This window comes from Pteronotus mesoamericanus, unplaced genomic scaffold (genome assembly GCF_021234165.1).
Source record: "Pteronotus mesoamericanus isolate MK-2021 breed Mesoamerican mustached bat unplaced genomic scaffold, CSHL_Meso_final scaffold_174, whole genome shotgun sequence".
Lineage (NCBI taxonomy): Eukaryota > Metazoa > Chordata > Mammalia > Chiroptera > Mormoopidae > Pteronotus > Pteronotus mesoamericanus.
The window spans coordinates 35,353,042-35,596,878 of NW_026555309.1; the positions used below are offsets into that span (position 1 = coordinate 35,353,042).

A 243,837-nucleotide genomic window follows, 5' to 3' on the forward strand; every position below is an offset into this window, starting at 1 on the left:
TAGACACCAATCCTTTGGTGGATATGTGATTTGCAAACTATTTTCTCCCGGTCTCCAGATTGTCTTTTTATTCTCTTAGGACCATCTTTCACAAAGCAAAGTTTTTAATTTCAAAGATGTCCAATTTATCAGTTTTTTCCTTCTTATGGATTACACTTTTGTTATAATTAGTAAGAACTCTTTTGCCTAACCTCAGGTAATAAAGATTTTCTCATATTAAGTTTTTGAACAATAAATCACATGTTCAGTACCCAAGGGGTTGTAACTGTCCAAAAAAATAAGCTGTGGATTTTAGTTATGAAAATCCACATTGTCATATAGATTCATCCACTCCCTCCGCAGATGATAAATGGACAATCATCACCAGGAAAACAAAGATGAATGAAGTTTGGCCCGTCCTAGTAGACTGCCATTAATTGAGGGTCTAGGGACAGTGGTCATATAAACATAATCTGTATCCTCCAATCTGGCATAGAAATTTAGAGAAGTTAAGTAATTTTCCATCTCACAGGCAGGAAGCAGTGGAGTTAGGGACAGCTAGCTCCACAGGCCTCAACCATGAAAGGGCTCTCTAGTTTCTAGCAACAGAAAACAGCTCTACCTATCTAAGAGGAAAAAAATAAAGGCGTGGTCCAAAGATATTTCACAGAACCAACCCAATGGCTGAACAACCAAATCTTGGAAGGGAAAACAATAAAGGAAGTTCAAGGACCCAGGTAGCAGGGGGGAAAAATGGATGTTAACTTCCAGACACGTCCTTTGAATGAAGCATCTTCAACTATTTCGCACCCTTTTTTGTGTCCTCTCTAGATTTAGGTTCCCTAGAGCAATCATCTGACTGACCTATCACGGGTCACATGACCATCTTTTGACCAGGAAATGAAAAAACATCTTGAATGACAGTCCCACAAAGACTATGTACAATTAGGGGTATAGTCTCCTTTCTTGTTCAAAGGATGTTTGAGATATTGTTCCTGGAGGTAAAGGCAATGGATCGTGGAAAGGCAAAACCACAGAGGCCCACTGTGGCATTGGCTTCCAGAATTTCTAACCATGATTCATGTCAGGAAATGTATTTCACCAACCTGTGAATATATCCACACACAACTGAAATGAAATTTTCACATAACCATATGTACCTTCACAATGTGTAGTGTACTCTGATATGTCATATTCATTTCCTTTCATTTAAAGCACTGAATATTGGAACTCCTTTTGCGTCACAACCTGCAGATTGGAAACATTGCACTTAGCATGATCTTTTCCCTCTTTCTATCCAGAAAGTGTCCAGGAGAGAAGGTGAGCAAAACAGTGACAGCATAACAAGGCGAGCTCCATAATGTGTCCCCAGAAAATCTGACCCACCTGTCCCACGAGATGGGTGTGTGAATAGAGATGTAAATCTCCTGTAAATGAGAAAAGGCTGACATAAAACAGACATTTTCCCACAAAGCAGACCCCAAGATGGGGATTGGAATCCAAAGAGCTTATTTGCGAAGTGATCCCAAGAAGGACAGGGAGGGAGTGGGGGAGCGAGACAGGGAAGGGAGGAAAGTCGGCAAAAGGCTTATGATGGGAGTGTTGTCACTGTGGGCATCTAGGCTCAGTCACACAGGAGACCTACTCAGACGCTGCAGAACATGCCTCAGGACTGTCCCACCCAAGGGCAGGGAGGCTGGGGTGTTCATCTAGCAACTGCCATCCATCCGTGTGAGGGAGGCACCAAAGCTGTTCACTTCCCAGGACTTCCAGCCTGCCACGATATGAAAACCAAGCTCCCTTGGCAGGAGAACCCCCTCCGAGAGAGAGATGCAGGATGCCTTGGGCTATATAGGAAAGTCTGCAGCTGACCTTCAGGTGGGTCAAGAATATACAGTTACAAGATCTCTTGGAAGAGGTAACTGGGAGGGAGAAGGAGTACCCCCAGAAGCCATTTTCTGTCATCAACACCTGCCTCCCAGCGCAGGCCTCACCTCAAGTCAGGCACGCCTTCGTTGTCCATGGCGCCTTGGAATCACCCCGTCCACTAATTTCTAAATTCACCAAGTTCATCCCAGCCTGGCTGCCTGGCTGCCTGGCTTCCTGCTTCAGCATTGCTGAAGGAAGACAGGAAGTCTGCCCACCTGAGTCACTAGTTCTACCTGGCCCCACTGACTCTAGGTCAATGTCCCAGAGAATGTCATTTTCGGCCACAGCATTTCAGTAAACCTTATCTACCCTCTCCCTCCTCTAGTACCATTAGAGAATATGGCCCTACTCCTGGCAAGGTGCCAATGAAAACAAATATCCAGGACACAGGGGAGGGATCCCACACATGAGCCTTGATTAACCACCTGCTATTTGTCAGATAAAAACACAGAAGATAGATTAACTTTGGGAGTCAGGCCTAATGGGATGGGAATAGATGCAGCATGGAGCACAATGTAGCCAACCCTTCATCAGCACTGCTTGAGGGCAGCGGGTCTTAACCCATGTCATCTGAGAAGCTTTTAAAGAGTACTGATTGCCAGTCTCGGGGGGTGGGGAGGTGGATTCCTTGCCATTGGTATATTTTTTAAATCCCCCAGATTCTCATGCACAGAAAGTATAAGATGGAACAGGAAGGAAGAAATGACACTTCTTGGGATTTTTTTAGGTAACCTTTGTATTTCATCTAATTCTCTCAATATTGCTGTATGTTTAGTATTATATACCCATCTCAAAGGTGAGAAAACAGAGGCTCAGGGATAGCAAGTAACTTGCCCAGGTTCCCATTGGTATGAATGGAAGAACCAAGATTGCCCCCAAAACTGAATCAAAAGGACGTGGCTCTTTGTACCCCACCATGCTGTCACCTGATGAATATTTTAATAAGATTGATGGTGAAAGGAAGGGGGCAGAAAAAAGATTTTGAAAATGATAGTCACTGAGTAAATCAAGACTGGGCTAGGTCTTGGTGGGACAGGCACTAGGGGCAGTAAGAGGCCCTGGACTTCTGACCCTTTTGCACCAAAGAAAATGAGGCAAAGCCACCAATAGGGGATCAAGTATCCGCTACCCCTGCCCTGCCCCACTGCTCCCTCAGGCCAGCCCTGCTCTCGAGAGGATCTTGTGTCCAAGGTTAGCTCTATGGGCCATTTTCCCATCAGATCTGACCTGGGACTTGGGACATCATGGCCCACCAGCTCAAGTTGGAGAGCCTTTCAGCATGGCTCTTCTCCTTCTTCCAGGCCACCAGGCTAATGACATTCAGCTGTGAGAGTGACCGACATCACAGCCACCAGCCTCTTCTCATTTCTGTCACTGATTTCTCTATTCTCACTGATTGCTTGGCTCTCCGAGCTCAGGGCCCATCTGGCTGAAAGGCGATCCTGCTGTTTAAGCCTCCTCTGGGACAGCTCAAAGGCAGGAGAGACCCTATCCATTTCTACTCCTCTGTGTTTGCTCCATGAAACTGAATTTTATTTAAGCATCGCATTTGGGGAAAGAAAGGGAACTTGAGTGTTTGCTTTCTTGATAATATTTTTCTGCAAAAAGATGCCCAATAAATTAGGCAATCCTCAAAAGAAAAAACTTCACAACCAAGATCTGCCGAGCATGCTGTCCTTCTGACATCCAACTTTCAGTGAATATTAGAAAAAGGTAGAGCTGGGAGGGACCCCAGAGATCATCTCTTAGAAGGGGAAGTTGAAAGTCCAAACAGAGAAGTGATTGCCTGACATCATGGCCCAAAGCGATGGGAACAAGGGACTGGAATCCCATACTTTGACCTCTTGACCCCAGAAGGTGTTTCATTGGGCAGGGATTGCAAGCTGAGGAAAAGCAATATGCTGAAGTGGCCCTCTTTGGGCCCACCGTGATCCATGCTGAGAAATATAAATACTTCACCAACATATGAGCATATACTCCCATGATAGAAAGAGAGGGTGCCAAGGAAAACAAGTGGATTCCAAGCTTAGTCCCAACTGTGAAGGAAACAGTGATCTATTTACCAACCCATCCCTCCCAAGTTGACTAATCCAAGGGACACCATATTTCACAACTCCAGGGGGCACTGTGCTGTTAATCTGCATTTTAGAAAGGCTGATGAGTAAGAGCTGAAATATTAGCTATTATTTTTCTTGCTCTGCATTAACAGTGGGAAGCAAGGCATTAACTGATAACTGCAGGATTCATTAAAAACAAATATTAACTTAAGAACAACCCCGGGAGACTTGGCTCTCAAGAGTCAAAAGAATGAATCTATAAAAGCAAGTTACTCACAAAGGTGTCTGACAGAGAGGAGCTGACTTAAGCACACACAAATGTTAGCTAGTGGTGAGCACTGTGCTCTGTGTTTTATGTGTGTGGTTCTCACAACAACATTATGACAATAAGTGCCATTATTATCGCCCGTTTTACACATGAGGAAACTGAGATGTAGAGTAATCAAGTAACTTACAAGTCACACGGCCGGGGGAAGTAGCCAGGTGCAATTCAAAGGCACTAACCTGGCTCCCAAGGCTGCGCTTGACTATTTACAACAACCACCCTTTCATCAATGTGACTTGCTCCCAAAAGCTGGGGGCAGCTCACTCCTGCTCCGTTTCCCTCAGGTCACTGCAGGTGACCTGCATGAAGTGTGCAGTGTAGCAACAAGGAGGAAGCGCCCTTACTCCTGTGGTGTAGGGAGGAGCCTTAAAGGGAGGAAGACCTCCACAGCTTGCTCCAGGAAATCCAAAAAGAATTGATGACATCATCAGGGATGCACAAGTCTGGACAAGAGTCCCAGCGCCCCAAATATCACCAGGGGAGCACAGAGGGAGGCCCTGGGAACCCCTCCTGACCCCCAAGCCCACTCTCCTTCATGGGGGTAGAGTGAAAAGAAGAGGGAAAAATGCTTTAAGCCCCTCCCCTGGAGGTCAAAATAAAATATTCAGAGCAACCTGAGACTTCCTCCAGCTCTCCTGAACCCAACAGAGAATTTTTTAATGCATCCCACTCCACAACCTTGAGCAATTTACCTAAAGTCTCCATTTCTCCATCTCTAAAATGGAGCTCATACCTACAGCATATACGAGGTCTGTCTGGAAAAATTCCAGCCATTGTTACTCTAATGAGAACGGTTTGCGTGACATGATGTAACCTGGCAGCCAAGGCGAGTGGACTGGAATGCAGGTATGTGAACAATGATGACTTCACTGCACTAGTCCGTGGGGGCAGTAGACGCCATTGAGTGAGCGTGTGTACTGTGTGGCCGTCCCATTCAAAAGGACTGAGCAAGTAGAGCAATGAATCTGTATCAAATTTTGTGTTAGGCTTGAACATTCCTCCATGGAAACTATTCAAATGATTCAAACGGCCGCAGCTCTGGGCAACTGGTGACTGGCAGCTTCATCACGACAATGCACCTGCTCATGCATCACATCTCCTGCAGTTTTTTGGCAAAACCTCAAATCACCCAGGTGACTTAGCCCCCGTACAGCCCAGATTTGGACACCCTGTGACTTCTGGTTTTTCCAAAAAATTAAAATCACCTTTGAAAGGGAAGAGATTTCAGACCGTTGATGAGATTCAAGAAAATATGACCAGGCAGCGGATGGCGTTGGGAGACTGTGTGAGGTCCCAAGGTGCCTGCTTTGAAGGGAACTGAGGCATCATTGTCCTATGTGCAATGTTGCTGATATCTTGTATCTTCTTTAATAACTGCATTTTTTCCATTACATGGCCGGATACCTTCTGGACAGACCTTGTCTATGTTGCAGGTATTAAACTGACATGACTGGTGAAGAGGATTTAGTGTAATGCTTTCTCCCTGAACAAATAAAGGATAGTTACCGTCTGACCTTTTGGGATAAAAAGGACACAGTTAGGTTCCAACTCAATATTCGTTATTTTTTCCTTACCAAAATACCCCTGATTTCATTCAGCGCTTCAATATGTCCAAATAAAAGGGCCACCTTCCAGATTCCTTTGTGGGTAAGAGGTAGCCATATTTCAGCTCTGGCAGTTGCCATGTAAGGAGAAAACTATTTGGGGTGGGGGGTGGGAAGAGGTGCCAAGACATTTTTTACTTCCCTAAAAACAGGCTGAACAAGCTCAGCTCGCATTTTCCTCTGACCTGTGCCCTTTGCCTTCCCCTCCTCTTCCTTCAGAAGGTGCGACAGCCATCTTCCCACCGACAGGACTAAAACCACAGGCTGATCACAGGAATAGAGAAGGGGCCTGTAAAACATATGGATAAATGGGGCCACTTTAAAATGGAATCAGAGCTGCCACTCCAGAGGACCTGCTTGGCACGCCCGTGCCTCAAACCTTTGGAAGGTTAAAACAGGGTGAAACAACCTTTGGTCTGAGCCTAATGTAACCTTGTAGCCCAGAGAGCTACTTACAAGGGTAGTAAGAAAGCAGATGTTATGATTACCAGACTGAAATTAAAAACATCCTTTAGGATTATCATCACTGTGTTAGCTTATCTGCACCAGTAGAAACACCGTCCTTTGCCTTTCTCTCCTAATTGGAACACTATTTGGGTTTTTGCCTAAACTGGTGATTTCCAAGTAACTATTGTTTTTTATCTCAAATAAATGTTTGTTGCCTCTCACTTTGAAAGGCCTTGTTTTCAAGTTATCAGGACTTAAATTACATCCCAACTCTTGACTCCCTGCCTCTTGATTTGTCATGTTAGAAAATAAGCCCCTTCCTGGTTTTCCATTATTTGTAGCTGAACACATCCCTAACTGATACTTACCAATTCTGGTTAGAGGCAATGAAATAAGCAAAGCATAGAGATGCTGGGGTGTCCGTCCAAGGTCATATCAGGAACTGACTGGTAGCAAATCCAGGCCTGTGGAGTATGTGAGTCTTAAATTCCCACCCCAAATACTCTGCTAATAGATTATATTCCCATGAAAATAGTATTTACATCAAGAATCAGAATGATCATTTATAAAGTATTTACGTGGAGGCCAATTGTGTCCATGTATAAGAAGCTCCCATCCGGAGACTTAAGTTCGCAAATTTATTTTTGAAAACCTTGGATTTATTTAATCTGTGCAAGTGGCCTTGTCAGTCTTGGGGGCAAATCACACAGTGAGCTCAGAAGATGAACTGTCTGTAAAGCCCAGCTTCACCCCTCAGCAAATTCAATGAAGCAACTCCTTTGAACATCACACTGTGAACTCAACCAAATAGAGCTGCCTACCATGGCATGTTTTCTAGAGAAGATATTGAATGCACAAAAGCAATGGCTTTGAACCACTAATAAATATTTTATAACCTGATCACTTAGGAAAGAGGATTGAAGCATACTATCACATAAATATAATTTTTGCATGGCAAGTTGTTTGAGCTTAAAGATATCATCTGCCTTGGGTTGTTGTAATTTAATGAAAACTATTGTCATAATGTAATGAACTCAAAATACTGCAATTAAATAAATGCAGTTAATAAAACCATATGCAATTGGTCTTACCGAGTATTCGTATCTTCAACAAAGCTGCTGGAAATGAGTTTGGTCAGGATCTCTGGTACTTCAGGATCCCTGGGAGAAGAAGATCTACTCCTTTCCTGGGGACAGATGCGTTCTTGGAACTGTCCAGGTAGATGTAGGTAGTGGTGCTTAGAACTAATCCCACCACCAAGCAGTAGACTCGAGTGGGATGGCTTAATAGTGATTCCTCCAGTGACCTTGGCTGTGCTCATGTCCCTGTTCTCCTCGCCAGATCCAATTTGTCCCTTGTAAAAACACGTGACCCAAGTTGTGCCAGATTCTCTCTCATGAGGAGTCAGGACTTAAACAAAAAGACATCGTGATGAGAAGTCTTTAGAATCAAGTCATGTGGCTATCAGCAAACTAGAAAGTGAGCCCACAAACTCCTGCCACTGAGGTCCCAGAGGCTTGGCTAGGTCTTGCCCTTTCTAAGACCGTCTGATTCTGTGAGCTATCCCAACACTTGCTAAAGTGATACCTTTTTGCAACTGGAGCTAGACCAAATCAATTTCTGTTGCTTAAAAACAAAAGCATTTTTGTGAATACACATAGAATTGTTATGCACCCATTTGTAGGTCATGCAATCAGAAACACTAGTTCCTTCCCACCTCCAAGCAGAAACAAGCAGTCCTAATCTTGGGCAAACAGGGGGTGACAGGGCATCTCTATCTTATTGTCTCTAGGCCTGTAAGGAAAGTAGGTTCAAAGTCTGGCTTGTACTCTACTCCAGAACCCTTTATTCCCATGTGTTTTCTTCTACATGTTATTTGCCAGCAGCATGGCAACAGGTTCCAGGTGTGAGCTTTATATCTGGACCCCCTGAGCTGGAATCCTGATACTGCTGCTTCCAGCTGTGTGACTTGTGGTATTGCTCACCTCTCCATGCCTCAGCTTCCCCATCTGGAAAGAGAGGAGGTACCCATAGTGCCTCCCCCATGGGGTTGTTGTAAGGATTGTGTTAACCCATATGAAGTGCTCAGAATAGCAGACCATCCCTAATTTCTCCAACTTCCTCCTCTTGGATTATAGGAACACCAGCCTATTTTTCAAACACACATGCTCTTTCCCACCTAGAAGGCTTATTTTCTTTCTGCCTGGGAACCCCACTCCACTCCAACCCATCCCCCGTGTCTTCCCAATGATACATTGTTAAAATGGCCCCAGTTGTCTACCTCTCCCTATATCTACACTCACTCTTTGCTGTGATGCCATAGCCCCTCTCATCAGGAGTTTGTATTCCCTGTCCCTTGATTCTGGGACCAGCCTTGGCCAGTAGAATTTAAAACCGGGACACTGTTCCAGTTTTGAGCCTGTGCTTCAAGAGACAGTGCATATTCTCTTTCTCTCTCTCTCTGTCTCCCTCTCTCTCTCTCTCTCTCTCCCCCTGCCTCCCACCCCTGCCCAGCCACAGTCTGAGTGAGCCACTGGATGATAAGACACACATGGACCAGTCTCCACCATTACCCCAGTCTATAGCCAAACAGCCCTCTGAAGCAGAGCCACCTAGCTGACCAACATCTGACCATAGATGCATGATGGTCTAACTGGATCAGCTGAGACCAGAAGAACCACCCAGCTGAACTCAGCCCAAATTGCCAACTCACTGCATGCAAAAATATAAATAAGTGCTGCTTGTCTCAAGCCACTAAATTTTGGGGTGGTTTGCGTCATTGTAAAAGCTAACTGATACACACCCTCCCTAAACCTCAGAGTTCTTTGATGATGCAGTGGAAATAATAAAGATAGAAATAGTAAAACCTACCTCATAAAATAGGTGTGGAGACTACATGAGATAGTGTTTGTAAAATGCCCATGTAACGCTAAGTATTGTGTAACTGTACTTCCACACACATTGCGATGATGATACAGGACTCTTTGCCCCTTAACCAGGAATGTGGGAATGATGATATCTAATGAACACAGTTGTAAAGAATTAAGAAAAATCCATGTAATGTGCGTAGCACCATCTCAGACACAGAATATTGATAAATGGTTATTATTGATGTATTGTTGCTAAGTACTTCCCAGCCGATTAGGTCCCTCATTCTGTTTTGTGGCTCTTGAACACAATCTACAACCACCATCCCCTACACTACCCTTAGCCTTCAGTTTTCTCCCCTTGAAGATTAGAACTTGGTTCCCAGCCTCCAGTCTCGCACTGGGGCACCCTCAGCTTGCACAACTTCTACCTTGTGGAGAGGAGGAGGAGGAGGCCAGGAAGGAGGTTTTTGAGTCCCCTGACTCCTTGGACTTCAGCCCCCTGTGCCTTAACTGTTAGGGGACAGCATCACCTTCCAGCCACACAGGAAGCTGGGACCTTCCTGAGAGTCTTTTTCTGTTTTCAGATTCCCCTGCCCACCTGGTTTGAGGGCCCAGGACTTGGGAGGCACCTGGTGGTCCCATTGCATGTGACCATTCAGCTCAGGGTCTGCATCCATCCTTCCCTGACAATTGGGGAGCGACCCCACCCCCAACCAGCCTCAGGAGACACTGGTGGCAACACTTCCCCAGCTCTGGGCAACCTCTCAACCTACGTGAGAGGTTTCATAATCCATGCCTGCCCATCAGCGGACAGATTTAGCCTGCTGCCTGCTGAGTCTGGAAATATTGAATATGAAAATATCTCAGACACTCACCCTCCTGACACCCTCGCCTCTGCAAAATTCACATGCAGTTGGTTGCACAAACAATTCCAGGGAAACACATCAATGTGTCAATTAAGTGGATTCTGAGCGCTCATATGTGTGACGTTCACGGGGACAGGGGAACCAGTACCCAGGGCCACAGATTAGGTGCTTGACCACGGAGAAGCCTTCTGGCCTCCAAGCCAGTGTATTTTCTTCGACATCACATTGCTGCTAAAACTCTCCTGGCCATTTTTGTAGCACCATTTGCCAGGAGGAGAAGTGGGAATCCAATCTGAAGGGTTTCACTAAGACCTGCAGAAACATTCTCCACCCAGCCAGGACAGCAGTAGAGCGGCTCCCAGGAATTAAAACGACCGTTATTTGAACATGGAGGATGAAGAAAGAATCTTTCCTATTAGGTAAAGAAAGGGGTGTGTGTGTGCGTGTGTGTGTGTGTGCGTGTGCGTGTGTGTGTGTGTGTGTGTGTGTGTGTCTCACCCTTTTACCAAAAGACTGGCTGACTTCCCTCACGCACATCAAAGGCTACTCAGCATTTACCACCTTTGATGTTGATTTTTTAAAACTTCTACTAAAAGAATTTCTAGGCTAAGACACACACCTCCACTAATATCCAGTTATGACCAGCTGCCAAAGTGGGTTAGGGATTTCAGGGAAGGAGGGATGGGAATTCCGCACAGATTCAAAATAGAAGTATTCCTTCTCTCAGGGAAGATTTCATTTTTCCATCCAGCGGGAATCAAGGGAGACCCTAAAGCAGGCAGAATGCTTCACTGAACAGGATTCAGAAGGAACTGTGCTGCCTCTTGGTGTACTTCATCTGATTCTGATTAAGGAGGCAAGACCTCCGCCAAGGGCGGGACAGGGGACTGGCAGGGAATGAAGGATCATGCCCAGTCAACAGAGAAAGTGTGCATGGTAACTTAGCATAAGAATGCAGGGGGCAACAGAGAGAGGGTCTCCACTGATGGAACCTGAAATCCCCCTACAACACACTCGGGGAAACTCAGTGAAGTTCAGGGTATGTAGAATGAAGAACCCGCCCAGACAGACCTGGCTCTGAGCCCTGGCTCTGCCATTCACGATGGGTCCATGGACAGTGCTCTGATTCCCTCTTCAGCCTCTATTTCCTCATCCACAAAATGGGGAGAACAATATTCATTTCACAGGCTGCCTGCGACGATTCTCATAGACCTCTCTGTAGGGTAACCCCTGCCTAACCCCCACCCAGTGCTTCTCTAAGACCTCTTCCTGAGACTCTTGGCTCAAAATGATTTAATCACAGTTGGCGGATAAATTGCTCATTGGATTAGTAAACAGTTAAACCAAGCACAATGACTAATTGCAAGCAGTGGGTTTTACCCACACCCCTCCCCTTACTGAGGGAGATCACAGGAGTCTCTCAGAGGTGCTCAACCAGCAGTCCAGGAAAACCATTGTGGTAGCTTTCCGTTGCTGCTGTAATATTTCCACAAACTCGGTTGCTTAAAACAGCACAAATTTATTATCGGAGGTCAGAAGTCCAAAATGAGTCTCACTGGACTGAAAATTAAGGTGTTGGCAGGGCTATCCCAGATCTTTGCAATCCCCACAATTTCTGATCGCTCTAAAGAGGGCCACTCTTAGTAGGCATCATCACTACCTACTAGGGAAACTACTAGAAGTCCTCCCAAGTCCTCACCATGCATCCCCTCTTCCCTGCTCCCACCCCCTCACCTATATACCAACTGACTTTCACCCCCAAGAGCACTTCCCCTCCAGCCCTCCAAGCTCCGGAGAACATAGCTTTTTGTGTCAGGAGCACATGAATCAAAAGCCTAGGAATGAACCTGGAAGAAAAGGTGCTCTCCTGAAATTCTACCACAGTGAGGACCAGCTTGACTCCTGGACCCTTTGTGACAGTCCCCATGTAGAGCCCTGTTCCCATGGAAGGTAGGACAGCTCGGTGGTTCAGGTAAGGACTTTGGAGTTGAAACTCCTGGATACAAATCCTGGCTCCACGACCAGCCATATGGCCTTGAAAAAGTGACTGTACCTCCCTGAGTCTCAGTCTTCTCTCCTGTAAACTGTAGTGGGTGGGAACAGTACTTCCTCCTGGCATTGTGAGGATTAAATGAGTTAATTCTCATATAGTGCTTATCACAATGCTTGGTTCATCTTGAGTGACCTAGAAATAGCACTTGCTATTAACCCCACTGAATTAGTGTCCTAAGGCTGCCATAACAAATTGTTGCAAACTTTTTAGCTAAAAAGCAACAGAAATGTAATCTCTTGTTGTTCTGGAGACCAGAAGTCTAAAATCAAGGTGTCACAGGAGCTGTGCACTCTCCAAAGGCTCTAAGGGATGATACCTCCTGCCTTTTCCAGCTTCTGGTGGCTACTGGCATTCCTTGGCTTGTTGCTGCATCTCTGAGGCCCCTGCCTCCACCTTCATGTGGCCTTCTTCCCTTTCTCTGTGTGTCCCTTTTCTTATAAGGACACTAGCATTGAATTTGGGGCCACCCTAATCCAGTATGATCTCATCTCAATCTTTACCTGAACTATATCTGCAAGACCGTATTTCCAAATAAGGTCACATTCTGAGGTTCCAGGTAGGGATGAATTCTGGGAGACACTAGTCAATGCATTGCACCTTGCCTGTACCTCAGGCTAATGTGAGTGCTTCCTCTCCCTTCAGAGGACTGGGCTGTGGTTAGAGGACTGGGGTGTGGTTGAAGGTGCTCCTATTCACTTGCCTCTGTTTCATCAGACTTCTCCCACGAAAGCCCTCCTTGTGAGGTCACTAACAAGAAGCTGCAGGGGGATTGGTCTATAATACCTAATATGGTCACAGCAAATCATGCTTTACAAAGCTCAGCACCCCACTCACTCTGCACCATTGCCTGTGAAGTCGATACTTTGCAGAGCTGGAAACAGGCTCAAGGGTTGCAGGCATTGCCCCAGGTCTCACCAGCCAACAAAGGGGCAAGGTCTCAAGTGCAGGCCTTCTGATTCTGACGCAGGGCTCCGTGCACTGCGGCACACCTGTGGTCTCTGTGGGCTGGAGACAGCGTCCTCTTGGGAAGAGTGACCAGATGTCCATTTTATGCCTGTCATCTTAGCCTAAGTGTCATTGGCTTTCCCTTTCATTCTCAGAAGTGTCCCGTTGAACTGGAAATTACATGGTCGCCTTTTTCTCAGTCGTCTTGACCGCAGGGCTCACTGCTTCTGGCCTGGGACCATCTCTCACTGTGTAATGCTCTTCTCCTCCCTCAATGTCTTTCTCCTTCTGCACGAGTTTTAGGACAAAAAAACTATGAAGCTCTGCCAAGGTTGGGCGCAGTACATTATCTTCTTCAAGGAAGCCACAGCCATCTCGAACGTCCTGGGTACATGTTGGGCCAGGTGAAAAGCCACATTAGAATTGGGACTGCGCTTTGCTCCCATACAAGGCACAATGCAAAGACCGCCCACTCAAGCCCTCCTCTGCCTGACCTCTGAGGGCCCCGAAGGTCTGGACGAGCCGAAATCCCCTAGCAGCAGGCACTCATGCTGCCCAGCGGCAGCTCTGAACAGGGTTGAGGACAGAACCAAGTGCAGATGAAAAGAGCAGAAAGAATCTCTTGGTAGGAAAACTGACAGTACAAATCAAAAGCCTTAGTGTGTGTGTGTGAGACTGTGTGCATGCATATGTTCGTGCACACATGTGTGTGCGTAGTGAGGGGAAGATTGGTGTGCAGGGACGCTTGGCTGAATCTAGGAAAAGGTTCTCGACGGACACCCAGCAATGTGTCATTAGTGATCCCCTGGGGATTAAGATTGCTTGGAGGGGCAGAGAGAGTAAGGAGGTTCTCACTCTAAAATTTATGCGCATCTCTTTTTATTTTCTTATTTAAAAACAATTTTCTTATTTAAAAGCTTTCATTGTATAACCTTTATTACTCATCAATTTCAGTACAGGAATTTAAGCTGAAGAAATAATTAAGCGTATGCACAAAGTCTGAGCTAACAGGGATGGTCATAGAAGCTTTGCTCTATAACAATAAAAAACCGGTAGTCAGCTGATTGTGCAGTAACGGGGTAGTCAGGCGAGAGAGAATGCCCCTCAGCTGCTAGATAGTTTTATAAATGAATATCCATTGACCAAAAAAGCCATTTGCCCTATGTGATATAGAAATAAAGCAGCCTTCACAAGTGTTTATAATACAATATTATTTTTATCTCTATCTACATGTAGAAATACTATTCTTAACAACATTGGTGGTGGTGTTCATTTTACTCTAGCTCCTTTGAACTTCCACATTCTGCAAAGAACAGAAATGAGAAGAAAAGTCACTTTGACAAAGTGCCAAGAGGATTCGCCCAGGATACCCCTCTGGAACCTATCAGTTGAGCGCCCCACCCTGAGAGTCCCTCCCAAAGCTGGTTCGGCTCCTCCCATTTTCCCTCCGGAATGATTCCTGCAGAGAGGCATCAGGAGGAAACTGGGATGGAAACAAATGGCAGATGTGGAGCCTGCAAGCCCCTTCCTGCCCTGCCTGCTCTCCATGGAGAGAAAGCAGTGAGGTGAGAGAAATATGAGAGGTAACACCTGTGTCAACTTGGAAAAGGCAGGTTTGCATATGGTTCTGGCCAATCTCCCGTGTCGTTCACTTACACCCCTCAATCACCTAACAGAAGCAATCGTAAGGATTCTAAGAGGTAACACAAAGCCCTCCGCTGGTGCCAGGCATGCAGGAGGGTGCAGGGAGCTAACTCAATCATGCCCAAAGCTGGGACTGGAAGGACCGTGGAAGGAAAATCTTTCTCTGAGCATCTCCCACGAGCTACCCTCCCTGAGCCCTCACAACAGAAACCTAGCACATGCCTTGTGGGCATTCCCAATTTGCAGATGTGTAAACTAAGGCTCAGAGTGAAGGGTTGGCCCAATCTCATTCAGCCAATAAGTGGCTGAGCCAAGCTCTGATCCGCCTATCTCCAGAGACTCTTCCTTCCACTCGTAGGAGACTGTGGACTCAGACTTTCTATACAGAGAAGGCCACCCAACAAAGGAACAGACCCACAACACAGGCAGTGTGGCAACACATAGACACAAGCAAGGTCCCTTAAGCCCCAGTACATTTGCCATATGGAGAAACTCGAGGGTCATACCACCTCAGGAAGAGTCCATTTGGAAGTTACTTTTTTAAAAGATTTTGTTTATTTACTTATTTTTAGAGAGAGGGAAAGGGAAAGAGAAAGAGGGAGAGAAACATCAATGTGTGGTTGCCTCTCACATGCCCCCTACTGGGGACTTGGCCCACAACTCAGGCATGTGCCCTGACTGGGAATTGAACCAGTGACTATCTGGTTTGCAGGCCAGCATTCTGCCCAATGAGCCACATCTTTAGAGCTGTGGTAACTCATGGTGCTGAAAGACCATGAAAGACACGTCTTTCTTCTCTGAAAGACACGTGTCTCTATGTAATCCCATTTGATCCCAACAAGAATGCTGCAGACAGGATGGAGGAGGGAAATTCCCTGTTTTACAGAAAAAGAAAGTGACTTGCTGTGTGTCCTTGGGCTAGTTACTTCCCCTCTCTTAATCTCAGCATCCCTACATGTGAAATGAGGAGGTTGAACCATAGTCACACCAAGTTCTTTTCCATGTCTATGAGTCATTGAATTTGTCATTGAATATTGAGTGATATTAAAATAAACACAAGGAGAAAGGTTCAGGAAAGGGGAGACAACTAACACTTTGCGCTTGCTATGGGTCAGGCACTTTTGCAATATTATCACGTGGACAGAACCCTCATGTGCCAGGCACCATGCTGAATTCTTTAGATGTGGTATATTGTTTAATCCTTACCACCTATGATATAGTTCCTAAGTTATTTCTATTTTATAGATCAGAAAACTGAGGTTTAGAAAGAGTAGATAATTCGCCAATATTATAGAGCCAGTAAGAGGAGGAGGGAGTACCCAATACTTGTCTCCAGTGCCAGAACCCATGCTCTTAACCGGCGTCCCTAATGAGCAACTCCTGCGCCGTTGCACTTGGACTTTTCCGCATGACCACAGGTACAGTCTTCCAAGCTGGGCTTGGTTCTATCCTATTTTTTTTTTCCTTCTGTCTTGTCTGAGAAAGTACTGGAGTTCACTTAAGGGCAGAGGCTCGTGGCACAGGGTAAGGCCCAAAGGCAGTGTCTGCAGGAACAAGGTTGGGAACAGAAAAGGAAGTGACAGGAATGGGACCCCAAGGGGACAGGGAGTCAATAGGGAGTTAAGGAGCTGTATCAGTTTGCTAGGACTGTCAAAACAAAGTGCCACAGACTGGGCAGCTTGAACAACAGGAATATAATTTCTCACAGTTCTGGAGGCTGCCAAGTCCAAGATCAAGGTGTCAGCAAGGTTGGTTCCTGCTGGGCTGTATCTGTTCCAGATCGCCCTCCCAGCTTGTAGGTAGCCTTCTCCTCCTGAGCCTTCGCCTGGCCTTCCCTCTGTATATTTCTGGGTCCACATTTCCTCTTCTTGTAAGAACACCAGTCAGACTGGATTAGGGACCCCCACCCCTCCCCCGCCAATAACCTCACTTTAACTTAATCACTTCACATGAAGTAACGTTCTAAAGTACTGGAAGTTAGCAATTCCACATGTGAAATTTTGGGGGATGCCATTCAGCCCATAATAGAGACCTAAGCAAACTGGAGTACAGAGGCCACACTTAAAGTCACTCAAGTTAAATAGACTTTTTAAAGCAATGTTCTGGCCAATTCAGCCCCATCTGGGGGCCTCAGTTGCACCTCCTCACTTAGAGGAATCCTGGTGGGTAGAGTTTCTCACACTTGACACACCAGGAGCCCCCAGACTCTGACGGCCTGGTTCTTTTCTCTGAGAAGTGCAAGTTCTATGAAGATTTTTATATTTGGTGTTTTCATTTTTACAATAATCCAAAAATAACTGTTTTTTACTGTTTTAAACACAGAATTCTCATCATAGCTAATTCAAAACTGAAAGGCATCATGATGCAATGGATTTTTCAAGTCACCATTTCTGAAAATAAGGCTCTTGAAAATATAGGGCCCAATGTCATATTTTTTGGAGCCCACGTGACATGCCATCCTATAAGAGGAAATCCACGATTGTCATGTTTGAAGAGTTTTGATGCAGGATAGACATTTTCCATCAAGCCACCCTGCTTCTTCCGTTCATATTTTACTGACGAGCAAGAAGAATAATCTGGCCTTGTACCTATCCCCCTAATTTTGTTGAAATACTTGTAATTTTGCACGAAAAAACAAAGAAAAATATTTTAATCATTACAATCTCAGCAAATGGGAAAAGTCATTCCACATTCTCTCCCAGTTTCTCTGAGGACACTTAGGTAGTGTTTATGGCGTTGCAGACACTAAACAGGAATAATGTTGAATTTGACTTCTTTCCCTTATCATTGTCACAATAATATTTTCCATGTGCGTACACTTTCTTTGAGATATTCTTCCAAATGGTTATAACCCTTTTATTGTCCGTTTAGGCCCTTTTCAGTTTTTTGCTTTTTAAGTAACATTAAAATGAACAACGGCATGCCTTATCTTTTTTTCCCTTCATTTTGAATTATTTTTAAAGATGAAATCCCAGAAATGAGATTGTGGAATAAAGGCTTCTTTCGGTGCTTGAGGCATATTCCCAAATGCTTTGCACCACTGTTACCACCGCTAGCCACTCACGCGTGGTCCAGCCTAACTGGTCTTCCTTTTTACTCATATAATTGTATCAAGTAAAAATCTGATATTAATGTAATTCACTTCTTTGAATATAGGTAAGCTAAACATGTTCCACATTTATTTACTGAGTACATATTCTTATGTGACCTCATATTTCATGTTTTTGCCACTTTCCCGCCCCTCAATCGAAACTAGCACATCTCCGTTGATCTCTTAGTCCCTAGTTCCTACCTTTGCTCTTGAACTTAGCCCAGAGTTGCGGTTATGAGCTCCGAGAGGGAAAGGGCAGTGTCTTCCTTCTAGAATTTCCCTGTCAGTAGCCACTAGTTACACGTGTCTACTGAACACTTACTCGGTTGCTAGTCCAAATCAAGATGTGTTAAAGTTAAAATATGCACTGGATTTCAAAGACTTGGAGAAAAAAAGAATGTAAAACGTCTCATTAATTATGTGTATATTTATTACATGTTGGCATGGTAATATTTTAGCTGTACAGAAGTAAATAAACTACTTTTATTTATTTATTTTGTCCTTTTTAATGCAGCTCCTAGAAAAGTTCAAAGCACAGGTGCATTCCCATGTTACAGTCCCATTGGGCGGCGCTGCCAAGGGCCCTGATGCTTCGGCCCATGTTTTCAGAGAAGTCATTCATCAAATGTTGGAGAGCGGGTTTACGAGCTCTTAAGCGCTTCCTTAATCATTTGATTGTAGGTTTTAGCTTAAAAGTTATCATCATCATCAATATCCCTTTCCTTGTATCCATACTTGCCTTAACATTTTGTCGGATTAACTCCTCCCCTTCCACATCAGCGAGCCCGGATGGAAACTGCCACTGACGGCAGCCAGGAGGAGAGGAAGACAAGCGACGCGGTCAGCCCTGCAAACACGCACTGAGCACCTGCTGTCTCCAGGCACCTTCCAAACACGTGGGACACTCACTGAACAAAGTGGACGTGGATCCTGCCCCTGAGAAGCTAATGCGGGATTGAAACAAGTTAATTACGTTGGCTTAGAAGATGACAAGTGCCCCTGCAAAAGGGAGGACAGAGTGCAGGTGAGGGGAGGAGCCGGTTGCAGCAGGAAGGACGTGGCCACAGCATCTCTCATTGAGAGAGTGAGGTTTTCAGCAAAGACTTGAAGCAGGGTGGGGATAGTATTCTAAGTGACTCCCTGGGAAAAGAGCACTTTCAGGCAACAGAAATAAATAAAGCAAAGGGCCTGAGGTGCGGCTGAGTAACTAGGAGGGAGCAGGAGCCCCAGGCTCGCATCTCTGGCCTCAGTTTCCCGCTGTATCCAAGGCCTCCTCTCCCTAGCTCCTGTTCAGCTCAAACATGCACAATGCGACCACCTACATCCCTCAGGACTGCCTACCCATCCCCCACCCCAGAGAAGGCTTTGGAGATCTCTCTGGTTCTCTGAATTCTAGAAAAGGCTTTGCCTAGAGCACTGGGGGAGGGGGCGAGTGGAGACAGATAGGGCTTATTTATAGATCAGGACAGCCTGTGGGCTGCTTTGCAAACCTGGCTCATCTGGAGGAAGAACAGCCAGTTGCTAAAAGGATCGTCCCAGGAGAGCTGCTCAGCTCATTTGCCAGCCAGCACAGGTCCATCTCCACAGACAGAGTTGGGGAAACGGCAGGATCCAGGCAAATCAAATCTCTGTTGCTTCCTAATTGGTTTCCCTGCCACCTCTCCAATTACTATCCCTTCTCCACTCTGCCACAGGGGTCTGAGCATGTCATTTCTGGGCTTATACGTGTCCCATCGAATAGCTCTAAGCCTCACGTCCTTAGCAGGATGAATGAAGTCCATCACAGCATGGCCCCAGCCAAACCCTTCAGCTTCATTTCTTTTTTTCTATCTAGACTGTATCTAAAGTGCACAATATCACTTCCCCAGCAACCCTTCTGCAAGGCTTAATGTGCCCAGAACCTTTACCCCTGCTCCTCTGTCTGCCTGACATGTCCCTCTCCCCTGTCCACCTGGCAGTAGCCCCCCCAAAACTCCTTCTTAAAGAATCAGTTCAAACGTCCCCTTCTCTAAGGACAAAGATCCTCGAGTCACATTTCAAATACCAGCTCTGCCACTTCCTACCAGGCAGGGGTCTAGAGCAAGTTCCCCAACCATCATAAGCTTTGTTTTCCTCATCCATCTCATGGGATGATAACAGAGAATATACATCTCCTGGAGTTGTGAAGATCAATGTGAAGATAGAGGGGCCCCATATAGCCATGCAGAGGTCCATCTCCATGAAGAGCTCACCATGCCGGGCGCACAGTAAGTAGGCAATAAGCAGTGACGCTGATACTACCTTTTAAAGATTATTATCATTATTATTTTAATAATAACCACCGTTCCTCCTACCAGTGCTCATCCAGTGTTATGGTCAGAATGTTGGTGTGCCCCCAAAATTCATATATTAAACCCTAATGCCCAATGCAATGGTATTAGGAGGCAGGGCCCTTGGAAGTAATTAGGTCATGAGGGTGGAGCCCTCAGGAATGGTGTCAGTGCCCTTTTAAAAGAGGTCTGAAGCCCTGGCTGGTGTGGCTCAGTGGATTGAGCACCAGTCCATGAACCAAAGGGTTGCCAGTTCAATTCCCAATTGGGGCATATGCCTGGGTTGTGGGCCAGATTTCCTGGTTGGGGGCACATGAGAGACAGCCACACATTAATACTTTTCTCCCTCTCTTCCTCCCTCCCTTTCCCTCTCTCTGAGAAGTAAATAAATAAAATTTTTTTTTTTTAAAAAGAAATACATTTTAAAAAAATAGTCCTGAGAGAGGTCCCACATCTCTTCCACCACGTGAGAATATAGCTAGAAGTCACCATCTATGAGGAAGTGGGCTCTCGCCAGACACCGAATGTGCCTGTGCCTTGATCCTGGAATTATCCACCTCCAGAACTGGGAGGAATAAATTCCTGTTGCTTATAAGCCCCCAGTCTCTGGTATTCTGTTATAACAGCCCAAATGGACTAAGTCACACGTGCAGAATGGATCCCCCCTCCAGTGTGTTCCCATGTGCTTTAGAGTGGGTTCCCTAAACTCGGTGATGGTTCCCGCAGAATCAGACTGAGATAAGGGCTTGGGTACCAGAAATCTATTTGGAAAGTGATCCTAGGAAGACAAATGAGGAGTGGGAAAAGTGAGACAGGAAGGAGAGGAGAGCCAATAAAGGATGCGTTGATGACAGGGAACGTTCATGGGCAATGGGGGCTGAGTACCCATTGGGGAGCGCCTAAGAACGTACGTGCCTCATCTACCAATTAGACAACGATATGCTGAAGACCTAACACTGCCCAGTCATGGACTATTTCAGAGAAACTGGACCACTGCAGAAGGAAACCGGCACAACCGGATGCCTGACATCTGCCCAAAACATTTCAAAAGATTGCAAACTCTTTGACTTGGCAATTCCACCTCAAAGAACCTATCCTAGATGAATAGTCAGAGATGTACACAAAAATACAGCTAAGAGAATTTTCATATCCATAATTGTTCATAAGAGTGAAAAAGTGGACACAACCTAAACGTCCAACAGCAGGAAAGAGAATAATTACACTTGGTTTATCCCCACATTGGAATGCCTAACAGCCACTGAGAATGATTTTGTGTGAGAATATTTGCATAAATATTTGTGAGAATGTTGCATAAAACTGACCATGGTATTGTTCAGTTGTTTTTAAAAGCAGGTACATAGGTGTATAAATGAAAGTGCACAATATGTCTTGATAAGAGTTTTAATATAATAAGCACATGCACACACGTATACACATGTACACACACACAAAGACCTGGAAAGATAATAACTCAAAATTATGTCCGTGATAATAGCTGAGTGGTTGAAGTGCATTTTAATATTTTTTAATCTGTATTTTCAAAATGTTTTGCAGTGTCCGCATGTCCCAGGGCTGCTCTGACAGCAGCGGCTGCCAGCAGGGAGGAGGAGTGTTAATCAGCTTGCTCCTGTCCCAATAGGCTTCTATTTTTCTCTAATACGAAAGGTCCTGGGGTCAGACACCTCTGGGAGACTGGCTTGCCTTCAGTCCCTAAGTTGCCTATGTGGGCACATGCATCTCTGAAACACGTGGTTTTTTCCAATGAGACAATACAGCCCACGATCAGGAAAAGAAACCAAATGCTTTCTCAACAAATTTCTCCATCCCCAAATATTAATCATTGAAATAGGACTACCTACTGGTTTATGTTACTTGAGACCTGGTTAAAATAGGTAAATTTTATGAAGTTACCAGTAGACTTTTAACAGGAAAAAAAAAATGCAGTATTTACACTGAGCTACCTAATCTCTGATCTTTGTGTCCTTTTTGATATCATTTCATGTTCTGGACTACCCTTGGAGGTAGAATTCAGGATATAGGTAAGATAAAGAAGACATTATGGAGAATCTTTACATTTACCCAAAATATATTTTGATTTTTCTCTGATTTTTCTCTCTCACAATAGAGTTAGAGGAACTTTCATCCCTTTTATCATTTCTAATGCCTCTGTCTATGCCCTCCCTTAATAGCTTCCCGCCATGAGAGGAGGAGGAGGTCCTGTCGCTGATCAGAACCTGGGGTGATCATTGGACCATGTTTCAGTCATGGGCGGAACTAGCCCACCCCTTTGCTTTCTGCCTTCAAGAGCACAGCCCTGGTCCCAATCCCTACCTTACATCCTTCCTCTGCCTGATCCTGTGTCCACTACTGAGTATGCAGCGGTAGCTGGCCATCCTTGCTCATGCCACTGGTTGGGTAAGTGGACTTTGAGATGGCTCTGTAGGCCCAGCCATTCTAGATTTGAGAGAATAAGGAGAAGGGAGACCCATTTTTTTCTTCTGATCTGAGGCCCCACTCTCCTATCCAGCTTTTATCAAAGAACGCCTCTATTTGGGGGTTTTATGGGTCTTGCTGATCATTAAGCAAGCTTGTACTTTGTTCCCCATTTGACTAGGCCAAGAATACATGGGGCAGCAGGGATGAGCAGAAGGACTTACTCTCATCCTGAGACGTTACATCTGAACTTCTGATATGTGCCAAGTATTGTGCCTTGCACTGAATACACCAGGAAGACCCTCATCCTTGCCCTTGAGGGGCTCAAAGCCTGTCAGAGGAGGCAGATAAGCAAATACAATACACGCAATAATAACTACAATACCATGTAATAAATACTGTAATGCAAGAATGTACAGTGTAGGGGGAACATAGAGAAGAGAAAACCCATTCAATTGTGATAGAGAGGCTATGAAAGAAGCTGGAACAGCACCACAGATCTGAAATTTAAGCTGCATTTTAAAGGCTGAATAGGAGAAAAGCAAGGGAAGGAGGTTCAGGCAGAGAAAACAGTATGTACAGAGAAAAAGGGGTGTGACATAGACTTTTGGGGTCATAGGAATTTTCTTATTAGTTTACATCAGCTCTTCATAAATTAAGGCTATTATTCCTTTGTCTAGCAGTGTTGTCAGATTCTTAATCTGTAGTAGTGTAGGGAGGTGGTTACAATGGGGAAGAGCTAAAGACAAGGCATGAGTTAGGAGACTGTTCAATCATGTAAAAGCAATACAGACTCAAAGCAAGTGAGTCGCAGCAAGAATGCAGCTCAGCTGAGTTGTCCAAAGTCATACTTTGGTATGTGGCAAAAGTAAAAGTTAAACCAGATGGTTAGTATAATGCTTCTTAATGCAGCGTCCTTTGTCCTCGTAAAGGGTGCAGCCTGTGTGGGTCAAAGGTAATGAAATGACTACCTGAATGGCTGCCTAAGGAGCTTTTAAGGGAAGAATATGGAAAGCTTTAAAAGAAATGTCTTCTTTACAGCTTGCACTAAAGCCCTGCTCTTCAGATGGAATTCTACGTACTCACATTTCAATTGAGGAAGCCCATGGTAACCAGGAAATTGGAGTCAGTTTTTAAAATGCGTGGGGCCACTAGCAGGTGCTTTGTGGAGAAGAGGGGACTTAATCTGGTCTTAAAGAATGAGTAGGATTTGGGTAGGTAGGTGCTATGGTCTGAAGGTTGGTGTCCCCCCAGATTTTTATATTGAAATCCTACCCCCAAAGTTGATGGTATTAGAAGGTGGGGCCTCTGCGAGGTGCCTAAATCATGAGGGTGGAGCCTTCATGAATGGGATTAGTGTCTTATAAGAGAGGCTCCAGAGAGCTCTCTAACCCCTTCCACCACGTGAGGACACAGCAAGAAGTCTGCAGCCGAGAAGGGAGCCCACACTCGACCATGTTGGAACCCTAATCTTGGGCTTTCAGCCCCCAGAACTGTGACAAATAATTTTCTATTGTTTATAATCTACCTGGTCTGTGATATTTTGTTCTAGCAGCCTGAACAGATTAAAACAGTTGTAAAGAGATTAGCATGGCAATCCCAGAAGAAAAATTCCTTCATGCTTCTGCTATACACAGTCCAGGATTACCATCCTTTCTCAAGTGCCAGTCTTCTTTGGTTTCAAGTAACAAAATCAAATGTTAAGATAATGGGGTGTCTCACAGATCATGACCTCAGTTCCAACCACTTTGCAAGGATTAACTGGCTCTCTCTGAATCCCAGTACTCAGAAACAGATCTGATTGGCCCAACTTGGTTCACTCGTTCAACTTCAGCCTATCAAATCTTGCCGAGAGTCAGGGTCCTATGGGATAAACAAGGCTGCTTTGCACAACAATCAAACAAGAAGATCTGTGTAAACCAGACTACACTCCCCAAATTCTTAGTCCTCTCATACACTTGAAGTTCCTTCTGTTCTAAAGTTAAAGATTCCACTCAAATCTGTGAGCAATTAGAAATCTTAATTCCATGTGGAAAGTAGGGTTGCCAGATTCTGTAAATAAAAATACAAGATACCCAATGTAATTTGAATATTTAACAATGTAAATTTTAGTACATCCCATGTGATATTTGGAACCGACTTATACTAAAAAAATGTTTCATTGTTTGTCTACAATTCAAATTTAACTGGGCATCCTCTGTTTTATCTGCCAGCCCTACTGGAAAAGTGGTACTTTTGCAGAACTCTAAATTCTTGACATTTCCAAAATAACGATCACATCTCTGGGAATTCAAATACCCAACACAGATGTAGGAGTTTTCAGTATGCCAAATCGAGGACACCGCGAGTGAAGCCAGCATTCTGAGAGCGAGGGGTGGGCCTGTGGACCTGCATAATTATCAGTGAGTTAAATTGCTTTGTTGCTGAGTTGACTTACTAAATATACATTTCAATTTTGGAATGGTTGGCTGAAGAACTTGAATATCAACAGATGGGAAATCCCTCACTGCAGCCATGACCTTTACCTGTCATGCCGGTACACAGGACCACGGGCAAGAATACATTATTATACCTCCAGGTGCCATTCTTCAGAGCCTCTAGACAGGAGCACTGGGCTCCCCTGGGGTGGGCTGAGAAGATGGAGAATCACGGTGGCTAACCAAATGAATACATGGCCTCCTTGGCTTATATGGGTCCTTTCTTCACTTTACTCTTCCACTTCCATGAAAAGGATACCATTCTTAGTGTTAAAGTTGGGGGCAGATCATAAAATCACCCTGAGCCTCAGTTTCTTTATCTGTTAACTGAAGATAATAATATTACCCATCCTACAAGGTCACTAGGAAAAGTCAATGACTTCCTGCCCATTTAAGAGTAAGGTTCTGTAGACCTCAGTCCCTCAAATGTGTCCTACTCTCCTTCTTCCCTATCATTCAAGTCTCTAAGGTCAGTCAATGATATCCTCCCATACACCTTAAAATGTGCACCTAATTCACAGTCCTACTCTGCTAGTCACCAACCTTACAGATTTGTTACCCTCCTGTGTCTGGGTGAGGAAACTGAGGCTCTGAGAGCTTAGGTAACTTGCCTACAGGCAGAGCTTGTGAGTCACTGAGCTCAAGGCTGACAGTGGCATTCTCCACCCCCATGGTTTCCTCAGCTCTCTCTCCTCCCGCCTCTGAGTAGGCCTCTGGACCTTCATCATCCCTCTCAAGGTCACATTGATTAACCACTCAGTGTACCGCTAAGCATAACAGACACTGCAGCCGCAGGATGGTGACCATGAGCTCGTACTGAAGGTCCTTTCTGTGCCCCACCACAACAGGGAGCCAAGGATCACAACCCCAGATGCACTGACAAGACCCTCTCCTTGACCAGACTTTAGTCAGGCTCCCCGGCGCCCTCTTCTCTCTTGGGTCTCAACCTCAGCCCCACTCTGCCTTTGGCTTGCACAGTCCCAGCAAAGAATTCTCTAAGTCCTTTCTCCACCCATGGTATCTGATTGATTTGCTTATCCTCAACCTTTGATGTCTAAATCTTTTGTGCCTTTGGCAAGAATCCCCCTACCCTTGATGTCTCATCTTAGTAGTTTTCCATCACTGACCCTCTCACTCTGCTCATTGGCTATAAATCCCTCTGCCTTGTCTTTGTTGTCTTTGGAACGGAACCCCATCTTTCTCCCCTATTGCAATATCCCCACTGTGATAATCTTGAATAAAGTCTCCCTTTCCATTTTAACAGCTGTTGGAATAATTATCTCTTAATAGTTAAATAATATCACCTGGGGTATTTTTCTTTAATTCTGAGGAGACCCCATCTCAGAGGACCCCATCTCAGACCAGTGAATCAGTACTATGGAGAAGGTTGTAACATGCACTAGGGTTGAGAACCACTGGGCCAGAAGGTCTGCACAACTGTCCTTTGTAATGGAGAATCCAAGAGCTGGACTCTCAGACTGGAGGGTTCCGGGAATTCTTCCTGGCTGGGTCGGCCTTCATTTCTGTCCCGCATTGCCCTATTCCAACCTGAAACAGGCTCTTTCATCCTGTTCTAGCAGAGCGCGTCCCCGGAACACACCGCACGGGTCACTGCTCCGTACACCTGCTAACTCTTCTCCTTGAGATGACCCCTCCAGGCCTCCTCAACTTCCAGGGAAAGAGTAATTAACTGAAGAGCTCAGCTCAAGCATCACCTTCTCTGGGAAGCCTTTCCCAGTTCTTCTTTCCAGGGATATAATGATCCCTTTCTCCTTTCTGTCCTCACTGCCTCATCAACCAGGTACTGTCACATCATCTTCCATAGCACACTTGGGACACTTCTCGCCTTGTCTACGGGCCTCACAACCCACAAATCAAGCCACAGCATGGCTGATGTCACAAAAAGCAGAAACGCGGCTCCTCAAGACCATCCTGGCCAAGGGTATGGCAGGACTCGATATTTGTGTCAACAGATGGTAAAGTTTTAGAGACTGTCCACAGAAAAATTAATACTGACAGATTAGAAGATAGTAACAAAAGGTTTCCGTCAGGTAAAGTGAAACTTACTATATCTGGCAGAAAACTGCCAATTGGATAAACCTAAATATTGAACACATAAATTGTTGTTAATTTCATGAAGCATTAAAAATCCTGCAACACAGAGCATTTTTGGATTTGGAGTCAAAAACCCTAGACTAGAAATGAACTCAGCCACTTTCCAAGTGCCTAACTTTGTGCAACATATTAATTTCTTGAGTCACAGTGTTTTCATCTACAAAATGGGAATTGTAATAGCTCACCCAGTTCCTCCAGCAGGTTGTTTTCATCATTAGCAAAAATTAAACCTGGAAAAACCTATTATCTTTAGCTGGGAAGCCCTATACTGATATATGGGGGAATTTTAATATTCCCACTAATTACTTGTGCTTTTCTTTTTCCTTAATTAGTATCAACACTTTTACATTTGTATGAAACAGATTGAGATGTCCATTCAAGAATCATCAAGAAGAAAGGTTTATTTTAGAAAGACTGTGGGATGATGTTGGAGGGATGGTGTGTCTTTTTTTTTTTCTTTTGAGAAATAATATGCAAATGGTTCATCTTGCTAAGGTTCTTTCATACAAACTGGAATACAAAGCACCTGAACAATACAGTTCTGTTTAAATTGTAAACAATAACCAAGAAGAAAGAACAGCTGAAGAGTAAGGAAGGGACAATACATGATTAAAACTGTAATTGGAAAAGAGTTCAGGATCCAAAGCAGCCAGTAAATCTATACAGGGTCCGGCAGAAGTGATGTTTGCTTGAGGGTGGTTGGTAAGGTAATAATATGGGTGTAATAAGTTATAGTTTTAATCTGAACATTTCACCTAAAATGCCATAGGGTGTGCTTGAGTATGACATTGTTATGTGACAGAATTAAATGCTTATGATTTTGTAATTTAAAAAATGGGCATTATTTGTGCCAGAAACTGTATATTTGCTGAGTGTTTGTTTCTCCTCTTCCTTCCTTCTCCATCATCACTCTCTGTATAAACCAAGTCTTTCCTTTCTGACAACCAGGCCCACCCTTGCTGTCTCCCAGCTGGTGGCCTGCAAGAGTACATCAGGTACAGTACATTCCACCGAGGCCCTCACAGGATGGCCAGATGTCCTCAGCCATTGTGAACACAGAACGGAGCCTGGGACACCCAGCTCTGGTGTCTCTCTCACCACATCCCTTAGGTACATGGCATCTGCCTCACATTAGAGAAGGGAAGGATTTTCCTGGCTCAGAGCATCTCCGGCGAGGGCTCCACTGGGGAAAGGCTGCAAAATCCACTCTCACCGTGAAATCTGAGGATACCAGGCCAAGTCATTAGATTGGAAATTCTGAAGCCAAGAAAAGGGAGAAAAGCAGCTGAGACGTGGCTGACATCTTGACCGTTAAGCTCTGCAAACAGCACCAGGGATTTTTCTCCTGCTCACGTGACTGTGATGGGCAAATTGAGACATCTTGGGATCAGACCAGGAGATTGGCCCAGCGCAGTGGCTCCAGCTCTGAGGCCTCTCGGCCTTTCTCCACAGACACAGTTACAGAACAAAGAGAGGAACTCAGGGCAATTAGCGGCCTCCTAAAATACGCTTAGAAACTAGCAGCCACAATTTGTTCAAGCTTACGTGCAAGCCCTGGGCTAAGTACTCACTACACATTTATCTCGTGGTAGCCTTACAACAGCCATAGATCAGTGTAATTATCGTCCCCATTTCACAGGTGAAGAAACAGGCTCAGAGACACCAAACAATTTGTCTAAAGTGTCATTGATAATAAATAGCACAGACAGGATTTGAACTCGGCAAACTATCTCCGAGCCCACAGTTTAAACTGCTCTTCTTCTGTCTCCCAAACAGATGATAGGAGGGGGGAGGCAGCAGAAGCAGATCCCAGGCCTGCCTGGCTCTAAAGCTCTTGCCTATTCAGAATACCCCATATGTGTGCACATGTGTGCGCAGGAGATACAGCCAGACAGCGCGCCCGGGCCCCCTCCCACGCACGGCGTGCGCATGCACACACAGACACACTGCTTTGAATGTCTGCCTTTTGTGCATGTGTCTTTGCAATGTGTTCTTTGTGGACAGCGAGCTCAGGGGTACGGAAACCCCAGAGTTGGGGTTCAAGGCTACTATCATGTGACCAAACCAGAGGAATTGCTGGCTTTGGGGGGCGAGGCACAGAGCCTATCTGAGAAACCAGGGAGCAGCCCATGAATTCTGGGGCTGGGGTCGCCCCCAGAAGGGGTCCAATGTTCATGGAAGGATTTAAGTCCCAGCCAGACCTGGGCCTTGCCCTGGTCTCCCCCACCCCGCCTCCTTTGCAGCTGGGGGGATACTGGGAAGGTTATGGCTCCCGTACTCAAGACCAAAAATTGGTCAGCTTTTCCAGTTAGGAGCCTAGCAAGTTCTGCTAGACCTGGACTTTGAACAAGTGAGGCAAAGGTGTCACTGAAATACAAGCCTCAGGTGTCATTTGTAAAATGTCAAACTCCAAGGAGAGCAAAGGGGTGGGGGAGATCAAGCACGGATGATACAAAGCAGGAGGCAATGACCTTGGAGGAAGGAGCTGGAGAGAAGAGAGAAGCCAGGTGCGGGGAACGTGCACTCCAGGAAGGAGGACCGGGGCACCCCAGGTCCAACAATGACCTGGGAGGGACCAGCTATGAACATGAAACCTACCCAACATGGCAGCTGGGAGCTGGACATGATAGGCTCCTGTCTTCATAGCCTTACCAGAGGGCCCTGAGTGAAGGCTTCTTAAGCAGGCAGGAGGTGGCTCAGCCCAAATGTGAGTTCTAGGGGTGCAGTGGCATTGGGCCAACCCCTGAGCGCCCTGTCAGCAGCCTGCAAGGCAGAGGCCATGCGGCTCACGTTACAAGAGAGCAATTGGGAGGCATTCCAAAATCACACTCCTCCTTGCTATATAGAGCCTTGGCAGGAAGGCTGGTGGAGAGGAGATTTGACCCAGGTGGGGCCCCGGTGATTTCACAGGGGATCTGATCTGGACAGTATTAAGATGATGATGATAATAATAATGAGCTTATTAATAATAAACAAAGATCCATTGGGAGTGGGGAGTCTGCCAGTTACTGTTCTAAACCCTTGCATGTAGTAACTCATTAAATCCATCTACAAAATGGAAATACTGTACTCATGATATTGATCACATGTTGAGAACCTTAAGTGAGATGATATGTGTGAAGCTGGTTTGTGAAACTGATGACAAGGATGATAGTGATGATAATGATGGAGGTGCGAGCGGTGATGGGCACGTCAGCAGCGGTGAGGGTGAGGGCGGTGACGGAGCTGGGGGCCGAGGCGGGAAGGGTGGTGACGGTAACGCGCAGTATAGCGCGGTGGATAAAGGTGTGGGGCTGGAGTCGCAGAGACGTGGATTCCACTACCAGCTCCACCGCTTACTCGTTACCTGATTTCAGGCAATTAACTCCTTTGAGCCTTAATTCCCTCATCTGCGAAATGGGAATGCCTCCCTCACGGTGGTGTTGGGAAGAGAAAGACACACGTCCCTTTCTTAGCTCCGATCCGATCCGGGCGCTTCATGCCGGGCGGCTTCCATGGAGGAGGGCCGTGGCGGCAACAGCAGCAGCGACAATGGCCACGACAGGGTTCGGCAGATGTCAAAGAGCTTCTGCACAGCAGCAGACGAGTCAGCTCCCGGTCACTCTCCACACAACTCTTCCAGCAGATAGGACCTCAGGCACCTTCGCTTCTAGAGGAGGTTTTTAATTGGCTACATTTTGTCCCTAGTGCATAGGAAGGCCTGCCACACTCGCCGCATGGCTCACACCTCTCGCACCGCTCACTTAACCATTAACCAAGCAGGCCCTCGCTAAGCTGGGAAACAGACAAAGGTTATCTCTGGAGTTGAGTCACATTCCCACCCCTGGCCCTGGCACCCTGTGGCTTTAAGCTGACCTCTAGTCCGCTGGGACCCCAATTGCCTTGTCCCCTCTCCTCCCCACTCCCAGATCCACACTGTAAGTTCCAGACCACTGCTTTTACCCTTCTCTGTCCAGTCGACATTTGCCATTTCAGGTTTTATGACCTTACAATTTAATAATAATAATAATAAAAGCGTACGTGTATTGTGTGCTTAATATGATCCATCGATCAGTTTATTCAATCCTCACAACCACCCCATGAGTTGGGTGGAATTATCAGCCCCATTAGCCACAGATGAAGATACTGAGACTCAGAAACACAGCTTATAAATTACAGAGCTGGTACCCGGTTTGAGAAATGTTTGATCTTGGAGGCCAGGCTGATCGTACCATAGGACACTGCCGTTCCATGATGTAATCCACAGGAGTGGGAGTATTGAAGAGCCAGGGCGGAGGAAAAGCCTTGGGGGAACAATGCATTTGGCTGATTCTCATATGCCCCTAGAGAGGGAGCTCTCTGCCTCCAGCTCCTCTGTAGACCTTGACCTACCAGGACCATGGCCCAATTGTCAGGGCCTCTCTGAATCTTAGAAATGAGGTATCCTGCTTTCTATAACATGCTTTCTTAAAAGGCAGACTTGTAAAAAATGTTTCAGCATACATACCCTTTATCCCAACAGTTCCACTCCTGGAATTTTACTTCCACATATGGGGACGGACACATTTACAAAGTCGCACGTTGTGTGTCACTGCAAAAACCTGGAAGCAACCCCAACGTCTCTCGTTGGGGAATGGTTCAGTCGCTTGTGCAATATACAGATGACGAAATACTCTGCAGCCACAAAAAAAAATAAAAAGCAAGCTCTATCAGCAGGATAAGAAGGGATATGTAGGATGTGGATCTCTGCAACATATTGCTAAATAAAAAAAGAACAGCATGTGTGTTACACTGCCACTTAAGTCAAATATGGGGAGGGAGGAGTATAAATACAAGCGTTTTCTCATATAGGCATGGGGACCTCTGGAAGGGCATATAAGAAACCAGTGCTACCGGAGGCTTTCAGAAAGGGATCTAGGTGTCAGGGAGACTTCTTGCTCTATTCTATTATGCACCTTCTAAACTTGGGTACCTTTACCAAAATAAATGTAATTATATGAGTAGACACACACCCATAAATAACCGTAAGGGAATGTTTTGGTACATCAATTGTCGCTGGATGTGGCATTAGAGACCTTGAATTTGATTATTGTTTCTGACACCTTGGATTTAAAGCTACTTGATGTTTTGAATCCATGTTTTCTCAATGGTGAGGAATTGGGGTGAGGGGTAAATAGTGATAACTCTTCCTGGGAATGTTGAGAGCATTAAGAGGCAAAATGTATTTGTCAAGCCCTTACTTGGGGCCAGGCCCTGGGCTCGATACCACGTATTCACAAGGGGGTGTAGCAGCTGTGCTCCCCCATCATGCATCACAGGATTCCGGTCTAGCAGGGAAGATAGACGTGAAGTCAGCACACAGCTATGCAGTCGCCTGTTGTCATAAATACTGCAGCAGGACAGAGCCGGCTCTGAGAGAGAGAGAGAGATTGGAGGCGTTACAGGAGGCCGTGCTGAGATAGTGGCACCCACACTCAGACCACCGGCATTCACTGGGCCTAGACAGAAGGAGGCGTGTTGCAGGTGAGAGTCCTCAGAAAACTTGGAGAGTTCAAGGAACCCAAAGATAACCACACTGGCTGCAGGAAGAGCTGGAGGCGTAGGAGAGATGAAAACACCCTGAGCCTCCAGGGACCATGGGAGGGAACTAGGGGGACCTTCCAGGTGCAAAGGAAGCCACGGGCACACCCATCCAAGGTAACGTAGCGCAGCAGATACGAGAGCAGGCCCAGACAGCCCCTTCAAATCTCTCTCCCACTACAGGGCTGGGTGCGCTGGGCAGCCCCTGCCTCTGGATAAGGAGGCAGATAGTGTCTCTGGTACCACGTGTGAGATTTAGTGCATCCCAGGAGGTACCTCTATAGCTACAATGCATTTCTGAAAAATTGTTCTAGAACAAGGTGGGAAAAGGATCACCCCTGGACCAAATCAAGCCTGACTCCAATTTTTGTGCTGTCCACAAGCTAAGAATAATTTTAACATTTTTTAATTTTGGGGGGGGGGGGGCATGTAAAAGAAAACAAAAGAGTAATAATATGAGAGGGGGATCCCCCCAGATAAAACAGAATTAACTTCGGGAGGGCAGGCCCTTGTAGAACGGGCTTCCCCCACTAGGTGAGCATTCTAGGAACCCATCTGTATCAGTGTACCAGCTGGTGTTGTTGTGAGAGGCTGCATCCAGCTTCAGTGATTTTTTTTTTTTTTCCAAAGACTCTTTCAACGAGTTTGCCCATTTCATGACGGGTGATTTACAAGTGCACCTGCCCACACCATGCTGAGTGTTCAGCAGTTTTTGACTAATGGCTTGACCCCCGTGACCCCACCCTCCCTTTCTCCAGATCTCTCGCCAAGTGACTTTTTGTTTGTTTCCCCTGATGAAAAAAGTCCTCAAAGGGAAACATTTTGCCAATGTGGAAGAAGTGGAAAAAAAAATGGCAGAAGCACTAAAAGGCATCAAACTCGAGTTCAAAAACTGTTTTGAGCATTGGAAAAAACGTCTTGATAGATGCGTTGTATCAAATGGAGAGTAACTTGAAGATGACTGAAGTTTAAATATGTAAGAAAAAATACACAATTTTTTATAAATAAATTCCAGGTTTTTTGGCCCCCCTCCCCCACATGGAAATTGTATGCAATTTAAATATCAGCACCCATAGATAAAGTTTTATTGAGACAGCCATTCCCATTCATTTATGCATTGTCTATGACTGCCTCCGTGCCACAACAGTGTAAGTCAGCAGTTGAAACACAGACCTGCAAAGTCAAAGATATTTACTACCTGCACCTTTACAGAAAAATTTTGGGCTCAAGGCGCCCAAAGATACAAGGGGGAAGACCACAGATACAAAGATTCAAGAGGGGGCTCTTGCAGAGTGTGAACAAGAGATAACAGTGAAGCCCTGGCCAGGTGGCTCAGTTGGTCAGAGCATTCTCTCAGTACCTCAGGGTGGTGGGTTTGATTCCTGGTCTGGGCACATACAAGACTCAACCAATGAATGCACAAATGGATGGCACAAATGGGTGGAAAAACAATCAATGTTTCTCTCTCTTCCTCTCTTTCTCCCTCTCTCTCTCCCTGTCTCCCTCTATCTCCCCTTCCTCTCGCTCTCTAAAAAATCAATAAATTCCAAAAAAAGAGAGATAACAATGAAAAGAGTGAGGAGAGAGCTGAGAGAGCAATTCTGTAGCAGTGCTTTTGAAAACTAGGAAGGGCTTACCAATGTTGGGCCTTTCCAGTATTTTCTACATTGAACATGGTTGTGACTACTCCTGTTCATCAGGAGTAAGGGGCTCTTGTGGTTTTGGCATCAGCTCTCACATTCTGTTATTCTGGAACACTTTCTGATTACAGCGGAGGACGATTTTAGACTCCAGGTGACACGCAGGCTAATGGTGCCTCAGTAATGCTGGCATTCTCTGAGCAAGCCCAGTGCTGGGTGTATAAATAGAAGCCAGCGGTCATCAGGAAGTTTTCCTGAGGCTGAGGTCATCCTCCCCTAATACTGTCATGGCAGGTCCCAGGCAAGTGTCAGGTATACACCTGTGTCCCGCAACCAGGTTAAGTCAGGAGAACACGGATAGAGTTGAGAGGGGAGCCAGAAAGTTGACTGGAGAGTAACACCTGTGAAAAAGGTAAAGCTACCAGGATTACCCAATAATGACAGGTAACCTATATTAGGCTTTGTACAATGCCCTGGGTGTTGCTATAAGCTCTTTATATGAATTGTTTCACTCAACCCTCACAGTCAAAATTTCATGGTAGCTACTAGTATCTCCAGAACTCAGCCACCACACTTCACTCTCTATTCTAGTCCTCAGTAAAGACTCAGGTCATTTAGGAACATGTAGGCCCCTCTGGTTATTTCCCTTCACAACTCCCTAGGATTGAAATATTTTGTCTACGAAATAGCATGCCCCTCCACCCACACACACAATGCAGTCTCATCAAGGATGAGTTAGAGTTCCCAACGGGTTTTTTTACAGCCTGCAGGTAACTCTCAGCACCCAGAGCCACCCCTGTGGGCTCTAGAGAGGGGGCCACTGCCTACACACACAGCTCAGACCCTATCCAGCTCTCTCTGACATACCCACTAAAATCCAACCGTGCAGCATGGGCATGATTATCAGTTTAAGAACCACAAGTTAGACGTAAAGTCAACAACAATAGTAATTATAACCACCATGTATTAAGTGCCATCTACATTCTATTTAATCCTCTCAGCCACCTGTGGTTGAAGTACTTTGGTGGGTATTGTCATCCCTCTCTGTCATGAAGGAAAGAGAGAGCCAAAGAGTTGAAGTTCTTGCCACAGAACTTCAGAGAGAAAATGTCTGAGTCAGTATTCACACTCAAGACTGCCTGACTCTGAAGCTCTAATCCTAACTGTTTGGCCACAGTGACCAGTTTGAGGAATTAATTAGCAACATCCTAGGAACAGCTCGATTAAGTAGATATGTATTGAAGACATACTATATGGCCAGTACAAAGACTTTGAGATGTAATAAGACAAAAACAGTCCCTGCCTCATAGAGTTTAGAGTTCAAAAAGGACAACTACAGAATGTATTCATTCAACAAGTACTCGTTGAGAGTCTCTATGCTGGAGCCAGACACACTTCCAAGCGTTTGAGGATGCAGCAGTGACCAGAAAAGACAGGGATGCTGTCCTCGTAATGTGGGGACATTCCTTTTTCTATTATTTTTTTTGAAAATTATATGTAATACTTTTGAAATCAAAGAAAATGATATCATAAAGGAACATTACATTCAAAAACAACAGCACAAAATAAAAAGACAAGCATTTTATAATCTATGGCCCTAATCCTTAATTGTTATTACTTGCAACTTCAACTAACCTTGATTTTATTTCCAGACTTGTATAGATGCTTACTTTTTTAAATTTATTTTTCAATTACAGCTGACATACAATATTATATTAGCTTGAGGTGCACAACACAGTGTTTAGACATTTATATACCTTACAGAGTGATCACCCCAGTAAGTCTAGTACCCTCTTGGCACCATCTAGAGTTACAACCATGCACTTTAGACAGGGAGTGGATAAGTTCGAGGGAGAAACAAGAGTCCCACACTCAGTCCCAGCTGGCATGTGCCTTCCCGCCCTCCAGGGGACCATCCAACTGACAGTGGGAAGTCTGGCCCTCTGAAGGGGCAGTCACCTACCCACACACTTCCCAGAGTCACGTACCAGCAAGGGGTCAAAGAGTGGTTGGCTAGTTTATAGCACTTTCCATCATAAGTGTCATGAAGTTCTCAAAAGTGCTCCAAAGGAGATGAGCTTCCATTCACTTGCTTTTAGAGAGGAACTACATTGGCAAGCAACATTCTGTCATGGGGGAGTGGGAGCAGGCAGAATGTTACAGGGAAGACCATGACATTAAATGTCTGCTCCAAAATGTGTGGGAATCAGGGAGGGTTTTTTTTGGTTTTTGTGGGGGGGGGTTGTTTGTTTGTTTGTTTTGTTTTGTTTTTTTATTAAGTGCCTTAGAATTGGAAAGAAAGAAGGCACATGGTTAGAAATTTTCAAATGAAACAACAACAGGTTTCTTGTCTTCAGTCTGAGGAGGTGAACACCGCCACACTACAGAACTCGTGGTATCCGTGCTTGGCGAGTCCTCGTAACTGGCAAACTGCCAGGAGGCCACATTTTGTTAGACTTTGAGTTAGGGTTTGGGTAGCAAGCACATTGCAGTTACAAGCCAAATGGCTAACCCCTTCAGGCTGAGACCGAGACCGCCGAGGACACCTGGCCCTGGGTGCGCCCAGCCAACATGGCCACTCTCTTGCCAAGGGGCACACGTCCCACAGCAACGTGAAGTTTCCTCTTTAAACAGAGTCAATTATAGAAAAGTAAATTTAAAAGCAGGTGTTCCTGCCATAGGAAACTCAAGCCGGTGCTATATAAGTGGTTCACGTTGGAAACCCTGATGTGCTCTATTCCCACCATTCCTGTGTTTGCAGTGCAGGAAAGGAAGCCCAGAAAGTCGGCATGAATTGCCCGAGGACATGCAACAGCAAGCCTCTCCTGACCCCTTCTTTAGCGTCCTTTTCACAGCCACCACACTCGAGTTGCCTACTTTCATGACAGGCCTGGGGTTCAAGCTTGGAAGACAAGCTGTGTCCACGAGGGCAGATGGAAACGTTGCCCTTATTTCTCTAAAAGGGAAAGGGATAATGACCCTTCAAAGATTCAGAGTATATCAAAGGCAGGTCTTCCAGTCAGGATGTCCCACAGCACCTAGTTCCTTCCTGTAAAGGACAGCCGAGAGTCCTTTATAAGGCGACAGGAAGATAATCCCCAGCCCATGGGCATGAAGTGCCTATAATAAGCCTCTGGAGATGGCTTTAAAATTCCACCATGAGGACTTCCGCTTTGGGAAAATGGAATGGACATGCTTTTCCCTATGTCTTCTACTAACTATAATGAAAATCTCTGCACATTTTCAGTAAAACAAACAAAAAGACTCTGAAAGGTGGTGAGAAGAAGGCAGCCCTGTGCAGGAACTCGGGATGGGGCAACGGGGTGACAGTGACTCCCCTGGGTTTTCTTTTGCTTCCTCTGCCCAAGACTTCAGAGCCAATGAAACCAGCAACCTGCAAACAGCGACAGGTGCAAGTCCCAACAAAATGCTACCAACAAAAATGCTACCAAAGCCTGCTCACTTTCCCCAAAGGACGAGTAAAGGAATGGCAGACTAGCAAGATAGCAAAGGTTTAGACCATAACTATCTACTCCAGTCAAATACCACAGGGGGGGAAAAAAGCTGTGGTCCAGCCCCACCCACACTAGCAAATGCCCAGGTGAGGAGCCCAGGTTCCCACCTTAGTGAAGCTGTGATGAGTCCCCCAACATGCCCACTGGGGTGCTGTCAGAGGAGACGAAGGAAGGAGCCAGGGCTCTCATCACCACTGGTCTCAGTGGAGACCATGTGGGAGCCTGGATGTCCACCTTTACCGCACAATAAGGTGTCTCTCCCCTCCCTGGAGGGTGGCATCAGAGGAGGCTTAGTGGAAAATCAAGGCTTTTAAAACAGCCCATTTGTCACAAGGCCATCCCCATCACAGTGTCATGGAGACCACATGCGGAGCTGGAATGCCTCCCACTACCTGGCAGTAAAGAGGACCCCCCGGCTCGGTTATGGACAAAGACGAAGTGGGGAACCTGGACTTCTTCCCCCATCCAGCAGCGAGGAACAAGGCAGAGCCCCCATATCAGAAAAAGGCCGGCTAAAACAGAAGACTTAAATAAGTCCCAGGGTCTCATGACATAAAAATGTCCCTGCTTCCATCAGAAATCACTTGTCATACTAAGGACCAGGAAGATCTCAAATGGAATGAAAAAAGACAATCAATAATCAAGTCAATTACATTAGAATGATCTAACACATATTTTAATGCAGCCATGACTTAAAAGAAAATGTTTCAATAGCAAATGAACATGCTTCAAACAAATGAACAAATAGAAAGCCTCACCAAAGGAACAGAAGATATAAAGGATAACAAAATGGAAATTTGAGACCTGAAAAATACAATATCCAAAATAAAAGTCTCAGCAGATGGACTCAACAGCATAATGGGGGGACAGTGGGAAGAAGTAGTCAATTCAAGGATAAAATGATAGAAATCATCCAATCTGAACAGCAGAAGAAATTAACTGGGGGAAAAAAAGAAAAAAAAAAGAACACGGCCTCAGGGAACTACTGTGGGACCATAATGAAAGAGCTAATGTTTGTGTCATTGGGGTCTCCAAAGGAGAGGAAAAAGAAGACAAGGATGAAAGATTACCAAAGAAAGAATGACCATCTCAAACTTTGCAAGAAATATAGATTCAAGAAGCTGAATGAACCCTAAACAGGGTAATTGTGTATGTACAAAACAACAAAGCTGCAAAATCTTTAAAGCAAAAACTAATAGAATGGAAAGAATAACTGGACAAATACACGTAGTTGGAGATTCCAATAGCCGTCTCTCAACAACTGATAAAACAGCTAGATAAAGAATCAGCCCAAATGTAGAATTCAACAATGCCATCTGTCAACAGGATCAAATAGATATTTATAGAAGACTTCACCCAATAACAACAGAATACACATTCTTTCCAAGTGTCCATAGAACATCTGCCCAGATAGACCATATACCGGGCCATGAAACAAACCTCAACAAATTTACAAGAATGGAACTTATACACAGTATATTCTCTAACCATAACTGAATCCAACTAGAAATCTGTTACAGTAAAATCTCAAAACATGTGAAAACTAAACACCAAAATTACATACTGAATTTCATCAAAGTTAAAAATTTCACTATGTGAAAGACTATGTCAAAAGTATGAAAAAGCAAGCTACAGAGTCAGAGAAAATACAGGGTCCAGCACAAATAACGTCCTGTTCCTTTACAAAATCTTTTATTACAAAATTATAAGCATGTAGTTCTGTAACATAAGAATATCACACTCAAGCACACCATGTGACATTTTAGATGAAATATTCAAATTAAAAACTATAAAATATTACATCCATATTATTACCTTACCAACCACACTCAAGCAGGCATTACTTCTGTCAGACCTTGTATTTGCAAACCACATATCCAACAAAAGACTGCTATCTAGAATACAGAAAGAATTCTCAAAACTCTACAGTATAAAAGCAAACAATCCAATTAGAAAATGGGCAAGAGACATGATGAGACATTTCACCGAAGAGGAGCTACAGATGGCAAATAAGCACATCAAAAGATGTTGAACATCATTAGCCATCAGGGAAATGCAAATTAAAGCCACAATGAAATACACTACACACGTATCACACTAAAATAAAAAATATTTATACACCCAATGCCTATGAGGACACAGAAAAATTGGATCACTCATAACATTGCTGGTGGAAATGTAAAATGATACAGCCACTCAAGAAAACAGTTTGGCAGTTTCTTACGAAACTAAAAGTGCACTGATCATATGACCCAGCAAGCACACTTCTGGGCATTTATTCCAGATAAAGAAAGTCTTAGGTTCACACCAAAACCTGTACACAAATATTTATAGCATCTTTATTCATAATAGCCAGAAATTGGGAAAGACACAGGTGTTTCCCAATGATTAAACAAACTAGCACATCCATATCAAAGAACACTACCTAGGAACAAAAATAAACTATTGCTAGAAGCAGCCACCTGGATAAATCTTCAGAGAATTTTTCTGAGTGGAAAACACCAGTCCTAAAAGGTCACATATTATAGGATTTCATTTATATCGAATTCTTGAAATGCAAAATAACGGGAATTGGGAACAGGTTAATGGTTGACAGGGGTTAAGAAGGGGAGAGGGGAGGAGGAGAGAGTAAGGATGTGAAGGGGAAACCTAAGGGGACTTCTGCTTGTGAATCTACAATTATCTCAAAATAAGAATCTTAATTTTATAAAGTAACTATAACATGAACAACAAACTTCAACTTCATGGAACTAAAAACATGTTTTTTAATTTAAACTGGTAAAATCCAAATGAGACCTGTACTAACACTGTGCCAACATGAACTTCCTCATTTTAAAAATGTACTAGGGTTATGTAAGCTATTCTCACTGGGGGAAGAGCGGGGAAGGGTACATGTGATCTTTCTATATTATTTTTGCCACTTTGGGGGAACCTTAAAGTAATTCAAAATAAGTTATAATTTTTAAAAACAACATAATATTCTTTCTTTTTTTTTTTTTACCTCCAATCAATCTTAAAAGACCACAGACAAATTTGGGTCCTGATGCCTGTATGTCCACACGACCACCATGTAGACACACACACTACCCTGGGAAGAAAACATTCTGCAAAAAGCGTATCGGTTATAAAGCAGAAATTTCAACTCAGATTTGAAAGACAACTTTCATTAATTTCTATAATGCAACTACAACTGTACTTTGAGTTTCCCTTCAGCCAACGTCGTAGAAATAATCTCAGGCAATTCATCTCCCACCTCTCGCTCCTTTCCTTGGAGGACTGGCCCAAGTTTTAAGAAATGTATATAGAGCCTGATATCAACGTAGAGAGGAGAGAAGCGGAGAAGCACCCTCTTATCTTCAGTGCCATCTGTCCCTGCTGCCATCTTCTGAGGATCCATCATCCCATCATCCCTCAGTCATTGGCTCACAGCGGCAGCTGCTCAGACACCTCTGGGCCCCACCTGCAAGACCTCTTGCATCCAGCGCAGTACACACATATCATCTGTATCCATTTCCTATGGCTGCTGTGACACAGTACCACCACTTATCTGCCAAGATAATACAGAATGTATTATCTTACATCTGTAGGTCAGAAGTCTGAAAGGGAGGTTAAACAGCTAAAATCAAGGTGTTAGCAGGGCTGCATTCCTTGTGAAGGCTCCAGAGAGAATTCATCTTCTTGCCTTTTCCTCCTTCTAGAGGCTGCCTGCATTCCTTGGCTTGCGGCCTCATCACTCTGACCTCTCGCCCGCTTCCATTGTCACATCTCCTTTTCTGACTCTGACTCTTTGCCTCCCTCTTATAAAAACCCTTGTGATTACATTAGGTCCATTCAGATATCCAGGATAATCTCCCCATCTTAAGGTCCTTATTCACATCTGCAAAGACTCTTTGCCATGGGAGTTTACACACACATAGTTTCTGAGGGTTAAGATGTGGACAGCTTTGGGGGGCAATTATTCTGCCTACAATACCACCCTTGGCACTCAGGACTGTCCCACACTCACTCACCAAACTGGTTCCTATTGCCGTGGCTTCTTGCCACACCAGGTACAAATCTCACAAAAGCGAGTGTCTCTTGTTGGAGTCTCCAAAGGACCACCACCCATCCTTTTATAAACAGTGCCTGTTTTCCCCACCTGGGTTTAGAACAAGTTGACAAATAAAAAGTACATATGGGCCCAATATTGGCAGAAGCTATCTTGAAGGAGGGGTCATAGTTCTGCATTATGGACTGAATGTGTCCCCCCAAACTCATGTTGAAACCCTAACCCCCAAAGTGATAATATTTGGAGATAGGACCTTTTAGAAGTAATTAGGGTTAGATGAAGTCATGGCAGTAAGGGGCTCAGGATGTGATTAGTGCCCTTATATAACAAGAGGACAAGATGCTTGCTCCCCAAACCATGTGTACACAAAGAAGAGGTCAGGTGAACACACAGTGTCTACAAGCCAAGGGAAGAGTTTTCAGGATATAATCTCCCTTACTAACACCTTGATCTTAGACTTCCAAACGTCTAGCACTGTAAGCAATAAATGTCTGTTATTTAAGACATCCAGCCTGTGGAATTTTGTTATGACAGCCAGAGCAGACTAAGACAGTCTTTGATCTGTGGGCTGTGCATCCAGGACCTAGAATGAGGCTGACATACTCAAGTGAAGACAGTGCTCCTTGGGTTGCTAAGACCAAAACAAAGCCTATTCAGAATCTTATAAGTAGCCCTAAGGGGAAGGGTGTAGCTGAGCCAAGCATTTCTGGAGGCAGAGAGAGGCAGAAGCATCCTTGCAGAAAATACCTTTTCGTGGAAACCAGGGGTAGAGAAAAGCATTCCCCTCAACTATCATTTATAACTACTGAATGATGCATGTTTTCATTCATTCATTCATTTAGCAAATATTTACTCACCCTCTATACTTTATCAGTCTCCTATTGCTGCATAAGAAACTACCATAAACCCACCATCATAAGACAACACAAATTCATTATTGCACAATTTGTAGATCAGAAGTCTGAACACAGCACAACTGGATTTCCTGCTCAGGGTCTCATTGGGCAAAATCAAGATGCCAGCCAAAGGTGCCGTCCTGGTCTGGGTGTCAGGATATTCTCCCAAACTCTGTGGTTATTGGCAGAATTTAGTTCCTTGTGATTGTAGGACTGTGGTCCCCATTGTCTTGTCAGCCAGGGACTGCTCTCAGTTTCTAGAAGTGGCTCGCAGGTCCTGGCCACCTGACCCCTCCATCTCAGCAACAGAAAACCTCCCTTGTGTAAAATCTTTCTCACTCTTTAAATGCCTCTGACTCCTTTTTCAACCAGCCAGAGAAATTTGCCTACTGATACAGGGCTTGTATGATTAGATCAGGCCTATCTAAATAATCTTTGTAATCTCCAGATTTTCAGGTCCACTGATTTGAGACTTTACATTTGCAAAATACTTTTACAGCAGTACCTCAGATAGTGTGTGAATAACCAGGGGCTGGAATGTTGGGGACCACCTTAGAATTCTACCTACCACATATTCACACTAGGGAAGAAATGAGAACACAGAGATGACTGGCAAAATACCCATCGACAGAGGCCTTACTGTCAAGCGGATGTGAGAAACGTAATGGAGCGACTGGATGAGAGGACAATAATTGCTAAGTCAAGTATAGAGCAATATTCTGTAGGACTTCAGAGGAGGCAGGGTTAACTCTCCGGGGAAGAGTTGAGGAAGGCTTCCCAAAGAAAACGACATTTGATCTGAGTCTTGAAGCCCCAAGGAGGGAGGTCATTCCAGGTACAGGGTGCATCATTTACAAACATGGGGAAAGACCGTAGCAAATGTAGAGAGTAACCGGTAATGCATGGATCCTGGAGCATAGAGGACAAGGTTAGAAGAGGCTGGAAGAGTTGGTTTGCGCATAATGACCTATGCCATCCTAAAGAAACGGGAAGTGACGAAAGCTTGTAAGCAGGGAAATGACAGAGCACAATCGGTGTATATACTTACTTATTACCTAGATTTAACATAAGCTCTGGATCTCAGGCCCTAGAACAGTGTGTTAAAACAAGTAGACAATTTTTTAAACTTAATGTAGGCACACATATACAGCAAAACATTCACAGTGCTTGGGCGGGGGGGGGCGGTAAAATTGGGTGCTATCTATCTATGTAATGTATTTGTTTTTGCTTATGTATTCCTTCAACAGGTATGTTTTATGTATGTGCATTTTTAAAATGGTCAGCAATGAGTATTTATTATTTTCATAGGAGAAATGATAATAATAGGTTATATTTACTGAGTACTCACAGTGGGTCAAGCACAAAGCTCAGTACTTTGCATGAATTAGCTCAGCATCCCTGGGAGACAGGGATTACCATTATCCCATTTAGTATTCAGAGATAAGGATACTAAAGTTTGGAGGAGTTAAGTGAGTGCAAGAGCTGGAATTCAAACTCCAGTGCCTCTCTGCTCTAGCTACCAAATGACTAACTGGATTAATGTATATGTCATTGCACATATGAGGTCTGTACAGAAAAAATCCAGCCATTGTTACTATAACAAGAACGGTTTGCACAACATCGATGTAACCTGGCAACCAAGGAGAGTGGACTGGAATGCGCGTGAGTGAACAATGATGATTTCACTGTACTAGTCGGCCGGGGTGGTAGACGCCATTGAGGGAGCATATGTACTGTGTGGTCATCCCATTCAAAATGACTGAGCAAGTAGAGCAATGAATCTGCATCAGATTTTGCATTTGCTTGAACATTCCTCCCTAGAAACCATTCAGATGATTCAGAAGGCCACAGCTATGGGCAACTGGTGATTGGCAGCTTCATCATGACAACGCACCTACTCAGGCAGCATGTCTCCTAAAGAGTTTTTTGGCAAAACATCAAATCACCCATGTGACTCAGCCCCCCTACAGCCCAGATTTGGCACCCTGTGAATTCTGGCTTTTCCCATAACTAAAATTGCCTTTGAAAGGGAACAGATTTCAGACTATGAGATTCAGGAAAATACAATGGGGCAGCTGAGGGCAATTGAGAGAACTGGGTAAGGTCCCCAGGTGCCTACTTTGAAGGGGACTGAGGCATCATTGTCCTATGTACAGTGTTTCTTGTATCTTGTATCTTCTTCAATAAATGTCTGTTTTTCATATTACATGGGTGGATACCTTCTGGACAGACCTCGTATACGTAAGTTCATTATAAAGAATAAGGAGGCAACATTCACACATGTTGTCTCATCAGAGGCTCACAAAATCTTATGAAGGAAGCCAGCAGACATTATTATCCCTGCTTTAAAGACAAATTCGTGGGTTCATATGACCATGTCTTGCCATCTGTCACCTATCACACCTTTGTCTTGTCCCTCCCCATAATACTTGGCTGGACAGATCCTTCTTAGCTCTTCCCGTGCATTGATTGAAGGCACTCTCTGTTTCTCTCTGACAGGCTTGATGTTTTGTTGTTTTTAAGTAAATCTAGGAAGGAACTCATATAAGTCAGAAGTTGGCAGACTTGGGTTGTAGTGTTGATACTGCCATGAACTGAGAGCCTCAGTTTCCCTGCCTGTAAAACGAGCTACTTGGAATAGCGGATGCCTAAGAACCCATGCAGTGCTATTGTTTCTCATGCTGGGAATGCAGATAAGGCTGACTGCCTACACATTTCCTCACCAAACACAAAGTCCATGTTCCATAAAAACAAAATCCTTGACCCCAGGAAATGCAGCATTAAGCTAAAATCATTCTAGGCAAACAGAAGATGTATATACTCTTGAACAGCATTATCTCCCTATTACTGAGGAGCTGTAGCAAGAAGTGTGCTTCATTCACTCACTCATTCTCATTCATTCAGCAATCACTTACTGTGTACTTATGACACGCCAGGCAGGTTTCAGTACAGGGATACAGCAGGAAACTAAACAAAGTACCTGCCTGCAGGAACCTCACATAATAGTGGGGAGACAAATAAATTAAGATACGTTTACATACAGTTTATGACTTTAAAAAAAAGGCCTTGTTGGGTGATAATTCTCCAGGGTTCTGCAAAAAAGAGGATCAGTGTCTGACAATGAACATGTTTCATCTCCTTTTGGTATAATAGCAAATGGTGAAGAAGGGGCATAAAAATAGCATTGGCCTTGAAATTACAAGACTTGAGTTTAAATCATGGTTTTGAATTTAGTCTGTGAACGCAAACAACTTACTATAACCTTTTTAGGCTTCAGACACATCCTCTGTACTATGGGAATATTAGTACCACTTTTGTTTACCTTCCAGCAATGGTGCAAGGATCAAACAAGACCAGGAAATCAAATAAATAATTTGTCCCTGTTCTGTAAATGTTCAGTTCTGCACTCCCAGCCAGTTCAAGCTGCTGCTAAGTGAAGCTCCTCCTACAAACTTAAAAACATCAAGTCCAAACTCTGACCCTACCAATGACACGGGATTTCATCTCAAGGCACAAGACATTGCATATCAAACTGCAGGGTGAGGATACGTGGATATGGAAGGAAACGCGTGTCTAGCACGTTTCTTTTTTTTCCCTCCCACTTGTAGGTGTTTGGGAAAGAGACCTGAATGTTCCCAAAGGTCACACTCTGTCTCACCTTGTTATTCATAGTGTCTGGTCCATGCTGCAGTTTGTAAATGGATATTTAATAGTTGTCATTTCTCTTAAGAGTCTTATAGTGGAAAAAATAAATAAATGAACATATGGAAGGCTATATACCAAAATTATCCAACCAGTAGCTGGTGGAACTGCTGATAACCAGTGTCCTTTTCTTGCTTGTTTCTCTGTGTTTTGTGTTTTCTTTTCTTTTCGTTCATTTAAAAAATCTTTATGGAACTTGTACGTGCCAGAATCAGACAGGTGGGAGGGTTGACCCTGCGACTCACATCTCACTCCCAAATCTTTGCTGCGCCCGCCACAACTGTTTTGAGATTACAAGCCAGGGTGGATTTGCTGTCATTATGCGAGGGGCTTCTCAATAGCAATGCTGGTTTGGTTTTGTTTTTTATTCCTTCTGCTCCTGCCATTTCTAAATTTTCAAGACTTCCCAGCCAGGACTCATTCTCACGAAAATTATAAACAGAAGCTGCTTTCTCCTCCCCAGCCCTCTATGAAGTACCACGATGGACTCTTGTCCTTTGTGGGTTTTGAAGCCACCAGACAAAGATTTGAAACCAGGCTCTACTAGTTTACAGCTGAGTGACTCCAGAGAACTTTCTTAACCTCTCTGAACTGCAGTTTTGTCATCTGTAAAACGGGTAGAAACAATGCCCACAGGGTAGGAGGTATAAGGATTTCACAAGGTAATGCATCCGAGGGGCTGGCACTGTGCCTGGCACCTGGTAGCACCCCCAAACATGACTGCTGTTAATAAAAGTCGTCTTGGGAAACACTGGAGGCTGTTGAGGCTAGAGCTCAGGTTGTCAACAAAAGGTGGAGTTTACAATCACTAAGAACTCTGGCTCTTGAGCTCCAGTGCACCCGGTTTAAACCCGTGTTTCCTCCACTTGCCTTGAGCAAGTGACTGTATTTCTCTGAGCCTTGGTTCCTTTGTCTGCAAAATGGGTATAATAACATAACATACTTTAAAAACAGCTTTTCCAAAAAGTGATCTGGGACCTGTGAGCCCTGGAGAGCCACAAGAGTCTTTCAGAGAATCCTTAATGTAAAAAAAAAAAAAAAACAAACCTATTCTCATAAGGGTGTTAAAATGTTACTTGCCCTTTTCACTCACTCTCTCACAAGTTTGCAATAGTTTTCCAGAGGTCATGTGACATGGAATGGTGTCACTGCTCTAACGGCTACTGGAAAGTGTCTTTGTAAATTCCTTTTATCTCCAATTTAATATCTAATATGGTTAATTATTATATATTTATATTTCTATACATTTCTATATATACACCTGTGTATTTCTCTCACATAAACAAAAGCTATTTGGGGTCCTCAATATTATTAGAGTTTAAAGAAGGCCTGAGACAAAAAAAGAAAAGAAAAAGAAAAAAATACCTTTAAGAATCACTGACTGATAGGGTTGTTGAAAAGATTAAGTAGCAACTAGCATATGCAGAGAAAGCCCTCAGTAAACATTACTCTTATAATTGTTGATTCCGAAGCTCTTGAATCATATCAGATAAGGGTCTACCTACTCATAAAGCAAACTGGAATCACGGCAAACATAGCACTTAATATGAAAGTCCCCCTTGTTTTATTCCCTACTCTTTGTTTATGTGGTGAAAGTTCAGTCCACGTAAACTTTGACCAATTTAACGACACCGCGGCCCATCAGAAACCCCAACAACGTCCCTGAGATCCAAATGCCCTGAAGACATGGAAAGTCCAAAGAAAGTCCAGAGGGTTTAGCCTGCTTGGCTGCACCCTGGCCCTTCCCGCCCCAGGAGTCTCCTATCGAGCCAGAAGCAGGTGGTAATGGGGCGGGGTGAAGGAACCTTGGCTCACAGACACCCTTCTAAGTGACTGCCCACAAAAGGAGATGCAGCCTCAAACTGGAAATAGCTTCCTTAAGGGCTCGGTTTTTCCATGGGCATAAACTGAGAGCTACACTGATTTTAAAAGGACCAGGAAAGCAATGTAATGACCTGAGGCAAAAGTAAGTAAGGGTAAGAGTGAGACCTGAAAGAGGGAGCAAAATAAAAATATTAAAATTGGGGTGAGTGATCTTTTTTTTTCTTTTACCCTCCTGGCACACCCTTGAGGGAGGAGTGGGTGGGGAGCCAGCATCGCTAAATTCTGATGTTGATGCCAGTAGATGAGGATCTTAAACAAGAGGTATCAAATGAGTTTGAGGAAGATGCGAAAGGATCTGGATTATAGTCATCAAGGAGGGGCTCAGCAGAAGCCTCTAAACCTGGGCGTTCGCCTCAGGTATGCAAGCACCACGCAAGAGACTACCCTCCCAGGCAAGGTCGTTGCTTTACGCGTTCTGAAAAAAACAAAAACAAAACAGATTCTGCATCAGCAACAACCGAATAAGCAGGTGCGGGGCAACAAGAAAGTTTTGCATATGAGCCGATTTTATTTTTATTGTAAAAGTCTCTTGGGGACCCAGTAGGTTATGTTAGAGAAAGCGGGGCCCTAGGGGAGACTAGAAAAAACCTTATAGCTACTTTCTACTTTCATTCTAGATAACGAAAAAAAAAAGGCCAAAAAGTAACCCAGTGCGTTGGTCACGCAGTCAGCCCCCAAGGCCAGCTGTCCCCACCGCGGCCTCGGTCCTCGCCTCCCACTACTGCGCGACACATAAGCCACCTGTTGCTGCCCTCGCGCCCAGAGCTGAGTCGCAAACCGCCGCTAGAGTTCGTTCTAATTCCCCGGAGCAGAGGCTGGCCGCGAAGCCCCGGCACTCCGCGCCTGCTCATCCTTAGGGCGGGCAGGCAGAGACGCCGCAGAGCCTCCCGGTCCCAGGCTCCTTTTGTTTTCTTGCTGCGCTCCGAGTGTCAAAAGCAGACCCCAGACAGCCTCCCCTCGCCTTGGGCTTGGCCCCTGCGCGCTCGCTTCCAGCTCAAGCCCGGGAGATGCTGAAGCGTCGAGATGCCCACGGAGGGGAAAACCGGTCCATCCGGGCAGTTAACGAACGGCGCCGACAGGTTGCCCCCTGAGACTTATTCCGAAGTGTCCCCGGGATCCCGAATCCCTTAGAGCTCCTCAGCCGAGCACTGTGGCAGGAGCGCCGCGCCCACAACGCAAGTTCAAGTTCCCGAGGCCGCGGGCGACGGGCAAGGAGATCCCGGCCCGCCAGTGCTCTAACGCGCCCGGGAGGAGCCCGGGGGCGGCGATGGTTAGGGATGTTCTCCCGCCGGGAAAGCCGGAGGAGTCCCAACTCTGACAGTGAACCGCCTCGCTTCCGAGGGACTTCTCTGCGAGCCGCCGCAGGGCTGTGCATTTCTCGGAGTCAGAATCCCAGCAAACGCCGGCCCTGCAAGAGTTGAAGTGAGCACCCGGGGCGTCTGTTTGTTTGTTGGCTCTTAAGGAAAAAAGTTTGAGGATCTTTTACCAACCTTGGACCTGGCGTTAAGAGGAAATCTGGGAACCTCCCCAGCAAAAGTCACCTAATTTTAAGTTGTTACATAACTGGGAGCTTTTTTTTCTTAGCCTCCTTACCCCCAGCCCTCTCATTACTATTCCAAGAGTAAAATGTGTCTCGCTTTAAAAACATTTTTTTTAAGTTGGTGGTGGTATTATTTCCCTGAGCCCAAAGACGGGAGAAGGCGCAGGCAGTGCCCTGGGCGCTCGGCGGCCCCACCCGCGCGCTGCCCCTAGAGCTGCGAAAGGGACGCGGGGTCCCGGGACCCTTGGGTGCGGCAGCGTAGGGCGAGCAGCCGCGCCCCGTGGTCCCTCCGTCCGCCACTCCACGTGGTCAGGATCAACAGTTTGTCGAGCTCATCAGTGACACCTTGAACTTTTCATAAAGAAAATGGGTATTGCACCAAGAGGGTTTGGCCGCTGCGCCAGGTCCTGCTTAATATTCAATGATCTCGCTCGCGCCTCCCCCTCCTCCCCTCACAGAAATTCCATCGACTCCGTTACTGGGCTCGGACTTTTAAGTTAATTTACTGCCCCCCCCCCCCACCTTGGCTAGGAACCAGCGCCTTTAGGGCTAGCGTCGCCCCCCCCCCATCCCAGCTTCCGCCTGAAAATGACATTTCGCCGGCGTCTCGGGAGGGGGCTGAATTTCACTTTGTAACTTTCTGCGGAACCCGAGCCCGGGTGGCAGCTCGGGTGGTGGTATCGTATGCAAATACGCATGCTGACGTTACAGATCATGTGGGTTTTGGCGTAGATTCCCCACTGATCGAGACATTTTTTTCCCCCTTTTTTTTTTTTTGCCTTCTTTTTTTTTTTCTTTTTAAAATTTTGGGCACTGTTCTCCGTACGAGGGCTTTTTCTGTCTGTCTGTCCGGCGGGCTGGCTTGGCCCCTCTTTCCCACGGAGCCCGCGCCGGGCGCCCGGTGGAGAGTGGGGAGTGGGTGGGGGCAGCCAGCAGAGTTCCATTTTGGAACGCCCGTGCCGCGTCTCCGCGTTCCCAGCCCGGGTCCCCGCGTTCCCAGCCCCGGCGCAGGTAAGAAACTTCGCCTCGGCGCCCTGCAGCCCCCGCCCGGCGCCGCCAGCCCCGAGCCCCGCACGCCCGGCGTCGGCCACTCCAGCCCAACTTTCCCACCGCCACCGCCGCCGCCGCGGCTCCCGAAAATGTGTTGTTAATGGGACTTGGCCGGGTTTGTGATCGGAAGGGGGGTGCGGAAAGGGGGGGGCGCAGCCTCTTTTTGCGGGTGGGAGGAAATAAGAAGATCCGGGGTGGGGGAGAGATTTTTTTTAAATAGTTTTGATTACAAGTTTGGATAAATGGGAGCCAGCCCGAGAGGAGGAGGAGGAGAAAAAACATGTCTACGTTTCCCTATGTCGACATAAGCCACAAAAAAATATGGCGTCCGCTTTCGACAGGGCGTTACGTAGACCCGACTCTGTTTTTATTTATTTATTTCGTGGCCGGCTCCCTCCCTTCTTGGCCCAGCTGCGGCGCTTTGTGCAAACGGGGCAGGTCCCGCGGGGACTCCAGCGGGACGTGGCCCCGTCTCGGCGGGTTTGGGCAGGCGGGGGGCTGCGTGTGTTGCTCCCCTCCCTCCCCCGCTCTCCCCTCTTCTCCCCTCGCCTGGTGACGATTCGCCGTAATGTGGTGGCAGGAAGCATGACGCCGTGGGTTGAGGCTGCCTCTCCTCTCTCGTCTCTCCTGGTGGCTGCAAGCAGCGGGCGCGCGGCGCGGGCGGGCGCCCGAGCTACCTGCCGCGGGCAGGGCCAGAGCGCGGCGCTGTCCCCACGCCCCGCTCAGGTGCCGGGGCGCCCGCGTGGGTAGGGGCTGCGGGGGGCCGCGCGGTCCCCGGCCTGGCTGTCCGCCGCAGGCTGACCCACGCCCGCAGCTCGCCTCTGCCAGTCCCAGCCCACGTTCGTCCCCGGAACGGCAGCTGGCGCTCTGCGTCTGCCCCACGAGAGGTTAATCTTTGTTGGTGTGGCAGCTTCTTTGTGGCTTCCTCGGGACTGGGTAGACTCGTCTTTGCAAACTTGCCCGTTCCCCAGCCGCTGTGCAGGAGGCTGCGGAGACGGAGATAAGCGGAAAGTTGGAAAGAGTGAGCATCACAGAGCGGTCCCCTTGGCCTCGTAGTTGTGCAGTGCTCGGAGGCCGAGGAGGAGCGAGGAGAGTGGTTTGTGAGTCTGGGGAGAAAAGTTGGGGGAAGCCAAGTTGTGATTTGCCCAGGCTTCCACCTGATCGATGGGCTGCCAAGCCAGTGGGGGTCTCTGCCTTCAGCTGTTTCGCGCTGGTCTTTTGTTTGTCCGGAGGTGTGGAGGAGGGAGGGAGGGAAATCGTGACTTTCTCCGGACCCCTCCCATTTGACCGAGTCGCTGCTGAGCTTGGGCCCCAGGATCACTCCGTCTTTTCAGGCCTCAGAGTTCTTCCCCTACCTGATCTCTGATCACTTTCTCTGTCAAAGTTAGCATCTCCACGGGTCTGAGTCAGGCCCTGCTGGGCAGGATTTGGGGGGCAGGAATTCCTCTCCTTCTTCCCTTGGTTCACTTAGACCGCCCGCATTTACCCTTCTTAAAACACACGCTCATACAGACTCACACCTACACTTTCCCTCCTTTGTAGAGAGCAGAAATTAATGCCAGTTGAAGTGAAGGGGGCGAGGTCCTGAGAGCTCTTCAAGATTTCAGACAGTGACTTTCTATCAATGAGGGCTCTGAGTTTAAACAGTTCAGTCCCAGGGCAGTAATGTCAAAAAGCATTTGGATGACAACCAAGTGGAATAAATAGCTTGTAAAATGGCATGTTTAATAGTGAAAATAAATTAATGGGGCTGTCAAGTCCTCAAATGGGTCTAACATAAAAGCTTGATTTAAGTGTAAAGGGAAAGTTATACAGCGCTGTATACACGTCTTCTTTTAAGGCCAAAAGGGAAATATTCTACAAGCAAGATTGAAATGTGGCACTGACGATAACTAGACCTGTGAACTGTGGGAATATTGTCGCTGTTTAAAAGCTCTGCTCCTTGATTGTTCCCCTGTGCACCGTACCTTCTAGCCAAGTTTGATGTCAACTAAGGGTCCACCTGAAGGTAACAGCTAGCTCTTAAGGGGAAAATTCAGCGGCCAAGGTTTTAAGGTAAATCAGATACAGTAAGTTTTCAGTTGACCTCGTCAATAGGCTCATGGAAACTGACTTTAATTGAAACAATTCACAAGGAAACCAAATTGACCCTAGGCTAATTGACATAAACAAGAGTTAAGTGCCCGACAGCCTATTTCTAATCACAAAAACCTCACCAAATTTCAATGAAATAAAGACCCCTACACTTCTAATGTTAAACATTGAAATAAATGGAAGCTGTACATTTAATAAAGATTATTAAAAGTAAGATAATTATTTTTCAACTCATTTATTCCAGTTCAGGGTCACACGCGACTGTAGCCTGTCCTGGTAGCTCAAGGCGTAAGACACAAACCCACCCTTCCTTCCGGGGTCCCTTGCACTCACCCAGACTGGCACAACGTGGACACACCCGTCACCTCACGTGCACATCTTTGGGATGTGGGAGAGACCCATGAAGACACAGGGAGAGCATGCAAACTCCACACAGACTGTGGCCCCGGGCTGGGAATCGATTTTTTCCCCCTCATCAATGTTATAACGAAATTACATCATTCGAGCACCTGCTGTGTATTAACTAATTCCCCATTTAAAGGAAAAGATTAAAATGATGGAGCTGTTTTTTGGCACTCAAGAAAGGTATTCACCCTGATATGAATGCAATGTATCTTGACAGGCCCCCGTGGGACTGAAAGGTGACTCTACCGCAAGTGTCTCATTCACATCAGGACCACATGATTCGGTAGGATGCTGCACATTTGACAAAAAGAATAATGACAATGTTTGAGGACAGTTGCCAGCACTTACTCTTTCAGTATGCCAGGCACAGTGCTATGTGTTTTACATGCTTTATCATTCCTTTCTCACCATAACCCTATGAGATTAATACTGTTATCCTGTTTACAGTTGAAGAAACTGAGGCTCAGAGAAGTGAAGAAAGTTGCCCAAGGCTGCACACCAGAAAGCGAAGTCAGTGCTCAAAGCCTGGCCTTACCTTTTAGCTTTAAACCCGCAGCTCCCTGGATGTGTGGAGACCTCGTTAGAATAAAAAGGAAAGGGTTAGACGCAGGCAGAAAAGAGGGAGCAGTGACCTGTGCCCTGCGCTCTGAACACATAGGAATCTTCCTGCCATTCATTCCATTATTCATTTATTTAGCAACTCAGTGTTGATTTCTTTGTCCCTTCAACAACTATAATAGCCATCACATTAATAAGAGCCTGCAGTCATTAAGCACTTCTGTATGCCAGGAGCCATTCTAAGTATGATGAAACTATTTTGTCTATGTGACAATTCGGGAGATAAGTACTCTCATTCTCTCCTTTTTATGATAAGGAAGCCAAGACACAGAGAGGTTCCCTAACTTAGAGCCCGAGACCAAACAGCTAGTAAGCAGAGTGCCACGTGTATTCCACGCTCTAGTGCAGTGCACCGCTCCGGACACTATGGGAGTGCTGGTGAGACGGAGCCCCCTTACCCTGTAGGAGTTGGAGCAGACCGGCGGGGAGATAAAGACTCGTCAGACTGCATCGAGAGGAATTAAATAAGTGCTATAATTGAGAAAAGTAACTACATGGAAGCAGAATAAAGGGCATGATTATTCTTCTCTCAGGGAAAGAACCTTGGAGGATATCCTAGTGTGGGTAGCATCTGTACTGACCCATGAATGAGGAGGAACAATGTCTGGAGGTGTATCAGACATCACTGCATTCAGCTGCTAGCAAGAGAAACCCTGACCACTGGTAATTTCACTAGATGGGGGCTCATTTGTGTCAGACAAGAAGGGTAGGTGGGACAATGCCCCACCTGTACCAGTGGGAATGTAGACTCTGTCTTTCTACTCTGCCATCCTTTGAGTACAGGCAATTGACCCCGGGTCTATGGTCTCATGGTGAGAAGGTGGCTGCTGCCTCTCCAGGCCTCACATCTTCATTCCAGGAAAAAGAAAGAATGAGTGAGGCACAATGAGTGTTTCTCTAATATGGCTTCACTGCTACCTCTAGGAAGAAACACGTTTCTGAGGGCTTTCTATCCTTGGCTCATTGACCACAACTTAGCTCATTGCCTCCCAAACCTACCAGGGAGGGGCAATCAAATATTTTTAGTGAGGCACTTTGCTGCTGAGAACAAATAGGGGTTCAACTTGTAAGGCAGAAGGAGTAAATGAACAGCTGTTGGGTTGGCAGATGAAGTGTGTCGCGGCCTAAGATGAGAAGAGAAAGGAAGGTATTCAAGATGAAAACCGCATGGTGGGCGCTGTGTGTATCCTGGGGACGAGGAGAGGGAGGGGGTGCAGGGAAGGCTGTCAAAGAGATGATGCCAGATTAGGGGGTACTGGGGAGCTATGGCAGGTTGCTGAGGAGGGAATGTGAGGTCTCATAGGAAGGGGAGACTGACAGCAGTGTGCCTTGTGGGAACAAATCAGCTTGGTTCTCATTCGAAATAAAATGAGTTCTGGAAAGTTTCAGACTGGGGCACCAGTGTTCCCCGAGGGCAAAAAAGACAGCATACAATAAGGAAATGAGGGATGGGGGAAGATTTTCTTTTAGGTCCTACCCGTAAAAATCCAAAGTTAACCCGATGTTGGTCAGCTGTTACCAGGAGGTAACTAGCTCTCTTTTCATAATTAGTGGGGCTGAAACTGGTAGAAGGCGGTACCAGTTACTCCCCAAACACTACACCTGCCCCTCTCCTCACCCCCTGGGCTCCTGGGTCCTACCTGAACCTCCGCCACCCATCAGCAGAATAACATTGGTCATGACCCTTCACCTTTGCTTTGAATGCGGCGGCTATCAGGGGGCTTCGGAGGCGCTGCCTTTAGGCCTCCCACGCTGGGTTCCTCCAGCAAGGGCCCACATCCCTGACTCTCCGCTCAGTTTATCAGCTTTGTGACTTTGCACCAATACCTACCCCTCTAGAGAACCTCGGATTCCTCGTCCCTCAAAAATGGAGATCATTCTAGTGGCCGGCTGCCTTAAGGGTTGTTGTGACGCTCAAGAAGAAATTTGCAAAAGGGCTGAGCAGACAGCGAACTCATAGATTGTGCTCAGTAAATGTTACATGTCCCCCCCCCCGCCCCCCGTCATCACCACCCCTGCCATCCTCATCACTGCCATCCCCTCTGGGATGCGACTTTGTTGTCATTAATGTGCATAGATTGCATCACAGATTCTGAGACCCAGACTGCCCCCGTCTCATTGCCATTCTCCTCCATCCTCCCCCACGCCCACGTGCGCGCTCCCCGACTGGCACAGGGGGACCCCGGTGCAGTGTTCAGGTACTGCAGTGTGCTGTGTCATGGTCAAATCCAGACAGTTCTGAAAGGATGTTTGGCTGTGACATGGGCCGGTGGTAGACGATAAAGTGGACACTGCTCTCCGTAGGGACAGGGTAGTTTCATTTTTCACTGAACAAGAAAATTCCCACCCGATTCCCTTCCTCCACCCTTCTCTAAGGCCTTCACCCTCCGTCAAACAGGTTGTGATTTTAAGAATATCCACCCACAGTCTGTTTCCTGTTCTTATGCGTGTAGTCATGCATTTAAGAGCAGTTGATTGGCAGTAGCGTGAGTGTGTATGCGCACGTGTGTGTAACAGACCCACAAGGAGAAGAACAGACCTGACAATAACACATCAGTTTCCCCCCAAACTTTACAATGGAATAGAGAAGGCCAGGGCCAGGGCCTTGCTGACGCCCTCTTTACCCCCTGGTGGGCAATCTACCTGGTAAAGGCTGCAGTTCACACACTTTCTCCCTCTCTCTGCTCTACCGCCATTGCCCTATTACCATAAACATGTCCTGGAGATTAAATCTTATTACCCAATGTTCCTCCGCAATTGTGTTTAATGCCTAGAATCTGCAGTAAACGAAATGCTTGTGCTATTGATCCGTGGGGGATTGATATTTAGGAGTGTGACCCAGGCATTCACTTTGGTGCAGAGGCTCGGTTTGGGATGGAAAAGTGGGATGTGCATGCTGGGTTCACCTTCCTGGGTTTAAAGCTGCATGGGGCTTACCCAGCAAGGGGAAACCAGCAAAAGCCGGAGAACCATTTGCTGTCAAGTTCAGTGTGGGGAGTGGATTCATGTGTCCCTGGGGCCTCACAGAGTGGCCAAATGGAATTACTTCCTTCTTTGGGAGAGAATCCTCCCGGTTGGGGGTCCAGGACAAACTGTGGGAGAGAGAAGGAGCCTGCTGTTCTGAGGGGCGGGGAAGAGGTGAATGGAATTCCTGAGCTACAGGTTCTCCTTGGCCTGGTTGGATGCCTGCAGCTGCGGCTTCTCGGCTCAAAAACATCTGCAGAGCGCTGAGGAGGGACCAGAAGTCTAAATTAAGGAGGAGGCAGCAGGCATGCATGCACAGGCTGTGCAAACGTGTCGGTTTAAATTAGTGTTGCAGAAAGAGTCGAGATAAGCAGTCCAAAGCGGGGCTGGCATTTGTGCCCCCTCATGGCCGTCTTGACACCCCAAGCCTTGTCCACTCGGGCTGGTGAGAAGGAACAAACACAAAGCTCCCTGTGCACCTTGACACACCACAAACACACAGCGTTCATCGTCTTAAGAACAGCAACAGCTCCCAAAAGCTGAGTACCTACTACGGTGGTCTCCTCTTATCTATGGGGAATACGTTCCAAGACCCTCCGTGGATGACCGAAACCGCGGATAGCACAGAACCCTATCTATGCATATTGCTTTTTCCTGTATATACGTGCCTGTGATAAAGATTAATCTATAAATCAGACACGGCAAAATATCAATAATTAATAATAAAATAGAACAACTGTAACCAATATACTGTAACACATGTGATGTGAATATGGCCTTATTAAGTAAGATAAGGATGACTTGAACACAAGTCCCACAATACCGGGACCGTCGATCTGGTCACTCAGTGAGGGGCGGGGAGCACAGACAGCGTGAGTTCACTGGACAAAAGGATGATTCACATCCAGGGCAGAACGGAGCCGACAGCATGAGATTTCATCATCCACTCAGAACAGGACGCAATTTAATACTTATGAATAGTTTATTTCTGTGATTTTCTATTTAATATCTTCGGACCGCAGTTGACCACGAATAAGTGAAATGGAGAAAAAAAATGAAACCTGAGAATGGGGCGGGGGGACTTCTGTCTGGACCAGGCCCTCTGCCAGACACTTCCACTGCGTCACTCAGCCTGACCCTGAGGAGTGCAGGGACAGCAAGGATATAGCCCCATTTTAAAGACAGGAAATCAGAGCTCAGAAAGGTTAGGTGTGCCCTCAAGGTCACAGAGAGAAAGTAGCCGAGTCAGCATTCACCCTGGGATCACCCTGATTCCAAAGCTCCCCCGGCCCCTGGTCCCTCTGCGGTCTTCCGGAGGCCAGCCCCACCCCAGCCCGAGGGCACTGTGCGGAGGATGTGCTCCTTGGACAGTCTGATTGCTTTTCTGCTAAAGAGGTGTGGGGGTATGTGTGCGCCTGTGCCTGTCCCTGAATTTAGTCAGAACAGGAGAGAATTCCAAATCCCTGCCTATTATCCTTAGCATCGCTCTTCTGCCCCCAAAGACAATTCTAATGCCTTTCTCGGTGTCTCTAACAGAACGTTCTCCAGGGGGCACTGCGCCCTCTCAACCCTCTCCTCCTTGGCTCTGCGGAGAAGGAATCCCAGTGGGCTGAAAGCTGCAAAGTTGGAGACGAGAATCTGGGTGCAACTTTCAGGATGCTCAGCAGCCTTGCCAGCCAATGGGGGAAGGGGATGCAGGGAGCAGGCATTGGAAGGGTGGAGAATGGCTGTGTTGCTGTTTTTATACAATAACAGAGGATCATTGTAATTGGGAGCCCATGAATCATAACACGTCTGCCTATGTCTCTCTCCAGCTCTGGAGCCATTTAGTTAAATAGCGCACAGAAAACCCTTTTCAGCTGATATTACTTTCCTGCTGTTCTTAAAATACAAGATTGAGCTGAATTGCTGTAACGACAAAGCCATCTCAGGCTCCCCCCACCCCTGGGTGTACCCAGAGCCCCCATGCAATCTCCCTGGCCTATGGAGGAGGATGTTTAGAAAATTATTTGCATTTGCATTTGCACTGCACACTTGTCTTTTTGGAAACAGCTCCTTTAAGATGTTTGCCCACAGCCTGGGCCGAGCTGCCTGTCCTGGCCGAATTGTTAATGGTGGGCAGTGACCCAGAGGGAGCGTGGAGAGGCTGGGATGTCAGCGCTGGCAGGGATGGGGGGGTTTCTTTGCTTTTTTTGTTGGGGGGGGGGAATGGAGTGGAGGGACAAGGACTAACAGCTAAAAGCTGGAAAAAGAGACAGCCCCTTCGCCAAGAAATTTGGCGGCAGCTCCAGGCAGGAGGGAGAGAAACACAGGCCCTCTCCTCGCCTTCCCTAACAGAGAGCACTGGGGTTTTGTCATGGGGGAGAACGGCCCAGTACTCTCTTTCGGGGAGCTTTGTGTTACAGAATGGATTCTGCGCACACGGAGACTTCTCCCAGGGCCACGCAGCTCAGGACAGCAGGAAGATTCACATTGTTTCCAAAAACAAGGGCTCTTGGGCGCACAGAACCACAGTGGAGGTGGTTTGGGATCAGTCACTGGGTTAATGGTAGACATTCCAAGACTGAAGGCTAAGCGTGGGTACAGCCTGACTGTAGCACTTTTAGAAGTGGGATTGTGGGTCTCCTGGTACAAAGTCTAATGTCTTCTGAGCTCCCTGGAGAGGGATGTCGGGGGAATGAGAATGATAGCAATGTGGTGCATTAATAGGATCCAGGAGTGTTCTAGCTGGAAGAAACTTTAGGGGTCACTCAGCCCAGCTTGGGGAAACTGAGGCCTGGAGCGGTAAGGGAATGTGCCCAAGGTTACATGATCATATGGCAGAGCTTTGCTTTTCCTCTTCTGCACAGTCTAGCTTAAGCTCCTTCTGTTTCCCTGAGCCTTCCCTGGCTGGCCGGCCCTGTCACAGTACCCATCCTTCCCCCTTCTTTTCCTCTGTCCAGGCACTGAGCACCTGTCAGAGGAAGAAAACAACATCCCTGCCCTCAGGAAGGTCACAGTCACTTGGCACTTAGCAACAACTGCAGCAGTCATCATAGCTAGCGCTTAGTGACGTCATAGGCACAGTGCTGAGTGCCTCTGTGTGGGTTAGCTCATGACACCCCTCACAGATGTGGGGACTCTGTCATTCCCATTTAACAGGTGAAGAAACACAGGGTAGAGAAGTCCTTTGTCCAAGGCTTCTGGAAACCAGAGAATCTTACACTACATTAGTTTCTCCTGCCCTCCAAGCCCTTGTGGCTCCCTAAAGGGGGCTGTGGCTCCTCCCACACTGATTAGAGCTAGTGGCTGAGCTGCCAGCCAGCACGGAGGATAAGAATGGGCATGCATTCAGGGCTTGACATAAGGCTTTCTCATGCATAGGTTTCCTTTCCCACTTTTTTGAACGCCGGCTGTGTGTAGGCTCCACGCACGTCCACATCATAGCCCCGGTCATTTGTACAGCACCCAGTCATTTGAGCAGACAGTGGGAAGGGCAGAGGCAGAGCTCCAGCGTGTGGTAGTGGAACCCAAGGCTGGAGCGGGTTTGTCCACATCGGGCAGGCTGTGGCCAGAGGTAGCTGATGGGGAGTCCTATGTGGGCAGGGACAGATTCCTTAGGGACATGAAATTACCAGTGACTGCCCTGATTAATTTCCCCAAAGTTCCCTTAAAAATAAAGGAACTCTGAAGCACTTCAGACAACTTTCCATTGAACAGCAGATACTTATTTGAGCACATTAAGAAGCTCCAAGTATGATGTGTCGGGCACGAACTGTGTGCCAGGCAACACTAGCAGAATATGAGCAAGGGCCGCATGTAAAAGAATAGCGTGAGGTGTCATTTATGTACTTAAAGTTCACCCATCTAAAGCATAGAATTCATCAAGTTTTAGTATGTTTTTAGAGTTGTGCAATTATCACGACAGTCTAATTTTGGAACATTTCCACCATCCCCAAATCTGTGCCCATGATGAGTAGTCACTTTCCGCCCCTCTGTTCAACCCCCTGCCCCCCAGCTCTAGGCAACCGCTGGTCTACTTTCTGTCTCTACAGATTTGCTTTTACTCTACTGGTCTTTCGAGTTTGGCCTCTTTCACTTAGCGTAATGCTTTTGAGATTAATCTATGTTGCAGCACGAACCTGTAATTCATTATTTTTATGGCTAAATAATATTCAATGGTGTGGATATACCCCATTTATTGGTCTGCGAGGGCTACTATAACAAACCAGAGGCTGGGTGGCTTAAACAATGGGCATTTGTTTTCTCACCATTCTGGAGGCTGGAAGTCCAAGATCAAGGTGCCAGCAGGCTTGATTTGTGCTTTGGCCTCTCTCCCTGGCTTACAGGTGGCCAGTCTCTCTCCGTGTCCTCACATGGTCCTTTCTCCGTGTACACCCATCCCTGGTGTCTTTGCCCAAACTCCTCTCTGTTATAAAGACACCAGTCGGATTGGATTAGGGTCCACCCAATGGCTTTGTTTCAACTTCGTCCCATCTTGAAAAGCCTTATTTCCAAATACGGTTATCTTCTGAGGTACCAGGGTTTGGGCTTCAACATGAGAATTGAGGGGGCACATATTTCTTATCCATTCACCAGTCAACAATGGGTTTGTTTCTACATTTGGGCATTACAGTAATGCCGCAGTGAACATTTGTTCAGGATCTTCGTGTGAATGTGTGTTTTCATTTCTCTTGGGAAGGTATCTAGGAGCGGAATTTCTGGGTCACGCTGTGTGACTCTGTGTGTCACTTTTTGAGAAACTGCCAATCTGTTCTCCAAAGCAGTGGCACCATTTCCCTTTCCCACCAGCAGGGTAAGGACTCGGATTTTTCCACATCCTCGCCAGCCCTCCCTATAGTCCTAAGCCCAGTTTTACAGGTGAGGGAATGGAGGCACAGTGTGGGGAGGGTCAGTCACAGGACTGAAGAACAGAGGAGCAGGACCTTCCCCGCCCCCCCACCCCCCCGCCACACACACACATACGAATCTGACCAGTCCACTACCCAGGGTCCAGGCTAGGGCGAAGCAAACAGTGGCACCCGGCGTGCAAAATTTAAGGTGGTGCTCACTCTCAGGCTCCCACAGTACAAAGTAAGCACCCAGGAGGGAGTGCCTCCTTAAACTCGGTGTGCTTGCCTCACTCTCGTCCTGGACTTTCCATCATCCTGCTCCTAGGCTATGAGGCACTGTGCTCAGTGGTGGGGGTGGGGTGGGAAGGAGCACAAAGGTGACCAAGCCCCTGCCCCTGCCCTGGAGGCGCAGCCCCACACAGCCAGCCTTGCTGGACTTGTGGAGGCAGATTGCCTGCTCCTACGATGGCTGACTCTGCAAAGAACAGAGGTTGGTATCTGTGAAAGACTTAGCATAGCTCCTAACACCTAGGCAATGCCCTAGAAATGCCACCAACACTCTTGTGTCATCATTAACATATCTCTGCTGAGAGCCTTTCTCTAAGTCCTTAGTTTGAGGGATAGCCTCATGTCCTGGATCTTTGACTGGGAACCTCATCCCCGCCCCACAAAAGGGGCCACCTCCCAGTGACCAGGAGGGAGAGCTGGGACAAAGGAAACTGGCCACCCAGGCTGTCCTCAAACACACTGAACCTGTCCTGGGAATAGTGGGTCATCCGCCGAGCCCAGCACCAGCTTCACGTCAGCTCTGTTAGTTCCAAAGCCAGAGTGTAATGCCTGTGCTCCTAGGTATGAGAACATACCTGAAGGATAATACATTGGGGGCCCTGGTGAGCCAGGGAAGGGGCGGCTGCAGGTCCTTCCTGCTGAACTGACCAGTCTCCCAGTTTTCCCCCTGGGAAGAAGGGGCCCTATCAGAGGATTTGGTTGTAGTCAGCACCACCTGCAGGCCTTTCAGGGTTGGGGAAGGTGCGCTGATTGGTCCTGGTAGATTTGGGGAATCAGCTTCAAGGTTTCGGGATATAGGAAATATATGTCAGTTACAAAAAAAAAAATAGAAGAAGAAATGATGGCGCTTTCTTGCTCAGTTCAGCCAAAGGCCATAGAGATTCTGCTGAAGCTCCAGGGTCCTGTTTCAGGGGACAGTGGCCTGCTAGCAGCACACAGGACCAAAGGTGTTAAGACCTCCTGGCTGGCGCCCTCCTGAGCCCTGTGCTAATGCCGTGCCCAGCACACACCTGCCGGCACACCCAAACACGGCCGTCTGTGCCGTTGGGTCACGGTGTGCCTTGGAAGCCTGCTCTGTGTGCTGTCCACTGTGGTCTCGTGTGCTGGCGCCATGACAAGGTCTCAGGCTCGCTGGAAATTGGGGCTTTACGCTTGGGTCCCCACTTTTCCACCCCCTCCTCTGCCACCTGAACGCCTAGCTCTGCCTGAGTGGTTGCTCAGTAAATACTTGTTTAATTGATAAGCAGAATTGAACAAAGGAGAGAATGTGTGTGTGTTGAAATTGGAGGGGGAAGTCATGCTGGGCCTAACTACCCAAAAGTGAACAGACACTCTTCCAGAGATGGGTTTTTTTTTTTTTTTTTTTTTGCATTCTTTTTTCAATAAGACGAAAAGAGGAAGTCTTGTTAGAAGGAATACATGCTGTGGCATCTGTCACCGTTCTTTCCCTGCCGCAGCTCCACTGACACGTGCTCCTAAAGCACCAAATCTGACCATGTTCCATTGCTCTCCTAAAAACCTCCCCTGGTCCCAGGTAGCCGAGCAGTCACAAACCCAAAGGGGCTTAAAAGAGTGAGAGGTCAGGCGCGGGATGGCGGGAAGTGGCAGGGAATATGTAAAAGTCAAAAGCCTATGCCCAATCTAAAGGCATTCAAAATCAGTTATTTTTTAAGTGGGTTTTCCCCATCCATTCTGAGGATTGCCACTTAGTAACTCCCAACCCACAGGATCAAGTCCAAATCCCCGACCCTGGCATGGTGGCTCTTCAAGAGCTGGCCTCTACCTACCAGGCCTGCTGTGCTGTAACCAGTTCCCCGTCTGCCCCGTGCCCACACTCCAGCCGCCGAGGACTGATCCCTGCACCCCATTGTGCCATCCTCTCTCCTCTTTCATTCCTTACCAGTCATAGGCCCTTCTCTCTGGAGAGACTCTGCCCCTAAACTTAGCAAAACCTCCTCGTTCCTGCTACAGAGATACTCGCCCTCTCCTCTGAGAGGCTGGTGTGACCTGGAAATAAACCCTTACACACCTTAGGACGTGAACTTGGATCTGTTTTTACACCCGGGTCCCTGAAAAACTATGTGCCACCCACCCACCCCAAGGGAGAGTGTCCTCTTTGTCTCCCTGTCCCCAGCACCCGCACAGGGCCAGCCCACTGCGCAGGTTGAAAATGAATGTCTCTCAAGTGATTGGATGGTTATATAAATGAGAACATTCACCAGAGCCTGTGCCCCAGGTCACAAGGGAGGGAAGTAAGTGGCGCTGCTCACTGCTGCCCCTGGTGGCAGGTACTTACTGGAGACCAGTCACTGGACCATTGTGTAACAGGAAGCAGCCAAGGAAACTTCCGGTTTCAGGCTGGCTTTGTTCCAAGCTCAGGGTCTCTTAGCCAAACTGCCAAACTGTGTGCCTCCCCAGCCCAGTTCTGCTACATCGTCTGAATATCTGGCCTTTGTGTGCAACCTGGGTCCACTTCCTCCCTCCGCCTTGGCTTTACCCTTTGTCTTTCCCTTCCTGTTTGGCACCTGGAGCAATAGCACAGGTATTGTTGCAGGGCCTTACCATTACCTCCAATATTAAACTGACTTTCGACTGTGTCTGAACTTTAGACGAAACTCTAAAGTTGGTAGGGAAGAAGAAAACAAACAGATTGAATGCTATATGCCAACCATTAAACCAAGCGTGTTGTATACTCTACTTTGTTTTATTTTATTTAATTCTCCCAACAACCCTGCTTGGTAGAAATTTTTATACCATTTTACATGTGAGGAAACAGAGGACTCAAGAAATTCACTTGCTCGAGTTACACAGTATATGGACGAGCTGGGTTTGAGAGCCAGGTCTGCATGGATCAGTACCCACGTACGTGCCACATCACAGTGCCAGAGGGTTAGGTGAAGAGTCTGTGTTAATCAAGTGGGGCACAAAGACACAGGCTCTGTATCCCCTTCCAGAGTGCATGATTTTGCAGATGAAAGGCCACATGACTAAAATTAGTAACAAGAGTATCTTGTTCCTTTCCCTAAGTGTTTCTTAGCACTAATACAGTTTTTCATGCAGTTTTGTCCTCTTGCAGTTTTGTCACCAATTTCCCCCGCTCTGGGAAGTGAAGGAGGAAAAAATACATGTCACGAGAGAGATGGCCAAATTTGCTAAATCTTAATAATCTTTCTGGACCATTTGTTTTTGGGAGGGGGTGGAGAAAGAGACGGAGAGAAACAATGATGTGAGAGAGAAATATTGACTGGTTACCTTCCATACGTGCCCTGACCAGGACTGAACCCGCAACCCAGGCATGTTTCCCAACCAGGAATCAATCTGACGACTTTTCACTTTGTGGGACGATGCCCAACCACACTGCTTGCCATATTGGCTAGGGTTGGACCTTCTTGTGTGAGAGGGAAAATAGTTTCCTTGAGATTTCAATGTAGTATGTATGTGTGTTAAATAATAGAGAAAAACTAGCCATTTGGTGACAACCACACAATAACCCTCTGGACCAGGCGCTGAACAAGCTCTATGAGTGGTCAGGTTAGGCTAAGCTATGATGTAGTGACAAGCAAACCCCAATATCCTAGTGGTTTACCAAAGCAAAGTGTATTTCTTAGTCTCATGAAGTGCCCTGAAGGACGCAGCCCTTCGGGGTAGCTTTCTTCCAAGCTGCGCCTTAGGGATCCAGGCAGCCTTCATTTGATAGCCACATCCTTTGAGACAATTTCAGGCTGCTGGGGCAGAGGATAAGAAAATTGAAGAGACACATATGCATTCTTTAAAAATGTCACTTCCTCACACACAATGCTGTCTTACTGCAGGGGGCTTGGGAAACGTGGGGAAGCACATGACCCTTTGGCGAGTTACACGTGTCTCTATCTAAGTAAAGCCCTAGAGTGGCTGGGCTGCTTCGGCAAGTCGTTGTTCCTGTCAGCCTCGCTGAGTGTTCGTGAGTAACAAGTATCAGTGACAAAGCCCAGACCTGAACCGAGCTTCCTGACACTTAATCCAGTGCCCTTTCTGGCTCTAAGGACAGCACTCAACTGTCCTGCCCAGTCGGTGCGTGGAGGAGACGTCTTGGTGATCTGGAGCACCACCGAACGTGAAAAGTGAATTTTTATCACAGCGTATCACCTTTCTTAGATGTTGTAGACGACCATCACAATCTGACTTTACATGGAGCATCTAGTCTGGCATAAAGAAAATTAACATTTAATGAGCCCCTAATTACTGCCAAGCACTAACGATGCTGAGAACGACTGGCTCTAACCACATTTATCACGTGTATGCAAAGTGCCAGGCAGATTCTCAGCACTGTGGGGATTAATTTATACACTCTACCCAATGCCCCTAGGAGGTCCTTACTGTTACTTTTCTCCTGAGAGAGGCCTGATGATTTGCACATAACAGACAAGGAAACCAAAACTCAGAGGTGGAACACAGCAATGAAGAGGACAGAGCCTGGCTCCAGAGGCAGATCTGGCTGATTCTCACCCCAACACTCAGTTTGGGTGGTTGGGAGTATGTTCATGGATGTGAAAAAGGCCAGAGATTAAGAGCCAGTGCTACTCGGGGAGCACTTGAATGCGTTTTGTGTATTCTGCTGTATCTATACATTTCAAGGTGTCAGAAGCGTGATGGATGCTGGACACTGTTTATTCATACAGGAAATAATCAAGCACCTACTTTGCAGTAAGCACCATGCTAAACACTAGAGATACTACAGTGGTGAATGAGATGACGCTTTCAATCTAGGCTTATTTATTGTTCTATGGAAGTTTCTAGACTTTAAAAAGTGGCCTTGAAAGGTAACTTAAGAACGTTGCTCATGGCTGCCCAGGAATGATCACATATTTGAAATTTGGCTCCAGAAACATCGCATGTGGCATCTGGGCTCTGCCCAGAAAGAAAGGATCCCCTTCAACAACTTCATTCTATGACTAACCAGCCTAGCATTTGTTGGTTACTAACTTTTCACTAGTTTCTGTCTCAGACAGTCAGCCAACTAGCATTCAGGCCAACACTGAGATCACCTCGTCCAACTCTCCGAGGTTTGATAGGGGAGAAAATGGAGGCTGCCTCTAGGTTGTGCAATGTCCAGCGCCCCTCTGCAACTTCAAATGTTTCAATAGCAAAGCTCACCCGCTGCAGAACAACAGATGTTATCAATGATCCGAAACAGATGTTATCAGTGATATGAAATTATCCTTAAATACATTCAGGATTTTAAGGATCCAGTGTTTTACCCCTTCTTGCCCTTGATACCTTTGATAATATGCCTTTTCGCCACCCTGGGGAGGCCAGAGCTCCAGAAGGGGCAGCAAGCCTCACCCCCCGCCTGGCCCCAGGTACGAGGGGATGGCTGAGGCAGAAGCCGCTCTCCCCTCCGGCCAGAGCAGGCGAGAGGCACGCCCCACGTCCAGTCACTAGCAATGGAACCTGGGCGAGACCCCTGGGTGTTTCCTTGTGCTTCGCTATTTTCGTCTTAATTTCTATTTAAGGATTAGAATTTCATGCCAAGTTCTCGTATGACGCTAATCGTTTCAGGTGGGGGAGATACAAATCCAGAGAAGTGTGTCTATTAAGTATTGTTTTAGTGAACTTAACTTTTGTGGGGGTTTTTTTTGTTTGTTTGTTTGTTTTTGCTCATGGTTTAAATTGCGGCATTTGGTCCCCAGAGAATAATAGAGGGACTTGATTATCTCCACGGTGTAGAGGACTTGGTGATCCTGGGGGTCTGAGGAGGGAGCCCCCAGCTCTCACTCAGTCTTTCTGACTGTGAGAAGCTCCTGCCTAGATGACCTGGAATGTAGGCAACTTCTTTCTTCCAAGATTCTGGAAGAGTGCTTTCCACCAGCCTCGCACCAACCCGACATCTTTGCTTTGCATGAACAACAGGCATTTGAACTTACTTTTGTGAGAAAGAAAATCTTTCAGCTCTACCTCGTTCATCTAGTGCAGTGAGAGTCTGTCTGTCTTGCAGTTCAGGTGACCTTGGCGCCAGGAGGCACCAGTCCCCATTACATCCCTTTCACCCCAGTCCCTTTCCATCCCGCCTTCTGGCCCTGTCCTGGGCTCGTGTAGTAGCTGGAGCCAGGATCCTGTGGCCCTTCACTCTCCTCTGCTAGGCACCCTCAAAGAAAGCTGGTGCTGGGCCTGCAGCCCTTCATTTCTGCAAATATAGGGGGTCGAAAGGGGGAGTTTTCGTGTCCTGCGCCACATGGTGGTTCCTGAAAGCTGTAATGGCCACCCCTTGTGCAGAGTAGATACTTAGTATTTGTGGAATTTCTGAGGTAGGCGGCACCAATGGACCCACAGTGACGCTTATCCGGGACACAAGCTGTTGGAGAGTTGGCACATTGGTCATTTGCTCTGGCAACTGATGAAACGTCCTCGCACCACGTGCTATCGGGAACCCTAAATGCAGGTTAACAGTGAATGCTTGGGTTAACCGTGGAAATAGCTAGCGGTCACTTAAGAGCCAAGTCTTTTCCCAAGGGAAAGGGGGGCGGGAGGGGGGAGGGAGGATGAAAATCATATTAAACTGCAGGAGCTAAAGAACAAAGAACATGTTTTCTTTCCTCTTTCAAAGCCACGTGGGAGGCTTGCCTGAAAGACTTATGAAAACAAAACAAAAACCGACAACTGGAAGTTATGTCATGTGTAAACAGGTGTGCATGCGCTCACAGAGCCACGCACAGCACTGCTCTGAAATTTAATATTTTTAAGTCTTGTGTGTGACAGCGCGTAGGTATTTATGTACAGCTTTAACCAGAGGATATACATTGAGGCCGAACGTTTGTTTTATAAGTTCCTGGTTTGTTTTATAAGTTTAGGCCTTCAACTCTGTGACTCAAAGTTTTCAATGAATAAAAAGAGTATAGCTTGTGGAGTGTTTGTTTAAAATAACAACCCATGAGAAATTCCTAGTCGTAGGGTTGGCAGAAAGGGACTATTTATTGCTAATTCCCTACTTCATCCTGGATATTTGTCATAAAATTTTCAGGGCATATTGGGCAAGTTATCATTTTTAATAAAATAATTACTTAAGTAAACACATTCCTGCAAATGTCCCATAATACCCATTCTTGTGACATGAGGTTCCATAAGTTGGGACTTGCCAACTTTCCCCATGAACTGGATTTGGACATGGGGCATATATCTGGGGACTCTGGCAAGCCAAGGGGACTGTTTTAATTTCAGAAGAGAAATCTGGACTCAGGCAGCACAGAAGTGTAGGCCTCTGTCCCCTCACCCACCAAACGCACTGGGAGGAAGATGGCGGCCAGGTACGGGCCCTCTCGGTCTTCCTGTTTGGATGAGTCAGCATGGAACTTTTCCACTGTTCTGGAATATGTATGTGGCCTGAAAGAAATTCCACACACAGGTCGGGGGGTGTCAGGAGGGCTGCCCTGCTCAGCTACCCACTTGGATCCGGTCATTCATCCCCTCTCGGGCCTGTCTCCCCAGTTGGGAAGTGGAGGTGGCCTCACAGCCCCTGAGTCACTTTTCCCCCCAGGCCGGGTTGGCTCCGCCTGGTCCAGGTTGGCGGGACTTTGGCAGGTAGGGCTGCCTCTCGGAGGCCTGCTGCTGCCCTGGCTCCCTTGGAGCAGCCTGTTGACTCAGAGCTTTCTAGAAGCCTTGCGCAAAAAGCACTCGACTTTCCACTGATTGCCAGCTGTTATGACGCTTCCTTGGAAAGCCCACATGGTGTTGAGCAAGCGGGCTGCTCCGTGCAGCTCCTGCTGGTCTAAGCTCCTGAGCCCCGATTTACTGGGAAGCATGGAGGACGGGGAAGAGAAGGGGCGGCTCGGTGGGCACAGGGGCTGGCAGGCCCTCAGGCGCCAGCCGTGGCTGGGAGAGTTAATGGGCCATCTCCGTGAGGGGGACAGAGCGGCGGGGCTGCCCTCCCACCCCCCTCCCATGGAATGTTGTGTTTATTTATGGAGCCCTGTTTCTCTGGGGAAATCACTTCTGCCAGGGCTGGGGAAACTGGCAGGATATATCCAAAGAAATCTCCCTCCCCTGCTTCAGTTAGAGTTTTTGGGGACCAGGGGTGGCAGTGGGAGACGCTTAAGAGGAGGAAGTGGCGTGGGAGACATCTGAGTGGTCAGCCTGGATTGACACTTTCTCTTTCCCCCTTTCCAGTTCTGAGCCTGGAAAGGGGGTGGGAGCTCTGGGATGTGGGGGACTTTAAAAGGAAAGCAGCCGGATTTCCCCCTCCGCTCCCTGCGGCAGCGAACAACCCCAGAGCGACACCAGGAGCAGGGGGCAAGCCTCTTAGGTGAGTGGGTGGTGCGAGCCACACTTGGCGGTTTAACCATCTGGCGTCTTTCTCTTTAAGGCTGAGCGATGGTGGCTTTGGGCCCACCTTGCATTCAGTGCTCCTTGTCGCTTCTCCAGGGAATTGTGTGGGAACCCACATCTCAGCCACCCTGTCACAGCTCCCTGGAGGCCTTGCCTGAAGTGGTCCCTGCAAGGATTTCTCTATCTTGTCTCTGTTGACCTTTGGGGTCAGATCATTCTCTGTCACGGGGAGCTTGTCCTGTGCTTTGCAGATCCATCGCAGCCTCACTGGCCTCTCCCTGCCAGATGCCAAAAGCACCTTCTCGTCACTTACGACAATCAAAAATGTCTCCAGATGTCACCCAAGGTCTCCTGGGCTGGGGGGGTGCAGGGACCGACTGTCCCATCTCTTCTTCCCCCTCCATTGAGAGCGACCAGCTAAATGACATTCTGTTTTATTTTCTTACAGCTCTCTTCACGCTTGAAATTCTCTTGTTTGGTTTTTTTTCTTTTTTATTCTTAATTCCACCAATACTCAGCCCTAGCTGCACCTTATATTCATCTGAGAAGGTTGAAAAACAAAACAAAACAAAACCAACACCCACTCCCACATCATAAAATTCAGTTAGAGTCTCTGGAGTGTGGCGACCCTGTAGAAGCTTCGAGGTCCATTGGCTAGGCAGCCTGGGTTGAGGATGTCTGTTCTCTGCCCTGGAGGGTGAGTTGCCCCCAGAGGGAGCACCATGGTGGCCTTGGCCACAGTGGTGGCGTCAGTGCACAGAATAGCACCCGGCGCGTAGTGGGAATCAGTACTGAAATTCAGCGAATAAACAAATGCTCCAGAGAAGCCATTATCCCTGGTAGAAGTTTTTTTAGAGATTTTTTTCATTCAACAAACATCCATTCAGTGCTTACTTCCTGCCAGGCATGGTGCTACATGCTGCAGATGCAAAGTTAAGTCAAACTTGACCCCCAGCCTCCTGGGAGGCAAATATGCAAATTCATGGGGTTGCCCATAGAATGAGATCGGTTCCTAGGGTGAAAGGTAGTAGAAAGCAGTTAGAACATAGAATAAGCAGTTCCTAAAAAGACTCTAGGAAGCGACCGTGAGTCTCATAGTGATGTATCTTACTTACATTTTCACACTTGAACATCGTCCCATCAGCTGAGCAAACTGAGGTGCTGGGAGGCCACCTGCCTCCCTGTGGCCCAGCCTGGATTCCAACCCAGACCTGCCTCTCTCAAAAGCCCACGTTCTGTCCAGCACGTGACGCTGTGTCCGAGCTGAGACTGGACTGGATCCCCTTGTGGGCCGGGCTGCTGCTTCGTGCCCTCGGGCTGCACACAGGATAGATCCCACTTCCGCCGTGAAGTCTTCTCACTCTGCGCCCTTTCAACCTATGAAACCAGGAATTGGACTGTCTTAGTTGGGGTTCCCCAGAGGCAGACCCCAAGACCGAGATTCAAGTGCAGGGAAGTGAAGGAAGTTCTGGTGGGGGAGCCAGGAAGTGAGCCCCGGATGCAAAGTTGACAGGACACGGAGCGTTCTCAAGCAAGTTAACACAGTGGGCAACTGGAGCGGCGTCCCCCTGGGCACCTCTGGGCCAGGGAGACCCCGTGCCCCTCAGCGTCATCTCACCTGAGGGTGGAGACAGGTACGACACTCACCAGCTCCTGTCACTCACTGCTGTGGGCTGCTCCCCAAGGGGCTGTACATCCCCTGCCCCTCAGGAAGCAGAGTGGGCCCAGAAGCCAGCGAGAGCCCCCAAGCAAGGAAACGCAGGTGTGGGCAGTTAGAAGGAATGTGTCGTGCACCAAAGTGAGGAGGGCGGGGGGACATGGGCTAGGCGCGGGCGGCATCTGCTCAGACTCAGAGGAACACCTCTCAACTGTGGATCTATTTTGATTGAGGTGTCAGTGTCATTTATTGAGCGCCTGCATATACAGAGCCCCATGCTCAGTTTGACATTTGAAATGGACGTTCTGTCCTGAAGGAGCTGGCTCTCAGGGACTGAGGACCGGAGTGCTCCTCTATAAGCATCACTTCCAAAACACCAACATCAGGGCGCCAGCCCCTCAGCTCAGAGCTACCAGCTCTTCATCAGCGGGACCCCACCCCTGTCCTGTCATTATCTCCCCCTCAAATTCTCTGCTGTAGGATTTTTGAACTGCTTGCAGCTGCTGAAAAAGCTCTCTTTCCCTTCCCCCTCAGGACATTCACACACTCCAGGCCCTCTTCCTTGTTCTCAGAATAACTTCCCAACTTTTTATGAGTCAGGTCAGTATCCACTCCTCCAGGAAGCCTTCTCTGACTGACACCCCAATCCCAGGTGCCCTTGGCCTTCGTCAGGTTCACTGTTCATTCCTTCAGATGAGTCATCACGCAAGATGATCACCACCTCTCCTCTGTGAGCTTTAGGGAAGTTGAGGGTTCCTGTGTCATTTTCATTGGGCATTAAAGCTAGGTGTGTGAAAGGTCTGAATTTGAAATCCAGCTTAACTACTTCCTACCTGCAGGGCTTGGGTTGGACTTGAAGACTTGGTTTTCCCATCTGTAGAAATGGGTACAATAACATCTCCCTTATAGGTGTATTGTAAGAACTAAAGAAAACTCATGAAAACCACCTCAAACACAGGACATACAAGTGTCTGAGTGAGAGTCCCAGCAGAAATGAAGTAGTGAGGGGACCATTGACAGAAGGTCATCAGGGTTAAGCGGAGCCAACAAGGAATGGGGAAGCCCCAGCGTAGCAACAGCTGAAGGCCCGACCTCCCCTAAGCTGAAGTAGCAACAGCAGGGTGGCACTGGAACTCAGGAGAGGTGTAGCCGCCACAGAGTGGCTGTCCCACGTGATAACAAGGAGCAAGAACTAGCGTTTACTGTGTGTCTACTGCCAGGCAGTGCTCTGAATACATTAACTCATCCATAGGGTACGTATTACTTTTGGCCCCATTTGGCAGATGGGAAAGCAGAGGCACAGAAAGATTCATTTTTCCCTTTGACCCGCTGATCTCGGGCTGGTTCCTCCCACTGGTAGAACTCGTCTACCTGGAAGCTCAGGGGTGAGGGTGCCTACTGAAGGGGTCACAGAGCAGGTGGAGAAGGGTGGAGACAGGATCTGCGCGGCAAAGGGAGAAGGTCCGACCCAACAGGCATTTGGTAAGTGGGAGTTGCTAATGCTGCTGCTACTATTACTGTTTTTGTTGTTGGTAGGTCGGCAAAGCCCAGAGCAATGCGGGCTCAGATATTTTCCAACTGAATGAATGAACCACTGACCGACTAAGTACAAATTATAGCAACATCACTTAAGCCCTAAATAACATATTTATTGAATAATGTAATTGAAAAGATTATCCCTTTAAGCTTCTGGTAATATAGGAAATGGTTCACTGCTAAGAGTTTTAATACTGTTATATATTTGTTGACGCAGTGAATTCTTTTTGACATTTATTCAGGATTTCCAGACTGTATGGGAAGGAAAGCAAAACACCATCGTCAATGTTATAGATGGAAAGAGAAAAGTAGGGTTTTCCATTCCGATTGAAATGTTAGGCACTTGGAAGTGGCCTTTGAATTTAGGTTGAACGTTTAGTGCTCCTGCCTGAGACCACCCACCTGGAAACCAGAGGGGATGCCTCGCCCAGCAGGCTCTGCAAATCAGGAGAGACCTCTGGTTCGGACGCACAGGTTGTCGGACTGACCAGGGTGTTGGAGGCCGGGCTGGTCACATAGGGCTCAGTAATAATAGCTGACATTTACTGGGTGCTGTCACGTGCCAAGCCTTGTCCTGAGACACTACATGGGTTTACTCATTCAATTTCCATAACTGCTTTCCAGGATGGGTTCTATTATTAGCCCTCTTTTGCAGATGAGAAAACAGACTCAGGGAAATTGAGTAATTTGCCCAAAGTCACCCAGGTGTAAGTGGAATACCCCTAATTCAAGTCTAGAGTGTGACTCTGGAGGCCTTCTCGTGCCTGGGGTACTTACTGCCTCTCCGAAAGAGAATGGCGGGGCTGAGGCCTCCGCTCCAGCCCTCCTGTTTTATAAACGAGGTCCGGAGAGGGCCAGCCTTGATAGCAAGAATTCAGATGGGCCTTAGAGACTGCTTCTGACTCTGAACCATCCTGGCCTTGGGCAGGTTACTTAGCTTTGATTTGGTTTACTTACTCACCTATAAAATGGGGCTAATAATTACACTTAGAGATAATTTTAAGAGATGAAAGACCACTTCTGCCCTGATTCCTCTTAGCTATGAGGATCACCTTGTGGCAGACGGACGACTCCAGTGAACTGCAGGGCACTCGGCAATTAATAACAGTGCTAATCAATAACAGTAGCCTCTCTAGAGCACTGGCTTTGGTCAGGAGAGTTCAAAGCTCATCTGGTAATTCACCTAATTCATTGCTCATAATCTATAATTCTCACCACACCCCTTCCAGGTTTATAGCTGGTAATTAGTTACCGAGAAGGGAGTAACTTGCCAGGTTACCAAAACTCGCGAGCGCCCTTACCAGCATTTGCACCTGGAATGTGGTTGAAGCCCCTAACCAGTAGCTATGTTGTTAAATATCGTCGATGTTGTTACATCTTGCACTGCATGCACATTTTCTCAAGCAATTAAGATAGCCACAAAGCAAAGGAAAACCATTTCTTTATAGAGCCTGAATCTGGAAGAGACTGGGTTTTTTTGCAACATCCTAACAGAGAGGTGGTAAATACCCTTCAGTGCTGTCTCCCAGAATAAGAGACAGTAAGCTGTTAGGTTCATGGAGAGAAATATGAAGGCCTGAGAGACTCACCCTCTGAAGTCATATATTGTACCATAAAAGGCATCGAAAGTGACTGGAGGAAGAAAAAAACCAAAGAGACTAGAAAGAAGAGTTGAAAACAAACCTCCCAGGGGAAAAGAAACCTCATTTTTGTGTAATCCCATGCTGTTGTGCTGTGATGTCCACCGGGAGTGACCATAGACAACAGGTGACCTAAGAAGCCATCATGGGCATTTGTGCCTGATGTGACCCAAGGCACCTCCTTTACTAGACTCCAGACATGTCAGCTGTGCAGCATAACGTTTAAGAGCAGGACCTGGAGTGAGGCAGATGTGGGTGTGAATCCTGGCCCCACCCCTTTCCAGCTGTGAGACCTGAGGCCAGGCTCCCCCACTGTTTCATCATCTGTAAAGAAAGGAATCCTATCCACATCATCCTGTCTTTGTCAAGGTTAAGAGAAATTCTATACTTAGAGGAGTCACTACCCAAAGAACTAGAAATAGAGTTAGAAAAAGAGAGCCTTCAGGGAATATGGGGGAGGGAGGAGCTAGTTTTTATTATAAGCTGTGGTTTTTATTATAAGCTTCTGTTGTATTTGATTTCTTGACATGAGCGTGTATTTCCTTGAAGCATTTTAAGCAAGTGTGTAAATCCATCACTGTGCACAATGTTTGGCAAGTAGTAAGAGCTTAATAGGTGCAGGCTTTTAATTTCTGTGTATCTGATGACTTGCTGTCACTATTTCCTGGGTGCTTCGGAAAGGGAGTCAGGGGTCAGTGTTTCAGTTGAGCAGCTTCATGCTCCAAATACACAGTGCAAAGGGGGAACAGGCAGGCTTCAGACAGGCCTCTGCTTGACAAATGGATCATTTTTGCTTCTTTATCTTATGCCATCCTTACCTCCCTATCACCAGCTTGCTGAAGGTAGATGATCCTTACTATAGGTCTAACCTTGTACTTGAACTCAGCTAGTGTTGGTCTTCACTGACTTCAATCTCTTAATTCTCTGGGCTCCGCCGTCAGGGCTTAGGGAGGGAAGCGTGGTGGTCATCAGAATCTAGCATGACCTCACCAAAATCAGGTTGAGCCAGATTTTCATTTTTTAAAAGTCACGTTTGAGCTGGTGGATGAAGGAACAGCCACACATCAGGCACCTTTGATTATCATCAGGCATTTGAGAGCAGCACACATGAGCTCCTTGGGGACATGATGGAGAATTGTTGGTTGATACAGTGGATAAGTTTGCGGGTTAAATGGCCACACCATAGGCTGCCAACAGATCTGAGTGAGATCACCTGAACCAAGGTCCTGGGGGTGAGCCGTGAGTCTGGGTTCCCCCTCCCATTCTGTCTGCATTGGGTTCATGGCTTAAAATGAAGACCTAAATGCTAGCCCTAGAAGCCATCTACTGTGCAGCCTTTGGAACTCACACTGCTGCATATGAGCGACAATGACACGTGAAGACCCTTTGCTTTCAAAAACCTCCATTTCCTCATCTGTTAAATGGGGGAATGTGACACTTGCCTCATTGGCTTATGTTGAGGATTAAACGGGATGACGTAGGGAGAATGCTGGGCCCTGTGCCTGAGACCTCGCAAACAGCCAGTCAGCAGTGATTATGTTGCTGTGGTCAGAGATAACATGACGCTGGGAGCAATCGTGAACTTACTGGATGAGAGAGACAGCCTCTTCGAAGATCTCAGTGGACAAGAAAAATGAACCAAATCTAATGATTTGCAAAACAGCGTCAAGCCCCACGGGAGCAAGAGACAGACCCTAAGGCATCACAGGTGCTGGGTGGGAAAGGCTCTAAAGACTGCAGGTGCAGGAATGACCAGCAGTGGGAGGACAGATGCACAGACATTGTTTAATGGCATCAGTGCAAAGTGGTGTCTAGAGTAAGTGAGCTGGCGACAGCCCCTCTCCATGGGTCACAAACCTCCTTGCAGAATCGTGCTCAGTTTAGAGTTGTGCATAAAGTGGGGCATCCATAAACAAATGCGTCAGAGGAGAATGATCAAGACTGCAGACAATCTGGATCCAGGGAACGTAAGGCTTCAGTTGTTAAAACTGGGAATGTTTGGTGTGAGAGTTTTAAGAGCTTGTCAATGGCACAACCTTGTTACCAGAGCAGGTTCAAGACCAATAGAGGCAAACACAAGGCGAAGTTCAAAATACCCACTTTGTTCCTGACAGAACTAGATGAGAGGGTGTAGCTTATATCCACTGGCTAGAGGTCTTTCGAACATTCCCTGCCCTGCACTCCACGCTGCAAAGAACCCAACAAGGGAACAGCCCGTCTGCAGGGCAGACACAGTTACTCAGGGTCATTGCTGCTCTCTAATCAGGGGAGACAAAGCAGGCAAAGAGACTACATCTGTCTCTTTGCAGATTAACTTTGCCAAGTAGAGAAATGGACTAGTGACAGTCACCTACCAACCAGGTGCTTACTCCACTTACAGGAGGATGGTAACAGGTCCAGGGGGTGTAGGTGAGGATCTTTCCTCATGGGAAGAAGACTGGTAAGGAATAAGAATCCCCCTTCATATTTAGTAAAGCTGCCAAAAATTCAGTAAGTACCTTCTTATTATCCAAAGTGGTGTTCATGCACTCATTCACTCAATGAATCATCAAATATCTATTGATCACCTATTATGTGCCAGGTGGTCTTCCAGGCTCTTGGGGAACAAAACAGAAAGAGATTTGTGCCTTGATGGAACTTTCATTCTTGTCCTGGGGAGAGATAGACAATAAGCAATCATCATAAGTAAGGAAATAGTGTACTTTGCTATAAAAATGATCTTTGCGATGGGAAAAAAATAATAATCCCGGATGTGAAGGAATTGGGAGAGTGAGCCATGGGACTATCTTTACCATCCTGGCAAAAGGGCATTCCAGGTAGAAAGGCAAAGGTGTTAGTTAGGTTCCCTTTTTACAGGTGAATAAACTGAAGTTTATAGCCAAAAGCCCCCCCTCCCACCTTTATTTTACAACTGAAAATATTAATACCTAGCGACACAGAGTGATTTGCCCAAGGCCACACAGTGGGGAAAAAATGGCACTGGGCTAGGTCTTAGGTCCTCTGAATCTCAGTCCCGAACTCTTTCTCCCGCATCTCTGCCCCAAAATGAACTTCTTTGAAGGAGGTCACTCTGGGATGTTCTTGAATATTCAGCTACAGATCATGGAGCTTTTAAGACTATACTTTGCTGCCAGATCTTCTATGTGGACTACAGAATGCATGTCCTTCCATGTAAGAGGTTTAATGTGGAAAATACGAAGATGGTTAACATGTTAAACAGGCATGTTAATACTGGCTGAGGGAAGGAAGGCCATTGGCTTGTAATATGAACATTGCAGCAGTCATAGTAAATTCCGACTCCTCCCGATTATTGCCCATGTGCCTGGCCCTGTTGTAGGCTGTTGACATGTGTTCATTCATTCATTCCTCACCTCCACCTAAGGGATAGGTCCTGTCATGACCTCATTTTATAGGTGAGGAAACTTCAGCACAAAAAGATGAGATAACTTGCCCAAGGGCTCACCATAAGTAAAGAGCTGAGCCGGACTCAAAGCCCAGGCAGTCAGGCCTCAGAGTCTGTGTTCACCACTACTCTGCTCACCCAGATTGGCCAGACCCAAGGAAGGTGACGCCAGCCACGGGATTTGGGTCACCAATAGCATGTGTCCATTTCTGGTGGGCGGCTGGAGAGTGCATAAGAGCCGCCTTTCACTTCCCACGTTCTTACCTGGAAGACGCTCCTTTCTCACAGCTTCCCCTCAGGCACAGGGACCTCAGAGTTTGATTGGCAAGATGACTATCAAACACCTCCCTAGAAAAGAAGTCCCAAGTAGATTCTGTCTCCCATCCCCTCTCTGATTCAAAGTGTGACTGTTTCTACTCAGCGTTATTTGAGAAGAGAAAGGAGCCATCCCCGTGAATGGGAAACAGGACCCAGTGTATGCTGATCTGCTAGTAGTAATGATGATTAGCATTTATGCAGTACTTACACTTTCCAACAAGCTGTCACACACAGTCATCATATTATCAGTTTCACGAGGGTTTTAGGTTGTCAACACTTTACAGATGAGAAAGCTGAGTTGAATTCGGGGAGGTTCAGGGATTTGTTTAGTCATGCTACGGATAAGTGGGGTGGAAAGTAGACTTGAATCCACATCAGACCCAGAGATCTAGCTCCAGTGCTCTGCTGGGTCAACAGCCGCTCTCAGAATACAAAGAGCCCAAAGACGATGTTCTTGAATCACAGGAGCACTTCCTTCTGTCTTTCTTCCTGAAAGCAATCGTAAAGAGCTGCGGCAAATTCCTGGGGGTATCTACTTAGACTCAAAAGATATTTAAGCTTCTAGAATTGGGTCTCCGCTAAAATGATTACTTTTATTCCCTGGGGTCTGCCTGGCTGTTATCTGTTTTGCTCAGTTGGGTTGCTGAGGGATTGACACCCACTGGCCACGTTTAGGAGTTCGTGTTGATACTACTGCTGTGAAAAAGCACATATTGGTCTCCACCATCTATATGCCTGTGACTAATTTTTTCTCTCTCTCTCTACCATTTCATGCAACTTTTGCTTACAGCCGACTTGGCATAATTGACACATTGGCTCAGGCCTTCAAGGCTGCCAACTTGGAGCCTGGATCAGCGAAATCAGTTATGACAGATGTGATTATTTACAAGAAAATAGAAGTCACTATAATTAGACCTTCTAAAGAGTACATTTGGGTGGAGCATGAGAAGACACAAGCATAATCTGGCATGATGTGTTTGCCTTGCAGCCCTGAGCAGGTTCTTCTCTGCTCTGTGAAAGGAGGTGTCAGGGTGTCTGACACCCTCCTCAGACTCTGCACTTACCAATTCTCATGACACAGCTATTGATAGATAGAAAAGCGAGGTGGTGGAGCAAGCATTAGCTCCGACACCAGAAGTGGTTTCAGTTCTGAGCTCAGCCATTTGTCCTTAACACCAATATCTTTTTTCAGTCATAAAAAGGGGGTAAATAGGAAACCCTATCTCATCATGGGGCTGTAAAATTAAAAGTGATAAAGACAGGTGTCTAGCCTCATGCCTGACATAAGGCACCATGCATAAGGCGCTGGCTGAGTGGTAGATGTCCCTGCCCTTCTTGAGCATAACATTTAATCTCTTTGAGCATCACTGTTTTTTTATCAGAAAATGTACATGATGCCCAGTATAGATGATACAACAGACGTATGAGATCGAGGAAATGGGGCACATGAAAGGGGCTTCATAATCATTTGTTGATGTTTTGTGCCTCTGCCTTCTATTTTTTAAAATATCCAAAATAGTTACCATTTATTGCCTGAGTTGTGGGCCAGGCACTGTATGAATAAGATCAGCTTCTCCATTAGGCACAGGGCCTAGGGCCTCATGACTCAAGGCCCCAGAAAATGTTTAACTGTAATTTCTCTTAAAATCAGAAGGAAGAATGAAATATAAAAAGAATAAATAATTATAAACATAATGAATTCACCCTAGACAGTATTCATCTTTTACCAATTATAATTGTAAATTTTAATTTTTAATTTTTTTGTGTTTTGGGACTTACTTTTTTTTAATTCCAAAGGGACCTGCAAAGACAAAAGGGCTCACGAATGTCATCATGCAGCCGTGGTTGTAGGACTTTGACAACAGTTAGCTCAGTCACTCTCAGGAAGGTTTTTTTAAAATTCTCATTTTACAGACTAGGAAACTGAAGCTCAAGCAAGTTGAGAAATTTTTCCAAAGCCACTCAGCTAGTAAGAGGCTATAGCAGTCAGATTGGGCTGACAGCTGTAAAATCCCCCACATTTTAATAGCTTAACACCTTAGGAGTTTATTTCCTGCTCGCACAATCCGGAGTGTGTGTTTGCCAGGCAATCTTCCACACAGTGATTCAGGGACTCAGGCTCCTTCTTCTCTGCAGCCCTGTCTCCATCTCGTCCTGGGAGCTCACTCCATTCGGTTGATAGACAGAGACAGATCGAGAACCACATGTGGGAGTTTTGAAGGGCCAGACCTGGAATTGGCCCCCCATCACTTCTGCTGTCATTCTGTTGGTCAGAACCCAGTCATATGACCACTCTGCACTGCAAGGAAGGCTGGGAAATGGAGTCCAGGTATATGCCTGGAAGGAAAAGGGGAATATGGATACTCGGGACTCTCTCGATCTCTGGCACAGTGACAGTGTTGGATCCCAGCCCAGGTCTTTTGTACACAAAGTCCATGTTCTTTCCACTTTACTTAGCTGATTCTTGTCACTCTTAATTTCCACAAAGCCCCTTTATGGGCCCTTTTCTCCTGCCAGACTTACCTGCTCACTCTCCCCAGCACCAGACCTTTGCCTAGGCACTAGGAGATGCATTGGGAGCTTCTCCCCACTCTGGAATTGCTCTTGGGCTGGACTGAGAAGGCTGCATCCAGCTATTAGGCTCTCTGTACTTCCCAGACCCAGATACACTGGATGCTTCTGAGCATGTGCTGAAGCCAGTGACTACCTCAGTGTGAGACAGGGGGTTCAGGGAGCAGGAGAAAAGTTTGAGTTGGAGTCATGGGTGAACCGGGAGCCTTGGGCGTGGCATCAGCAGTAAGGGGCCTTGCAGCACTAAAATGCCACAACCCTGGTATTGCCGGTCATTTGCCAAAGTAAATCCTATGGCCTGCCTCTATGTCTGTTGCCTTTGAGCACCTATGACCTGAAGGACAAAGTTGCTGGAGCCAACTGGAGGCTAGACGTGCTGCGGACACTTTCTATAACGGTCGGGCAGGCCCAGTGACCCTGGTGGTGTTCCGTTGTGCTGGTGTTGGTGGGCACCCAACCCCTATAAGATCAGGCCAAAAGTGTCTGTTACGAGACCCCTGAGTTGAATCAAAATATCTCCTTCCTTCAGGAAGACCTCAGGGGTCCTGCCTTCTTCAGAGCTTAGGGCACTTGTTGCTACTGTAGCTAAGGGTCCTGCATCGCCTCCTAAGAGTTCTCATGGTCACCCTGTCCTATCTGCTGTTAGCCTCGCAGGCAGGACGGCTGAGACCATGGCCACTTAGTCAGGAACACTCCTGAGCACTTCGTAGGTGTCACAAACGAAACAGCATCGAGTCGATTCTAACTTTGCACTCAGATTCACACCCAGGACTGGTGTTTTTGGTGAGGAGAGAATTTGTACCCAGGCATCATCCTTCTGTCTTTTTATTTAGTGATGGGAAACACACACTAAGAAAAAGAAGAGGTTTTGCTTGTAGTGATCTGAAATGTTCGCGGTCATACTCCCGGTCCCTGTAAGGTGAATGCAGTCACAAGGGATAGACCTGTGCCTGTGGCAGAAACAACACCGCTTCAGTCAGACCTGGTCCCGTCCCCTGGCCGCCATTTGCCAGCTGATTGACACCGGACTCCATCCTTCATTTCCCTCTGCCTGTTTCCTTATCTGTCAAATTGGGACCGACTGTGCTGGCTGGCGGGGTGGCTGTGAGGTTTAAATGAGAGCATATGAGCCAGCACTTGGCACGCAGTTCCCCTCCCATTCCTGTGAGTCTCTCACGCAGGCGCAAAACCTCGCTTAAAAATGTGTCTTGGCACCCAGGACACTCCCTGGGAGGAATTTGTTTTTGTTTTAATGCCGAGGACGTTTGCATGAAAACAGGATCTTCGTTGCTTAGGAATTGATCAACTCCTGCTGCTCCTCCCCCCACCACCCCTGCTGAAGTGCCAGTCCCATATTTGTCATAGGCAGGCAAGTAATCAGGGGATGGCTGGGACCTCCACAGATACGGGATCATGGCCATTCCAGGAGGTTTACAGAGGCCATGGATTCAAAGAGAAGCAGAAATGGGTCCTAGGCGGAAGGGAACGTGCAGGTGGGAGATGCCCGTGGCCAAAGGACCACCACCTGAGTGAAGGTTTTCTGTGGGTCTGGTTTGTTGTAGATGCCCAAGAGAGAAGGAAAGAAGGGACAAGACGTTTAAGAGGGGTCCTCCACCTGCAAGGATAAAAAGTAACAGAGAAGACTGCAGGAGTGAGTGATAGCAACCGGTACTTACAGCAGAGGGGTGGGGAGTGAGGAGCTGGACAGCCGGGGGTCCCACGGCTTACCTGCAGGACCCAAGTGTACACATGCTGCTTAGCCTCTCTCCGGCTCAATTTTCTCACCTACAGAATACCACACCCATTTCTCAGGGCCGTTTTGAGCATTAAGTGAGATGCTATATGTTAAATGGTTGGCATCCAGTAAGCACTTAGTAAAGCCAGACTATTATTATTAATATTAACAACCGTTCATAGTAATACCAAATGCTCTGCATCCTAAGAAAGAGATATCCAAATGGCCACAGAAGGCTATTTAGAGGAAGGACTTGAACTTGATTTGACACAGCTGTGTCCATGGCAGACTACTCGGAGACACTGTCCAAGAAATTAAAGTAAAATTGCCCACATGAACTTGGAGGAGGGTTTCTAGGTCTCCAGTTCCATAGGGCCCCCATCTCCCCCACCCCCACCCTTTGCAGCCTCATACTGGCCCCACAGGCATCCGTGCAGAAGGGACAAAGACTAGAAGAGCCCAGAGTGACAGCTCAATTGGCCAGGCCCTTCCTCTTGCCTCTAAGCTTGGCTTCCAGGGTGTGTTCATGTCCAAATGCCCATGAGAGGCCAGGCCCCTTTCTCTTTCTGTGTCCTTAATATATGCTAATCAAGGCTGAGAGTCTGCAGAAAATACCTGCTTGGCCAAGCCCGCTCCCTCGCCTTGGCGGGCCTGTCCTCCCGGGGACCCCCTCCCATCTGCCTGTCCAACGGTGTCCATAAATCCAGTTTTCAGAGCCCTCGGGGGCTGGCAAGGCCGCCATGGACCTCAGTCACATCACGATGGAAACAATTGAAAACCACTTGGCAAAAGAAGGGGTGACCTAATGCTTCAGTGCAAGGATACATTTTTTTCCTCGCCATTCTTTTTCAAGCCCTGCGGGGAAAGCCGGCTCCTCTCCGAGCTCTGTCAGGCCGGCCGGTACCCCAAGATTCCTCGCTCTTTCTTCCCTGGCTCAGGTAGCCCCGCGGGGGGCAGGAGGCCAGGCTGCCAGGCTGGCTTTGGCCTCCTCGCAGGCCCTGAAGGACCTTGTCCCCTCAGAGGTGAGGCTAATGCCACAGGGGCCTGTGGGGAGGCCCATATATGAAGCCTGGAGAATGTGGCTCTGGCAGGTGGCCTGGAAAAAATGGCCGTGTTCTGTGGGTGAACAACGCCGAATTATAAATAGCACCGTCTCCGTCCCCTTCCAACTTGCTGTGTCCATCACTGGAGGGTTGACAACTTAAATTCAAGAGGACAGTACAGGACAAGGGGGTGGGAAGTGGGGATGAGGGGCAGATGCTGGATGGTGCAATAGGTTCAGCTGTTGTCTGGGCCTTGATAAAGAGAATTGTCACCAGACGGTGGGGCGTAGAGTGGGACACAGTCGCCGTTACAGAGCGACTACTGATTTCACGCATTTTTATAAGCCAAAGAAGCATCAAGGGAACGCCACAGAAAGTGCTGACTCCAGGAGATGTGTTCAGAGGAGCTTCACAGCCATTAAAAAATACTAATAATAATCAAGTGCCTCAGAATTCAAACAGTTTCTCCCTGGTTCCCAAAGGTCAGCCACTCTTGACTTCCAAATCAAAACCTGGGGCCAGGGGCCCGCAAAGGCCCGTCCCGGGAGCCTCTGTCAGAGGATTTGTAGTGGGTTTTTGTCTTCCTGGTGCAGAGGAGGTAGGGGCACTCCTTCTCTGCAAATCTTTGCACATTTTGCTCACCCACCGTTCACTTCTAGGTGACACTGGCAAGTGGGACGTGTTCCAGTGAATTCTGGAGGAGGGGCGAGCTGGTTCTGCGGGGACCGGAGGTCCTTGTCTGTGTCCTTGGCTCCTCTGGGTGCTCCTGAGGACCAGCAGCCAGGTCTTCTGATTTCTGCCCAGCCCCCCCGGTAGGAAATCCCTGGTGGGGACCGGAGGAGCCCTGCTGGGTGCCATGATGGGGCACAGGTACCCAAGAGCATGCGGAGGACCCGGACCCCGTGTGGGGGTCGTGCCGCCTCTGTGAGCATGCACACTGGGGCTGGTAGTATTTGCTTGTGTCCTTGGTTTTAACGCTTTTGTGTCCGTAGCTGTGATTTGGAAATGAGTTAATCAATTGGTTTCTCCTCTCCTGCCTTTGTATTTCTCATTTCTTGTGTCTTTTGGAGCAACATTCGAAATTAGACACATTAAAAAAAAAAAAAAAAAAAAAGGAGCAGCAGGCAAACCTCTGTATCTTTTGGACACTCCTCAAAAGAAGATCTCCGGACCCCCCAGAAGTCAGACAACCAGTAGACCTGAGGCGTGAGTGGGTGGACATTGGAACTTGACTCAGTGTTAGAGTTGGAATGATTGAAGGGAGTGGCTTTAAATCTGTGTTTCGGGAGCCCGACTGGGGGAGGTGCCTCGGAGGCCAAAACAAAAAGAGCCTTCCAAGCCCTGTTACACACAAAGCTGCACTCTTCCCTGTTTTAGGTATTAGGTTGCCTTTTTAAAAAATGGATATCGTGTCTTCAGAAGTTTGGAAACCAATATTGCAGCACGCTGTGTCATTGTAGTGCTAAGTAAATGAAAGAGAGGTCATCGGATTTTCCAAGGTCATTCCTCAAGGTCAACGCCTCTGCTTGAATAGCTTCTGGGACTATGAATGCTATTTCAATAAGGGAAATCCCGGAGGGTTAAGACTGGGAGAACCACAGAGAACCAACCCCCTTCCTTCGGTAACTGAGGCCCAGGGAGGTGACAAAATTTGTTCAAGGGATGCTCGGTGGCAGACCTGGGACTTGAAGGTGTCTCAGGTGCTCATAAGAACCCAGATGGGGAGTGGGCGGGGAGATCCGATCAAGACAGCTTCCCAGAGGAAGTGACAATAAGCTGAGATGAAAAAGACGACAGGTGATGAGAAGGTGAGGAGGGGAGGGAGAGTCTCCACATAGGAACCACACGTGTTCTCGGTCCCGTGCTCATCTCACCGCTCCTGGGAAGCAGAGCCTCCGAAAAGACGGCAGCTCTCATGGGACGGCTGTCCCCATCTGTCTCTGTATTGACTCCTCACCTAGGGGACGTGGAAGGGGAAGGGCTTCACCACCTGTCAGGGCAGGCCCGTTCCGAGTGGTCCCCCAGCAGCCCCTGAGCCAGCTTATCGTGAGCGGAGCCTGCTCCTGGGAGAGGCGTTGCTGCCGGAGCCCAGGCAGGATGCGGCGCTGGAAGGCTCGCTGCAGCAGGACTTGAATACATAATGGGCTCGTCTGATGTGAGCTGTGAGAAAGTCCAGACGGCCTTCTCTAGACAGGAAAGGACACTGCGGGGACAGCGGGGTTCGTTCTCAGAGGAACTCCCTGGGGCTCCTTGGAGAGAATGCTAGTCCCTCTCTCCCTCCCTCTCAGGGTGCATGCTTTCCATGAGTACAGGGTGTGCCCTGGACTGGGCCCCAGATCTGGTTTCTGGGCCTGGAGTGTAGAATTTATTCCTTTATCAAGAGTGAAGGGGGACTTGGGTAAAAATCCCCAGTACTGTGGGCATTAATTGCTGTCACCCAGATGCACTTTAAAAACAGATACATGTCCCTTACAACATAGCATCCTCGGAGAGGATTCCTGTTCTTATACTCTGCTCTCTGGGACATGTGAAAACCCACAGAGGCCAGCTCATCTAAACACAGGTTCAGCCTACCATCCAGTTCTGCGAATATAGCAACACCAAGGCTGAATCCGGGGCAGCCCAGAAGAGAGGGTGCCGGGCCTCCCTAATTTTGAAGTCAAGCAGGGACCTCCTGGTCACTCCCATTTTCCGATATGCATTGGCGGGGTGGGGGGTGTCTCCCACATAACATGTGCTTTGCGTTCATGAGATCCGCAGGCTTCGTTAGGCCATGCCCACCTGAGCCCTGCAGGCGTGTACAAACACCAGCTTCACTCGTGCTTCGGCTTTCTCCATGCCACTGTGTCTCAAAGTGTGTTCTGAGGAGCAGCAATTCCAAAAGGCGCTTTGTGACGAAGGGGCGCCATTGTCACCCTGATTTGGGCAATGCTGCACACTGAGTCATGCCACGTGTTAGGTCGCTGCTCAGGTAGCAACACCTCTGAAAGGTCTTCCCAGACCTCTCTCCCCTTACCTGTTCTATTCTTCAGGGTACTGTTACATTCCAATCTTTATGTTTGTTTACTTTTGTCTGTCTGTCCCACACCAGCGATGTGTCACACGCTAGTGACCTTCTCTGTTTTGTTCAGCACTGTATGCCTCATGCCTAGAACACTGCCTGGTTCAATAAAATAATGTGTCGAATGAACACATGAACCAATTAACATAAGCAAGCCCTCAGGGCTCCTCCATATATAATTCTATTTAATTTTATTTAGCTCAATATTTTTTCATACTTTCCCTCCCTTTTCCTGAAATGCCTAGCTCATCTCATCATATAGGCTCAGGTCAAATTTGACCCTGGGAGGCCGACCTGACCACCCACCCCACTAGGAGCAGCTGGCCTACCCATCCCACTGTATCTCATCACCAGGTTTTTCTTTTCCTCATAGTACTAATGACCAGTAGAAATTGGCTTGTTCATTAGTTCCCTGTGCGTTGGCTCTGTCAGCAAAAGATCACTGCCACAAGAGTACCCAACCTGGGGGTGCAGTAAAAGGAGAAATTTTATTTAGGTAAACACTTTGCAAACCAGGGAAATGCAGCTTCCACCGACAGTGCGCTCCTTGGAGACAAAAAACCCAGTTACACAGAAAACGTGCTTGCCCTAGTCCCTGACTGGCCCCTTTTTACACAAATGAGGAATACAAATTTGCACATTTGATTGGTCCAAAACAGACAGAGGATTGGAACTCTAGTTCTCACTGCCTCTATGCATCTGGATTTGGCATTATGGAACCACTCTGATTGGTTGGTAAGGATGCAAATGAGGATACAGCTGCACAGATCTGGTTGGAAAAGGCAGGTGTCAGCTCATTGGTCAAAATATGATTCCAGGAATTTCTTTATAAGGTTCGGGTCAGAAGGCTAGAACACAGCGCAGAAGGCTTGGCAGTTCCATCTGCAGGTTTCCCCTGATATGCAGTACGCTTGAGACTCCTATGTAAACAATGGCTGCTAGAATCTGATTGTGAACTTGGGCACAGCTAAACATGAGGAGTCCTTCCCGAGGTCCATAGCTCACTCCTCTGCTCTGAGTTCTATGAGGGCAGAATTGATGTTATCTACCCTGTTCACCACTGTCTTCCCCAGTACCTAGAACAGCTCCAAGTGCTCAATAATCATTTGTTCATTTGCTGCATCAATAGGCCTCTTTTTTGACTAACCCAAAAAAACAGCCCATTGAAATTAAATTTTACCAAACACAATCGGGGACATGCTCTTTTCTGTCAACCCACACAGTAAATTGCTAGCCGTTATAGTACAGTAGTTGCTCCCCTCTTGCGTAAAAGTTCAGTGTGTCAGAACTGAAAGGGACGTTAGAGACCACCTAACCCTGGGCTCTTGTTTTTCAGAGGGAGAAATAGAGGTTCATTCGATTGGTACCAGTTCAGGACTGGTCCCCCTGCCCCACCCCCCCACCCCCCGCCCCCGGTCTCGTTTCTCTTACTCAGGTTTTCTTCCTGTATTAGTTTCCTATTACTGCTATAACACAATCTCGATTTAGTGGTTTGCACAACACACATTTGTTGTCCGACAGTTCTGGAGGTCAGAAGCCTGAAATGGGTCTTCCTGGGCCGCATCAAGGTGTCAGTAGGGCTGTTACTCCCAGAGGCCCAGGGAAGAATCTGCTCCCTAGCCTTTTCTAGCTTCTAGAAAATGCCCATATTCCTCAGCTCATGGCTCCCTCCTCCTTCTTCAAAGCCAACAATGTTCAGTTGAATCTTTGTCAAGCTGCATCACCCCCACCCTGACCTGCCTGCCTTCCCTTTTCCCTTCTAAGGACTTTTGCGATTACAGGGGGCACATCCAGATAAGCCAGGGTAATCTCATCTCAACAGCCTTATCTTAATCACATTGCAAAGTCCCTTCTGCCCTGTAGGGCAGCATCTTCCCAGGTCCTGGGGATGAGGGCTTGGTCCTTTATGGAGGGGGTGTTACTCTGTCTGCCACACCTCCCGTCACCCCATCTGCCTCTTGGTACTAGTCAGGCAGACGCACATCCTTCCAGCCTAGGTGCCCCAGCGCTTCCTGCACCGTTCAGTATAGTACTTAGCACATTACTTTACAGTTCATTCAGGGTCCGGCTGCCTGGCCAGGCCATGACTTCCTCACCAGCAAGGCCTGGTCCTCTCCGTGCTCAAACATTAGCACATTCCCAGCACTTGGTGAGCACACAGGAAGTGCTGGTTGCCTCAGCTGACACCTGCCCCTGCTCCTGAGGACAGTCTGCTTCAGTCCCTGGCTCTGCGGTGTGATTGAGGCTCACAGAGGTCAAGAGAGACAGACCCTGGCCACTCATATATTTTTAGTCTCCTGGCATATGAAAATATAAAAAAATATAAAAACTGATTACAAAAATTGTGGATCTGTAAAATATTTAAATCACCAAGATTACTCTTTTGACACCTAAATCCTAGGCAATAGACTCATGTTGTATTGTACACTAGCTTATCACAAGGTTTATGATTAAAATACATTAATTCGGGGTATTCTATGGATGTTATAGTCCCAAATTCAGACTGCCCCATACAGTTGTGTTTTGCATGGACAAGTGTGTCAAAAATTTTAATGTATGCCCTTCCATCAATGAATGAGAGGCTTGGCCCAAGAAGCCTCTCTATTTACACCCCAAGCCTCTGGCCCTTGCAAGAGGCCCTGCCTGGAGTAAAGGCCAAAGAAAAAGCTCAGGATCAGGCCATGAGCAAGTCACATTCCTCGTCCACACTCCCATGTACTCAGTGGTCAATAGGGGGTTTGGAGTCCGTGACCTCTAAGCTCCCTTTCGTCAATATCCGGATACCTGGAAGGATCTGTGGCAGTGCTGCCACCTGGTTTCTGGTTCTAGTGTAGCCACGATGACAGTCTTGCTTTTGGACTGAGCCGGTAAGTGATTACATCACTGACCTTCCTTTCACGGACATCCCAGCAGGTTCCTTTTGCTCTCCCAGCCAGTCTTAGCCTCGCGGATCCCTGGGGCATTGGATGTGGGCATCTCCGAGGTGGTGTGGTCCAGCCAGGTCCGGAGAGAGGGTAAGCTGCTTTCCCCGTGCACACAAGTCAGGGCTCCCTGCTGTTCAGCCCCTAATATTCCTGCTGCACTATCTCAGGCTGGAAGAGGTAGGTTGGTTTCTTGCTCTGCAGTGAATGCCGATTGAAAAAGCAAGGAAAGTCCTGATTTGGAAGCAGCTTGATGGTTTTGGAAAGAAACAGGAGCAAAAAAAATCATAGATGGTTGAAAACAATTCGTATGATTGCGTTACATGCTTTTCTATATCTGTGTCCTGTTTTACAGTAAAAATACATTTTAAAAGTCACAAATAAACAAAACTGAATAAGTAGATTTTCAGGTCCTCAAGTCAGCCAAGAACCCTTTGTTCCTTTCCTGAGCTCTCCACCCCCTTTTGCAAAGCTTCCCCTCACCCTCCCATACACCATGGCTCCACCACCACACCCTCCGGCATCTATGGCCAGAGCCGGTCCATCCATTCATTTGCATATTCGCCCATCAGGTAGTTATGACAGTCCTCCTGTATTTAATGCATCAGGTACCCTTGATGACACACAGTGTGACATAGCAAAACCAGCACAGACGCAGGTATCCAGCAGAAACCTGGGTTCAAGTCTGCACTTGTCTACTGTCTCGTAACCTCTTGGGCTCAGATTTCACATTTACAAAGCAAGGGGCCTGCCCTAAGTTAGGCTTACAAACTCAAATGCGTACAGAGGTCAGGCAGGTAAGGGGAATGAGGAAGGCTAGCCAGGGGTAAGTAACAGGGAATAGTGGCAACTTTGGCAAATTAGAGAGCCTTTGCCCCGTCTAAAAGGGACACTTGCCACTGAGCTCAGGCTAATTGTTCCCGTGCCTGAACATGGATTCAGTATATGAGATAGATCTTATGTTTATGTGATATTTCCCAAATGTTTAAAGCATCGTCCAGGTCAAAGACAATGTGGCTGGTGGCCAGATCCAGCCTTGGCCACCTGTTTGCAAGCCCTGGGCCAGAGACTCAGTAGATAGCCACCTGGCAGTCCCACTCTGGAAGGTGGGCAATGTGCCTCACCTCCCATGTGCCTGGATATGTGTCTCTCCAGGACTCATGTTATCTCTGGAAGACAGTAGGTCCTTGGTGAATAATGGCTACAAAAGGCTAGGCTGGTGTGTTGTGCCCCTGTGTGCCCCGCCCCGGGACTGGCATAGCACTGGGTGTACAAAGCCGTATCTAATTCTATGTATGTGCTCACTAAATATTTAGGAGCGGCAACTTTTAAGATGTTATGAAATCAGTTATGAAGTAGGTTGCAAGAAGCCTGTGGTTTTGGGAAGAATGGGTGTAATATTGGGGAAAGAGACTGAATTCCCTAAACCATCTCAGAAAGACCCCTGGTCTATAACTCTCCCTTCTGCCGTTCAGAGAAACGGGGTCCCGCTGGACTGTGCCATGGATCAAGGCCATGCTGCACCCTCCAGGACTCACTTAATTTATCCCTTCAAGCCATAAATTTCTCTGTCGCCGTTTCTTTCTTTCCTTCTTTATTTCCCTCAACTCCCGGGGAGGAGGTAACAGACACGCCAAGGACACATCTTACTTATGAGGCGCAGGACTTGAGCTCCAAGCAGAAAAGAAGCTGTGAAGGTGCCCACCCTCCTGCCACTGAAGGGAGCACAAAGAAACACTTGAGCCCAGTGGCATCAGCTCGCTTTTCTTCGCTGGAGGGAAAATGGGCCATTATTCTCCCCGCCCCCCACTCCCACCCGCCTGGCACTTAACCTCCAAGCAAGAGAGGCCCCGCTTCCTAGCAGGTTTCTGTGCTGGACACTCCAACAACATATTAGCATACTTTGCATTAAAAAGGACTTGGAAAATGAATTAAATGATTGGCATGGTATTTCAAAAGGGTTTTCCAAACTACCAGTAATTGTGTGGTTTTGAAATTCCCCATTCCTGCCTGAAGTGCCTTGGGCCTGGCAGCCAGCTGAATCAGAAGACGTCGTACCAGGCGGGGCATATTTTAAGGCTCACGATCCCCAGTAACTGCCCGAACAGTACCTAGAGACTTGCTAAAGAGAACCTTGTCCTAGTTTTTGAGCAGAGCTGGCAGTTCAATTTCCTTCCTTACAGAGCTGAGATTTATGCCAATTCGAAACCTCTCTTTCTGAGAGGGCCCGGGTCAGACCTCTCTAAGAGTCTGCGGAGGCGCCAGGCAGTGTAGACAGGATCCGGAGCTTGGGGGATGGGTGGTAGGTGGGTCACTTATGACACTGCTGTGGCCTAGGGGCCTGTGTGTCAGGGATGAGTGTGGTGGAAGCTTCCAGAGAACGCTTCGGGAAATGCTCGTCTGCACCAACCTCTACAGTTTTTCAGGTGAGAGAGGTGGAACCCGGAAAGGCTACTATTTGCCCAGGGTCACGAGTCATTTTTACTCTTCCATGAGAAGAGTTCAGATTTCTTATTTTTATGAGTCCACAGAAGAGAAATATTAACCAAAAGATAAGGGCGCGGGGTTGGATAAGGCTTCTCGGGGGAGATTAGGGAACCTGAGCTGGAGGAATTTAGAAAATGACAAGTTGTGGGAGAACTTCAGTGTATTTAGAATAATGGAGGGTCGTTATTAATTATAATTAATGATCGTGGTAATGACTGCTAACACTGGTGTGCTTTCTCTGTACCAAGCACTGTCAAGTGCTGTGCCTCTATTACCTCATCTAATCCTCACAGCAACCCTGTGAAGTGAGTTCATACTGACATAGCCCTGTTTTATAGGTGAGAAAACTGAGGTTCAGAAGGTTAAGTAGCTGGCCCAAGGTTACCCAGATCTGACTTCAGAATCTGAATCTTTAAAAAGGAGAATCTCTAGTAAATGACCAAGACGTAGTAGGATCTGGCCAACAGCCCCCAGGAGAAAAGCTATGGAACACAGCAGAGTGCTGGGGGCACCTAGGAGGTTCTGGTCAGGAAGGCAGAGTGAGGTGCAGTGTGCCTGGGACGAAGGGCCCTCTGTGAATGGAACACTGATGTCTGGGGGCAGAGCACCTGGGACCTCAGGGCAGAAGCACAGACCTGGTGCTCAGGAGAGGAATGCATGCACATGCACACGCACATGCACAGGCGTGTACACCCCCGCCTCCACAGGAGTGACTGCAAGGAACAGTGTTTCCCCAAACCAGCGCGGCCTGGCTCATTATGTGAGACGCCGGATCAGAAGAGAAACCAAAACCTAGGAAGACAGGGAAGGCATGACCTCGCATAGCTCCACCACGGTCGGGCTAAAGCAATTTCAGGCGGTGCCATCCCATAACACAGCGTGTTTGACTAGAGAGCCCTCATGCTCGAGTGAGGCAACTGTGGGGACAGGGACGGTAGATGATGTCCTGAAGCAGCCCCAGGGGACATGGGCTGGGATATACTGGAGGATAAAAGAAAGGGCCTGCCCCGCAAGGGTGAGTGGTTGGTTCCATCACAGATACTCCCCCCATCATACGGTTGATGGCTCATCCCTACGAATGGGCTCCTGGTGGGTGGATCACACCTGTGAATGGGCTCCTGGTTACAGGTTCTTCTCTTTGGGAATATAAACCACATACAGCGGGCTTGACTCTGGCAGGGTCTTGTGGGCTGCCTTTTTATTTTACATGGAGTCTCCAGGAGATAGCACATAATTCTTTTATCCTGTAAATTGAGGGTATTGATCCTTTTTTTCAATAGTCATTAAAACAATGCATTTCAGCAAAAAGTTAGAAAACATTTACTTAACTCTGAGCCAGCAATGGAATGGAATAATGAACAAATATTTTAATGGTGGTCATGAGAACTATGTAATAAGGGTAGACGCATGCGTGAGACATTAGGTAAAACAGGAATATATAGAGTGTACGTGTAGTAGAATAACAATTTTTAAGGACTCCAGAAATGCCCAAAGTCAGAGGAGTTCAGTAGCGAGCCCAAGCCACACAGCTGGCAGGTGGCTAAGCCAGATTTCAGCCCAGGCAGAGTGCATCCTCTTCCTCACAGCTACACTGTACAATGGAGGGCATTTTAAGATACATTTTAACTTCCAGTCTGCAAATCCAAAATGATTTGTTTTAATCTACAAAATCTGCATATAAACAAAGCCTGTTACTTTTATTTCCATCAAAGAGTCTCAAGGACTTAACGACTAGTTAGAATTGGGTAAGGGACTACAACAGTTTTTCTTGAAATGTATTCAATGTGCTTATATCCTCTGTAAGGATCTGCACACATGTCCTTCACATACATTAGATAGAAAGTAAGAATAAGGACTAAATGAAACCCTTCCTCCTCACCCTAGGAGCTGGGCAAGGAAGTTTCTCTACTTGAGCATTATTGGGGACTTATAGTCTGTTTGGGCGGCTCTAGCAAACATACCGTAGACTGGGTGGCTTATAAACAACAGAAATTTATTTCTCACAGTTCTAAAGTCTGAAGTCCAAGATCAAAGGGCTGGCAGACTCGGTGTCTGGTGAGAGTCTGCTTCCTCGTTTGTAGATGGCTGCCTTCTCGCTGTGTCCCCACATGCGGAAGGGATGAGGGAGCTCCCTGGGGTCTCTTTTACAAGGGCACTAATCCCATTTGTAAGGGCTCCACCCTCATGACCTACTCACCTCCAAAGGCTCTCACCTCCTGATACCGTCACATTGGGCATTAGCATTTAACATATAAATGTAGGGGGGACACAAACATTGTCTATTACAGGAACGAAACATAAAAGATTAGTTTCACCTGCAAGTGTGAAGGAACTTGGGAATGGAGACCAAGTATACAGGCAAAGTCATTTGACAATAATTGCAAAACAACAGCTCTAGGAGTTGAAGGGGTCTGAGTTGTAAGAGTGCCAAAGGGACAGAAAATAAATAACCCCAGATGGACTCCATCTTGACAGGTTTTCTGCACAGAAACGGTATGCTCAGAGTGGCATTTTGAAGTAGCAATGGCCCCAGACTGGTGGCAGGAATGGCGTGGAGAGATTGTGAAGGGAACCCAGCTAGGGCCAAGGTGGGTCCGACTCCCTGGACAGGGAAAATCTGAATATGCCACGTTGAGGGACTTAATCCTGCTTCATTATGACTAAACATCCAAAGAACACCACCTGGTACCAGGCCACTCTTTGATCTTAGTTATTAAATGAGCTAGTCCGACTGCAACGTCCACATCCTGCAGACGCCCACCCCCTCTTTCCAAAACAAGAATCAGTGTAGTGAGGTCACTTGCCAATCACCCCACTTATATGTGGTAGTCAGAGCTGGTCAGGGTATAATTCAGCTAACTCGATTTTGCAAATTTCCAGTGAGTTTACTGGTAAGGAATGGAGGATGAGAAATTGGGATTTAAAAAATGGATTTCATTGGTTAGGGTCTCTGCTCCCTTCTCTCTCTCTTCTCCTGGAAGACCCGTTATTCTTATGTTGCCCTTTCTAATGGAGTCGGGTAGTTCTCATACAGTTCTTACATTTTTAAAAAACCTTAGTTCCCTACACTCTTCCACCTGAATCATTGCTAGATTTTATCTTCAGGCTCACGAATTCTCTCTTTCATATGGTCTACTCAATTTCCCATGCTTTCTAATGCATTCTTTATCTCATTTATTGAGTTCCTTGGCTCCATACTTTCTGTTTGGTTCTTTTTGAGTTTGAATCTCTTTGGGAAAGTATTCCTTCTTTTCATTCTGTTTATCCCTGAGCTTGCTGAACTGCCCTTCTGAGTTTTTTTGTAGCTCATTGAGTTTCTTCTTGACTGCTTATAGAATGTAATTAACCAGTGTTACCTCAATTTAAAAAATAATAATAGTAATAATAAAAATGCATTTCAGAAATGCCATCACATTGGAGCTTTATTTCAGTCTCTTGGGGTGGCCACCAGGTAAACAGCTTAATTTCCTTCCCTGCTGGAGGTACAGAATGCAGCGTTCACACTTGCCAACAGATAACTGTCTCCTGTCTCTGGCGGCGCTTAATGGCTTTTAGTAGAGTTAAGGCTGAGAAGAAAGGAACTGACTTCCTCTTGTTGGGTAAAAATGAAACGCGGCTGGGAAGATAATTCCATTTCAGACAGACCCTTCCCTTCTCAGATTACCCAGCCACAGCCCAGCCAACTCCCTTTCAGCCCCCTCAGGTAAAAGGGAAGGCAGAGGCCGCCTGACTAGGGGATGGGCAGTGGGAGGACCCAGGAGCAGGTGTTTGGAATTTGTCAACGGAGAAATTTGCATTTCTACTGAGGGCCCTGGTGTGCTTTAGCTCAGTGGCTAGGTGTCTCCAAGTGCTCAGTTTGCAGAGACCAAGGAAGTCTTCAGCATAAATACAGAGCTGGGGGTGGGGGGCTGAGGGGAAAGCACAGGCTGGTGGAGTACCAGGGCCTTTAAAATAGCACAGTAGCGAGCGAGCACCCTGGGAAGTGTTCCCTGTGCACTGGCCCGTCCCTCACAGGCCCTTTGTCTACACAGGAGAAACTTACTAAATGTTACACTCTGAGGTTTTTGAGATTTATTGTTATTTCTCTGAAAAGAAATAACCAGGCAGATCTGTCCCAGCATTGTTTATGCGGCTGTTCAACAAGAGCTGAAGGGTAAAACAGTTCCACACTTAAATAAATTAATGGTTAAATAAATAAGCAGTAGAAGCCTTTAAAACATACAGCAAGTCTATTTAGCAATGTGACTTTTTAAAAGAGTTAAGTGTTAAATGAAAACGCAGGACACGTACCGTATATAGTTTTTATTTTTTAAGAAAACGCAGGGGGTAATACAGTTAGTCTCCCCTTACCCACAGGGAATATGTTCCAAGACCCCCAATGGATGCCTGAAACCCCAAATAGTACCAAACCCAATAATATAAACTGTGGTTTTTCCTATATGTACATACCTATGATAAAGTTTAATTTATGAATTAGGCACAGGAAGACACTAACAACAATAATGATACATAAAATAGAAAGAGTAATAACACTATGCTGTAATAAAAGTTACGTGAATGTGGCATTATTAAGTACAATAAGGGTGACGGGACCCAAGCGCCGCGACGCCTGCACAGTCCATCTGATAACCGGGCAGCTGCTCGGGGACTCGTGGGCGGGGAGTGTGTGCCGCGTGGAGTTGCTTGACACGGGCCTGATTCACGTTCCGGGCCCCACACGATTTCATCACTACTCTGTATGGCGCGCAATTTAAAACTATTAACTTTTTTTCTGGAATTTTCCATTAAATGATTTTGGGCTGCTGGTAACTGAAACCACAGAAAGCCAAACCCCAGATAAGGGAGGAATGACTGTACAACAAAACGTTAGCACAGTTCATCCTTAGATGCAGAATCAGAGATGGCTGTTTTTCTTCCTTTCTTTCTAAATTTCTTATAGTTGATATACACACATATATATATATTTTTTCTGATTATAGAAGTTAAATGTCGAAGCAGGGAACTCTTATCTGCCCTCGTTTCCTTCGTTTTGTTCTGTTTTGTTTTCCTTCTTTTTTACCTCCTCATACGAGGACAGGAGCCTCACCGACCGCGGAGCCATCCGGCTCCTGCCCAGCCGAGCGTTCTGTGGCGAACAGGACACCCAGAGCCCCAGGGGCGTAAGACGAAACCTGGACGGTTCTCATCCCCCTCACCCATCATTCACTCCTCCTTGAGTTCGTCTAAACCCTTCTTGAACTTGTTTATATTTTTAGCTGGTGCAGCCTCTGGGGCCCAGCGAGTTCCGAGTGTTTTCCACCCTCGGTGTGAAGTCGCGGAGGCCTGCCCAGCGGGTATCCTCGGCTGACCTCCTCCAGAGGGCGAGGGGTCCTCCCTGTTTCTGCGTTTCTAGCATTGAGCAAACCAAATAAGAACAGCGATCACACACTCACTGTTAGCAAAGCAGAGTCACAGACATCATCGATTGTTGGATGTGATGTTAGAAGAGACCTCAGAAACTATTTAGGCCCGTGTTTTCCTAAAAGTCCACATAATGGGAGTCAGTATTTCCAGAAACGAGTGGAAATTGTACAGTACTCAGGATACGGCCACTCTGGCTACCTAAAAATATCATGGGATTGGGAGGGGGTGTTTTATTTTTTTTTCCTCTGGACTGGAATGGGATAACAATGGTTACCTTGTTTTTATCAGAAACTCCAGCGGTTATACGAATGCTTCCCTATTTTGTTAGCGGAGACACTAAGTCATGTGTGAGAAACGGCATCTTTTAAAATCTGGCCTGTGGAGAAAGGGGACATTGATGGGACCCTGCTGATCTGGGCAGGAAAAACCTGGCACACCTGACAGAGGAGAAAATGGACTTCAGAGCAGCTGCCTGACCCGAGCTGAGGAGGCTGCCGTCCGCCTCCAAGGCCCGGGCCGCCTCCAGCGCGCCTGAGCTGCCTCTCTGTTGAAACCAAGCTCCTGGGGATGTGTTTCCTGTACTGAGACTAGTTTAGTAGACTTGGAACATATTCCAGCTGTGGTCTTTCTTTCAGACTGAGTCCTCAATATAGAAAATGGTTGTTTTCATTGCCTTTCTAGATCCTCCCATCTGGCCTCACTGTGGCAACACAGACTTCCAGGGTGCGCTCTGGAATCCGACAGCCTGGGTTCAAACCCTGGCTCCCCCCACTCACTAGTCCACGATAACAGGTTTAACTCCTCTGAGCATCAGTTTTCCCAGCTGTAACGTGGGAATAAGGAGAGCATCTGCCTTCAAGGGCCCTTGTAAGGACTCACCATTGTAATGAATGAAAATGCTTGTCTGCTGTCTGGTGCCCAGCACTTACTCGGTAAAGATGAGTCGTCGATGAGTCATCACTACCAGCATCATTGTTGTTAGCTTGGTTTTCTAAGGAAGGGTCAGGGCCAGGACATAATGCCAGCTGTGAACCCATTTTGCTTTGCTGGACAAGGGCAGTTCCCCCACTGGCTTTATCTTTTAGGGTAAAACAATCCAATAGCTCCTCATCCACCCAGTTCCTATTTCAAAGGGAAAAGAGCAAGGCCCAGAAGACTGATCCGACTTGTTCAAGGTGACAGCTCCTGGGAGCAGAGAGACAGAAAAAGCCTAGAGCTCTCCCCTCTGCACGCTTCCTTTAGCCTCCAGAGTGGAACAGTAGGGCGAAAGCAGAGGAAAGAAAGAACCAGATGCTCAGAAACCCTTGTTGGGATCACCGAGCATTGCTTGCAAACCTGCCACTCGGTCAGTCTTTGATTTAGTAGCTTCAGGGACCACTGCGGGTGGAGCTTTGATGGTTCCTGTTTCACTTTCCTCCCTTCCTGCCTTCGGCTGACCACACTCTGGCAGGAACCTGAGAACCTCGGGTGCTGGGGTGACGGACGGAGGCCTCTGCGTGGTTGGAAGCCCTTGTCCTCCCTTGCTCGCTCCAGAGGGCCGTGACAGGGATTCTCTGAGGCGCCTGCCCACCTGAAAAGCACCTTCCAGGCACTAAGGCCCCTCTGCCCGGAAGCTTCCCTATCTGAATCAACCACTTCCTGAGCACATCTTTGAGATGGCAGGCATTTGGGGGCCACGAAACTGAATGAGCCTCATTTCCTGCTTTCAAGGAACTCACAGGTGGGGAAAGTCAGGCACAGACCATGAATCAAGTCGCAGGGGGATTCTTGAACAAACCGGGTTTGGGGGACAGCGTTCCAGGCAGCAGGTGGCCCCAGGAGAGGCACACAGGTGGGACCGTACTCTTAGCGTAGAGCTGAGCTCTCAGTTGTTCGTAGATGCTTTGAGCGGGCTTCTTGTCCCCCAAGTAGACTGTGCTTCTGGGCCAGAAATCTTGACAACTCCTGCTCCTGCAGCCCCCGAACCTGTGGGACAGGTCGATAGTTGGGAAAGCACCTTCAAATGTGTAATTTCATCTAAGCAGCTTTGTGAGGTCAGACTTGATCCCCATTTTACAGATGAGGAAACTGAGGCCTTGAGAATATGACGTGGTAGCTCAGCAACCCAGTGACGATTCTCTAACCAGCTGAGCTACCCAGCTAGGGCCTCCCAGGAAATCTGATCGTCAGCCAGACTTGGTGGTTATTGCCTAAGCTCGGCAATTGTCCCCAAACTTGAGAGATCATCAGAATCATTTTGGGAGCTTGTGACATAGCTGGGCCTCATCCCCAAAACTGCCAACTCAGTAGTTCATTTGCAACAAATTCCCAGGTGGTGCAGGGACCACCCTTTGAGAACCACTTCCCTAGCTCATTCTCCGAGAGCCCACCTAGCAAACCAGCAGGTTGAATCTTTACTCACGGGTGCTGGTTGGCATGGAGCAGCCCCAAAAATGGGAACTTTTTCACAGAGACTTTAGATATTAATTGAGATAATTATCCTAACATCTATTGTTCACTGGGACACACACGCTAGATGTCTACAATCCCCATTTCCTATTTTTACCTAGGGTTCACAGATTCAAAAATTGAGGATTGATGAGATTACTTGATTGTCTCAGATGGCACTACCAATGCAATCAGAACTTTCTAGAACAAAGTTCTGGCTCTTACCTTTACCCCATGAGGCCTCTCTTTGCTGTCTCAGCCATGAGTGACTGTGTTATGGGAATTTTAAGCCAGGTTCAAGAAAGGGTCACCACACAGGTCAAGGATGGTATTTTTGGTTGAAGGAGGTTTTCATTAGTTCCCCACAAATTGTACCCTGTGGGCAGTGGCCCTTGGCCCACCCCCATGAGACAGCGCTGCGCTGCCCCTATCACTTAGCCCACTTTGTGGGGACCCCTCACATAAATACAGGTTGTTGCATCTACAACACTCTGAACTGCTTAAGTAGAAACGATGGGCCACTGCCAGACCTTGATGCCCCCCCCGCCTGGTGGGGTTCTGCCTGGGTTCTGGCCTGGCTGAGGCTCTGTTTGCCTGTAAGGCCTTGGGAAAGACTTGCTGGCGCTGGATCCCAGGGAACGTTCCTGACTTACCTTTTTCCAGCTGGTGCATGTGCATGGAGGTGCCTATCTCCCCCGACTCATGAAGATTCATCTCTTGTTTCACAGGAAGCCCACTGATTGGTGAAGAAATATGAAACAGTAATTGGAGAGGAAATACAGGTGGCTGTAAGGGCTTTTTTTCATACTCAGCTCTTGTCATCGCTCACGCGCACGCCCGCACATGCACACGTGCGTGTACACACACCATGATTGTGGCAGTGGGTTTTTTTCTCCCCAGTTAATTTGACACCTGGCAGGGACCTCAGGAAGTCATCCAACCCACCCCTGCCTCTTTTGCAGCATCTCCTGCTTTCTCTACCTGTTCTCTTCTTCTGCAGAGAAGAGGAAGGAAGCAGGAAGGAAGGAAGGAACTGCCCTCAGACACTGACCCCTTGGAGTGACCAGAGGCCTCCACCCAGTGGCTTCAGGGTGTTATCCTTTCTGTTGTAAGACGATAGACATGCATAGGTGCTGGACAAGCTCTGTCCATGGCCTTGAAGGCAGCCTGGTGGACTCAGCTGACAATGGCCTTGGCACTGGAAGTCCACAGCTCTAGTCCAGGATCTACCATTGAACTAATGTCTAACTTCCAAGCTTTGTGGCCAATATGACCTGCCCACATCCTCAGGGAGGTTGTGAAAGCAGAACAGGTTATGGATACAAAAGCATCCCTCAGCCCGAGAGCACGAATCTCAATGTTGTACTTGACCAAAGAGAAAACCAAGGCACAGAGAGGGGACGTACCTGGCATGAGGTTGCACAGTGAGTTCTGGGCAGAAGAGCAGAACTGGAAGTAGAATTGGATGTTGTCACTGCTGTCCTTGCTGTGCTTCCTTCTGTATGCTTGTTTTGTTGATGGTCAATGAATTGGCTGGTGAAATAGAGGGGAAACTCTGGGAACCTCTCTGGCCAGACTGCCTTCATCAGCTTCGTCACTAAATGGCGCTTCTCTCTGTGCTTCCATTTCTCTCTGTCAGTTTCTCTCTCTTCCCCCTCCCCATACACATGCACGTGCACACGCAGACACACACACATATTTCTTGGTTTAAATAGCAAAGAAGCAATGACTGCTCTTTACAGTAGAGAATTGCACTCTTTTTCACTGATTATGGAGAAATCTATTGGGCATTATGTACCTTTGCAAGTTAGAATGTAGGTATGAAAGAAAGAAGCTTAAAGTTAAGGAGAGTCTACTACCCAAACTTCCTTACCTGTTTAAGGCTCAGCGGCCATGTCCCCGAAACACACATAGAGTAAACCAAAGAACGAGGGCTAATAAAACAGACCAAGGATTGAAACTCTATTTATCACTAGCTGTGTGACCTTGGACGAGTTCCTTAACCTCTCTGAACTTCAGCTTCCACTAATACCTCTTAATGTTGTGATGAGTATTAACAAAAGGAAAGCATAAAAAAATGCTTCATGCCAGGACTGGCACAAAGTAAGGGCTTAATCAATGTTTGCTGCTCTTGAAAATGTTGGAGAGGTATTAAGGTCACATTCTTACTGTGTCATTTTCATAAGGGAATTAGCTGGTTTATAATTTAAATGAGACATCACTAGGCCTCTAGCAATCTACCTGCATAGTTAAAACTGACTTTTCTACCCAGGGAAGAGCAAACATTGTGCACATTTTATGCACACCATAGCTGCACTGTTATCTTTGGAATACTGAGGTGTTGTCATCAATACTACCTTGTGCAGGTAAATATCCGTATACCTGAAAAGCATATAAAATGCAAACAATAAAAGGTACAGACACATGGAACTGGAAACCATGAAAACACAAAAGGCCCAATTAGAAATGGGGTACAGGTTAGATGATGCTGCACTTTGCAAGTTACAAAGCACCTCTACATGCCCCCGCTCCTGGCGGCCTCACGACCAGCTGGAAGTTAGACATTATTCTGCCCATTCCACAGGTGAGGAAATAGAGTCTCGGGGGAGGGTGGCCAATGCTGAGTGGGAAAGACAGGCAGGAGCCACATCGTACAGGCCTGTAGGACCTGGTAAAGGAATTTGGCTTGTGCTGAGTTCAGTTGAAGGCTGAAGCAGGAGAGTGGTCTTATCTATCTTTTCAGAAGGCCTCTTGGTAGAGGGGGAAAGAGCCAAGGGGGAGCCAGGGAGGCCACTCGAGAGGCAGCCATGGAGGTTCAGGTAGGAGTTGAGGTGACAAAAGTGCTCATGGAGATAGAGTGGAGGAGGAGTGTCTAGCTGTGGGCAGAAGGTGGCCTCCAGTGGACTGGACGTGGAGGTTGATGGGCAGGGAGAACCGAGGATGGCTCACAACCTCCCAGTGGGTGGATGGGTGGTTGGGGGTGGGGAAGTCTGCAGAGGAACCGGTTTCAGAGACTGGAGAAGGGAATGAGGAGACTTATTTGCATTTATTTTTGGAAAGAGGCTATGTTTCCCCAAACACTCAGCTTCTGATGGCAAAGAGCAGGTTGAATTCACTTGCTCCTGGGCTTTGAATAAATGCTTTCAGTGAGCTGGGGAGCTGAGGCCGGCCCCTGGGCAGCCTGTCCGTGAAGAATGCTGCCCCTGGCAAGGCACTCTGTTCCTTCTGCCACCAGGGAGCCAGCGAGCCATTTAATGACCCCTTCTCAGACGCTGGGCCTGGTACAAGAAACAAACAAAAAACCCCGATGTCCTACCTTCTAAGGTTTCAGGCCTTGGGTAACTTTTTCTGTTGCCAATCTCCATGGGATCTTTCCTCTGCTAATGTTTGAAAGTGATTCTTTTTTTTTTTTTTTTTTTTAATGTTGTACTCAGGCCTTAAATAACCTTTACCTTGTGGTGGCTTCTGAGTAGATGAAGCTTGGTGAAATTATAACATCAACAACAATAAGAACCTTTTATAGCGTGCCATTTAATTAAAATACCTCTCTTATATATGTTGTCTGAGTTTGGCCTCAAGAAAATCTCTGAAGTGAGATAAATACTGTGTTTAGCTCTATAGGCGGCCTCCAGCTTACGAAGTTTCCATTTATGACTTTTCCATGTTAGGATGGTGAGAAAGCAGCATGCATGCTGTAGAAACCATGCTTCAAGCTTTGAATCTGGATTTCATCCCCAGTTAGCAGTGTACACACGATACCCTCTGGTAATGCTGGGCCACGGAAGCCAGCCACGCAATCACGAGGAAAGACAGTGCGTCGTCTACACCTACAGGAAGTAGTTTTTACGCTGTTTCCCCGTGTTTACGTTGTTTTGGATGCGTTTGCCCAACTGCAGGCCAATGTAAATATTCTGAGCACGTTTAAGGTAGGCTAGGCTGAGCTATGATGTTTGGTAGGTTAGATGTATTGAGTGCATTTTCAACTTACAATGTTGTCAAGTTAGGTTGGGCTTATTGGGTCAGAATCCCATGGTAAGTCAAGAAGCGTCTCTGTTTGAGAGATCAAAGAATGTAGTAGCCAAAGAGCATGTAAAATTATGATAATGATAGCATTAAAAAGAGTTAAGCTAAGCAAAACAGGGCTTAGCCCATGAATGTCTGCTGTTGTTCTTATCATTAGTTTCTCGACAGAGAAACTGGAGCACAGTGAGCCTGTGATATACACCCTCAGTAGTGGAGTCGATTCTGAGTCATGATATTCCTGGATGCCAATCAAAAGGAATCGCTGTTCCAAGGTGATGCTGGGGAGGACAGGGAGGCTCCTGCCAGGGCAGGGTCCCTGTGAAGTTATCCTTACGCTGTGTGAGCCTCCCCCGCCCTCTCCCCAGCCAACAGTCTCTACACCTCTCCCTTCTAAGTCTACCTTCCTGTAGATGAAGAAAGAGACCTTGTCTTGTACCTTGTGGCTGTCGGTCCCCCATGTGCTTGGCCCAGGGCCAATGCCAGAGCAAGTGCCAAGACATTATACAACTGACTTCTAAAAATTGATAACAATCATAGTCCCCGGAGCCCACCTTGGCAAATGGGTGTGTGCTCATCAAAGTCCCCTTGAGAAGCTCACCCTTATTCCCAGGGTGGTACCTTGCTCAGAACCTCTGAGGTCCCAAGAACATGCCCCCCCGCCCAGCACATTCTTATCCTTGGTGTTGGCAAATCTCTGCCTCTTGCAGGTGGCTCCACCGGTCACATCTGTGGAACCGGGAATGTGACTTCCCTTAGGAATACAGGTGTGGGGCACAGGTGCTCAGAATAAGGGGCAACGCTACAACGGTGGGCCGTCTTGTGAGTATGTTTAAAATTTGTCTTCAAAATACATGTGGAGGGCTGAACGAATGAGTGAGCATATGAGAAACACCTCAGGACCTCACAGCCCAAGTGTGTTTCTGAGAGACAGAGTGTGCGTCGTTGCATTTGTGTGCGTGTGTGGCTGTACAGGGGCCACGGGCTGCTGAGCCAGCCCCGGGCCCCAGAGGCCCGTGGCCTCCGAAGGGCAGTCCATTTTTGAAGCAGCCCTGACCCTCGTTCCTCTGCCTCCTGCCTTCCCTCATTGGCTCCCTCCACTGGCCTGAATTTAATTATTTTCTTCTTCATAAGTAGAACACCTCCCCCCGCCCCTGAGTCCCTCCGCACCACCCATGTCAACTGACTTCTCCCATCAAGTGTCCCAAGAACGTCGTTTTGTGTGGGAAGAGGCATGGACTCTAGTCGCAGGTCCTGTTTGTTCCAAAAATCTCACAGTCACTCTCTGTTCAAATGAGGAAGATTTGACAAGGCCGGGGATCGGGGAAGTGGGCAGGATGTTTTCCCCAGATCCCCGGTTTTCTTTCTTTTTTTTTTTCCAGTAAAATATTTTCCTGGGCATCAGAGGGAGAGGAAATGGACAATCTCTGTTTCTTCAGAGACCAATTTTAGCCACTGGCAGAGGTTCAGGGGCGGGCAGCACCCTGCCCCCAGCTCTGCTCACTCAGCCCGCGTGGCCAGGGGTGGCGGGAGCCAAGACATTTTCAGTGTCACGAAAAAAGGAGGCGGTTTTGAAACCCAGACCATACGCAGTTCCTGAGTGATTGTTATGAAGTCTGAGGTGCCACTGAAATCTGTTTACCGAGGTCACTACCCAACGAGGGTCTCTTCGTGGCCGCATGCATGTGGACACCAGATTGGCTAGAGTTCCAGCAAAGCCCTGGATCTGTGGGGTGGCTGCCAAGAAGCACTGGAGTGGCTGCACAAGGGCCTTTCTGGGTTTTTCAAAGTGGAGAGGTGGGAATGGAGAGCGACAAAGGCATCGGGCTTCCCTACTAGGGAGCCTGGGGCCGCCATTCACCTCCCTGTTCCTCACGTGGCTTTGTGGCTCCAATCTCCCTGTCTCTCTTCACTGGAGCCATGGCGTTCACAGTACCTGCCTGCCAGCGGAGCCGCTCTGGAGGCACACTTTACCAGCTCTGCGGCTCTCTTGCTGTGTGACTTTGGGCAAGTTACTTCACCTTTCTGTACCTGGTTTTCCTGGTTGTATTCGTTTCCTGTGGCTGCGGTAACAAATGACCACAAACTTGGCGGCTTGAAAGTATCAAGCAAAGCAAAGAAATGGAATCTCCCACAGTTCTGGAGGCCAGAAGTCCAAAACCAAGGGTCAGCAGGCCTTGCTCCCTCTGGAGGCTCCAAGGGGAAAATCCTTTCTTGCTTCTTGAGGCTTCTAGAGGCCGTTGGCATTCCTTGCAGTTACGTCACTCCACTCCCTGCCTCGGTCTCCACGCCACCTTCTCTCTATCTCTGTGTTTCCCCCCTGGGTGTCTCCCCTGAGGACCTGTGCCTTTGGATTTGGGGCCCTTTTGGATAATCCAAGGCGATCTCATCTTAACGGAACTACTCCTGCAAAGACTCTTCCCCAATAAGGCCACATTCGCAGATTCTGAGGAGTAGGATGGGGACATACACTTTAGAGGAGCACAGTTCAGCCAACTAAGCTTGTCTATCAAGTGCGGGTGATGATGGTCCCTCCCACATTATGGAGATCGCCCGATTCATGTGTCTAAGGTCCTTCGAACCGCACAGAGTAAACACACGACGTTTGCTGTTACCATATTCCTCAAGGCCATCCTTTCGTACTCACCAGTACCATCAGCATCAGCATCGCTAACTTTTGTGAAGAAGTTTCCCAGACTCACCACATCTAAAATTAACCCTTGACTCTCGGTTTCACCTCAGTCAAGAGATACTTCTGTTTGTGCCATCCTTTAAATAACGCAGATTTCTTTTTTCTTTCACACTCCATTCCATCTCTTAGTCTTGTCCGTCCTGCCTTCAAAATGTATCCCCAATCTGTCCACCACCTTCTGGGACCACCATGTTGCACTCCTCCAGGGGGCGCCCTTCCCGTTTTGTTGGAAGTCAATGACAGCCCTGGAGTTACACCTGCAGCCTGTGCTAGAGGAGCCACTTCGGGGATGGTGCAGCGTCTTGCCACCTCTGCCGCTGTCCCCCAGTTTGTGTCGCTGTCATCTGTCTCATGGACTGTCACAGCAGACACTGGCTGTCCGCTGGGCTCGTCTCTTACCTGCTGCTCCTCCCCAGCACTTCCTGTTTCACACACCCACGACTCTGCTCTCCTCACAGCTACTTTTTCCAAACATAAGTCAGGTTCTGTCGCTTTCCTGTCCCAAGCCCTCCATGGGTTCCCTCGTCTCAGAGCAAAAGCCAGAGTCCCCGTGGTACCCACAAGGCCCCACATAATCACCATCCCAGCAGCCACCTGGCCTTCCGCCCAGCCCTGAACCCCACCCACGCCCACTGGCGTTCACGCTTGCTGTTTCTTCAGCCTGGAATACTCCCCGCGGCTGTCTTTGTGGTTTTCTCCCTCATTTCATCCAGGTTCCGCCTCCAAGACACCCCCGTCTAAGAGGCTTCCCCAGCCTCCATCAGGTCATAGCTAAACTAGCACCCCTGAACTCTCCGTGCTCTGGTTCTTCCTCAAAGGACACGTTGCCCCTGGCCGTGGGGCCTGGGTTTGCTTGTGGAGTTGTCTGCTTTCCCCATCACACTCAGCTCCGCGAAGGGAGGGACCCTGTTTGGGCGGCTGCTGTTGATTCCTCACTACCTGGCATGTCTCAGGCACCGGGTAAACATTTCCTGGACGAGGGAATTATTTTGGGTGGGCTCTGTCTTCATGTGCATGACCTCAGGTCTCCCAACAGCCCACGACATCAGTGTTGTCACATCCTCATTTATGGGGGGTACAGAGACAGTAATAAATGTCCCCTGGCTACCCAGCTAGTGAGAGGTAGTGGCAGGATCTGTAGTAGCTAGTCTCACCCCAGAAACCACATTCTGAGTCACTGTCTGTCATGAGGCAGGAATGAAAGACCGTAGGTGAAGAACCTTTGGATGTGGAAATGTGATACACAAAGGTACCAGAGCGGCCGTTGCCTTGCCTGTGGCATCTGAGCAGATGGTTCCGAATTGAATCGGGCCTCCTTCCTGTTTATGTTTTAAAATTTTGAGAAGTGTGTACGCTGGCTGCCCAGGTGATGCAACGTGAGGTGATAAGGAAGCTGTCTGTGAAGCATCATTGCTCCATTCAGTTCCTGTCAGGCTCAGGTGGCCCCGAAAGCTCCAGAAATGGGGTGCACAGGCTGCATGAATGTGTCCTTTATTCCAAAAACAGGTCGGTGCATGTTTCTGCCTTTAGTAAACATAGAGTATTGATTGGAATCAAAGATTTCAGTGTGGCACCATGCAAAGAGCATGAGGCTGAGTCAGAAGACACATAGGCCCAATTCTACTGCTAAAACACCCTTTCACCTTAAATAATGATAACTCCTACTCCCTGAGTCTCATTAGGTGCAGGGCACATTCCCAGTGCTTTGTGCTTATTAACTCATTTAATTCCCCAAACCACTCTGGGGAGTCAGTACTCAGCAACCTCAGTCAATCCTAGTCACAGAGACACAGAGATGTTCAGTGACGTGGCCAGAGTCGCACAGCCAATAACCGGCAGCGCCAGGCTGTGAACGCAGGCCATCTGCCTCCTGAGGACAGGACCAGCTCTCTTTTGTGACTCTCAGCTTCATCTGGAAGTGGCAGGGAGGGCGCTCAATCCTATTTTCCAGCTCAGAAACTCTGCGCTTTTGCGGCTGAGAATCTGGGAGCAGTTTGGGGCCGTTGGGGTGATGCAAGAAGCGCCGGCGACGGGGGTACAGCACTGCTGGGCCGAGGGCATCAGAGGAAAGGTCCAAGGGGCAGGCTTCCTTTCTCCCAGGTTCTTGCTTGCGTCTTGCTGTCCTGTCCTTTTCTGGCCTCACTGGTTTGCAAACCTAAGAACCTGCAGGTGCACGTCTTGCCTCCCACCTCCCTCCCCCACCCACCCCACCCACGCCACTCCGACGCCTTTCCCATCTGTGTGGGAAAAGGAAAATGAAACTCATACGGTCACGTGGTATTTCATAACTTCAGTGTCCCCCGGCATCTCTTTTTGTGCTCCATTCACACAGGAGCTTTGTGTGGATGGGCGGGGAGCTTTGTGTGGATCGGCAGGGAGAGAGCCCCATTTTACAGATGAGAAAACAGGCCAGCAGGTTGAGAAAGCTGATCTTCAGGCCACATTCACCTCCTCCTGCCTCATAGAGCATTTCCTGGGTCCTCCCTGAAGGTTTTTCTTACTTCCTTGGAGTACTCGTAGCAACACAGCCTTTGATCGCCCCCAGCCACCGCCCACACTGTTGCCAGCACTAGATGGTAATAAATACCCATCATAGCGATAGCTGTCCGTCCTCAAGTGCCTTCAATGGGCCAGGAACTGTTCTAGGCGCTTTTCACGTTTTATTTCCCGCTAATCCCCACTGTACCCCTTTGAGATATACGCCGTTAACTAAGATGCCCATTTTACAGGGTGAGGTCTCTGGTACTACACTGGTCCACGTGACAGTGCCTATGGCCACACAGTTAGAAAGTGGCAAACCAGCATCTGCATGTGTTAACCCAGATCATCTGACGTCCCCTCCCTGGTTAAAGCTTCCGGGATGCCTGGTCATGACTCCTGGACAACAATGGCCGTAGTCCTTGGTGTGGTGCGCAAGCCCCCTGTGCCCTCTGCCCCTGCCCCTGCACCCACGAACTAGCGCCACAGCTTTCACTCCAGCCACACTTAGCCACCTGCTCTGCCCGCCCTTCCCTCTGCCGCCTTTGCTTCCTTTGCTCCCGTCCTTGGAAGGCACGCTCCCTCTGCTTCCGACTGGTGACTCCCTACCCATCCTTCGTGGACCAGGCCAAAGCCACCTTTTCCACGCAGCCTCCTCTAATCCCACACCTCCCACGCCCTTCTCCCCTCCCCACTGCCACTCTGCCCCAGGGCACCTGGTACAGCCCACACAGTGTCACTGCCCCTAACGTGGCCTATGGACCTGGGGACAGCAAGGAGCCGTGCTGCGTACGGAAGAACTGGAGAGTGTGTGCCCTGCCTAAGGGCATTTTGATTCCTCGTTTTTTCAAAACGTGATGCCAGCCCAACAGAACAACTTCTTTTTTGAACCAGGGGCCACCAGTTCGAGAGTCCTTGGAGCTCTTCGGGATTCTAGTTCATCTCTACATTTAGTACTTAAATGAAGGAGGAGGGAGGGAAAGCATTTACCTTCCTAGACCTGGCAATTAAGCTTCCGTAAAACATGGCGTATTAGTGTGCTCTGGCTGCCATAACAAAATACCGTAGACTGGGTGGCTTAAAACAACAGAAATTTATTTTCCCACCATTTTGGAGGCCAGAAGGCCAAGATCAACATTCCAGACAGCTCCGTTTCTGGCGAGGACTCTTCCCCGCTTGCCGACAGCCGCCGCCTTGCCGCGTCCGCCATGGCCCTTCCTCAGTCCACGTGTGTGTTGGGGGTGGGGGAGAGGGAGAGAGAGAGAGGAGAAAAAATGCACTCTGGTGTCTCTTCTTAAAATAACGCTAAGTCTAGGGGACCAGGGCCCCACCATTATGACCTCATTTCACCTTAACTATTCCCTTACAGTTTTCACCTCCAAATACAACCACACTGGCAGTTAGGGCTTCCACACCTGAGTTTTGAAGGGAGAGACACTCAGCCCATAACGCGTGGCTTCCAGATCCTTTGACCCACAGGCGTCTCCTGTGTCCTTCCTATGGGAGCTCCAGAAACGTTGAAGGCAAGTAGCTGAGTCCAGTGTTCAGAAGCATGAGTTTTCCTATCAGACAAATTCTAGTTTGATAACAAACTCTGCCACTTAGTCACCACATGACCTTAGGCAACCTACCCAACTTCTCTGAGCCTCAGTTCCTCACTGTGCAATGGGGACAATGACACCAACCACACAGGGTTTGTGCGAGGATTCATTGAGATGAACATCCACAGTGCCTGGCCCACTCACTCCTGCACTTGAGGAACATTTATTGCGCATGTACTTCGTGCTGGGAAGCCAGCGGTGAACAGGACAGAGCCGATCCCTTAGAATCTTCCTTCCTGGAGGAGCCAGATAATAAACAATCAATATGTCATTAGAAAACAAGTCAATAATCCGAGAATGGGGCATGGGCTTCACTTCCTTTAAGGAAATAAAACAGGTGGCGAAGTAGAGGGCACAGGAGGAGGAAAGTCCTCATGGGGGAGGGGACTTGGACAAGGAGCTGACGCAGTACAAAGACTCAGGACAGAGTCTTCTAAGAGGGGAACAGAACGTGCAAATGCCTGAAGGTGGGCCCCCTCCGTGCCCGCACCTGCTGCGACCAGTCGTGATTGCTGTGGTTGTTCCTGCACATGGCATCAGCCTTGGGCCCACCACCCTCTGGGCACACAGGACCTGTGCCCTGCCCTCTCGGGTGCAGTGCCCAGCTTCCTGGGTGTCCAGAGGAATGCAGCGCAGTGAGGGCTGCAGACTGCGGGCGGGAAGGCTTGTTGGAGCTGGACAGGGAAGAGGGAGGGTGTGTGTGTGGGAAGAAAAGCAAGCATTCCAAGGGGGCTGGCGAATTTGGTTGAAAAACCTGGTATCCGAGAGGCCTTCAAAGCCCACCCAGGCCCAAGCCAGTTCTGAGAGAAATGTCAGGCCAGGGGGTCCGAGGCGCCGTCTGGGTGACTCCACTGTCACAGTGGGCTGGGCAGGTTGTCCGTGGGAGAGAACGCCTTCCCACTCAAGATGTGAGACCCTGGGCGGAAGTCCAGAGGTGTGAGTCACAACCAGATGTGCATCTTGTCAGGGAAAGCCATGGCTGTAGTCGGTCATGGTTTCCTGGAAACTTCCTGAGTGGAGGGCGAGGGGGCGGCCTCCGCCAGCTGCCGCTCCGAGAGGGACATTCCGGGCGGCAGGGCCCAGGCTGCCAGCGCTGAAGCTACACCTCTCGGGGTCTGGGGCAGAGCCCTGGGGGCCGCTGAGTGAGCCGGAGATGGCTGCAGATGTGTCTGGGGTGCTCTGTCTCCCTTCCCACAGCATGCCTGCAGCTTCCTGGCCTTCTAACAGCGGTCAGCGTGTCCCCCTGAGGCGTGGGTATAGGAAAAGCAGCTAACATGGGAGATGGGACCCACTGGGAATCCTCATCCTGCAAACTTGAGTTCAAATCGAAGGGCGTTCACTAACACAGCCGCTCTGACCCTTGGTTCTCTCATCTACGAAGTGATGGGATAAGCTGGAACCTCTCCAAGTTCTGTCCAACAGAAACATTCAGGCGCTTCCTTCCTTTTCCTCCCTATAGAGAAGAGAAACTGAGGCCCAAGGACAGAGGCGCGCTCAGAGCCAGCCCAAGTGGAGGTGGGCCCGGAGCTTGTGCTCTGGTCAGACCCGCACCCCCGCACCCTTGCTCCGTTGTCCTGCCTCCTCTCACCCGTCTTTTAGTCCCTGGACGCCTCTTTCTCTCTTTCCCCTCTGCCTGTGCTCCTCACCTGCCAGACATGGAGATTCAGCTATCCCAACGATGACGTTCCCTCCTGGAGTGGGTGGGTCCCGAATCAGAACCGCAGCAGGAACCCCCAGGGCCGCTGGCCACCTGTGTGTACGCACTGGTGCTAAGCAGGCAGAACCTCCTCTAGCCCCTCCTGTCTGAATCCTACACGTCCTCCAATCCAGCTTAAATGGCATCTCCACCAGGAAGCCCTTCCAGATCACCCAGCCGTAGTCGTCACCTTGCCAAGCCCTCCCCATCCATGCCACTTTATAATCCCACTGTTGGCATTCCCACTTACTTTTATTGTAATTATTTGTGCATACATCGTGGCCCCTCTTACAGTGATAAACTCATGGACAGCAGTAACCAATCACCCCCAGTTTTCTCAAGCCTACCACCAGCCTCCCCTTCTACATCTGGTGCCGTGTTTGTATTCTAAGTGTTGGAGAGATAACTATAGACTAAATGGAGTTTTCTTTCTTCTGTGCAAAAGGATCCTTCCCTTTTAGAATGAGTGGTTGGGTATGTAGGAGCATCTGTTCTAGAGCAACACTGGGTTGAACCTTAGCTCCACCGTCTGCACACTGTGTGCGGCCTTGGGCAAGTTACTTAACACTTTCGTGCCTCAGTTTTCCCACTTGTAAAATGAGGATAATCATAATCACCTAACGTGGTGGCCGTGAAGATCAAACGAGTCTAATGCATGTAACGTGCTTGATATAGTGCCCAGGATATACTCGAGCCAATAAATGAAGTTGTTTATTTTTGGCGATCCTCCCTGCAATTTTTTTTTTTTTTTTTTAATTTATTGAGCACCTCGTACAATTCAACTTTAGCTTTAGGGAGCTGCCAGATCCTCCCCAGTCCTTGCAGGCAGTGACCCTGCCTCAGGTTTCCCAGCTCACTGCAGAGCCTGCCCTGCACCCTAGCCCGCAGCAGGGGCAGGGCAGGGAGAGGTGGCACCCCAGTCGCTGGCCTCACTGCTCGGCAGCCCGGGACCAGCAGCCACAGTAAGCGCTCTTACTCAATTCATGTGACTCGACAAATTTGGAATGTGTTAGGGAGAGAGCGTTTTTCCAGCTATGAGTCAGTACATTTCTGCCCTCAAACACATTAAAAAAAAAAAAAATGTTTTTAAAGAAAAAGAGTTTAGCGAGTATCGTTTATGAGTGCCCAGTGGAAATCTCTGGAAATTTTATTTTGACCCTGAAGGCAAGTAATGCTTAAGACATTTATTAATGTCTTAATGCTTTTATTTATTTATTAATGTCTCAAGCATGTATTAATGCTTAATAAAGGGTCCGAGGCAGGATGCAGGAGAGAGAACGCACAGCTGGCTGCCCTTTCCTTCCGTATTCACAGCCACTGTGTTCCACGGGGTGGGCCGGGTTTGCATGGGTTTATTCGTAAGCACCTCCTGCGTACCCAGAGTCATGCTAAACACGGTGGGGAGATAAGAGATGTGTAAAACCATGGTAGCAGAAACAGCATTTATTAAGCACCTATCAAGTACCAGGCAGTCATGAGCGAGGTGGTGATATGTGTGGGGGGAAATGGGACGATTACATTCAGACACTCAGTTTCAAACCCCGGCACCCAACTTTTTTTTCTAAGACCTTATTTTCAGAGGGAGGGGAAGGGAGGGAGAAAGAGAGGGAGAGAAACATCGATGTGCGAGTGAAACATCAGTTGGTTGCCTCTCATACGCCCCCAACCGGGGACCTGGCCCACAACCCAGGCCTGTGCCCTGACAGGGAATCAAACTGGTGACCTTTTACTTTGCAGGCCGGTGGTCAAGCCTCTGAGCCACACCAGCCAGGACTCAATTTTTATGATATTATTTAATCCCCATCATATCCTGTCCTATGAATGACAAAATTAAAGCTCAGAGAAGATAAATATTTTGTGGACACAAAGGTCTCGAATGATAGAAACCATGTTCTAAACTGGGTCTGTCTCCCTGTGGTAAAGAGATTAGGGTCAAATTGATGTCCCTGGAAGTAGGAACTGAGTTTCCTTCCCCCCAAGGAGGGAGGCAGGCACACCCATTTTGGAGAATAAGTCTCTTCAACCACCTTTTGCCTCTCGCCTTAGAGTCCTGCCCGTCCTGCCCGTTAGGGATTACGAAGAGCCCGGTTCTCATCCAGGTTGATCCTCTCTTTGCTGTTGTTTATTTTAGAGAAAAGAAACCACTGCGCACCCAGAAGGCTCATGTTTCCAGCTCACTTACGTCTCTTTTGCAAGGGCTCATTTTCACAGATTCCCAATCTCCAGGGAGCTGTGTCTTTCCCTGCGAAACATGAGCCAGAATCAAAGGTGCGTTCACCCCTGCACATCTGCCAGCAGCCGCGCTGGAGCCAGAGCTCCCGAGGGCTGACGGGGGCTCAGGCCAGGTGCCCGGGGACAGTTTCTCCCTACACGAATCAGGCTGCCCTGCGGTTGCCCTTTGTAAAGATGGCAGGGGCCTGGGTGTTGCTTCTCAGATTGCTGGAGAAGCGAAGGGGGCCTCGGGTAATGGACCGATTCCACCATCCATTCAACAACTACTTTTGAGGGCCACCATGCGCTGGGAACTACAGGCCCCAAGAATCCAATGCTTTGGTGATTTCTCATCCCTCCAAGATAAAGAACCAATTTCTCGAAAGGCCAACGAGCCCCTGGAAGGTGCGGCGCTTTTCCTTTCTCTGGCCTGCTTCCATTGTCCGGCGGCCACATGCCCCTCCCCCGAGTCCTGCACTCCCCGCTCTCTGGCTTTCTTGGCTCTTCCCTCTCACTGGGCTCGCTGCTGCTTGCCTTTCAAGTCTGCCCCCCACCCCCACGCCCCATCTGCTGTACCCTCGTGTGCCTGTCCTGGCAATCTTGCCACCGTTGCGTGAGCTTCAGGTAGCACAATACCATCATTGAAGGTTTTTGTCTCCGACCCAAGTGCAAAGGCAGGGCTCGCCTGATCTCCCCAGCACCTGGCCCACAGTGAGGGCCCCGGAAGGCTTTTTGGAAGAAGGAAGCGACGGCAGGGAGCAAAAGGGACACTGTCCTGCCTGCCGTGGGGCACATCTTTTAGAGCATTGACTCTGCTTGACAGTTTTGAGGGGGAAATATTTGGAAACAAATGCAGATCAGTCCTCGAGTAGAATTCGGTGTTCTCATTCAAGACATCAAGCTGCACCCACACACCCTGGGGAGGTTATGAACTCAGCCGCCTCCGCACACTTTGGGGGTCTCAGTAGAAGACTAGGTGGGATTGGTGGGAAAGATGGCCTGATTTTCCAGCCATTCCAGTCGTGAAGTCAAATTTAAGAGACAGCCCTGGCTGGGTAACTCGGTGGGAGCGTCGTCCCAATACACCAAGGTTGCATGTTCGATCCCCAGTCAGGGCACATACAAGAAGCAACCAATGAATGCATAAATAAGTGAAAAAACAAACCAGTGTTTCTCTCTCTCTCTCATACTCCCTCTTCTTCCCTCCCTCCCTCTCTTTCTTTCTAAAATCAATACATTTAAACAATTATTTTTTTTTAAAAAGAGGCAGTGTCAGGAAAGAATGGAAAGACTATGCTCAGTAAGACCAGAGTTCTAACCCAGTGCTGGACTTTCTACTCCCATGACACTGGGCAATTGACTCGATCGCTCCAGGTTGCAGGTTCGCCATCTGTGAAACGCGTATGTGAATGCCTGCCTCTCGGTCGGAGTTGCAGTGGGAGGAGAGAGAAGACAGGAGGGCCAGTTCAGCGCCTGGGGCGCAGTGCGCACCCAGGACAGGGCGGCCGCTGTGTTCGTCATTCGCTAATGACTTTTTGGGTGTGGTGCATCGCAGCAATGATTTGTGAGTGTTGAACCAACCTTGCATCCCAGAAATAAATCTCACCTGATCGTTTTGTATGATTTTTTAAAATGGTTTTGCTAAATTTGGCTTGCTAACATTTTGTTGAGAATTTTAGTTCCTGGAATCATGGTAATGCCGGCCTTATAAAATAAGTGTGAGAGCCTTCCCTCCTCTTTGATTTCTGGGAATAATTTGAGAAAAATAGGTGTTAATTCTTTGAATGAATAGTTGGTAAAATTCACCTGTATGATTTTTTTTTTTTTTGAAGTGAAAGGCTGTTCTTAGTGACTAACATGAAACATTTTCTGGAGCAAAGAAAGGCAACTTAAGGCTACAGTTCCAGCCTACAGAATGATGGCTCCCCAGAAGTGGCTTTATAGCTTTTCAGCTTCTTTTAACTTGACCTTCCTCCCCTGAGTCCAGTCTGGAGACACAGCCTGTTGTTCCTACCCTCATACTCCTTGATTGAGAGAGTTTCTCTCGCTCTCGCTCTCTCTCTGTCTCTCATATCAATGTGAGGCCGTCACTGCAGGACAGAGTGACATGTTTACGAGACCTGGAATTTCTCAGTCACCTGCTAAGTGTTTGCCAAGTGAAAAATGGAAAGGAACAAACTGCCTGAGAAGGAATGACGCTCGGGGAGGGTGTTTTTCTTCTTCTACAGGCTGTTCAAGTAGCTTCCCTTGTTTTCCCCTTCAGGTGTCCAGAAATTTGATAGGTTTAATGTGGCTAAAGGGGAATACGGGGGGACCTGTAGGGAAAATCCTCCAGGGTTTTTTTCTTCCCGGGATTTTGCTTCCTGCGACCGGCACGTTCTGGTGAAGGGGGTTCCTGAGCCAGGAAGACTGGAGCTGTGTGTACATTTAGCGCCGAAAGGACATTGAAATGTCCCGTAACTCCTCTGTCACACTCGTCATGAGAGCCTCCATGGCCCACGTGCAGAACTGTGTTGCACACCACGGCCCCTGGTGCCGCCCAAGGAGGCAGGCTGTGTGTGGAGCTCCCGTGGCTGATGAGGAAGCCAAGGTCCTGAGGCACGAAGCGATCGCCGTGGGGCACAGAAGCGTGCGGGAGGACCAGGACCACACCCACACGTCCCGTCTCCACGACCAGCACTCTTCCCCCCACGCTGGTTACAACGAAGGGTCTAGTGGCTGGTGGCACAGTGCTGGGTTCCGGGGTAAATGGGGAAACACCCGATTCCATGAGACAACCAAGCTCTGGGAACAATTCGCTGTGCAGCCCCCGCCAAGTCACTCCGCTTCTCACTGCCCAAGGAGAAGCACGTCGTCAGTTGAAGATAATAAGTATTATCAATAATAGTAATTAGCATACCTGCTTAGACGATTCTAAGCAGTTTATACGTGTCACCTGCCTCAGTCCTATAGGGAAAGCTGGGGTTAATTCGGGGAAGGGGCAGGACAGAGCATTGAAGAGAAGGACGAGGACAGGACAGCCACGTGGCTGCACAGTGCACAGTGGGTTCGAGAAACTTAGCAGATGGTGAACCGAGAGCGTGGCGAGGCGAGGCAGGGAGAGCTGAGAAGGGGCCATGACTCACAGGGTCTCAGAGGCCCTGGGGTAGGGAGCGTGGTCTTCATCCTGAGACAAACGGGGCATCTGTTAACTGCTTCCACTTTGTATTCCCTTGTATACATTGTAGCCCCTTGTATACATTGTCCTGTCTCACACTCAGTCTATTGTTTGTCTTCCTCCTTTCTTGTACCGTGAGTTTCTAAGGGTAGGGACTGGGTCTTATTTATTTATGCCCATCTGGTGCTTTGCACAGAATCAGGTACATACTAGACTCAATAAATGATTGTTAATCAAATATTTAATGTAGTATTTAATATTTAATAACATTAACATGTTCAATATTTAATAACGTTATGCATTTGTTCTATATAGTTATTAGTACCTATAATAATATTTCCATTATGTAAGCATTTCTGCTATAAAATGACATATGCATTCCTATAGAACCTTGCATTCGGAAAAACTCAAAAATCATAGCACCTTCAGGGATAATTCGGGTGCAGCAGAGCCTCACGATTCAGACAGTGCTCTGATGAAGCACAGTCCTAGAGAAGACATTGGCACAGTTCAAAGGGCATGCTACAATCTGACTTAAACAGTTATCTAGGAACTGAGTAACTAGAGGGCTCTATTTTCAAAACCCCCGGGGGCTCTTGGGGGCGGGACGAGGGCAGGAAGAGGCTGCTGCGCCCAAGGGAGAGGCATTTCTTCTAGAGGGAGAGCAGCTGCAGGCTTTGCCGTGTGTTGTAAGGGGTGCTGGGGACAGCCCACGGCCTTTGCTCAAAGATCGGGGAGAACTGAGCAACAAGAGCTTCTGAGGCAGCGCACGGGACCCCACCGGCCAAGGGGAGGGGCGTGGAGCAGGTGGGTGTCTGGAACGTGAGGAGTCTTCTGTCGCTTGCTGCGTTGGGGTATTTTGCACCCAGCTGTTGTGACTTGGTGATGCAAAACATGGCTGTTTTGGGAACGTCTGCCGATGATCCAGTGCAACGCCCACATGTTACTGGTCTCTTTCCCCTATACACCTTGTATGCACTCATCTGCTTTATGGAAGCCAGTGTAGGAGAACGAACAACATATGATAAAATCCGTGTCTCACAGATAAACCAGGAATGCCAACCGGCCAGTTTACATCGAGAAAGGTACCGGTCACACTCCCCACATGGGCTGTGGACCGTTTTCCTCTTGGTCCGTGAGTCAGTTCAGTAAACTCATCCGGTTAGAATGTAGAGCAAGACCATGGAGCTGGATGACACAGAGCAAGAGCATGGTGTGCCTGTGATGTGATCTCTTTCCCCCTCGGGCACAGTGGAGCTCACACCTCTGGACGTGGAGCCAGAGGACCTCAACCCCAGTTTGCCCCAAAGCTGTGTGACTGCAGGAAAACCACTTAACCTCTCTGTGCCTCCATTTTCTCAATGGCAAAATAGTGCTAGTGACACCTCCCAAGTTCTTTGAAGGAGCAGATGAGCTAGTGGATGAAAAGTTCTTTCTAGCCTATAAAGGGTTTTGCAGGGTATTTTCAAGTCAGTGCCTGGAATATTCAGGTTCGCTAGTCTCCTGGGGGCCCTTCTCCCGCTGGACGGTGAGTTCTAAGGGCAGTGGGCGAGAGAGCTGAACTCCCTGGAGCCAAGGTCAGTGAATCACTGGGATTAAATGCAGAAGCTTGAATGTCCCTGCAGGAAGGGGCCCAGAACTTCTGTCTGGGAAGTTTGGCTGGCCTTTGACAAAAGAGGAGGGGAACCCGCCTCCAGTATCCGATGCCTCCCTTTCTGCGCGGCCTCCAGCACACTCAATTCCGGCCTGTCCAGGGCCTGAGATCACCGCACCCCCCACCCACCTCCGACTGGGCGCCCTTCCCACATCCACCCCCCAGTCAGGCCTGCCTGCCCCTTCACCCTCTCGTTTTACTTTCCCCAAACAGAGCCATCAGAGGGGCGCCCGCTTGGGCATCCCGTGAACGTGGGTTTGAATCGGCTCTACCTCGTACCAGCTCTAAAACCACAGCGGCCAGGTTCTGGCTTCTCTTGGCCCACGTCCTCCCCCGGAGGGTGGGCAATGACCACCGACTGACTGGCTTCCCTCCGCCCGAGATTAAGAGGCGTATAAATGAGTGCTTCGCAGACTTTAACGTGCCCAGGAATCACCTGAGGAGCTTGTAAAAAGCAGGTTCCCATTCCGCAGACCTAGGTGGGGCCTGAGGACCTGCCTTTCCAACAAGCTCCTGGGTGATGTGAATTCACCGATGCACAGCAAGCATATAGATCAGAGGGAGAGCGCCTGGCGCAGGGAAAGGTACTCAGTCAACAGAAACTGTTGCCATTAAGGTGACCTTCCCACCCCTCAAGGGAGAGATGAATCGAGAAAGCTCTGCTGTCCTCCAAATTCTTAGGGAAACAAGAAAAAACACGTTTTGCTCTGAAAGAGGGCTGGGTGTGGGGACGGAGGGGCTGGGCTGGGCTGCCCGCCCCTCGCCAGCACCTGCTCCGGGAGCACACCTGCACTGCAGGTGGGCCTCTGCCACTGCAGCCACAGAAACCTCCAGTGCTCAGGCCACAACTTGCCACAAAGGGAACACGTCCTCCGAGCCGGGCGCATGCCTTGTTCCTCCGGCTACTGCTCTCCTGGGGAATTTTCACGGCACACAGGGTCCGCTTGGCAGGAGCCTCCCAGGACATAAACACACACTCGGGGCTTCTGTGTTAAGGCCCGCAGTGTCTTTTGGACTTGAGGACTGTGCGCAGGGCTTCCCCCTCACCCTCATCAAAATGCAACCCCAAAGGGCCCTCTGCTGTTAGGAAGAGACAGCAAAGGCTGGAGGAGACTCCCAGTGAGGTTCAACAGCCGCCTCCCCACACCAGCCCCGCTGGTCTTGCTGGGAGTTTTGCTCTTCGAAAAGGCCTGCTTCTCAACAAGCTGCTGACTCACCCAGGGTGAGGGTCTGTTTTTTTCCTCTCAGAACAGCCACTAAACCCAGAGATTTTTGAGCTCGGTTTAATGGGCAGCTCCATCCTTACCATTTCCTTTTCCTTTATTGTCCCCGTCTCCAGCCCAGCCCCCCAACGCCGCTGTCCTGCCAGAAAAGAGAGTGGACACCCAGTGGCTCTGCCCTGCTTTTCATATTGAGTTTCTCTTTTTTGTAGGTCTTGACGCACTGACTGGCCGCGGAGTCAAAGTGTAAAAAGATTCCCAGGATGTAAGCGATACGGGACTGGTGAGTGACGATGTGTCAAGGCGCAGGTCGGGCCTCGGTTGGATGTCAAGAAGGGAAAGATGAATGGGAGGAGCAGGGGCCGCTCTGAAACTGTTTCTGTCCAGATGCACCTGGAAACGGCACAGTGCAGAGAATCCAGGTGCGCGTCCCTTGCAATTACTGGGTCCCTGCCAGTCCCTCCCCAGAGACAAACGGAGCCTGCGGGCAGCTGAGCTGTCCTGTCTGCACGGAGACCACAGCCGCTCAGACTCACCACCGAGAGGGCAAGCGCCAGGAATGGCTTCCAGGGGGTGTCTAACCAGGCGGGGAAGGCAGGCTTAGAACAGAGAGGGAACTGCCTGGCTCCCACCAGTTTGTAAGCCACAGCCCCGAGGAGACAGGGATACAGAGAGGTGAGAATGCCGGCGTTGTGTGCGTAAAGGGCTGTCGCCCACAGGAGGCAGGTGGGTAACTGTTGACGTAACCTGAAGAAAAACCCCAACAAACGAGGTATGCGAAGGTGAAATAGCCGTCCAGTAGAAGTAGTGAGTTCCCTGTCGCTGGCAGAATTCAAGCGCGGGTTGGAGAAGCATCGATGGGAGATGTTGAAACGGGGAGTGGCTTTGAGTAGAGCAGCGTTTCTGCAGACTCTGTTCCATGATAATCTAGAAACCCCAAGGGGCAGTAGGGTGAGGAAGAGGGCTTAGGGAGCTTCGTGAACGAGACGCGCTTGTGAGCTCACACATACTGCACTCAGCACCGCCTGGTCCGCGTGGCAGGGCTCTGCTTATACTGTTCCAATGCTGCTGGATGAAAGGACTCCCAGGCTCCCCCTAAGACCTGCCCTGCATTGGCCAGGTGTCGCTGAGCTAACACCTGACAATGGCACTTATCACAGGTGTGATTCCAAACACCTGTGATTGTGAGGGGGCGGCAGCTCTCCAAGCATGATGGGGGTTTTGATCAGAGCCTCTGGGAAGCTCTTTCCTACCAGCACCCCCAAGGGATTTACCAGTTTGTCACACCATTGAGAGATTTGGCCCAGGATCCAGACCGCGCAGGCAGCAGAAAAGGCATTGGGGACGCCGTGGGAGGACAGTGAGCGTCGCCTCCCCAGGGGAGCTGGGGCTCTTTGGTAGGACCAGTCACCAAACCTGAGGCCGTGAAGTCTGAGGACTGCGCCCCAGACCAGCTGGGGAAATTGCACAGGAGGGAGATCCGTGTTGAATTGGAAGGTCTGAATAATGAGCACCCACCCAGCTTCCTTTGTGCTTTGTGACTGTGTCTTCTTCCCCGGGGCCTGGGTCAGTGGTGGCAGTAAATATTTACCAAGGGCCCCTGCAGCCAGGTGCCGTCAGGGCCAGAGGTGGTGTTTTTCTTTAAGGCACTAACAGCCTGGATGGGAATGGAATTGGACAGCCGTTGACAAGGACTGGACTTTCTGCAGAGTCCAGAGCGCTGGGCATGGGCGGGGGGAGGCAGGAGCGGGAGGGGAGGGCTGAGCAGTATGTTTGAGTCGTGCCTTGGTGCTTCCTCGGCAAATCTTCAAGCAGGAGTCTGGCTTTGAAGACAAGGGCTGTGTCCTTGGGTGACAGGACCTGGCACATAGTAGGTGCTCAGTAAGCAACTGCCCGATAACCGAAAGGGAAAGCAATGAGGAGACAGCTCAGAGAGGTGGCCTCTGTGCAGGGTCCCTGAAGTTAGACTGCCCAGGTTCAAATCCCGTCTCTCCCACTAGCGGAGGGGCCTGAGGCAAGTTGCCAACCACTCTGTGCTTTTGTCTCCTGTCTGTAAAATGGGGATCACGAGAATACATCAGGTGGCTGTGAGGGTTTGGTGAATTAATTCATGTCAAACTGCTTGGCCCTGTGCCAGTTTTTAGTGGCAGGAAGTACCCAGTAGATATTAGCCTTTATTCTTGTCCTGTGGAAAATCAACGTGGGCAGGTGTCACCTTTGCCAAAGGGCGTGGGCCACATCACTCAGGCCTCTTAGGAAAGAATGAAGATGGGCAGACAGCTGATTGAGGAGAGAGGTGGGCTGTGGGGTGACAGTGTTCTCTCCGGGACAGCTTAGAGCCATGGGACAGAACCCCGGGTCACCATCAACATGTAAGGCGTAGGACCAGAAGAAACAGTTCAGTCAGGAAACGAAGGCACAACCATCCCAGGTGCTACTAGTATGACATTCACTGCACCGTGACGGACTAGACATGCAGACCCCGTTGGAGGCGTTTGGTTCTTCCCCAGATTCAGGAGGGACCGCATTCAAGACACACTCGGTTCGGTAGCACGTGAGGGGCTCTTTGCGCCTTTGTCCAGGACTGGGAGCGGGTTCAGCAAATCTGAGCTAAACAGGAGAGATAATGAGAGAAGTGAGTAATGACATCCTCCCTCCCCTTCCGCCCATCTGAAACTTAGCCCTAAGTGCCTCGCCCTAGACCCCATGCCGTGTTATCTCAGGGCTCACGGTCTGGCCGAGGACAGGGTAACACCTGAGCCCAGTCGGGAACAATACTTGAGCGGGTATTTGATTGCATTTGTCAGACTTTGAGTTACAAGATAGATATCTAATTCATGTTTTCATAACTGTAAAACAAAAAAGCAGTTTGTGTAACTGAAAAGTCTGAGCTGGTCTGGCTTTGCACCCGGCTGGACCTAAACCGTGGCAGCAGACGTCATTTGCCTGTCCCTCTGAATGCAACTTGCCCCCGTGTGGCTTCGCTCAGGCAGGTTCCTTCTCCCAGCAACCCCCACAGGAAGGGGGCTTTGCCATCCTCGCAGATGCCCTGGAATTGGGAGGTTCTGGTCACATGTCCATCCCTAGGCCAAGGGTTGTGGTTTAGCAGCGTTGAGGTGAACATGCAAATGGCCCTCATCCTCCAGCCTGTGCAGCGGTATCTTTGTCCCAGTGCGGACGACGCCACTTGTATCATAAACAGTATACAGTTGACCCTTGAATGACATGGGGGTTGGGGGCACTGACCCCTTGCACAGTGGAACATCTATGTAAAATTTTTGACTCTCCCCAAATTTAACTTAATAGCCTCAGTTGACCAGAAGCCTTATCGATAACATAGTTGGTTAACACATATTTTGTATAAGTATTTATACTGTATTCATACAATAAAGTAAGCTAGAGAAAAGGAACGTTATTAAGAAAATCATAAGGAAGAGAAAATATATTTACTGTATTTATTGGAAAAAACCCACATATAAGTGAATCCACACAGTTCAAACCAATGTTGTTCAAGGGTCAACTGTACTAGATTCCTATTCATTTCCTACGGTTTTTAGAGAGAGAGGAAGGGAGAGAGAGAGAGACATCGATGCAAAAGAAAAGCATTAATCTGCTGCCTCCCATGCGCACCCAGACCAGGGACCATATGGGGCACATACACACCTGGACCAGGGATTGGGGATCAAGGATCAAACCTGCCACCTAGGTATGTGCCCTGACTGGGAATCAAATCTGCAACTTTGCAGTTACTGGATGACACTCCCACCAACTGAGCCACACCATCCAGGGCTCTTTTATGTTTCTTTTTATTATCTCAGGTCTTACATTCAAGCCTTTAATCTATTCTGAGTAATTTTGGTGTACGGTATAAAATAGTGGCCCAATTTTGTTCTTTTGCATATGGCAGTCCAATGTTGCCAACACCATTTGTTGAAGAGACTTTTTTCTCCATTGATTATTTACGGCTCCTTCATTGTAAAATAGTTGTCCATATATTTGACCTCTCTTCTGTCCCATTGGCCTGTGTGTCTGTTTTTCTGCCAGTACCATGCTGTTTTGATTACTGTGGCTTTGTACTATAGTTTGAAGTCAGCAAGTGTGATACCTCCAGTTTTGTTCTTTTTTCTCAGAATTGCTTTAGTAAAACAAATTCCCAGACCCAAGTTTTTCTTTTTAATATGTAGTTTCAACCTACTCTTAGTGAGACAAAAACCCATATATACATGTCACATCGCCTTTTACTTTGCTTTCCTTTCGTCTTCTGTTTCCTCAAGACAGATGGCAGGAACCTGCCAACTAGGCCTATCTCTGAGCAGCCTGTGAACTAAGAATGGTTTTATATTTTTAAAGAGTTGTTCAGAAAAAAAAAACAAAGAACAATATGTGACAGAGACTGCATATGACTTGCCAAGCCTAAAGTATTTACTGTCTGGGCCTTTACAGTAAAAGCTGGACAACTTCAGAAGGAACACCAGCAGCTGAGTCACCAGACCTGGGTTTGAAACTTGCAGTGGCTGGTCAGGGCCCAACTGGACCATTAGACCTTGAGAGCACTGTGCGGTCCCCCTTGGTGGTAGCTTTTGTAGCAGTTGTGGTGGCAGCAGCCGTGACAAAAGGAATAGAGGTGCTGGGCAGAATTCACTGAGCGTTGACTCTGTCAAGCACTGCGGTAAGAGCTCCATCTCCTTAACCCCCTCAAGCAGCCCCATGCAGGACGTGCAACTCTCAAGCCTTGGACGTGGAGAGAAACACAAGCTGCTGGGGCAGAAGGTCAAGGTCACTGGCTCATGACAGCACAGTGAGCAGAGGTGGAGCTGAGGTGTGAAGCCCGGCTGTCCCACTCCACACTCAGCTACTGCGCCTCCCTGTTGTGGCCATTACCTCTGCTTTTAGGCAAAGAAATCTTTGGCCATATCTTCCCCCAGTTACTTCCCTGACCTCTTTTTCCCCAGTTCTCTGGCAAAAATGTTTTTCCACTGTAAAAAGGAAAATAAAAAAAGAAAAATAGAAGAGCTGTCAGAAACAGCTCTGAGACGTGAACATCTAAAATTTTGGTTTTAGCATTCAGCCGTCCATCTGTCCGTTTGCCCAGTACAACACCAGGAACTCGTGAGAGCCCTCATCTTGACAGTGACACAGGACAAATCCCCAGTCCCTGGGTCCTCCCAATTTAATGCTACAGGGAAGCTCATTAAATAGCACCCAACACTTGATTAATATGCTGCAATTCAGGCAGCACCAGGCTATTTCAGCATTCCTCCCCCCCCCCAGTTACCATGACAACATTGTTTTAACAAACAGCTCCTTAATATTTAATGAAAACTATGCTCCTGACAGGCGAGCAGAAGAGCAGCACACCAGCAAGGGTCAGCAAGGACATTTTTGCATGAAGCCCTCAGTGCCCCTGGTCCCAGCGTATCATCATCGCCAAGAATGCACGTGTTCTGGGGGCCGGGGGCCAGTCTGATGCCAGGCCTCTGCCAGGCACTGCAATTGAGGGTTGTCACTTCTCTAATGCAGAATGTCACAACGGCTCCACAAGGAACGGGGTAGCGTGATAGCATTATTAAACGCTCCTTTGTACACCAATCCACTAATTTCCCCACTGCTCGCCTGAGGCTGCTGAAAGCCTTGTTTGCTCCCTGTGTCTCGAATCAAGCTGGATTTTGAGGCAACGTGTAGAGAGCCTAGAGCACGTGTGTGCCAGTGTGAGAAGGCGCTCGTTTCCTCTTCTAGACGCCATCTGGTCCCACACGGTTGAATCAGTAACAAGCAGGTGCAGGAACCAGGGGACCCAGAGTCCTCTGCCTTTGAGGGGATCAATGCCGAGAGAGAAAAGACCAGCGGGGACAGAACAGTCTGTGACAGCCTCCACCACTGCGACAGTCTGACTGTGTGCTAAGTGCTGAGAAGGCACAATTAATTACATGTTGCAGATCCCCAATGGGAGAAGTGGGTGAATAAATACAATAAAGTGGAAAGAGTGCATTCATGGCAATCTGTTAGCTGTGTGCCCTTGGGGAAGTTACTTAACCTCTCTGTGCCTCTGTTCTCTCATCAATAAATTGGAGACAATAACACTAACTATATGACAGCCTAACTGTTATCACGAAGTTTAAAAAATGAAGTAAATGTATAAAACAGTACTAAAACAGTTATTAAAATACTCCAAAGAGTGAATACATGATAATTCTTAAATAATTGCTCTCCGAGATTCTAGGTTCCCATGGTACCGTGCATACAATTATAATAATAGCTCACATCTATTACAGGCTTACTGTGGTGAGTGCTGGAGTTATACTATCTCATTTTATCTTCACAGGCAACCCTGTGATGCTTTCATGATCATTGTCTTCTCCTCTCAGATGAGGAGACTGGGGCCCAGAGGGATTGGGGAACTTGCCCAAAGTTGCGAGGCTAGAAAGCAGGGACTCAGGTCCAGCTTATCAATTGTTACCTTCTAACGAAACACAAAGTGCAAGGAGCACACATGATGCTGTGGAAGGTCGCGCAGGGGGCTCTGGGCAGAGCCGTCTGGGGAGGTGGCCGTAGAAGCCTTCAGGGTTCTACAGGCCCACGTGGACAGAGGACAGGATTTGAAGCCGGAGGAGCAATTCTAAGAAGGAGGCCTTGGAGGAGTTTGGGGGAGCTACCCTTGGGAGAGAACCACAGTCTGGTTGACTATTCAAAAGGCAGGCTCTTAGCATTGAGTGGGAGCTTATCTTAAACAAATTTGGTCTGTTTACTTAAAATATACCTTGGATTTTTATTGAGGAGGCCTGGATTGGAAGAGGGTGAGACATGGGGAGAGCAAAGCTTTTTCGAGTTTTTCATTTGCCAGTATCAGGACTTAATTGGACTAACATGAGAATGTCTGTATCAAAGTTGTCCGTACTTGGACAGCGAAAATATTGGATGCCATTACCTCCAAAAGCGAACGAAGAGGCAGAGAAAGGAATATTTGGACTGCGTAGCAATTTTATTTATAATCAAAACCATAGTGGAGTACATTTCTTAATATATATGCATACCAGCTATTTATTGCCTCCATAGTGCTTCATAACACACCACCACCCACCCCCCTGGCTAACAAGAAGTATTTATTTAGTTCACAGTCTACAGTTCAGCAAGTCTGAGTTGGGTTCACTCATGGACCTGAGGTCAGCTAAAGGTCGGGATAGTGGCTTTGTGATCTTGCCATATCTTTGTGGTTGGCCGGATGCTCGCTGACCTGAGATGACCTCAGTTGGGGTGGCAGAGGTGACTTGACAGGGCTCCATATGTCATTCACCTCCCCCCCCACCCAGAAGTTTTGCCCAAGCACATTCTCACGTGTTGCCAAAGGAGCGAGGGTCAGTGCTTTTCCATGACTTGCCTTGCATCCCCTCCACTAACAAACACCCAATTGGCCAAAGCAAGTCACGTAGCCAGAGTCCTAGTGGGAGCGATCTACAAGGTCACACGTCAAGGAGCTTGGACACGAGGAGGGGTACAGAGTCAGGGCTGTTACTACAGTCAAGAACATGTTTCCCCAAATCCACAGGATAAAACCATCCAATCATCTTGGAGGAGGAATCCTCAGACAAACTTAGAAAAGTCACATAATTTCCTCTGGTCCAGGAGCCACGAGGTGGATGTGACCTCAAAGTGAGCCCTCAACATGCGGCATTTAAGTCGGTATCTGTGTCTTCCGCATCACCCCTGATCCCCAGCCCAAGGGTCTGCAGTGACACACAGAACCCATCGCTAGAGGAATGGGGACCTTGCATACTCCCGACAGCACTGGGCTTTGATGCTTTGCTGGCCCTAAGCTGCTTCCCCGCTGAGCAGGAGCAGCGCTGGGAACTCAAAGCTAACTGTGCGCCTCCCTGCAGGCCTTGGTACCCAAGGCTTGCCCTAAAGGCAGTCTGCCTAGAAATGTAGGTCAAACGAGAGAAAGGCCTAAGGACTTGTTTTTTTTTTTAATTTCACATCAATTTTTTTCATACTAGCCCAATGCCAGAGTTTATTTTGTACTTGATACTTCCCATCACAATAAGGGCTAGCATTATTCCCAATTCACAGATGAGGAAACTGAGGCCCAGTGAGCTGAAGGGACTCCTTAAAGGCAAGTGTGTAACTCAGCCCCATCTCTCTCTACCACCACCGATCTCCAGCTCAGCTCTCGGGCTGCCTCCCCACACATTCTTAAGCCTGTTCCAATCCCGACCTGTCTCTTGCAGACGCAGCCTTGGATATGTCACTTACCCTCTCCTGGCCTCTGGAAAGCCTGAGGTCACTGCCTGGGTGTCTGAAAAGGCAGGAGCATCATCTGAGTTTTTAACACTTAAGTACACTGCATGACCTATGGGAGCAAATCCCTCGGGCTCAGATGAGATGGCGCCACCAGTTCATTTGCTGGGCACCGGAATGTCACTAAAAGGGTTCATGCTCGAGCACTCGGGCCCTTCCCCCTCACCCCCCCGCATCAGGTACCTATGAAGCTTTCTCAGCTCCTTTGAGTCAGAGCCTTTTCCCTCCTGGAGGGACGTCAGATAGGAATGAGCGTCCATGTTTTACTGCAGAGAAGGCAGAAGGGGTCATGTCTGACGCTGACTAAATAAAACTGTTTCTTTGTGTTCACTCTTTGGTCCTCTGTAAATGGGAATAATAGTGTTTACCTCTCAGAGTTGTTATGGGGTTTAAATAGGTAAACTACATCATGTGCTTAGAACTGTACTTCAGAACCTAATACGAAATGTCTTGGTGCTACATTTTGTTCTCACATTAATGCGATGCTGTAGGAACCTAACTCTTGTTGACACCAATCAGCCTATGGTAAAGTTGGTTTCATTCTATGTCATTTCGCTTAAAGTCGCAGAACCCATTGACGAGAGATGGTAAGTGAGGACTTACTGAACGGAGAACAAACCTAGGAAGGCCGTGATAAATAGTATCTCTTGCCATTACTAGGTACATTTTGAGGAATCATAGATGGAAATGAAGTCGATTGATAAATGTAGTTTGTGGACAAAATCTCAATCTAGGCCTGGGGGTGGAACCACGAAAGCGTTTTGTGGGATGACAACATGGATGGGTTAGGTGACTGGGCCAAGGGCCCCCTGCTGGCGAGGGGCCCGTGGAGACTAGAAGCCGGCCTCCCTGACCTCAAGATCAGAACCCCTGCTGCTTCTCCAGGCCACCCTGTCCTCCTCGGGAAGGAGCTCTTCGCCTCCCCAAGTCACCCATTCTACCGCCCCACGATTCTCACGGCTGGAGAAGTGCCCGCTTTCTTATATCTGGTGGAAACCACCCGCCTGCTCCCCGAAACCTCCAGCCAGCAAACCTGGTAGAGCCATGAACTCAGGTTGGCATTAACCATGCAAAAAGGATACAGTTCATATCTGAGAACACTTAATTAAACCCTAGGTTTAATTAACTTAAATCAATCTCCCTCCCCGCTCCCGTGCCCCCCTCTACAAAGGGGGCTGTTAAAGCCTCGTCCCTAACTGGAAATTCTGATTTTAGCAGTTTGTAATCAGACTCAAATTGCTAGCTTGTTGTCTTCGTCTGCCCCTGAGATAGCAGCCTTCCCTGTGTGATTAATCTTTCCTCTCTTTGGCCACGTTTCAGGCATAGACCAGCAATACACTGTAGCTTACTGAGTTGTGGATATTGTTCCCTCAAGGAGTGGATGGAAACAATAACCTTTCCTTGCATAATTCTTCAAGCACACACATGGCCACGCCCACATGCGCGCGCACACCCACACCTGTTTTTATAAAAATAAAACCAAAACCAGCAACGGGCTCTCCACTTTTACAACCACCGTGACTATGGTCCTTGGCCTCCACCCTCAAGAATCTTCATTACTTTTTTTTTTGAAACATTCTTTCTTCTTCTCTCTAAGACGAGTGACCCCGGCCCACATGGCAAAATAACGAAATACACAGAACTGGACCTTGGGTCCCTGGAATTTCTCCCGTCCCTCTGAAGCCCACAGGGGCACCCGCGATGCCTCTTCCCGGGCCGACTTGGGCCCCGCTGCCTCACACCTGGGCCCCGTCATCTCTCACCTGGACCGGCGCTCACGCTCAGTCTTGCTGCTCGTAATTCAGCCTTTCCTCCTCAGCCCGCTGTCTTTTGAAAATACAAACCAAATCACATTACTCCCAGGGACTGGGGTCACCTCATGGCTTCTCCCTACAATCGAACGGCTGTCCAGGCCCTACAAGTCCCCGCCCTTCTCCCTCTCCAACCTCACTTCTGCCACGCATGCCACGTACACGGGGCCCCGGCCACAGGCGCTCCCTCCCCATCACTTGGGCACAGCAGGCCTGGGCCCGCCTTATGGTTCAACACTTGCCATCCCCTCCATGGGCAGTGGAGGGAACCTCGGCCCGGGTTCCCTGGAAAACACAGGCTGTTTTATGAGGGGACAGGGGGACAGGGGCCACGGGCAGAGGCGCTGTCCCAGGCCGCAGCCAGAAGGAGGGGAAAGGAATGAGAAAGAGAAAACAGTGCTGCGAGCGCACGGTTCCACTCTCTGCTTTCTTCACGAGGAACCCTGGCCCGTGGCTCTGAGTCATGCGCCCGACGCAATATGGTCAGCTGTACAAAAACGCCGCGTGTTCCCCAAACTACCACATTATGCAAAACTGCACACTCCGCATCACAGGGCTTTGGGGGAAATGAGGTTAGGGACACAACACACAAAATCTTTTGTCATATCACATTAAAAAAATTAACCTAATACAAGCGTAGCTTAGTTTTATACACGTTGCACATGGTTGAGAAGTTCGCCGGCACTCCAATCAATATGGCAGTGTTTCTCGAGGCCCCGGCGGCCACAGGAACCGCAGCGCCTGGGGGCCTTCCTGTGCAGGGGGTGAAATCGGACGAAGGTTGTTAACAGCAGGTGTGGACAGGCGTGCACCCAACACACAGGCCAGCTGAGGTAGCCGGCCCACGTTTCAGGTGGGAGCGGGTGTGCGTTTGGGGCACTTCTCTGTGGCTCGGTTCAGCTGGATAAAGCTGTCTGTGTTCGCCTTTTGTTCCTCACGGATGAAATCAGGCATAAACAAATGCAAAATTCATGGCATACCAACTTGTTCTCTAGTGTATCAGTCGTGTTGGAACAAATCTACCCTTTCAAAACAAGCATTATAGCAGATCTGACAGGAGCGTGTCTCAGAAAACCCACCAAGGGTAAGAGGAATGCGGGATTCTTTTTTTTTTCTTTTTTGTTTGTTTTTTTGGTTGCATTATTTTTTTTTCTTTCTTTTTTTTTTTTTTTTTTTGGTTCCAATACATTTGTCTCCATTTTTCCGCCATCACTTTCCCCTGCCCCACCCGCCCCCACCTCCCACCCTCAATCTATCTCCACTTAGGCTGTACCCATGGGTCCTTTACACATGGAGTGTGAGATTTCTTTTTCAGGTCCTTCCCTCTCCTGTTGCTCACAGGTCTGCGTCCCCACTGGCATTAACGCTGCTCTCTGTTCAGGGTGCTCACCTGGTCCCTGCAGCCACTGGAGAAGCCAGAGGCCTTAGGGACTGGCCGGGGAGCGGGGTGCTAGGGGCAGAGCTGCAGCAGCCCCCATGTGGAGGGCGTAGCGTTGGCCATGCTGATGCCTGGCCCTCGCGGAGCGGAAGGGAGGACTGAGAAAGTGGTGGAATGAGGAGCGGGTGTTGGAAACCAGGCTCGGGTGGGCCCGGTAGATTCAGCAGATCTAGGGGGCACGCACCCTGGGCCCAGCACCTGCTCCTTCCGCGCCCTTACATGGCCCGCCTCTAGTTCCTCATATGTGGACTGACTTAAAGACTGCTCTTCAGCGGTGGGGACGAGGACCAGTCACAGGGGTAACAACACTGCCACGTGCAGAACTGAAACGGGAGCCATTGGAGCTGGGAGTGGCATGATTGGGTTTAGACTTTTTTAAGCATTGGCCTGAAATAGTGTAGGAACTGGGTGGTTAGAGACCAAACATTAAAGCAAGTAGGAGGCGACGGCCCCCTAGGCCGGGGTTAGAAAAGTGGTGCGAAGTGGCTGGATTTGGGGATATTTTGGAGGAAAAGCCAACAGGGGTGGCTGATGGATAAACTGGGGTGAAAGGTAGACTGTTGCCCGTCCCTGGTGAGACCTTTGTGACTCGTGAAGAGTCACTGGACTGCAGTCCAGGGACAGGCCTGTGCCCCCTTTAGCAGGATGGTATTTGGCAAGTCAGTGGAAGCTGAAAATCATTTAAGACGTTGAATCTGTCGCCTCTAGAAGAACCATCCAGAGGCCATTGTGCATAGTGGCAGCATTTGGCTGTGATCGCTGCAAACACACCCGATGAGAGGGAAATTCAGGGAGACGCTGGGATGCGGGGGCCCCTCCTTACTGCCTAGTAATGAAAGAACCCTCCTAGGAGGTGCGGTTTTGTGTTGCAGTTTGGGGTGACCCTCAAAGTTCTCATCATAACAGCACTGACAATAACAAAATATTTAAAGCGGTGGTTCTCAACAGCGGGAGGGGTGAGGGGGCAGTTTGAGCCCCCAGGGAACGTTTGGCCACGTCTGGAAACATTTTTGGTTTATCACAGTTTTGAGGCCGGGTTGCTACCAACATGTGATGAGGGAAGGATTTTAGCAGGTCGCTAAACTTCCTACAATGCACACGGCGGCGCCCCTCAACGAAGAGCTAGCCGGCCCCAAACGTCAATGGTGCCAAGGCTGAGAATCCCTGGTTTAAAATCTCGTTAGAATCCAGCATCAGGGGAAATGGTCAGCCCCTTGCAGGCCTGTTGCAAAGTCCCCTCCCTCTTCTGGAGCACTGGCCGTGTGGCTCGGTGGGCCCCACCGCTGGCTACACCTGACACAGGAGCTTCTTGCTTTATCTATTGGGAGGCATCGTTTATCAATAAAGAGTTGTATGCACACATGCTTACATCAACGTTTCTGAAAGGCTGCCAATTCAGGGGGGGGATTTTTTTTTTTATTAAAATGCACAAAAATGCCATTAAAAGTAAGCAACGTGTGCCAAAACTTGGAAACAGCCAAGATGCCCTTCAAGAGGTGAATGTATAAACAAACCATGCTACATCCACGCAATGGAGTGTTATTCAGCCATAAAAGAAATAACTATCAAGTCAAGGAAAGACTTGGGGAAACTTAAATGCATGTTGGTAAAAAGCAGAACCCAATCTGAAACGTGTACACACAGTATGGATCCAACTCTGTCAGATTCTGCTAAAGACAAACTGCAGAGACAGTAGAAAGATCAGTGGTTCCCAGGGGTTGGGAAGAGAGAGAGACAGAAGATGAAGAGGTGGTGTACAGGGTGTTTTCAAGGCAGTGGAACTGCTCCGTGTGATATTGTAATGATGGGTACATGTCATTATACATATGTCAAAACCCAGTGAGCGTACGATACAAAGAATGAACCCTCATGTAAACTATGGACCCTGGATTTGGTTGTATCGGTACTAGTTCGTCAGTTGTAACAAAACAAGGTTCGTGGGAACCCTCCTTTTGTGAATTTTGTCTGTGAACCTAAAACTACTCTAAAAATTAGTCTCAACTTTCTTAAAGTTAAGTAACGTTATATAAGATAATTAACAAAATTGTTGTAATTATCCTAATAGCTACACTTACTGAGTGCTTCCAGAGAGACTAACACACAATGAAAAGTTGTCACTGTCATGATTCTTGGCCAGGATATAACAGAACTGGGCAGACGGAACAGCTGTCATTTAAAGAGCATTCACTCAGGTCCAAGCAGATGAAACGTTGAGCCTTGTGTATTTAGTTGCCACCACAACCCTAGGAGGAAGGCCCTAATTTTCATCTTCATTTTATAAGCAAGGGCATGGAGACTCATAGAGGTGCAGTCACGCGCCCAGGGTCGCAGGGCATCAGAGGCACTTGTGAACCGATCTGACTGACCGCCGGCCACGTGTCCGGCACTGTGCTCTGCCATCGTGCACGTTTGCGGGAGAGTGATCGTGTGTGACATAGACGAGAGAGATGGGGGTGATTGCTGAGAGTAGACAGAAGGAAAGAAAAGAAAAAAATCAAAAAATGAAAGGAGAAAGAGAGACGAAGGGGAAAATGAGGGGAAAAAATGAAGCGTCAGAAGGAGATGGAAGAAGAAGGCAGGGAGCCACGTGCCCTAGAGCTGCCTGGAGCTGGTGGCCTGGGCTGACGGAGGTCGTCCCGGCACCCCCCACCCCCGCACTGTGTCTCGGTCTCTTCCCGTGGGTGTTGCCGCCCTCCGCCTGCCTGCCTGCCCACCAGTGCTCATCATCACGGCATAGCGTGTGGTGGTAGCCCGGGCTGGCCCGTGTTTCCCTTGGGCTCTGACCAGCCCGAGAGACGCATTTGAAACTGGCCTCCCTCCCTGGGTGGTCCTGGATAGCTCCTCTCACCCAAGGTTGTGCAGAAGGTTCCAAGCCAGCGGCAAGAGCCCATGCCCCCATCTCCAGGGGTGTTCCCTTCCAAAGAGACTCTGAGGACCAGGCCACCGCCATCCCGTGCTTACATGTGGCTGGGCCGCCCATGGTCCATGCTGCCTCTAGCCCTGCGGGCTGTGCCTGCTGTGTGTCGAGTCCAGAAACACAGAAGCAGCTGCTGGCCTCCTTGGGAAGGTGCTAGAATAGATTGTCTCGTGGCATCCAGTTTCCTGAGCACATCTGATCAGGTCGCTCAGAACCAAACCATGAAGCAAAGGTTCAGCTGCCCCACCCGGCGTATTCACGTCCCTTATGAGGTGATGTCATGCATGGAAGGAAAGGTGGTACTTCTCTCTCTCTTTTTAGCCACTTTCCTAATTCTACATTGTCACCTTTTTTTATCCCTTTTCATCTTAGTATCTTGAGCCCCATCCATCACCCACCAACAGAAAACCCAACATGAGGACCTGGGACTGGCTTTAGAGCCAGACAGGTGGCTAAGCAACCTGGGCCACGTGGCTTCATGTCTCTGAGCCTTGGTGTCTTAGTCTATAAAATGGTATAATGGTAGCTACTAGAACATTAGTTCCTTGTCAGCAGGGCACTGGTCTGTTCATGGCTGGGTCCCCAGCATGTTGCATAATGTTGGCAGATAGTTGGTGCTCAATAAATGGGGTTTTTAAAGAATGAATAAATAGCCCTGGCTGGTGAGGCTCAGTGGATTGAGTGCCAGCCTGAGAACCAAAGGGTCGCTGGTTCAATTCCCAGTCAGGTCACATGCCTGAGTTGTGGGCCAGGTTCCCAGTAGGGGGTGCATGAGAGGCAACTACACATTGCTGTTTCTCTCCCTCTCTTTCTCCCTCCCTTCCGCTCTCTCTGAAAATAAATAAATAAAATCTTTAAATTTTTTTAAAAAGCTGAGTAAATAAATGAACAAAAAACACTTCATGATGTTTCTGTAGGGACTGAATGAGATACTCTGCACATAGTGCATGCAACAGAGAACTGATGCTCAAAAATGCTAATGACACATGTCACTGTGTCACAGGTGTCCATAGTCATAACTTGTTAAACCCTTGCAGGAGTCCCATGAACTAGGTCTGTCTGTGCCTGTTTTATGCAAGAGGAAACCACAGAAGAGGGCAGGGAGTAAAAGAATTTTTAGAGGGGAGCTCATCCCTTTTAATAAAAACTGCACCTTAAAAAAAAGTTACAGCCAGGAGCTGTAGGAAGGTTCTAGAGTCAGTGCAGGGAGAAGAGACTTGGTCTTTGGATTTAGACTGGTGGGCGTTCGTGCTGCCCTCCCAAATCCTCTGCCTCCGAGATGCTTCCCAGGATGGGACAGGAGGGACCCCTTACCCCCACCCCTGCATTTGCCAGGTCCCCTCCTGCCTACATAGAGCTGGCCGAGACACTGTGTGCCCAGCTGTGCTCTTACCATCAATAATAGTAATCCTCATAAATCACAGGCTGATGCATCCCTGGTTGCAGGAGAGAAAAAAAAATAAGAATGAGCCAATTGAAACTATTAATAAAGCTTATTCCTTGGGAAGAGTCTGACTTGGCAGGTGGGAGGACGGGGGATCTCGCTGAGATCTGACAGGAGATTGTTAAAGATGGTCCTGGTGGTCCGAGATGAATACTCTTCTTCTCTGTGCTTATCTTGACTGGGGCCTTGTCACACAGTATCAAAGCTGCCCAGTTCCTAGACTGTGGGTGCCTAAAAGGTTGAGGACATCGCCCACCGCTTTCCCCTGCCGCACTAACATAGCATCTCAAATGTAGCCGCTGTGACAATATCGGGTTCATATCCATGACACGAGTCTAGGTATCGACACTAGTTAGGACTACAAGGCAACAACAGAAAGAGCAGAAAAATGCCACAGGGTGAGGGTAGAGATTTGTTTATGAATTCCAACTCTAAAAGGGCTTACAGCAATCATCAGTCGCCAACACTTGAGCCAGCTGCGCAAGCCGATGGTGCTGGGCCAGTCCCAGCAGCCACACCCTCTCCCTGGGCTGTGCAGCAGCTGCTCCTTGGTGGCCCTTCCACATCTCCCCACCTAATTTAATTGCAAATGCCCTCAAGTGCCCAAGCCTCCCCGAGATGTGATTACTATTGGTTCTTCAATTTGCCACCACCTGGGTGCCCCCATCCCCTTTAGAGAACGGGAGAGCACACGCAACAGGACACGTGTCACCATTATTGCAACTTTTAATACAGTTCTTTGGCGATGACCCTGGGGGAGGGGAATCAATTCTGATGATTGAAAAACATGAGAATTAGGAGGCCCCACTGAGATCTTCTGGAAATGCCTCTCTGAATTTTCTGTCCGTGGCTTGGTTGAGATTTTCACTCATCCAACACAGTGCCGTTCAAACATTTCTTGAGGACATGCTCTGTGTGAAGCGCCATACCTGACACCATTTTATAGACCATTTTATAGGCTCAGAGACATGAAGCCATTTGGCCAAGGTCAGGGACAGGGAGCCCCCTGTCTGGCCCTGCCCTGTTGCCCTTGCTGCCTGCCTGGGTCTGGGCACAGTGCTAGGTACAGAGAGGGCTTTGTCAATGTCTGACGCTTCCCCCGACCCTCGCCCATTTTGTTCAGACTTGATTACACGTCAGCAAGGAGGAGACACTGGCTAGGAACTAGGAGATCATGGTGTGACGTCAGAGAAGATGCGGAAGCCCCCTGAGCCTCAGTTTCCATGGCTATAAATGGGGATAAATATAACACCTAAGGTTAGATAATCGTCCAAATAACTAGGAAATGGGAACGCTCTTGAAAACCCAGGATGTCCTGAGCTCGTCTGAGTTATTCCTTGGCACCCTGGTCAGCCCTGGGTGTCTTAGGAGCCTGTTGAATAGAAGCCGGGGCCCCTCCCAGAATCACTTCCAGGTCGTGAGAGGAGTACAACATGATGGTCATGACCGCAGTTAAAATCCCAGCTCCCCACTTACTAGGTCCGTGATCTTCAGCAAGTTACTATCCATACTGTGCCTCAGTTTTGTCACCTATTACATGGGAGTAATAATAGTACCTAGCTACCTTTCAAAGGGTTGTTACAAGGATTAAGTGATCTCTTTCTGGGTATGATGGTGACCACCGCTCGTCCACATCTTCAGCCCCGCCGCTCTGCCCTCTTCCCTGAGGACTCAACAAAACCTTGAGACTTGAAGACTTCACTGCTGATTACATTTCTTGGGCTGAAAATCAAGTCTAATTGTTTCTGGAAAACATTCTGCCCCACTATTTGGTTTTGAATTTACATCCTTCAGACAGGGAATTCTTTGTTCTGCCTGTTTGTTTTGTTTTTTTTAATGTGGTGTTTAGAAATTTAATGGAGCAATTTCATCTCCATTTAGTGAAGTCAGTTGTTAAAGGGACAGGGAAACCCAAGACCAGGTCCACGTCCCAGGATGTGGCCTCGTTCATGGAGTGATTTTCATGTTTTTCTGACAAAGAACTGAGCTTGGCTTTTCTTTAAGTTGGACAGTAGTGCGGCTGCCTCTCCCAAACCCACATCTTGACTCGGGGACCGTGTGACTCTGTCCTGTGTGAAAGGACAGCTTGGTTCTTCTTTAGATGGGGTGGCCCAGGTTGCTACAAGGCCGCATTTTGGCTTTCTGGAAGCTTCGCGTGGTTTTTGCTCAGCATGGAACCCAGGTTCACAGGAAGAAATCATGTCCCTCAGCCTTCTTCAAGGAAGGGACACACCTCAAGACCTGAGAGGGAAACCAGAGAACTGGCACTCCCGGACTGGTCCGCGCCATGGAAACACGCTGCCATTTGCTCCGCGTCTCCGTGTATGTGACACACCCTTTCTAGGTGCTTCATGTACATCATCACTCATTTTCACCAAAACTCAACTTACAGATGAGAAAACCAGAACTCCGAGAGGGGAAGTGACTTGCCCAAGGGGACACAGCTGTGAAATTACCGAGCAGGTACTTTTCACTCCAAAGCTCTTTTCCTTCTGCTACACCCTGGGGTTGGGGTGGGGGCGGGGACGAAGGGCAAGAAAACAGAAAAAACCCCAGGGACAGTTGGAGGCGGTGTTTGCCGTCAGGGGAGAATTGTTGCTATTCCTTATAATAGCAGTGATGTTATTAACTACTCACTTTCTGAGAAAGATCTAAAAACTCACAGGTACCACCATTCAACTCTGGTTTAAAAAAAAAACAAGAAACAAGAAAATGAGACAGAATGAAGTTTGCAGGCATGAATTCCAATGTCAGAGGCAGAATGAAGGCCGGTCAGCCTGCTTCTGAGTTTTTTTTCCCCTCCCTACCCTCATACATCCCAAGCTTCTCATGGTAGGACTTTCTTATTTTGTTTCTCCTCCAAGTGGAACCAAGAGACCCCAGTTTGTCCCACCCACAGAAACAATAGCAGTGACCACTCAGTTTGCCCCCTTCTGCGTGCCAAGTACTGTTCTAATCATGTGCCTGTATTGACTCCCTAACGCTTCGCAAGGGCCCCGTGAGGCGGGCACCCATTGTAGTCCTCTCACAGAGAAGGCAACTGAGGGGCAGAGGCTAAGCCATGTGCTGAGGTCACTCTGCTGGAAAGTGGCCCCATGGGGATGCACGCCCAGGCAGGTCGCCCCGAGTCTGCTCCCCGCCCCTGCACCTTTGGGCTCCTGGCTCAGCTCTGTGGAACGCGCTCCCGCCTCATTCTTCCAGCTGCCGGCGTGGATGTGCGTAGACTTGTTCAGTACGCACTCCTGAATCTTCTCACAGACGAAAGTCCTGAGTGTCCGGGGTTAGCGGTTCAGTCCGCAGCCACAGAACAGCCGCTCACTCGTCAAATCCGTACTGAGTCCCTGCTGGGCCCAAAGCGCAAACTGAGTACGGTCCTCTCGGCACCTCCACGGAATTCCAAGGTGCCCCAGGGCTGCCGTATACTCGTATATCCCTTGTTTTCTCCCTCCCCCGAACTACAACCCCCTACCTCTCCTACAGAGACCCTCCCACCATCCTCGCCCATAGCACCGAGAGCATTTTCCCTCCCTGATGGCTGTTTTAACTCCTCTGCTTCTCTGCTTCTGCTCTTGAGAGCAGGAATTTTGTCCTCAGCACATGGAACCTGCTTGGCTCGTAGTAGTTGCTCAGTAAGTGCTCATGAACCGTAGAAGCTCATGCCCTGTATTGTCTTTCCAGCTAGAGCTAAATAAGGATGGTTTCCACTTACACAAAGAGAGAAGCTTCTTAAAAAGCAAGCCCTGGGAGGCTATAGGCAGAGGGCACCTATCCATAGTCATGCTGCGCTCCTTGACTACACAGCTGTGTCACCTTGGGGATGTTGCCTCCCCCTGAGTTTCTGTCTCCTCGTTCAGGGACACCCCCTTGAGTCCCCCAATCTTCACCCCAAAGAGAAATGCTGTCATGGGGTTTTTTTTTGCTGCGTTTGTTTTGCCTGACTTGGAAAATGTTGTCTTCACCCAAGTTCAGAGTCACACCTCCCTCCCCGCTTCCCAGTCTCCTGCCTTACGTGGAACATCAGTGTATTTCAAGTAGGAAACAGCTAATATAGAGAGGTATCACCTGAGGTGGCAATTATGCGGACAGCTTAATGCACACTGGAGGGAAAGACAAAAATAACGTGGCGTTAGCTAGCACGGGCACATGCGTAATTCCTGCTGCTGCCTTATTCACCACATTTGTGGCCAGGTGGGCTGTGTGCAGAGTCCCATTAAAACTTATGTCAAGGTTAGGTTTTTTGGAAAAGGATATAAACAGAGAAATAAACTGCAGGTGTTTGCTCTGATTTTTAGCAGAGATGCGAGATTTTTGTGGCCTTCAGTGTAGCATGCTTCTCCGTCTGTCCACCCCCCACCTAAAAATCAGGGGGCTCTGCAAGCAGGAGGGTGCTCATGGGAACCAGCCTATGATTGGAGTGACTTCTGCTCCTCACACCTGTGGATTCCAATTTCAGTGGCTCAGTGACGTTCAGAGTGCGCCGATCCTTCATTTTGCCCTGATGCTTGGTTTAAGATGGTTGTTTCAAAGGCTCACAAGTGGGAGTTGGCGGCTGTCCATGAGGCCACGCGGTCATGGTCAGGTGCGTGAGCCTTTTCCCACGCCATGCTTCCTCCTCCACCAAGAAGCTGCCAGGGTTACCATCTGCCCCTAAAAAGGAGGCTGTGAGCTTCCAAATGATGAGCCATGCATGCGTGCCTTACAGAGTGTGCAGGACCGTGACTAGCATTCTCCTGGGGGACTGTAGTCACTCCTCCAGGACGCACCGCTTCCTGCACATGCAGCATGCTGATTTTAAGCGGCGGGGGCAAATACAGGGGTGGGCAAAAGTGGGTTTACAGTTGTGAGGATGTGAAATGGTTTATTCTTGTATTATTATTTATTAATTAATTATTGTAGTATTTATCATTATTACTAAACTACTTTTGCCCACCCCTGTACTGTTTATTTTCATGGTACTAGGAAAAAATATAACTAGCTGATTAAGTCTCTGATGGGTATTATTGCTTGAAGTCATGTGAGAATTTACAAAGTGATTTTTTTTTTAATTAAGAAAAAAAATAGTACAGGGCTCTTTGCCTAGGGCGTAACTCAGAACGGTGTGTACAAATGACTGAAGTTGGAGGAACCAGGCTGGAATGTGAGCACTTTTTTTAAAGATTTTATTTATTTATTTTTAGGCAGAGGGGAAGAGAGGGAAAAAGAGGGGGAAGGAAATATCCATGTGTGGTTGCCGCTCATGCTCCCCCTGCTGGGGACCTGACCCACAACCCAGGCATGTGCCCTGACTGGGAACTGAACCGGCGACCCTTTGGTTCACAGGCCAGCACTCAGTCCACTGAGCCACACCAGCCAGGGCGAATGTGAGGATTTTAAAAATTACCATGCATATGGTCTGTCCACCCAAGCTCTTCCCCTACCCCACCCCTTGTTTATATTCCCTGCTCCTGGAAGAATGGAATAAAGACATCGTGTACCTCCGAATCACTTTAGGATACCCTCAAATGTAGTTCCCTCACACACTCCCCACAAGAATCTAAGTCACATGGGTTTGAGGTGAGGCTATGGATTTGCATTTCTAACAAGCTACCCAGGTGGGCTGGTGGTAGGGCGTCCTGAGACCTTACTTCTCAAAGCCCTACCTCCGGATGGGCTCCCAGACAAAGACGGCTCCACTCCGGCGCAGAACGCTCGCGTTCATTTTCCCGCCAGTGATCTATGCCTGCTCGCTGGGAATAAAATCTCATAAAACCTAATTTAATTGCTAAGCGATGCTTCCTCTTGAAAACCACTTGTACGTGTGCCTGTGGGGGCTGCTCGGCTAAGCAGGGCTTCTCCTGCTCACAGTGCTGACATTTGGGGCTGGCTAACTCTCTGTGGGGATGGATTAGCCTCGCCTTGCGGGACCAGCAGCAGCGTTCCTGGCCTCGACCCACTAGATGCTGGCAGCACACCCCGCGTGCCCACTCTTGTGACCACCAGAAATGTCTACAGATGTCGCCAAATGTCCCTGCGGGGCAAAACTATCTTCTGTTGAAAACCACTGGGGTAAATTAGTACCTTCACTTTAATAAACCTTTCAAGTCATAGCTGGACTCAGAAAATGTGGTCAGGAGGGATTTGCTAGCCTTCCACTACTAGGACTGTTTTACATGAAAACTTAGGTCCCCAGGTGTGAAAAAATATGCTTCAATACAAATTAGTCAAAATCTATATAACTTTTTTATTAACCAGCGTCATGCCAAGAAATTTAATTTTTTTTTTAAAGAAACTATTCAGCCCTGGCTGGGTGGATCAGCCAGTTGGAGCATCATTCCATATACCAAAAGGCTGCAGGTTCTATCCCTGGTTGGGGCACATATGGGAAGCAACCAATCAATGTTTCTCTCTCACATCTCCCTCTCTGTCTCTCTCTGTCTCTCTCTCTGTCTCTCTCTCCCTCCCCACCCCCTTTCTCTCTCTAAAATTAATAAACATATCCTCAGATGAGGATTTTAAAAAGGCAAAGAAATTATTCATAGCTCTCTGGCCCTTTAATTTGTATGCTGTGCATGAAACTGAATGAGTAGCTTGGCATAAACCTTCTTCAGATCACCTGCTCATTGAAGGGACTTCGTGGAAGCAGAATGTAGCTGGACAGCTCAGGTGGCTCATAAACTGCCCCTCCAGGCAAATTTAACCGATCCAACACATGTCACAGGCTTGCTGTCTGCCAGGTGCTGCAGCTGGTGAGGGTACAGAAATGAGTAAGATGAGGTCCTTCCCTCAGGAGGTGTAGGTCTCTAAGAAAGAGTCAGGCAGGTACCCCCTAAAAACTGCCAACCCAGAATCCTACATCCGGGGTGGGGGGAGATAATCTCCTTCAAGAATGAAAGGGAAATTAAAACATTCTCAGATAAAGGAAAACTAAGAGAATTTGTTGCCAGCAGACATGCCCTAAAAGAATTGCTAGAGGACATTCTCTAGATGGAAAGAAAATGATAGAGAAGGAATTCGGGAACATTGTGGAAGGAAGAAAGAATACATCACTTTCTTCTCCTTTGCTGCCCATCTGGAAGGAAAGGACCACAAAAAGCAAAGCAGAGTCATTTTGCAAAGGAAGGTAGTCTGCATCTCAAGGATCCGATGAGAGGGAAAGGAAAGATGACTTGGTTTCTGTCCAGGATGAAAAAGTGGTCTGAGGACACAATCCACAGTTTATATGCTCAACCTCTTGTTGTTGGGGTTGGTAAAATAAAGTCAATTTTGCTAGAACCAACTTGCCAGGCTGCTCAGCCTCCTCCCTTCTCTATATCAAGCTTAAATTCCACAGCTTCTCCTGGAAACTTAAACACAACTTGAATGACCTTATTTATTATTACACCACGGAGTTTCCTGCAAGAACTGAGCCTCCATTAGGGAATAATAGAAAATTTGGAAGAAGTTTGGAGCTGATACTACTGTCTATCTAAACCCAATTTCAGTCCTGGGTTAGGTAACAACTCCTGGGTCGTGAAAATCACATTTTCCTGATGGCCAGGAGACTAGAGTGGAGTTCAGGCAACTCTTTGAAATGAGCGCCTGGTTGCAACAGGGATTGCGTGGAAGCCATCCGTTAAACCAAGCGATGTAAGCAGGGTAAAAATGAGCTGTTTGCTGAGCACTTCTTTCTCAAGGATCTGGTACATTTACAGTTACGTTTGGTGCAGAGTTCATGAAAAATTGGAGACAACCTGGAGTCCATCAGTAAGGAAGCGGTTTTTGCTCCATGCGGAGAATGAAATCTGTGCAAGAGGATAAGTAAGGATCACTCTTTATATATGGATGTGGAATGGTCGCAGTGATACATGGTCGGGTGAAAAGCTCAAGACACTGAATAATGCATCTAGTATAATCCTTTTGTGAAGAAATTAGCTCCATGGCGGGGTGTGTTTGTGCATGGGAAAAGGATGTATCTCAAACTGTTCAGAGCAGTGACTTCCGGGGAGTGGAGGTAGAGAGGCAACGGTGGGGATGCTTTAAACACTCCTGTACCCTTTCGATTTTCAGAAGTGTCATTATGTTGCTTATGAAATTAAAAAATTGTGAATGGTTTCAACTTAAAGGGGACAAAGAGCCTGAAGACCTAACCCATCCCAGAGGCCGACCATCAGCTTGATTAAACCCTTCTGGGCCTGTTTCCTCAAAATGGGAAACTTCCCTGAAGTGTTGGAAAAATGAAACAGGTGCAGCTCCCCGGCAGGAGCCCGGCCAGCACGGAGCCCGCCCCCGGCCCCAGCCGTCGCTGGGCTGCCCAGAGCCGCTGGGTCAGGCCGGAGGGTGCCTCCCCATCTAGGAAATGGCTGAAGACACTGGTTAATAAAATTATTTCAGCTTCCAGGGTACAATTCTGGGATACATCGTTTAGCATATCAACCAATATCACCCTAATCAATTTAACTTAAAATAAAGCAAATATTGTAATAAAACTTAATGATGATACTGTAAAAAAGAAAATGGCTAATGACACCTACCTTGTAAGGATGTTGTGAGGATTCAGTGAGATCAAAGGTGTATAAAGTGCCTGGACCGTACGTACTCAGTAGTGGGAGTCGGCCTGTATACCACCCCCGGCGGAGAGCCCATCGGAAGGCGCGTGGCACGCATTACAGGGGCTGGAGGGGAGGGGTAACTGTTTCCAATGCCTGTTGCTGCCATTCCCGAATATATGATCTCCAGACAGCTAAGGGGTTCGCCTGGGGTAACGTTCTGATGGGAAGACAGCTGCAAAAGACAGAAGACCTGCCTAACTACTTGCCCTGTGACCCTATAACTTAGTTCATAGAGGGTCACGGGTTAGACGGGGCCGGGGGGTGGGGGGACTGGGATGATAAGCCCCACCCCCTCTCTCTGGCAGAGCTGTTATGGACAGAAATGAGGAGGTACGTGCGAGAGCATCGTGGAAACTGTAAAGCCCTGTCCGCAGGGGAAGCCCTGGTTGTCACCATCTCCCTGTTAACCTGACCCAAAACCCTAAGAAGTGTCTGTTTCCCTCACACACCCAGCATTCAAGTATCAGACGCTTCTGCTCCAAACTTAATGTTCTGGCTGAGGGTAGGGGAATAGCTACCAAGCTAAAAAGCACAAGGAAAGCTTATACCTTCCAAACAGAAGGCGATCCTTGGCATTGGTTTCAGGAGGAGATATTTGGCTCCTGGTCTGATCGGAGCAGCTTCCTGAGCCGACCTGAGCTCTCTTGGCCGCTGGAAGTTCACTCTCCTCCAGGGCCAGGGGAATCAATCACCTTTTCAAGTTTCCTTTGGGACTTCCTCTCTTCCACAGGTGTCACTTAGTTCTAACTTGTTCTCTAATTTCACATTTTTTTCCGCCGGGTTCCAGAAATCTATAAAGCTGAGCAAATGGGGGTTAGAACTCACCTGCCTTATGGCTTAAATAAAGTTTATCTGATTTGGGCCAAAAGGAATTAGAGCTGGTTAAAAAAAAAAAATGACATAACTTTGTGAATACTCTGCTCTTTAGATTAACCTAAAGACTTGGCATCCCTGGAAGTTTCTAGAAGTAGATTAAATACACATCATTCTGATTCACTGGCCTCAGGACCCCAGCCAGATGATCCTCCCCCTGCCTCCCCTACTCGCCAGAGGCAGAAACCTGGAAGGGCCCAGGATGCAATACTAACGCTCACCTCCTATGTCCACTCCAGGCTCCTGGGCAGTCCGTCTACCTCAGCGTTCCTTCTGCCCTGTCGCTCTCTCATGCAGGGCCTTGAATCCCACCTCTGGCCTCCTCCGGAGCCTCCTGTTTTCCCTGCGCCTGTCCATCTCCCACCTGCCGCGAGGATGACCCTTGAAAACATCATGCTTTTCATCTGCTTAAAGCCCTCCCTGCCTTCATTGGCTACCAGTTAAGTCCAGGCCGCATGGCCCGCCTCCCCAGCAGCTCACCTGCACCCCGGGAAGGGCACACTCTCAACACCGTCGGGCCTCACTGCCCTTAGACAGCCCGCACCGCGGAGACTGTCTGCCCAGGCCTCCTCCTTCCCTTTCCTGTTCACCTGGTAAACCTGCACCTCCCAAAACCCAGCTCGACAATCCCCTCCTCAGAGACGTAACTCAACGTGGGGAAAACCAGCGCCAGGCCACAGCCCTACCCTTGGCACCTTTCCTCGCCTCAGTCAGTCCCCACCCCAACTCTAAAGGCCGGTCTTACGTTATCCTGGTCTTGCTGATGAGGACACAGAGATTGGGAGCTAAGTGACTTGGCCGACGTCACACGGCCAGTTTGTTGTAGAGCCGGCGTGTGAACTCCAGACTGTCTGATCAAAGCTTGCGTGGTGGTCAGCAGCCACGTTCTGCCAGTGCGGTGCCCCGTGCAGTGTTTTTCAAGCTGCAGTCCCGCTGCATCGGGGAGGTGTGAAATCGTCTCATAGTCTGGGCCGGCTGCGTGATTGGGAGCCCCAGGGTGACATGAAAAGGCAGAGCCCCTTGTCAGGAAAAAGCAGGAAACATTTCTCCTTCTTCTGCAGTCTCTCTGCCTATCGTGGTGTTTGTTTTGTTTTGGTTTGGGTTTTTTGCCATTCAATGTCACGCTCCCTCAGGCACAGGGATCTTTCTGGGAGAGAGCAGGCCTCACGGGTACCTCTGACATACCGCATGACTGCGACCCTCCCTGAGCCTCGGCCCGGTCCCCCAGCACCGGGGAAGGGGACAGCAGCCCCCACCGGCTGAGGACAGGGAGTGGGTGACCCCGAACCCAGGAAGTGGGACCATGTGTTTCATCCAACTTTACTTACAAAATACAAATTCAAAGAGAAAATGATCTACAGATAATCTACAGACTACAGAGCATTAAAGCCCAAGCGCAGGACCCCCTTCTGAGCACAGGCCCCGATCACTGTATTGGTTGGTCTCTGCCAGTAGGTCAGGACAGAAAGTTTTTTTGAAATGAAACAGGAAACAGTAGAAGGTATTAGAAAACACCCTACATAATGAGGGGGAATATTATTTTGTCTACTTTGCTTTTATATGTAGGTCTATACACACCCAGATTTGCCATGTAAAATGTGTTTCTTATTGTGAATCTCGGTCAAAAAACGTCTGAAACTCAGTGGGTCAGCCCCATCCAGTCAACTGTGGGGTTGCTTGGTAGGGTCTCTGGCAGCTTGAAACTGCTCCACTCTCCTAGGGGTGCAGAGGAGGGAAGGGCTTTGCCAAGGTAGAGGGCGGATCTGCGGAGGACAGGTGCGGGTGGACGGAGTTACACGGGACCAGCATCTCCTCAAGCCCTCCCTGTCCCTCCCAGTCACCTACACGCACACCACTCCAACCCTCGCCCCACAGCCCCTCCTTCCACTTCTCCCTTCCCCCTGCCATTCCCACACAAGGGTCTCCTCCATGAAGACACCAAAATGCATCTGAGGAACTGTCTGCCAGGACCCCTGGCCAAGGGTCTGGGGGACCCTGGTATGAATAGGAGGCAGAGATAGGCTCAGAGTTCTAAGCATGTGATGGCCTGGAAGTTCCTTTTCATGTTTTTGCAAAACAAGTTCATGATGGCAGCATGGGTTCCAGAGGCCATAACCTGGGCCCTCACGCAGCTGTTTTGAAAATACCGTGCCTTTTCAGCGTGGACGGCTAGCATACAGCGTGGCCGCAGAGCTGGCGTCGGCCCTGACCCACAGTGACAGACACGGTCTGGGAGAGGCGGTCAGACGCATCTCCAGACAGAAACGGAAAATTCAGCCTGACATGTGCACTGGCCCGCTGCCGGTCTGGGGCCTCGGCCCTGGGGAGCCCCTGAGCCTGACCTCCCAGCGCTGCTTCCAACGGCCGACCCGTGGCATCATCAAGGCAGCCGTGTGTGGCAGCATGGCCACTGGGCGCTAGAAGCAGGCATGTGATGGGAGGTCGGGTGGGTGGCCAGTCCCCCGCTTGCAGTGCCCCAGTCAATGGCGCTGAGCCTCAACCAGACCACCCTTTAACCGGCCCTGCTGTGTGCCCAGTCTGCCACGGGACCTCAGCCGTGTCTCCCACGTATCGGCCGCCCTTTGCGGAACGCATGCTTGTTTCCATTTTCCAGTGGCAGAAACTGAGGCTTAAAGAGTCTACAGGGCTTGCCCAAGGCCCCATAGCCATTCATTATCAAAAGTGAAAGCACCTACTATGTGCCAGGTCCTCGGAAGACAACAGTGGGCAGAAGAAGGGATCCTAGCCCTTGTGAACGTTACAGTTTAGGAGGAACCAAAACAAGACGGAAACCCAAATTTTTTTTAACACATTAGTTTTATTGAATTATACTCATGTGCCATACAATTTACCCATTGAAGTATAATATTCTGTGGCTTTTAGTATGTATAGAGTTGTGCAACCATCACCACAATTTTAGAACCTTTTCCATCACCTCCAAAGAAACGCTGTGCCAATTTGTAGCCACCTCCCAAGTCCCTACAACTCCCCTCCCCCAGCTCCGGGCAACCCTTCGTCTGCTCTCTGTCTCTATAGAGATGCCTACTCTGGACGTTGTGTATGAATGAAATTGTAGTTTGTGGTCTTTTGTGACTGGTTTATTTCACTCAGCATAATGTTGTCAAGGCTCCTACATGTGGTAGCTTGTCAGCATTCCTTTTGTGCCAAGTAAGATCCCACGGTATGGATAAACCATATTTTGTTTATCTATACATCAGTTGACAGGCATTTCCACTTTGTGACTGTTATAAAAAAGTGTTGCTATGAACATTCATGTACAAGTGTCTGCATGGCAGGAACCCAGCTTTGAACCCCCTTCTGGCCGTCTCCCAGTCTAACCACTGTACCCTTCTGTGTCTCCCGGGCCCCAAAAGATCGTGCCTTCATGAGCCTGCCTGCCTGCCTTGGAGTGAGGCGTGCCTTGAGGGAAAGAATTGATCACGGACCACAGCCTGGGCTGAGCCTGGGGGACTTGCTGGCAGATGTGAGGCTCCCTCTGAACTCCTGAGAAGGGGCAGCCGAGGAAGTTCTCCAGCCTTTGTGTTGCTCCTCGTCCTGCCCCTCGTGACAGACAGCAGAGGTGGGGGCCTTGTGCCCTGAGCAGGCCTACCCTCAGGGGACTGGGGGGACTAAGTGAGAACTTGGGGCAGCATCAGCAGGGGAGGGAACGCAGCGTCCTTCTGGCCTAGACTTGCTCGCTGAGCACAGGGTATGCACCTCGAATCATTTGTGGCTCCTTCCTGAGCCAGTCACCTCCTAAGCTGGTTCTCTTATGACAAGAGAGGGATTTTGTGACACTGTTAATAATTGATAGAACAAAAGGGTGTGTGCATAGAACCCAGCAAGCTCTCCCAAATCAGCGGGTGAACCCATCTGATAACTGTGGCCTTAATGAGCTCAGCTGAGCCCTGGGGCAAGCCTTTCCTGATCTCCACCTCACACAGCCCACACATGCACTTCTCTGGTTATCTAGAGTTCCTCACGTTCCCTTTATTCACAGAACTGACCCATCACCTCACCTCTGCCTGGGTCCTTATCTGCCTCCTCCTAGGGATCCAGGAATTGATCATTGTCATATTCCAAGACCCCAGCACAGTGCGTGGCACCAGCAAACAGGGCAGGGAGCGGCCGCTCTCATGCTGTCACCTGATCCTGGCAGCCAGCTCCCTGCCAGGCTGCCGGGTCCGCAGCGGGAGTACCAGCCAGGGAGGAGCAGGAGAGTACTGAAGGCTCTTGAGTCCCATAAGCCAGGGTCACCATAACCACATGTGGTGAGGTGGGAAGGGACCAGGGCAGAGTGGGCAGCAGCCGCAGCAGATGGCGTTTGCCTGCACCTGACAGGCCTACGGGCCCCGCTGGTTATTTCTCCACCGCACCTGCAGGCCCCGGCTCAGCCCTGGCCTAGTTTCAAACTCATTATAACCTTCTGCCGGAGCAAAATGCTCACCCTGTCCCTGGTCCCAGAGACCTGCCCTTTCAGGCCCATCATTAGGCATTTTACTGCTTCCGAGATTTGCTACTTATCAAAAAAAAAAACAAAAAAACACAAAGCTAATTAAACTTGTAACCGATTCTTAAAACAGCGGAGTGCAACTCACTAATAAATCTTACAGGTTAATTCCGATGCTTCAGCCCGCTCCTGGAAAAGGAGATTTCTCTCTACTGCTTTTCGAAGCTTCATACCTCTCTCTTGGAATTTTCTGACATTCAGAGTCTGTAATTCAGTTCTTCCCAGAGAAACTGCTTTGGGGTGGCACCTCTCTCTAAGCTTATTCCTGCTGCAGTAAGTATTGTATGTTTTTCCCGAAAGGGAGCATCTCTTTTTTCTTTGCCTTCCCAAAACCTAACGCTGGGCCGGGGCTGTGGCGTCTGGCTCCTCGCAGCCCCACCGCTCCTGCTGACTGCGTGCTGCTCACGCATCCTCCTCGGAAGCCCTGTTAGCACCACAGAGCCCTTGAGGGCCCGAGCTGCACACTGAGAGCTCGTCGCTCCAGTCCCCGTGCCCTACAGAGAATGCAGAGGCAGCCGTTAGGAACGGGACCAGACAGAGCATCGGGGCCTCCTCACGCCCCTTCCAAGGCTTTCTCCATGTGGATGCACGTGACAGTTGCAGGTGCAGCGGGTAATCAAGAGCCTACCATCCTATGAACATGGCTAAGCAGCACCTGAATGCCCCTGAGCTTAATCTGCAGCTTTTTCTTCCCTCTCGGCTCTGCTTCCCACAGTCTCTCCCACCATCATGGCACTTTACAACCTGAAAAGACAGCGTGTTCTCTTCCAACTTGGAGATTTCCGGGAGTGCTCCTCCTGGTTCCGTTTGTGGAAAATGGAAAATCAATGGAAAGAAATGTGTTAGAGGTCCTGCACTGATCATTTGGGGAGTTCACTTGGAAAATCATCCATCTCTCTCTCTCTCTCTCCCCTTCTCCCCCGCCCCCACCCCGCCCCTGCTTTTTGCTTTCTTGGCCTTACATGTCCTCTCCCAGAGATGGAGGAAACATTTCTGCAAGAAAACCTTTCCGCTCCCAGATCTGAGTGATTAATAGGACTCCGTCCAGGCCTTGGGTTCTAGCAGGGTTGCAGAATTTCTCAGGAGAGTAAGTAAAAGCAGAAAAATCTCCATTAGTGTCTGGTCCGAAGCAGTCTCGCCGTTTCCTCAGCTCTGGTGGAGCCTCACTTTGAGACGGCAACGAGAAAAGGTCTGTTGGTGGTGGGGGCTACTTTTCCCCATGACAAAATGGTCCAACGACCAAAGAAAGTGAAAGGAACCCTGTAGCCAGGCAAGGAGAGGGGGTGGTGGACCTTTAAGTCCCCAGCTCTCCTAAATGCAGGGTTCAGGACCAAGGCCCCTTCGGAGATTCGCCTCCCTCTCCTCCTCGTCTGTCAGGCCGCCCCTCTGTATGACGGCCGACTCTGGTCCCCGGGGCCCTGACGTGCCGGAGCAGGGCTCCGGCGGGAAGGGCAGACAGGTCTCTTGCCTTGGTGGATTTCAAACCTTGAAGCGCACACGGCAGGTGTTGGCTCCTCTGTGCCTTTCAGAGCACCGCCCGGCTCTTTTATGAGATGACAGGCTCTTTCATCTCAGCTTTGGCCCCATTTTTCTCCTTCTCAGCAAGGCTCCAAAGACAGGCAACAAGGCGAGAACAAGGAGGGGAGGCTCGCTCGTTCGCAGCTGCATCCCTGCTGGGCAGGGCAGCCTGGCCTGCGCATCTCCCGGGCCGCGTCCCTTTGAGCGTGGCGGCTAGGAAGGGGGCACGGGGGGTTCAGGCTATTTGCTTTGTGCCTTCCACCCCAGTGCGGTGCAGAGGGGCGTGGGTGCCTTTCTTCTTTCTGTTTCCTTTCTTTTAAACCTAGAGGTACTTTTTTGAAGCCCGGGGCTGAGAAGCTAACACACCTCGCACACTTTTGCTTTGTGTGTGCGAGTTCACACACACCCTTCGTTCTCGGCTCCGTTTGCTCATGATCTTGCTTTTCAGGTTTGCTTTCCTTCAAAAGGCCAAAAGGGCTTGCCTTTGCTTCTTGTTCTCAGTGAAGAAAGGGGAGCCTCTACCCTCTCCAAAGCCCCAATTCCTTCCTTCCTTCCCTTGTCTTATCATTTAACCATTGCCTGTGGAGCTCCCTGACATGCTAGTAGGTGTGGACTCTGATGGTGAACAACACAGAGCCCTTGCTCCCAAGAGTCCCGCTCTTCCTGATCTACCTGTCCCGCTCCCTGCACCTCCTAACTTCATCTCCCACTCTTGTCTCCTGAGCTCCATCCTCCCCAAATCCGCGCCCTTCCCTGGCCACACATTCCCTCTCCTGCCTCTGTGGTCTGCTCATACTTCCCGTCTGGTCCAGGATGTCCCTCCTCTTCCTGACCCTCGTCCACAGCTTCCCCTGGCTCAACCATTGTCCCCGCAAAGCCTTCCAGCCCCTCCGCTGGACGCCAGGCAGCTGGCCCGCTCGTGTCTGTATCTGGAGCGCTGATCCCACACAGCATGACAGCTGTGACCTGTTTCTCTGGGCTCCCAGCCTTGGGCTTGCCTTTGGGCCACTGCACACAGACCTTTGTCCCCAGCCAGCGTGGTGGGGGCTCCAGTCCCCTATCTCTTTCTGGGAGTCCTCAGGGAACGCTGTGGGTATTCTTCACTCTAAGGATCCATCATGAAACTACCTGCCCCTACCAGACTTGGGCCCCCTGTCCTTGCCCCTCTGAGGCCACACAGCATCTGCACTGTGCTGTGCCAGAGTGCCCACGCCCCCACAGCGCCCTCCCCCACCGTAGTCAAGCCCGCCGTGGACCCTGATGCCATGAGGGGGCTCCCCCCCCCCCCCCCCCCGCCTACCGACACACACGCAGACGCTGCTTTCCAGCACAGGGCCCAAACACTGCTGCTGCTTGCAGAGATTTTTGTTGCGACAACTCTGTCAGCTTCTACTTGTCCCCCACTCTTGGAATTAGACAGGGATCCTTGGAACCTGCGCAAAGAACAATCCGCAGAAGATCAGGCCTCAGGCGTTGCCTTCCGATGACGAAGGCAGCGTTCTTCGGGCGGCGTGTGTGCCTTCCCGGGGCACATCACTTCCCACCCACCCCTCAGGCCTTCGAGTTCAGAAAATGGCTGGCTGGCCCGTCCTCCCAGAATTCCTGATGTGCCCGACATGTCTGGATCCTAAAACAAACATGACCCAGGCCAAGGAGGCACACACAGTCACTTCCCCGTCCTGGCCCAGAGCAGACTGTCAGTCACAGTAGGTCTCCACCCAAGGAAGCTGCTGGGATTCCTCCCTCAGGGCGCAGGCCAGTCCTGAGGCACCTTGGACCACGCCTCTCCTCTGACAGCTTTCTGGGCCCCCTGCTTGGAGATGATCCCACCTTCCTTTGACCTTTATAGCCCTCAGGACTCTGTTCCTCTTGTCTGGACTCATTCAGACTGTGATGGCAGAACTAATGGCTAGCATCTCCTGAGCACTGACCTTGACTCAGGCCCACTTTACAGATGAGGAACCCGAGACACAGGAATCCTACAGTTTCCAGGTCAGAAACTGCGCCCTACCGGCCTGGGTCGTTCCAGTCGTTCAGCCAACGTTTTTATTGGGCAGCCATTTGACTGCCTAAGGACAGAGGCAGAGCTGAGCACACTGCCTGGGGGTAGCCCTTAAGAAATCATTTGTTTGGAGCACAGTTTTCAGGGAGAGAGAGGAAGGTGGGAGCTAAATCCAAGAATGGGGAGCTGCAGACCAAGGGAGTAAGCTCATTCAAGGAGTTTTAAATGAATGGGCAGGAAAAGAATAAAGCTGGAGTCTGACTAAGGTCTTTCATTCCCCGGCAACCCTCGCTGTTCTTGTGGAAACGAACTCCTCCCTCTCTAACACCCCCAAGCTCAGCTGATGGCACCAGGATTTGTGAAATAGCCCAGACCACCTGGGGCGTGGGTGGGTGCTAGTGGGGGCAGACCCTCGCCTTCCATCTCCCTCTGCCTCAGTGTTGGGCAGGCAACCCCCTCCTGCAGCCCTCGCGGTATGGCTGCCGCAGCCAGGCCCAGTTCTCTGACCTGTGATAAAGCCACGTTAGTTGAATAACCACCACAAAAACCAAGAACCATTCTGTCACCCCCCAAAATTCCCTTGTGCTCTGTGGTTAACCTCCACCCCCAGCCCCTGGAAACCACTGGTTCTTGTCTAATTCTGCCTTTTCTGGACATCCGATAAATGGAATCATATGGTGTTGTCATAGCCTTGTTTTTCACTTAACGTTACATGGGGATGTTCCCATGTCATATATTCTCCCACAGGATTATGTTTTAAGGGCTGCCAGGCCCTCTCCATCCCACATGCTCTCCACTTCAGCGCAGTGGCCACCTCTCAGAGAATAGAAATGAAAGGTGGAAGGTCACGTTGGAAAGAACAAGGGCAGCACGGATCTGCTTAATGCTCATCACCCTTGGCAGGAGGTGCTGGCTTTTGAGCCTTCAGGCCAAAGTGGCCGAGCTCCACGCAGGCACACAAGACAGTGCCAGGCCACAGTCTGTGACACGGCCGTGTGCATCCAGCGCTGTGCCATTGGAGCTCTTGCTTAGAAGCAGCACCTGCTGGATTCTTGGGTTCAAATCCAGAGTTTCCTCAAGGAAATGGAAATAAGAATGCTCGCCCAGGGCCATTGTGAGGAAGAAAGGAGAGAGTGTGTGTGAAGGTGGGGACCACAGGGCCCAGCCTTTGGGCTGGTTTTCCATTTCCTCCTCCCCCTTCAACCCTCCCGTTGGGTGTTGCAGTTTCAGCATTTCTTCCCCACCCGGTCCCCGCATTTCTTCTCCCTCCTCCAGGGTCCTGCTTAGACTTCTCCAGCAGAGTCAGTATCCTAGCGCGTTGCTATGGAAAGAATGCAACCTCACTTGCAAGTTCATGAAAAAAAAAAAGAAGAAAGAAAGGAAAGGAAAAAAAGAAAAAAAATAGGACAAGCAGGACTTTTTTTTAAGCATTACGAAACTGGAAGAAAAACTGTTCTACCACTAAATATACCCACTTACAGAATCAGCAGATGTTAAGGCTTACACAGCGTCGGTCCCTCAGTTCTACCGAAAACTCTCCACGGAGCATGTTCCTAGCCATTGCTCGCATGGAACTCTGAGAGGCTCTGTGGGATTTCCGGGATGGTGTGTGGAATCTTCCATGTTGACTGAATGGATGACATGGCAGCTGTCCAAGGGAGGCCTTTGAATGACTGGACGATAGTTTATTTGTTTCTGTTATAGGCCTTCCTTCTGTTCCCTCCTGCACCATTTCCTGTGTCAGGTCACCCCAACTTTGAGGCTTTTGGTGTCCTTCAAAAGCCATGCCCTGGAGCCCAGGTTTGAACCCCAGCTCAATCTTGGACCAGCTCTGCTCCTCGGGCACATTGGTCAACATCTCTGAGCTGCAGTCTCCATATTTGTAAAACACCTACTTTCAAGGTTTTGTGAAGTTCAGCAATAACACATAATGCGCCTGGCACAGTGGCCTGCCTGGAGCTGTTGGTGGTAATGTTGTGTAATAGGAAGAGATTCTCTTGTCCTCTGGTCACGTTTTTTCCTGCCTACCCTGGAGGCAGTCGGGGGCTGTAGAGGGGGCAGTTCAGCATGTGTCTGTCATCCTGCCAACAGAACCAGCCAGTGGCCCCATCGGGTGTGGACACCACCTCAACCTCATCCTTCATTCATTCTTAAAATTACTTGTCACTCCTGAAGTCCAGATAGAGAGAGTCTTCTCAGACTCCTGGTCGATCTCTTGGGTCTGCCTCTGTTCAAACCATCAGCCAATCAATCAACAGCCAGTGGCCCAGACAGAGAGAGCAGAAGAGCCCCCGTGCCCCCCATCCCGTGGCTGATCCTAAGTGGCTGGCTAGCTGAGGGTCTCTGAGTGATTATTGTTTGGTTACTTCGGCTGCTAACAACACAGGAATATTAACAGACCTCTGGTCCTGCTTTGAGTCAGCAATACCCTGCCATTAAGAGAAATGCAGGCGAGACTGTGTAACTTACTGCACCGTCAGCTATTACGAGAACTAGAGAGAGCACTAATTTGTTGTCCCCCTTGAAATGAAATAATTGCCCAATGAGGTTCTTATTGGGCCTGTCTTCTACAAATTGCAGGCTGGAAATGTGCAGGCTGGAGGATAAAGTAACGGGGTGTGATCGATGTTCATAGATTGAATAAATGTCGATTGAGCACCTACTGAGCAGGCTCAGAGCTGTGGAAGACACAGCGATAAAGAGGACAGGGTCCTTGTCCAGAATGAGCCCCTGACCCTAAAGACACCTAGATGGGTAACTCCAACCGAGCCCTGTGGAAAGTTCAGGCTGTGTTCTTTGAGAGTAGGGGAGGGAGCACACAATCTGGCAGAGGAATCAGACAGATTCTTGTGAGAGAAGCGATTCAAGCTAGTTTTGGAAGACTGGCTAAGTTCAAAAGAAAGATTTTAAAGAGACAGCCATTCCAGGCAGCGTGAACAAGGCCTGGGGGTGGGTGTGCGCAGGGCGGGTTACAAACAGAGAGTGCGCCTTAAGGTGGGTCAGAAGCTTAGACAGTATTGGCAGAGCTTTGAAGATGATACGGAGGAATTTGGACAAGATTTGGGGAGCATCAGAGAGCCAAAGCAGGGTTTAGCCAGGGAGTGGTGCTCTTTGGTCTGTTTTTCAGGCAGATCACAAGGCAGCCATTTGGACAGTGCCCTGGAAGAGCCTAGTGGCCGCATATGGGAGGTGGATTGGGAGGCCCTTATGACAGCACAGGGGACACAGGAGCAGGGCCTAGCCTGGGACAATGGATATGGGATGGAGCGGAGAACACAAATAGAACAACCAGTTCTTTCTGACAACTGCTCACGTGGGATGACAGTCCAGATTTATGACCCTACCTAGCAGGGAAACAATGAGAATAACACCCCCCCCCCCCCCCGCCCCGCTCAGAGTGTGCTCCGTAGTCTGTCACCCTGTTCCGGGGCTCCTGGGAAGTGGCTGGCCCGAGGCCAGTGCTCGTCAAACCAGACTGCACATTGGAATTGAGCTTTAAAAAATACAGATGCTTGGACCCCACCCCCAGAGATTCTGGCTTAACTGGCACAGGGAGCAGCCTGAGCACCGGGGTATTGAGGAGCGCGCCTGCCGATGCCAGTGTCGAGCCAAGGGTGGCAGTCCCCGCCCTTGCCCTGGAGAAGTGCCTTCCCTGACAACATCAGGCTGTCCGGCTGCTGTCAGTCCGTCAGTAGCCAGGAATTTGTATGATTTCTTAATTAAAGGCTACGTCCGGCTCTAGATAGTCAGCTCCATGGAAATGGGAATTGTTTTCGTTTCCTGTGGCTGCTGAAACTGAGTCTTCAAAAGGTCGCTCTGCTGTCCTATCAAGCCAGCTGCTTCAGGGCCACAGGGAACAGGAGGACCACAGAATCCCATGGCCCTTTGCGGCACCCCATGATGGTGGTTCACTTCCCGGTGCCGTGTGTGTGTGTGTGTGTGTGTGTGTGTGTGTGTGAGAGAGAGAGAGAGAGAGAGAGAGAGAGAGAGAGAGAGAGAGAGAGAGAGATGCAGGACCATCTCTAAACCGGGCCTGAGTGTGTGATCTTTCATTCTGCTGGTCACAGAGACCTCCCAGGACACCATGGGTATCAGCGGGGCCACACTCCCTATGGAAGGTCCAGGGGACAACCCATGTCCCAGCCTTTTTCAGCCTATGTCCCCTGGTTTGTGACGCCTTCTTTCCATCTTTTTTTAAATTATATTTTATTGATTATGCTATTACAGTTATTCTTCCATCTTCAAAGCACATCACTTTGATCTCAGCTTCCATCACCACATTGCCTCCTCCTTAACTGTAGCCCAGCCTTCCTCTGCCTGCCGCTTGTTTTAAAGAGCTTTAAATTTTCTTTTTCGATTACAGTTGACATTCAGTATTATTTTGTATTAGTTTCAGGTGTACGGCACAGTGGTTAGACAATCATATACTCTACAAAGTGTTCCACCCAATATTTCCAGTACCATACGATTTCACTTATACCCGGAATCTAAAGAACGAATAAACGAACACACAAAATTGAAGCCGACTGATAGACACAGAGCAAGCTGGCAGTTGCCGGGGGGCGGGGGGGGGACTGGGTAAAACAGGTGAAGGGATTAAGAAGTACAAATTGGTAGTTACAAAATAGTCCCGGGGATGCACAGTACAGCGTAGGGAATATAGTCAATAATCTGCCTGCTGCTTTTAAGGACACCTGTGATTACACTAAGGCCTACCTGGATAATCCATCTCAAGATCCTTAATCCCATCATCAAAGTCCCTTTTGCCACATAAGGTCACATTCACAGGTTCCAGGGATTAGGACCTGGATATCCTAGGGGTTCATTATTCAGCCTGCCACCCCCCTGTGTCCTCTGCAAAGAGATGAGAAATGTAGCCCCCGGTTGCGGTTTAAATGTCTGGTTTTTGTCGGGGATTGAACTGGCGTGGATGAAGGGCTCAGTGGAGGACATCGTACCAGAGAGTACAAGTAACCCTGCCACCTTCCTCCTGGGCTTTGAGGGGACGGCAAGTCTCTTCGAGACAGAGATAAAAGGGGTTCAAGAGACAGCTGTGGGTTGTTTGGGAAAGCAAAGGATGGGCTGGAGGGAAGGGGGGCTGGACAGAAGGGAGAGAGATCTGACACGTAGAAACAGCGACTGCTGAAAAGCTCTGTCTGGCCCTGCGCTGGGCCTGGGGAATAGAGAAATCGCTCTCCTCTCCCGGCTCCGGGAAGATGAAGTGTATGCACATCGCCCAAGGAATGAAATGGAAAGGTTACACGGGACTTGTCGATTCGATAAATCCCTCCAGTCTCGCAGCCTCTCTAAATGTTTTGATAGCAGAATTTGATGGCTTGTAAATCAGAGTAGGCCCATCTTAAACATTTGATAACACCTTATTTATTTATGTATGTGACACAGAAAACCAGAGTTCATTTCTTTTTCTTTCTGTCTCAGCAAGATTTCTTTTTTCCGCTTTCAGAAACACATCGCTCTTCTCGCAGCCCCGGTTTTCTGTGCGCGGGTGGGTGTGCAGGGAGGGGGTGGGTGCCTGTGTGTGGTGGCGACTGTTAGGATTCTTTCTACCCTGAATAAAAAAGGAATCTTTGCCTTGGAGAAGACGATAATTAACTGCAAAATATTAACTGCAAAAATAAGGAAGCCACTGTGGTTCAAAGTGTGTCTTAATCTTGCTGCTTTTTTTTTTTTTTTTGGATTGTTGCTCAGAGAAAGAGAGGGAGTAAAGATGTCAGTTACAATATGGTAGATTTGTGATTTGAAACCCAGGCCAGACACACATAATGACAATTTCCCAATTGTCCCAACTTGGATCTGGAGTCATGAGCTACCCTCCAGGGAATCAGTTTGGCCTTGCCTTTGTCATAATCTCCCTACAAGACTAATTTCTGCTTTAGAAGACATCACAGTGGGGACTGCTCTCGCATCATCATCAGCATTGCGACCGTGGGTTGAGTGTTGGCAGCTACCTGGGGTTTTGATGAGGTCCTATACAAGCATTATATCATTTTCGGCATTCTAACAACCCTATGAGGCAGGCATTCACTCTGGAGTTACAGGTAAAGAAACCACATCTAGGCGAGCTGAAGTACCTTGCCAACATCATACAACTGGCAGGTGCGGAATGGAGCCTTGATTCAAACGCAGCGCCGTTCTAATTCCAAAGCTCGTGGACTTGCCCACTCTGCTTAACTGGCCTCGCGAGGACCAATTCAGCTCAAAACACCTTGATCTTACCATGGACTTGGAGACAGACAACCACCCAGCAGAACCCATTATCCCAAGCCAGGACAGCCCGCTGCTAAGAGAAACTCCGCCCGCCTGCCCAGGCAGATAGGCAACTGAAGTTTTCTCTTTTTTTTTTTTTTTTTTTTTTTTTTTTAGATTTTATTTATTTATTTTTCAGAGAGAGGGGAAGGGAGGGAGAAAGAGAGGGAGAGAAACATCAACACGTGGTTGCATCTCATATGCCTCCTACTGGGGGCCTGGCCTGCAACCCAGGCATGTGCCCTGACTGGGAGTCGAACCAGCAACCCTTTGGTTCACAGGCCAGCACTCCATCCACTGAGCCGCACCAGCCAAGGCCTGAAGTCTTATAACTGATGGTGAAGGACGAGGTCCTGGGTCCTCTCGCCATACTTACACTGTCACTTCCCGGAGCTCCTGATGGGCCTTATGTGATGGCCAGGCTCAAGTCACTGCAAAGAGCGTTTCAGCCCTGATGTCCTGTGCATGTTCTTGATTCTGGCTTTTCTCCTTCAGCTTTTCTTATTAAAGGCAGAGTGTGGCATCTGGCTGCAAGGTCTTTACTTATAAGCTATCAAGACAGTGCTTTATTTTGAGTACTTCAAAACTGTATGCTATAATTTTGTTTTTTTAATCCACTTTGTAAAACTATTCCTGGAGATGAAAATTTCTTCTCACGTTTGCCCTAGACACACGCACACCAATGATTTCCCCACTTCCCTCTTCTTGGGAGCTATTCGGAGTTCTCACCCTATCTTTCTCTCTTCCTGAATTGTCCTAACTGGGAAAAAGAAGACATTTTTTCCCCTGTAAAACCGTTGGAGAGTTTTGTTTTCATGTTGACAAGTAAAAAGTGGTGCTTTTTCAATGAAGCTCTTTGAATGCCTTTCAAAACAGTGTCTTTGGGGAGAGTAGAACTTTTAAATAACAACTGAATAACTTGGAAAGTACTTTGCAGGACGTCAGGAGCAGGTAGTAAGTCTCCCCCATCCTCACCGTTACCCGTTACCTGTCAGGAGGCTCTCTCAGTATGGGGAGCCCCTCCTCCAAGAGGCCCTCCCTGACTGTCTTGTTGGAAGTAGCACCCCATCGCCATCCCCTTTCTAGAAACCCTCTGCAGAGCTCTCGCCTCTCTCTACCAGGTCTCTGTTTCTGGTTATTTTCTGTCTCCCCCTCTTAGACTATAAGCACCTTGTGGGCAGGAATGTTATGTCTTATTTTTTGATCCTCTAAAGCAGTGACTGGCACCGAGCAGGCACTCAGGAATGAGCGAGTGAAGGAACAAACGAACGAACTCGTATCTGAGCTGCATTCTCTTTTCCAAGGTCCATCTTTCTGTTTCTACAAAGTAAGTCTTCTCCCCAAGAAATTCAATAAAAAGAAAAATAAATAAATAAGTAAAAAATCGGTCCTCTGCTGTCTCCCCCTTTTTAAATACCTGGAACATTCAAGGATGGCAGAGGGCACGGAGGGGCACCTGTCACAGGCTGCTCCCCGCCCTCTGACAGAGGTTTGCAAGATAAGGATGATGTGGTCAGGTTCCTGTTTAGCAACATGATGTTCAACCATGACATGCATTGTCATGATGTTCAACCATGACATCCATTATTTCTAAAAATAAAGCACTGAAATTGGCAAATGACTCACTTTTCTTGATTAGCGAGGACTCGATGTTGTCCCTATAAAAATGTCGTCCTCACAAATGCCCTAAGAGTCTTTCTTAAGGGAGAAGGAATGGTGTGGAACAATAGCCAGCACAACAAGAATCAGAGGATGTTGCCAATGGGCGTTTTGCCTCACTTGTCCGTCATGGCAGGACAAGGCTGAGAATTGCTGTTTTAGAAAGCAAGGGTGGCAGCGAGGAGGTTGCCTGGAACTCGGTCTGTCGGAACATTTTTCAGTTATAGGTGACAGGAAGAGAAAAGCCCATCAAACTGACTTGAGCAAATTGACCTAATGGAAAAGTCTGTGAGTGTGTTGGGTCAGGCATAGCGGCGTTCAGGGGGATGTTGTCAGGACTCACTCTCTGCATCTCTCAACCCACCTTCTAGCTCAGCTCTCAGGCATGTGCCCCGCCCCACACCCCCGCCCCCACACACAGTGTGGCACAATGGCTGCTTCGGTGTCTGCACTCACATCCAATCTCTCATCAGCAGCGCCACCAGAAAAGGAACACAGTTTCTCCCATTGGTTCCAACAGAAGCTCCAGCATGGAGCCCCAGTGGCTTTGCCTGCTCCGCTTGGGTCGTGAGCCCACCCCTTCCCTTCACTGTTGATAAGGGACATGATGTTCTGAGCGGTCATGACCAAGTCACACATGTGCTGCTGGTTGATCCACATGGACCAAGAGCCGGTTGGGGTCTTTCTCTAGAAAGAACTGGAGGAAGGAGAGGATGCTGCACAGGCGCTGCCTCCCGCAAACAGGCAAAGTCCAGAGGTCGGGCCAGGATGCAGGGAGTAATTGCAGCTGTTGTGGGAAACCGTGCCGAGGACTCAGCCTCGAGCAGGGAATGAAGAATTAGGAGACATCCAGGAAGCAGCGTCAGGAGGACTGGGTACATCATACACCAGGGCTGGGGAGAGAGTGGAAGAACAGGACGGATCCAAGTTTTCAGCCTGAGTGACTGGGTGCACTGTGGTGCTTCTGTTTGGAATAAGAAAGATTACTGAAAGATCTGGTTCAGGAGGCAGGTGATGAGCTTGGCTCTTGTGTTAATTTTGAGAGACTCCCGGTGATTAGCCCAGAGGCACAGAACGCACACTAAGAGGGGGCTTGAAGACAGGCCAGCCCAGCCTCTGCCAAATTTCCCCTTCAGACATACCCTTCCAGATGGGGCTAACTGAGGAGAGTCTGTTGTCCAACCTGTGGGATACGGAGCGTCCGGTTTTTCATTTATTCTTTCCCTTGGTTTTCATGAATCATATTGGCCTTGTTTTGTTTTAAATCAAATTTTAGTGGCAAGTGGCTGCTGCAGGCTTTGTCCATTTGTAAGTCCGTGTAGTTTGTTCTCACTGCCAACCAGCTGTCAGAACGGACGGTCTGTGGCTCTGCAGAGAGGGGCTGGGGCTGGGGCTGGAAAGGCTGGTCCGGTGGACATATATCTGCAGGGATGAGTGGAGAGTTTTGGGCAAATGAGGTCACCAAGGAGGATGGAGAGGAGAAGAACGAGGAAGAGCCAAGGGCATAGAGATGAAGCTGTAGGAGCAGAAAACGGAAGAGGTAGCAAAGAAGGGGCTGGTGGGAACAGAGCCAGGAGCACGGGCCAGGGAAGTCGGGGTTGGGGCGAAGCTTCAGGAAGGCTGTTTGCTCCCACCCTCCAGAGGCAGTGATGTGGGATCTATTTGGCAGTTGCCTAAAAAAAGCATCAACAGAGCAGGAGGACAGAATGCACTGAGGTAAGGGATAAACGTGCAGCAACAGAAGAGATGAGCAACAGGAACCTTCCTTGGAGACATTTGATGGTTGCATCACTTTAACAACGGTACCTGTGTTAAAGCGATGAGCTCAGAGCTCATCTTGAGTGGGGCCCAGAGCCGAACTTCGTGCTCGGAGAGCTTGCTGGATGCTCTCAGCAAGCCTTTGACAGGGCACCATTTTCCTCCCCATGTTGCAGTGGAGACGTTGAGACTCGCACACTGCTGAGTGCTGGGACCAGACCCAGAAGGCAAGCCTCGCTCACTGGGGAGCCTGTGTTCTTCTTGCTGCCGTCGGAGGCCAGAGCGGGTATGATACATGTGCGGACGACGGTGGAACAGAGCAGCGTTGGGAAATTCAGTGTTGGTTTTCACGTCTGTTTTTGCTTTGTTGACTTTTTTAGGGAAATGGCAACCTGGAGTGTTTGTAACCGAAGGGCGGGAGATGAGGTGAAAGGAGATAAGAATTGACGAGTGCTGCCAGGAGGCCAGGTAGCAGGGTTAGCCTTACGGTGGGGAGCCCGGCCAACTCCGCTGAGGTGGAGAGGACAGACATGAGTGTGGAGATGAGGAAGAAGGTGACCTTTGTCTTGTGACCTTGATCTTCTCAGCAAGATATAAGGCAGGATCTTTGACTAAAACAGAGAGGCAAAGTTGGGAGAATTAAAAATAGCGGTGCCGGTGCTATAGATCTCGGAGCAGCACGCCTCAGGGGAGACAGGCCCATGTAAATATGCTGCAGCTTCTCCAGGGGTGGGCAGCGGAGAGAGGCTGTCGGGGGGCAGGTACGGAAGATCGGAGGGTAGACCCAGGAGGAGGAGGTACAGAGGGACCCACCTGCACCCACATTGCCGAGTCCCTCATCGCAAACACTAGCTCACTGATTGAGGTCACCCTCCTAGGGAACCGCAATGTGCCACCGTTAAAGGTGCTCACAGAGTCCCGTCCTGCAGGGGGAGAGTCCCTGCATTTGGCAGCTGCAGGCACAGAGGCTGGCCCTGCTGAATGGCAGGGCCACGCTGGGTGTTCTCCGGGTCGCTTGTGGCTTGGGGCCTGTGAGACAGGCATGCTGGCTGTGGGCAGAGAAGGATGCAAACCAGGGAGGCCTGCCCCCAGCCTGTGCCCCTTTCACAGAGCAGGCGGGCTCTGGCGGTGAGTGCTGAGGGGCCGCAGGGCAGCTGGAGGTCAGGTCCTCGCCTCCTGCAGTGCTGAGGGAGGCGGGACTTTGGAACCCACTGTGCCTGAGCAAACCAGGGAGTCTGCGCTCCAGGTTCACTAGGCCCAGAAGGTCCGCCTTCTCAGGCAAAGCTGGAGATCTCTGCCCCTGAGCAGTAACTGAGTGGTGTCTCAGGTTACCGCTCCTAGGACACCAGCCTCCTCTCAGAGCCCCATGTCATCTAAATACAGGGTGACACTAATGTAGTGGGCCACCTGGAACAGCCACAACGTCATTTCATCCACTGAATTGTTTTTGGCTGGAGGAGACTACGCAAGCTTTCTTCTACCTAGTAGGAGAGTGTCTCAAGGATAGCACTGTGAAAAAAGACATTATAATTCAATTAAAATCTTACTCCTTTGAACACTCCCAGAGGGAGAAAGCCACTCGGAACTTGTGAGAAATCTAATTTATAGACTCGGTGTCAGGAAATAGCATTAACAACAATTAACAACTGTGTGTTACAGGGACCAGGCAGTGGGTGTGGAGGGAGGCGGTCTGGGCTCCAACCCCCTCAGCAGCCCGTTTAGCCTCTTCAAGCCTCAGTTTCCTCACCGGTGAAATGGAGCTCAGAGCCATCTGGTGGTCTGGTGGGAATAATAAAGATTATGCACGTAAACCACATCTTTGTACTGCATTTTCCAACCTATGCGTAACCAGATCAGCAAGCCCTTGCTTTTCTTTTTGTTAAAAAAAAAAAAAAAATTGTCTGAGCAACTGAGCAATAAAAGCTAAGCACAGATACAGGTAACAGGAAATGGCCTCTTAAAGCTCACCTCCCTCAGCCACGAAGTCCACAGCTATCGTGGTCCTGATGTTCCAAAGGTGTCTCGTTATGTGGCACCCAACGTTCTCTGTTCCAATCTGTTCCACCGTTGTGATTCTGTACAGTTCTCCCCCTTTCTGCGTCGTCCTCTGACGTATCACAACCCTTGGGACTACAGGAAATGTGAGCTCATTTCTAGTTTCTTTGTTTTGTTTTGTTTTTTTCTTTTAAGATTTTATTTATTTTCAGAGAGAGGGGAAGGGAGGTAGAAAGAGATGGAGAGAAACGTCGATGTGTAAGAGAAACATAGATAGGTTGCTTCTAGTACACCACCAACTGGGGACCAGGCCTGCCACACAGGCATGTGCCCTGACTGGGAATTTAACCAGTGACCTTTCAGTTTGCGGGCCAGCACTCAAACCACTGAGCCACACTGGCCAGGGTGTTTCTAGTTTCAACTTCAGTGTAGAACACAAGCTGGGGACACCTCCAGTATTCACGGCACGGAGTTGACCTGGGCCCAACCACTTCTGAATCAGGAGAAGCCAAGCGATGTCCTCCTGCCGAGGCTTCCAGACCTCCTGGCCGCTTGTTAGAAGTCCAGATTCCTGGGCCTGTTCCTGGCGTCTGTGTTCAATAAGTCTGGAGTGGGGCTCAGGAATGGGTATGTTGACGAAGCACCGCAGATGGTATCTGGTGGTGTGGGAGCCACGCTGTAAGCCCACCCTAAAATTCAAGTTCAGATTTAAAGTAGGCTGGGGAGAAATCAGTAAAAGTCAGGAATTCACTCGGAGTAACCAGTGACCTTTCAAAAGAAATGCCCATTGAACAGATGAGAAAATGGGAGGCAAACGCAGAGACAGATGGAGAGAGAGCTGCAAGGCCAGGAGCTGAGAGCAAAGCCCAGGACCCCTGCATCCAATCCCTTTCTCCACCCCAGCCCCCAGCTGTCCGAATTCCTCCTTCTGGGGCCGGGAGCGTGATATGTTGTTATGTTAAAACATAAAGGAACGATCAACACACACGCAATCTGCCGTTGATGAACTGAGGTGGAATCTGTTAACAGCTCTGTCAGAAGACCCCGCAAGGCTAAAAGCATCCTTTTTGGCTTTGATGTCTCCACAAGATGCTTCCTTTGAAAGCTCCAGGACAGCCCTGTTATTTCCTCTGACAGCCCCAGTAACAGGCTCTGAAATGAGAGTGCCGCCCCCCACCCCCTCCCAAAGCCTGAAGATGTGACTTCTAGAGAGTCGCCCGTGTGCTCCTGGGTAGTAGGCAAGATGCCCACCCTGGCGGCCCAGGGCCTAGGCTCTCCCGCCTGCTCTGACCTCTGAGCCCCCCTGGCCTTGCAGAATTTCTGATGTCTGACTCTTCACCTTCCCCAGATGCCTCCCTACCACGGTCAAGAGCCACGACAGTCCCTCATCTGACGGCCAGGCCACGTGTCAGCCACCTTGAGAAAGGTTTCCAGGTTCCCATCTGACCCATTTTTCCTCCCCCAGAAGGCCGCAGGCCACTTGGAAGGACAGGTCAGGAAACACTCCCGCCCTGGCTCTGGAAGTGGGGGTGGGGATGGGGGAGACCGAGGGCACTCAGTGGGGAGGGCTTACTTGGGAAGGCGTAGAAAGCCTTGCTACTCAGCCTGTGGTCCACCTTTGCAAGGCCATCCTCACCTGGGAGCTTGTTAGACATGCAGACTTACTGAATCGGCATCTGTGTTTTAACAAGATCCCCAGGCAACTTGTCTGCACATAAAGTTTGTATCCTAGTTGTATGGCTCTGGGCTGTGCGACCTTGGGCCAGCTCATTAACCTCTCTGAGTCACAGTGTCTACATAGGGCTTTTGAGAAGTGAAACGCTTAGCACTTTGTAAACACTGAGCCTCCAGTGCATGTTAGCTGTCCATTGGGAAAATGGCTACAGGACAGTTTTGCCACATTTAAAGCCAAAGCATCCGGCCATTCGTTGGTGGGGAAGAAAGTCCAAACTTCATGTGAGGAAGTTCCAGGTATTCAGTGAAGAGCCCTCAATATCTACTTACAGGACAAATTTGGAGGCTGGAGAAAAGAGTGTCTTTTAGCAGCCCTGGCCCTGACTGTTTAACTTGGGGTCAATTACGATGGCTGTTCATCTGCTTGGTTTGGGGACGCTTACCTTCACTGACACGCCTTCCTTTCCTGCCTCCCCACCCCGGCTTCGAGACCCTGCTGCTCCCTTGACAGCTCCCAGGCTCCCAAAGAGACACCCACTCCCTCTGTGGCTCTGCAGACACTCAGCCCCTTCCTGAGCCTCGACTAGTCCCCCGAGAGCAGTGGTCCTCGTCGCTCCCCAGTGGGATGCCGAGAGATGAATTCTTCCAAGGCTCGGCGTTTCCTGGGCCCTTCCCCCTTTCTCTCTTCCCTTTCTTCACCATTCCTTCCTTTCAGTCAGCTGTGGTTTGGCTTCCTGGTTGCCAATTAAATTTTAGAAGATGCTGTTTATTCTGAACCACAGTTTGGGGAGCATTGGGAAGCTTTTAGGATGTCTCACCTCAATGGGGCTCATTTCTCAGCCTCACTTTTCAAAGATTTAAATAATTCTAGACACCGGGAGTTTCTCTGAGAAAGGTCTCTTCTCCCCTACACCCACTTCTGCCTGATTGATGCCTTTGTTCTGCAGGAGAAAAGTCTCCTTTTGCTCCCTCCCTTTAAAAGATTATAATTCAAACGCCCAAGCCTCTTGACTACAGGGTACAAATTAAGTCACATTCTGCCATTTCAATAGGAACTCCTGTGGGGGCTCCTTCCCCTTAGAGAATTCCTCTACTCATACAAGGCCCAGTACATACAAACAAGACACACACGTGCACACATTACACAAGTGGCACAGACACACACAGGCACATGCACACACACTACTAAGCACCCAGATGAGGCACGTCTATACCTCATTAATCTATATCAGCTACAGCTTCCACTGGGTAGCCACTCTTCAGTTAACTTCGTTATTCAGCCAGTATTTATAGAAAACGTGCTGTGTGCCAGGTGCTGTTCTGGGCTCTGGGGAAACCACAGCAAAAGGTTTCTCCCTTTATGGAGTTTCTATTCTAGACTAGCACCGTCCAGTAAAGCACCCCTCAACAATAGAAATGCCCTACACTATTTAAAACTGTAGCCGCCAGCCATGGGCAGCCCTTGAGTACTCGAAATGTGGCTGGTGTGACTGAAAGCGTGGGTTTTTAAAAAATAATTTAAATTTGAAGAGCCACGTGTGGCTAGTGGCTGCCCTACCAAGAGCACAACTCTAGAGAGAGAGACAAACAGCAAACAAGTCAGTAAATATCCTCCCCTCCCTTTTTTTTCAACCACAAAGGATATAAATAAATTTTAACTGTTGAAAAGTGCGATGCAGAAAGCAAAACAGGGTGAGGAAATAGACTGGGGGAGGCATTGTTCTAGATGGGCCGGCGTGAGGAGAGGGCTCTCGGGCAGGATGACTTTTCGGTGGAGCTGCAAAAGGGAAGAGCCCAGGGCGGGGGCTCAGGCCCTGGCAGAGGCTCAGCGTGGGGGCGACGCGCCTGTCCCAGCGGCCGGAGTGTGAGCGACGGGGAGAGGGAAGCCGGGGCCCCAACGTGCCAGGGTTTGCGGGCTGTCGTGAAGACATGGCGCCCACTCTGAGGAGGGCTTCGTGCAGAAAGGCCGCGCGGATGGAGTCCTCTCTTAAAACGTCTGCTGCTCTGGGAGGAAGGAGGTAGAGGACCCTTGAGAGGCTGCCATAGGCTCCCCAGGAGGAGATGATGGTGTCTGAGACACCACAGGGAGAAGGGGGAGCGACTTGACGGTTGACTTCTTTGGAAGACAGAGTCAACAGGATGGATAACGGGTTAGTTGTGTGGGTTAATTGTGTGGGGTGAGGCAAAGAGGTCGTTGGCCCAAGGGAGCAATGGTGGAAATGAAGCGATTGTGGAGCCACTGATGGAGAAGAGCTCCAGAGAGGGTAACACATGTTTGAGGAGAAAATCAAGAGTCTGGTGTTCAGTGAGGACATGGAACTAAAGATGTCAATGGAGAGTGGTCATCAAAAACACCTGGTTCCCCTCTGCTCTGCTCTGCCTGTGTCCTGTCCTCACGAGTACCCTGAGGGACCCTCGCCCACCCACATGAAGATGGCAGAGTCCCAGCCGTGGGGTGGCCAGGTTCTGGGTGCACAAGGTAGGAACGCCCTCTCCCACACCCTGCTCAGGTTTGTCACCTAAGCCCCTAAGCAGGTGGCTGTGGGCCGAGAGTCCCACAGAGCAGCTCATGAAATTAAGTCTTCACTTCCTGCCTTGAGCACTCTTGTCACGGCATCTAAACCCAAGCCAATGGGAGGGGCAGGAGGGGATATGCCACCTCCTCCATTCCCTCCATTCCCCTCACCCTGGAGGTCAGCTACCTTCTTTTAAAAACATTTCTCCCTCCTCCGTTAGCCACAAAAGGGGACCCCGCTCTAACTCAGCCCACGCATTTAGACGCTCAACATGGCCCAACCCATTGGTTCCCCAGGCTGGGTTCTGTTCATGTATCCTACCTCCTACTAAACAAACTGTACCTCTGCTCCCAAATTAGCATTTGTCTAATGCAGTCACAATTAAAATTCTAGTTGATTTTGGAGATAATTCTGATTTATGAGAATTGATTTATATGAATAGGTGATTGAAATAACCCAGAACTGTTTTGCAAAAGAAGAATAGTAAGGAGGACCTTACTCTACTAGATATTAAAACATGCTCTAATCTACCACAAAAAAAAAATCAGTGAAGCATAATATATGCGATAGCTAGATAAGAAGCATGGAATAGATGCCCCAGAAACACCCTAGTATATATACAAATGTAATATAATACAAAGATGGTTCCAAAAATTTGTGAGAAGAGAAAAGGTAACTACATGCTCATGAGATCATTGGTAACTTTCAAGAAAATGGCTAGAGGTGTGCCTTACAGCTTAACTCCAGACCAGTTCAATTCCAGATGAGTTAAATGTAAAAAATAAAGCTAAAACACTCTAAGAAAACACAAAATAGTATGTCTTGGCTATCAAGGCAGGGAATTTCTTTCTCTGTATGAAATTACAATGAAAGAAACCACAAGAGAAAAAGACTGATAAATTTGCCACCTGAAAATTAAAAATTTCACATGTAAAATACGAAAAGCACCGTACAAAAAACTAAAAGGCAAAATGATAGACTGGGAAAGTTTTGCAACCAATAAAGTACTGATATTCCTAATATAGAAAGAACTCTCACAAATTAATAATCAAACCATTGAGCATCAGATTTTTAAAATGGCATAAACAGACAATTCACAAAGAAAGAATACAAACTGCGAGGAAGTCTTTGAAAACTGTTCGCACTTAATGGCAATCAAGAAAAAGGACAAAAGGGAAGATTAAGAAGGACAAATAGGTAGTTACAGAATAGCCATGGGAATGTAAAGTACGCATTAGAAATGAAGTAGCTAAGGAAGTTACACGCATGACCCATGGACATGAACAAGGGTGGAGGGATTGCCTGAGGGACTGGGGGGTGCTTTTGAAGGGCGGTAGAGGAGGGAAAACCAAGACAACTGTAATAGCATAATCAATAAAATATAACTTTTTTAAAAAGACAGGACAAAAGCATATTAAAGCGGTTTTGGTCTGCATAATCGGCAAGGCTTTTTCACGGTAACAGTCTGTTCAGGTTGCGTGGTGACCCGGCCGCTCTCGTTCACTGCCAAGGGAAAGGCCAGCTGGTGCAAAAACTCTGGCTTCTGAGTCAAAAGAACTTAAAACAGTGGTTCTCTTTGACTCTGTGCTTCTCTCTAAGCATTCATCCAAAAGTAGTGATCAGAAATAAAGATTCAGGGTGTCGATTGCAATTTTGTTAAGAGCCAAAAATTGGAAATAAATGCCCAATAAAAATTGAATGGCTAAATACATCCTGTATGGTGCATCTCTACAATGTAGTATCATTGCAGCCATTTTTAAATCATTATTTTGCTCCGTATTTATAGAAATGGGAAACCTTTCAAGGGAAATGAAGGAAATGAAGAAACCATAATACTGGGGTGATTTCTTTTCTTCTTTATACTTCAATGCATTTTCTGGATTACCTATAGTGATTACATCTTTAATACAAGCGACAAAAATTCGTATCTGTTTTCTAATAATGTCCATATAAATGCCACTTGCCAGCCCCAGGAAAGTGTCTTGCTTCTGATATACCAGCAATTAAAGCAACTTGAGAGCCCAGCCACATCTCACCTGCGGTTTTCCCTCCACCACCCCACCCACTGCCCCAGAAGGCCTCAGTACCTTTGTTGCTCTACTGTATCCGCACTCGCTAAATGTGAACAAGCCAGCTGCATTCTCCTTTGCTTGCTTTGGGCCAGTTCCCACATCCCTTCCCAAAGAAGGGAAGAGAAGAAGAACGTGAGAACATGATCTGTCATTTTTACATGTGCCCACTCTCACGCCAACTAAGCTTACCTGGGTGTTTGCTTTGGATGCCAGTTGTGATGGGTCATGAGCGCAACTTAGAAAGAAATGCTAGTGGCCCTGGCTGGGTGGCTCCGTTGGTTGGAGCGTCGTCCAATGCACTAAAAGGCAGCAGGTTTGATCCCTGGTCAGGGCACATTCCTACGTTCCAATTTCAATTCCCAGTCAGTGTGCATATGGGAGGCAACTGATCAATGTTTCTCTCTCACATCGATGTTTTTCTCTCCCTGCCCCCCACCCCATCTACCTCCATCTCTATCTCTCTCCCTCCCCCCTTCTTCTTTCTCTAAAAATCAATAAATATATCTTCAGGTGAGGGTTAAAAAAAAGGAAAGAAATGCATGTGAAGAGCTTAAATTATTTTTTTAAAGAAATGCTAATTTCTTTTTCCTTGTAAATAAACACTGACCCTGTCTTTGTTCTTGTCCCACAGATACGATGCTGTCTCTTGTGTTTAATGGTTGGAGCAGTTACAATTTTCTGTGCTGAGATCATTCTGGAAACTCAAACACTAGACTTCAGCATTGAAGGGAAGCCAAAGTCACTGGAGGGGGAATAAAGCCAAGAGCCTTTCTTTGACCTTATTTGTTCCAAAAATTTCATAGCCCCTTCCCTACGTGCTCCACCCCCCATCCCCGCCCCAAAATAAGCCATCGCACACAGACGGGCAGCATGGCGAGCAAACGAAAATCTACAACCCCGTGCATGGTGCGGACATCCCAGGTACTAGAACAAGATGTGCCTGAGGAAGGAGACAAGGCCAAAGAGAAAGGGATCGGCACGCCACAGCCTGAAATGGCCAAGGATAGTTGGGCAGCAGAACCTGAAAACTCTTCCAAAGAAAATGAAGTGATAGAGGTGAAATCGACAGGGGAGAACCCATCCAAAAAGCTCCAAGGCGGTTATGAGTGCAAATACTGCCCCTACTCCACGCAAAACCTGAACGAGTTCACGGAGCACGTGGACATGCAGCACCCCAACGTGATTCTCAACCCCCTCTACGTGTGTGCCGAATGCAATTTCACAACCAAAAAGTACGACTCCTTGTCTGACCACAACTCCAAGTTCCATCCAGGGGAGACCAACTTTAAGCTGAAGTTAATCAAACGCAATAATCAAACTGTCCTGGAACAATCCATCGAAGCCACCAACCACATTGTGTCCATCCCCACCAGTGGCCCTGGAAGCAATGACAATGACCCTGGGATCTCGGTGAGTAAAACCCCCATCATGAAGCCAGGGAAACCGAAAGTTGATGCCAAGAAGGTGCCCAAGAAGCCTGAGGAGGCAACCCCTGAGAACCACATGGAAGGGACTGCCCGCCTGGTGACAGACGCAGCTGAGATCCTCTCGCGACTCGGAGGCGTGGAGCTGCTCCAGGAGCTAGGGCACGTCATGCCTTCCGTCCAGCTCCCGCCAAATATCAACCTTGTCCCCAAAGTCCCCGTCCCACTGAATACTACCAAATACAACTCTGCCCTGGACACAAATGCCACCATGATCAACTCCTTCAACAAGTTCCCCTACCCGACCCAGGCGGAGCTGTCCTGGCTGACGGCTGCGTCCAAACACCCGGAAGAGCACATCAGAATCTGGTTTGCCACCCAGCGCTTAAAGCACGGCATCAGCTGGTCCCCAGAGGAAGTAGAGGAGGCCCGGAAGAAGATGTTTAATGGCACCATCCAGACAGTCCCCCCAACAATCACTGTGCTGCCCACCCAGCTGGCCCCCACCAAGATGCCACAGCCCATCCTGCAGACAGCTGTGCCATGCCAGATCCTCGGCCAGACCAGCCTGGTGCTGACGCAGGTGACCAGTGGGTCAACAACCGTCTCTTGCTCCCCCATCACGCTTGCTGTGGCCGGAGTGACCAACCACGGCCAGAAGAGACCCTTGGTGACTCCGCAAGCTGCCCCTGAGCCCAAGCGTCCACACGTCGTGCCCGCGCCCGTGCCCGTGCCTGTGTCTGTGCCTGTGCCCGAGCCCCCACCCAGGGTGCCCAATCCTGTGCCAACCCCAGCCAGCGACCGCAAGAAGACAAAGGAGCAGATAGCCCATCTCAAGGCAAGCTTTCTCCAGAGCCAGTTCCCAGATGATGCTGAGGTCTACCGGCTCATCGAGGTGACCGGCCTTGCCAGGAGTGAGATCAAGAAGTGGTTCAGTGACCACCGGTATCGATGTCAAAGGGGCATCGTCCACATCACCAGCGAATCCCTTGCCAAAGACCAGCTGGCCATCGCGGCCTCCCGACATGGCCGCACGTATCATGCCTACCCAGACTTTGCCCCGCAGAAGTTCAAAGAGAAAACACAGGGTCAGGTGAAAATCCTGGAAGACAGCTTTTTGAAAAGTTCTTTTCCGACCCAAGCAGAACTGGATCGGCTAAGGGTGGAGACCAAGCTGAGCAGGAGGGAAATCGACTCCTGGTTCTCCGAGAGGAGGAAGCTTCGGGACAGCATGGAACAAGCCGTCTTGGATTCCATGGGGTCTGGGAAAAAAGGCCAGGAGGTGCTGGCCCCCAACGGTGCTCTGTCTCGCCTTGACCGGCTCTCTGGTGCCCAGTTGGTCAGTTCTCTGCCCAGCCCTTCACCAGCAATTACAAAAAGTCAAGAACAGGTCCATCTCCTGAGGAGCACGTTTGCAAGAACCCAGTGGCCTACACCCCAAGAATATGACCAGTTAGCGGCAAAGACCGGCCTGGTCCGAACTGAAATTGTGCGTTGGTTCAAGGAGAACAGATGCTTGCTGAAAACTGGGACTCTGAAGTGGCTGGAGCAGTACCAGCAGCAGCACATAGCGGAGGACCACGGCTATGACGCCCTGTCAAGGAAAACAGCTAAGGCTGTCATCACTGAGAGCCCAAAGAACGGGAATGAGGCGGGGCCGCAATACCACAAGGACCCCAAAAAGCTCTGCGAAGAGGACTTGGGGAAGCTGGTGCCCAGGGTGAAAGTGGGCAGCGAGCCAGCAAAAGACGGTTTGGCAGCAAAGCCCTCAGAGGCCACCTCGGACAGGTCAGAGGGCAACAGCCGGGATGGCCAGGGCAGCGACGAGAACGAGGAGTCGGGAGTCGTGGATTGGGTGGAGGTGACAGTTGGAGAGGAGGATGCCATCTCTGACCGGTCGGACAGCTGGAGTCAGGCCGCCCCTGAAGGCGCCACGGAGCCGGCCGACTCGGACTCCGACAGTGTCCCCGCGGAGGCTGGCCAGGCCTAGACAGGTAATGACACCTATTTCCCCCGGGTCCACTAGGGGAGGGTGCTGGGTTTCTTTCTTTCTGTTGCCAGGTCAATAGAGTTTGTGGGGTACAGAGATGTTGACAAAGATGATGGGTTCCTTTTTTTTTTTTTTAAGGAAGTTAAACAGGGGCTGGTAGATTTCAAGTCATTTGGAAAGCTGTGCCGATGGGTGACAGCACGGTGGCCATTGGCCTATCTGGACACCACCCTTTGGGGCCTGTTCAGTCTAAAGTTTGGGTGCAGTTGTAACCACCTGTTCTGTGTTCGCTACTGTAAGAAGAAAAAAAACATGGAAAATATGTGTCCTTTTCATTTTATTTTTTTATTCTCCTCTTCTTTTCATTGTGGATTTTTGAAGAGTACATGTCTCAGTTTACTGGCTAGAGATGTGGGGTCGTTGCTATTAACCTGAAAGTTGGGGTATTTGCCTTGACGTGATGAATGGAAGGTGCTCCCAGCTGTGCTGCTTGGGCCCCCAGAACCCCTTCCTTCAGATCTGGAAGAGACTGGTGTAAATCAGGCCTGTGGAGCCACAAAGCCCTGGGAAGGGAGGTTACCATGGTGACTAATGGCCATGTCATCCACATAATGGGACATGCCACCCAAGCCCTTGGTATTTGTGCTTCACAAGAGGTCTGTGCAAATCAAGGCCTAAGCCCAGCAGCTTGCTTCGTGGTGATCTTAGAAAAGGGAGTCAGAGCTGGGGGCGGGGAAACAGGAGGGAAAGGTCCACCTTGGCCCAAGCGCGAATATTCCAAGGGTAACTTGGAATGAGGAGGAGCATTCATGATTTACAACCTGCCCGAGTTGGCTCCTCCAGGGGGTCACGTAAAAGGTAACAGAAGCCCCGCCCCTCCCACCCCATGTCATCTTTTAGAATAATAAAATACAGGGTAAGGACTCCCAGAATGGTTGAGAGGGTCCCAAAGGGAGCCCTGGCAGTTGCCACATGTCTTTATTCATGGCCATGTCACTCATTCATTCATTTATTCAGTAATGAAATGAAGCACCTGGCAAAAAAAATCAGGTCTTCGCGAAACCTGGTTTTAGCCAGTTCCATCGGCTATGGAAAGAGCAGTTTAATAAGCAGCTAATCACAGAATGCCTTCAGGTCTTCCTCCTCCGGCTTTTCAGGAGGAAGTGGCAATAGGCTTTGCGGGAAAATGCAGCCCAGAGGGGACGGGGCATGACAGGGAGAGAGGGAAAGGCTACTGACGTCACCAATGTACCAACTACCCACCTCCGTCTGGCTGCCTCAGTGTCATCCTCCCTCTGGCCACTTTCTTGCAAAACCCTACCAGTCCAGCCTCTATCTCCCTCATAAAATGAAAGAGCAATATTTTTTTGTCCAATCGGAATCTGCCTGAACGCTCCTAGCTTTCCCTGTCTTCTGCCCTTGGCCTTTTCCGGTACGTGGTATAAGTCTACGTGATTGCTTTAGACAACAGGGTTCAGTCCAATTTGACAAATGCATCCTGAGTAGCTGCCGTGTGCCCGTCGCTGTGCCAGGCATTGGAGATAATGGGATGAAGAAGACAGATGACAGGGTCCTCTTTCACATGGAGCTCAGTCAGGCCAAGGAGAGAGGAAATTGGTCTCCCCTGTACTAGCCAGGGTGATCCGGGGTGTGATGGAGACGTGAACAGCTCTGTGTGGGAGCAACCAGGTGGGGCACCCAGGCTGGGGGTCAGGGAAGGCTTCCTGGAGGAAGGGACATCTGACTCAGGGGCTAGCAGATAGGAAGGAGTTAGTTAAGTACACAGACAAGGGAAAGAGTGGTTTTGGGGGGACAGAACAGAAAAAGACAAAGGTCCAGAGACAAGAAAAAGAGTACTGCCATTGAGAAACAGAAAGAGTTTTGGTGTAGACTAACAGTCCAATGTGGGGATCCCGTTAATGATGAGGAACGGCAAACTATGAGGAAACCCGATGGTCCCACAGCTGGCAAAAGCTGTTCCGAACTAACTGTGTTTGCAGAGCTTGCGTGTAAGGATGCTAAGTGTCTCTGTACCCCAGAGTGAGCTCAGGTGGGGCTTCCCGATGCCCTTCGCTGAGTGGGAGGTTACGTACAGGTAGCAGCTCCCCAGAGGTCACTGCGGCCACCCACCCGCTCCCACCCCTTCTCTCCCAAGCTACCATTACCAACAGTTGAACATTCCCATCTGGGTCAGCGGCCACTGGCCTGACCCTCGCCTGAGGCCCAGGGGAAGCAGAAGATGAAGCCCTGCTTAAACCACAGAGAGAAGCTTCAGGAAGAAAGGGAGGAAGGTGGAGCACAGCCTCCTGAGTAGCAAAGCGCTCTGGCCATGGCGGTCTTATCCAGTTCCCTTAGCCTGAGATAAGCTCTTTCTACTTTCATAAACCCAGAAACCGAGACTCAGAAGCGAAGAACTTACCCCGTTCTCGCAGCCAGCACCTTGGTTTCACCCCAGAGCCCCAGTCTCCCCGCTGCCATCTCGGCCTCTTCCTTTCTGACGTATGCCGGTGTTCCCCACCTCTGGGTGCCCACCCCCCAGTGGTAGGGGACGGGGAATACCTAGGGTTTTCGGAGGTGACTTTTGAATTAACATTAGGTAACTCAGAGATGCAGGAAATAGCTGTCTCCCAAAAGAACCGGGCACAGCCAGAAACCCTTCTTGATGTTTATTTATTATAGATGCCACTAGTGTGTACTGCAACATATTCCTAAACAAGAGGCTAAGATCCACTCACTGCCTGGCGACATCTGTCATCCCTAATGGGCTTCCTGATATTTTGGAGGTGCCATTGCTTTCAGAAAGGGCAGCAGCCTGCCCTGGTGGTGGCACCCTGGACCTTTTAACTAAGAGAGAGGAAAAACTTTCCAGATTTCTTCACAGCTTTTACGAACCGAACTCGTGAGTCTCTTGAAGTGTATAACTGTTCAGTGATGCCTTTATTTAAATACTTGTCTATTTAGGGACCTGCAGGTAAGTTCAGTTGTTACACATACAATAATCCTGAAGAGAATGCATGGTTTGGCTTTATGAAAGGTGCTGTGTGAAGCACATATGTGAGAGATTAGGAACTTGGGCAAGTGGCTGAGAGCTGACTCTAGGGCGGGTCTCCTCTGTGGAGTTTACTAATGTCCCTGACCAGTTCCTCTGACTGACACTTTGCTTTGCAAGGCTCATGTCAGCATTTGACTCAGTCCAGGCTCTCCTCTTCCCTGAGGTTAGACAGAGATAAGGAATCCTTCCCAAGCCTTGAATTGTGTTATCTTGATTCAGTCTCGGGGTCCAGACAACTATTGAGCCATCCATTGAGAGACTTGACCTGGCAAGAGGCTGAAAAATAAATTCCTCCTTTCCTAAAAAATGAGTCAGAATACTTGGGCACACATATGCCTTGATGTTTGGCCAGATGGGATACTCCAGCACGGCTTCTTCTAAGAGTTTCTGTTCATGTGTATGGGCCGTGTGCTCAGCGTTCTTTTAAGCACGTTGATGAAGTCATTTAAACTTCAAGGCAGTCCTAGGAGGCGGGTCCAGCTCATTTCACAGAGGGCAAAACTGGGGTTCAGGGACACTTGCCCTGAGTTCCTCAGCAAGCAGCCGGTGGGGCCGGCACCCTCTCATCTGGCAGGCTAGTGCCCCGCCCAGCCACCACGGCCCACCGCCTCTCCAACAGCAACGCCACCCACACCACCCAGCCGAACCAACAGGACGTGGTCATTTCTTAATTCTCTGTGGGAATGGAGACTAATGTAAAACTATTCATTCACGACGTTGCTGCCTCCTCATTTCTGACCATTTCCATCTCCTGATAACTAGGGGTGGCTTTGGGGAAGAGGTTAGTTTTGTGAAATGTCAGGAGAAAAATATTTTCCATAGTCCACCTTCCTTAAAAGACTCGCGGCTGCCAGGTGCTGCACTCTGGCTACCGTTCAGGATCCAGGATACGTGTGCACCCACGCTGTTCAGATCGGCTGTCCGAATACAGAGATTGAATGGATGGATGCGTGAATGGATGATGGATGGATAGATGGAGAAAATATTCTAATGATCTGTTTCCCTGTTTCTCCCCGACAACCCTTGAGGACAGTAACCACATTCCATTAATTTCTGAATCGCTAGGGCCTGACTCAAAGCAGATGCTCAATAACAACTTATTGAACCAACCTAAGAATGAACAAAGATACTTGGCTTTCAGTTATCCAGGACCTGGCATTTCCATCTTTATGCTTTTCATTTTTTCCCATCGCTCACTGGCCCCATTAGATGACAGCAGCCAGAGGAGAGGAGTTGGGGACAGTTTGCCTTCCATGTATATGAGCAGCTCAAGGGAAGTGTCTGTTGGGGACTGGGTCACCGGACATTCTCTCGGCGATGCTTCTCAGGGACTGCACAGCAGCCTTGCTGTCTGGGTACCCAATGGAGAGTTAACTGTTATCGCTTCCATTCGCCTCATGCGGGACCTACTCACACTAGCAATTCTCACTGTGCTTTGGCAAGCTTGAAGTAGCTTAAGACTCATGAAAGCTTCGCCCTTCATATTTCAGAGGAAGGAACTAGTTCAGGGACAGTCATGATAAGTACCTTGGCTCATTCATCCGCCAGGTAGTTATGAGCTACCTGCAGCGTGCCCGGCTCTGGAAGGTGGCGGTGCCCCGCACGTCCCTGCCCCCATAGAGACCATACTCTAATGGGAACAAAGCTTTGATCAATCTGTAATCAAACAAAAAGCAAAAGTTACTACACTGTCCAGTGTTTTCAAGGAAAGGTTCCTGGTGCTGGGAGAATATAGAATCAAGGAATTTAAACTGATTTAAGGGGTCAGGGAAGGCTCCTCTGAACAATTAGTGGATGAACTGAAATCTAAAAGGATAAGTAGAAGTTGGGGAAGAAAGAAGGGGTCAGAACATTCTGGCAGAAGGAACAACATATCCAAAAGGCCACAGGGAACTTTACACATCAGGGGACCTTTGTGGCTGTGACTTGCCTGGGTTCCCACTTTCACAGAAGTGCAGGGACCATAACAAGAGTGTCCGGTTGACTCACATGTAATCGAATTTTCTCTCGAAACTGCTCGACTCACCAGTAAAGAAGACTCTGTGTGATTCCGTGTGGATGATCCTGTAGAGAAAGTCAGACCCTGTGGGATAGTCAAAGAAGGAGCAAAAGGAAAGGTGTCTGGCAGACACCTGGGTGTTCCGACCTCTCTGCTCTTGGGGGCAATGGAGGCTGGATGGTGGGAAATTCTACAGCATCCGCCTGCCCAGACATTTTATTTTATGCTTTTATTAGTAAGTTTCTGTAACCTTAACTTTCTATGTTTATCACCTAATGCTGCCATAACAGAACACCACAGACTGAGTGGCTTAAACAACAGAAATGTATTTTCCCAGGGTTCTGGTGGCTGAAATTACAAGATCAAGGTGCGGGCACGGTTGGTGGCTGGTGAGAGCTCTCTCCTTGGCTTGCCTCATGTGGCCTTTTCTCTGCACGTACATCCTCTTCTTAGAAGGACGCCAGCCTTATTGTATTAGGGCCCCACGCTGTGACCTCATTTAACCTTAATTACCCCCTTAAAGGCCTCATCTCCAAGTGCAGTCACATTTGGGATTAGTGCTCCAATGTATGCAAGGGAGCGAGGGACATAATTCCGCCCATAGCTCTTTCTGATACAGTTGCCTGTGATTGTCAGGATTAAGTGAGATAATATAAGTGAAACCTCTAAACAGGGGCCAGCATTAGCATCAGCCCCTACTCAGTGGATGTCGACTCTGAAGTTGCACACTCTTCTCTACACGGACGAGAGCTGGGCTATCTCCTTCCTATCTTTCAAAGCTGATTTTTGGGGTTGGGGCCCCACTTGTACAAGCTCAAGCTGTTAATTACATCTCAGAGGGGTGGGGGCGGGGGGCCTGGAGCAGAGGCAAGGGGTAACATTGCTTCCCGTGCCAGGCACCGCTCAAGCACTTCCCATGTGTTAACACTTCTCGGAAGTCAACACGATTCCCTTCATTTTATGGTTAATGAGAATGAGGCGCAGCTCAACAACACGTCCGGCATTGAGCTAAGAAGTGGTAGAGCTGGGATTCAAACTTGTACGCGTAACCACATTGAAAATCTGCCTAGAGAGTTTCCGATGTGATCCCATTTGCTCAAAGTCTGTTGAAACGCCTGGATCGTATTCTTTGATGGAAAAGGGGCAGGAAGGGTCCCTCTGGTCCCTTCTGTCTTGAGCCTCCCTGAGAGCAGCCTGGAGGGGATGTACCTGGCAAATGTCTCAGCAATTTCCCCAACCCTGGAGGCCCCCCAGGCTGCTGTAGGGAAAGAGCTGCTCCCAGATGGGCCAGAGTGGACCAAGGCCTGGTGCGGGGTTGAACTGGGCTAGTGCAGGCTCTTCCCTCTTCGCCGAGAAATTGCTTCATCCCTCTCCATGCTGCCGTATTTCCCTTATCTCAATTTTAATTAAAGTCAGACCATGCCCCCTCTTATAAAAGGCGACTTGACTTTCATAAGATAATAAATCACTATCACAGTGCTTGTCTTCCTTTCCCTTGGAATACAGCATTATTCTCTCCCGAGCCCAAAGGGCTTTGGGAGATCCCTACCGAGAAAATGAAAGAGAATCAGAAACAAAGCCATCACATGGGCAAAGAATTCTGTCTGTTTCATGCTTCCCCCTGGATACAGTAAGAGAGAAGAAAATTTTGCTAAAGAATTAGAGAATCCTTTTTAACATTCCAAGCTGTCCGCGAGATAGAAAGGGGAGGTGTGGGAGGCAGTGGATTTGCTGTCCGGGGCGGTGTTCAGGGAGAGGCTGGGCACCCACTTGGCAGATGTGTTTGAATAGTGCCTGTCAGGAAATGGGCCCAATGACCATGAAGTTTCCTCCCCGAGCTGAGACCTGGTGCTCCAGGGTCTGCAGTATGGAATGTCTGTGACCAACAGGTAAGATTCTGGGTAGAAACCCAGGAGATTAGCAAGAAGCCACACAGTCAAAATCACTGTGATACTCTTTTAAGGAAAAAAAAAAAAAACCCTGAAAAGTGAACTTATACTGAGTGAGCCTGGCACAGTGCGGGGAGTGGGTGGCAGGGTCCGCAGGGAACTCTGTGGGCCCCATCTGCGCCCTCACGGGCCTCATGAAATGCACAATTAACCAGACAATTTGACGACAGTTGTGCTGAGAAAGGCCCAGCCCAGGGACACTCAACAAAGAGAACCGATGGTGTCTGGGACAAGGGCTTTCGGGGAAGTGGCCTGCCAGCTGGGATGTGCTGCCTAGGAAGGCGACTGGGCCCAGACGGAGAAGCCGGCCCTGCCACGGCTTCCTCTTCCTCTCCCTCTGGCCCGAGCGGCGTCTCCCCAGACTCACTGTGAGAGTGCCGCCTGCCCCGCAGCCCGAATCCTGCCGTGGCTGCGTACCTGGGAAAGGCCAAAGGAGAAGCCGTGCCCGCGGTGCCGGGCGTGCTAGCACAGACATCTGGGACCTCTGCAAAAGCAAAAAAAAAAAGTGTCTCCGTCGCCCGTCCTCCAAGCCACGCCTTTAGCCTTACAATCTGTTTTTTTAAAGGGCCTTGTTCTGCATATTTTCTGTATTAATGCATATGGCTGGAGCATGGTGCACAGCCATGTCCATGAGAAATTATACAGGGAATCAGAAAAACTCATTACCAGATAGAGAACCACTTCAATTTTGAGATTTATCTTAAAAAGTGAAAATTTGTGCCAGTCACTTGAAGAGACAGGGTTCAGTTTCGTTTAGGAAAGATGGAGAAAATGTGTTTATACTCTCTCACACACGTATGCACATACATCCAAACACAGGCGCGCGCGCACACAGGAGTTTGCTTACACCTAAGGCCCTAATTTTACACCTGGCCTTCCGCGAGGAAAAATGAAGCAATATTTCTGGAGCACCTGCCTGCTTTGCACGGCTCATCTGTAACCCCCCCCCCAGCAGCCCGCCGGGAATAAATTACAGAAGTGACGCCCAGGGAGCCTAACTGACCTCGGCGCAATGCTTGGCGGCAGGCAGACCCTGGATCCGGCTTTCCGGTTGGGGGAAGAAAGAGCAGTAGCTGTCTGCCCACCCTGGGCCCTATTTCCCGGAGCCTTGAGGACTGTTCAGGGGACTTCTAACCGGAAGCAGCCTCCTTTCCAAAGGCAGTGAAAGACCCTGTATGTTGGGGGAAAGCCTCTGCCTTGGGAACACAAGAGGAAGCTGGCTGTGCTCCGTGTACCCACCCAGGGGGACGTGTTGCACAAGACCACCAGCCCTGCCTTTAAAGCAGACGTGGTAGCTCGTGCGAGAGAGGCTGTGTGCGTGGGACTCGGGTTGGGTGCGGGGAGGAGCCATGAACTGGGCTGGCCAAGGTGGACTCTCAGGTACTAAGGACTCAGACTTCAACATACATTTTGAGGGGATACGATTCAACTTGTAATAACATCCTTGGGCTATTTTCATCACTTCAATGTATATAAGAAGTAAACATTTCTCCATACTGACTCTTAATAAACACTGCTCATTTGTTACGGGCACAGGCCCTAGAGTTTGCCGGGGGTTGCACCCTGGCGCTGCCGCTTACTAACTGTGTGATCTTGGACGAGTTATTTAGCCTCTCGGTGCTCAGTTTCTTCACTTACAAAATGGGAATATTAATAATTCCAACACCACTGAGGGCTGGTATAAACATTAAATTAAAAATACACTTAAAATGTCCCATCTTATTATGGTTATTATTATATATCCTAACATATTTGGAAAAGGCTCCATCTAACAAAAACAATGAAGGCATCCATATAATACCGTGTACCGGGCACTATTCCAAATGCTGGTGCCTGTCCTAACTTGTTTAATCAAACAACTCGGTGAGATGGATGCTATTATCTTCCATGGTTCACAGAAGCGAAATGAAGCCCTAGACAGAATAAGTCACATGGGTATAGCCTCAAGGCTAGTAAGTGGGAAAGGTCAGAGCCAGAGTCTCGATCTGTCTGATTCCAGAGGCTTTTAGGAGCCTTTGGGACTGGCTGCCTCTACGGCAATAATAAAGGGGTCTTGCAGCAATGAAAGGGATCAGAGGTCACCTCCTTGCCTCCCTCAAAAAGCCCTCCTGTGTTCAAAAGCCTGACTCTGGAGGCACTTCCCATAACGTCAGATTGGGCTCCGGAAGCACTTTAACCTGGGCCCAAATTTGAAGGGTGTTGGTCTCTCCTCCTGCCTGCCCACCCCGGCCTCCTCCCCTCCCCCCCTTTACCTCCCCCAACCGCGCCCCGCCCCCCCCCCCCCCCCCGCCCATGGCTTTGGAAGGGGTCCTTCCCAGGAGAGCCAGGAACAAGCAGCCCCTACTGCCTTCCGCCATCACCCTGACACCTTGTCTCTGGTTTTGTGTCATCTTCCAGAAAGACAGTCAGAACGGCTGTGCTGGTGAAGGGGACGTTCCGTCTTTGAAGAAAGAAGAGAACTTCCCTGCCAGGCCTGCGGTGGACCACCTGGCCGGAGACTCCAAGCGGAACTACTTAGCTGGCCTGTCTCTGCGGAGCACAGGAACCCAGCAACTTTCACAGGCGCCTCCCAGAGGACGGGTGGGAATTGTTCGTTGTGCCAAAGTCCTACTACTGCGTTTTCAATGGTTCCTTGTAAATAGTTTGCTCCTCTGCCCTGTCCCCCACCTCTCGCGCTACTGGAACCAATTTGTACCATGTGGGGATTTTGCTACCTTTTTAATCGAGCGCGATTTCCATCCCCAGCACTACCACCGGAAGGTTTTTTCCAGGAGGGAGGGCTGATCATGCGTGCTTTTCTCTTTCTTCCTTTTCTCTTTTTATTTTTATTTTATTGATTTTGGGGTGGGAGTAATGTTAGCATTAGTGCCATTGTATCTACTGGATTTTAGGTAGGGAGAGTTCATTTTTTTAAAGGCAGTTTGAAATGTAGGCGATTTCTCGGGGAGAAGTTGTCGGTCTCGACCTGGAGAGAGTTTACAGATGGCAGATCTTCCAAATCAAATCCCTTTCCACTTCTTCCCCCAGCCGCCTTTGGAGTTCCTGTGTAGCCACGCACAGGGCTTCCCGAATAGCCTCCTGCAGGTTCCTCAGTGGCCTGGCCGCTCAGTAGACCTGGGGCCCAGCTGGCGCTGGGAGACCTGGGGGGCGGGGGGCTGCCCTTTTTAAGCTCCTTTTTAGGTATCCACAGAAAGGGCTCTCACGTTTATTAGCATTATCTTTACATTTATGAAATTAATACAAAAAGAGATCTTCCTATCTAGATGGTACAAAGATGAACCGCTTTGGTTTTCATTTCTGTTCCTAACTGGCTTTTTTCAGTGTGTTTTTTGACAAGATTTCAGCTTGAAGCTTCACCATGAACTGATTTTTTTCATTGTTGTTGGCGTGTTTGTTTTGGGCCAATTTTAGATTCCTGAGTGCACTTTTTTCTCCCATTAGTCCTAACTTTTAAAGAAGAAAAACCAAGAGTCATATCCAGTATAAATGTTGCAATATGAACTCTGTTTGCAACCCAACCCCCCAATTTGAGTACACTGCACAAATAAAATGCTAGGGAGTTTGGAAAGAAACAATTTTTCTAACTTGTTGCTCATTTGTTGTAACTCAATAAAGCAAAGACTAAACATTTTTATAATCTTTCCTCTGCTCTTGGTTCTTCATTTCTGTCCGGCTCCCCCGAACCCAGCAAGAGGGCTCCAACCCAGCCGCCTCCCATTCCGAATCCGTTATGATCACATTTCTCATCTTCCATCTTGGGGAGGTTGGATATCACAAGTGGGGACTATAAAAACACTGTAAATGTTGATGTGGGCATCACCGTCCTATGTCTTTGACACTAAAAAGCAAGCAATAAGCCCTGGCTTCTCCAGGGTCTTTACAAAGAGGTTCATAAATACTGCAGAGAGGAGCGGCAGAGTGGGAATGGGACCTGCAGGCCATGCCTAGCGCCACTGCCGACTCTCAGGTGACCTCAGGCAGCTCACTTCCCTCCCTTGGCTGCTGGTGGCTGCAGGCTGCCATCGCCCCAAGGAGGCCATCTTTTGTGTCTCTGCCCAGGTGAGCTTCAAAGAGCCTCTCACGGTTCATGGATGACACTCATCAAGACCACGGGCTTCAAACCTGAGCAGGCGCCAGAATCGCTTGGAGGGCTGGGCAATGTTTCTGAGTCAGCACGTCTGGGTGGGAGCCGAGCAGGGGCCTTGCTAACAAGTCCCTGCGTGAGGCTGATGCTGCTGGCGCAGGCGCCCCACTTCGGGAACCTCTGGTGTCATTTTTTTACAGGGACTTACAGACTTCTGGCCAGTTTATTTAAACTAAGCATGTGTAAAAAGCATGCATACGCATATGCTTGAAATAAGAAAAAAGACCTTTCGTCCCTCTCCCATCCCCAAATACTGGAAATACTGAAAAATCGGGGATTCAGAAGAAGCGGGTCTTCTCGGGAAGATGCCCTCAGCATAGAGGTCAAATGCAGCTGTACTGTGGGAGAGTTCTGTTCCTTGGCTTAGAACAAACCCCTGCCGGATGCAGCCGTGGGCACCAGTTGCTGTGGAGATACTTGCCCACTGAGCTCTTCCCCCCAGGCCTCCGCACCCCTTCCTCATTCACCTCTTGGCCCCTGCGTTCCCCCAGCCTGTGGCACTCTCGGGATGCAAGGATGCCTTCTGCTTTGCGGGTTCCACTAGGTGCCCCCACCCACCCCAGAGCTCACGCTGCAGATAACGCACACATGCCGAAAGGCCACTGCAAGAGCACCTGCTGTCTCTGTTCAGATGTCACCTGCCTCCTGTGACTCCCTGTCTGCAGGACCTGGATGAGGTTAAAGCAAGGCACCAAAGAGGTGCAAAATTTAAGGAGCCAGAGTCATGCAAGGGCCAGCCCTGCACTTGCAAGGCCTTGAGAGTGGGCGCCTCCTCCGGTTTTGCCTTTCTTGCCTTACCCTAGCCCTGGCCTCCCTTCCTGGCATGCTTCCCTCTAACCCTACTTTATTTTCCTCCACCTTGCTTTTTACAACACGTTATATCTATTTGTTTACTTTTTTTCATCCGACTATATTGCAAGACCCATGAGAGCAAAGACTGTGTCTGTCTTACGCCCTTTCCCACATCCTCTGTGCCTAGCACAGTGCTGGGCACATAGTAGATGCTCCATGAATATCTGTTGAATGAACGGATGGGTGGGTGGATGGACGATGGATGGATAGATGATGGACAGACAGATGGACAGATGGATAATGGATGGACGGAAGAAGAATGCCAGCTCTGCAGACAAACCTGAGTTTGAATCCCAGCTCTACTGCTGATGAGCTAGGTGATCTTGTGAGATTTACTTAACGTTTTCAGAGCCGAAGCTCCTCACCTATGACCTGGACACGCAGCCCCTCACCACAGGTCTGGGGTGAGGATTAACTGAGTTCATGAATGCAAAGTACCTGGCACTCGGTAGGCAGTCCGCCCCATGTTCCTTCCCCTCTGCTTCTCTGACCAGGGATCGGCCTCCGGCCATGGGGTGTGAGGCGGTGCCTCTCCTGGCCCAGAGGGGAGGCTGGTGAGAAGAGGGCGGACAGGAGGGAGCTAGACGTGGGTCTGGGAGATGATATTCCCGACCTCTGTGCCTCTGGCTTCGGGGACTTTGCCACATGCAATCGAGCCTCTCCTTATGACCTTTGGACCCCCAAATTCTCCCCTAGCCCTCCTAAAAAAATAATAATAATAATAACTTGCATTTACTTGTTTTAAAAAACGTAAAAAGTGGCTGGTCCCTGCCTACCCTGCCTTTCCCGTCCATGCCCAGCACAGGACCTTCCACAGGCCCCTCATCCCCTGTGTTGTCCTGACCTTCCAGCCCCCAAGTGAGCATCAGACCAAACCCGCCTCCAGCTTCCCCCTGGCAGGCAGCTGCCTCCCCCTCCTGCTACCTACCACCCTGTAGTCCGCTTGCTGCTCTCAAGCAACTGGAATAAATTCTCTGAGCAAGGCGGTGTGCGATGCTATCAAATGCCTGAAGAACGCAAAGGGGAAACCTAGCCAGGATGTCTGTCTTTTGATTTTCACTTCTGTACCAGAGACACCTTGATCATCGGTTGCAGTGAAAGTACACAAGGAGGGCGGTAGTGCTCTTGTGACCACCCAGCAAAATATGTCAAGCTATCTCTCCTCCATGGGGAGCCATTAACGGGCAGGGGGCGGGGGCGGGGGGGGGGGGGAGGCCAGGAGAGAGGTTCTTAAAGGGGAAGAGCTGGATGGGCTCCTGAGTGAGGCGAAAGGCAGCCGTGGGACGAGTGGACATTGCTAGCTTTGTCGCCCCGTTCCTCCACGCACCACGCTCTCTTCCTCTGGGTACACGTGTCTCCCCCTCCACTCATCTGATTCCGGGGGTTGCCCGTGACAGGGTCCCGCGCCCTCCCATGGAGCGGGCGGTGGCACTCCAGCCCCCTGTTCACAGGGCCGGGTGCAGTGTGATACGGAGAGAGACGCTGGGGGAGAGCGCTCCCTATTGCATTTAGATAGCGAGGGAGGTAATTTTAGCCTGGAGCCACCTGCCAAGGAGAGTCTGTTGGTAGAGAGAATGAGGCCAAAATTTTCAAGGAAAGAGGCAAAGGAGGCAAGGAACGGAGGAAGAAGTGATTGCCGGTGGTCATGCTGGCGCGGGTGGCGGCGACGGCAGCGGCAACCTCCGTGGAGCCCCTGGACCCTGTGCGTCTCCTCATCTTTCCAGTTTTATAAAAACCTACCGACTTCTCTTTTTACCTAAGCGATCAACCTTTTGAATGGGGCTTCTCTCACTAGAAGCTCGCTTCTGATGGGTTGACAAGATGAGGAGATAAAAACCAAAGAAAAGGCAATAAATGTAAACAGCCACATGTGGCTGGTGGCTACCAACTGGAGGCTCATCTCTAAGCCCTTTCTACCCAGCGTGTGTTCCCCGGATCAGCCGCGCCAGCATCACCAGGGAGCTTGTTAGAAACGCAGAATCTCCGCCCCAACGCCGACCTGTTGAATCAGAATCTGCAATTTGACACCATCCCCCGGTGCTTCACACGTTCATTCAAGTTTAAGAAACCCTGCTCCGAAGGCATTGAATGGCTCCTCCCCCACCCCCTCCGCCAGCCGGCGCACTGCACGGCGGGGCTGGGGGTGGGAGAAGGAGGGAGGGAGGTGAGGATCTAATAATACACTGCGGAGCCTGTTTTCAGAGTGTAGACTCCAACGCTCTGGGCAGCAGGAAGGCAGAGACAGGATGGAGAGCACATGGTACCCAGTTGTGGCTGCACTTGGCCTTCCAAGCCACCTGGCGCACAGCCTCTTCCAATCAACAGCTCTAGAAATGAGGTCTCTCACCAGCCCGCTGCGATTTCTAGAGAGAACCAGGAGCAAGGTCTGCTCCCTCCTGCTGATTCCTGAAAGCTCCCAGAGCCTCACAGCTAAGATGCACCTGTGGGCCCAAGCAGCTGCCCACCCCCCAGCTGCTGTCATTGCGTGGGGAGTGGTGGGGGCGTTGATCAATAAAAATGTATTAAAATGTATTCTGATCACACCCTAGGACATGCTGCAAGTCAGGTAATCTGTCAAGTGCAGGAGGCACATTGCCCTTGACTTTGAGGAAGAGGGAGACAAAGGCGTCCAACACCTTCCCCCAGAACAAGCACCCAAAGCTTGTACAGACAGCCGCCATCTGGATTTGTGCAGGAAAGAGACAGGACACTTAAACTGAGTAATTTGAGGGCAGTGTATTAAAGGAACTGTTTACAAAGGTGTGGACAGAGTTTGGGGAAATCAACAAGGTGGAGGGTAAAGAACGGGGCAGTTACTGGAACCTGTAAGAGGAGAGATGTCCAGAGTGGGCCACAGGACGAGATGTGCCTTCAGTAAACCATGTCGTCCCAGAAGGGAGGGAGTCAGAGGATAGATATCCTGACATCAGTCCCCTCCCTTCCTCTGCCTTTCTGCCACCGCCTTGCAATGGCCAAAGCCAACCGGAAGTCGGGGCAGAGGGCTCTGGTGGTCCAGGCCATCAGAACCTGCCTCCCAGCACACTGAGCAGCTGGGGTGAGGGTGGAGGGGAAAGCAGATGGTCCAGCACGCAGATCACTCTATGCCCTGGACCAAAATGGCAGATACGCACCAAACACGCCATATCCACAGCCACGGCAGACGTTAATGATCCACCAAAGGGCCTTTCCCTGCTGGGCCTGGACAAGTCTTAACAAAGAGCTCCCCCTTGAATCTATTAACCTTGGAACATGAGATGAAACATGTGGTCAGTGCCATTGGTCACCTAGCTAATACTCATCCCCTCATTCTTTCCTCCAGACAGAGCCGGAAACCTGTCCCAGCCCCAGAGGGGAACTCTCTGTCAACTTCCTAGCTGTCAACTTCCCTGGCAGCTAGGGTTGGCTCATGAGCCCTGACGCGGAAGACCACGGCACATAGCTCGGCCCGTTCTCCTTCCTCCCTCTTACCTTGTGTGCATTGGTGATCTTCGGACTAAGTCCCTGATGGCTTCACTGAGCCCCTCAACCTGTGCCACATCTGAAGTTTTCAAACTTCTTGAAATGTGAGAAAAGTAAACCTCTGTTTGTTGAACCCATTGGATTTGTCTAAAGCTTGTAATCAAATGTTCTCCTAATGGACACAAAACCCATGTACCATCCGTAGGCTAGAGAGATACAAATGCTTTCACTCATGCATATGTTTCTTTATCCTTGTCCTAATGGCTGGATACAGAAAAAAGCTAGGCATCATCTGTTTCCTCTTCAAGGAAGCTTGCTTGATCTATATTTCGGAGGATGAGTAGGACTTTGCCCAGTGGATAAGGCAGAGGAAGGCACAAGAAACAGAGATGAAAGAGTTGAATACAACGTCAGGGTGTTAAGCAGTAGGAACCCAACATGCAGCCTATAATGTGTAACAAAAGAAGAAACCATAGGTTTTGAACAACCAGTTTTGAAAAACAACCCATCACCCTAATTCAAACCCAGTCATGAAAAAAAAACAGAAATGATTATCCATTTGGAAAGAACCTGAAAAACATCCAAAGAATTATGGTATTTGCTGGTAAGATGGGAAATCAAAAAGTTGTTTGGGACTTCTCAAAACAAATAAAATATTATATAAAACAGACGTACAGGGAAACAAAACAGATTGAAAATCTTTCTCCTCAGACTCGCTTCCCATCGCTGAATCTGGGGTCACACACAAGGAAGACTCTCAGGCAGCCCTGCGGCTCTGAACTGCAGAAACACCGTCTACACATTGATCCAGCTCTCATCCCACGTGAGTTTAATTGTTTAGCCTTCTCTTTGTTTGATGCTGGTCTAGGTCAGAAAATGTGCTGAACATCAGCTGTTTTCACCCCGCCAGCATCCCTTTCCCCTCGTTTTAGCAACACGGACACCCCTTCCCATCAGGAAGTCTTCTGTGGACCTGCTCTTTCCCCGTTCCTCCTATAGGCTGTCAGTGTGGCGCCAGCACAGAGCAGGACCCTTCTGGACACAGGTGGTCACATGACTCGGGCCTAGCCAATTGTTATCTCTGACCTCGGTGAGTGGTCCAAGGGTTTGCACATGACCTCAGCTGAGCCGATCAGAGTCTTTCTTGAAGTTTATAGAAATGGAAGCAGAGGGAGAGGAGAGAGAGACAAAGAGGCAGAAGCCCAGAGAGAAAGAAGCCTGATGCCATCACTTGAGTGTTTAGACCCAGTCAACCCTGAAGTTAGGTCCGCCCCATTTTTCCCGGTTATATGCACCAGTAAATCCCCCTTGTGCTTAAGTTAGTTTGAGTTGTGTTACTGTCATTTGGAAATGAAAGAGTCATGATAAAACCCATGCTATTGCCCCACTGCCAAACACATCTGCAGAACTGATAACAGTTGAAAATGTAAAGGGAGATTTGATTATATTTTTAAATATATCGGCTGTGATTCTATCTATGCAAATTGTCCAGAATAAACAAATCTACAGAGTCAAGGGTCGGGGGATGGTGGCAGGTGCAGAGGAGCAGGACAGAATAGAAAGTCAGGGCTAAGAGATGTGTGACTTCTTCGTGGGACAATGAAAATGTTCTAAGATTGATTATGGTGATGGTTACACAACTCTATGAATATACTAATACCATTGAATTGTACACTTCAGTGAGTTAATCATATGGTATGTAAGTCATATCTCAATAAAACTGTTCAATATATATTTAGTGTGATCATAGAAACCAGAAACCAAGTAGAAAAAGTTAAATCCTGAGGTACAAGGAAATCTGATTTCAAGAACACACACATAGCCCAAATTTAATGTTATCTTTTCCCCCAAAACCTCCCCCCTACATTTCCTGTCTGAGTGAATAGCAGTAACAGCATGCAGTCGCCCAACCCAGAAGTCTGGGGGGCTTTTTTCACACATCATTCTCTGTCCCTGGGTTTTAATCAAACACCTATCCCTTTCACATCTAGCTTCCAAATATGTCTCCAAATGGTCCCTTCCCCATCACGTAGCCTCTGTCATCCTGCACAGCCTCCTAACTGGCTTCCTGCCCCAGTCTCACCCCCACCTGCCCCGTCTGCTCCCCAGACCGCAGCTAGAGTGGTCTCAGCAGCACAAGCTTGATCCCGCCTCTCATCGGCCTCTCAGTGGCTCCCACAGCCCAGAGAATAAAGCCCAGGCTCCCGAGCTCCACACAGGAGCTCCACGCGCAGGCTCCAGCCCTGCCTTCATCTCCCAGCCTCAGGCCCCCTGCATCCCCCCTCCCCGCTCTCTCCAGCTTCTCTCTTGCCGGTGCCTTGGCATCTGCTGTTGTCTCTCAATTTCCTTTTTCTTCCTTCTCCAGTGCTCACTCCTCTGATTCATACAAGTCCAGGTAAACATCACATCCTCCAAGAATTCGCTGCTGACGGCTTCCAGCTCCTCAACCCCGTCTGCTTGCTTCTATCATAATTCCGGGCACACAGTGGTACATTGTCTCTTTGCCTGTCTGCCATGTAAGCCTGTGCTCTCCTTGCAGACAGGGCCCAGTTCTCCCTTATCTTTATATGCCATCCCAGGCTTGGGACAAGGCAAGCATGCACTCAACCATATGTCATATGACTAAATCTGCACTGGCAATTGCAGAAGCGTAATTAGACTAGGGATGATGGTAAGATATTTGAAAAAAAAAAACATTGGTGGGAATATACCCACGATGGGATAAAAATCAATTAAATTTTACTAACTTCTTCCCTTCACCCAGCCTGTCTAAGCGAGCCTCAAACTGACAGCCTAATTCTCCTTCCCCTCCCCCTCAACCCGCCAATCTCCCCGAGAGACTAATTCCTAGATATTTCTGATGCAGAGTTTGGAGTCAGCAGAGAAAGACAGCTGCAGAGGAGTTGAAGGAGAAGCAGAAAGATTTAAGGGAAAAGGTCAAATGGATCTATGTAATAAAGAATAGAGAGCCCTAGCCAGTGTGGCTCAGATAGTTGGAGCATCGTCCTGTAACCAAAAGGCTTCAGGTTTGTGTTCCCAGGCAGGGCACATACCTAAGTTGTATATTCAATTCCCAGTCCAGGCGCATGCAGGAGGCAACCAATTGATGCTTCTCTCTCGCATCAATGTTTCTCTCTCTCTAAAAGCAATGAAAAAAAAATGTCCTCGGGTGAGGATTTTTAAAAAAAATTTTTTTTAAAAGACTGGCGAGAGAAAAGAGCCTATGAGGGGGTATACGTGGAAGCCTGTGTACTCTCCTTCCAGAAAGATGAGAAAAAATGAAATTCCCTTTTCACCATGTTCTGGCTTATTTGGACTATGCTTCATTGACTGGTTCTAGGCTGAATCACGAGGGTCACAGCTCCAACAGAGTGACACAAGCACATTGTTTCCGTAAAAGGGAAACGACACTGAAAAACCAATCCTAGCGTACCCCTATCCTGCTATGAACAGGCTGACTCGTTACCCAATTCCATGGACCGTACTTGTCTTCACCTTTGTTCATAGTGTTCGCCAGCTGGTAGGAATTCTTCTGAGCCCTGAGTAGACAGAAACACAGTTCAGCAGCAGAGGACAAGTCACATGGACTATCCATGGCAAGGCCGCCCCAGGACTCAGGGGCCCTGAATGCTGGTCCCTGCTTTAGCGCTAACGGGTTACATGACCCTGGGTAAGTCACCTCCCCTCTTTGCGTTTCAGTTTGTTCATTCAAAATATGAGGAGGTTTAGATCAGAGGACCACACACTGTCCTTCCAACTCTGAGATTCTTTGATCATAGGAGCCTGGGCCAACACCCTGCAAAATTCTCCAAACCCCTACCCTCAACTGAAGACTTTGGGGAGAATTTTCAGGATAGCAGTGAGCTAAAAAAAGCTTTAGGGCATAGATTTTTACAGCGAACATTGTCACCAAGCTCCCCGGAGGAGCTTTGAAGCGTCTGTGCCCATAAACAGCATTTAATTAAAGAGCAGGAACAGCAGCATGGAAAACTAAAAAGTAGGCTGTTCAGAAATATTTCTCCAAACCCGGAACATATCTCTCTGCATCTGTCTTCGACCCAGCCACCGTCTCAATGGCATTTGTTAGAGAAACAGAGAACCTTTGTTTGGGGTCATCCAACCAGCTGCTCTCACTCTATGCCTGGACACAGTCTCCTCAGCACCCTGCAGAGGTGGATGAACCTTCCAGGCATCGGCCTGGGCACCAGGCTGTGGGCGAGGTTGGCTTCGCAGGGTGAATTTCTCTATAAGGGATTTTCAATCCACGTGTGTTCCAGAAGTTTTACACAGTGCTTCTGACTCCGCTGTGAGGCAGGTCAGCATGTTGTGAGGGAACGAATGGCCGGCCGGGGCTCCAAGAAGGAAAGACTTCCACGGCGTGGGAACGTGCTGATGCTCCGTGTCAGGATGCTGCATATCAGAGAAGCCAGATTCAGACTGCAGGAAGATTTCTTCAATGCTGGGCTTAGGAGTCCGCCCAAAGCCACCCATCGGCGAGTGTCAGAGGCAGGGTTTGAACCCAGGTTTCTCTGAGACCAAAACCCCAGCTTTTGTTTTTATTTTTTTTACATTGAACATTTATTACAACTAACTAATTAGCGATTAGTTGTTGTAACTAATTACAACAACTAATCGGCGATGTGATAAGACAATGCACCTGTGGCCTGAATATTCTGCTTTTAAAAACCACAATGCCCTACATCGAGTGCCCCACAACTCATCACAACACCGCAAACAGCACATGAGCACACACACACTCAAAACGGGCTGACATGTAGGGTACGCGCCCTGATGGTGATATCCCATCAGGGCCCATATATCCACTCCCAGGCCAGGGAGGGGACAGTCCTCCTTGCAAGACTCTGGCTTTCATGTTGTGGTCATGGGAGGCTGACTGGGAACAGAAGGAATGGGTTTAATAGAGCATTTCAAGGAGATACGATGAGAAATAGAAATAGACTTGAAACAACTTGGACAAAATGATTTTAATGACCGACTCCTGTTGACCCATAAAAACGAAGGACTGGGGGACTCAGGGAATTTGAAATCCACATCCCTGTAATCCTTTATTTCATTGTTTTTTTCCAATTGCCTCCCTAAACCAATTTTTTTTTCCTTTTCTTCTTCTCATTGTTTGACGGATGCGGCATTGTTTGATGTTACAAACAGTTGTGGAATAGCCAGCCTCTATCTTGGGCAGAGCTCTCACACAGCTTTATAATTATCTAGTCGAGTGGCTGTTCCTCCTTCATTAGACTGTGAGGAGCCTAAGGCAAAGAGCTTATCTTACTCATCTTTGTATCCCCGACGCCTAACACATCTTTAGGCCCTTGATCGATATTGTGGGAGGAAAGAAGGAAGGAAGGAGGAAAAGAAGGAAGGAAATGAGTCAAAGTAGATTAAAAAAACAAGGAGCTAGGACATAAATTTAAGGTTTTTCTTATATAACAACCAAGCCTGATACATAGTCTTCTTTTTATTTTTTAGATTTATTTATTTATTTATTTTTAGAGAGAGGGGAAGGGAGGAAGAAAGAGAGAGATGCCCTAGCTGGTGTGGCTCAGTGCTTTGAGCATTGGCCTGCGAACCTAAAGTTCACCGGTTGGATTCCCAGTCAGGCCACGTGCCTGGGTGGTGGGCCAGGTCTCCAGATATTTCTCTCCCTGTCTTTCTCCTCCCTTCCCCTCTGTCTAAAAAAATTAATAATTAATTTTTTAAAAAGAGAGAGGAAGAGAAACTTCAATGTGCGAGAGATACACCAATTGGTTACCTCTTGCACTGGGACCTGGCCCACAACCCAGGCATGTGCCCTGACCGGGAATCAAACTGGTGACCTTTCAGTCGGCAGGCCAGCACTCAATCCACTGAGCGACCCCAGCAAGGGTGATACATAGTCTTGATTGGAGCCTGGTTTGAACAGATGAACTTTAAGAGCCATTTAGAGGCAAATGGAAACATGTGAATGTGAATTGATATTAGATAATATCAGGAAATTACTATTAATCATTAAGTAAGTTAATGGTCCTGGAATTATGTAAAAAAAAAAAAAGTCCTTATTTTGTAAAGATGAATATTAAAGTAGCAAAATGTCATGATATATATATATATATATATATATATATATATAAAATTTCCTTTTAAATATTTAAAATATTTCAGAAAACAAAGGATGGCAAATTAACAATTGTTAAACCTAAGTAATAAATATTCAAATACTTATTATGCTCTTCTCTCTCTGTTTCTGTACATTTGAAATTTTCCATAATACAAAATTCCCATAAAGCCGTTTTCGAATGCAACCACAGGGCAATTACCCACGTCAGGAAACTATCATTGCCACAATAGTACATATCTCATATACAACCCATACTCCAGTTTGGTCCCTCGTCTCCCGCTGCCCTTTGTATCAGCTTTGTTTCCTGAATCCAATCCTGAATCACATTTTGCCGTTACTTGCCTTGCTTCTTTGTTCTCTTTCAAACTGGACCAGTTTCTCGGTCTTTCTTTGCTTCTTGCCACACTTACACCGTTTAAAGTCTCTAGCTCGCTTGTCTGCACTTGTCTGATTGTGTCCACATGATTTGCTTCCCAAATACTATGGGAATCTGGGGGGAATACCGCATAGGACCTTGCGGCCTTCTCGGTGCAGCTCCCCAGCTCTCGGATTGTCCTATTATTTATTGGTGGTGTTGATGCTGAGCGCTGGTGAAAGGGTGTCTGCCAGGTTTCCCACTGCAGAGGTACTTTTTCTCCCCCTGCAAACAATGAGTAATCCGGCAGACACGTTGAGACTGTGCAAATACCCTGCCTGCTCTCCAGCCATGTCTCACCCAACGGTCTTGTCATCCCCTGACGAGTCTTGCTTGAATCAACGAATACTGTGATGGCTGCAAAATGGTGACTTCCCAGCCCTCTCTCTCTTTCTACATTGAGTAGCTGGCATCCTACTGAAAAGGAGAGCTGTCCCTTCTCCCCCTAGCACTCTGTGTTTGTTCTGCACTATCAGTGTGGACTCAGGAACATATTTTTAACATAGAAACATTTCCATGGGGGATTACGAAGGCGTGGTCCGCATCTTAGCATTTCTAAGTCTTGGTGCCAATTTCTTCAGCCTCTAAAATCATGCGCAGCATCAGCAGGACCCTGGCCAAAGCATGAATGTGAAAGATGCTAAGTCACTCTGACCCTTTCCTCCAGCGTCCTGCTCATTCGCTCATTCATGTATTTCAACAAACAGGTGCACGGCGCGTACTAGGGGCCAAGCTCTGAAGTCCCCAGATTGAATGCAACAACTAATGAGGAAGACAGAAAGCTAGGCGAGTGACTCCAACGCACCCCAGTGGGCGCTGCTGAGGTGGGGAGCAAAGTGCTTCAGGGCAGAGCACCGGAAGAAGGGGCCAAGAGTTGCCTTTGGAACATCTTGAAGGAGGAACAGGAGCTCCCCCGAGGGCTGGGGAGACGGGCCTTGCAGGTATTTTTGGAATCAGGGAGGAGTGGATGGGCCTCAACGTTGGAGACTGTAGGACTGCCGGGCTGGATATAGAGATACAGCAAAACAAATCGAGATTATTTTTTATAAAAATACACCCCACCATGTGCACTGTTTTATAACTAGCTCCTTTCATTTCACAACTTGCTCTGGACATTGTTTCCATGTCAACGAATGCAGATCAGTTTTAGTGGATTTGTAAATGAGTCATTTCTAGCGTGGGGCCATGGTTAATTTCACTGATCCCTTGCTGATGGATGTGCAGGTTCTTTCCACTTTTTGTTTGTTTGTTTTTTGCCACTATAATCTTTGTTCATCCGTCTTCTCTCAAGTCGCTGAGTATTTCCTTAGGATAAATGAGGGAGAGGCTTTTGGCTTCCAAAGTCAAAGCCAAACCTGAATGACCGAGGCCTGAGTTGGAGATAGTGGCGTCTGACTGCCGGTTGTTCGCCCTTGTCTGTGTGTTGTCTCTGCTGCAGGAGTACAGCACTTTCGGAGGCTCCCCACCCTTCTCTCACACCCACCCCCGACACCTCCCACCTGCCTGAGCTGAGGGTGGACCAAGCGTGAAAGCCGGGTTTAAACTAACGACCCACACCAATCATTGTCCACACAGATGATTTAAGGCTCCGGGGAGACACATTGACATTTTCTAGACATAAAAGTTAGAGCCTAGGCAGACGAATATCGTGTCCCAAGATGCTGGAAAGGAAAGATATGAAGGATGGAAGGGTCTAGAAGCCACTCTGCCTAGAGACAGGGAAGGAGATGGAAACTTTGCTCCGAAGAGCACAGCTGGGGAAGAAGAACACAGACTTGGAGGCCAGGTGACCCAAATTCTGTGATTTGGGGCAAGTCACTGAGCTGGGCTGAGCCTCGGTTTCCTGGGGTGTGAAACGGGAAGGTAACGGCTGCCTCCGGAGGTTGGTGAGGACCGACCGAGACAGCAACGCTGAGGACCTGGTGTGGCCCTAGACAGTCAGAAACCGAGGAGGAAACATGACCCACCGCAGGGTGGCCCACCTGAAGGGACTTCATTGAGGGGACTTAGACACTGTGGGCAGGGTGAAGGGTACAAGCAAGGCACCCGAGACTAGCAGCAGCAAGAAGCCATTGCCACCTCTAGGGAAGGAAAAAAAAACCCAGTAGAGTGTTACCAGAACCCAGTGATTTCTAGCACCATGAAGAAGGGCCCACTCAGCTGCGCCGTGCCCTCAGTGGATCATGGGCCACGCCAGGACATGGTGCACTTCGTCCTGACGACGCGGGGCCTCGCACAGTCCAGCACGTCGGACTGTCTGGCTCACTTCTGAAGGTGCTCCTCTAGTGCGGAAGGCAGACAGGTCAACAACAACTGGACATATACCCAGAGAACTAGGAAAATAAAGGAGGGGTGCCAATTCAAAAAGGAGGGGCACCAATTCAAAACAAGGGCATGGTCGGCTTCCTGGAGGAGGTGCCCTCTAAGTTGATTCTGAGACAAAGGATGATAAACCACAAGAAGAGAAGTAGTTTGGAGGAGACAGGGTTTGGCAGAAGCGAGCAATACAAGCTTAGCTTTTTCTCTGTTCTTGTTTTCTCTTCTGCTTCACTTCCACCTGCCTCTGTTTACACAGCCGATGGGACTTTTACTCTCCAAGGGGAAAACAGCCTTAGTGCCCCCTGGAAATGGCAGTGTGAGCCCGCCCTGGTCCCCTTACAAAGCCTGCCTGTCTGGGCGGCAGGAGGAAAATCCCAGTGGCCATTTCGCCTGGCTTGATGAACCGAGGAGAGAGAGGGCATCCAATTCTGACCTGGAGCAGGGAGGACAGGCGAGAAGAGGTGGAGAAGGCCTGGCAGGAGCGGCTTCTATTCCTGGGACGTCCCTCCTGCCCACCCAGAGCACAGGGCGAGGGCCAGAGTCCACAGGGTCCCAGAGGCCACCTCTCCTCCCAGCTCAGGTTAACATTGGACAAAGGCACAGGGAGCGTTCGCCCCAGAGCCCTGCATGCCTTGGATTTCAAAACAGGTGATGCAGCCACTCTTGGCACTGGGAGCTTATAAATCAGCCTGCAGCTGGGCCCGGGGCCAGCTGTGTGTCTCCTGGGGCAGAGCATGTGCCCGCTAAATCCAAACCCCTTGGAGGACGCGATCTGTCTCACTCACCACGCCCCGTCCCCCCCACACACCCCCGCCCCATCACTCCCTACTCCTCACCTTTGGCCTATATTTCTCTGGCCTCTGGACCTTTGCACACGCTGTTTTTCTTCCTGAGACCCCCCTCTCTAGCCCTGCTCCTTTACTTGGTTAACCCCTGTGTCTCTTTCGGGTCTCAGCTTAGAAATCCATGCTTCTAGAAGTTTCCTGCGATCCCACCCCTAGGTCTGGAGGAGTTCCCCTGGCATCTCTGCTCAGCCTGTCAATGCCCCGCTCAGGCTGAATTGTGCCTGCCCGTCCCTGGGGCTCCTTCGGAGCAGAGCCCAAGTCTGTTTCACCTTTGTATGCCCAGCACCCAGCCCAGCGCCGTCCCGGGATGTGCCAATGCACCACCAGAAGAACGAGGAAGCCAAGCTTGCTCCTCAGCCAAAGAGTCCTTGTTTGGGTAAGAGAGTGTCCCCTCTGCATGAAAACCTCCCTCTTCTACTTGTGAAGGGCTTTCCCACGCACTACTCTATTTAGCTGGCCCATCACCCCTGGGGGTAGGCATCGCTCTGACCCCTTCACAGATGGGGAATCTGAGGCTCAGATTGGCCAGGCGGGTTCCCGAGATGTTCACTGGGAGGTGACGGAGACAGGACGGGCCCGGGTCTGTCTGACTCTGTTCAGCACAGTTCTCCACTTTGCTTTTCCGTGTGTGTCCTGGGCCACCTGCGTCACCCAGTGGAGCCCGCGGAGCCCGTCAGCCTGGGAGCTGGGTGAGCGGCAGCTGCTCGGACCCCTCCAGGGACACGTTAACCACTCCACAAAGGACCCTTAGGGGCTTCCTGACCCTCCTTCTCAGTGTGATACAACAGCCTCGATTCTCCCCCAGCCCCAACACACGCATCTGGACCCCGGGTGCCCGTGGGCGCGGGTCCACGTGCACCAGGGAAACAGGAGTCGGACAATTACAGAGAACTCGTGGCGAGTGCTGGGAGGGTTTCGGGCACATAGGGAGGAGCGCGGTACCGTCCTGAACCCACGAGCCCAGGCACCCTGATGCTGCTGCCTGAGGAAAAATCACCTCTACCTTCTCCCTGCCTTCTGAGCTCACATAGGTGCCTTTCATTTTTAAAAATGCACTGGATCCCAGCTGGCAAAGGACTAGGAAAAATATATTTCCTCCAGCACGGTAGTCCAGGAAAATATATAAAACCACACACACTGAGCTGAACACCAGCCGACAACATCTGTACACCGTTAGGGCCGCCAGAATAAGGCGATGGCCCCAAAAGGCCATGTCAGGGCCACCGGCACAGCGGAGACTGGCTGTGTTTTCTTGTTGCCCTGCACCTGTTGGTAATCTTCACACAGAAGAGGGGTTCCTGCCTTCTGCCTCAAAATAGAAGTTAGGATCTCGCTCTGCCAGCATCCCTTGCAGCTGGGAATGAGTATCCACTCCAAAAGATGAAGGACGCCGCAGGGGCTGTTGGAACAGTGGCCAGCGACGTGAGGGAGCAGGCGCTGGGCAGCGTGCCCGTTCTGGGGGACAGCAGCAGCCCCAAGGCAGAGGCGCCTGCTGCAGCCGGGCCTGGAGGTTGAGGCTGCTTTCCTGCCGCATCGGATCAAGTTCCCCAGGCAGAGGCGGCTACAGTGGTGCCGTTGCCACGGCTCATACCCGGTGGTGGCGGCTTCCTCATCGGGTCAATTCTGCACCACAGTTATGATGGGATTGCCTGGGGCTCAGCCTCAAGCCTCTCTAATGATTCTTAGCTCCCCAGTAAGCTTTTAAAACAAATGGTAAACCTAAAGCATAAGGCCCTGACAAAAACTGTACACGTCACAAGGGTGCAGCTTGATACATTTTGATCAAGTGAACATCACCCATGTGGATAAGTAGGAGATAACCCTCAGGAGTGCCTCCAATGGCCCCGCAGGAGCTGCTCCCTCCCTAGACGTACTCAGAAGCCTGACTTCTAATACCCTACAGTCACTTTGCCTATTCCTGAATTTTATGTAAGTGGAATCAGACAGGATATACTTTTCTGCACCTGGTCTCTTTCACTCGGCATTATGTTTCTGAGATTCGCCCGTGTCCGTCTATGGCAAGGCTTTGATCGTGTTCCTAGCTGTGTAGTATTCCACTGCGGGCGTGAACCACAGCTGGCCCATTTTATTGTTGGCGGCCACTGGGTTGTCTCTAGTTTAAGCTGATTCTCACACGTGTCCTTCATGTGCGTTGCAGGGGTAGACAGTCATATGGGGACAGGCAGAATGGGGCCAGCTTGGATTTTTATAGGGAAGAAAGATGATTTGGGGAGAAAAAAACCCAGTTCTCCAACTGGCTTTACAGCAAGTAGAATTATTTCTAGGCGACTCCCTGGGCCCACAGCAACCCTTGTAACTCATGCGACTGAGGTGGCAGGAGGGCGCTAGGTGACACTGCTGTGGCTTCTCTGCGCTGGGACATGGTGGACTGCCAGTGTCCCACCTCTCTGAGGGCCCCAGCGTCCTCATCGGGAACGTCACCACCAACCTCATTAGGCTGCGGTGAGGGTCAGACTGATGGCTGACCGGAAGGACCGAGAAGAAGGCAGGCCAATGAACATTTGCGGTGCAGTTGTCGTACCAAATGCTCCCCAAACAGCAGCTCGCTGAGTTCTCACACCGACCTGATGATGAGGTGGGTCTCCTCCTGCCCTTGACAAGGTTAAGGAAACTGAGGCTTATGGAGGTTTAATAACTGGCTCGAGGTCGCAGGGCTGGTCAAGGGCAGTGCTGGCCCGGCCCCAGTCTGCCCGACTCCCCAGGCCACACTGACAATGAACAGAAGGTAGGGACCTGGCTCTGTCGCTAGCGGGTGAGGGGCGTCACAGGCTCCCTCGAAGCCCCCCGATGTCCTCATTTGCAGTGTGGGGGTCCGTAATGCCTTCAGAAGGTGACTGTGAGGGTTAAGTGAGTCCATGGTTAGGACAGGAAGGGGAACCTCGCCGAGGAGAGCCGAAGGATCTAGAGACACTCCCTGACTGGATTCCCGTGATAGCCTTCCTTGGGGGGAGCCCGGTTCTTTCTGCCTAGTTCTGGAGTCCCACGCGCGTTGTGTTGGGTCCCTCCGACATCCCAGCTGCCCTCCTCACTCCAGCAGGTCCCTGTTCCTGCCCAGGGAGGGGCGCCCCATCACAACTCACCCCAAAGGTTGGACAGAGTTTCTCTCCTGCCATTAAGGTCAGCCCCATAACTCCACCTCTCCTCAGGCCCTGAAGCCAGGCCCAAGCCCTCAGCATGCGCACGTGTGCACACATGCAACCGGGCCCGGCACCGCAAACGCCCCTCCGGACCCCCCACTCCTATCCAGAAAGCCATTGTCAAATGCACACACTCAAAATGCTAAAAGACTGTGTTTTTCTTTTTCAAGGGCCATTCCTAATCACAAGAGGCCACTTAGTCTGAGTGGGGCCTGGTAATGTTGATTAATGATAATGCATTTCTCAAGAGAGTCGATGCTCAGCTTCTCTCAGGCCTCCGTACCCCCACCCCCACCCACATGCCTGCTCATCGGGGCCGCCGCAGGTGAAGTCAGAGCTGTGGCCAGTGACCTTTGGGCAGAGCCGCCAGGTCCCCAGCACAGGGGTCACACTGAGGGTCCAGTGGCCCCTGATCAACACCCGTTTCAGCAAGCCTTACACCCCTGAGCCCCCTGAGCCCTGCCACCCCCTTCTGTAAGGGGCTGGGGGAGGGGCCTAGGGGACTTTGCTTCCTCGCTTTAGCACCTTGACTCCTCCCATTACAGGCCAAGTGGATGTGAATATTAATAAGACCCCCCCCCGACTCCACCTCATAGTTCATCTTAATGATGGTTAAGGCTTTTCTCCATGTGACACATACAAAAATTACTAAGGAGTGAGCGTTCCCAGCTTCCCCCCCGCCCTCCATAGAAATGTTCTTTGCCTGTCCAGCCCCTCCCCCATCACCTCGGTTCCTTCTCTTGGAACCAGACCTGTTCCCACATTGGGAGGAGGCACAAGGGAGAGAATGGGCTGAAAGGAACCAAACTGGAGATGAGGAAGTAAAAGTAAAAAGTTGACATTCCAAACTTTGGGGTTGGTGAGCAGTTTTCTTGGTGGTGGGAAGTCAGGGGTTCTAGCTCAGCTCAGGTGTGAGGGACAAAGTGGAAGGACAGCCAGGTGTTGGCACCCTCATACACCCCACCACAGGGGGGCATAAATCCTTGGTACGGCCACTTTAAAAAATTGCTACAATAGTTCCGCTGATCCTTGGGGGGTACCTTCCAAGACCCGTTGGGGATGCCTGAAACCAAACCTTGTAAACACTGTTTTTTCCTATCCATACATCCCTATGATAAAGTTTAGTTTATAAATCAGGCACAGGAAGAGATTAGCAATAGTAACGAGTAATAAAATAGAACAATTCTAACAGTATACTGTAATCAAACTGACAGAGTGTGGTGTCTCTCTTTCTCCGATCACCAAGACAGCTACTGACTAGCGAGGAGCACAGCCAGTGTGGGGGTCCTGGACGAAGGAGTGATTCAGATCCCGGGGTGGGATGGAGTGGGAGGACAAGAGACTTCATCATCCTACTCAGAAAGACGCATAATTAACTTATGTTTATTTCTGGAAGTTTCCATTTAATATTTTCTGGCTGCAGTTGCCTGCTGGTGATTGAAGCCCTTGGAAGCAAAACCTTGGACTGGGGAGACCACTACAGCTGAAAATGCATGTCCTCTGTGGCCGGCAAGTCCCACTTCCAGGAATCCAGTATGCCGACCCAACAGGTACGCGTCTGCACGTTCACCCAAAGACGTGCCCTAGAACAATCCCAGCAGCACTGCTTGTTATATCCTGAACCGCCCAGACGCCCACCCACAGTAGCGTGGACAAATAACTCATGGTGTATTCATACAGCGAGACATGCTACAGCAAAAAGAACGAAAGCACTACAATTATACACAACAATATGAATGACTCACAAGTGAAATGTTAAATAAGAGAAGCCAGACACATATGGCTTCATACATATGGTGTAATTCCATTGATAGAATATTCAAAACCAGGCAAAACTAATCTACCTGGTTACAAGCCAGGATAATGGCTCACGTGGTGATTGGGTTGGGGGACTGGCAGAGGTTCCAGGGGGCTCCTGGGGGGCTGGCGATGCTGTATTCTGATCGGTATGCTCGTATTCTGGTGTGCTCCATCATAAAAACTCATCAAGCTGTACGCTTAGGATGTGTGCAATTTTTTGAATGTGCAGTATATAATAACATCTATTTTTTTTTAAAGCAGCAGCATTGTAGTGGACCTGTTCTTTGCACTTCTCAAAGGAAAGATGTGAATGATTGTAAAACTGCTTTCATTGGCTGGGCTGTGTTTGTGAGAAGGTGATGCTGTGCTGAGACAGTTCTCTCAACTTCAGTTAATGTTCTTCCTGTGCTGTCAGGAAGACAAGATCTACGTTTCTGAGCTTCTCTTGCAGTGAGCTGGGACTACATGACTGAGTGCCGGCCAATAGGATGTGAGCCGAAATAAGGTAAGTTGCTTTCAGCCTGGCCCCTGAAATCTCCGGCAGAACCCTCCATTTGCTCTTCCCCAATCTGTTCATCACTTGCAAAGAAGGCTGTGGAGGACACTGAGGTCTTGGGAAATAATGAAGTGACTGATCATTCTCCCCATGGCACCAAAATTTCAAATGGCTGCACTAAATGAAAGGAGACGGAGTCCAGGAGTAAGTGCGTGGAGCAGAGCCCCCTCTCGTTCCCCACTCCCCTCCTCACTTCACCATCCCACCTGCCTACCCACAATCTTGTTGGACTGTGATTGGAACAAGAACTCCCACTCTGTTTATGATACGTGATGGGCTTGGGGGATTGTTTGTTATGGCTAATGCCTAAACTGACTCTTGACTAATACACGTATGCCTTCCTAAAAGAAGCCATCTGGGTCCGGGGCCTCCAATCAGAACCTTCTCTATCTTGTACATGGGAATGGAAGTAAACATTCTTAGAGAAAAATACCTTCCTAGGGATAAATGTTTCCTTACCCTTGCCTTTCCATAGAAGAGAGGGAATGTCCCAGAAGAAAAAGTAAACTAGAAACTCTTTTAATTTTTTCCCCAAGGGGAAGACATAGAATTGGTGAGTAGATAAAGAAACGGAGCTCGGCCCTTGCAAAGCCAGTCGGGGCTCCAGAAGCCGCCTTCGCCGCGCTTCCCCATGGTCAGCTTGTAGCCGCGGACTTCACGCTGTCCTTGCCTACCTGTGCAGGGACCAGGGGAGTCTCAGGCTCTAGGGGTTCCCTTTTAGGACAGCCACATGACTTCACCCCCATGGCATATCTTCCGATCCAGCTCTTCTCAGGCATAAAGCAAACATTTTTATCTCTATCTAGTAACTGTGGTTATCTCTCAGTTGGTTCCAAACTGAGGGAAAGAGGAGCGTAATTTGTCGGTCCCCTAAAAACCCCACAAAGACTAGGAAAGGAGCTGCCCTCTGGAGCAATAGCCCAGAAATGGGGCCAGCTTAGAAAAATCATTTTTAACGATGGAAGTCAAGGTGACTTCAAGAGATTTCTTTTTTTAAATAGGGGCCGAAAGGAACTCAACTGGCAGTGGCTCCTCTCTTCCTAATCAATTTCAGATTACTTTCACTCTTACCTTTTACATATTAAGATTTAAGATTTCATTACAGCAAAGAGTTCCATATCTCAAAATCACTCAAAAATCTCCGATTTAGATAATCCTTTAGGGTAAAGGACATATGAGCTTGTATATGAATAAGAAATTCAAAATTCCATTTCTTGCAGTTTTTTTGCCAATGACAGTGGTCTGCCATCGTGGACAGATACTGGGACGCCGGGAGAAACCTGGTGGTTGGCTTCTGAATGGAAGCTCTTTCAGGGATTAAAGAAGAGAGGTATCCCAGTTCTCTCAGCGGGCGGGACAGTGGTGCTCCGCCTTTCTTTGTGTCGTGGGCAGAGTGTGAACGGCTCACCGGAACAGACCAAATAGGTTTACCAGTACCCTTTGCTAGGCCGGAGGTAGAGTTCTAGGAGTAGCAGCAAGCGCACGTTGCACTTAAGAATTCAAGAGAGAACAGTTGGCAGGTTATTACAGCACTTTAGGGGTGTGTTCGTTTCCTAGGGCCGCTTAATAAATCACCACACACTTGGTGGCATAAACCAGTAGACATTTATTCTCTCAGTTCTGGAGGCGAGAAGTCCAAAATCAATGTGTTAGTCAGACCACATCTCCTCCAAAGGGCCAAGGGGATTCCGCTCCTTGCCCCTTCCAGCTTCTGCTGGCATCCGGTGAGCTCTGGCTTCCCCGTTTGTGGCCTCAGTGTGCCCGGTCTCTGATTCCACACGCACACCGCTGTCTCCCCAGTGCATCCAAGTCCTCTCCGCCTCCGTCTGTCAACTATCCCCTGCATGCCCCTCACAGGACACTTGTCAGTGGATTTAGAGTCCGCCTGGATAATCCAGAATGATCTCCTCACCTCAAGATCCTTAACACCTGCCAAGACTCTTTTTTCCAAATAAGGCCACATTCATGGGTTCCGGGAACTAGCACATGAACATATCTTTTGGGGGCCACCATTCAACCCACCATAGGGAGACCAGAATTTTGGGGAGTATGTAATAATTAAACATTTGAAATAATGTTTGAAATACTAAACATGATGAAATAAACATTTTTTTTTTAGCAGAACTGCCCTGCTTCCCTGGTCCAGTCTTGCTTTGTAGTTGGTGAGTACCTTAGAGAGGCCTTTCTAAGGTGGGTAGGTCTCATTACCTGCAGGACTTCTATTTTGCTGAATGTAGCATTTTACAGCCAGAGCTACACTGACCAAGACATTACAGGGGCCTGGGAAAGCCACATGGGGGAGGATGGAAAGCCAGGGAGCCCACTGATAACTAAAGAGGATTTCGGATGAAATGGATTCATTCCTTCAATGAACGCTGATCTCGAGAAGCCTGTGCAAACCCAGCGGGGGTGTGATGGCAGACAGACAGACACGGTCCCTGCTCTCAAGTGTGGGGAGTCACTTGCTTTCCGCCTAATGTTCAATGTCAGCCTCTCCACCTTCACCCCCCCTCCAAAAAAAATCTTCAGCAAAAGCTACTGCTTTCTTGTGCTCTGCAGATGAGCTTGAGGGAGGAGATGGGAGGAAATACTATCTTGTTCCTGGGCTAGAACGAGGCAAAACCAGAGGCTCCTCCAGGAGGCCCCGCACGTGGTTAACCTTGTGCTACCAGGCCAGCTGGACATTGCAGGCGCTCAGCTGGGATCGACTTCCCACTTCTTAGAACGCAAGAGCACTTTGATTTGCTTTTGGAAAATTACCTCCCCCCACCCATTACAAGCAGTTTTAATGGGACTGTCAGTCAAATGTTTTTTCCTGACTTCCTAGCCAAGGAAAAACAACAAGTCCAAGCTGGGCCAGTAAGCCTCGGGCATTGAGTCCTAAGGGGGAAGACGCAAGCAGACTCAAGGCACAGCGGATTCAGCCCAGCGGGCGGGGTAAAACAAGTTCCTGCTGCCGGAACCCACGGGGCCCTTCCCACGTCAGGTTTCCCAGCAGGCCCTTGGGATCTGTGGAGTGTTCTATATCCTCCTAATAAATTCCCTTTGGCTGAAGTTAACCAGAGTCCTTTTTTGGTACCAGCAATGAAAGAACGCTGATGGAAGGGATCTGGAAGTTCAAATCCTTCCCCTCCAGGAAGAGGTGTGGGCACCTCCAGTGGATGAGGGCCTGCCCTGGGAACTGACGCATCTTACGTCCTAAGCGCCAGGTTTACTGCTTCTCTATCAGGACAGTTTCCAGAGAAACCCATAGTCTGCCTTAAGCTAACCGAGATGGCCCTTCGCTAGCAGGGACACTCATGGCGTCAGCACAAGCCCGCGGGAAAAGGCCCACACGCTGGCAGAGGAGAGGGATCAAATTCATCTGGGTCAGCTTACAGCTTCAAGGGACAAACTGAGCTTAACAGACAGTTCCTAAGTGATCCTTAAGCCATGCACCTAAATCCAATTCCGCGCCCTCTGTGGGGCGTTCCAGCTTGGCTGGCCCCGATGTGACAGGGTTTTCTCATTTCCTAATGCAGATGCACTCCTACATGCCTACAGGCCTACAGCCAGGGGAACTGCCCAGGGAAGAAACAGCTAAATCCATTCCTTCAACTGCTCTTCCCAAACACTCTCGCGCCTGCCTTCCGTCCATACTGCGGCTCCTTTGCCCGGAACGCCCCCAGTATTCACACCCGTGCACGGACTACTATACACTGTAGACAGAAGCTGCTTATAGCTGCTTTTTTCTTTTTAAAGTGTCTCAATTTTTAATCCACTCTAATACCTCCAACCTCTTCTAGTATCTTATTTCAGGAGACTATGATTCCCCTATATGAACATAAAATCTTTTAAGGCTCCCAGGGGACCAGGCTCTCAGCTCTCTCCCTACACAGGCCGAGTTCCTCCCCAGCCCCTTGCCTGGCCCCAATTTCAGTTCAGTGCAGCAAACAGATGAGCACCTGTACACGGCAAGCGCTGGGCTGCGTACCGGGAATACGACGATGGAAGGGTGTCATCACTGGTCTCATGATGCTAAAAGACCACAGGACAGACATTGAACAAATGACTATAGGTGCGATGAGTGTCATAAAGCAGACATCAGGGTGCAAGTGGACCGTGTGGGGGACATCCTGCCCTGCCTACAGAGCTATAAAGGCCTCTCCTTGATGAAATGAGGTTTAAGCTGGAAGGGGCCTGAAGGCCAGGGACAGGGCCTTTGCAAAGCTGTCCCCAATTCAGGAAGACTGTGAGTGCTACAAGTTCCTTTTCAAATTCATGAGTTTAGCGTTAATAATGTATTTTTTTCCACAGAAACACACAGTGACTAGGTTTTCCAGCTGGTCCACCAGCACCCAATTATTTATAATGTGCTGCACCAACAATACCTATAAATAGCATTAACTGGTCTTGTTTCTATGGGAAAACTATAGCGAGCCCTGATGTCCAACGGAAACCCCTGCTCATAACCCCTCGTCCTCCTCGTGAAGCCCCCACAGTGCTCCCTTGGAGGCCTCTTCCACCCATCCCCGAGCTCCAGCCGCACTGCCCGCTTCAGGCCAACCCGAGAGCTGCACCTACCCTTCTCCCTGCACCCAGCAGCCCACTCAGAATTCGTCCTTGGCTCGGCAGCCCCTCCGCTCCACAGCCGTCTCCCCCAGGGCTCCAAAGCATCCTGCTTCACTGAATTAAAACCCGCAAAGTCTGCTTCCACGAGCGAATCCTGCAGATACACTCCAACGCGCAAACAGAAGTGCTGCTGTGTCGCTACAGGGGCAACAAACACTGGGCTCTCCCGAACGCCCAAGAGGCGGCTGGTTACAGAAATGACGTAGCATCTCAAAGAGGGAGCAAAGGAGAGGTAGAGAAACTTATGACAGACAATGGTCAAGTTGTACATTTTAATTTACAATGTTTACCAATAAAAATGATTAGTTACAAAAAGAAAATTTCTCTATACAAAATAAGGATTTTTTTTCATTCATAAAGAGAATCCACTGTCATGTCTTGCCTTGCCAAATCAAATCTCAAATAGCCTGCTTAGCTAAAATTATTCCCAAGAGATAGGTAATCCAGACAAGATTAATCAAATCATCAGCTTCCTAAATACATCTAAGAGAATGTAATGAACATTTTGCCTTAAAGGACTCTGTAACAACCAGTAGAAAAACCTCGGCTCTCAGGCAGCTGCGTTGCTAAGAGGGCACAGAAGAGACTCCAGTCCACTTACCACGAGGTCGTCTGACAACGAGGGTCTACTCCGGGACAATGAGTGCACAAGCAACGTAACAGGGAAATGTACAAGTACATTTTATTGTGGCCACAGGTCAAGAACAGAATGTATGACAGCTAAGGTTCAGTCTTCCCACCTCCTATTTTGCCATATAAATTAAATGTGGAGAAGTACACACAAACCTGATTAAAAACAAGGCGCTGTTTTCAAACCCCCCATCCTAGGATAACACACAGAGCGGGTTAAGAGTGGGGCAACGGGTGGTCATCCTGTTAGCGCGCCATGTTTCCTCGAGAGAAACGTGGTCAAGATGTTCAAAGCCATTTTAGTTCACTAAAGTATGGCAGCCACTCAACGCTGCTCCTAGCAGTTTGCTTTTGGAATAAAACATCAGATGAGAAACTGTATGAAACCCCATAGCCTTTCAAAAACTTAATTCTGCAACATGCCTAGATCTGATGGAAAAGGCCACCTATGAGAAAGGAGTTGTGGGTATTTACACTGGTCTGATGTACATTCACAACTCAAAATGATAAAGACCCTCAAACACAATGATTCTAAAGCCATTACAACCCAAAATTATGTGATTCACCTATATGTGCTTATATTAGTTCTTAAAATATGATCTTTGTATGGAGGAGCTATGCCCTCCTCACAATTAACTGAAGTATTTGGCCATTCAAGGGAGGAGGGCAAAAAAATGACAATTTAAATAGGGTATAAGGTTCTCCCCAACACTCTATTCCATAAACATATACCCAGGATGAGAATGAAATGGAATCAATGCCCAGGGGCCTTTCAAAGACAGCATCTCCCTGTGACAAATGTGATTTGGAACTTTCTAGCACAATACAATCCAGCTATACTCTGGGCACACACACACACCAGTGTGCCTTACATGTGAGATGCAATGGGATTATGCTCACCAAGGATTAAACCTGGGTAAGATGCAACTCCACTATGGCTGTGATCACTTAGGAAAAAATGCCTAGCAACAACCTTCATGCCTTATTAACACCAATCTGCGGCCGCTGCTGACCCAGCAGTGCTTTTTAAAATAAAAACTTCTGAAACGGTGGCAAGGGTTGCAATTGGGATACCAGGTCCCAGCGACTGTAAAAGCCGAGAAGCTCTTCATCCGCTGTTCCAAGTCTTCCCCCTATTGTTACAGTTCTGCCACCCAAGGGAAGAAAGGTTTGCACACGCTTTTCGTGACCAAGCCTTGGCAAAAGTCAATAAATAAGAGAGCTTGTCAAAGGCAGAACCAGTTTATGGGCAGCCTCCTCTAGTTGCAAGTCTGGGGGTTGGAAAAAAGTAGGAGGAAGGGATGTGTGCAAGGAACAGGCAAGAGTCCCTTTGACAAAGATTTGGTGGCCCAACCCGATGCCCAGGTTGGTGAAAGCAGACAAGGACCTACCAAAACCCATTATTCAGATGGAAAAGGAAGAGGAGACGCCCCAAACTAGAGTCATTTCTGAACTTTGCACAGTTGACGTTTGTTCTTCATAGCAGTAAGGACTTGAATGAGAATCAGGAAAACTTGAGGAACACTTATATTTTCCTTCAGCATTTAAAAAATGTTGTCTTGTACTGAAAGACTACATTCAGTGTGGGTCAGGTCCACCAGTGTCTGCCAGAACTCGAGCGTTAAGCACGCCCAGCACTGGGAGGAAAAATTCAACTGAGCAGAGTGGCTGGTGGGCAGGCCAGAGGCCACTCCTTCACTGGTCCCCCAGCCGAAAACCCTGTCCCCAGTGGTGTCTGCCGCCTCCACCATTCTGATCAGCAGCTCGCCTCATGCTCGCAGGGGGCACGCCGAACCCCGACACCCCTCCTCGCCTGCTAGGGAGCCAGCGGTACCTGGAGCAGAGACGGGAATAAAGGGAGAGAAGACAAGGTCACCACCGCATCGTTGTCAGATGCTTAGCCCATCTCCCTTTCCCATGTCCCCCATTCTCACAGTGAGTTATATTAGTCTACGGCCAGTGGGAGGCTGGGGACAATGTCTTATTAACTTGCCTTTTCAGCACTTAGATCAACTCCCTGACCACAGAAAGCGCCCACATTTCAGGTTTCTTAAATATATTAAGTTTTCAGCTAAATTCACAGTCTAAAAATCTGTGATCTTTTTTCTGATCATGAAAGGAATTCATGCAGAATAAGTAAAATATTACTCCCACAAGCCTGACCACTAGAAAAAAAAAACACCTGTATATAGTATTTTGATGAACCTACATAGGGATCAAAGGATACAAAATAAATCCACTTTTAAGGGACCACCGCGCAGCCCGTGCGTTTCAGCCCCGGCGGCGCTGCTGCGTGCAAGCGTCTGGGTTCCGCAGCGTCCATTGGGGCGACTAGAGAAGGCAGCTTTGTGTCTTGGAGTTCTGGGCATGTTTTTATTCATAATCTGCCCTCCAACTGCATTCTTTCCATCTCATAGATGGTGGGAGAGTTGAAGCCCAAGAAGATTTGCTGGTTTCCCACTTGATGGTTTCATAATTTACGAGTCATAGAACAGCTAAGACTTAAACTCAAGTCCAGGTTCTCAGTTTTTCCAACTATTTCCCTTCCTTGACTATTAGTAAACTGAGACTATGTTTAAATTTATTCCATTTCACAAATGGGGAAACTGAGGCAAGACTGAATAAAAGCTCTTCTAGACAGACGGTCCGGATTCAAACCCCGGTGGCCTGGCCCCGGACCTGTGACCCGCACCGCTGACGACGTGCACTCCAGGTCTCATGCTGCGGGCGAGACCCACACAGCGTGGATCCGGTGACAGTCCTCAGTGACTGCAGCTGTAAGGTTTACATCACCCTGCGTCTTCACGCTCCCTCCCTTTTAAACAAAAAACAACTGCATAGAGCAGAGCAAAGGATGTCTACTTTTCTAGGTGGAATGCAGAATAGTGATGTATCTTAGAATTCGCTAATTCCCTTCTTTCCCTTTGAACAAATACCACACTAAGTCAAAATGTATTTCCAAGCTCTGTTTCTCAACATCCATGATGTTTTGGTATAATATTCCTCCAGAGTATATAAGAATATTCTTTTTTTTTTTAAGATTTTTTATTTTTGGAGAGAGAGGAAGGGAGGGAGAAAGAGAAGAGAAATACCAATGCGTGGTTGTCTCTCACGTACCCCCAACTGGGGACCTGGTCCGCAACCCAGGCATGTGCCCTGACTGGGAATCGAACCGGCGACCCTTTGGTTCGCAGGCTGGCACTCAATTCACTGAGCCACACCAGCCAGGGCCAGAGTTTATAATAAAATAGAACACTTAAAAAGGCAGTGCTGGGGCTGTCTTGCTTTGGTTCTTACTGTAAGACAATATGGAAGCCATCTCCACTGCTTAAACAGATAGTGAAATTAAATGCAAGTAATTAGTATAAAAAGACACCCAATTATACATAATCAACAAAAATTTATGGTAATTTCAAAGCAGTTACTGTTTTTGTAAGGAACTACATTTTGTCATCTGATCTTTATGCAAAATGTAACAGAAGGGCTTTCACCAACAGAGAGAGCTCAAAAGGCAGGCAGGCTCCAGCATGCTGTTGATTTTGCCACTAGAATCTCCTGTACTTTGTTGCCCACAATTGAGAAATATCTCCAAGCCATTAAGTCAGAATATGGCTATTTGAAGTATAATAACTGTTGGCTGCTCCCCAAAGCACCAAGTTTTTTTTTGTTTGTTTGTTTGAACTGATGCATCTGCCATCTGACTTGATAGACCTAGATCAAAAATCCAAGCCTGCTGTTATTGTGTGTCCTTTGATAATTAGAAAGCAGATTGGTCATTTGTTTTTTCAGCCTGGAGGCAACTCAAGATTCAGAAGAGAAACAAATTCCTTTTTATGCTCTTAAAGGAAAAAAAAATCCAACAACGATAGTGTATTTCCCTGTATGTATATTCTATTTCATAATAAAATTATTTCAGAAACCTACCCCTAACCTAGAGAAGGGGGCGAGGGTTTGGGAGTGGGACGCCTACTCCAGTTTCGCTGCCCCCATGGACCGCTTGGAAGAACGACAAACTGCAAAACACTAAAACAAGCAAGATGTGAAAGGGCCCGGTGTGCATGTGTTCAGGGTTTTAAACATAAGCTATTTCTGCACACCCCCAGCTGGAGGTCAGGTGCACCTGCCAGCCAGGCTGTGACATGCAGCTGGTGGTTTCACTGGCCCCCTCTTGCACAGCCTCTGCTTCACGGGCAGAATGGCTGTACCACTACTGCCACGCTCAAGTGTGTCAGCATCTCCTCTGGGTCGCCGCACTCCACCCTCAGCCCCCACCGCAGGAACGGGCTAAGAGCTCGTATTTCCTGAGTGCCCCTAGTGTGCCGCCAACGGTGTGCCCTGCCTCCTGCAATCCTGTGAGCCAGGGCCTCCCCCCGACCTAGCAACTCGCACATGGAAGCTGGAGGCTTTATTCAGTAAGTTTCCCAACATCAAAACTAGGAAATGAGGAGAATGGGATTCCAACCCAAGTCTCTCTCAGAACCAAAAGTGATGTCCTCGGCCGCCTCCCTTGAGTCAACCGTAAAAGCAGAGGACTGTATAAACCTCCAGTCTCATTTTAATTCCTAACAGAAAAGTGTCTTACATGGCTGGCCAATAGGCTAACTTATCCCTCTTCACCCTCCTCATCCAAACTCCTGGGTGACACAGATAACCCGGCGGTCCCAGCCCACTGCCAGGCGCGCTGAGCCGCACACAGGCGCCCCGCCTTCTCAGCTCCCTGTGACGCCCGAATCGGGCCTCAGTGGCCCACAGTGGGGCTCTGTGAAGGAGACTGAGCTGGGGCTTCCATCCCCAGCTGCCTGTGACTCTGTGACCAGGGCAACTCATTTGCTGGCTCCCATTTCTTAGGACAGAGAGGCAGACCCTACCCTTCGTGGAGTTTTTATCAGCGTACAGAAGAAAATGGGCAGTAAAATGATTGTTAAATGGGAGAAGAAAAAAACACTTACAGAAACTGAGGTGTGGATAGAAAATTTCTTCCTCCCAAGTCCATTGGGTATCTGAACATTAGGAAGAAATAAAGGTGTCCAACCAGATTTCCAATGAGCTCATTGATTACCCTGCAAAGAGAGAAACAAATCAGTTCAAAGACATTCATGCGGTGGAGGCGCAGCAAGTTTTAACTAAGGGCACAGGGAAGAGATCCTTCACGCGGCCCCCTTCTGGTCCCTGGGGGTCTGTTGCAGCTTGACAACGCACCTTTCTGTCATCAGAGCGAGCAAACGTGTCCTGAAACCAGCCCTGATGGACCAAGGGCGCTGGTGCTCCCCAAGGCCAGCTGGCTGCCCCTCTGACATCTCTTTCGAGCCCCAGCCCAACCTCAAAATGTTGTTTTTGCTACTTCCCGCCTTAGGAGTTGGGGGGGGCTGCAAACTTTTGAATGCTTCCAGGCATGAATACTGTATTTGCGAAACATGGGCAAACGATGCAGGCCAGCAGGAGAGAGGCATGGGAGCTGGGAGCAGAGGCCCCGAAGGTCTGCTCCCCGGTCCTGGGGCAGGGAGCACCCCCTCGCCTCCCGTATCCTCAGGTAAGGCATCACAGAGGCAGATCACTTCAGAACAGCAATCTTCGCCTCGTAATCCTAAAATAAGCAATGACCTTCTTCAGTTTTCCCATGGCTTACACCGAGGTCACTGCAAGAGTGTGTCCACTCTTACTGTTACATATCCTTCCTTGTCTTTGCTGCAACGGGATTCCTGGCAAGGACAAACCAACACATGCAAACGCTCCCAGATGCTGCCCTTCCGGGCGGCCTCGCCAAGCTCAGAACTGGCTGTGCTCTAAGCAGAGTCTGCTTGCTCAATTCATTCTTGTCTCCCTAGCAATACGCAGTAGCAGTCAGGACCAGACGCACTAAGAACCAGTACTATTAAAATCCTTTAAAGCATTATAAACATTGTGTACTGTAAGAAATGGGGGTTCTCAAAATAGTGGCATGTTGGTAACCTCCTCCTAGAATTCTGACTGGGTGCATTCAAGGTTTTCCTACATCTCCATGCTAATTCCACACTAGAAATTTGACCCTGACTGGTCAAAACTTCTGTACAATACAACCACTTACAAAGCTACTTCCCATCCGAGAATCTGCATTTCTACAAGTGGTAAGCAGTTCCCAAGGCCCTAAGTAACAGAGTTATTATAGGCATAGTTTTTAGGGGAGTCAGTTCAGACACAAATTAGATCTGTGTTGGCTCCGTCTGGAAGGGAACCCAGAAATGAATATTTATTCAAAAACACAGAGATGGGAGTCTACTGTAATAAAGACCTAACAATAATAAACAATCATTCAATAATAAAATGTATTGAAAGCCCTCCAATTTAATCAATTAAATCAAAATGAAATTATTTTGCAAGTATAAGGTTTCGATGCCTCCATGTTGAGATTCTTTAAAGTCCCATAAAAATTAGAGAAGGAAGATAAAAAAGAATGGAAGTCATCCAAGGATTAATTTCCAATTAAATAAACCAAACAGGGAACACTATTTGGGTTTCTGCCTGAATCAGTGCTTCCCAAACAGCTTTTCTTTTGAATTCAAATAAATGCTTGTTGCCTTTCAAAAAATAAATAAATAAGTCTAATGTCACTTACGAGCCCCCGATGATGTAGTTGAATCCAAGGATAACCCAGGGTAGATAGCAGGCCTGGAACAGAACAGACACACACATGAGCCCCACACCCACACGGGGTGCCTCTGAAGGGGCAGGACTGGACAAGGATGTCCTGACAAAAGCTTTATAAATCCTTTGGAAAGTCGTGCCAGAAATTTCTCAGGTCAGTATAGCATCACTCCAACCGTACTTAAAACTTCCTGTCTAAAACGGTCCTTCACATATTAGTAACTAGAGAGACCGGGCGCTGTGCTGACAGTTTCAAATGCAATACAGGCCCTGCGGAATTGAGAGTAACAAAGAGTTCCGAGCAGCAGATGAGTGCCCCATGCTATTAAAAGCATGGCCCATAAAAGAATCACATGAGACTCCAACCAGCATATTGCTACCAGGAAATTAAAAATACCCCATCTTTTTAGGCTCTCCTTTAACATACTTCACAAAATTACTTGAATTTTTATCTCTTAACACATTGCTATCTCGAACTAATTCTCTCACAAATAAAACAGCTCTCCAGATGAACTGAACAGCTGAGCACCGTACTAGATTCAAGACATCATATGAAGAGTTAAGGGAGTTACAAGGGACTTTACAAACTAGTAAACAAAGGGTTGCATATAGATAACTTGAAGGCAGAATATGGTAAGTACTGCAAGGGGAACACAAAATATTGCAGAAGCCCAATGGCACAACTAATTCCAGGCAGGTGACTTAGAAAACAGGTATGTTCAGTTTTGGCTCGAATTAAGAATAGATAGGGTTTGCAGGAAGAAGAATATTGAAAAAAATGCTACAGTTGAAAAATTTTGAGCAAAGGCACAAAAATAAAGTGTGTACTGGCAAAAAAAAAAACCCCAAACAAACAATGCTTTGGCTAACGTGTACAATATATAACGGGGAGTGATAAGAACAGATTTTAAAAAGGAGGGTCTCACAAGAGCATCATTCCTTCCTTCTCTCAACCCCACACACCTCCAGGAAGACACTCAGGGACGCACTCCGAGGGGCCTGAGGTACAGAGGGAGCAAGCAGTGACAGCGATAGTGAGCAAAGGACTCTGGGTTGGCTGAGGAAACGGAGGGACTGAGGAGAAGGGGTCTGCCTATGGTATACTGCTCTGCACTGACCTCTTCTGGACGAGTCAGAAAGTACATTTCTGGGCTGAAGAGGGATTTCTGCAGACAAATGAACATTTTCCCAACTCGGTTCAAGTACCTTAAATCGTGTTCCAAACCAAAACGACACAATCATTTCTCTGTTCAGCTGGGCCCAGACATAAAGCACTGACATGATCAGAGGGATCATTAGCAACTGCAAAAGAAATCAACATGTGAGGACAAGGCTCCCAAAACCCTTAACCACAGGCTTAGTATGAATTTACCACTCTTTTTTAACCTCTCCAAACACATCCTCACACTGTCATTCAAAAAACAAAAAAAAAAATTCAACTCATTAGAATTCCAATTGTTCGTTCTAATGAATCATACAGTATATGCTACAAAAATCCTGTAATAAAATACAACACAATTACAGCATCTTAGAGTCATAAATATCAGCGTCAAGCTGTTATTCGAAAAAAGGTGGCATAAAGTTTTACTTACTGTATATTCTCAATTTTTAAAAAATGTATCCCAGCCCTGGCTGGTGCGGCTCAGTGGACTGAGCGCTCGCCTGCAAACCAAAGGGTCGCTGGTTCAATTCCCAGTCAGGGCACATGCCTGGGTTGCAGGCCAGGTCCCCAGCAGGGGGCACGTGAGAGGCAACCACACACTGCTGTTTCTCTCCCTCTCTTTCTCCTTCCCTTCCCCTCTCTCTCTAAAAATAAACAATAATTTTTAAAAATCTAAAATAAATTTAAAGATGTATATCCACTATGTGCACAGAAACTACTGAATAACCATCATTCTCAATGTTCAAACATGATAAAGGAACTAGAAATGAATAAGAAAAGTAATGGTTTAGCTAACTCATGTAATGTCTTCAAAATAAAACAGCTATAATTCTATCATTTCAATATGCCACATAATCAACCACATAGTTAAAGCAATTTAAACTCTGCCAGAGGCCTTTAATTACGTATTTGAAACATACAAAAGGGCAGACGGATAGTTACAACTCACCTGCATGTCCATCGCTAAGCCGGTAATCTTGGTTTGTCGGTTAAAGATCAGAGAAAAACAAAGCATTCTGCACCCAGTAAAAGTTCGGGTCCTCCCAGTGTTCTGAGGGAACACACTGTTCTATAGCTCAGGTGGCTAAAATATCCCAGGGCACACGGGTGTCTAATAATCTTCATTATGCGCATCCTATCAGACGCCACAATGACAGGAAAAGGGCAGAGACTACCTGCTTCGACATATGCTCAGTGTGGTCGCCTGCGCCCTCCTCCCTGGCCACGCCTCTGCATTTCAGCCGCTCTCCTTCAGTCAGAACGAGGGGATGCCTGCGCCTTCTGAAACAAAAGCTGGTTCTGCAGGGTCAGGGATGCACAGCGTGGCTCAAGTCAAAACATTTTTTTCTTTCCTTAAAGGGGGAGAAAGGAATCCAAAGTGCCACATTTTCTGGCCCTGGGCCATGTGTCAGTGGAAGCTAAGCCCCAAAGCAAGGACTGAGCCACCAAGTCCCTTCCGCGGCTCTCACCATCTGTGAAGGTCTGCAGCTGAAGGGCCGCTGACAACTGCGGTTGGAACGCAGCGGAGACACAGGCCCTGTCCTCTCCTGGGGCCGGGGACTTATGGAGGGAGGGGCTGCATCACTAGTCAGGACCCCAAGGCAAGGATAGCAACGAAGTCAGAACAGGATGCTGGTTGTAAATTAATTTTCTGTTCAGGACCACAGATTTCAAAAGCTGTCTGCGGGCCCGGAACCTCTTTGTGCCGCAGTCAACAAGCTGTCACACATGAGAACACAGAGAACTGGGAACAAGAAGACGGAGCAGTAATAAAACTCAACCGAACGTGGGAAAATCCCACGGAGGCAACAGCAAGAGAATGTGCCGCTCAGGGGCTATATGATTTACTACAGCACTGAGAAAGAACTTAGTTCTTAATTATTAACTGTAGTAAACAAAGATGCAAATACTGTCATTTGAAGTGTTGTACAGAATACTGTTTTCCCAAACCTGGAAAGAAAAAAATATACTGGTTTCTTTGTGGCCCAAAATAATACACTGAAGGATACCACGATGCAAATCCAGTTAAAGAGGAGCATGAATAAGTAGTCTGCCGGCCTCCCATCGAAAGCACCTAGAAAACAAAGATAAGCCAGATAAATGTCATGGTTCAGAATTTCAGAACAAAAGAAATCACTTGTATATAGAGAAACGCTTCAAAAATTATACAGGAAGCCAACATGAGAATACTGTTAAATCACTCCTCTCAAATAAGAGTAAATTTTTAAAAATATGTAAATCTGTGTCTCAGTGAAGCCCGGAACTGCAGTCCCCTGGGAAGGCAAAGCTGTGCTTTCCCGACTGGGTTCCAGTAAGCAGTGCTCCGAGGGCCACCGGCTAAGAGACCCAAAGGGAGGACCCGGTTCCACAGCGACTGAGACGCCGCCACGGCCCGTCCGCCTTTCCTTCGTGGCTCTCACTGTGACCCAACGACACATCTGGGATCACGCGGTCAATCCTTCTCCTTCTACTAGGCCGTAAGCTCTGTCAGGGGACAAGCCCCACCTGTCGGGCCTACTGCTGTGCCTCCCGCAACAGGACTGTGCTGGGAGCTACTTACTATTGTTGCTAGACAAGACACACACACACACACACACACACACACACACACTCTCTCTCTCTCTCTCTCTCTCTCTCTCTCTCTCTCTCTTTCCCCCTCCCCCCCTTTCTCTCTCAGTCCAGCGCTGGGCTGACTGAGAGGATTCCATCTTCATTGTCAAGGAGCTTGCATTCCAACAAGGGAAAATTGGCGGGGGGGCGGGGGGGGGGAGCACCCAAACTTCTCCAAAGCCTCTGACTCTTTAACCTTCACACTCCATCTGGGAGTAAGAATGGAAGACCAGATCCCCGTTTTACAGACGAGGAAATAAAGTTACACAAGCAAAGTCACATGGTTTGTTACAAGCAGAATGGAGTCTAATTATTGGTTTAGTGTTCTTGTCACTGCACCGTATACCAGGTGCTGTCTTACGGCCAGAAGGAAAAACCACCACAGGCCCAGCTATCCCTTCTAAGGGAGAGTCCTGGAGCCTTCGGCAGGAAGACTAGAATAGAGGCCCAAAGAGGAGTATGTGAGTGTGAGGTCACGTGAGCTCAAGCACTTCCCTTCCCTCCCTTCCAATTTAAAAATCCTGACAAGCAACAGGATTGACACTGGACAATCCTAACAATCCTGACAAGTAAGACAGACAAAAACTGATCTAAAAAATAAAAAAATATATATTTCCAACAAATGTCTCTCCTTTTTTCCCTTATTTTCCCCCTGCTACCTGAAAGGCACACTTTAGCCACAGGGTTAGGGATGCTTAGTGGCAGGGGATCCCCATGATGAATCAGAGCTGAAATTCTTACAAATACTTCAAATTTTAATGATAGTTTTGCTTCTTTTTGATGTGGTTTTAGCTTTGTGGTATCTAAAGATTTTTTAGATTGGATATTTGAAATACTGTAATCACATAAACTACCATACTTTATTATTTGGCAAGCTTGCAACTGGGAATTTATAAATTAACTGGCTTCGAATAGCAATCTTCGGTTTAAATCAAAACCATAAATAAGCCAACGCTGCTATATACTTAATTTAGCCAGGCAGGAACATACACGTGTGGCAGACATTTTGTCCAAACGTCGCCCCGAGGTCGTGTGGCAGAGCGGAGACTGGGAAGCAGCGACCTGGGCGCCAGCCCTCGCTGTGCTCTCACGCCACTGTGTGACCTGTGGGACGCGGCAACGCTCTCCAGACCACTGCTGTCTTGTCTATAAAATCTATTTAAATGGAAAGATCTTAAAAGTTCCTCTTTACACAAATGTCCATGGCAGCCCTACCCGTAAGAGCCAAAAAATGAAGACTCAAATGTCTTATCAACTGATAAATGGAAAAACACTAGGTGGTGATCCCACACAATGGAATCTTATTTGGCAATAAAAAGGAGTAAGTGTCAATCAATATACGCTACACGGAAGAACCTTGAAAACACTATGGTAAGTGAAAGAAGGCAGCCACAGTTTCAAAGACCATGTATTACATGATTCTGTTTATAAGAAGTATCCAGAATTACACACTTTTAAATGGTTAAAACACTGAGTTTCATGTTACATGAATGTTTCTCAATAAAAAGAAAAAAGGTTCATTAACCTTCTACTTTTATAAATGTTTGAAATTTTTCATAACAAAATTTTTAAAAATGCATCATGGGTAATCTACACTTAATCTAGTGTTTACTACTGATATCAAAAAACAAACAAAACAAAACATTATTCCAACAATTTCATCTTCAATTAAATTATATCACAGGGTGAGAATACTAAGCAAGTCAGTCTCATGTGAGGTCCCAAAGGGACAAGGGAGAATGAAAATCATCTCTTCTGGTGGATTTCCGGATCAAACCCTTGATGTGGTGCTGAGTCCTGCTGTGAGTTTCACCTCAGGCAAGTTTACTTCCATCCTTTTCCTCCATAACTTGGGCTAGGACCCTCCCAGTAGTAATGGTCTACGGCCTGACACTTTGCATTAATGTAACAGTTTCTTTCTTTTTAAAAGGCACCTAGTAGCAAACACCCATTTAAGGAAAGATTATATTTGATACATAAATGGCCATTCTTCTGGCTCCCTGCAGTTAGGAGACTGATTTGCAATGGTCAAATTGGCAGATTTAACGGTGGTTCACAGTTCTCCATCCTGAGCTAAGGACAGCAGGTTTATAAAGTCTGTAGTCAGCCAACCTCTTCAAAATCATTATATTCACATTTTGACATAGCAGTATCGATTTATTGCTTTTCAGGATAAGCAACTCAGAACAGCCAGCAAGATGTTGTAGGAAATAAATAACAATCAGTAAGAAACCTTGTAAGAAAAGATTTTTATAAGAAAGCTTATCCATAACATCACAGAGGAAATCATATCTGATAAACTATCACATTACTAAACCCCTGCTGTACAAGTATATTTTAAAGTTCAGTGATTCAATGACAGAGCATCAGTCTAGGCTTTTAATTGCATAAGGTGTGGTTTTTCAGCCTCAATCTAGGAGATATGTACCCTTCAGCCCAACTGTGCACTAAAGGACACAGTTGTGTGACAGAAATGAGTGAAATGTCACATTCCGTGAAAGGCAAACAGCACAACCACTGAGTACATGGGTAAGCATTTGTAAACTCCCGGTCTTGTTGGGGGTTTTTTTGTTTGGTTTGTTTTTTTGTTTTTTTTTTTTTTTTTTTGGTCTATAAAATGGGGACACTGCTACCTACATCTTATGATGATGCTGTGAGGATTAAAAATCAAATATTCCAAGTGCCTAGGAGAGTATGCACTATCATTCTGCCCTTTCTTTACATACGCTAACTGCCCTCAAAAGTCCTCCAAGCAAACATATGCATTAGTAAGTTAAACAGAAACAATTCTTAAAACGACTTTGGATAGCATACCTGTTTCGAGTCGCGTAGAATACTGATATAAGAAATATAAATTGACCAAATAAAGAAATCCAGTTCCTGGACCCACAGGGAAGAAAAAGGTGGCAGTGACTGGTCTCCAAATCTGTCCAGATCAAAATAAACACGGCTGTTAGTTTCTATAAGCCTGGTTAATTTTTTTTTTTCTTTTAACTATACAAAATTAACTCTTGCAAAACATTCTCTTTAATGATGAGAACTACTAAGGGGACACCACCAACATTATTCAAGAAAACAACTGACGGAAAGTTCGTACCAGTTACAATCAACAGTGTGCAAATCAGCTGGAATAAAACCACATCACAAAGTGAGCAGCGAATATTTCTAAGAAAGCCGAAAAAAATAAGTCAATACTATAGAAGTATATGATCCAGCATGCAGTTAAGCCTATCAAAAATAAATTGCAAAGACAATTTCCAACAGTACAGTAACATATCTATTCAGAAGAATAACAACACTACTCGGATGACAAATCTTGTCAAAAAATGTCACCCTCAAAAGGTAGAAGTAAAATGAGATTTTTTTCCCCTCTAAATCACTGTGCTTTTTAGGCAATATAGACACTTGACTTTACAGTATTAACCCTCCACCACCCAACAAAAACATTACGGAAACTTCTACAGTGAAAAGTAAGCCTCTCTTCTGATCTTCAGTCTCCCAGTTCCTTTCACAGAAACAATGGATCAGTTTCTTGTATTTCTTTCAAGAAATAATAGTAAATGTTACTACTATTCATCCCCTTTCTTCCTACTTTATATCACACTGTTCTATACTTGTTTCACTCCCTTGAAAAATATACTTATTGCCTTCATAGTATTTCTTTCATGTGCCTATCTAAACTTCATTTAAACTGTTACGAAGCTACACTGAATATTCTTGAATATCCTCTTTATACATATACACATAAGATAAATTCCTGTGAGTCATTCTGCTAGATCAGACAGCTGTATTTAATTTTGGTAGATTTTGCCAAATGCCGACAAAAATGTTTAGCCAATTTATACTTCTTCCTAAAATGTAGATTAATGCCTGTCTTCTCTCAACACCCTCGCCAGTTAGTGTATTTCATATTCACCAATTATGTTTTTAAAATTTTATCACTTCCTTTCTTCATTTTTCTGCTAGATTTGCATATTTTTATACATTATGGAAATTTCCCTTTCTCACTGTAGCAAATATTTTTTGGACAGTTGTTAGACTTATGTTTTTATAATATTCTGCCATGTAAAAGTTTAATTTAATGTAGGCAAATGTATCATGCTTACAAGATACTTCACTCCAAGAAAATACAAGCGCTCACAGTTTTATTTCAGCATATTCAGAAGGAGTGAAGGAGAGATCCAGCTGACGCTTCTCGATGGCCACTCAGGTGTCCCAATCCTATTTACAGAGTAACCCATCTTTCCTCCATGGATTTGAAAAAGTACTTTCATCATATATTTATTCCTTTGCATAAGATCTACTTTTAGATTATTCTGTTTGGAACTGAATTGCTATACCAATACCCACCCATTTTAATTTCTAGGTCTATAATTTTTCGCACTTGGTAAAGCTACATAATTAAATAATCCCCTTCCTGTTTTTCTTCCACATTTGTCACAATTTTCTTGTCTCGTCTCAGTATTTCATTTTTCTAAGTGAACTAGAACCAACATCTTTATTATGTCAATGCGACATTGCTGTCATACCGGCCAGGACACAGCCTTTCACAGCACCTACAGTTTCCCATAGAGCTGCTGCTTTCTACCTCTTCTTACACCCGCCGTCAGAACTTAATTATCTTACTGCTTGAGCTTCTGGAGCTTTCCAAATAGGGAACTCTATCTGTAAATAAAATTGTGCATCTAATTCCACGCTTGCCTAACACACTGGCAAGTACCTCCAGAACACGGTAAGTAACGGCTTTCCCAGACACTTGGAAATGCCAGCCTAAGGGTGGCTTTTGGTTTGAGGGCGGTGTGTCTCACAGCACCAGCGCACAAGACGCAGCCACTGTTCAAGGGGCGCTCAGCAGTGGGGGAGGCTGGCCAAAGAAGCAAGAGGGGATGCGAGGGAGGGGAAGTGTGGTCCTGGAAAAACGAGTACGAAGTCCCAAAGGATGGCAAGAGCACAGTGAATGAAGGGGTGCTGCCGACAGTTCGGGCGTGGCTGGAATGGAAGCCAGCGGTGACGCGGCCCGGCCTGCACGGAGCTGGCACGCTCAATTCTCCACGTGGTAGAACCTCCAGAGCTTAACTCCCTGTGGAGGAAAGTACACTTCCCATCCCCAAAGAGTGACTCTGCAAGACCCATATATTAAACCAGAAAAAGAAATTAGTTAGCGTGCATTTTGGTTTATTCACACTTTTATCATAGAAACAGTACAGCCTAGTGGGGAAAAAAAAAAAAAAACACTAGAAATCATTGGAGAAGACCTAGATTAAAGTCTTGGCTTACACGTTCTCATTTCTTGAGTCTCAATCACCATTTATAAAAGGGGGCGGCATGCTAATATTTGCCCTAATTTGACTAATGGTTTTGTTGTGGTTGTTTTTTGTTTTTGTTTTTGTTTTTTATTAGTGTACCATTCTGCTGACGCACTGATTCAGGAGGTGGATTTTATAGAAGAGGAAGCAGGATGAGAAAACTTAAGGAACAGCTAGTAAGCGGCAGGGCCAGAACTGTGTCTCAGCCTGACTCCAGAGTTGGTGCTACTCAAGGCCGCTGTTACAATGCCTCTCACCAGCGATGTCACTATAATGAGGTAAGTGGCAATTAGTGACCATTTTCAGTACTACTGTACTTCCGTAATCCTGATTCTTCCTGCCTATGAAAACCATTGTGAGTAAAGCGCAGAAGCAAGCAAACCCCGGCTTTACATAGCCAGGGGGCCTTTGAAAAGTCTGGACTTCTGAGTTTGTGTCTTCACCTACCCAATGCCAGCTGCCCTTTGACCCCGCCCCCCTTACCTCACAGATTTTGCCAAATGGTGGGATTAGGAAAGTGGATTTGAAAGCCGCTTTGTAGAAACCGTTGCTCTGTGGCTATGTGACCACTATAATCTTTCAGGAGTTGCACACAGACCTGTTTTTACAAACGCACATTTTAAACTACCCCCATAGTCCTGCAAGTCACTAGAGGCCCAATTTTAGGGGAAAAAAAATAAAGGCTTTTTCTGACTACATTTTCCACTAACACTGACAACACAACACTATTTTTAGCCACTGTGTGCACCTGTTCTTTGGAAATCAGTGTCTGTCAAAACACCTCCCTTCTGTTCTGTGTTCATTAAGCTTACCCTTGAGCTATACTTGCTTTCATTGATCTAAGAGTCTTATTATTTTTGTATTACTTTAAAATGATAATTTGAAAAGACAAGGAGATAGTTTGTCTCCTCAGAAGGACACAATGTAACGCAGCCGCCCTGAGGTTGAATGGGAGGGCACCCTCCTTCCCTTTACTCCGTATGCAAATAGTTATGATAAGGAAAAGGCCTTATTTCCAGGGCTGGGGGTGGTGGAGAGATGTTTTCAACCCTGGATAGCCTTTGTGGATTCCTTTGGAGGCAGCCGGGGCAGCACAAAGAGCCCAGGGCTTGCAGACAGAGGGCTGCGTGGCTGGTGTGCCAGGAGCTTCGGAGGGGAGCGTCTTGCTTTAACCCCACAGCGATGCCAAGGCCAGAACCAGTCACCCAGCTTCCTCCCGAGGGAAACCGGTCCCTTCTTAGAGTTTAGGTAAACCGCCCAGAGTTCCTCCCTTAACAAGGGCAAGAAGCCCAGCTGTTCACTGGCGCAAAAGACCTTCAAAAAATAAGACACTGTTCCTTCGTTCAGTCCAACAATGTCTGTTGAGAGAATGTTTAGTTCAGCTATCCTTGAACTAAAATCTCCCAAACAGTCTGCTACTGAAATAATCACACAGGCCATTCAAAAATCTAAGGCAGGTTCTTTTTTGTTTTGTTTTGTTTTTTTACTATCAAAACCAAAGATTTTTCTGAAACAAAAAAGATTGGAGTTGAAGTCTGCATGGGTCACCAAGCAATTAAGAAAGAAGAGCACCCATGTGCCAAATGCTGATGTTAGCAAACTGCGACCTTTTTTGTGTGTGTGTATACACACTAAATATGCAAGAAAAACAAATGAAAGGCACTCAGTCCCAGTTGAAGGCTTTGAAAGAGCTATTAGAAGTCATCAATTCTGCTCAACGGAAATGCATTCATTCCTCTGTTCACCAAGACATGTACCAGAATGTCCCTAGCAACACTACTCATTCTAGCCAAAGCTAGAAACTACCCAAAAGATACACTTCCAGTAGAATGGGCAAATAAATGGTAATCTATTCCCATAATATAACAATATAGGAATGAGTAATCTACAGCCACATGCAAAAACATGGGTGATTCTCAAAGGTGCTGTTAAGTGGATAGTTGCTGTGCTACGTACAAATGTCAAATCATACTGCATACCTGAAACTTATATAATGTTATAAATCAATGTTACCGCAGTAAGTAAATAAAATCAGAGACAGGTTTCAAATTCTGAGGTTAGAAATAGAACAAGGAAGTTTGCTATCTTCTTTCTAACGAACATTATACTGGAAGTTATAACCACTGCACTGCAATAAAAATAAAATAAAGGTATAAGCTTGGAAGAGAAGAAAAGAGGCTAGATACGAAAGAATTTCACTTACCACATGCAAAAAAAAAAAAAAAATGGCAAGAACAGGCTATGGAACTACAAGTCAAGGCAGGAGGCACCCTTGGAGGAGGTGGTGGCCAGAAGGGAGCCAGCTGCAGGTGCATTGCGGGGGTGCTGGTAGTGCTGTCTCTTGACCTGGGTGCTGGTTAAATACATACATTCTGTTTTTGAAAGTCCAACAAGCTATAAATATGTAGCACATCTACTTTCCTGCTTGTATCCTGTAACCCAATAAAAAGTTAAAAAACACAGCTATGTTCTAAGGGGCAGCCTTATCTGCGAACCACAGCAGAACTGTCTAATGTAGACAGGATCGCTAAGCAAAGACCTGCAAGCTGTGCTACATACCAAAACACTTGTCAGCCAAGCCCTAATCCAAACCGGGGGGGTCACTTCCCTGCTCAGCCTATAGACCGAGTTGTTCCCCTTTTGGTTATGTGCCTACATGCCTCTCTTCCCTGGCACACTCTTAAATCAACCAGCTAGGCTTGCTGCCACACGTTAAGTGTAATAGCTATAAGCAAAAGCTTGGCAAATATGAGCGCCAGGCACAAGCACAGGTTTGGCTGGTGCCATTTCTTATTATTCTTGGAAATGAATTAAGAAACAACTTCAGAGGTCGTATCTTCCCACTTCAAGTCAGGTTACTTTTAAGGAGAGGAAAAAAATAAGATAATAATCCAGCAGATACATTTCAATTTCGATTACAGGTTAAAATTAGACTCTTACTGTCCATAGAGAGAAGGCAGTAATAAAGGAATTATTACTAGCTAATAAATAAAAATGGCATTATTTCTGAATAAATTATTTACAAAACTACTGGGGTTTTACAAATATTTTTCTATGTGTTTTATATAATAGAGGAAAAAGGAGATAATATATTTCCTCAATTTGAACATATCGTTTTTGTGCTTCTGAAATCAGAATGTATTTATCAATATATTCACTTAAGGTAAATTCTACTTTCCTCTCCCTCCAAAGTTGTATTAAATTGATGGAGCATCTTATAATCAATGGAGTTAGAACAGAGTGAACCATTAGAGCAGAGTTAATGTGCTAGTAAATTATACCCATTTTTAAGTAATGTTCTGTTCCTTGATCTGAGTGCCTATTATATACACGCATTCAGTCATTAAGAAATTGAGGTTCAAAAAGGGTAAATAACTTCCTAAGGGTACACGACCAGTAAGGGCCGAGCCAGGCAGGCCCAAAAGCCATGTCTCAACTACCTGAAATCCCACAGTCTTTCTACACTTACAGAAAAAGAAAAACAATTTGCTATCACTGAGTGGCAAGAGATCACCCTGAATAATGTTAAATGCTTACCTACGTGTCCTGGTAGATATTTTGCAAAGGAGTTAACGAGAGCTCAGATCTTCACCTTACGGAAGTAGAAGCCAAAACGGCAGCTGTCTCTGAACCGAGGTAACACTGATACCAGGGTGGCTGTGGGAGCTCAGTGAGACACCATATGGAGAAGGACAATACAGATGGAAGGGGGCGTTATCGTGTCCAAAGAAATACACTATCACTGTGGGGGCAGCCATAAGGAGGCATAATCTCAGAAACCACTAGAGCAGCAGGAAACTGCCGCCTCTCTTCTAGCTAATCAGAGACCAGTATGAAGACATTTCATGACAGTGAACTACTCGACTGACGGGTGTTGAGTGTGAGGGGCTGGCAACAGGGAACAGCATGCCCATGTGTTTTCCCCTATCCAAAGGGAGGGAAGGGCATTTTAAACTTTGGAGTCCCGATCTACAAGCTGCCCAGAGGAAACATAGGTAAGGAGGACAAAGGACGTTAGTCACTTGCAACATAAACCCACAACTCAAAATCAATCACCCCATCTTTACTTAAGCCGTTAAAAATCCAGCTTCTAAAGAAAAGATGAGCCTCTAGCAGGAAGTACACCACATGCTGTTTGTCCTCACACCTCAGCCTCTCAGATGCAGTTTTTCCTTCAATAGCTTCATTTGCAAACAAGTTTCTCTAAGAGGATCTGAAAGCTAAACTTGTCCAGAATGGGTCGGGAGTCGCAGCCGCCGAAAGGAGGTACAAAGACAGGTCCTCTCACACCTGGGCAGGCAGTGCGCTGTCCTGCCTCCTGCCTTCATCCTGCCCCAGTCTCAGGATGATAAGCCCCCAAGAAGCAAGGCAAGGAAGAGGAGGAAATCATGGAAGGTGTGGAGTGAATGAAGAATCTTTCTAATCAGTTCGCCGCTTTTAACAGTACACACCTGTGGTCTGTTAGAAAGGTTTCCTTTTACTATCTGACTAGACAAGTGAGCAAGACTTTGCAAGGAGGGTCTAAGAGCCAGTTTTGACCGCGTTTTCCCACAAAATGATTGACAACCATTGCCCCTTCGGCACGAACATCACCCGACAGGTCGCCAGGCATGAAGTGCACAACATTCGCTCAGTCAACAAATTATTTGCCAAAGCAACTAAGAAAAACACAGTAAGCAATTCCGGCTGCAGACCCAAATCATAATCTAACAGCCAACTGCCTACTTAACTTCTCCACTTGGGTGCCTAAAAAGCATCTCTAGACGTAACATGGCCAAAACTTAACTTTGTCTTTTTTACCACTGAGGAAAAAAATCAAGCTTTTGCTGTAGATTACAACAATAAATCCATTACGCATTAATATAAATAGCGTTTTTAAATGAAACTCATTTTCCAAAACATAAAATTAGTGAGTGAGTGACATTTTACACTTTTACAACCCTCCTTAATGTCTGGCTTCATAGAAGACAAAGAGATTCTCACATCTCCTCCATTCAGCCTGTTGTGATATGTTGTTTTGGTTGACATATATGAAGAAAATCTGGCCTCACAAAGATCTGTAGTTGGAAAGGGATGAATAATTTATTTAGTCTTTTCAGGTGATTCAAAACGTAACTCTCTACCCACACCCTCCCCCACCCGCAAACCTAAGGCTCCCTAAACATTTCCAATCTCAGTACAGGGCTCCGCCGCCCCCTGTGAACGCAGTGGCGCCTCTGAGTTCTGCTTCCTTCCCCCATTCACCCTTCCCATCCACGCAGCTGCAATCCTGTCCATTCCAGCTCCCAAACCTATCCAATTTCTATCTTCAGAGCTATCCGAGGCCAAAACACCATTTCTCTTACTTTCTAATTCGATTCTCCCCTTCCCCACCCCACATACCAAGTCCATCCCACAGAGTCGTCAAGGCAATCTTGTCAGTCCTTTGTTCAAAGATTCCAAAGCCTCCCCAGTGTCTGTGAAACCACAAAGCCCTATACAATCTAGCGCCGTTGTACCTTTCCACCCTCACTCTGTTGCACTCACCCCTACCTATCTCCATCCTCCTCTCCAATCCTCATCCCTACAGCTGACCCTCTACTAGATATCCAGTCTTTTTTCTGTTTCTTCTGCCTGCCTCTAAGCTTACCGTCATTCCTTCTTCCTGGAGGACTGTCCCCAAAGCCAGATCCTCCCTAAGCTGACTCCTCATCATTCAGATTTCAGTTCAGAGATCTTGCGTCTTTTCTGGAGCACTCTATCAAACAATCCGCCCCTTAAGTCATTCTCTAGCATATGCCTCTCTCATTTTCCTCATGGAAGCTGGAACTTTTTCTCTCTTATTCATTCTTATATCTCCAGTGCCCAGTAACTTTCATGCATTCAACCAGTATACAAGCACCTGCTACGTGTCGAGCACTATTCTAGGTAACAAAGACAACAGTAAACTAGACAAAGATATGGCTCTAATGAAGCCTTATTTTCTGATGTGAAGTGGACTAACAAATACAAAGTGGTGACAGGTAGCAAAAAATATTGAGGGTAAGGGAGACAAAGTAAAGGAGGGGTACTATTTTATGTTGGGCAATTGATAAGGCCTTTCCAAATAAGGTAGTATTTGGGCAAAGGCTTGAAGGTGGTAAGGAGGTAAGCCATGGTTACCTCTCTCAAGGAGAGAAACAACAAATGCAAAGAGCCCCGAAGAGAGATCGAGTTAGGTGTTGAGGAACAGCTAGGATTCCACCGTGGAGCCTAATGCGCAAGATGGACAGCAGCAGCAGATGAGGTCAGAGGCAGTAGGAGCGCTGCTGGCCACTGGAAGGACTTAATTTTTCTCATTGAGTGAAGAAGACACTGGAAGGTTCTGGGCAGAGGACTGACAGGGTTTGATTTATGTTTTAGAAGGATCACTCCAGCTGTCTAGAGAAAAGATTGAAAGGAACAGGCTGGGATGATAATGGCTTGTAATGGAAAATGAAAAGGGACCATATTCTGGTTACATGTCTAAAGTAAACAGAATTTGCTGACAGTCTGTGGGGTCTAAGAGAAAGAGAAGTCAAGTATGACTCCATGGCTTTGAGCTTCAGCTCCTGTAATAACGATGTCTCTATTTACTTCTACGGCAAAGAGGGAAAAGTTTTCAATTTGGGACACATTAGGTTTGAGATACCTATCAGACACCTGAGTGATAATTTCAAATAGATGGCTGGACGTACAAGTCTGGAAATCGGGACAGATCTGGACTAAACATACGTGTATTTGTATTTGAGAGTCTTCACTTTATAGAAAGTATTTAAAGCCATGAAGCTAAATGAGATCACCTACAGCAGGAGGTAGAGAAGAGATCCTATAGCTGGCTCCTGGGGCTCATGACAACATTTAAAGTTCACGAAGATACAGAACCAGCAAAGGAAATGAAAAAATTGTCGGTAAAAAGGGGGACAACAAGAGAACACCATCCACAAGCCAAGTAATGTTTTGAAATTAACGTCAGATCTTAGTGTCTGACCTGCCACTGATAAAAGATTTAAGTCACAGAATACACTGAATAAAGACAATCTCCAGGAAACTAATATGCTCTTGCCAATAATGTTATTCTGGACTGTTTCCTTCAAGCTTAAAAAAAAAAATTACAAGGGCTTCCATTTCCGGAGTAATTAACTCTTTACTCCTTCCTTCACTTGTTCAAACACTTCATGCCCGATACTAAGTCAGGGCACGGAAATGCAGACAAATAAACTCACTCTTTGCACCTCTGACCTCAGCTCACTCCTACCGGGGGAGGGAGGGGCGGGAAACTTATTAACATAAAAGGAACTCAGCTGGAAGTTGGGTAAGTTGACAGCCACGGGCCACCCACGTGGCAGAGAAAGGTCAGAGGACACCTGCTCCAGGTAAACCCACGGCTGTTAATCACCTGCGTCCAACAGACTGACAACTATCACAGACCTCCCTTCCCATTGCCTCCTTCTCTGACTGCAGAGAGCGGGGAGCACAATCGTAACAGAAGGACGAAATCAATCCCTCCGCGAGACCAAATAGAAGCCTCCACGCCTTCAGCTATCCGGCTCCTCGCTCCAGATCCCTCGGCCACCGCTCCGCCCCGGGACCACAGGACCCCGCCCTAAACTGCTGGAGCGGTCGCACTACAAATCCCAGGAGGCACAGCGCGCTCGCAACCTGGCGGTCTACGCTCCGCCGCCGCGGACCCGCCTGGGACCTGTAGTTTCCACTCCCCGGTCGCTGGTCGGTACCTGGAATCGGTAGAGAAAGGCTTCGGGCCAGAGGACGAAGTAGGCCGGGCTGATGAGACCGAGTTTACCGACCAAGGGCACCGCAACGGTGGCGGCGAACCAATAGCGCGTGATGGCTGGGATGCTCCTGAACCAGTCCCCGATGTCCGACATCTTCGCCTGTTAGCTGGCCAGGATGCGCAGAGTCACCCGACTCCCTGTCGTAGCCCCTTCACGCCGCAGCCGGCTTCGTGAGTGGAAGGTGTCGAGGCGGAAGCAGCTCGGGTCGCGGTGCAGAAGGCGGAGACCGGCGGACGTGGCGCCACCGAATTCGGACGAGCGAGGGAGCGTTCGGAGGCGAAACTTCCTCTTCCGGCGGCCGAGGAGGACGTTGACCAGAAGTCCCGCCGCTTAAAGGGCAAGTACAGTTTTTACCTCTTGGCGGAAGCTCGACAGTCTGGGAGTGTGGGCGACGAGGGGAGGGGCCAGATGGAGTGGCGACGCGACTGGTGGAAAACAGGAGTTGCCAGGAGCAACGGCTAATACTCCAGCCAATGGTGAGGCTGACCGCCCTCTGCCTAATTCGGGGAAATTCAGGTAGTACCATTTGGAGAGTGTTTACAGAAGAAGGAGGAAAATAAACCACATCATTCCTTATTTGTTCATTCACTCGACAAATGTTTGTTGCGGGCTTACTAGGTACCGGGGGCGATTCTAAGACACTGGAGGTGCTTGCAGCTATCAGAGCTGGTCTGGTTACCTTCCCTCCCGAAGTTTACATTCTAAAGGGTTTACAAAGATAATGAACAAGCAATTGAGAAGATAATTTTAGAGAGTAATAAGAAAAATATGGAAAATAACATAGGATGATGGGGTAGAGTGACGGAGTGGCAGCGGGGGAGTATGGGGAGAGATTAACTGAGAGATAAACCTTAACTGAGAATGATGAGGAGAACTTTTCAAAGGAGCTGAGCCAGCCCCCCAGGCGAAGATCTGAAGAGTTTTCCATGCAGAGAAAAGAGCCACTCCAACTACTAACTTGGAATGTTGAAGGAACTGAAAACAGAAATGATCTTGACTATTAATCTAGTTCGATTTTCAACCGGTGTGCCACAAGAATTTTTTAAACCCGTAATACCTATTAAGTGGGCACTGACCTCTTTTCTCAGACTGTCAAATTTTAAAAAATGACAACAGTCAACACAATAGCTGTCCAGCGTAAATAAATCAGAATTATACCTCCTTTCTGTCACATTGACAAAAAACATTTTTTGGTATGCCACAGAATTTTAGTAACTAGTTCATGCGTACCATGAGATGAGAAAGGTTGAAAATCACTGATCTAGTTAATCAGATAGTACTTAAAATACAGGTAGATGAGAATCCATCTCTGTTTAGAAGAATCAGAAAAGATATGGAATAGAGCTTTTCAGATGTAGGTTCTACGGTTTAAGATTGATGAAGCCATTCAGTACAGACCATGAGGAACACACTGGTAGTCCAGTTAGATTTATTCTCTTGCTGCAGCCAAGGAGATTGCACGCCAGAGGAGCTTGTACCATCTCACCAAACAAAAGATAATAGAGTCATTATTGGACTATGAGGCACAGTGGAGTTTTGATAAAATTTAAATTTACTTTAATAGGCTCAGAGCAAAGCAGGGCTGTGTGTAAAAAGGTTAATTAACATCAAGCAATACTACCAGGCTAAACTCTAGGGGGAAAAAATGTAGAGATGTGGAGGAAATAGGCACTCTCATGAATTATTGATAAGAATATGAATTGGTACAGCCTTTTCAGCAAGCAGTTTGGCAATATGTAAGTGTATTTCTAGGAATTTAAGCTTTAGATAGACTCAAGCCTTTTTTTAAAATTGCAAGAATAGCCATTGCTTCATTTTTTTAAATAATAAATTGGAAACAGCTGAATATCCATCAATAAGAAACTGATTATTAACTATGGTTTATCCACATAATTGAATACTATGCAAACTTTATTAGGAAAAAATAACTTTGTGTGCTCCAAAATGGACCGTTCTCTAAACATAGAGCATTAAGAGTAGAAGAGTGGCAGTACAATGTGCATCCGATGCTATTACACGGTTGTATTGCACAGAAGGCACATACACTAATATACACAGAGTACGTGCTTGAAACAGTGGTTACCTCTGGGAAGAGAGACTCAGGCTGGGAGACAGTGGGAAAGAGACATTTTATAGCATACCCCTTTCTACCTTTTAAATCTTGTTCTAACTCTATGTCCTATGTATATAAAAACTAACTTTAAAACCATGTGGAAAGATTTGTTCAGAAAGGAACAGGTTCAATGTCACAACCTGTAGAAAGATTGAGAAGCAGAAAAATGACCTTAACTGTGTCTTTCCTGCTATAATTGAAATATATTTCCTATTCTTTCTCCTTAAAAAGAGAGACTTTAAACAATTGGAGGAAGACCAGCTATTAAGGGCACGGTATTGCCTAGCGCTGAGCTTGGCACCACGCTGCTGAGTGATGGTAACAGACAGGGGGCTGATGATACAATTCCCTTCTGTCGCAACAGCCGTATAGGATCACCATCCTACTGGGATGCCTGCCACATACATGGCATCTTTCTTCAAGAACTACAAAGCACATTGCAAATATGTAATTAATCCTTATGTTAACTGGTAGACAGTTTTGTTAGCACCATCTTGCAAGTGAAGAAACTATGGCAGGAAGGATAATTTATCTCTGTTAAGCCCAGAGGAACCAGTCAGTCCTAAGCCTGGGAAACTTTTTAAATTTTGGCACACTGGGCTGGGAGACAGGAAGATTACTAAACAGCATGTAAAGCATTTCCCATTTGTTACTCTGATGTGGGTAGGTGCGTGTGCATAACTGTGCATGCATGTGTATGAGTACGTGCGTGAATACTAAGTAAAGTCAGCCTTCTAAATGCTGTAAAGGAATCAGGTCTTCATTTCAGTCCTGCCTCTGTCTTTTGCTGATCATGTGACCGGGCAAGTCATTAACCTCTTAGCTGACTCATCCCAGTGGGAAAATAGTATTTATTACCTGCTGCCTACATCAGGTTGGTTGTTTATTTGCTTGACTTGAGACCCTGCTGTTTGCCAAGCTCTGTGCTTGTACTTTTCATGCATCATCTCATTTAACATTCACACTAATAACCTCATTGTTAGGTGCTATTTTTATGGGAACTGAGAAACAGAGATTAACTAATTTATCCAAGATCACATATCTGTAAGTGGTGATTCAAACCCAGGTCTGTCTGACCTGAGACCGTCTTTGAGCCACTCCGCTGCACTTCTGTGACAGATGTAAGGCACTTTAGAAACTCCAAAGCATCTCATAGGTACTGGTTTTATTCTACTAACCCACAAAAAGAACCAGCACATGGGAGGCACTCAATGTTTCATGTATGAGTGAACTAAACTGATTGGACTAGAGATTATATAGGATGTATTTGGAAGAAAATAATATCAAACTTCTCTGAACTAACAAACAAATCTAAAAATGAAAATCATCAGAATAACAATCATCCAAGTGATAATTATTGCTATTCATAATTTATATTCATCAGTTCATAGTTTACATTTATAATCAGAACAATAATGAATGATATTCATTCAAGATATGCTTTGAGGAAAGCCTGCAAGGATCTGAAATGCCTTCCTTCTACATTACAAAAAAAATACTGTTCAAGCTTACATCAGCATTCGAATGTTGTAGTTAAAGGCAGGATTCTTATCGGTTGGCCTTGGACCTACCTCATCACCCTGGTGTAGACATCCCACTGGAATTAAGGCATAGGCAAAACCCTCAAAAGGCCTTCGCAACCGGAGAATGACACAGAAACCAGGGCCTGAGCCATTGCAAAGGCGTGAGGCCTGTTCCCATCGCTATCAGGAAACAGCTCATTACCAGTTTATTATAAACGATACAACTCGGGAGAAGCCAAATGGAAGAGATGCACAGGGCAAGGGTTATTACCTTGGCAAATCTGACTGACCAAGATGAAGAATGTGGTGGTCTTCTCCGAAGTATCACATGTCTGAGTTGATGAAAGTGACTAAGAAGCCGTGCAGTGTTGAAGCTGGCTCATGTTAGCTCGCAAGAACCAATTGTTAAATTTGCAGAAATTTTGTGACTCAATTATTAACCACAGCCAATATTAAAAATTAAATTATGTAAACTTAGATTCAAATAAGTTATATTTTATATGGTAGCAAAAAATGAAGACACATCATATCTTAATTATAGCACTACATTTTACTCTTATCTCTGCTCTTGAGGTTATTTTTGTCCAGTGTGTCTATATGCTGAGCATACTGTATAATAGTGTACCATAGCTCACTTCTTTGCAACTCTGCAATCAATGACATCACACAGGTAGCTTGAAATTGGTCATAGTAGGAGTATTTACACCGCAGTAATTGCCAAATGCTACAAACCAGGTCTTTTTTCTTTTGCCAGTTTTTCAAACAACTTCTCTGGTTTTATTGAGAAACAATTGGTACTCACCACTGTATAAGTTTAAGTTATACAGCATGGTGGTTTGATTTACATATAGAGAGTGGGGAAAAAGTAGGTCTAAAGTTGTGAGTACACAAAACACAAGAGTTTATTCTTGTATTATTATTTATTAATGATTGCATTATTTTCCATAGGAACAACTGTAAACCTACTTTTGTCACACCCTGTGTTGTGAAATGATTACCACTATAGGTTGAATTAACATCTATCATCTGATTTAGATAAAATAAACAGAAATTATTTCCTAGTGATAAGAATTCTTAGGATCAACTCTCTTAACAGCTTTGCTATCTGTTATACGGCAGTGTTAACTATGGTCATCATGCTGTACATTGCATGTCTAGTACTTATTTATCTTACAGCTGGGAGTTTGTACCTTTTGACTACCTTCCTCCAATTCTCCCCCTACTCCCCACCACCTCTGGTAACCTCATCTCTTTTTCAGTGAGTTTGGTGTTTTAGAGGCAGGGAGGGGGGATTTAGAGTCCACATGTAAGTGAGATCATACAGTACTTGCCTTTCTCTGTCTGACTGACTTTCACAGAGCATAATGGCTTTAAGGTCCATCCATGTGATTGCAAATGGTAGGATTTCCTTGTTTTTTCAATAGCTGAATAATATTCTATTGTATATGTATATCTCAACTTCCTTATCCATTCATCCATCTATGGACAAAGATTGTTTCCATGTCTTAGCTATTGTAAATATTGCTGCTATGAACATGGGGGTGCATATATCTTTTCAAGTTAGTGTTTGAATTTCCTTTGGGGGTATTCCCAGAAATGGGATTACTGGATCATATCATAGTTCTATTTTTAATTTTTGAAGAAGCTCCACACTGCTTTCCATAGTGGCTGCACCAATGTACAATGCCACCAACTGTGCGCAAGGGTTCCCTTTCCTCCACATCCACACCAGCCTTTGTTATCGCTTGTCTCTTTGATGATGACTGTTCTAACAGGCATAAGGTGATACCTCATCGTCAAATCAGGGGGTTTTTTTTGTCCAGAAAGCCAGCTGTTAAATTTATCAGCACATCACTGGTACTCTCCTTAGAAGGGCTTAAACAATAACAACAAAAATAACTAGCAGTCATTGAAGACATCTATGTACCAGATGCTATTCTAAACTCTTTACAAATCTGTGAAGTCAGTACTATTATTATCCTTATTTTACAGATGAAGAAATCAAGGCACAGAGAAATTAAATACTTTGCCCAAGATTTTAGTACTAATAAGCAGTAAAGCCAGGACACTCAGGCCTCCGTAGTCCTATGCCTTTATGTATAGTCTATCTTTTCCAAACCATTAATCAGGGTACAAGATCTAATACATGCAATGTAGTCATGGGGAGAATAGGGCAGAATATTTGGAATTGGGACTCTGCATTCACAATACTCAAATCAGAGGTTTTAACTTAATGCAGAGTTCAAATAGACATTCTAAAGGATTGAAAACTAGAGCAGGCAAGACCAAAGAACAACCTGTGATAACAAAGTGAAGAACAGCGCACACATGCCTTGCACAGGCGCCCAGTCAGTGCAGGTTCCCCCGCCTGCCTCACCCCCACCTGCTCACACCCCCTTCCTTACTTACTTAGAATTCTCTATGGGTTAAACAGATGGAACCGGTTTCTGGGGCACTAGTTCACTAACAAAGACAACACACTTCTACGGTCTGTAGGTAAAACAGACAACCCATTGTGCATATACTATCTTATCTTTCTCTTCCATCATGTGGGGAGCTGCAGTATTTTTCAAAGTCATCTATAAAATGAAAACAACAAAAATACTTGGATCAGGGAGAGCAGGGGAAGGATGAATAAGCAGAAGGCAGAGTGTCTACAAATCTAAGGAGCAGTGAAAATACCCTGTCTATGGTACCGTAGTGATGGATACCCATGAGTATACCTTTGTCCAAATCCATCACATGTACAGCACCAAGAGTGAATTCTAATGTAAACTGTCGACTCTGGGCTCTAATGATGTGTCGATGTAGGTTCATCAGTTAGAGCAGAGGTCCCACTCTGGGGTGGGATGTGGGTGATGGCAAGGACTATGCATAGGGAGACAGGAGGTATAGATGGGAAGTATATATACCTTCCTCTTAATTTTTTTTTTTTTTGTGAACCTAAAACTGCTCTTAAAAGACAGTCTTTTTGAAAATAAAATGCATGGGAAAGATGGTTTTGACTGCTGGGTATGTCAGCCACAGAGAAATCAGGAGGGACCGAAGAGTCTGTTGAGATGTGATAAAGTTCAGTGAAGAAGGGGTCTGTTAGGTGCTGGTTTCCTGCTGGTCATCCTCTCTCAGTTCGGTGGCCTCTCTCCACACACGGCCCTGGAGGAAGGATGCCGTGCTGCCCTAGAATATTTTAGTGGACAATAAATGCTTAGCTCACTCAGCTTGCCTTCCTCCCTTACAGAGACCAGAGGCATTTATTCATGGTTTACTGGCATCCTTTCATGCTTGATTGATAGCCTGTCCCCTCAGCCCACGTATGTTATTAGGAGCCTGTGATCAGGCTAATTATTCAGTCCTGTGTGACATATTCCCAGCATCCTTTGCCTCCACAGCACTCTGCCCAGGAAGGCCTTTGGGAGAAGGCACTACCTACAGAGCGTAATTTTGAAGGTTTAAGCCTCCCAACAGAAGCTTCTTGAGCTGGCTAGCACGTACAGTAGCACACTTAGATATTCATTTCTCTGGTGTTAAGTTTGCAAATACTTTTTAAAAGTCCAGCTGCCTACAATAGAGGAATTATAAAATGATGCCATATTCATAAGATGGGATAGTATGAAATTGTGGCTAAGGCAGAGGTGGCTCTAGGCAGCCCTTGCTTCCTAGGGCAGCTGTGGATGTGATAAAAGCCAAGAATTCCACACCTGCCTCCTCTCCTGGCCCCTTGGAAAGGCTGGAAAGGCTGGGAACTCGCAGCTACTTCCCATTCTGCCTTGGAATGAGGAGCTTCACCCTCTGTTCCTCTCCTTCCTTTATCCTGGAGGAGGCCTTTGAGAAACCCTGGCCAACGTCAGCATTTTCTAATCGTAGGTGGGAATGAGCTTACTGCCTGTCAAGGGGAACATCACATTTCCCCCTCCCTTGATATGTACCATTTCAGCTGTAGGTGCCACATCATTTTGATTATACATGAAACACTCCCTGTGGTTGGCTTCATGCATGTTTTATGAGAACATCTAGGTGTGAATATTTATTTAAGCCACTGGGATCCCATCCCTTAGATTTTCCTCTTCTGCCCTGACCCATATTAGAAGGGTGGGGGAGATGCACTGTCATAGCTCACCTGTAATGGCTTCTGCCTCCTAACCCCTCCTTCCGAGACCAGATAGCTGAGTCATCTGTCTGGTCTTGGAAATGGAAAATGTCGCCTAAGTTTCATCAGTTGGCAGCCTGACACCCATTTTGGTTTTACTGATAAAACAGAACTCTTAACTGCGCAATGTCAGCTTTCCTAAACAATGTTAACACACCCTGGTCATCTAACAGTTGCCTGTTTGGATAAAGGGTTGTCCAAACCCTTCATTTCTTTTTGTCTCAAGTGGAAGAGCTCTCTGCTCTCTTTCTGCTTCAAACCTCAAGCTCTTTTTATTTTTCTTTTAAGATTTTATTTATTTATTTTTAGAGAGAGGGGAAGGGAGGGAAAAAGAGAGGGAGAGAAACATCAATGTGTGGTTGTCTCTCGTGCACCTCCCCTCCCCCTCACCCCCCACTGAGGGCCTGGCCGGAAACCCGGGCAAGTGCCATGACTGGGAATCGAATCAGGGACCCTTTTGGTTCACAGGCCGGCACTCAATCCACTGAGCCACACCGGCCAGGGCAAACCTTAATCTCTTTTA

General features: G+C 48.0%; 2 protein-coding genes across 3 annotated transcripts; one reads left to right on the top strand and one right to left on the bottom strand.

Annotated features, from left to right (window-relative positions):
• Positions 1 to 50,713: 50,713 nt before the first annotated feature.
• ZHX2 (zinc fingers and homeoboxes 2) lies at positions 50,714 to 186,749 on the top strand. 2 transcript variants are annotated; one of them, XM_054590443.1, is made up of 4 exons: positions 50,714 to 50,939; positions 121,621 to 121,830; positions 173,353 to 176,139; positions 185,533 to 186,749. In XM_054590443.1, exon 3 carries the CDS (start codon positions 173,592 to 173,594, stop codon positions 176,133 to 176,135), a length of 2,544 nt encoding a protein of 847 aa, XP_054446418.1. In that variant the 5' UTR covers positions 50,714 to 50,939; positions 121,621 to 121,830; positions 173,353 to 173,591; the 3' UTR covers positions 176,136 to 176,139; positions 185,533 to 186,749. The 2 variants fall into 2 exon arrangements, with proteins under 2 accessions (XP_054446418.1, XP_054446417.1); XM_054590442.1 differs by having other exon boundaries at positions 121,621 to 121,691.
• Positions 186,750 to 211,608: 24,859 nt separating this feature from the next.
• Positions 211,609 to 235,832, bottom strand: DERL1 (derlin 1). Its single transcript, XM_054590444.1, has 8 exons — positions 235,472 to 235,832; positions 225,247 to 225,358; positions 221,832 to 221,896; positions 220,772 to 220,798; positions 219,867 to 219,962; positions 218,632 to 218,684; positions 216,989 to 217,099; positions 211,609 to 213,873 (listed from the first exon to the last, which is right to left on the bottom strand). Exons 1-8 carry the CDS (start codon positions 235,622 to 235,624, stop codon positions 213,735 to 213,737), a joined length of 756 nt encoding a protein of 251 aa, XP_054446419.1. The 5' UTR covers positions 235,625 to 235,832; the 3' UTR covers positions 211,609 to 213,734.
• Between the last annotated feature and the right edge of the window lie 8,005 nt (positions 235,833 to 243,837).

Excerpts from the sequence above, each read along its gene's own strand:
- ZHX2 (XM_054590443.1), top strand. The coding sequence starts at position 173,592 with ATGGCGAGCAAACGAAAATCTACAACCCCGTGCATGGTGCGGACATCC.
- DERL1 (XM_054590444.1), bottom strand. The coding sequence starts at position 235,624 with ATGTCGGACATCGGGGACTGGTTCAGGAGCATCCCAGCCATCACGCGC. Across the intron at positions 218,685-219,866 it reads GGTTTGGAACACGATTTAAG|GCCTGCTATCTACCCTGGGT; the intron begins GTACTTGAACCG and ends GTTCTGTTCCAG. Across the intron at positions 217,100-218,631 it reads AACTACATCATCGGGGGCTC|GGTAATCAATGAGCTCATTG; the intron begins GTAAGTGACATT and ends CTCTCTTTGCAG.